The 288,358-nt window shown below is 46.6% G+C and overlaps 1 protein-coding gene and 2 long non-coding RNA genes across 8 annotated transcripts; 2 read left to right on the forward strand and 1 right to left on the reverse strand.

Moving 5' to 3' along the window:
• The first annotated feature begins 6,112 nt into the window (after nt 1–6,112).
• Nucleotides 6,113–14,308, forward strand: MYC (MYC proto-oncogene, bHLH transcription factor). 5 transcript variants are annotated; one of them, XM_053248529.1, is made up of 3 exons: nt 6,113–6,480; nt 10,094–10,859; nt 13,092–14,308. In XM_053248529.1, the coding sequence occupies exons 2-3, from the start codon at nt 10,115–10,117 to the stop codon at nt 13,661–13,663; spliced, it is 1,317 nt and encodes a 438-aa protein (XP_053104504.1). In that variant the 5' UTR covers nt 6,113–6,480; nt 10,094–10,114; the 3' UTR covers nt 13,664–14,308. The 5 variants fall into 5 exon arrangements, with proteins under 5 accessions (XP_053104504.1, XP_053104506.1, XP_053104503.1 ...); XM_053248531.1 differs by lacking the exon at nt 6,113–6,480 and adding an exon at nt 7,312–7,327; XM_053248528.1 differs by lacking the exon at nt 6,113–6,480 and adding an exon at nt 7,365–8,392.
• Nucleotides 14,309–45,935: 31,627 nt separating this feature from the next.
• On the forward strand, nt 45,936–226,435 carry LOC128324953 (uncharacterized). Of its 2 annotated transcripts, none has more exons than XR_008307179.1 (3): nt 45,936–46,065; nt 115,211–115,603; nt 226,347–226,435. It is a non-coding gene; the product is annotated as an uncharacterized LOC128324953 (long non-coding RNA). The 2 variants fall into 2 exon arrangements; XR_008307180.1 differs by lacking the exon at nt 226,347–226,435 and adding an exon at nt 147,094–147,278.
• LOC128324952 (uncharacterized) lies at nt 61,350–75,246 on the reverse strand. Its single transcript, XR_008307178.1, has 3 exons — nt 75,030–75,246; nt 71,326–71,499; nt 61,350–63,646 (listed from the first exon to the last, which is right to left on the reverse strand). It is a non-coding gene; the product is annotated as an uncharacterized LOC128324952 (long non-coding RNA).
• Nucleotides 226,436–288,358: the final 61,923 nt, after the last annotated feature.

A 288,358-nucleotide genomic window follows, 5' to 3' on the forward strand; every position in this document is an offset into this window, starting at 1 on the left:
TCTCCGATGTTGTTTAATATCTACATGAAACCGCCGGGAGAGATCATCAGGAGATTTGGTGGAGGGTGCTACCAGTATGCTGATGACACCCAAATCTATTTCTCCATGTCAGCATCATTGGGAGAAGGCATAACCTCTCTAAATGCCTGCCTGGAGTTGGTGATGAGGGATAACAGGGATAAAGGGATAACAGGGATAAACAGGATGAGGGATAAAAGGGATAAAGGCCAGAAGTGCCTTCTATCAGCTTCGGCTGATACGCCAGCTGCGTACGTTTCTTGAGGTGAATGACCTCAAAACAGTGGTACATCTGCTGGTAACCTCCAGACTGGATTACTGTAATGCGCTCTGTGTGGGGCTGCCCTTGTATGTAGTCTGGAAACTACAGCTGGTCCAGAATGTGGCAGTCAGGTTGGTCTCCAGGTCATCTCGGAGAGACCATATAACTCCTGTATTGAAGGAGCTACACTGGCTGCCGATATGTTTCCGGGCAAAATACAAGGTGCTGGTTATAACCTATAAAGCCCTAAACAGTTTGGGCCCTGGGTATTTAAGGGAACGCCTTCTTCTGCATGAACCCCACCGCCCACTGAGATCTGCTGGAGAGGTCCGTCTACAGCTGCCACCAGCTCGTCTGGTGGCCACTCAGGGACAGGCCTTCTCTGCTGCTGCCCTGAGGCTTTGGAATGCACTCCCTAGTGAAATAAGAGCCTCCCCATCTCTGACAGCTTTTAGAAAGTCTTTAAAAACACATTTCTTCACCCAGGCTTTTAATTAATGTGGTTTTAATGGTTTTAATGCTGTTTTAAAATATTATTTTAAAATTTTTAAATTGCTGTAATGTGTGTGTGTGTCCCCTCCCCATTTTTGTCTTAACGAATGTTTTACTTTGTTTTAATTTTGTTGTAAACCGCCCAGAGACGTAAGTTTTGGGCGGTATAAAAATGTTTTAATAAAATAAATAAATAAATAAATAAATAAATAAATAAATAAATAAATAAATATTACTAGTAAAGAGAAGTCCATTGATCTTCCCCTTCACAATGTGCTGTTTCAATCAGAGATTCCCAGCCTTGGGTCGCCAGATGTTGTCGGACTATAAATTCCCTGGCCCCATAGTGGCTAGGAATTATGGGAGTCATAGTCCAACAGCTTCTTGGGGCCCAGAGTCGAGAACCTCAGTGTAAAGGCATTCATGGGCCTCAAGACTTTTGTGGCGATCACTGTGAAAGACAAGCACAGCCATCCTCCTGGAAGCAGTCCGCCGGTCAAGGTCACAGGTTGGACTTAAGTACATCGCTATCACTCAGCCAATGGTTCCCAACCAGGGCTCCTCCAGATGTTGCTGAACGACTCCCAGCATCCCCAGCCACAACAAATTGTAACTGTGGATGATGGGAGTTGTAGTTCAGCAACATCTGGAGGAGCCCTGGTTGGGAACCGCTGGTCTAAACCTATCTATTGCATGCATTTTTTTGTAGTGATCATAGAGGAGAATAAATTATGTTACTATGTCCGACACATACTTCCAGTTGTATGTTTCCTTCTATCAAGATTCCTGAGACTTTAGCAGGGTTGTGGAGCAGGCAGCACTTCAACAGACACAGCTTTCAGCAGCATGGAAAACTAATGTGGGGTAGGGTGTATCATCTGTGGAATTTCTGCCTGTCTGGCAGCTATTAAAGGCTCAGGCACCCTGCAGGCCAAGACATGGGTGAGAAGGTGTAAGCTTTAAACTGCAATCTACTTTGAACCCTTGAGGAAAACTGCAAGGAAATGGAGGGAATCTGCATCATCAATTCCACAGGAGAAGAGTGATTTTGAAGTATCCTTGCCAGCTTCTTGGGATTTTTCCTTGTAGGGATTGTGTGCTTCTTGGCAGACGGAAATTGAGTAGATGAAGAGTTTTCTGGCATGAAGACAAAATGATGGAGAAGGTTTTACCTCTTCCATTTCTGCATATCAGCTAGGATCATAGGAAGCTGCCATAGACCGAGTCAGACCATTAGTCCATCTAGTTCAATATTAACTACACTGACTGGCAGCAGCTCTCCAAGGTTTCAGGCAGGAGTCTTTCCCGGGCACTCCTCTCTCAGTCTAACCTACTTCACAGGATTGTTGTGAGGAGAAACTTAAGTATGTAGTACACCGCTCTGGGCTCCTTGAAGGAAGAGTGGGATATAAAATGTAATAATAATAATAATAATAATAATAATAATAATAATAAGAAGAAGAAGAAGAAGAAGAAGAAGAAGAAGAAGAAGAAGAAGAAGAAGAAGAAGAGATGCCAGGGATTGAACCTGGGTCCTTCTGTGTGCAAAGCAGATGCTCTACCAGTTAGGCTATGGCACAGGAGCTCTGTTGGGGGGAGGGAGTTGGCAACACTGCTCTGTGGACTCAAACTGGCAATTGCAAAACAAAAAGGAAACAGGGATATGTGAGCAGGTTCGGAACTGAACCAGTTCTGTTCGAAGGCTCAGGGTCGAGCCGAACCACCTTTGGTTCAGCTTGACCCTGGACCCACCCACCCCCAGGTGGGGTTTTGGACCTTTTACCGGGAGGGGAATTTTATTTTATTTTATTTTTTTAAAACCTTAACCCCTCTGGGGGGCTTCTCTGAGACAGTGGGGGTCCTCAGAGATTCCCCCTCCCCCCACCAACCTTCCATCCTTCAAAAACAGCCACATTCATCTGGTTTCCCCCCCCCAATGGCCACAGCGGCCATTTTGGAGGCCGCCACACCTGCACCATGGGCCTCTGCGTGACCTGGGCATGACCACATATGGCCATTTTTTTTAAAAAAAAGTAAAAGGTCTGCGAACCCGACCGGACTGGTGGTGGTTCGAGGAGGTGCCGGACCGAACTGGCCCGGTCCAGTTCGGGTCTGGTTCAGCCTCAAACCAAACCAGACCAGCCGGTTCCATGCACACCCCTAAAAGAAAATGCAAGATATTTTTTAACCATTGTTGTGAAAGTTTTTTCTTTGTATTATTTATTTATTAATCAAATTGGTACACTACCCCAAACTTTTGTTCAATTTTAAAAACTTTCAAGACCTGCTCTGGGTGAACCTGCTCCTGTTTCTATCCAAGTTGTGATGCCTACATGTCAGTGTTATGAGATTATTTTAAAATTAATGCACCAAATCTGATGTTACTGTGCAAGCTGACCTGAAGGTCCCATCGGGACAGTAAGATGGGCTATAGTATGAATACAAATATGCAAAAATAATATGCAATACTATGTACACTTATTTGGGATCATTTGCCATTGAAATTGATGGAATGCCTTTTGGAATAAATATGCATAGGATTGCCAACTTCTTTTATTGGTTCTGCTGCTGTCTTTCAATGGAAACCTAGCACAAGGAGGGCCATGCTGATCAAGGATGGGGCAGTATCCCGCAACATTCCAACAGTGGCTATCTAGATGCTTCTGGAGAAACAGGGCATGGAGACATTATGTTTTCTGGTTATTGCCCAGCACGTTAGTATTCAGAAGTATACTGCCTCTGAACAGGAGTCTCCATTAAACCCGATAATCATCTGCAGATAGCTCTGTCCTTCATGAGTTTGTCAACCCCCACCTGACCCCTTTTTAAGCCATAGGAAACTGCCTTATATTGAGTCAAACCTCTCGTCCATCTAGCTCAGTATCCTCTACCACAGTGGCTCCCAAACTGGGTGCCTCCAGATGTTGTTGAATGACAACTTCCATCATCCTCAGCCATAATAAACTGTAGCTGGGGCTGATGGGAGTTGTAGTTCAGCAACATCTGGAGGCTCCCAGTTTGGGAAACACTGCTCTACACCAGTGTTTCTTAACCTTGGGCACCCAGATGTGTTGGACTACAACTCCCATCATCCTCAGCCACAAAGGCCATGTCTGGGGATGATGGGAGTTGTAGTCCAACACCATCTGGGGGCCCAAGATTAAGAAACCCTGCTCTACACCAAGGCTGCCCCATTTTGGGCCTCCAGCTGTTGTTGGACTACAACTCCCATCATCTCCAGCCATAGTGGCCAATAGGCAGGGATTATGGGAGCTGTGGTCTAACAAGAGCTGGAGGCCCAAAGTTGTGCAGCCCTGGACTACACTAATTGGAACATAGGAAGCTGCCATATACTGAGTCAGACCATTGGTCCATCTAGCTCAGTATTGTCTATCCAGACTGGCAGCAGCTTCTCCAAGGTTGCAGGCAGGAGTCTCTCTCAGCCCTGTCTTGGAGATGCTGCCAGGGAGGGAACTGGGAACCTAGATGCCCTTCCCAGAGCGGCTCCATCATCCCCTGAGGGGAATGTCTTACAGTGCTCACAGAAGCTTTCCCAAGTTTCAAGCAGTAGTCTTTCCTTGCCCTACCTGGAGATGCTGCCAGGGATTGAACTGGCGACCTTCTGCATGCAAAGCAGATACTCTCCCACTGAGCTACAGCACCATCCCATCAAATTAGATTGTAAATAAAGTTCCCTCTGGTTCATTTCTACATTTCAAGCTACCATTTGCAGCAGAACCACCAAAGAAAGAAAGAACCTACCTACGGGGCATGGTTGCCAACTTTCCCTTCCCTTCCCTGTTCCTGTGGTTTCAACAGAGTGAGTGGCTATGCTCTATGCTGTGAAATGTTTCACCTGCCGATTGCCAGATTAGACAAACTGAAAAACACAAAAGACAGAGTGCATTTTTTGTTTCAATTCGGTCAGTTGACAGAGGAGGGACAAATGGAGGCACCAGTTAAGAGAATGCAGGGAAAGAAAGCAGAGAGGAAACGGGTTGTTTAAACCACTCTGACTCAATAAAGCAACTTTCCTCTGCGGTTGGAAGGACTAAAAAGAGCGAGGTCGAGCAGTCATAAGGAGCCTGCCCTTCTTATCGGGAAATCTGGACAGATGGGGCGAGTCATCTACTTTCCCCTCGACTCCACCCCTTCTCTGCCGACTTGGCCACTAGAGGGCGCGATTACTTTACTTCTGAAAAGAAGTACTTTACCGCTGGAAAGAGCAGCGCAGCCGGGAACCGAGAGTTAGAATTTTTGTGTGTGCTCGGGCAACAAGTGTTTTGTCCTCTTTAGGATGTGCCCTTCGTCCAAACAAGCCGGCATCCTTCAGGTTGTGCGGCTCGCTTGCAACAGTACTGGTATAAAAAGAATTAGAACAGATTCCAATAGCAAAGTCTTGGAATCGCTGCTTTGAAACCAGGATTCTAGTCCCTATGTTTTCAGGAGAGAAATGGGGCTATGCTTGAGGGAAACGGGTTCTCTTCGAGAAGCGGGGGATATGTTTATTTTACGTATTGTTCCATCTCTATGCCGCTTTTCATCACCATAATCCCAAAGCGGTTTAAAGTATAGTTAAAACATTGCACAACTTAAATAGAACTCAAAAGGGCAAATATTAAATATTTTTAAAAAATTCCTATTTAAAAGTTTAAAAACCTATATAAAACAGTAACCTGTTTAGCCCAGCCTTATCCTATGCATTTTTCCTGGATAGAACACATGCTAATTTCAACAGGACTTACTCCTAGGGAAGCTCATTGAGGATTGCATCCGCAACCGCTCTGCTAATCATGATTGCATCTTGACACTCCGTCGCCGCCCCAAACCCCTGTGTAATGAATTTTCTCCTACTGAATGGGCTTGACCTGGTGTTGATGTAATCATAATTAGCATTTTAAAAGGACTGGCAGCTGATATACCTCTAACCAGCTGAAGGAGTTGGGGAGGGGGACATAACTGAATACCGGGCTGGTGTATTGCTGTCGTCGTCTTTCAACCGATTTACTGTAAACCGAATAGCCGCTTTGAGGCTCTGCGCCACGGTTGCCCAGTCTAACATGCTCGCTGACCTCACTTCGAAAGCATGATCCATCTACAGCACAGAGCGTTTGCATTTAAACAGACTACCGGCTCTGAACCGGTTTAATCAGGTCAATAAACCCACATCCTCGCTTGGCTTCGGATTAAGTCAGTCCGTGACCCAATTAAAGTGGAAATCCTTAGATGTAACCAATTTGTCACACACGCTCCTCCACCAAACTCAGTGGAGCTACCCTGAATCGATTTAAACGCAGCTCCCTCTATTTAAATAACAGGAATCAGCTACAGACCGGGCATCTCGGGAGAACTGAAAGCTCCGGTGTAAACAGTAATCCTCGGTTCTGGATTGTTGGGGGTCGTGTGCATACTCAGCCCGGGGTGTGATCGCAGCCTGCACCCCTCAAAAGCTGAATGGGCTGTCATTTTTTTTTTAACTAGGTGACACACTGAGCTGTCTCCACTTGAAGACGGGGCGGGGGTGGGGGCGAGACTTCCGGGACCCCCGACCCCCCCCCCCAATGAGGGACAGGAAGAAATTCCTCCTATCTTAAATAGTTGTGCTAGAAAGTCAGCCGCACTGGCTCCAGGGAAATTTCAGGACCGCAGGAGAGAAGAGACTCGATTACTCCTCCCGGGAAAGACTTTAGACATAGTTGCGTCTATAGGTAAGCTTTGAACCCAATAACCTCTCTTTTTTGGCAGTCCTAGGAAGTGCCCCAGGTGGCCTCCGGATGAAAGATTCCCCCGTTTAGAGACACTTTATTACCTCACCTGGCGAAACGCGCAGAGGACTGTGGATCGCTTAGCGCCCTGCGAGCTTTTTGCAGAGTGCAATCCACTGTCCGCTTAAGCAGGTGCCTACAGCTGCAATCTCCTGTTAAGACACTTCTAGTCCTTCTACCTAACCGGATTAAGGCTTCAATCCCGCGCACGCTGGTTTACTTGGGAGCCAGACCTGTTGAACTCGGTGGGGTTTACTTCCGAGTAAGGATACACGGGATCGGGGCCGCGCAGCCCAACTCCATTTAATCTTTATTCTTCGGGGAAATGTAGCAGCCGCTCTTCAGACAAAGCTCTGGGAGCGGTTTACAGAACACCCACCACCACCACCACCTCCGTTTCTGCCCGTGGTGTGGAACAAGAGTTTTATCCTAATCCCAGGCACCCCATTCCTTTGCCCGAAAAATACTTACTCGGGAGTAAGCCCCTTGGAACTCATGGAGACTTGCTCCCGAGAAGCTAAGCAGAGAGCTCGGGCGGCAAGGCTGCGATCCTCTCCGCGCGCTTACACGAGGGAGAGCAAGTCCCAGGCAGAGCAATAGGGCTTACTTCCGAGTTGTACCTATGCATAGGATAGGGCTGCAAGGAAAGCTACTTGCAGATTGGCCTGGGAGCAAACTACTCAGGGCGAGAGAGGGGCGGAGGCGTTCCCGCAGCCAGCCCGCTAACAGCGGTGCCACGCAGAGCGGCCAAGAAGGTTTACTCCCCCCAAGGAAGCAGGCAGGGGCGTGAGTGAGTAGCCGAGGCGTGCGTGAGTGGGAAAAGCGCGCGCTAGGCACGGCAGCGGCGGGCATAGGCGTTCCGCTCGTATTTTTCTTTACTATGTTTACTTCCGCCGGTACTCGATGGCGCGCTTGCGCTTCTGTGTAGTAAAAGGGCTGTCACGGGGAATTAAACCTTGCAGCTCCTCCAGCCGCTGCCGCTGCCGCCGCCGCCCCTCCTCATCCTAACGCACTGCTGCTGCTGCAGAGAGCCTCCCTGCTAGGGCGCGCCCTAAACCAGCCCCTGCTGCGGAGCCGCCCCTCGAAGGCTCCCCCACCCCACCCCGCTCTCTCTCTCTCTCTCCCCCTGCCTTGCAAGCGCCCTCTCTTCCAGCAGCCCCCATTTCAGCCTGCAAGAGCAGAGAGCCGCGCCCGCTGCTTCTTGCCGACTCCAGGGCGCGCGGTGTGTGTATGTGTGTGTCGGGAGGAGGGTGCCGTTTGTACGACCCCCTTCCTTGCTTTTGCTTTTCTGTCCTCTTTTTTTTCCCCTTTCCTTCCCTCCGACTATCACTCCAGAGACAGCCGTTGTGCAAAGAGGCTTGGCGTCTGTTGGCGGGAAAAGGAGGCGGGGAGGTGGAGTCAGTCTTACAGCAGTCTATAAAAGGAGCTAACGCGCCTAACTCATCACTAGACTTTGCTTCAGAGCCGACGCAAGGGGCGGGGGTCTGGCGCTTGGGTAGGTGCCACCTTCGCCGCCGCCGCCGCCGCCGCCACCACCGCCTTTGCAGGGAGGGGAGGAAAAAAAAAATACACACACACATATCCCCCGATCTTCCCTGCCCACCCGGCGCCCCTCAAAGGAGAGAAAAGAGCCTAGAAACCCCCCAGATCCGACTGCACCGGGACGCCAAAAACGGGGGACTTATAATATCGCCTTGCTTACAAGGACTTGCCAAGCCAAACACCCGCCAGGAGGGACCGCGCCGTTTTCCCTGGTGGCGATTTTTGGTGGGATTTTTCTGGCTCGCTCGCCTTTCTTGCACGCCTCTTGAGAACCGACACTCTGTATTTCGTAGCCGGGACCCGGGAGGAGCCGGTAAGTTCCTGCCTCTCTCTTTCTCCGAGGGGTTTTTCTGGTTGGACGGATTGCTTTGGAGACGCGGGACAGCTGAATGGGTCGCGCTTCCTCCTCGCGACCGAGGCTTTCTCCAGCGTGTCCTAGAAAGAGTAGCGCGACGGGAACGACGGCCGGCTCCGGAGCGAGCGCTGCCAGGGGGCTGAGAAGGGGTTAACTCTGCTTTCCTTTTTGTCTGGCCCCCTCCCCGCTTCGTAGAGCTCGGCTGTGCGCGGCGGCCACTTGGATGTAGTCTCCTGGTTGTCTGTGCCGGAGCTTTAAATTTCTCGCCTTGCGAACGGCAGCTGCGAGCTTGGTGTCGTCCTTGTGGCGCAAATATAGGGAAGTTGGGGGGCGTCGCGCTGCATTTCTCCCCCTCCCCGATGCAAGCTGCGGAGCGGGGCTTGGTTTATTCTGCGCGGTTCTTTCATAGCCGAGTGACTGATCCGAATCGGTTTCGCGCGGAGAGACGGGGGTTTTGGAGGGGAAGTCTTTGGAGCGCCGGCAAGACGGGGAATGGCTCGTTCAGGGTCGTAGACCCCTTGGCGGCAGGGCGCTGGGTGGGTGGTGCCCGTCCCCGGGTCCCAGAGTCCGGTTAGGGAGTGCAAGAGCAGAGCTATTACCTCGGTGCGGCTACGTACGATCCAGAGGGGTGGGGAGGCTGAGACCCGGAGGGCTGCGGGGGCGGCGGATGGGAGTGAATCCCGGGGAGCCTGCGGGGGGGAGGCGTAGCTGGAGCTTCACCCTCCATTTTTAAGGTGGTTCCCGGGGTATTGCTAGTTCAGATCCCGGTATCGATTTGAAAACATGAGCCGGGGCATGAAGCAGCCTCCGCTTTATCGCAGCGGGCCGAGTTTTTACAGCGGTTCCCACATATATATATATAAATAATATATATATTTGTGGTGGGGGAGCAGCGCTTGGTGTTTGTATCCACTTTGCGAAGTGCAGCTTAGAGCTGTGTCGTAATGGCTTACCTCGGATACTAATTGGGTTCAGGGCTGTCTGAGCTCCGCCGGTAAATGCTTGGGTGGGGGGACCGCGGGGCGCGCACACAGGCGGAGCTGGGTGGTCGCCTAATTCTGAAAGGCGGGCGGTGGATTTGGGTTGGGCTGTAAGTGCAGTAGGGGGAGGCAGCGGGGCAGGATCTCGCTGCACACTCTGGAAGCGGCTTAGTGACCTAGAGGGGGACTGAACTGCCCGATCCGGTGCGTGCTCACGGACCTACTCCGTAGTAAAAATGCTTCGGAGTTGCAGTGTGGGAAGGGGGCGTGTTGCACTTAATTGAGCACCTGGAGAAGTTTGTGCCGCCCAGTGTCTCTGAAGCCCGGTGGTGCGACCCCTTTTAGGTCTCTGGCTTGCTCTTCCGACTCGGCTCTTGCCAAGGGACGTGGTCCAACATGACTTAGTGCGGATTAGTTACTCTCCGCCTTCAGACTTCCCTCACGTCCTCAGTGCATGCCAGCTAGTAAGCCCTAGACTCTCCCCCGCCTTAGCGAGTCCGCCCACAGAACGGGAGTAGTTACTCCGGCTTCAGACTCGGATCCGCTCTGCAGCGTAGGCTTCGGGGGCGTCGCTCTGGCGGGAGGCTGAGACAGGCGCCCGCGGAGGTGAGGTGGGCTTGTGCAGAGCCGCTCTTCCACACATCTAACCAGGGTCTCTCCTCTTCCGTCGGCCCTTCAGGCACCCGCCGCCGCCGCCACGATGCCTCTGACGGTCCCGAGCTTCCACAGCCGGACTTACGACTACGACTACGACTCAGTCCAGCCCTATTTCTACTACGAGGACGAGGAGGAGAACTTCTACTTCACCGGGCAGCAGCGGGGCTGCGAGCTGCAGCCGCCCGCCCCGTCGGAGGACATCTGGAAGAAGTTCGAGCTGCTGCCCACGCCGCCCCTCTCGCCCAGCCGCCGCTCCAGCTGCTTCCCGTCGGGCGCCGACCAGCTGGAGATGGTGACCGAGCTGCTGGGCAGCGACGTGGTCAGCCAGAGCTTCATCTGCGACCCGGACGACGAGGCCTTCGTCAAGTCCATCATCATCCAGGACTGCATGTGGAGCGGGGGCTCGGCCGCCGCCAAGCTCCAGAAGGTGGTCTCCGAGAAGCTCGCCTCCTACCAGGCGGCCCGACGGGAGGGCGCTGGCGCGGCTGCCTCCGCCCGCAGCAGCAGCAGCAGCCTCCAGTCCTCGCCGCCGCAGACGCCCGCCTCAGCAGCTGCCGTGGCCGCTGGCGCCGCCGCCTCCTCCTCCTCCTCCTCCACCTCCTCGTCGCCCAGTAGCGCCTACTTGCAGGACCTGAGCGCCGCCGCGGCCGAGTGCATCGACCCGTCCGTCGTCTTCCCCTACCCGCTGAGCGAGAAGCCGCCGAAAGCCGCCGAGGTCGCCTCTCCGGAGGCCAGCCCCGCTTCCTTGCTCGGGGAGGACACACCGCCCACCACCAGCAGCGACTCGGGTGAGTAAGGGGCGGCTTCTCCTGGGCCTGCGTGGCCCCTTTCTACAGGCTCGCGGCGGTGGCGCTGCTGGCCCCCATGGAGGGGAGGAAGGCGTGGGGTTCCGGGCTGCCCAAGCCCCTCCCTGAGACATACTGCCAAGGAAAGGGTGCTGGGCAGGCCGGAGACCTGATTACAGCACAAGTGCAGTGGACAGAGCTGGGCGAGAAAGAACACTCTGTGCCGGGCCATGGTGCTTGGAAATGTGTGTGAAGCAGGTTAGGAAGCTGTCAAACCTGAAATGCTGGATGTTTGATCTTGATTGGTTTGAAGCATTCAAAGGGTTCTTTCCTTGCATGTAGGCTGAGTATGCGAGGAAAGATCTGGGGTGATAATGCCTTGTACTGGGGACCAAATATAACTCATGGTTGGATGCTTTCCCCCTGCCACAGCTGGAACAGTTGGGAAAGAGTTCTGAAGTTGCCAAGGAATTGTCTGCCCCAAAGAGAATGGCCCTTCTGCCTCAAATTCTGCTACCACCTGCCCAGTCTGGGGTGCATTTTTAAAAATTCCATTCACTGCCTCGGTCTTCCAAAGTCGGGGGGGGGAATATTGTTCCCATTCTACAGATAGGAACACCGAGGCTGAGTGTGACATTTTTCCAGAGGCATCCCAGTAAGTCTCGAGTGCCCTATACATTTTGAGGGGGAGGGGCAAACTGGGGTGTGGAACTCTAGTTTTCCTGTGGGCGCCGTGCCATTCCCTTTAAAAGGCAGTCTCTACTGAGTTTGATCCGAGAACTGATATTTAACCTCCCCCTGCCCTCTTCTGCAGATGTTTGGGTATCACTGAGGGCTCACTTATCAATGTGGTGCATCAGGACATTGACAGACCAGGGAAAGCAAAATGCAACCTAAAGGTGTCCCAAGTTTTGGCCACATTGAGTCCTGTGTCAATGTTTGTGCAACCCTTTGAAATAACTAACTAAATCCTAGTGGAATGTCTCATCTTTCATTACGCCACATGCTGGCTGGTTTGAACATCTAGGGACGTGTCTTCTCCCCACCATCACCACCACAGCCCCAAATATTTCAGTCCCTCAGCACCTCCCCCTTGTTAGGATGAGCTCTTCTATATATATATGTTTTTTCCTTTTAATGCCACGTTAGCGACACACATGGTCGGTCTTACCATGAATTACATTTCCTGGAAAAAGTAGCCTGGAAAAAGAGGGAGGAGGTGGTGGTGCTGCTTAAATTACATAACGGGTCACAGGAGGTCTCTGGAGGAGCGGGAAGTTTAAACCAGCTGACTGTCCTTTAATCAAGTCTGTCTTGGGAAAGCGGTAGTATAGCTTCAGGGGAAGGTGGATGAAAAGAGAGCTTAAGAGAAGGTCTATTTTTAAGACACTTTCTCTGGCTGCCTCGAGGGGAGAGTGTATGGCAGCTTCCCACAGGTCTGCATGACTATCTTTCAGAGCAATCAATCTGTGTGGTGAAAGAGCTGCTGGGAATTTTTAATAGGAGGTGAGTGACTCCTCTTCCATCTACTGATGGAGGAAAAACTTCTAAAGGTGTTCTTAAACTGGTGTGTGTTATGTAAGCTGCTGGGTGTGGCTCCTGCAATGCTAGCGCCTTGAGCTTTTGGGCTAATTCCCACAGTGCTCCCACACAAGCAGTCCTAAGGTTCTCATAGGTATGGAGTGTGTGAACGGAGCCATTCCAGGTTCAGCGAGCAGCAATTCGGATGGGCATTGACACTGGTAGGAATTGCTGCCAGCCGCACTGGTGATCATTCCGTTCACACATGGTAGTTACTGAGGCAAGAGCGGAGGGAGACAGGATCAGGGCTGTGGCTGTGAATCAGCCTATGGCTTTGCCTGCTATCTTTGGTAGGCTGCTGTTAACTGTTATGCAATCCTGCAATTTCGACATCTTAAGATTTGGAAGCCAGGATTCAGTTCAGTTAACAGCCCTTTGAGGAGTCATCCCCAGCAGAAATGTGCCGAGAGTATTCTTAACAGCCCTCCTGTTGCATAACAAGTTGTAGCCTCCCTTCTCCAGAAGTTCAGCTTTTTAGAAATTACACAATATTTTTCCATTTGGCTTAAGGGCAGCGCATGTCTCTCCGTATAACAGTAAATAACCGTCTGCTTGAAAACATACATTTATTTATTTATTTATTTATTTATGAAACTGTTGTTTGGGGGGTGGCCAGAGTACCCTTTCTAAACGTGTCTGTTTTATTTCTTGCAGAAGAGGAAGAGGAGCAGGAAGAAGAAGAGGAAGAAATCGATGTTGTCACTGTAGAAAAAAGGCACCCTGGAGTCAAGAAATCGGAGTCCGGCTCTCACTCGTCAGGGGGCCACGGTAGGCCCCCACACAGTCCGCTGGTTCTCAAGCGCTGCCACGTCCCGATCCACCAGCACAATTACGCTGCTCCTCCCTCAACCAGAGTTGAGCACTCCTCAGCTAAAAGGTTAAAGTTGGACAGTGCCAGAGTCCTCAAACAGATCAGTAACAACCGCAAATGTTCAAGCCCGCGCACGTCAGACTCCGAGGAGAATGACAAGCGGCGAACACACAACGTCCTGGAGCGCCAGAGGCGGAACGAGCTCAAGCTGAGCTTCTTTGCGCTGCGCGACCAGATCCCAGAAGTCGCCAACAACGAAAAAGCCCCCAAAGTCGTCATCCTCAAGAAGGCTACGGAATACGTCCTGTCGATCCAGTCGGATGAACACAGACTGATAGCGGAAAAGGAGCAGCTGAGGAGGAGGCGGGAACAGTTGAAAAGCAAACTTCAGCAGCTAAGGAACTCTTCTGTTTAAAAAGAGAGAGAGAGAGCGCGCACCCATGAACCATTGCGGGGGGCGGGCATAAAAAAAGACTGTGGGGCTACTGCCAGCTGGGTGCAAATTAGGACAAGTTCAGTGCTTCTAAAGTAAATGTACTGATGGACTCAACTAGTTTGTGAAACGGAACTTTTGCAATTGCATGCTAGACAACTACACAACCTTGGCTTGACCTTGGCATAAGCGCAAGACAGGCCAGAACCTCAAACCTGCAAAAAAAAAAAAAAAAAACTTTGGGCAGACATCTCTTCATGCTTGGGGATGAACTCTTCCCCACCCCCCTCCTAATTTTTTTTATTTTATTTTATTTAAAACATATTTTTTTTAAGGTGATCAGAAAAAAGTTGTCTTTGCATCTGCTGTAGCTATATTTACACATATCCCAATGACTTGTAAATATCTTTATTAAAATCTTTATAGAAAATTTAAAGAAAACTGCAACAAATAATGCGCATAGAGGTTGTGGCAACTGGATTTATAAATGTCTTGAACTTCGTGCCATAACATTTCACAAACGTCCGGTCGTTTTTTATTTAAATACTTTTTTTGGTCTTTTTTAAAATAAATTACTTTATTTTGTGTTTCTAGATAAATAAAATATTTCCCCTAAATTGTAATTAACTTAGCCTTGCATGTTGTTTGTTTTTTACATGTGTTTAAAGGTACTTGGTCTAAACTTCATGGTTCCTGAAGGCAACATCTTGGCTGTCTGTATTTGCAGCCAGATTTATTCGCATACATCCCTGGTGACCATAGCATGGGCTTCAGCATCTATTATAGAGATACTGCTCTATGCAAGTTAATAACAAGCTCCATCTGACTACCATCAGTTACCACTGTGTTGGAACTGTTCCTAAAAGAGTGCATGGCCAGTGCATTATTGAAGGGGCCATAAACTCAGTGGTAGGGTATGCACCATTTAGCTCTCTAGGCAGTGATGTAGCTGCAGATTCAGACGTGCAGAAGGCGCTCTCCATAATAGCCCCCGTGGCCATGCCCACCCCAGTAGACAGCGCACTGTCCCTGTGCGTCTATCCTCCACTACACCCCTGTCTATGGCAGGGATTCTCAGTGTTGGGTCCCCAGATGTTATTGGACTTCAACTCCCATAATCCCCAGTTGCAGTGACCTTTGGTTGGGGATTATGGGCGTTAAAGTCCAATTATATCTGGGGACCCAACGTTGAGAATCCCTGGTCTATGGGATTTGCTCCCTAGGAAGTGTGTTCGATTGCATCCTTGATTTAGTTTGTTGAACCTCCCTGAGGAGTGCAGCTAACTTACCTTTGAGAATATTTCTCTCATTTAATTAAACCCCCTCTGTGAGGTAGGCTACTGATCCTGATTTGAAACAAGGCCACACAGCATGTTTCAGGGTCGAGTGAGGTCCAAACACAGCTGTGGCTCTCCTAATAACTAGCTTAATTGCCCCTTAATACATAATTGCCCCTTGGCGAAAAACTTGTTCATTGGTCATCTCATACTTGTGAGTTGCATTCTGAAATGTGCAGTACAGCAATCTATCCAGTGATTGCTGGTCAATGACCGAAATAAAGAGATCTATCCAGTGATGTTTAACATGGGGTCTGACAGATGTTGCTGAACTGGCAGACTCCCAGCATCCCAATGAATTGTGTCTGGGGATGCTGGGAGTTGTAGTCATTGTTCACTCTAATGGATTCCCAGATGTTGACTACAACTCCCAGAATCCCCAGCTGTGTGGCCTTTGCTTGGGGATTGTGGGAGTTGTAGTCAACAACATCTGGGAATCCCTGTTAGCACGAACACTGGTTGTAGTTCAGCAACATCTGTGGATCCCACATTAAGAACCACTGCTCTTACCCCTAGTTGTCACAGATGTGTGGGCTATGAAAAAGAATAACATTCTTACAAATTAGAGTTGGGACCCCACCACTTTCTGCAGGTTGCTGCTCATGTGACTGAATGTCCCTCCATCCCAAAAGAAATTGAGCCTATCTGGCTGGGAGATCAGGTTCTAGAGAACTCCTCTCCCTTGGCATCTAGTTTTCTTTGTGGGGGGATTTTTGGTATGTAGGCTGCACTTGTAGTCTTAAGCAGTACAACAGACACCCAGCGGTAAGCATTGGTCTGTGGTGGATATTGCTGCTGGGGAAATGCAGCCACCCAAATATTGCACTGAGTGATTTCTGTTTTCATTTGCCTCCCTCTTGTCTTGGATATGACACATTAATTGACCTGCCTGCAGTATTTCAGGTAGGGATCAGTCAGTGCTTTCTGGGCTTTCCCTAAACTTCAGCATCCTTAATTTGGCTCAGTTTTCATAAGATGCATGCCTAGAGTAAATCAAAATTGGCTTAAATGCAACAGGACAGGCGGCTCTTAAACTGGCATAGACTTGTCCACGCAAACCTGTTCTGGCACCTGTGTCTGCAGGCTTAGACGGTAGCCCTATGCCTTCATTGTGCTGGCAGTCAGTGTTGACTCCCGGGTGTCCCAGGTAGGGCTGTGGAAAACCCTTGACCTTCAACTCTGAAGGACTGCTGCCTGTCTGAATAGACAATACGGAGCTTGGTGGACCAATGGAGAAGTCAGTAGCAAGTGGGTTTCTATGTATTAAAGAGTCCTTTCTTTGACTATAATTTCTGAATTTTCCCAGTGTATAAAACATGGTATGGTTTGTTTCTGACTGCTACAGAATCACATGCTTAAATATTTCTACCTCCCCACCCTCCATTAAACATCCCCGAGATCATCGGGGCATGCATGTGAAAACTTTCAGAGCTTTTTTCTTACATCATTCTTCAGATTTACTTCTGTGTGAACTCTCCACTTTTCTCATGGGGTTATTCCCAGGATGTATCCATTTTACAGAGGGGAATGACTGAGGTTGTGAGAAGGCACCTTTGCTGAGCCATGAGCCTACCTAGAAATTTCTAGTGCAGAGCTGACCTCTTTCTTCTAGGACTGGGGTTCCCAAGAGGGGGTACTAGTACCTGTAGGGGCACTTAAAGGGCTCCATGGGGTGGGGGTATTCAGAGCCCTCCTCTCTCCCCAAGCTGGAACTGTGCTTTTTGTTCCCCATTTGAGGATCATGGGATTACTTGTCCTATTAATTTCAATAGCAATACTTATGAGTAATTTAGTCTGGATTAGAGACAAGAAAGTGTGTGTGTGTGAGAGAGAGAGAGAGAGAGAGAGAGAGAAATAGTGTTTTTGTTTTTTTCTGGGGGCGGGGTGGGGGAAAGCTTGTAAGCTGGTGAATGGAGCAGCCTATCTCATAACTAAAATATTAAATGTGTGCACACATGCATACAATCTCTGTGGAGTAAGTGAGTTTAAGCTTTGTGACAGAAAGAGCACACTTGTTTTTTAAAAAGGTTGGGAACCCTGGTTCTAGGATACAGAACCACATCCTAGGCATGTTAACTAGGAAGAGCAGAGATGGTCTTGTGGTAGCAAGCATGACTTGTGCCCTTAGCTAAACAGAGTCCGCCCTGGTTGCATATGAATGGGAGATTAGAAGTGTGAGCACTGAAAGATATTCCCCTCAGGGGATGGAGCTGCTCTGGGAAGAGCAGAAGGTTCTAAGTTCCCTCCCTGGCAGCTGCAAGATAGGGCTAAGAGAGATTCCTGCCTGCAACCTTGGAGAAGCCACTGCCAGTCTGTGTAGACAATACTGAGCTAGATGGACCAATGGCCTGACTCAGTATATGGCAGCTTCCTATGTTCCTATGAAGTAAGTCCCACTTGGCCATTCTTACCACCATGGTAGAAAAGACATCCTTACAATTCTACCCTGTTTGTTCAAGATTAGGGTTGAGCTGTACAAGATAAAATGTAGAATACAGCAGAGGTTTACCAGTGCCTCCTCCCACACAGTATGAGATGATGCCTTTCAGCATCTTCCTATATTGCTGCTACCCAATATAGGTATTTCCCATAATCTGGGGAACATACCAGCAGGGATTCAAACTGGCAACTTCTGGCTTGCTAGTCAAGTCACTTTTCTTCCCGTCCTGATTCATCGATTGATTGATTAAGTGCTGTCAAGTCGGTGTCGACTCTTAGCGACCACATAGATAGATTCTCTCCAGGCTGATGTGACTTCAACTTGGCCTTTAAGGTCTCAGTGATGCATTCATTGCTGTCGTAATCAAGTCCAACCACCTGGCTGTTGATTGATTCCTATATTTATTTATTTGATTTGTATTTGATTTGTATTGTGATTATTTAAAATAGATCATTTTTCAATCCTGCAAAAATGTTCTTAAAATATTTTACATAGATTAAATTTACATGATAAATTTGTTCCTGTTCCACAGGGGCTTACAAATTGTTAAGCAGAGAGATGCTTAAGGGTTGTGCAGGGTTAGTCATAGTTTGCATTTGAATGGGGGGCTACATGTGAGCATTATCCACTGTAAGACCTTCCCCTGGTGTATGGGGCCATAGCGCATTGCTAGAGCATGCAGAAGGACCCAGGCTCAATCCCTGGTAGCATCTCCAGGTAAGGATGGGAAAGACTCCCCTCTGAAACTTTGGAGAGCCGCTGCCAGTCAGTGTAGACAATACTGAGCGCGATGGACCAGGCTGTGCTATTTGGTTAGAGTGCTGGACTAGGACTGGGGAGACCCGAGTTCAAATCCCCATTCAGCCATGAAACTAGCTGGGTGACTCTGGGCCAGTCACTTCTCTCTCAGTCTAACCTACTTCACAGGGTTGTTGTGAAAGAGAAACTCAAGTATGTAGTACACCGCTCTGGGCTCCTTGGAGGAAGAGCGGGATATAAATGTAATAATAATAATAATAATAATAATAATTATTATTATTATTATTAATAATAATAATAAATGAACTGTTTGGGAGCAGGAACCTGTTGAACTAGTTCAGGTAGCCCAGTTAATCAGCTTCATGTCAGCTCTAATGGAAGATTCACATTCTCCTGTATTTCAAATGGGAGTCTTCAGTTCTTGAGAACTGAGTTGCATTGTTCGTGCAGGCAGTCAGGTTCAGGTATACAGCGGGTTTGTTTTGTTTTGTTTTGTTTTGTTTTGTTCTTGGCAGCATCTTGATTAATTTTGCAACAGCTTTATTTATTTTCATAATATCTTCACAACAACCACCCTGGTAAAATAGGTCGCTCTGGTGCCCATTTTAAAGAGGGGAAGGAACCCTGGCTCTGAGGCAGTGACTGTCAAAGGCTGTGAGCCAATATGTCAGCCGGACCTGGTCAAGAGGCTCTTCTCTGCTTCTCATCTTTCATGGACAGCCTAGGTTTTCAGTCTGTGAAGGTGGAGTGGCTATAGAAAAGAGGGGGCAAAGGAGAGGGTTCACAGACACTGGGAGGTCCCCCTCCTATGTCACGCTGAGGCCCTAAGGAGTTATGCCAAGCTTAAAAGGCCCCAGAGCAGTGTGTGTAGATACACACAAAAACACACACCAAAAAGGACAATGAAAAGAGAAATAACAAAGCTTTATTTTTGCTTGGCAAAGAGGCAATGAAAAACGAATAATCTATGTTATCTTGCAAATTGTGATAAGCCTATCTGCACTAGAAATACCTTTGAATGCAAATACATTATGTAGAACTTGAAATCTAGGCAGGTTTTGTATTCAGAGGCCCCTCCTAATGTTAGGCCCCAGGCTGAAGCTGACTTAGCTTGTGCCTAAATCCAGCCCTGAGCCCCGCTCTGCCAGCACTAGTCAAGGAGTGTGGGGATTAACTTCCCTGGGAGAAGGATTCCGGGATGCACCTTGGCTTAATGGAGCCGCCTGCTGTCCTCAACTACCCACCATTCCAGTCTAATCGGAAAGGAAGGGTGATGAGGAAGGACTGCTGCTTCCCTCTAGTCGTGCACCGCCTTCCACAGCATCTCCGGCCTTGCTAACATGAGGACTGCTGCATTGGTCTTTCCTTCAGATGCTTCTTTTACAAGGGGCCAGTGAGTTAACTTCCACTCCGTGCCGGAGATGGATTCAGATGGTGTTTCTGTCTTCAGAGTTGCCATTATGTTCTTCTCCTGTGCCGTGGTGCAGCCCAAGCCCTTTCTGCACCAAGTGTACAACCTCACATCATTTCGACTGCACAATGCCTCTCTCCGCTCCATTTTAAGGCCATGCGAAACTGGGCTTGCTCATCTTGTCCTCAACATCCAGCCCCACCCCACCCCACACACACACACCTTTTGTTTCGATAGGACCCCTCCTATTCAGCTGGCACTTAACAGACTCTTGGGTTTTATAGTCCCAGGCAGGCAGCGTAGACAGGAGCCCCCCTCTTGAGCTGCCATTTCTGTTTGGTAGATTGCATTCAGTTTGGTGGCCCAAAAGTGGTATAGGCCTAGCCTCCATTCCCTCTTAGGAGTTCTGAACGAATGACAGACTGAAGAGAACTGGACTCCAAGCTGGCCGAAGCTAAACGAAACCCTGAAGATAACAAAATGCTGCCTTATACTGAGTCAGGCTATTGGTTCATCTTGACCAGTATTGCCTGCTCTGACTGGCAGCAGCTCACTGAGATATGAAAATAAAGGTCTTTCCCACCACTGGCTACCTGACCCTTTTTTTACTGACCGGGATTGAACCTAGGACCTTCCGCATTCAAAATCTAGGCTATACCACGAAGCTACGATTCCTCCCCCAATTGCCATTGGGTTGGGGAAATGTGAGTTATCAGATGTGTGTTTGTGTTCTCACACACACACAAATATGAACAGGAGGGCTTAAAGTCAGGGAGGGCCTGAGCATATCTGAGCAGAAGCAAGCCCCTCTGATGAGTTCAATGGGAGGGACTCAGTCCTTGGCAAGGGTGTTTAGGAACGTAGCCTCAATCTGGTATGCCATTGCCTTCATCTCCAGATGGGCACGTTGATGTCATTCAGCGGCAATGGGAGGAATTTCAGCTGCAGGCTAAACACTCCTCTGACCTTCTTTCTCTCTTAAAATGCAAACACAACTTCTATCCCTGATTTATTCAGTTCATGAGGCTTTTACCATCCAATGGAGGAGCCACTTCATTTGTGGAATTAGCTGCCTTGGGATGTGGTGATAGCTTTTGCCAGAGGACTAGACAAATTCATGGAAGAGAACTCTTTCATTGGCTATTAGTCATAATGGTCCTGCGGAGCCTCCACATTCAGGGGCAGTATTCCTTTGAATACTAGTTGTTGGGGGAGGAACAGCAGTGGCCTATGCCTTTGTGTGCCCTGCTTGTGGGCTTCCCAGAGGAATTGGGTTGTCCAGAAATGTTATTGGATGACAACTCCCAGCATCCTCAACCACAATGGCTAAAGATAGTGTAGTCCAGTAACATGGGGGACTCCTGTTTGGGAACCTCAGGCAGAGAGAGAGAGAGAGAGAGAGAGAGAGAGAGAACACACACCGTGATTCAGCAAAAGAAATCTGAGTCATCTTAAATGTATGAGCTTTAGGCAAGTTTTCAGTCCATTAAATCTGCCTATCTTTGCATGTGAGTAAAAATAACAGTTTTGAAGCAAGTCCATACTTTCTGTGCTTTTAAATGCTTATACACACACACACACACACACAGGGGCACGCTGCTCCCCCCAATACACGTACCTTTTGTGGGTGCACGCTGGCAAAGCTGCCACACAATTTATATTTACAGTATTTATACAGTACGTATTAGCTTCCTTCCTGTTCTTTTGATTCCTAGCCATCCCTCTCCTCCCTCCTGGAGCTGATTCACCTCAGAATGCTCCAGGAGGGACGTGTCACTTCTGGTGCATAGGGGAGCATGCTAGCTCCAAAAGTGGGGAGCTTAAACTCACTCCCGTATGCACTGGGAAGAATGTGTTTAAACTCCCCGTGTCCTTCCTGGCTGCATTATGGGGCATTATCATGGCACAAGTCAGCTTCAAAAGCAAGGAATTTAAACTCCCTGCTTTGGAAGCTGACTTAACAGAAAGCCAGCCAGGGCACACCAGCCACTGCCACCACCACACACTGGTTGGGAATCACTGGTTTAGATTGCCACACACAAGACCAGGAGAATTGCAGGCTCACACGGTCCCCTCCCTCCCCGTTTGTGTGCGACAAGAAGAGCTTGAGTCTGCACTCTGCAGCTTCTGTGTTCCATTTTAAATTAGCTCCAGCTCTGCATATTATCCGGTCTTGTGGGACTGCAGTTAGTTTTTGCTTTTAGTCCACAAACCAGGATCTGGAATGATTCGGATGATGCTCAGAATTGCAGTGTGTGTAAAACTGAAAGCAGAATCTTTTGATCTCCTTGGGCATATAGGATGGAGGAAGGGAGCATGCAAGCTGCCAGATGCCCGGGGCTTTTTCACAGAAGTGTTGCCACGCCCCCCCCCAAAATTCTGGGTTTCACCCAGATTTTAAGCATCTCACGCAGATTGCTTAGCCCACCCAGATTCAACCAAATTTCAGCTTTCATTTTTTTAAAAAATGAAAAGCCCTTGTAGAAGCAGAGTTATGGAGCAAAATGTGCAGTCACTATTCTGCTCAAAAAAAATTTTCAAGCCAATTTAAATAATATGCAAATTAGGCACCTGGATCTGGAAAGCCAGAATATGGCCACTCTATTTTACAGTAATCCAAACCAGGGGTTCTTAAACTTGGGTCCCCAGATGTTATTGGAGTACAATTCCCATCATCCCCAGCCATGATGGCCAAAGGTCCAACATCTGAGGACCCAAGTTTGAGAACCTGATTCCATGATGTAAATCAGAGGTCCCCAACCCTGATTTGGGACTCCAGGTGTTGTACTCCAGATGTTGCTGAACAACAACTCCTGTCATCCCCAGCTACCAGTGGCAGCCTCTGTCCAGCCGCCACTGGCCCCGAGTTCCAAGCCACTCCCCCTGCACGTCTGACGTCAGACAGCAGGAGGTGTGGTTGCATCTGCAAATGGGGCCCTCTGACCCCGTCTGCAGATGCGACCACGCCCCCAGCATGTCTGGCATCAGGTGCAGGGGTGTGGCTTGGGCACCAGGAGCGGCCCCTGAGCATGGCGGCCCAGGTTCTTTGAACCGCCCCACCCCCAGGCAGTGGTGGCTCCGCCCCGATAGTGACAATTTATTGTGGCTGGAGATGATGGGAGTTGTAGTTCAACAATATCTGGAGTGCCACAGGTTGGGAACCCCGGATGTAAATGATTAACTGAGCCCTCGCTCTATGAAGGAGAATGGGGAATGTTTCCTCCAAGGTTGTTCTTGCCATTTGCAGTTTTTACAGTATCTTTTAAGGCTTTAAAAAAAAAATCTGATTAATAGATTGAATATTGCAATTGATCAGGAGCTGTCCTTTCATGAGGCAAGGTGAGGCATGCGCCAGGGAGACCTGAGTTCTAATCTGCACTCAGCCATGAAACTCACTGGGTAACGGTGGGCCAGTCACTTATCGCCCGGAAAAATTTATGTAAAAATAAACATAGACGTGACAGAGGTTGGAACTCCATTACATCCTAATTCATGCAACTATGGTTTTGCGGCAAGAGAAACCTGCAGTTGGGCTCACCAAACTCCAATTCGAACCTTTGGTTTGCAGTAAGGTTCACTGCCGAGACCTGAGGTTTGGCCACCGAAACGTTGCGTCCAAACTCTGACAGCGCCATAAATGTGGTTCTGCAAGGTTTTTGAAACTGCAATCATAGAGGCAGCAGTGCAGACCCACCCAGGATCATACTGGCTCTATATCTGCCGCGATACGCACTGGATGCCTCTCCGAGCACCAGTTCCGCCCCTCCGATGCAGCAGTGCAGTTGCCTGGCAACAGGGTTCCACCACTTCCCAACCCAAGCTTGTCAGCCTGTCAAGTGGCAAAGTCACACAGGGGCCTTCTCTCTCCTCACTCTGTCCCTCGCCCTCCCCTCCCGGCAAGCAGGAAGGAAAGGGGACCAGATGACACATGGAGCTTCATAATCGCCTTTGGGTCTGGGCAAAGCTTCCCATGGGTGGAGGGGGTGGCCGTGCAAACGTTCTATCTTTAACCAGAGAGAGTGGGGGCCAGTGTTCCCTCTAACGGGGAATCCCAGATGTTGTTGACTACAGCTCCCATAATTCCCAGCCAAAGGCCATCACAGCTGGGGATGCTGGGAATTGCAGCCCACTACATCTGGAATTCCCTGTTAGAGGGAATGCTGGTGGGGGCCCAGGCAAGCAGGGGCCCCTTTGTGGGGTTAGCTCAACTTAGGAGTGTGCAGTCCAACGGAAGACCAAGGATGTTTAACCCAATGGTCCTCCCCAATAGACTGGGCCTTTCATGAGAGGACTAGCTCAGAGGCAGCAAACTGCCAGGGAAGCAGGAGCGCAGTTTGGTCTGCATGGCCTGCTTTGCCAGGGTGATCCCTTTTAAGAGCATCCTAGGGGTCATGGCAGGACAGACACACACACCCCGCCTGATCCTTTGCTCTCTCTCGTATACATATCCCCGCCCCCCAGCCAGGAAGTCATAATGTTCCCTTCCCTTTCCTGAGTTACAGGGAAATGTGCACCCCAATACTCCCCTACCCCAAACCCACCCCGAATAATGCTTGTGCAGGACAGTTTTGTTGCGGGATTCTTAGGAGGTGGGCGGTGCAATCACTGTCAGAAGAAGCACTGGCATGGCGTGGCCTTTAAAGGGATTTAAATGCTGAGAGACCCTCGGCAGAGCATTCCAAATAGGCATGATCACGCTCAGCACGCCCCCTTCGAGATCATGGCCCATCGCAGCCACGCTGGTGATGTGCCGACACTTTGCCTACAACAGTCTGGCTACAGAGCTTGCTGGGATATGGCCTCAGCAGCCAAGAGCAGGGACGGGCCGCGCTGCCCTGAAACCGGAGGCTGCCAGACCACAGTTGCACGGACATCTGTGATGCGATTCACAGTTTCAAATTGAAACTGCGGGTTTGTCAACTTGCGGTTTCACGAATGTGGCCATAGAGTTAAAGCAATGAAGCAATGATGAGGAAGAAAGGTAGCGCTGCAACATAGTGTGTGGTTGTGTGTGCTGTGATCAGCTGACTAACACAAGCCTGATTCAGAACAAGTTGATGCAGAAGTACTGAACACCCAGCAGAGGAGAGGGAGAAGTCTATCTGCTTCCCACCCAGTGCTTCCTGGAGTGAGAGACCAGGTGGGTGCTGGGGGCTCCTTCTGCTGTTTCCTGCCTGCCCCTGCTTCCCCTGTGGGGCTGCAGCCTCAAGGTAGCATCTGTGGGGAGTGTGTGGGGAGTGAGTGCAGGACTGGGACCATCCCCCCTGAGTGACTCAGCAGTTCCTTGGGTCACCTGCTCAACTTTAGGCTTTATAGGAAGGCTGCCTGCCACTGGTGGGGTTGTCACCGAAAGGACAACACCAAAGGGGGTTGCCCCTTCGGGGGAGCCCTTTCAGGGGAGAACAAGGGCAAGGGCTAAAGGGCTTCTGTTTAATCAGTTTTAAGCTGTTTTGGACTTGGATTGAAGCTGTTGTAATGTGTTTGGGTTCGTCTGGAGATGAAGGGACAGGGGGCACCTTCGTTGACTATGCAGCAGCTATCCCGGTGGTGGTGGGGAATAGAAGAAGTAACATTGGCAAGTCAGCAGGCCCTTCCAGGGGAATGGTAGTCAGAAACTTAATAGCTGTCTCCCCTTCTGGCTGTCCTGCCAGCTCTTTGACCTCGGGGAGCACTGCCAACAGCCCACATAGCCTTACCCTGCTCCTCTGTAATGCCAGGTCAGTCCAAAATAAACCTGGACTCATCCATGATTTGATCATGGATGAAGTGGCTGACCTGGTATGTATTATTGAGACTTGGCTGTGGGAGGCTAGTGGTCCAGTTTGGTCCCAGCTTCTCCCTCTAGGATATTCTGTAGCAGAGCAGGTGAGGGGACATGGGTGGGGAGGTGGAGTGGATGTGGTCTATAAGGATAACATCTCCCTTACCAGGGTCCCTGTTAGGGTATCAGACCATATTGAATGTGTATACCTATGTTTGGGGACCAAGGATAGACTGGGACTTCTGTTGGTGTATCGATTGCCCCGCTGCCCAACAGAGTCCCTTACTGAGCTGACGGACTTGGTCTCGGACTTGGCATTGGAGTCTCCCAAGCTTGTGGTGCTGGGGGACGTCAATGTTTACTTTGAGATCAGTTTGTCAGGGGCAATTCAGGAGTTCATAGCAGCCATGACAACTATGGGCCTATCCCAAGTGGTCTCAGGACTGACACATATTGCTGGTCACATGCTTGATCTGGTCTTTCACTCAGAACAGGGTGGTGTTCCATGCATGGGGACTCCTGTGATTTCCCCATTGTCATGGATGGACCACCATATGGTTAAGGTTGGACTCACAACCACGTCCCACCTCCGCAGGGGCGGGGGGGCCCATTAGGATGGTCCACCCAAGAAAGTTATTGGATTCAGTAGGATTCCAAGAAGTCTTGGAGGGATTTAGTGTTGGCTCTGCTGGTGACCCTGTCGACACTCTGGTGGAGAATTGGAATAATGAACTCACCAGGGCAGGGGACACAATCGCTCCTAAATGTCCTCTCAGACCTGCTTCGAAATCGGCCCCTTGGTATACGGAAGAACTACGGGGGCTGAAGCGGTGAGGTAGACAACTAGAACGCAAGTGGAGAAAGACTTGATTCAAATCTGATGGATTACTACATAGAGTGCATTTGAAGATCTATGCTCAGGCGATACGTGCAGCAAAGAAGCTATTCTTTTCCTCCTGTATCACATCTGCAAGTTCACGTCCAGCGGAGTTCAGAGTCGTGAAGGGACTAACGTGAGCCCCTTCCCCCTTGAATCAGTACTTGGAACCAACAATTACTCGCCACGACCTTTTTAATGAGTTTTTAATGGATAAAAGCTCTCGTATTTGTGCTAACTTAGAATCAAACTTCACAATTGTTAGAGAATCCGATGCAGAGGTGTCCAGCAGCTCTTCTTTTGTGACAACCCTAGATCAATTCCAGTTTGTGACTCCTGAGGTTGTGGACAAGTTGCTCGGAATGATGTGGCCTACCACCTGCCCTCTTCATCCTTGCCCGACATGGCTTATAATATCTGATGAGGAGGCTAGGATAGAGGGCCTGGTAGAGATTATAAATGCTTCTCTCAGGGAGGGCAGGATGCCTCCTTGTCTTAAGGAGGCAATTATTAGACCACTTCTGAAGAAGCCTGCCTTGGATCCCTCAGAGTTGAGCAACTACAAGCCTGTCTCCAACCTCCCATGGCTGGGCAAGGTAACTGAGAATGTGGTGGACTCCCAGGTCCAGGAGATCTTGGAAGAAACTAATTATCTAGACCCATTTCAAACTGGCTTTCGGGCAGGCTATGAGGAAGAGACTGCCTTGGCTGGCCTGATGGATGATCTCCAAATGGGAATTGACAGAGGGAGTGTGACTCTGCTGGTCCTTTTGGATCTCTCAGCGGCTTTTGATACTATTGACCATAATATCCTTCTGGAACGTCTGAGGGGATTGAGAATGGGAGGCATTGCTTTGCAGTGGTTCCACTCCTACCTCATGGGCAGATTTTTTAAGAACATAAGAACCAGATGGTGTCTCTTGGAGACTGTTCTTCAAAATCTGAACTTTTGTATTATGTCCCTCAGGGCTCCATATTGTCTCTGATGTTGTTTAACATCAACATGATACCACTGGGAGAGATCATCAGGAGATTGGGTACAGGGTGTTATCAGTATGCTGAGGACACCCAAATCTTTTTCTCCATGTCAACATCATCAGGAGAAGGCATAACCTCTCTAAATGCCTGCCTGGAGGCAGTAATGGGCTGGATGAAGGATAACAAACTGAGGCTGAATCCAGATAAAATGGAAGTACTTATTGTGTGGGGTCAGAACTCAGGAGACGATTTTGATCTGCTGGTTCTGGATGGGGTCACATTTCCCCAGAAGGAACAGGTTCGCAGTCTGGGGGTGCTTCTGAATTCGAACTTCTCCTTGGTGTCCCAGGTTGAAGCAGTGGCCAGAGGTGCTTTTTATCAGCTTCGACTGATACGTCAGCTGCATCCATTTCTTGAAATGAATGACTTCAAAACAGTGGTACATCTGCTGGTAACCTCCAGACTGGATTACTGCAATGCGCTCTGTGTGGGAATGCCTTTGTGCATAATCCGGAAACGTCAGTTGGTCCAGAATGCAGCAGCCAGGTTGGTCTTTGTGTCATGTAGGAGAAACCATATTACTCCTGTGTTGAAAGAACTACACCGGCTGCCGATATGTTTCCAGGCAAAATACAAGGTGCTGGTTATTACCTATAAAGGCCTAAACAGCTTAGGCCCTGGGTATTTAAGAAAAAGTCTTCTTCACCATGAGCCCCACCCCCCGCTGCCAGTTAAGATCATCTGGAGAGGTTCGTCTGTGGCGGCTACTCGGGATCAGGCCTTCTCCATTGCTGCCCCTGGACTTTGGAACGCGCTCCCTGTTGAAATAAGAGCCTCCCTATCTCTGGCAACTTTTAAAAAGGCACTGAAATCACACTTATTCACCCCGGTTTTTAATTAGATTTATTGTTTTAATTTTTAATGTTGGTTATGAATGATTATAATGTTTAAATGATTTTAATTGTAAACCGCCCAGAGATGCAAGTTTGGGGCAGTATAAAAATGTGTTAAATAAATACAATATTTTGGGTGAACAGAGAACAAATTTATTGCACAAGTAAAATTAAAAAAATGTACAGTGTCAGAGGATGTAATTTCTTGTTCTCCTGGAGAGGAACTGCCTGGAAAAGACTTGATCTTCTGTGCTTGCTGTCACTGTGGAAAAGGCCACCATATTTTGACAAGGGAAATTCTGAAACTGAGCTTGGCTCAGAGCAGACCCCATGCTGGGTCACAGCGGGGAGTCCAAAGCAATCTGGTGCCAGGTCCAAGGGGTGGAGACCAGTATTCTCCTCCTCCTCCTCCTCCTGATCTAAGGGTGAGCTGTAGAGGGTTATGTTGTTGCTTTTTCTCATTTAGGAATGGAACCCAGTGCAAAAGCAGTCTGTCACCTCACACAGGGAGGGAGAAAGCAAGCAAGCAAGCAAGCAAGCAAGTGAGCAAGCCAGGGTGGTCCAAAATGTGTTGCTGCCTGAGGTAAAGGAGAGTATGATTCCCCCAACCTCTCCCTGCCATAAATACAATATGTGCAAATGGCCAATTTATTGTAGCATGTGGACAGACTGTGCTACCAAGCCAGCCGTAGTGGCAGGGAAGTTCCTAGGCAAGAGGGGCAGAGGAGAGGCACCTCCCAGTGGGGCACAGAGGAGAAAATGAACCGCATGTCCCAGTGGGGTGAGGAAGGGTGGAACAGTGGGGAGCAGGGAGGCTGTGGGGTGGAGCTCATGGTGGCTGGGGTCCAGCACTTGCCTCCCCTGTGCCCTTCCTTGCACATGCACACACCTGCAGTGACTTCCCACACTCTGACTGGTGAAAGGGCCGCCCCGAGACTAAAGGGGGAAATTGACCACCTTGCCATTGTCTGGGGCTTCCAAGATTCCAGGACTAGCCTGGAGCCTCCAGAAATCTGCAGCAATCCCCAGGTGACTCTTGAAAGCAATCCTGAGGACTTGAATGCCCTGATGTTGTGAAAAAGAAAAAGGAAATCTCCAGGAACAGCTTCCGTCAGAGCTGGCAATCTCACCATTGGCAACAGAAGACAAAGTCAAGTATCAGTCAGGGGACCATAACATGGGGGGAAAGTGATTGCTTAAAGCACTTACTGGAAGAATACTTTGTTGAAATAAGAGTCCTTTCAAACGATATTTAATTCTGACCAGAAGGGAAATAATTTTCCTATGCAGCTTACATTTTGCCTTTGCTCATATAGCAGCTACGTATCCTGTGCTGTTAATATCCTTTTGCAGACCCCAGCTTTCATTCAGCTTTTTCTTTCAAGGCTCTAGCATGATTATTTCCTGAAATGTTGGCCTCAGAGGTGGGAGAGGGTTTTGTTTCGTTGGAAATTGAATTAAGGCCACCATCTTGAATCAGACTTTGTGGTCCATTGATGAGATTCTTATAAAACATGAATCAGAAAATAACAAATCTGTTTTGTTTTGTTTATGTGGCTTCTATACCAGCTCCCCGGACTACTTGTTTTTCTGGCAACTGGCCCACAAGCACATAAATCCAGCCAAAGTGTGGTTTCTTTTTTCTGACCACTTGGCAGCCCTGGAACAACATCATGTTTATTTGTGTCAGGTTGAGAGCTTTTCCCCTGGGGAACTTGTCCAATTTTCTTTACAAGCCCCTGTGCCACAGTGATGTGACATTTTGATTTCCCCATAGGATTTTTTTTTAAAAGGTTGTATAATTAGATGCTATGAATTAAGAGGTTTTCAAAACTAGGCTCTGGAAGAGAGAGAAATGAACTAGCTGTATTTGGATTTAAAAAAAAAAAGGAGCCAAGGGATGAAATTGAGCCTGCTCCCCTAATTAGCCTTATAAACTTCCTTTGTTTTAATAGGTACATGAGTACTAGAGGACAGGAAGAGCATAGGAAGAAGAAAAACTCATCGGAAATTGAGCTCTGCGCTTGGCAAGTCCTATGAACCTGAGTAGACAAAGTTGTATGATTATGTCAGACTCTTAATAAATCAGAAAAAAAATCACGCTGATTGGATCACACTTAGGTGACATTTCTGACACAGAAACGCAATATCTACAAAACAAACAAATAAGACATAACTTTTTGGATACAGAAACAACATATAAGCCAGGGGTTGTCAACCCTAAGTCCCCAGATGTTGTTGAACTACAACTCCCATCATCTTCCACTACGATGGCTGAAGGGAATGAGGGAGTTGTAGTCCAACCACATCTGGGGACCCAAATTTTAAAACCACTGACATAAGCCTTTTGTACTAGGAAAATGCATTCTTTTTTAAAAAAAAAGATCTACACTTTGATAATAATGCTATGCATTATGGAAAAGGAAGTATGGGTCTGTTATTTAAAGCATAAACAACTATGTCAGATGTTTTCATGGAATAGCTTTTCATGCCCTCTAAGGCTGAGTTCACTCAGATAGTTTCCTCTAAACAGGAGCAGATGAGGCCATTCCGGGACTATGCTGATGCTCACAATTCTGTAGGAAAATGTTGGTGTGAACCAGGTGCTACACGGATATAGACATCATGATTCCTGTGATGGCTAGGAAATATGTTTCAGTCATGGAAATCACTGTTGACTATATCAATGTAGTCTATTTTGCCTGCAGATTTCTTCACAATTGGCTTTCCACTCTTTCCCATTAAAAAGTGTCTTTGAAGTGGCATGAGTCGAAGGGTCTTCTCTCTGGTGCCCCCCAGGATGTACCCTGCCCTGGCAGATCCTAATCTGCTGGGCTGCAGCTGCAAAAGGCATAGTTGTTTCTCCAGGCTTTAACTTAGTTGAGTTGAGTTTTTGTCTTTTGTCAGCTATCATTTTTTTAAAAAAAGTTTTCTGCTGGATTTTATTTTATTGCAGTTGAGTTTGGGTTGCTATAAGCGTCCTTGAGCTGCCTCTGACTGGAAGAGTAAGATGTAAATTTTCTAAGATGAATTAAACAAACATTCTATCTGACATGTTGACTAAGAAAGCACTGATGCTTCATGAGATCCACTAGTGCTGCTGCCAGGTTTCTAACTAACACAGCACCAGTGCTCACAAGGAGTTGGATTTCAACAACCTCTCCTTCCCCTGGAAACCCTCTACAGCACCCTAAAATATGTCCCCGAGGGCCGTGCAACCCTCAGGGACATATTTTTGGGTGGCACAGACTTCTTCTGAGGGAAAGGGAGGTTGTCAAAATTCACTCCCATGTGAGTGTGCTGGTGCTGCACTGATTAGTTGAGTCCATCCGTAAGCACCAGTGCTTCATTAGTTAGGATGTCAGCCTCAGTTTGTAGCATTTGATTCTTCCCTCCTGCAAGCCTCTCTGATGCTGTAGCTATTGAGCAATGACCATGCATGGTGGGCTACCCCTCAGTAATAACAACAGTGTTCCAAATTAGGACATTATTCCAGCATTCTAGGTGGTTCCTGAACTCAGGAGACTTGCCAAGTTTGAGCTTGTACGTCTTTTATGGGAAGCAAGACACTGGAGAGGACACAAAGTGCTGCATGAATGCCACATATTATTGTGATATAGCCCCCATCTGCAATATGGGGATAATAATATTTTTCAGCCTTACAAAAGAGTTACAATGGCTGACATCCAGATCAACGCTGCAGTATTCCAGACATTTTGCATATGCCACCTAGCTCTGCTAAGCCAGGAGTCTGCGTCCCCGAGTAGTGTTGCAGCATTGGTGCATCGGGGTACACTATGGCATGCCTCCTGCTGTGAAACCTCTTCCTCAGCCCATATATGTTGCAGCGAATGATGCGAAGTTATCCGCGAGCTGTGCTTACACACGTGCAATGCTTGTGCAAGTGGACATAGAGCGCAAGGTACTGAGCAACTTTGAACATCTGCTTGGCCATGGAACCTTCTTGCATGGGGGCATCTGTGTTCCTTGCACTAGCGCAGCCACTGTTTACTGAGAAAATTCTGGGAAGAGCTTTGAAGACCCTATTCAAAAACCATGCTATATGAATGTACAGATGTCTGTACACCTGTACATGCTTTTGTATACATGATTGTATCACGGCAAGCTGCCCAGGTAACAATTTGGAACATAGGAGCATAGGAAGCTGCCATATACTGAGTCAGACTATAGGCCCATCTCACTCAGTTTTGTCTACACAGACTGGCAGCAGCTTCTTCAAGGTTGCAGGCAGGAATCTCTCTCAACCCTATCTTGGAGATGCCAGGGAAGGAACTTGGAATCTAGATGCTCCTCCCAGAGCGGCTCCATCCCCTGAGAGGGGAATATCTTACAGTGCTCACACTTCTAGTCTCCCTTTCATATGCAACCAGGGCAGACCCTGCTTAGCTATGGGGACAAGTCACGCTTGCTACCACAAGACCAGCTCTCCTCTCTCAGAAGCATACTGCTGTACCAGTGTTCAACATAACACATGAATGACTGTACCTGTTTACAGATCTGTACCTCTGTACACTCGTATGAGTTTTGAACGTAATAGGAACATAGGAAGCTGCCTTATATTAAGTCAGACCATTGGTTCATCTAGCTCAGTATTGTCCACTCTAACTGGCAGCAGCTCTCAAATGTTTCAGGCAGGAGTCTTTCCAAGACCAACCTGGAGATGCCAAGGAGTGAACCTGGGACCTTTTGCACAGGGCTGTCTTAGAGAGCCCTGGTGGGGTGCAGGGCCCAGGGAAAATCAGCCAGTGCGGGGCCCCCTTCCAATTAATTTCTAATGGGGTTTAAAAGAGCGGGGCCTGGGTTGGTGTCCCTGCTTGCCACGCCCTAAGGACAGCCCTGCTTCTGCATGCAAGCAGATGCTCTATTACTGAGCTATGGCACCACCCCCTTAGGGGGATATCCTACAGCAAACAGTGCTCATGTGTAGTAGGGGTGTGCACGGACTGTTTGGTGTGATTCGGTCTGAATTCAGATTGAATTTGGACTGAACCATGGGTATGCAAACCAGTTGGGTCGAAGTAATCGACTGCGCCAGTCGGTTTGATGAAACAGCTCGAACCGGTTTGAAGTGGTTCACAGCGGTCTGATTCATGACTGAATTCTGCACATCCCTCATGTGTAGTCACCCACCCAAAGGCAAACCAGGGCAGACCTTGAGCAGCAGAGGCGATACATGCAAGACCAGCACTCTGTCCCAAAGGAGGGAAATAGCAACTTAAGATTATATACAACAGGTGAGATCTAACACACATCACGCTCAAGTGGAAAGAACTTCTGCTTATGCAGAGAGTCAGAGATGATCTTTTCTTCTAGTGGTGGTGGTGCAGTGGTAAAAAAAACTGCCGCCCTGTAACCAGAAGGTTACAAGTTCGATCCTGACCAGGGGCTCAAGGTTGACTCAGCCTTCCATCCTTCCGAGGTCGGTAAAATGAGTACCCAGAATGTTGGGGGCAATATGCTAAATCATTGTAAACTGCTTAGAGAGCTCTGACTATAGAGCAGTATATAAATGTAAGTGCTATTGCTATTGCTATTGCTATAGTGGTGGCCTTTTGTTTCTAATGGGGTGATGTTCACTAGGTGGCTGGCCACTTGAACTCGGGGAGGATTTCAGGGGGCACGGGGACTGCCAATGGAAAGGTGGCTGATGATCTCCCTTGTATGAGTCAAAAAATATGCACGGCAGTTGAAATCCCAGCCTATATAAATGCTAAGCAGTTGTAGTAATATCACAAATTCTACAAAGCCCCCGGGATTGCTGCCTGGACCAAGAAGGCAAATTAATCAAAGGGGTGCTAAGTTCTATGATTTATTGGAGCACAGAATTTGAGAAGGGGGGGGGAATCAGAATGTGCATTTCATTTATTATTATTATTTTATATATTTATTTGCACAGAGTACGCTCAGCCTCACCCACCAGGAAAGAATCCATCCGTGCCTGGGAGGCACATGTCCTTTGATCATGTGAAATTAAATGGAGAGAAACCGCTGGGTCTTTGGCTTTCCTTTTAATTTCCTCCTCGAAGCCTCTTTCATTTGAGGCGAATTACACACGGAGCTAATGCATGCATGCATCTAATCACACAGCAGAATGCGGCATCCACAGCTTGTCATCAAGACCCAGTTGACACTTCCTTTAGCAAGTCTGTGGTGTGGCAGAAGGGGAGGCAAAAAAGCACACCCGTTTATTTTGGGCAAATGTTTGCTCAACACTGGTTTTTAATGTTTGTAGGAGACGTCGTCCCTTGTAAACCACAATTAAAGTGAATGAGTCAGAAGGGTTCATATAAGGAGACAAACCCCATCTTTATTGTTCCCAGTGGATTGTAGGGGGACTTAATTTCATCACCACAATGCAAAGGTTGTTATCTCAGTGTTCTGTCTTAGGGTCTTTCAGCTGTGCCTCCTCGTTAATCATTTTGGTTCATTCATAGGTCATACTCACAGGCTTTTACACAGTGCAGGATGCTGTCCATGGAAGAGGGACGCGCGCACACTGGCTCCTCCATGCTAGTTCCTATGACTCTGCTCCCACTAAGAATAATGAGAGTAGCATCACTACAGCGGTGACACAGTTCTTAGGAGCCATAGAGGCTCTGCAGACTCACTAGCAGCAAGGACACCATTTGGACTAGATCGAAGCAAGCTCGTATGCATCCCACTTCCATGGGTAGCACCCTGCACTGTATCTAAAACCACGGTGTGCTTCACTATTTGATGGTTTTCAAACATCTTACCCTTGAAAAATGTTTTAACATTGATTTGTCTGTGGAGGAGCTTGTGCATCAAGGGTGGCCTCTTCATGCCCCAGCTGGTAGATTTATTGGGGTGGGAAGTACAGAAGCACAAGACTGGATTCAAGCCAAGCAAGGTAAGTGTACAAACAGAATCCAATGAAAGATTAGATCCACTTACATACTAGCATAAATGTATTTATAACATACCACACATTTAGTACACATAAAACTCACTATTATACACACACACACACACACACACACACACACACACACACACACACACACACTCTCTCTCTCTCTCTCTCTCTCTACCCATATATAAATACATAAACCAAACTGTTCAAGTGTGGGCACATTCTCAATCCACATTCTAAGTCCACATAGTAGGCTTTATAACAGAGTCACATAAAGAAATCCCAAATACTAAGCATAGCCATTTCCAGGATAAATAAGGTGGCTATGCAGTGGGGAAATGACTTGACTAGCAAGCCAGAGGCTGACGAATCAAATCCCTACTGCTATGTTTCCCAGACTATGGGAAGCACCTATATTGGGCAGCAGTGATATAGGAAGGTGCTGAAAGGCATCATCTCACACTGCGTGGGAGATGGCAATGGGAAAGCCCTCCTGTATTCTACCAAAGACAACCACAGGGCTCTGTGGGCGCCAGTAGTTGACACCGACTCGACGGCACATTTTACTTTAGATGGAAGGACCTACAAGGGGACCTTGTATGAACAAATAATTTAGAATGGTGCCACTGAAGAAGACTCTACAGGGATTGAAACGCGTTTGGCAACCATTCCTCTCGTTATGAGCCCATTTAGCTACCCACCATTATTGGGGCACCAGCAGGGAGGCAAGATGCCCCTCCCACCACCAGAGCCTCTCTTCAAGGCCAACCAAGCATCTACAAGCTCTGCAAGGGATTCCTTTCCTTACGCTCCTTGCAAGACTTGCAATGAGCATGAGGAGAGAAGAGGAAGCCGCTGGCAACCTTCCCTCTGACCGCCCCGCTCCCCCCCCCCCCCGGTGCCATTTCCAAAGCTTGTAAGGTTTGGTTTTGAAAGGGGGCTGGCCTCCAACAGGGCCATGGGGCAAGGCAGCACACCTCAGGCCCCACGGTACTTAGGGCTTCCTCCTGCTCTGTCTGCCCCAGAGCATTCAGAAAAATGCACTTCTGCCATATGATCCCAGGACTGAACTACATCAGGGCTGCACAACTTTGGCCTTCCTACAGATGTCAGACTACAACTCCCAGAATCCCTGAATATTGGTCTGTGTGAGGGGATTATGGGAGTTGTAGTCCCCAAACAGCCAGAAGGCCATAATTGTGCACCCCTGTGTTACATGAACCCAGTCATCAACTATTAGGTTTTATTTACCCCCAAGAGAGCGCCTTGCCCCATATGTCCATACTTGGACCTTGGGAGTGCCTTGCCGCATATGTTGCTACCATGTTCCCTCTAACAGGGATTCCCAGATGATGTCGACTACAACTTCCAGAATCCCCAAGCAAAAGCCATGCAGCTGGGGATTCTGGGAGTTGTAGTCAATAACATCTGAGAATCCCTGTTAGAGGGAACAATGATCCCTAACCTGGACCTTGAGATCTTCTTCAGAGGCCCCTGCTCCAAGTGCCCCTGCCAAACGAGGCAAGGTGAGGGGTGGCTACTGGGGAGAGTGTCTTCTTTTCAGGAGCAGCACCCTGTTCGGAACAGCCTCCCCAGTGAGGCAATCCTGGTGTCATCACTTTGTTCTTTTAGACACCTGACGGAGACCTTTTTGTTTAAAGTTTTAAAAATGTTTTTTGTATTTTATTGTATTTTTTTGTTCTGTCATATGCCTTTTAATTGGGTGTTTTATTCTGTTGCTGGCTTATTGTGAGCCTCCTAGAGAACCAATTTGTTATAAAGGAGGCCAATGAATAAAGATAGTATTATTGTTGTTATTATTAACACAGGAAATGGATTGGTCCTTTTTAGTGAAGATAGATATAGCCCCAGGAAGGCCCAGTCCATCTCAATACTGCACCAAATGTGGTTAACACTTTCACCTTTTTCTGGTTCCCTCCCACAGATCACCCTCTAAAACAGCTGTTGCCCCCTGAATTTTCCTATTTTCCCATGCCACTTCTGGGCCTCACCGAATCTTAAAGCAGGCCTGCTTCCAGTGATCATAGGACTTGCGTAAGCCTGGTTCACACAGAAGTGACCATGCACGGATGGAAGCACATGCATACCATGGAGAACTGGTTTGCCTGTGTGAAATAGCCTTCAGCATAAGCCATAGAGAGAGAGCCCTTAAAACCCATCTCTCTGGCCTGGCCTTTCAGGGTTTTTAATTAGTTTTAATTGTTTTAATGTTAACCTGGTTTTCAGGGTTTAAATTGTTTTGATAGTTTAATTGTTTTTAAGATGTTTTTAAATTGGTGTTTATATTTGTATTTCTGTTTTAATTGTTTTTAATGATTTCCGTTTTTAATTGTAAACCGCCCTGCGCCAGCTTGGAAGGGTGGTATAAAAATCGAATGAATGAATGAATGAAGGAGTTCAGGGGCATTACAGACAGACAGCCTGAACCTATGTATGTTTACTCAGAAGTAGGTTCCCCAGGATTTCAACAGGGGGATTCACATCACATTGCCAGATGTGTGTATATCATTTTAGCTTCAAGGTGCATTTGTTAAACTACATGGACTGCTTGCCTGAACCAGGCTTGATTAATTCTTTCAACATGTCAGCCTGTAATTAGCGGATTAGGAGAGCTCAGAGAGGTGCTAAACTAGGATATAGGACATTACAAGCACAGTCCACACATCCTTTTTGTCCTTCCCTCGCTCAGACAGAAGGGTTGCCTGCCACTTTTTTCCTGGCAAGGTGCCTTTAATGGCTGTGTGCTAGGCAGAAATCGAACAGGTGAAGCTACTCACCTTAGAAATGGAGCAAGGTAGAATACTTGGCTAAATGGGCAGGGGGTGGGGGAGGGATTCTGGTTGTGCAAGATCTATGGCAGAACTGAAGATTGTCACTTTTCCTCCACTCCCACAGGGGTGGCCCAAGGAACTGCATTCTCTGAGGCAAGGTGCAAAAGGCTGCTTTGCCCCACCCCCCTGGTGGAGGCCACCTCCTTTGAAAACAACGGAGAAGACAGGAGGGATGGTTGCCAGCAGACTCCTCGTCTCTTTTGTCTCTTGCACGTGTTGTAAGGAGAGTCAGGAAAGGCACTCTTTGCAAAGTCTGCAAGGGTCAAATGAGTCTCAAAGAGCTGCACCAATAGCGGGGCACCTTGTCACCTTGCAGGTGCCCCAGTTATCTGCCACCAGAGGTGATCCTCTCACCTTGCCTCATGAAAGGGCTGCTTCTGCACTTCCCTATATGGAAGAGGCAATTTACTATTCAATATCTATCCTTTCACATGGACAACTAGCAGTCAGTGAGGGCTGTAGCCTTCTCCCCGAAATATTTATTTTCTATCTGCAGGGATTCATTTATTTTTGATATGGAGGAACATCCAGTCATGTGAACTCTCGCCAGCAACCTGAAATGGCACAGTCTCCAGCAGTGTTCTCTCTCATTTTTCTCATCCGTGTGCAGAATGAGTTTTGTTCTGGGTGGCAGGATCAAGACACTGTGTGTGCACATGTGCATTCAGAGTGGGGCCTTCCTGGTTCAACCTGAGCAGGATCTAAAATGGACTGAGCAGACATCAAAAAACATGTGAGCTGAGCACATGCACGCCTTAGAGGGAACACTGGTCTCCCAACACAAGTTTATTACCCCGGTGAAAACTACACTTAAAGGTGTTGCAGATTAGAGTTAAAGGTGGGTTCCAGGCCAAAAAAGACTGAAGACTATTCTGCAAAGGCAGGGATTCCCAACTTTGGGTCCCGAGGGATTGTTAGACTACAACATCCATCATCCCCTGCCATGATGGCCAAAGGCTATTGTGGATAGGGATGATTGGAGCTGTAATCCAACACCATCGAGAGAAGCCTGTTCTATGCTAACCAAAGCAACATAGTTGGCCGACCACTATTAATGTAGGAGACCAGAGTCTGCTATTCTTTTGCGTATCCTGCACCCCCCCCGACTTTGGGAAAGCCTCACTTAAAAGCCATGTAAAAACACATCTCTAACAAGTGCATTGCGTGTTCATGAAGCTAGAGAAAGCACAGATCACAGACCCTTTGGTCTCTCCAGATTATCATACCATTTCTGCTTTGCTGCAGAATCTGTTTCAGCAAACATACGGAAGGTTCCATTAGGAGATATTTCAGCTTATTATAACCTGGTGGCGGTTTTGTTTCTGGAAGGCCTGTGGACAGAACCAAATACTACTGGGTTGCCAGGGAACCAGGGGGGGAAAAATGCCCTAGCTCATCGTTCTGCCTTTAGCAGCATTTTGATGTCTGGAAATGCACTGGTGACACTTTTCACAGCATGAAGATAAACATTATGGTCTGCTAATGTCAAGCCACCGTTGCAGGGTGGAGTGAAAAAATGACTACACTTGGAAGGGAAAGAAAGTGACTTAGATAAGGAAGACGACCCAAACAAGTCAGGGGCTGTAGTTCTGTGGCAGAGCACATGCTTTGCACATAGAAGGTCCTATTTTCGATCCTGGGCATCTCCAGGTAGGGATGAAAAGAAACACCATCGGAAACCCTAGAGAGCTGCTGCCAGTCAGAGCATACAACACTCAGATAGGTGGGCCAAGGGCTGGACTCAGTAGAAGTCAGTGTCATACACTCATGACGACAAAGGGTGGCAACCTTTTGGTAAACACCAGCAATGCAGTCTCCACCATAACCGCCATTATATATACACAGAGTGGCATCAATGCACATGACACTTTACAGAGTTTCATAAGCAAAAGGTGGTCTCTGCCTCCGGCTGAACCTTTGTACAAATGCTGATAGTAGATAACAGGGGGATGGGAAGAAGCATGGTGTACTCTCATTTTAAATACATTTCCATATGTCTAGTTTGGCACTTAAGTGTAAAATAATTAATGCTAGAGCTGCCCTATGTGGGGGGAAAATACATGGTATTTCTGAGTCTGCTCTACTGGCCTCCCTGTTGGCCAATTTCCAGCCACTTTTCTCTTTCCCCAGGATCTGTAGGTTGATCCAGGGTTTGCCAGTCCTGGCTGGACTTTGAAAGTGATCACATCTGATTCAATAACATAGACAAATAGACACAAATTCACTTAACCAAAGATCCTATATCTCGTTAGAGTAATATCTTCTCTTTATAAGCTGATAACTATGGAATTTTTTTTTTAAAAACCACCCAATTGCAGTATTAAAACCTCCCTACATAGAAATATAACTAAATGTATCTCATGAACAAATATCTGTAAAATATTATGTTAAATATATCCTATAATAAAAAATAGCCAACCAATTAGAATGGACACATCTAACTATTAATTTCCATATTATGCTTATGCGCCAATATTCAATGAAAGGTTCATACTGCATATAGAATAATGCTCCTTTTTTGTCTCCCAATTTGACCAGTCTGGTTAGTTTCATCAACTATGCCACTTGTGCCTTAGTAAGCCATTTGCCACTTGTGAGGCATTTAGTGGACTTTTAATGTTTCCCAATTAATTGCTTAGCTTTTTTAATAGACTGGGGATCATAACTTTATTCTTATTTAGAATTATCAGTTTTGGAAATTGGGATCCTCACATACATCTCAAAAATATTAGGGTCTCTCAAACCAAGTCTAGACCACAATCCCCTTTATATCTTTTAGAATAGCTATCCAAAACTTCTTAACTTCAAGGCAAATCTCACACATATGCAGGATATCCGCATTTTTAGCCAAATTTCCAAAATTTACCTTCATTTGCAAGAAACATTTTAATCAGTCTCTTGGGTGTTCAGTACCATCAATACAACATTTTACAACAGTTTTCCTTTAAATGTATGAATAGCGCTTTAAACTTTATTTTAATGTGTTTAGCCTGCTCCCCGCTTGAGGGTGTGAGGTGGATTACCACATCCATCTCTGAAGCAACCTAGGCTCAAAGAAAGCTGTAAGGAGATCTTGTTAAGGTCTGAGCTCCCTTATGAAGTTGTTGGTCTTCTTAGGCATGTCACAATGACGTGCACTGACACATTTTCGAGTCAACAAACCACTTATTTTGAACTATGTACCACTTTTTGTATTGGTGGGGTGGGGTGGTGGTGGTTCTAGTTCAAGGCAAACAAGATATTTTAGGTTTGGGTTCAATTTCAGTGCGGTGAAGAAACACCTCTGAAGCAGATGAGTTCAGGTTCAGTTTAACCAACTGAACTGAAGAGCAATCCAAGAACACTGAAAGTGAGAGCGAGATACTCTTTCCCTTCCTGGGCCACGTCAAGGCCTCTGTGGACCTGATGCAAGACACCAAATGCCACCTCACTTACGTGCACCCTCCTCTTGTCAAACCCCTGCCCCATTAAAAAGCAGAAGGCAGTAGGGGTTGCTGATTCTTGGGCGGTGGGGGGGGGGCGGATGGAAGGGAGCCAGGGTTAGCCAGGGTTAACCAGAGGTGAGGCTAATAGGAGGCAGGTCTACCCCTAAATTAGAAAGAACCAGCCCATGGTTTTCTCCATTTGTAAAGTTTACTTGTCTCAACCAAAATCTCCATAATTTACACCAGCACTTAGCAGCTGGCTATTTAGTGCTGCTAAATTCACCCCTTGGTTGGCTGTGAATAAAGGAATCTTGTCCTTCGAGCGGTCCACGGTGGGTGCGGGTGCGAGTGTGGAAAGCAGCAATGCCTGCCCTCCCATCCCTACCCCCTGCCATGCCATGCCTCTTCTTCCCCTCCGTTCCCTTCTTCTATCAGTATTGCCTCCATTTCTCCCCCTCCTTGCAATCTCAGCCCTCTCTCACCCCATGCCGGACGAGGCTACGGAGACCAAAGTGGGCAGCAAGGGAGGTTTTGAATTGAGTACCTATTTGTAGGTAATACCTACGTGTCTTTCACTCCACTTGAAAACACCACCATGTATTTGACCACACACGGAGTCCACTTGTTTCCTTTCTTCTCACATACATGGCCATGAATACTTAAAAATGGGGGGGGGACCCCAAGCCTTATTTCTCCCTTTCTCACAATATAAGCATTTCTAGGATATGTCTTTGGGCAGCAATCCTATACATACAGCAGTTACTTGGGAGTAATGATTGCCAATGAGTTCATTAAGACTTTACTTGGAATAAACTGTATAGAATTGGCTGTAGTTCTATGCAACATTTACTTCAAAGTATCCTTTCTCAGATTTGAAAATTAAGCCATATCAATCACAAACCTGTCCAAAGAACTTACGCCGAACACTAACCTCTCCTTTCAATACTACTACCACTCACCAAAAAGGTAACACACAAAATAACCAACCAACAACAAACAAAAACTGGCATAAGGACTATAGAGTGGTGGAATTACTGGACTATTTTGGACTGGCCTGGTTTCCAAACTGTGCCTGTTTGGTTGCCCAAGAAAAGAAGACAATCTCAGAATCCTTAAAACCCCCCAACATATTTCTGCATTAAAGACACACACTTCAAACAGGATAAAGTTGTCCAGTTAGTAATCTCAGTTAAAATGCCTTGTTTTATTTTGAAGTGATAACCCGGCTTCCTCTCCTCCACCCTCAAGAGGTGAGAGAGTAAGAGAAAGAGAAAGGAGCTAGCATGAGGCTCTGCTTGAAGTCACGAACAGGGAAGGTGGGGCTACTTGCTTGTTTGAAAAATAACTTCCCAGAGGAGTGCCAGTCCACCATATTCCCCACTTCCCCCCTCATTCTCTAGATGTCTGAATTTTGCCAGGATTCCCTAGTGGCATTTTAAAAAGGAAAAGGAAAACAAAAGAGCTCCCAGCAAATTCTGGAGAAACCCAATGCCTCCCGAGGGCTTGCTCGGAGTGCTGAGTGAGGAGGAAAGGGCTTGTTTCCCTCTAGAGAAAGGTAGCCAGGGCTCCTACCTGTTCTGAACTGCATTTGCTTGCAGATGGAATACTCCAATTTTGCACACAAATCTCCAGGGAGTCTACTCAGACTGGGAAATCAAATGACTGGGCTGGCTTTGTTTGCTGGCTATTGGTCAGAATAGGTGCCTGTAAGCTATTCTGATTGGTTAGGAGCTGGGCTAGCCCCTGCCCACCCTTATGGGGGTGGGGAGAAAAGAAAGGCACATCCTGATTGGTGCTAAGGCACTAAATATGCAGTTTGGGTAGAGACTAAGTATGGTAATTACTTCATTAGGGGCTACAGATCCCATTGAACATCCTAAGAGGGAAGAAATGGCTTTACAGAGGAATGTAGAAAAAAGACCAAGAGCCAGTGCCATCTGCTGACAAGCAGTGAAATGGAAAAGCAACATTCAAGCAAGAAATTATTATTATTAATAATAATAATAATAATAATAATAATAATAATTAACAATAATAAACTTTATTTGTTAGCCATCTCATAACAAATTGTTAGAAAGACAGACATGCAGAGGGAGAGGCAAACACACAGAGGGGGAAACAAAGCAGAAGAGATGTTATGTTTGGTGAGAGAATCGGGGGTTGGCAAGAATTTGGGGCTGGCAAGGAGAGTGCCCCAAATGAAGAGCCTCCTCTAGCAGAAAGCCATCTTGTCACTTTACTGATGCCCCAATAATCCATTGCCTGAGGAGGCCATCTCACCTCATCTCTGCTTCCTTCTCAGTTTCTGCATGGGTTTTACTTAGGCTGACAGAAGGCCTAAAGTCAGTGTGTTCTGGTTTTATTTAGCATTCTTGATCTGGGATACATTGGGGGGGGGGGGGAGTGGGAGTTATGGGAACATTCTGAAGCAGTAAAAGGACAAGCAGCAGGCTCTGTGCCTTGATCAGATCACATTGTGTCAGCACACAGAAGCCAAAGCAGTCAGGATTCCAGCTCATAGTAGGCTTGCCTACTCTGACAAATTATAACTGGAGGATTTCCCCCCCAGTTTTTTCCCCAATGGCAAGCCATAAAGAGTTCCACAATGATTTTTAATAGCAACTTGGAGATTAAGGTCGATTCCTGGATTGATTGATTAAGTGCTGTCAAGTCTGTGTTGACTCTTAGCGACCATATAGATAGATCCTCTCCAGGATGATCTGTCTTCAGCTTGGCCTTTAAGGTCTCTCAGTGGTTCATTCATTGCTGTTGTAACGGAGTCCATCCACCTTGCTGCTGGTCATCCTCTTCTTCTCTTACCTTCAACTTTTCCCAGCAATATGGACTTCTCAAGAGAGCTGGGTCTTTGCATAATGTGTCCAAAGTATGATAGTTTGAGCCTGGTCATTTGTGCCTCGAGTGAAAATTCTGGATTTGTTCTATGATCCATTTGTTTGTTTTCCTGGCTGTCCATGGTATCCTCAAAAGTCTTCTCCAGCACCAAAGTTCAAAAGCGTCAATACTTTTTCTATCTTGCTTCTTCAAAGTCCAGCTTTTGCATCCATAGAGTGTCATGGGGAAAACCATTGTCCAAACAATTCTAATCTTGTAGGTTATGGCATCTAAATATCTTTTCCAAGAACTTCATTGCAACCCTACCAAGTGCTAGTTTGCAGTATATTTATTGACTGCTGGATCCTTTACTGTTGATGGTCGATCCTAAAAGAAGAAGCTATCCACCACTTCGATTCCTAGATACTCCAGGTTAATCCTAGTTGCCAGCTGGCCAAGCTCATAATAGGGTTGCCTACTCTAACTTTCCTAGAGTCTAACCACCCCAACTCAGTCTTATTTTCCAACATGTTCCCCACTATCAAATCATAAACATCTCCAAGGACGCTCTTAATATTCACCTGGTGATTGATGCCAATTCCTAGAGAGAATCCAGGTTCATCCTAGTCAGCAGCTAGGATTGCCAACCAGCCTCACTGGCAACTAGGGTTGCCCAACCTATTTTTTCTGATCATTTGGCAACTAGGGTCGCCATGTCAGCCGCTACGATTGCCAACTGACCCAGGTGGCAACTAGGGTTGTCAACCCTAGTTTTTCTGATCAGTTGGCAATGAGGGTCACCAAATGACCTGGGGAAACTGACCCCCCCCCGCTTTTTTTCTATGTTCCCAACAACAGCTTTATCAACAGTACAAAGCACATAAGAACAGCCCTGCTTATCTAGTCCAGCACCTGTTTCACACAGTGGCCCACCAGATGCCTCTGGGGAGCCCACGGACAAGAGATGAGGGGGGCATGCCCTCTCTCTTGCTCTTGCTTCCCTGCAACTGGTATTTAGAGGCATCTTTAGCGGCTGGAGGTGGTCTATAGCCACCAGACTAGTAGCCATTGATAGACTTGTCCTCGTGAATTTGTCTAAGCCCCATTTAAAGCCATCCAAGCTAGTGGCCATCACCACATCTCATGGCAGATAATTCCATAGATTAATTCTGTGCTGTGTGAAAAAGTACTTCCTCTTGTGGGCCCTAAATTTCGCGACCTTGAGTTGCAGGGGGTGACCCCTGGTTCTCGTGTTGTGAGAGAGGGAGAACCATGTCTCTCTGCCCACCCTCTCCACTCCATGCATAACTGTCTACACCTCGATCGTGTCTCCCCTTCACGGCCTCTCTTCCAAGGTAAAAAGAGCCCAGATGCAGTGGTCAGCAGGTAGACCGCAGCAGCCGGGAGATTAAGCATTCCCACCCTGGGGCAGAGAGAGCAAGCTGCACAGGAGCAGCCAGGGGCTGATACACATCGAGTCAAAGAGAGGACAGCCTGCTGGACTTCTTTCTCAGTCTCCTATTCCTCAGCCGGCTGCTGCAGCATGCAGGTCGGATGCGCTCCGCGGAGGGCATTCGGCGGCCTCCTTGCTTTCCTCCCAAACAGCCGCCGCCGCCGCCAACAGGGCAGGATCAGCTGCTGGGGGCCGTGACGTCACGCAGCCTCCAGCCAGCAGAGCGTTCCATTGAGGCGAGCGCGGAGCGCGTGCTCTTGCAAGCACATGTGCGGCGGCGGCGGCCAGGAGCTCGGTTGGCTGCTGCATAGCGGTGGCGGCCCTAGCGGCCCCCTTCCCCCGCCCCCAGCTCTTTTTTTGGCGTGATTTTTCTGGTTCGTTTCTACTGAAGCGGCGGTCGGACACTGCAGGGAACTTTGCAGTTGTTTGGAATTGTTGAAGGGATGTTGCGTGGCCGGGGAAAGATGCGTGGTAAGTAAGCAGGGCTCGGAATGGGAAAGGGGGTGAGGGGAGGAGAGGGAGGCTGCTGGAAATGCGTGTGGGGGAGGGGAGGGGAGAGAGAGGGAGCCCTTCCCCCCCCTTAAAACAGTTTTCAATCGATTTTCCTCGCTCGCCAGACACTCAAGTTGGGAGAAGTTTGCAGGTGGCCGTGTGAGGCACACGCATCGCGTGCTTTGTGCACGACGACGATGCCCTCTTCCTCCGCCCCACGCGCGCGCGCGCCCGCCCTCTTTTTATATTTCTATATGTGCACATCGATATATTTCTCTCTCTTCCAAAGCGCTTTGGATAAAGAAGGGCTAAAAATAGACAATTCCGAGCGGGGATCAGTGCACATCCGCAGCCGGGAGGGCTGGGAACGTGCAGATAATCGTGTTCGTGAAGACGACGACCGAAAAGGTCGGGGCTGGAGGGATGGCGAAATGGCACGTCTTGATGTGCCCATCCTCCCTTTCGGGCCTGCTCTTGTGCAGATTCTTTTCCCCATAGGCTAGAGGGCGAGCAAGCTGGCGGGGGGGGGGTCCTCCGAACTCGTGGAGTTTGGGGTCCGGGATCGTGCAACTTTCTGCACTTGGCCTTGCTATATCATTCCTCTCCCCCGCCGCCCACCTTCGGGGGCTGGGAAACTCCTCGAGGTTTGGGTCGTGTGGAGTCGATTTTGATCGCGTTCTTCTTCGACGTGTCTGTTTCACCTCGATGCACGCGCATTTCTGCTCTGGCCCCAAGTGCACGTTTGGATGAGGTGTGTTCCATCCTGGCGTGGTTTAGAATGTCTGCTTTGGCTCGGGAATTCACGTGTTTGCAGAGATCTTACTGCCTCCCCCTCCAAGTTTAGTTGAATAGAATATTTTCCTTCTCCCCTTAGAGGCCTAAGCAGTTTCCAGGATAGGAAAACATCCTTTGTTTCTCACCAGAGGACTTGTAGTAGGAGGCATGAGGATAGGCCTGAAGGTCATCCAGCCCGCCCCCTCTTCCAGTGAGGTCCATCTTATTGTAAGGATTTTTTTTTTTTTTTGCAATGCGATCCTCTCGTAAATAACAGCAGGAATATTATGCATCATAAAACCCTTCCTGATCTTTTTGCTTTTGCGTGCTCTAATTGTCGTCCATCCTTGAGAGTCTGAGGTTTTGCTCCTCAGTTGCATTTGCAGTGTGTAATCAACATCAAATGCACAACCTTTAGTCATGCAACTAAATGTTATCTTGAATAATGCTGGAAAGAAAGCTGTGAAAGTGGCTATGATGTTGTGTTCAATCACACTTCTAAAAAGCATACTGGAGTTTACAAGTTTGGACATGTTTATACAGGCCCATATTTATGGGCCGACATAATTAGTCATCTAATAACTCTTGCGGTGGAGAAGAGCCCACCATTTCCTTATTTTTGTAGCAGTCTTAAAATGCAGTTTCTTACATGAAATTTCAGAGCGACCTCTGTGTGCATGGATCTTTTTAATACGTACTACTAGCTTTAGTTGGTAAAATGCAATAATACGTTTACAATATTTTCATTGTAGAAATATTTTTTTATATATGCATAAAATACATAGAAGTGAATGGTTTTACAATTCTTGTGGGGTCTTGTCAGAGTGATTAAGAGAGGCAGTTTGTTGCATATTTTATTTTTCCCTATGTGGTTTTATAAAATAATGTTTTGCTGTAATGTTTTCTCTCTTTAAAAGGGCTTTAGAATATTTATAGAAATCATTATCTGCACAAACACTGGTTACATCCCTCAACCAGTTTACTCCTGTAGGATTTATATTGGGTATGATCTACTCTGTAGAATCCTGTAGAATCTACATTTTATATTTTATAGATGGGGCCAGCTCTTGTGAAGTTCAGAGTAGTTGTACGAGGGATGTGATGCTTGAAGAGGACAAGATTTTAAGATAAATGACATCTTGGATTTCCACATCTCACTGAAGCAAATTGTATAACTCCTGTCATATGTAAGTGGCTTGGTTGATTATCTCTGTTGGATGTCCCTACGGAAACTTCATCATCCATTTTGTATTGTGTTTTCTGACCAGAATGCCATAAATATGCTAGGTGTTTTCGTACAGTAGCACCTAAGCTTTATCTTCTAATCTCTTTTTTTTGGGCTTCATTGCCTGTTCACTTGTGTCGGGAAATTGATTTTACCTTTTCTTAATTATTATTATTTTGTAAATCCTACGTCTTTTCTAAGGTGCTCATGGTGGTATATTAGAGGTTATCCCATTGTACTCCTGCCAGTAAACTTATGAGCTAGGATAGTGTCTTACCTGAGGCCGCCCAATGAGGGGAAAAATTTGAACCTAGGTCTTACTGGGTGTTATGTGGATTTAAGCTCTGTTTCCATTAGTACCCTTGGGACAGGTGTGTGAACCTGTGCTCAGGATGTGGCACAGTTCTTCACTAGTTGTCCTCTATTCATCTTATGAAAGGTCATATACACAGTTTCGCTCCCAGTGACTGTTGCTTTCTTGTGTTCCTTTTTAGATTTTGAGCCCTTTTGGGACAGGAAACCATTTTTTTTGCCATATCTTTTGTTATGTAAACTGCTCTGGGAACTTCTTGCTGGATAGCAGTACATAAATATTTTGACAGCTATGCAAAAATCCCATCTTGCTTGTGTTCAAAACGTTCTGGCCTACAGTAACTTGAGTGTGCAAACGATGCTTGTTTAATCCAGCAAGAATAACAGTCTAGTGGCACTGTAAAGTTGAACATATTTATTGCAGCAAGCTTTAAGGTGGAACTAAGCCCGCTTAACATGATGACTACTCTGGCATTTAATCCAGTTTCCTCTTCCTTCCATTTCTCCCTGGGGTGCTGTGGTCCCCGTAATTTTTTTCATCTCCGTTTGGAATGAGTTTTGTTCTGGGCGGCTGTATCAAGGCAGTGTGTGTGCACCTGTGTTCAGAATGGGGCCTTCCTGATTTAATTGGAGCGGGAAAATTAACGGAGCGGACATAAAAAAATTGTGAGCGCATGCATGTGCACGCGTCTTGGAGGGAACAGTGCTGGGGTGTGTGATTTTTGTGTGTGTATTTTTCCTGGCCATGCAATACCTGTGATCTGACCTTTTCCTGAGGCACATGACTCCAGGTGGTGTGGCTCGACTTGACAAATCCCAGGCGCTAGGGAGCCGTGGCACCTAGAAGTTTAACCAAGCATATTGAGAACTAGAGTTATTTAATAAAATCTTCATTTGTCCCAGGCAACCCTGTGTCCTAAATATGTTACTTGTAAAGAGAGGCCCATTTATATATATATATATTTATTTAGATTTATGTGTTGCCCTACTCCCATAGGACTCAGGGCGGCTTATAAGCAATAACATATGAAGTAACACAGTTCTATAAAATACAACACACATAACATCATAACCACAACCCCATACAGTACTCATTACAAGACATAACTATGGATTACCGGATCATTCTACGACCAGCTATCTCAGCGACTGAAGTCAGGGTTTTTTTTGTGATCACCTGGATTTATAGTGTTGCATAACAGTCCTCCCTGTCCCTGGTGCCCTGTCTGCTATGCTCAGAGTTTACCCTAGACAGCTTTCATTTGGCAAACACGACAGCAGGGTTTTTTGTATTCAGAGTAGTAGCTTACTGGTTAATATTAAGGCAGTGTCTTGTTTCCTAGTTTATTTGCATGTTTAAATTTTGTGTGTGTGTGTATGTAATGTGGCCCTTTTATTTTTTTTACTGACCAGAGAGCCCAGAAACTTGTGATGTTCTTCCCATTTCTCCCAGTGATTTATGAAGCCATATGTGCATTACTCCACTTTCCCTCAGTCACTTTTTATTCAATTGTCTATTCAGTATTGTAATTTGTTTTAGGCAGTAGCAGTGTCATAATATTTGCACACAGAATTTATTCCTCACATTGAGGGGCCCTAATTTTAGCTGTTTCTGCTAGAAAATACTAAAATTCAAGTGTTAAGTTTCTAGAAGCAGGATGGATGGCCTGTTGCCATTGACAGAAGTATTAAACATTATATACGGGAGACTCTCATCATCCGTGGTTTTGTGGATTGCAGTTTCACAAATACCACCTCCTTCCACAGTGTCCAGTCACTATCACTAAGTCCAGTAATTTGGACACGTACATATTGTCTGGCTTCTAGATCTGAAGAAAATTTGCCAAGTCCTGTGGCATAGAAATGCAGCAAACCGCAAACGGTGCTGCGTTTTGCCCAGGCCCTAATGCCAGGGGGCTCCTTTAAGGGAAACCGATCCCTATTGAGACCCTACACCATCTTGGAAGGTGTGCACAGAATACTGGGAAGTGTAGCCCTTCCTAGTGTTTTCCTCCTAGAGCTCCATCTTTATTCAAGGGCCCTCCCAGCACTGAAAAAAGTGTAATACTGTGCAAAGGTCAGCATAGTGGCTGTCTTGCATTGAAACTTTTTTTTTTTTTTGCCAAAGTGGTTCCCGCTTGAAAAATAGTGGAGATCACAGCTATTTGGGTAGATCCATGCTATATGGGGATCTGTCATTTAGAAAACAGATGACCAAGTGTGAGGGATATTCTTGATGAAATGCTGCATGGTATGGATAAAGTAGGCTCTCTCATAATACTAGAATTCAGGGCCATCCACTGAAATGAATCGGCAGTAGATTCCGGATAGACAAGAGAACTTTGTTACAGATCACAATTAATCTGTGAAATGTATTCTTTCAACAGAAAAGGTTTATATAGCAGAGCAAAAGGAATGCGAAAAAGAATTGGAAACTTGTCCTCTATTCAGAGGGGTTCACAATTTACTATGGAGTCTCAGGAAGACTCAGTTTAATTATTTAAACCACAATTTAAATTGCTAGTAGGACATATTCTGTTTAATCATCATTTTCTACTACTACAACAAATATTTGTATACCGCTTTTCAACAAATGTTTCCAGAGTGGTTTACAAGGAGAAATAAATAAATAAATAAGATGGATCCCTGTCCCCAAAGGACTCACAATCTAAAAAGAAACATAAGATAGACACTAGCAACAGTCACTGGAGGGAGGGGTATTGTGCTGGGGGTGCATAGGGGCAGTTGCTCTCCCCCTGCTAAATAAAGATAATTACCCGTTCAAAAAGTTGTCTCTGCCCAATTAGCAGGGGCTTGCAGAAGGTTCCAAGTTCCATCCCTGGCAGCATCTCCAAGATAGGGCTGAGAGAGAAGCCACTGCCAGTCTGTGTAGAAAATGCTGAGCAAGATGGACCAATGGTCTGACTCAGTATATGGCAGCTTCCTATGTTCCTATAGATGTAGGTATCAGAGATACACAATATACATGATAAAGCAATTATTCTGATTTTTTTCAGATGAATTTTCGTTTTAAAAAAAGGTGATTTGATTAGTCTGTTTAATATCAAAGCACATATATATAGGTGAAGTCATGAAGAGGTGAACCACATCCCACTTCATTTTGACAAATCTATCCTCTGAACATCCATGAATAATTGAACTGAAACTGTTGTGGAGCACCACCACCAGCACCAAAACACCTTTTAAATTGTACTAATAAGCTTGTTGTTTGTGCTTAGTTTTCTTCAACAGACAATAATTAAAACAAAACAAAACAAGCACATGTATTTTTGAATTGTTAACTATATTAGTTATGAATATAAAGTTATTTAAAAAATTACAAATGAAATAGGCAATTTCAGCCAAGTCAACTTGAGAAACTTAAAATATTGGGTGGTATATAGCTAACAGTCATCTTCTTCACTTTTCTATTTCTGTTTGTTCATAGTCTGGAAAAGGAAGACAAGCTTTCCTGCTTTTTCAGTTCCTGAATTATTTCTTAGTTAGAATGAATTGGTCCAAATGAACTAAAAGGTCTCTCTACACCTTCAAATGAGGCTAGGTAAATTGTGCCTAGGAGTCAGTTTCAACTCCTGGCGCCCACAGAGCCCTGTGGTTTTCTTTGGTAGAATACAGGAGGGGTTTACTATTGTCTTCTCCAGTGCAGTATGAGATGATGCCTTTCAGCATCTTCCTATATCGCTGCTGCCCGATATAGTACCAGCAGGGATTCGAACCGGCAACCTTTTGCTTGTTAGTCAAACATTTCCTGGCTGCGTCACTTAAGGTGGACTCAGAAGAGGCTACTACTGTTAAAAAGCTGGGCCTCCAAATCCAGAGGTTTGGAGATGTCCTGGGCCTCCAAATTCAGATGTTTAGATTACTTCCACCAGTTCACTGGTGTGACTTTACTTACTTCCACCAGTTCACTGGTGTGACTTACTTTACTTTAAAATTTCACCAGTAAACATATATTTCTTGAACTGGAGAAGAGGAAACTTCTCAAAATTGAGGGGGCTGGTAAAAGGAAGCTGAAAAGGGAAGTCAGGAGGGTCAAATCACTCCAGAAAACATGGAGCTTATTCAAAACAACAATAATAGAAGCTTGGTTGGAATGAATACCAAGAAGGAGGAAAGGTACCACCAAGTTCAAGAAGATGTCATTGTGGCTAACAAGTAGGGTCAGGGAAGTTATAAAAGGGAAGAAGACTTCTTTCAGAAAACAGAAGTTCTGCCCAAATGAAGAGAACAGAAAGGAACATATACCCTGGCAAAAGAAATGTAAGGAGATGATTGATTGATTGCTTGATTAATTAAGTGCCGTCAAGTCGGTGTCAACTCTTAGCAACCACATAGATACAGGTGAAACTTGGAAAATTAGAATATTGTGCAAAAGTCCATTAATTTCAGTAATGCAAATTAAAAGGTGAAACGGATATATGAGACAGACGCATTACATGCAAAGCGAGATAAGTCAAGCCTTAATTTGTTATAATTGTGATGATCAGCTCATGAAAACCCCAAATCCACAATCCCAGAAAATTAGAACATTACATGGAACCAAGAAGACAAGGATTGAAGAATAGAACAATATCGGACCTCTGAAAAGTATAAGCATGCATATGTATTCAGTACTTGGTTTGGGCCCCTTTTGCAGCAATTACTGCCTCAATGTGGCGTGGCATGGATGCTATCAGCCTGTGGCACTGATGAGGTATTATGGAAGACCAGGATGCTTCATTAGCGGCCTTCAGCAATTCTGCATTGTTTGGTCTCATGTCTCTCATCCTTCTCTTGGCAATGCCCCATAGATTCTCTATGGGGTCAGGTCAGGCGAGTTTGCTGGCCAATCAAGCACAGTACACTGCATACTTTTCAGAGGAGCATATAGCTAGAAGAGTCAAAGGGGATAAATAAAATAGAAAACCTGCCAGGGAGGTGGTTGGCCCCTTAGATGATGAGAGTATGAAAGGGATTATTAAGGAGAATAAGGAGATTGCGAAGAAGCTGAATGAGTTCTTAGCATCTGTTTTCACGCCGGAGGACATTGACCATATTCCCTCTCAGGAACTGAGCTTCTCAGGCACAGGGTGGATTACAACAAATAAAAACAATTAAAATCAATTAACAGTTAAAATAAAAACTAAATCAATTCAACAATTAAAATAATTTAAACATTTATAACATTAACATTAAAGTCATTTAGAACCAGCATTAAAATTTAAACCATAAATCTAATTTATCTCTCAGCCTAACCTACTTCACAGGGTTGTTGTGAGGAGAAACTTAAATATGTAGTACACCACTCTGGGCTCCTTGGAGGAAGAGTGGGATATGAAATGTAAAAAAAAAGAAAAAGAAATTCTGCTGCTGCCCTTGCAGCTGGACAGCAGAGCAAGAAACACTTGCTTATTCTTTAGCTATCAGCATGATGTGCTTGTATACAGTAGGCTGCTGAAGGGTGGTGGTGGCTTCTTGGAATACTGTATTTGACGGCATTCAAGTGAATGTGTTGCAACAGTTTGCCAGTTGACTGACAGTAGCCCTCTTCAGACTTTAAGTTCAGATGTCTGCACACAAGTATATGCTTTTGTGTGAATGACTGTACCTGTGGAACGTGGGTACAGGCCCATTAATACATGGTACATATAGGAAGTGTATTGCTGTACCTGTGTTCAGTATAACATATAAGTGTGTACACTGAAGACAGATGCTGCAACTGTTGAATGTAACACATGAATAATGGTACAGTGGTCCCTCGACTTACGAAGTTAATCCGTTCCGAACGCACGTTCGTAGGTCGAAATTTTCGTAAGTCGAAAAGCGCACCCACGGAGGTCTGGAAACATTCGTAAGTCGAGGAAACCGCATCTAAAAATTCGTAAGTCGAGGAAGCTGCATCTAAACCGGCAACGACTTCTGGTCATTTTTGTCGTTCGTAAGTCGAAAACTTCGGATGTCGAGTAGTTCGTAAGTCGAGAGACCACTGTACCTGTCTACACTTGTTGTACGAGTGTTGAACATAATGTGTGAATAGGGCTATTGGGTTCAGATGCTTTCAGATGTCTGTGTTCAGGCATTTATGGTTTTGTGTGCATGACTGTACTTGCGTTCATTTTAAAAGCAGATCTCGGTACAGGCTGTCTGAAATGCAGGCTATAGATAGGAACTATTGCTGTACCTCTGTTCAGCATAGCATGCAAATAACTTGGTAGGCCACTGTGTGAAACAGGATGCTGGTCTAGATAGGCCTTGGGCCTGATCCAGCTGGGCTTTTCTTATGTCCTTAACATGCTAACTGAGCAAAGAGCTGTTTTTCAAGTGGTTATTCCTTTATAATTAGCAGTGGGGAGAGCAACTGGCCCTATACACGGATTGGGGCTGGGGTACCTGTGTGACTGCATTCACGCATATGAATCTGCTAGGGCCCTCCACTCATCTTCTCAGGCCCTGCTCATGACCCCACCACTAACAGAGATCCAGTTGGTGGGGACTAGAGACAGGGCCTTTTTGGTTGTGGCCCCTTGGCTTTGGAACTCCCTCCCTGAAGAGCTTCACCATGCTCCCTCAGTGTTTTTAAAAAACATCTTAAAATGCACCTTTTTAAGGAGGCTTTTCAATTCTCCATTATTATTATTTTGTTATATCTGGTAGGTTCTTTAGCTTTTTATAATTTTCAGTTTTAATTTGAACCTAATAATGTTTGTGGTTTTTAATCTGACAACTTTTTTTGTTTTTTATTGAGTTAATTTTATCACTTTTATTGTATCTTGTGCCTATCTTATTTTTGTGAGCCGGCCTGAGCAGTAGTGCGTTGGAGGGGTGGGGAATATGCATTTTAAATAAATAAATAACTATCCAGCCGCAGCACATCATTCCTCCAGTCATTGTCACTGATGTCTGCTTGTATTTCTTTTTAGATTGTGAGCCCTTTTGAGACAGGGAACCATCTTATCCCCCATGTAAACCATTTTGAGAACGGCTGAAAAATGATATATAGATATTTGTAGTCATAGTAGTAACTTGTTTAAGTGGTGAACACAATGCATGAAGAGGGCTAAAATCCAGTTGGATCAGAGAGTGAAGGGGTGCCTTTCTTGTACATAGGAGGGGGAGAATAACTATCCCTACTCAGCCCTACATAGCATCTCTCCAGAATACTATTTTTATTTTTATTTTTATTATTTTTTACATGTTATATCCTGCTGTTCCTCCAAGGAGCCCAGAGCGGTGTACTACATACTTAAGTTTCTCCTCGCAACAACCCTGTGCAGTAGGTTAGGCTGAGAGAGAAGTGACTGGCCCAGAGTCACCCAGCAAGCCTCATGGCTGAATGGGGATTTGAACTCGGGTCTTCCCGGTCCTAGTCCGGCACTCTAATCACTACACCATGCTGGCTCTCTATACTACTTATATATGGCTTTGCCACAGAAGTTTCCAGAGTGGTTTATATTGAAAAACAAATAATAACTACGCAAGATGGCTCCCTGCCCCCAAAGGGCTTACAATCTAAAAAGAAACATCAGATAGACACCAGCCACAGCCAATAGAGGGATGCTGTGCTGGGGCTGGATAGGGTTAGTTGCTGTTCTACTACTAAATATAAGAGAGTCACCACTTTGAAAGGTGACTCTTTGCTTTGTTAGCAGGGGGTCTATACTAGGGATGTGCACAAAGCCAGTTTGTCCGGTTTGAGTCCAAACCAGACTCAAACTGGACTGGGCATGTTCGGTTTTGGCATCCCCAAACTTGGGGCCCGGTCTGGTTTGAAATCGAACTCGTTCGGGCCTGGTTGGGGGGTACCCGCCATGTTAGAATTATTATTTTTATTTTAAAAGAAAAGTCGGACTAATCGCTGCCGCCGGGTTTGGCCATGGTTTGCTGACCTGCTGGCCCTCTCCGCAAACCCCCATGGTATCTTCCTCAGCAGCCGGACCTGCTATCTCAGGGTCTTGTGCTCCACCCTGACCCAGACTGGCTAGAACTCCATGCCTGTGATCTTAGAGTCCGAAGGGTATTCCAGAAATGGCACAAGTTACCATTTTGGCTTCCTGCCTCCTGGACACTTAATTGTATTTATCAGGCTATCTGGGCAGCCTTCCTTAGATGGTCAAGGAGAAAGCAGATAAATCCCCTCATAGCTTCTGTTCCACAGGTTCTGGCCTTTCTCCATGCCTGCCTGGATCAGGGCCTTTGGCCCAGCACCCTTAAATGTCAGGCATCGACACTGTCCTCGGTGCTTAAGCTCAAAGGGGCCAGTTGCTCCTCTGCATTCACACACATCCTGCATTTTGTGTGGGGCCATCAGTATTCCTCTAACTCCTGTCCACCAGTTTCTGTCCCGCAACCTTAACAAGTTCCTCCGCACACTAACCCCGTCTCCCTTTGAGCGGTTGACCTCACTGCCCCTTAAGTATATTTTCTGCATGGTCCTTTTTCTAGTTGCTATCATGTCTGCCTGCAGGGTTTTGGAACTGGGGTCATTTTGGGTCATTAAGGAGCTTTGTGAGTTCCAGCCAGAGGCGGTGGTTCTGAAGACCTGCCATACCTTCATTCTGAAGGTCCTCTGGTTTTCATTGTGCTCAGGAGATTGTTCTTCCTTCCTTTTACCCAATCTTGATGTGTGCTGGGTTCTGCACATATATGCTTGCAGAACTAAAGATGCCCTCTTCGTTTGCAGAACGAAGGTCAGATGCCCTCTTCGTTTCCGTTCGCTCTACATCCTTGGGGTCCAAGGTCACCAAGGCCACCCTTGCATGCTGGATTAGGGCATGCATTTCCACAGCATATCAGGCCTTATCCTATCCTGTCCCGCAAGGCATTACCGCACCCTTGACGCACAGTGCACACTACCACAGCAGCCTTCGCAGCACAAACTCTGCTGGATCTCACCTTCCATCAAGCATCACAGGATAAACTCCTTTGTCTGTGCAGGCTGCGTTTGGGCGGGCGGTGCTCCAGCAAGTGGCCAGTGCCTGAGCTGATCACACCCACCTTTGACTGTTCTGGTATGTCCCTTTGTAGATGATGACCTCCTACTCGAGGGAGAAAGAAACATTGGTCTAACGGTGAAAGTTTTTTTTCCTTGGAGTGCGGAGGTCATCCAATTCACTCGTAGATCAGTCAGATGGTTCTCCAGCAGGTCAAGTCTCCTTCGCCTGTCCTTTCGATCAGGTTAACTTGTCTGTTACTCTCCTGCATACTCACTTCACTTTTCTTACATACATTCTCTATTCTTTGTCCCTCTATGGAGTGTGACAGTTTTGGAACTGGGGGTCCAGTTCCAAGAGCTTGCTGGGAGGAGGGCTGGACTTTCTGTTACCTAAGAATCTACCTAAAACTATCCTGTCCGTGGGGAGTGAGTGGTGGAAGTTAACCCTTTGTGGACGATGACCTCTGTACTCTGAGGAGAAAGAACCCTCATGGTAAGAACCCAGTGTTTCTTTCTCTTTTGGCACTCTAGCCCGGTTGCCTTTTTCCGGACTCTTAGCGGGACCAAAATGCAGTTTCCGATCTATGGCAGCTGCATAGCAGAGCACAGAACTGACTTCCCAGCCCTACTAGGTCGGTGCGTTCCAGTTCTCCGGCCTGTCCCTCCCCTTGCCAAAGTAGGCAGTTCAAATAATAAAGTGCGTTGGCAAATGTTCCGTAGATGCGTAACTATTTGGTAGATCATAGCCTGAAGAGGTAGTTGATCAGATGTTAAAAGAGATGTCGGGTCTCAATAGTTTCCAGCACAGCATCTCCTCCTTCCAGTGAGTGCAATCTGCAGTTTGGAGAAGGGTGACTGAGGACAAGGAGGAGAGAAGCCAAGGCTGTTTGGCCTGCTCCCCTGATGGAAAGGAGCATGTGAAGCCTTTGCTTGTGTTGAAATCTGGCTTGGCAGTGAGCAGAGGTCCACAAATATCAGCTTGGCTTACTAGCCAAGTATTGATCTGCCCCCAAACACACACGCGCCGGCCACAACCACGCCGTCTGCTTCCCCAGCATGCCCCCAACCCACATGCCCGGGGCTCCCCAGCTGTGAAATCCAATCCCACCCTGATACTGCGGCAATATTATACACACTTTCAAGGAAGAAAGCAGTTTCATCACATTGAATAAAGTCAAGCTTTATCTAGGCTAATAAACATGTTCAGCTCCCACCCACCCCCCTCTGAACCACTGATTTCATGGTTTTCTGCTGCTTTTTCCTGTCTGATTTTAAGGACAATCTTTCCCCTTCTGCTAATAATATTTATAGAACCATATTGAAAGCTCAAATATTATGTAATATTTATTTGCTGCCCTGAGGGGTGGATGGGCCTGTGTTCCAGGGACACTCTGGAGCACTGGTAGCTCCACCATTGCCTGGGAGTAAACTCGATTGAAATCAGTGGAACTTACTTCCGAGTAACCATGCACACAGGCGCAGGCTGTAAATCAGATGGATTTGCTGAATAAAGCTCTTCTGTGCTTTATTAAGCAAATAGTGATTGACAGCCTGAGCCTGTGTGCAGGGTTACTCGGAAGTAGGTTCCACTGATTTCAGCTGCAATGCAACCTCTGTGTTTCTAGTCAGTAACACGATCTTGCAAAGAACTGGTGCCATTTCTAAATGCTTGCTCTGTTTATCTAATGGGGTGAAATATCCAGCCCAGCCCTGCCCTGCATATCTATCCTCCCTCCCTCTTCCTATTCTGTTTCCTATCCATCTCTGATCTCCACACTCCAATCACAGGGCATATACCTCCACCCCTGCTTTTGTTAGGAATCTGAGCCAGCTCCCATTAGCAGATATATGATCTCAGAGTGGGAAGGGACCTGGGAGGTCTTCTAGATCAGTGTTTCTCAACCACTGGTCCATGGACCGGTGCCTGTCTGTGAGCTGTTGGGTACCAGTCCCTCACACGTAGAGGGGCAGGCCCTGGGATCCATGGAGCCTGGGTGAGCTCGCCAGAGCCCATTTCTAGGGAGGTAGCCCTTGTTGCTGGATAACGTTAATTTAGCTTCCTCCAATGAACATTATCCAGCAACAAGGGCTGCCTGGAAATGAGTTCCAGAGAGCTCCCGGTGGTGGCCCCTACCGGCCCAAAATTGTTTTCGGGGGCCTGGGGTTGGGGGTGTGCGTGCAGGATTCTGCTCAGTGCAGGATTCTGTTTGTTTATTTTTACATTTATATTCCGGACTTCCTCCAAGGAGCCCAGAGTGGTGTACAATAGTTAAGTTTCTCCTTACAACAACCCTGTGAAGTAGGTTAGGCTGAGAGAGAAGTGACTGGCCCAGAGTCACCCAGCAAGTCTCATGGCTGAATGGGGATTTGAACCCGGGTCTCCCTGGTTCTTGTCCAGCACTCTAACCGCTGCACCACACTGGTGTAGTGTATGAATAGAATGTCAGAGAACGTCACAGTTGGAAGGGACCTTGGAGTCTGCTCCCACCCCAAAAGGTTATTTGGAATGACTTGGCCTATTTCCTGCATTTTACTGTTTTGCTTGGATCTTAATACAAACGCTGAACTTTAAAGCTGGGCAGGCTGCAGAGTGCTGGCCATCCAGCTGTTGTTGGACTACAGCTCTCATCATCCCCAGCCACATAGTCAGGAATGATGGGAGTTGTAGTCTGACAACAGCTGAAGGGCTGAAGTTGTGCAGCCCTTCTTTTGAGGTTGCCTGCTCAGCCTCATTGTGTTTGGCTTCTTAACTGTCCTGTTCTACTTGCCAGAGTTGGAGAACGGGATGAACAGTAGTCAGGGCTACCGTGGCAGGTGTCTTTGTGGCATCCTTTCAATGTGATGAAGGGTCACAAAATAGTCGGCCCTCAGAGTCACCTTCTCTCTTACTCAGAGCTGTGTCTCTGGATTTTTAAAATATTCTCTATGTAGTGAGACAAAACATCTGTCATAAGAAGAGCCCAGCTGGATCAGGCTCAAGGCCCATCTAGTCCAGCATCCTGTTTCACACAGTGGCCCACCAGATGCTGCTGGAAGCCTACAGGCAGGAGTTGAGGGCATGCCCTGTCTCTTGCTGTTACTCCCCTACAACTGGTATTGAGAGGCATTGTGCCTCTGAGGCTGGAGGTGGCCCACATCCACTGAGGCCAGTAGCCATTGATAGACCTCTTTATTTGTCTAAGCCGCTTAAAGCCATCCATGCTAGTGGCCATCACCACATCCTATGGCGAAGGATTCCATAGATTAATTCTGCGCTGTGTGAAAAAGTACATCCTCTTCTTGTCGGTTCTAAATTTCCTGACCTTCAGTTTCATGGGGTGACCCCTGGTTCTAGTGTGGTGAGAGAGGGAGAAAGATTTTTGTCCACCCTTTCCACTCCATGCATAATTTTATAGACCTTGATCATTTCTCCCCTTAGTCGCCTCTTTTCCAAGGTAAAGAGCCCCAGATGCTGTAGCCTAGCCTCATAAGGAAGGTGCCCCAGGCCCCTGATCATCTTGCTTGCCCTCTTCTGCACCTTTTCTAATGACTCCTAGCATGGAATTGGCCTTTTCCACAGCTGCCACACATTGAGTCGACACTTTCAATGAGTTGTCCCCCATGACCCCAAGATCTCACTCCTGGTCAGTCACTGACAGCTCAGATCCCATCAGCTTGACCTGCTACATTCTCCACAAAGCTGCTGCTCTTGTAGTCTACCCGTTTTTACATTTGGAAACTGAGGACTCACAAATAATAATTTTAAAAGGCTCCTTTGCCTATAGCCTCTCTCCACATTGCCTTTCTGTTTACAGTGCAACACGGGAGAGTGGTGCATGTTCTAAATTTTACTCTGAAGTCATATGGGAGCAGTGATGAGGTCTGGCCTGAGTCCTCCATGAACTGAATATGCTTCCAAGAATATGATGCAGAATCGTCCACAGCTCACAGGAGTTCTGTGGCCAACAGGTCCACGAAGTAAGGGTTTGCAGAAAGCAGGCAGTTTGAAAACTGCGGAACTAAGGACAGGACACTACAGCGTTGTTGCAAATACCTTGCTCACATTTATTTCTGTGTACTGAGTACCAGCAAAGACCTTTGGACATCATGCTGCTTTATGTCAGTCGCTGTGCACAGATGGGTAGAGGCAATATTTCTGATGTGCTCTTTCCTGGCAGGGACCAAATCCGAACTTGCTGTTGGTGTCGGTGGTCCCCAACCATGAGCATGCTTTTTGCATGCCAGCCTCCATTTTTTAAGGTTGTTTAAAACCCAGGGATTATTTAAGATGTTTATATTTCAGGTGGAAAAGAAATGAGTGCTTGGAAGTGTGAGAGAAGCCTGTCTAATTGGAGCCCCTTGAGTCACCAATATGTCCTGATGTAGAATGGGTGTCCATTATGTTCTGTGATAGGTGTGGACCTCTTGTTCTCGACTGAGAACGAGTGTTGGAAGGCCAGCCTGAGCCATGAGGGCTATAGGTAATTGGTGTGTTCTTACTTGTATATATAATTAAGATAATTGCATGCCATAACTTTCCCTGATCTCAGGGAACACAGTGCTTCAGGCCACGGTAGCTGGAGAGAACCGGGTAATTTATCTGTACTACAGTCCTGCCTTCTAAGCTGCTGCTCCGGGGTAGAGATGTTTCATCATGGCCTATCCTTGGGGTACAATACAAGGCATGAATTTGAAGCTCATTTTTTGATTTGGATTGAAGGATACACTAAAAAACTGCCCCTCACTTTTATTACTCCGGAAATGATGTGGCTCATTTGCTTAATATTTTGTGACTCTGAACTTGGTTGTTGGCAATAGTGTCCCATGAAAAGCTGCTGTTTTGCTTTTTAAAAGGTGAAATAAAGTTTGTCAGTAGAAAAAAGCGGTACCAATAGAAAGAAGTGGTTCAGATTTCTTAAGTATGATAAGCAACACACCTGGCATCTAGACTAGGATATTCAGAGGTAGAGTTATTTAATAAAGCTTTTGTTTTTCTGAGGCAGTCCTGTTTCTGTTCTAAGTATGTTACTTGTAAAGAGGATAAAGAGAAGCCAGTTTACCCCCGTCTTCCACAATGTCTGTCACTAAGTTCAATAATCTTGTCAAGTGTCCCCTTGTCTGGCTCTTAGATCCAAAGAAAACCTGTGTTAGTGTGTGTGGTTCCCTTGTAGTATGTACAACCAGCATTGTTCCCTCTAACAGGGATTCCCAGACATTGTGGACTACAATCCCCATAATCCCCAGCCAAAGGCCATTACATCTGGGGATGCTGGGAGTTGTAGTCAACAGCATCTGGGAATCCCTGCTAGAGTGAACACTGACACCCAGTGTTTTGAAAGGCTGATGCTATCTTGAGTCATCTTAGGTCAAATCTTTATATAGACCCAGCTGAGGTCCTGCTAACCTCTGCAAACCCGAATAGGATCTGCAGATGGCTGGGCTTGTTAGATTGCGAAACTTGGCTGCATTTGGTGCCTCGTAGAGTCAGAGGATCGCAGGATGCATTTAATGGTAGAAATCTGAAGATGGATTCTCCAGTGTTGTTATGTGGCAGGCATCCATTCCTGGCCTCTGCCTTGCAGGGTTGAGACAGAGAGAGCAATCTAAACTCTTGGCTCCTTTCAGCCAAGCAGCCTTCTTCCAAGAAACTCCGGTGCCCACTGAGGCCGCTTCCATGCCGGGAAATGGTGCTCGTTCCAAGCCCCTGTACTTGACGCTGGCAGATGCCTCCAGAAATGTTTGGCATGAAATGAGTCCCACCTCCTCCCTCAGACCATGAATCTCTGAGGTCATTTAAGTTGAACGCTGGATAAATTGCACAGCCCAGGCTTTTTGCTTTGGACAGTGAGCAACCTTTTGGAAAGCTTTGCTGCTTTACTGTTTAAAGGGATATCAGCACAAGAAAACTACTGTAATAATAATTTAAAAAAAACCTTAGCCCTCTCTTCTAAATAAGGAAACTGGGTGTGGTTATATTTATTATTTCCAGGGCTTTGTCTTTGCAGCTAAAAGTTTCTCATACTAACTCTGAAGCCTCTGTCCTTAAATGCTGGACTAGATGTATTTTTCCCACTCCTGTACGTGAACAGGCATTTAAGGTGCCAGGACTTTAATCTTCCTCTTAGTGTCATGTGGGTTTTCAAGCCCGAATTTGCAAAATAAGGTACATGCTGGAGTTACAGCATCTGCTCTCTTGATTGCTGTTGGATTGGGATGTTCTGAAAGGAAAGGTCTGTTCTCTTACGTGCAGCTGTCATCCTTATGAAGAATACGGGCCGTTCCCTTACAATCAGGGGTGTTCAGCATCCTTGCGTTGTTCTCCGTCCTTTTGCTGATTGCTGAAAATAATATTGAAAAATGCTTATCATTTCTAAGATTTCTATTTTGTGGTAGCAAGGTATGTTAGCCTGTATAAAGGCTGCATAGGAATCTACCTTATACTGAGTCAGACCATTAGTCCATCTAGCTCAGTATCGTCTGCATGGACTGCCAGCGGCTTCTACAAGGTTTCAGGCAGGAGTCTCTCTCCGTCGGTGTTCTTTCTAATTTTTTTCATTTGTGTGCGGAGTGAATTTTGTTCTGGGTGGCAGTATCAAGGCAGTGTGTGCACACGTGCATTCAGAATAGAGCCTTCCTGATTCGACCTGAGTGGGTTCTAAAATTAAGTGAGCGGACATCAAAAAACCTGAGAGTGCACACAGGTGCACACCCCTTAGAGGTAGTGATGTGCACAGACCGGTCCAGAGGTCATTCTACAGACCTCCGGACCGGTCCGGACATGGGCAGTTCGGAGTTTGGGCGGATTGGGGTGGGGGTTCCTTTAAGGGCTTATAACTATACTGCCTTGGGCCCCCCTCCGAGGCAAGTCACATGACTGATTCCCTCAGCCGTGCACCTGCCCGGTCTTCCTTCAGTTGTATTCATGTGAGTCTTAAGACCTGGAGCTACCAGAACAGCATGTCTTTCTCTAGTACCATTAAATGACTTGCATTGTCCACAATTTACAAAACCTTTAAAAAAATAATTTAGGATGATGTTCTTTTGTGGCATATGCTTTTTGTTACCACTGTTCAGCCTCATTTAAGATTTCTTTACTTCATGAGCTGAACTTCTGTGAGGGGGGGCCATTTTAAAATATTGTCTTTGGGCCCACTCCAACCTTGCTACGCCCCTGGGGTTTTGTGGGGCTTATTTCCAAATAAGCATGCATAGGATTGATGCCTTGATTAGATTAGGTTATACTGGGTGGAAAATGTATTTCTGGATGCACTAGGGTTGCTGGGTCAAAGAAATGATTGTTCCCCATGTTCTTGAAAACACAAAAGCTAAGCTTTCCCCAACTCCTCCTCCCGCATTAAGTGGGATTCCTGGTTCCTTGTCAGGTGGAGAGCAGTAGCAAAGGGAACCATGGTAGTCTTTGTATTCCAAAGCTGAAGGATAATTTTATTGGTGAAAAGCCAATAGAAGTCTGATTGGGTTGTGTTACCTAGTGGTTGGGGGGCATATTGGGAGAGACTGTGTTCGATTGGTTATGTGGGCTGCCAAAGTAAAATGCTGTTTTGAGGAAGTAGTGGTATATACTGCTGTTCCTGCCACATTTCGATAGAGGCACAATGAATTTGCTGTGTTTTCCATGTAAGCTTCACACCTGCTCATCCTGGCTTGGAGAAAGCTGGTGAAATTTTGATTTCAGGACCATTGGGAATAACAGATGTGATGGTCAGGGCCCTAAACCACCTTGAGATTGTTTTTAAAGAAAAGCGATATATAAATTCAAATATAAATAAATGAAATAAATAATAAGTCTCAAGCAGAATGAATGAGTTGGTTTCTGTTGCCTTTCTGGATCAACCTACAGGGAATTTTCTTTACAGCCCTCTTGTTCAGTTGCTGACTCCTGCCCTAAGCCTTGCTTTTGGGATCTCAAATCTAGTAGTTTTCTGCCTGCTTCTAACTCAGTTCATTCAAAAGCCGATACGTCAGCTGCGCCCATTTCTGGAGGAAAATATCCTTAAAACAGAGCCACCTCCAGGCTCGACTACTGTAATGCTCTCTACATGAGGCTGCCTTCGTATGTAGTCCAGAAACTACGGTTGGTGCAAAATGCCGCAGCCAGACTGGTCTTCAGGGTAACCCAAAGGGACCATATAACACCAGTCTTAAAAGAACTGCACTGGCTGTCAGTATGCTTCCGAGCAAAATACAAAGTTCTGGTTATTACTTATAAAGGCCTCAGTGGCTTGGTTCCAGGGTATTTAAGAAAGCATCTTTATCATGAACTCGCCCGCCTAGTAAGATCATCTGGGGAGGTCCAGTCATGGCTGCCGTTGGCTCTGTCTGGTGGCTATGTGGGACTGGGCCTTCTCTGTGGCTGCCCTGGGGCTCCGGAATGCACTCCCTGTTAAAATCAGAGTTTCTCCATCTCTGGCTGTTTAAAAACAAACAAACAAAAGCCCTTAAGATGCACCTGTTTTCTCAGGTTTTAATTAATTTGGATTGGTTTTATATCATAATTGTTGTAATCATTTTAAATTTGTATTATATGTCATCATATTATATTACAGATAATTATATTTGTTGTATTTTAACTTACGTACACTGCCTAAGGATGCACATGTCAGGTGGTATAAAAGTATGATCGATAGATACATAAATAAAGGTGGCCCTCATTATTTGTCGGGGTTCCGTTCTCGCCTATAGGCACAAATACAGAAACCATGAGTAACAAAAGCTTATCCTTAAGGGAATTTGTGGTTAGGTTCCTACACACACACAAAGGCTAAAAATGGAGTACGGAGTGGGGGGAAGCATAAATAAGAGAAATCTAAAGTACTCTACCTTGCTCTCCAGGTCTTCAGCAATGCCCCCCCCACCTTCCTCCAATTTTCAGAAAAAATTGCAGGAAATATTTTTAAAAGGGCCACAAAATGGCTTTGCACTGTAAAAGGGTGGCCAGAAATGACTTCAGAGAAGTCATTTCTGGCTACTCAAACCCACAAATAAGTGAATTTTTGCTTATAACTATACTGCGGATAAAGAAACGGGGTCTCGTAAGACCCTTTCATGGTTGTTGAAACTGTGGATAATGAGGGGCACCTGTAAAAGATTTTGGATACAGGTGATCTGTTGCCCAATTCAGACATTATGCTGCATAGATATTTGTACACTCATACATGTGTTTGTGTGAATGGCTGTACCTGTGTTCATTTTAAAAGTGAACCTGAATATAGGCCCTTTAAATGCATGGTACAGATAGGAAGTGTACCTTTGTATCTGTGTTCAGTATATGTGAATGACTATACCTGTGTACAGATCTGTACCTGTTCACACTGTACACGTGTATGGGTGTTGAACTTAATGTGTGAATGGGCCTTGATGTCGGAGCATTCTGCTGTGTAGAACACCATCATAGTGAATTGGAATCCCTGCTCCCAGTGGGGGCCATTCACACACCACATGGTATTCAACCCAGCTTTGTCATCACTGTATGATTGGCAGAGATCCCCTTCACACATTTTATTTTTCTCTTGACTTCTGCTCCCTTACAAGGAACCCATGTCTGTCCTGATTTCTTCTGCAGTCACAGCCAAATCACTGCTTGATTGTGTGATATATATGTATATATTTTTATGCAGGTAAGTGTACTTGATTAGCTATAGATCTGCGTTGAGTGTGTCCTCCCTCTGCATAATGTGTGAAATAGTCCAAGGAAGTGCAGCCAATCATGTCATCTCAACAGCTGCAGTTTCCTTTGGTGTAGCTGTCAGTATGGTATTAACAACAAAGTGGCACCTTAAAACCCAATTCACACATTATGTTGAATGTACACACAATCCGTGTACACTGTACAGTAAATACACATACAGATCTATATTCTCATGTTATGTCCAGTGCACTTAGAGCAGTACACTATCTGTACCCTGCATCTGAGGGGGCTAGTACCTAGCTTCATTTTAAAAGTTAACACATGTATAGTCATTCACACACAGACATTTACATGTGTATAGACATCTGTACTCATGTGCAGCCTAATATAATGTCTGCATAGGACTAAAGGCAAGCACTTTTATTGTAGCATAAGCTTTTGTGAGCTGCAGTCCACGAAAGCTTCTGTTAAAACAAATTTGTTAGCTTTCAAAGTATCACAGGACTCTTGGTTGTTTACGCTTAGGAATGGACCTTAGAGTCAGTCCTATGCCCTTCTACTCAGAAGGAAGTTCTTTGAGCATCCTCCTAGCAATGTGTATATAAGCTTGCATTAATGTACTGTACAATCTTACTCTTTTTACTGAGATGCAAATACTACTAGTTTCAATGAAACTTATCCCGGGCAGGTGTGTATATAGACCAGGCCTGCTTAACTTTGGCCCCCTAGCTGTTTTTGGACTACAACTCACATAATCCACAGCCATAGTGGCCAGTAATCGGGGATTATGGAAGTCGTAGGCAGTGCATCTGTGTGCGGAATGAGTTTTGTTCTGGGCGGCAATATCAAGGCACTGTGTGCGCATTTGCATTCAGAGTGGGGCCTTCCTGTTTCAACCTGAGTGGGATCTAAAATTAACTGAGTGGACATCAGAAAACTTGTGAGCGTGTGCATGCCATAGTGGGAACAGCGGTCATGGGCCAACATCTGCAGGAGGGCCGAAGTTGAGCATTCCTGGTATAGACTCAGAGAATCATAGAGGCCTTGGAGGCCTTCTAGTCCCACCCTTTGCTTAGCTCACATAAACAATGGTTTGCTGTCTAGTCTGCACTTTTCTGAGCATTGCTGTGCTGGGATCACAGTCGTTGCTTAATGGTACGAGTGGTGAAAGTGCGCAATTTCCTGCACATGTAATTTGAATTTAAAACTTACATTGTCTAAACCAGATTTCTTTTTCTTTTTCTTTTAAATATAGCTCCCTTCTTCTTCAAACCTAACTATAGCCTTGGGAAGTAAAAGGAGGACATGGTGCATTTTGTGGCCTCTTTTCCTCTTCTCTCCCCCCCACCCCACCTCCCGCTTTTGGCGGTGATTTTGTTCTATCTTAAAATGGAAAGTCTACTGAGAGGAGGTTATTTTTCCTGTTCAAAGTAATTACATGCTAGGCTGCCATTCACTGGCTTTTGCCACAAGCTCACTCCCTGCCTCCCCCCGCCCCCCCATATATCTTGCCTGGCATGCTGTGTCAAGGAGGACGAGGCAGCCAAATATAATAAGTCGTTAGGCTGAGAAGCACAGAGTGCCCTGTGATTAGCCCAATAATTATTGCACAGTGTGCAGATCCAGCTGTGGTTGGGTATTCTTGTTTCCCCCTTTTCAGCCTAGCAACATGAGAAGTATGCTGCAGTCTCCTTCTGAGGGCTTGCAGTTGGTTGATGTGGCTCCATTTTATCCCCCCCCCCGCCACCCCCGAAGCCTGGCTTTGGTTGTGAGAGCGTGTGTTGTGCCTCCAGGGATCTCTGCTGGGTTTTCCAGTAATCGTTGCTGACACATGAGCAGCCAGAAAGATGGCAAGAGATGGCTCAACACACATGGTTTCCCTGACCTGATATTTCTTTCTCTTCTTGAACGACTTTGGGGTGGACGTGTCAGGCTGGGCCAAGACCTTGGCATGCTGTAGCAGAACCCAGACACGGAGTCTGAGTTTTCCATCTCGGGGTCCCTGGAATGAAGCAGGCCGGAGGCTGGGCTCTCTTGACCAGTATTTATACCTGGTCCGGCTGATCCATTGCTCTCCTACTGCCTGTCAGTCACAGCTAAGAAAATAAGAACCACCTTGCTGGAGCAGGCCCAGGTCCTATCTAATCCAGCTTCTTCACCCACCAGAGGAAGCCCACAAGCAGGAGATGAAGATATGCCCCCTCTTCTGTTGCTGTTGCCCTGCAACTGGTGTTCAGAAGTATCCTGCCCCTGGACTGAGAGGTAGCCTATAGCCATCAAGACTAGTAGCCGCTGATCAGTTGCTATGTTCATCCTTGCCCACTGGACAGATTTTGATGCCTTTTGAAGGTCTAGAGCTGTGAGGCTGGTCTTGTGGTGGTAAGTTTGACTTGTCCCCTTAGCTAAGCAGGGTCCACCCTGGTTGCATTTGAATGGGAGACTAGAAGTGTGAGCACTGAAAGATATTCCCCTCAGGGGATAGAGTGACTCTGGGAAGAGCATCTAGGCTCCAAGTTCCCTCCCTGGCAGCATCTCTAAGATAGGGCTGAGAGAGATTCCTGCCTGCAACCTTGGAGAAGCCGCTTCCAGTCTGTGAAGACAATATTGAGCTACATAGACCACTGGTCTGACTCAGTATATGGCAGCTTCCTATGTTCCGGTTCCAGGCTGGGTAATATGCAAATGCCCCATGTGCATGCACGGAAGTCAAACAAATGACCTCCATGTATTTGCAAGATCCCGAGCTGGCCCTGGACACTCGGGGGTGGGGGGAGAGGCAGACAGGGATCATGGGGAGTTGTTCCCCCCCCTTCCCTGTGGTTCCCAGTGTGGCAACTGTTTTTAACCCTCCTTATGCGTGGTAGGGGCTTCGAACAAGGCCCGAGCTGGTTTGGCTGGTTCAGCCCAACCGGGAACCAAACCAGACTCGGTTCATTTCAAGGTCAAGCCTTCAAACCAGGTCGAGTGAGCCAGCTCAATTTCGAGCCAGCTTGCACACCCCCAAAGTTCAGTAAAGTTAGGGAAAGCTGCCTGAACTTCTCCTCTGCTTTGCTTCTCTGGTGTTACAGCATGGGGCAGTCTGGGAAGGCTTAGACTAGGTGTTCCTCTAGTAATGTTTATATTGATAAAGTTCAAGGATACACAGCGTGCCAAACAATGAGGGTTTTGCTGGGCATGCCAGGGTGTTGTCATCCTGGCCAGCTGCCAGAACAAGAGGATCCAAGATGGAAACAAAACCTGAGTTTTCTATGTCGTCATTGTGTTGCTGCTGTGCTAATTGGTGTGAGGGGGTGGAAAAGACACCGTGCACATCCTCGTGTAAAGGTGAAATGTGCTGTCAAGTCAATTTCAACTCCTGGCACCCACAGAGCCCTGTGTTTTTCTTTGGTAGAGTACAAGAGGGGTTTGCCATTGCCTCCTCCCGTGCAGTGTGAGATGATGCCTTTCAGCATCTTCCTGTATCGCTGCTGCCTGATATAGTACCAGTGGGGATTCGAACTGGCAACCTTCTGCTTCTTAGTCAAACATTTCCCTGCTGCGCCACTTAAGGTGACCTGCACATCTTCAGAGGGACTCTGAAACCTACTTCCTGTCAAAGGGGAAGGCAGCTATGGACATGGGCTTTGCGATTAGGCCCTTTACAAAAAGAAAGAGCTCGGATCAGCTTAGGGTTGGGGAAGAAGTGCTCTGTGTGGAGTGAAGTGGTCTGACTTCAGGAGAGCTGGTCTTGTGTTAGCAAGCATGACTTGTCCCCTTAGCTAAGCAGGGTCCGCCCTGGTTACATATGAAATTGAGACTAGAAGTGTGAGCACTGCAAGATATTCCCCTCAGGGGATGGAGCTGCTCTGGGAAGAGCATCTAGGTTCCAAGTTTCCTCTCTGGCAGCATCTCCAAGATAGGGCTGAGAAAGATTCCTTCCTGCAATCTTGGAGAAGCCGTTGCCAGTCTGTGAAGACAATACTGAGCTGGATAGACCAATGCTCTGACTTGGTATATGACAGCCTCCTATGTTCCTATAAGGGAAGACAAATGTCCTTGGGCCACTGTTGAAAGCACCCAGCCACCAAACAAAGCAGCACCTGGGAAGGAGTGCTGTAGGGTGCTGGCCACTCCCCTTGCATATGTGCATGCGTATGATGATGCAGGGGGCGTGGCTGGCATACCTGGGCCACAGTGGCGACCACGCCCCCTCATCAGTGGCATACACACACCTGAGGCAGATCAGCCGCATTTATTCATAGGGTTGTTGAGAAGATAGAAGGGAGAGCCGTGAGCTTCTTGGAGGGTGTGGGACACAAATGTTTTCAATCTTTTATGGAAAACTCCCTGATTGTCTGAGGGGAGGCAAATTAATGTGAAATCATACAATACCTTCCTGCAGAGCTGGAAAAACAAAGCAGGCCTATGTCCAGTGTCAGGATATTCTGGTCCCCTTGATAAATGATTTTATCAAGACCTCCCATTGTGAAGTTAGTTTTGTTTTTCAGTCTCCCGTTGCATGGGAAAGCCTTACAATGGGAATGCCGGTAAAGCACGACCTCTTGCCTGTAAAAAGAAGCACAGAGTGGCTTAAAATACTTTTCTGCTCTCAAAGAGAATTAGAAAATAACTTCCAAAGGAGAATGACAAATGCTAAAGCCCACAAACAATGATTCAGCGGCAAAGAACCCCTTTATTTTGGCATGCTTTGAGATAGATTCTAAAAATAGACCCCTGTAGTTCTTTCCTGGTTTCTGAAGGGGTAACAAATGGTAAAATTACAGGAGAACCTCGTTACTTGCGGGAGTTCCATTCCTCGTCTACTATTATCAGTAACTAGTAATTTTAAGCCCGTTAGATTAACGGGTGCTAGTAGACCGCCCCCGCCAGCGGGCCCAGTCCTTCCGCCACAGCCCCCGCCGCCAGCGGGCCCAGTCTCCCTGGCGTGGCGGCCGCCGCCCTCGGGCCCAGTCTCCTTGCCATGGCGGCTGCCGCCATTGGGGCCAGTCGCCCCGCCACGGCTGCCACCGCTTCGCCTGCATTCCTGCCGCCGCGGCGGCCGCCGCCATCAGGGCCAGTCGCCCCCCCCCCGCGGCCACAGCTGCCTCGCCCGCACTCTTCTCCCTGCCTTGGCGGCGGCCGCTTCTCCTCGGCCTGCTGCTTCTCCTCCTCCCGGCCCCAACATGGCTGCCATGTCTCTGCGGCTGTATCTTTCTCGGATGTTCTGGGCATGTGCTCTGCGCATGCCCAGAACGGCCGAGAAAGACACGGGCAGGAAGCCACGGGATTACACCATGGCTCTTTATTATAGAGGATGGAACTGTGAGTAATGAAGTATTAGGTCTATGGGGAAAGCGGGGTTAGGTTCCAGGGTGGAGCCCCCAAAGGATCAGAACTTAGAATATAAGAACAGCTCTGCTGGATCAGGCCCAAGGCCCCAGCAAGTCCAGCATCCTTTGTCACACAGTGGCCCACCAGATGCCACTGGAAGCCTACAGGCAGGAGTTGAGGGCATGCCCTCTCTCCTGCTGTTACTCCCCTGCAACTGGTACTCAGAGGCATCCTGCCTTTGAGGCTGGAGGTGGTCTATATCCCTCCGGCTAGTAGCCGTTGATAGACCGCTCCTCCATGAAGTTATCCAAACTCCTCTTAAAGCCATCCGGGTTGTTGGCTGTCACCACATCTTGTGGCAGAGAATTCCACAAGCCGATTATGCGTTGTGTGAAAAAGGACTTCAGTTTGTTGGTCCTAGATTTCCCGGCAATCAATTTCATGGGATGACCCCTGGTTCTAGTGTTATGGGAGAGGGAGAAAAATTTTTCTCTGTTCACTTTCTCCACTCCATGCATGATTTTATAGACCTCTATCATGTCTCCCCGTAGTCGTCTTTTTTCCAAACTAAATAGCCCCAGGTGTTGTAGCCTTGCCTCCTAAGGAAGGTGCTCCAGGCCCCTGATCATCTTGGTTGCCCTCTTCTGTACCTTTTCCAGTTCTACAATGTCCTTTTTTAGATGTGACCAGAATTGTACGCAGTGTTCCAGATGTAGCCTCACCATAGTTTTGTTTATGGGCATTATAATATTAGTATTTTTCTTTCCAGTCCCCTTCCTAATGATCCCTGGCATGGAATTGGCCTTTTTCACAGCTGCCGCACATTGAATCAACACTTTTGAAGAGCTGTCCACCACAGCCCCAAGATCCCTCTCCTGGTCAGTCACTGACAGCTCAGATTCCATCAGCATATACTTGAAGTCAGGGTTCTTTGTCCCCCAGTGTGCATCACTTTACACTTGCCAACATTGAACCTCATTTGCCATCCCGTCGCCCACTCCCCCAGTTTGGAGAGATGGTTTTGGAGCTCCTCACAATCCGTTTGGGATTTCACCACCCGAAAGAGTTTGGTATCATCTGCAAATTTGGCCACCTCACTGCTGACCCCAACTTCTAGATCATTTATGAATAAATTAAAAAGCACTGGTCCCAGTACAGATCCCTGGGGGACCCCAGTTCTTACATGCCTCCACTGTGAAAACTCTCCATTTATTCCTACCTTCTGTTTCCTGTCCTTCAACCAGTTAGCAATCCACACATATACTTGTCCTCTTATCCCAAATTACTGTTGCATGCTCCATGGGACCTCCATGTGCCCATGCCCCACAAATGATAGAATGCTCCCCCAAGCTGCGAAAACTCTCAGGGGAGAAAGCCCGTTTTCTTCCAGAAATGAACCACAAAATGGCTCTTCCTTTCTCTTCCTGGTTTCCTCAAGACAAAATGGCGGCCTAATAGTAATGTTTTTAACCCATTAGTATCCACAGATATTGGACATGTGTGTCAATAAGACATGTAGATATGTGGAACCTCAAATAGCGGTACCTTGAATAATGAGGTTCTCCTGTATTGGTCAATCATTCCAAATTATTATTTATTATCATGTAAAGTGCCCCCAGCCTCTAAGACTCAGGTCAGTCTCACTGGTTTGTTTGTTTGTTTGTTTTGAGGAGGCCATGTGCCTTTCTATTCAGGTTCTTGAAATGCTGTCCCACTCTAGAGTGTTCCATGATAGGAACACAGCAGATATATCTACTGGGTTGAAAAAAAAAATTGCAGAAAAAAATGCCTCAATAGTGATTTTAAAAGGTTAACTCTGCAGAGGTCCTGCCCTGCATCCCTCCACCTTCTAGAAGTCTGGTTGGCAGGGAGATCTGATAGGCCTTCTCAGTAGTGGCACCTAGACTTTGGAACTCCTTGCCTCATGAAACCCACTTGGCTTTTTCTGACGCCTGGTCAAAGCATTTTTGTTTTGTCAGGTGTTCGAACTGAGGTGATAGTTTGTTTTCCACCTCTCTGAATATACCACTGCTTAGTTTTAAGTCTTTTATGGGAAGGTAAAATAAAAATGTATATAATTATTTTCCGCAGACATGCTTGTTCTGGATGTGTGGGATGTGTCCCGGCAGAGGCGCTGGACTGGCTGGGCAGCAGTTGGCCGCTTGGAGAGGGAAACGGCAAAGCGGAGAGGAAAGTGGGCAAGCGGCAAGGAGTTTGATGGCAATAGGTGGCAAGCGGGGAGGAAAGTGGGCTCCCTGAGGAGGAGGAAGGGCAGAGCTGGCGGGGAGAGAGGAGACTAGGGCTGGGGGAGGAACCAAGGCCCGGCCGCGGCAGGGTGAGGAGGCAGCTGGGCCTCCAGGAAAAGGAGGCGGGGGGAGGGGAGTGGGGCAGAAAGCTTGCGGGGGAGGGAGTGGGGCAGAGTGGGGGGAATGTACTGCCGCACAGATGCTCTGGACTGGGGCAGAAGTCTGGGGGGGAGGGGATTGGGGCAGAAGGTTTTGGGGGGAGAGGAATGGGCTGAAGGTGGGGGGGGAGTGTACTACCGCACAGATGTTCTGTGTGGCATCAGTTAGTAATAATTAACTAGCTGACCCCACACAGAGCATCTGTGTCCTCTTTGGGGCCGTCGGTTACCTCTCGCCCACCTTATGCCCCAGTCTCTGCTTCCGGGCCCAGCCGCCTCTCCTCCCCACTGTCACTTCTGCCCCCCCACTTTCTCCCCCCCCTCCTGGGCCTTGCCTCTGTGGCCGGGCCAGGTCCGCTACCTCTGGTTTCCGTGGCCGGGCCCCGGCGGTGGTGGCAACCAATGCTCCTTGGTGCGCCTCAGCCAATCAGGAGCATCCGCCGCCCATCCAATCAGCTGGGCTCTGGGATGCACATTCCAAGGCACACCCGGGAGAATTAATATAATAGACTAGTATTTTTCAGCCCGTTAAATTAATGGGCGCTAGTCTCTGCCCTCAACCACCGCCTCCTCCTGCCCGGGCCCACCGCCTCCTCTGGCTGAGAGTGGGGATTCTTTTCTGAGAGCCCCTCCCCTCCCCGCGGCCGGTTCGGTTCCGCGGCCGCTGCCTCTGGCCTTACTGCGGCGGCCACCGCCGCCAGCGGGCCCATTCTCCCTGCCGCGGCTGCTCGACCGTGCTTTGTACTCTGGCCGAGGCTGGGGCTCCGCCGCCATCTCAGCCGGCTTCCACCGCTGTCTCCTCCCCCCCCCCCCCGGCTTCGGCGGCGGCCGGGCTGGTCCCGCCGCTGCCGCATCTACTCTTCCCGGTCCCTTCTTCTCCTGTTCCCGGACCGGACCCGCCGCCGTCGCCATTGCCTCCCTGCGGCTGGGCCAGGTGCGCTGTCGCCGCCTCTGGCCTCCTGGGCGGGTGGAGAGTGCCGCCCCTGCCGCCAAGAGTGCTGGCCGCCCCTGCCGTCTTTCCCTGCCCGGCGGCCTTTCTGCAGCCGGGCGAACAACCGGCCAACATGGCCGCCTGGTGCCAGCAGTCGTGTCTCCCTCGGCCTGTTCTGGGCATGTGCTTCGCGCATGCCCAGAACAGCCCAGGGAGACACGGACGCAGGCATCAGCCTTCTAAGACACGGACGCACACCGAGCGATCTTATTATAGAGGATACTAGCTGATCTGGATACTAGTCATTCACACCCAAGCCTGTGTCAGCATAATGTGGCTCTGTTCTTGAAATGCATGCTTGCTTCTCCCTCTCCTTGCAGTTGAAATCATTGAGACTGAAAAATGCTTATCCTTGGATAGATTGCTCTTGTTCTTTGCGGAAGTCTTCTGTGGGCGAGATTCCACACTTCAGTGTTATAAGTCTCCTTGAGCTTTGAAAGTTAGGCCTTTCCTCTGCCTAAGTGCTGCTTGGGCTTCATGTATGCTGAAGCCGTTTTGGCTGAGTGGTTCTAACATCAGCATGTAGCCCGACTTCCCTGAAGGGCTCAGCTTACGTGACGAAATTGTTTAGTGCAGGAGTGGGCAGAAGATAGATTGGTAACTATTGGTAGCTCGCTGAGCAATTTTTAGTAGATTAGCTAGTGTTTCTAGGCCCATTCACACGTTATGTTCAACACTTGTACAACAAGTGTACACAGGTAGAGTCACTCACATGTTAAGTTGAACTCGGCTACCGCAGTACACTTCCTACCTGTTCATTTGAAGGGCATGTATCCAGGTTCACTTTTAAAGTGAACACAGGTACAATCATTTTCACAATTTGCACAGCATAATGTTTGAATTGGGCTTCTGACTCACGTATATCCAAAGATCAACACCAAAAGGGGGGTTATTTCCTTTTTCTGAACTTGGCTCTTAGATTCCTGATCTGTAGTAACCCATAGGTTGATTTGAAGGCATACCCAGTGTGTGGTATACGGGGTGGGGTGGGGTAGGTTATTGGTTTTGCTGCTGCCACTCTCTAAGCTACCCTTTTGCCCCTGGCTTTGGAGGTTGGACTTTGGATTTCTAGTAAAAGAAATGCAAAACTAGAGACTAGAAGTGTGAGCACTAAGATATTCCCCTCAGGGGATGGAGCCACTCTGGGAAGAGCAGCAGGTTTCAAGTTCCCTCCCTGGCTTCTCCAAGATAGGACAAGACTTTTTTTAGGACAAGATCTTTTTTTTAATTGAACCAACAAACTACCAAAGCATACAGTACGTTTCCAAAGCACAATTATATACAAAGTGGTTGTTTGTATGTGATATATCTACAAAGATTTACACACAAGGATTTGGAAACCCACAAGGTTATGAGGTATATGCAGGTAGTACTGTAACTCGAGGGTGGGGGATTACAAGGCACATCAGGTAATCGGGTGTGTGTGTGTGTGTTTACGTCCAACGTCCATTTCCACAATTTGTCCCATTGCTGTTTAGAAGAGATACTCTTGTCTTTTTGCACATAACCATACAAACTTTTCCAGAAGAGATTTACTGTCTCATCTGCGTGAACCTCTTGGTCGCGTCTTCCCTCCCTATTCCTATGCAGGAGCATTGCATAAATGACATACAGGTTTACTAACCTGATTACGAGAAGGGGGACGTTCCAATTCCCTAGTATGAGGGCACCCGTTCCATCCCGTTTCCTTGAAGGTTTCTTCCCAAGTCTGTTTTTCCAAATCAGGCCACTCTAACAGCTTGCTTACTCCCTGCCACACTCTTTTGGCTACCACACACACTTTTAAGAAATGTGAGTGGGTTTCCCTGAATGTTTTACCTAGCTCACTGGCTTTCCGTTTGCAGGTGATTTTAGGACACTCTTGCTCGTCCTCTGGGAGCCATGGCTTAGCCGCATTAAGTGGCAGTACTTGATGGTATAAGCGCCACCTTGTTTCCCAGACATGGAAAGGGACTTTTTTCTCCTTAAAGAGAGCGATAGGGTGATCGGGTTGCAGAGACTCCTGCCTGCAAACTTGGAGAAGCCAGTCTGTGAAGACAATACTGAGCTAGATAGACCAATGGTCTGACTCAGTATATGGCAGTTTCCTATGTTCCTATGCACATGTCTTCCCATGCCTGTCTTGGAGAAGAGGATTGGCACCTGCGTAAAGAGATCCTGGGGTCCATGGTGGAAGTGTGGTCTATGACTCTTCAAGAGCAGCTAGCTTTATTTGCTTAAGCTCATGTCATTACAAAGAGGGGAATAAACAAAATATTATCAGTCCATCATCTGAAGTCCTCACGCAAGATAAGTGATCTCCAGCAAACAAGATGCAGTGCTTGACCACCCAAGATGAGATACACATGATTTTCTTCAGAGAAATCTTTGCAGATCTGTAAGAGAGGCTTGCTGCTGTCTTCTCTAGTGATTGTGTATAGGATGACAGGACAGCCAGGCAGTAGATCTGTATAGATTGGGAAGCATCCAGACTTTTGAGGCAGCATTGCACCCTTGGCCATTTTGCTCTTCCTGTGAGCAGGAGGAGAGTTGTACTTCTACATGTGCAGATGCAGTTCTTAGATGTGTGAAACTATCCTGTTCATGGAAACAAAGAGAGCTGGTCTTGTGGCAGCAAGCATGAACTGTCCCCTTTGATGAGCAGTACCCACCCTGGTTTGCATTTGAATGTGAGACCTATAAGATATTTCCCTTAGAGGATGGGGCTGCTCTGTGAAGAGGGTCTGCCTGCTTGTATGCAGAAGGTTCCAAGTTCCCTCCCTGGCATCTCCAGAGAGGAAGGAGAGAGACTCCTGTCTGTAACCTTGGGGGGAAGATGCTTCCAGTCTGCGTAGACAGTACAGAGCTAGATGAACCAATGATCGGACGCTGTATAAGGTAGCTTTCTATGTTCCTATGAGAGATGGGGCTTTTTTGAGGACACACTGCAGCTTTGAGTTCACTCTCTGGGGAAGTTTTCTAGACCCCCTGTGTTTAAAGAAGTTAAGATTTCATTATTCCCTAAGGCTTTTAGTTTGAACATTTTAATCTATGCTTTTAAAATTGTGATTATTTTTGTATTAGCTTTAGGTCCTCTCAGTGATTTTATTTTATTTTACTTCTGTTAGCTGCCAGCTGCCTTACAAGGGTTTTAACCTGAAAGACGGGGTGTACTCCTTTTAAATAAGCAATACAAATGGTTAAATAAATAAAAATAGACATTTACAAACACAAATGTATACAAAATAAAAAAAAGTTTAATAAAAATGGATAACAGGTTAAATGACCCCTTTCTCATTTTTGTCCTCGAAAGCCTATTTATGAGTATGAATTAAAGATTGCGCCAGACAAAACAACTTTCCCATTAATCATGAATATCATAATTCCACTAAATGATGCGCATACAAGCATCTGCAGCCGTGCTTAATAATTTAAACACAGCATTAATTATGTATATATCCCAGCCTAGACATGTAGAGTGCTGTTTCTTTCCCGTCTTGAGGGCTGTCTGCAAAAAAGAAATAAGTTTATCCATCACTTTAAAGTCGGGCTTGTTTGTTTATGTATATATTTATTCGTTTAAAATATTGCTATCCTGCTCCTCGAGCACACTGCTGTTTGGAGTGGCTTTCAATAAAACACAGTGAAACAATATAACTATAATTTAAAAAAAACACCAGTAAATAATAATAAAACAAACCTAAAAAATTAAATGCAAAGTAAAATAGTGGACAGGACTAAAAGTGAATTAAAGCCAGAAACCCAGTTAAAACCAGCTTTACAATGCTTCTTTAGAAAAGAAGGTTTCAGATTCGTTTGGAGGGAGGGAGACGACGCACCTGAAAGGGCGTACCAAAGATGGAGAGGACACATGTAGAGCCGATCTCTTGTGGCAAGGAAGCATCTCCTCTAGGTCAGTGTTGCTCAACATTTTTGGAGTCATGGACCAGGACAGTCTTTCAGCGCAGTTTCCTGGACCAGCAGTTCACCCCCGCTTTGCCCCCACCTCCAGGCACCCCCCGAAACAATTTCAAGCCAGAGGGGTACCGCTGCTGGGAGCTCTCCAGAGCTCATTGCTAGGCAGGCAGCCCTCGCTTCTGGGATAACACTCCTGTAGCTTCCTTGAAATGAACATTATCCCATCAGCGAGGGCTGCCTGCCTAGAAATGAGCTCTGGAGAGCTCCCAGCAGCGGTCAAGCCCCGACTGGCTTGAAATTGTTTTGTGGGGATTAATTCCTTATGGACCAGCATGGATTGGCACCAGTCCATGGACTGGTGGTTGAGAAATACTGCTCTAGGTGAAAAAGTTTTAGTAAATCATGATTGGGCTTTTGTGGTGGTAGGGGGAGGTTTATTGCTAAGCTGTCAAAGTGCGGCCTCTCTCGGAATACTCTATAGCATTCTGGTCACCACTAGGGATGTGCACGAACCTGTTTGGAGGCCCTTTTACAGGCCCCTGAACAGTTTCGAAAGACCCGTGGTTCAGCCGGTTTGAAGGTGGGCTTTAAGGATTGGGGAGGGTTCACTTCGCCCCCCCCTTCTGCATTTCCTCCACTGGCCTGGCAGGGGCGGCAACATACCTCCTTGTTGCCCGGTCTCCACCACGGACCGGAAGTGACTGGTAGTACCTGGCATGTGTGCGTACGTTGCGCGATGGGTACTTCCGGTCCAAGGAAATTATCCCTGCTTCAAACCGGCAAGTGCCGGTGCTGTTCACACCACTAGTCACCACCTCTCTGTAGAGCTGCAAAAGGTACAGAAAAATACTGGTCAGGGGACTAAAGCCATCACATGAGCTAAACCTCTAATGTGGTTGGAAAGCGAGCTATGGACAGCTCTCTGGTATTGATTTTCCCCACTTCTCTGTGGGATGGTTACATAGGAAGCTGTCGTAGACGAAGTCAGACCATTGGTCATGTAGGATTTTGAAGCCCCAGACTCCACCTGCTACACCAGGGTTTCCCAGCCTTGAGTCCTAAGATGTAATTGGACCACAACATCCTCAGACACAATAGCCTTTGGCTGTTGTGGCTGGGGATGATTGGAGTTGTAGTCCCACAGTATCTGGAAACCCAAGGTTGGGCCTTCATGAGCTACACCAGTGGTGTTCTGCCTTGCAAGGCAAGGGGGCCAGTGGTGGGGAAAGGGCAGCGAAGGATTCCACTTCCCTGTGCTCCGTGCACGCCTTCCAGGAAGGTGTTGGGACTTGAGGGCTCCGTTTCTCTTAAAGGGCCATGCCAGCTTTGCTGAAGTGGAGCAGTGTGCAAAGGTCTCTCACACTCGACCCATTCACACATTATGTTCAGTGCTTGTACAAAGAGTGTACAGTCTACACAGGTACAGATCTGCACACAGGTACAGTCATTCACCAGTGTTGTGTCTAACTTTTTTCATCTGTGTGTGGAATGAGTTTTTGTTAATGGCGGCATTATCAAGGCAGTGTGTGTGCCTGTGTGTGTGTGCATGTGCACACTTATATTACATAGGAACATAGGAAGCTGCCATATACTGAGTCAGACCATTGGTCTGTCTAGCTCAGCATTGTCTTCACAGACTGGCAGTGGCTTCTCCAAGGTTGCAGGCAGGAATATCTCTCAGCCCTATCTTGGAGAAACCTATCTTGGAGGGAACTTGAAAACTTCTGCTCTTCCCAGAGTGGCTCCTTCCCCTAAGGGGAATATCTGACAGTGCTCACACTTCTAGTCTCCCATTCATGTGCAACCAGAGCAGACCCTGCTTAGCTAAGAGGACAAGTCATGCTTGCTACCACAAGACCAGCTCTTCATATTCAGAGTGGGGCCTTCCTGATTCAATCTGAGCGGGATCTAAAATTAACTGAGCGGACATCAAAAAACGTGTATGCGTATGCACGTGTGCACGCCTTAGAGGGAACACTGTCATTCACATGTTATGCTGAATGCAGGTACTCTTCTTATCTACTGTGCATTTGAGGGGTCTGTATCCAGGTTCACTTTTGAAACAAACACTGTTACAGACATTCATACAAACATGTGTACAGACATCTGTACACCCATACAGCATAAGGTCTTCATCAGAGTACTATGGCTCTCGCATTGAAGGGTGTTTTTTTTTGCTGAAGTGGCCCCTGCTTGGAAAACAGTGAAGATCACTGCACTACACCATAGTGGCGTTTGGATTACTGTAATGCACTCTACCTAGGGTTGCCTTTGCAAATGATTCGGAAGCTTCAGCTAGTCCAGAGTGCAGCGGTCCACCTCCTCATGGGTGGCCGTAGATTTGATAGTGTTATGCCTCTTTTACGGTCATTGCACTGGTTGTCTGTTCGCTTCTGGGTCCAGTTCAAAGTGCTGATTCTCACCTACAAAACCCTTATGGGCTTAGCACCTGTGTATCTCCAGGTTGGCCTCTCTCTGCCGGTTGTGTCCCGTTCTGTGAGGTCTTCTCAGCTGGCCTTCCTTAGTGTCCCAGGCCCTGGTGTAGTGCGTGGTGCCTGGGCCCATAGGAGGGCCTTCTTGGTGGCTGCCCCTCTTCTTTGGAACACGCTCCCCCTCCCCCAATTCATTTAGCCCCCTCTTTGGTTGCCTTTAAGGCCCTCCTCAAGACCTACCTGTTTTGCCAAGCGTTTGCCCTTTTATTTTATTTAAATTGTTGTTGGTGTTGTTCACTGCTTAGCGTCTGTGGAGGAGGTGGTATATAAGAATTTTTTTAATAAATAAATAAAATAAATAGTGGCCTTCAGCATGATGAAAGGAAGGACTGTGCATATACTTAAAAATAAAATAAAATTGAGGGTCAATAAAATTGAGGAAATAAACAATAATACATTTTGATAGTATTGGGGGTCTGCATGGTTAAACTGGTTTCATTTGATTAGAAATTGATTAATTAATTAATTAATTAATTAATTTGTAGGTGCTGCGGTGATGGCTGGAGTTCAGTGCAGGCCGTTCTGCTGCTGAGGTCGTCCAAAGCAACAGCTGCCGTGTTGCAGAGTAGGGCTGTTGTGCTACTCCTTCAGATTGTGCAGTTGCATTTTGTGATGCTACGTCCATTGGAGAATTGATGTTGCGTTGTGCAGCTGTGATTGCACGGTTTGGTAGTGGAACAGCTCTGTTCTGGAACACTCCGGCCGCCGTTTTAGATGCCCACAGCAGTGCAGGTGGCTTGGAACTGCTTGCATGGCATGTCAGCCAATATTTTTTTGATGGGAGCTAGTTTTAATTGGTAGGACTGTTGAGTTAGGGGCATGCCTCTTTTGATTTTTGATACTGCTCAAGTAGAGTATTGATGTAATTGAGGATTAAAAAGAAGAAACTGGTCATGATGGCCTTTCCTTTGAACAGAGGATGGTTGCTTTTGTTAAATGGTAAGTTATCTCTCAGTTCTTTCAGCATCTCAAAAAGGCACTGTACTGAGATTAGGCTGATATGCAAATATATTTCTAATTAGGGCATGATTAATTTCCTGTGGTGCTGCAGATGCTGGACTACAGATCCCTGTGGGCTCTACGAAACACTCTGCTTGCATGCCAGTAGACAATCCGAGGGAAGAGAGGGTATTGGTGGCGACCATAAATAACAGCTGGCTAGTGAGCTAAACCTATTTTTGTGGACCCCTGTGTCTCCCTATACACCCATAAGGATCGCTTGGCACATCCTTAAGGCTGCATAAGGGTGCATCTCCCTTAAGGGTGACCCCCCCCGGGGGAGTCTTGAGATATGGGCAGTGGTCTTCATCCAGGGATGCGTTATGCTGATGCACTGCTTAAGCTCGGATGAGAGACACCTTCTGAGCCTTGTGTAAAGATAGGCAGCAGCCCCAGAGGAGTGGAGGGCCCTCTGTTGATATCCTGTGAGGATTTCCTCTTTCATGTGCAGTTATGTGGGCTGTGCATGTGGGAAAGGTTGGATTGTGCCCTAATTATTAATCTGCTTTTCAGCCAAATTAATCGGCTAAAGATTCTTTAATTGATTTTCTAAGGTTTCTCAGTTTGTCAATTGAAGTCTGCAGTGCATATTTGTGTTTTGATGGTGTCCTCCTAAAGGCCACATACCATTAGCAGCAAAGGAATCCCTTTGATGCTTTTTTCCTTCATTGGTCATCGGCATGTTTTTAGGGAAATAAACTGAGTGAATTTACAGTTATCAGGTGCCTAAATACATGTGAATGACCTAGTTTGGGTCTGTCTGATTTTGTGAATGGAAAGGCACCCCCCCCCCATCAGGTTGACTCTTGATGCTAGGAATGGATGTTCCTTTCCCCTGCAGCCTTGTGGCTTTATTCCTGTGCAAAAGGAAGCTGGAAGTGTTTGCTGAACAAGGAGACCATTTTCTGCTGTACCATCTGGTCTCTGCTTGTGACCTTGATGTGTCTGCATGGCATAGGACAGAGGTTTCCAACCACGGGTACTCCAGATATTGCTGAACTCCCTTCAACCCCGGCTACAATTTATTGTGTCAGGGGGTGATGGGAGTTGTAGTTTAGCAACATCTGGAGTACCAGAGTTTGGGAACCCCTGCCATAGGAGCAGTGTCTCTAATTTTTTTCATCTGTCTGTGGAATGAATTTTATTCTGGGTGGCAGTATCAAGGCAGTGTGCATGCACCTATATTCAGAGTGGCACCATCCTGATTCAGTCTGAGTGGGATCTAAAAGTAACTGAGTGGACATCAAAAAAATGTTTGTGCGCACACATGTGCACGCATGTGCGCACGCCTTAGAGGGAGCACTGCATAGGAGTTTGAATGTGAAAATCCTTGGTGTTCACTCCATGTACACACCTTGAGAATTCTCCAAGATAGGATGGTATTTTGGCCCTATTGGAATAATAGCTTGTTCACATAGTGCAGTCATGGCAGAGGAGAGATGAGATTTGAACCTAAGATTTCTTGGTTCATAACTCAAAATCTTAGCCTTTATCCTATACAAGCTGTTGATATACAGGTGAAACTCGGAAAATTAGAATATTGTGCAAAAGCCCATTAATTTCAGTAATGCAAATTAAAAGGTGAAACTGATATATGAGACAGACGCATTACATGCAAAGCGAGATAAGTCAAGCCTTAATTTGTTATAATTGTGATGATCATGGCGTACAGCTCATGAAAACCCCAAATCCACAATCCCAGAAAATTAGAATATTACATGGAACCAAGAAGACAAGGATTGTAGAATAGAACAATATCGGACCTCTGAAAAGTATACAGTGTACTGTGCTTGATTGGCCAGCAAACTCGCCTGACCTGACCCCATAGAGAATCTATGGGGCATTGCCAAGAGAAGGATGAGAGACATGAGACCAAACAATGCAGAAGAGCTGAAGGCCGCTAATGAAGCATCCTGGTCTTCCATAACACCTCATCAGTGCCACAGGCTGATAGCATCCATGCTACATCGCATTGAGGCAGTAATTGCTGCAAAAGGGGCCCAAACCAAGTACTGAATACATATGCATGCTTATACTTTTCAGAGGTCCGATATTGTTCTGTTCTTCAATCCTTGTCTTCTTGGTTCCATGTAATATTCTAATTTTCTGGGATTGTGGATTTGGGGTTTTCATGAGCTGTACGCCATGATCATCACAATTATAACAAATTAAGGCTTGACTTATCTCGCTTTGCATGTAATGCGTCTGTCTCATATATCAGTTTCACCTTTTAATTTGCATTACTGAAATTAATGGACTTTTGCACGATATTCTAATTTTCTGAGTTTCACCTGTATGGGTGGTCTTAGCTGATGCAGTGAGGTGGGGGAGATTTTATTTATTTATTCATTTGCATTTATATCCCAATCTTCTCCCACAGAGCCCAAAGTGGTGTGCATGTATATGTCTGTCTTCACAACAACTCTGAGGTAGGTTAGATATGTGACTGGCACAGAGCCACCCAGTGCATTTCATGGCTGAGTGGGGATTGGAACTCAGGTCTGCCTGATCCTTGTCCAGCACACCAGACATTACTGGGTCTCAACTCCGTGGGCTTTTTGGCCCCGTGCAACAATCAAGATTTTGATTACTACCAGCCATGGATGAAGGGATCATTAATTGAATTTCTGTTTCAGTAGTCAAATAATTAATTATAAAATGAATCTAAACAATATTAGAGCCGTCATAATGTAAATACAAAATATTTATGTGGCACTGATTTAACGTAATGAATTGTAACCGGATGGAGTTCTGCTGAGGTTCTGAGGTACTTTATTTCTGGTTCAATTATTGAGCTTAATTATGCCAAAACAAAACAATGAACAAATTAATCAGCATTTTAAGTGGCTGCTGCAGTTGTCACTGGTCCATGGTATTAGTGCAGTATTTTGACTCTCCAGAGTGCTTTTCAGGTCTTGCTCTTGCTCTGAACCAGGGCTGCACAATTTCGACCCTCAGGCTGTTTGTGGACTACAGCTCCCATCTTCCCCAGCCTTAGTGTCCAATAGGCAGGGATGATGAGAGCTGTAGTCCAGCATCTGCAGCAGGGCCAAAGATGTGTAGCTCTGCTCTAAATCACCACTCTCTTAAGTTAGCTAAACATTGCTACTCCCTTTTTACAAATTGAAGGAATAGCGGCTGAGAGATATGGGGTGGATTTGGGGCAAGATTGGTGGCTTATTTACCTCTTGCCTTGGCTACAAAGTAAACTTCCAATACAACTGTATCAAATAGAAGATTGAGTGTTATGAGCAGGGGAGGGGTGGGGAGAGGAGAGGGCAGTGAGAGTCAGTGATGGCAGCTCTTCTAATTTTCCCTCCCAGAGTTACAATATTGAGCCTTAAGCAGACGTTCATTTTGGATATTAAAACGTGCGGCGCATGAGAGACCAGGATTGTGCCTCATGGTCTCACCGGTGACCTCCTCCAACCAGTCAAGGTGTTGCCTGCACAGGAACCAATGCATGATCTGCAACCTCCATGTTTTTTCAGGGCACTGAATGATGCCTAGGGAGACACAAAGTTAGGCTTGGCTCTTTCCTCCCGATTCTCTTCTGGCTTGCAGGCTTTGGAGAGAAGTGGCTCTTCTGTCATTGGCCCTGGGATATGGAGATGGTAAGAAACACTGGGAGCCCTCTCCTGCTGCTCAGAAAGGATTCCTGTCTTGCGTTCTCAGAAATGGCAGTGGAGATGAGACCTCTGGGGGAGGAGAGCTGTGCGGTGCTGGGTGGCCTGCTCGCCAGAGGGCTGGGGGCACTCGGCACTGGCGAGTTGGCAAGTGGATTTGTAGATGCCTGGGTCCAAGCACATAAGTTTGTATGCAAATTTCCCTTTCCATACATATGCATGAGTGAGGCCGGGGCACAGTCCTCCCTGCCTTACTTAATGTTTAATAAAGTGTGTGTTGGGCTGAGGCAGCCCTGTTACATAGGGACATAGAAAGCTGCTTTCTGCCGGGTCAGACCATTTGCCCATCTAGCTCAGGATTGTCTACACAGACTGGCAGTGAGTGCAGTGTTGCAGGCAGGAGTCTCTCTCAGCCCTATCTGGAGGTGCCAAGGAGGGAACTTGGAACCTTCTGCATGCAAGCAGGCAGATACTCTTCCCAGAGCAGCCCCATCCTTTAAGGAAATATCTTACAGTGCTTACATGTAGTCTCCCATCCAAATGCAAACCAAGGTGGACACTGCTTAGCCAAGGGGATAGTTCATGCTTGCTGCCTAAATATGCTGCTTGTTAAAGGAGATAAAGGAAAGCCCATTCACCCCTTCCCTTCACAGTGCCCCTTACTAAGTCCGGTAATTTTGTCCAGAGTCTGTTGTCTGTCCTGGATTTTTGGGCTGGCTCCAGGCTTAACTATTGCAATGCACTCTACATGGGGCTGTATTTGTACGTAGTTCGGAAACTTTAGTTAGTTCAGAATGCAGCAGCCAGATTGGTCTCTGGGGTAACCCGGAGAGACCATATTATGCCTGTCTTAAAACAGCTGCACTGGCTGCTGATAAGTTTCCAGGCAAAATACAAAGTGCTGGTCATTATCTTTAAAGCCCTGAACGGCTTGGGTCCGGGCTAGCTTAGAGAGTGCCTTCTTCGGTATGATCCCTATCATTTGTTGAGGTCATCTGGAGAGGTCCGTCTCCAGTTACCACCAGTATGTCTGATGGTGACTCAGAACCGGGCCTTTTCTGTAGCTGCTCCTGGTCTATGGAATGCACTCCCAGCAGATATCTGCAGTTTAGGCTCACTGTTGGCCTTTAAGAGAGCCCTAAAAACTTAGTTGTTTGGCCTGGCCTTCCAAGGTTTGTAAAGTGTTGTTTTTAAAAAAATATTTTTTAAAAATTGTTTTTATATTGGTTTTAGCACTGTGTGTGTTTATGTCTTTTTAAAAGTTGTTGTACACCTCCCAGAGCCTCTGGAGGTGGCAGTTTATAAATGTGAATAAGAATAAGAATAATATAATATAATATAATTATAATAATAGATCCACAGAAAATTTGTCAAGGCTTCTGTATACAGAGTAGTTTTCTGCAAACAGAATACATATTTGGCAAACTGCTGAAGATGGCCAGCCTAGTTTTCATTTTCTTTTGGTTTGTTTTTAAACCTCCCCTGCTGAAAAAAAAATCCCATTCGGCCCAGCCAGGAAACATTCCTCACATTTCCTGTAAATTAGCATCCACGCCTGGCTGTCAGTCGCCTTCCATCAGCCCCTTATTTCCCACGCAAAGGATGGCAAGCCCTGCTTGTGCTATTAATAAACCGCCTATTCATATGACCATGATCTCACTTGCTGAAGAGGTTGGGGCCTTTGGGGAGAGGGGTGGGGTGAGGAGGAGAAGAAGGTGCATGTGTTTGTCTTTGCCTTTTATGCCAGAGCTGTGAAAGGTCAGTCACATGGATCCCACGGGTTTCCTCGCCTCTTGATGGGCCAGCGATGTGACTGACGGCCACATGACCGCTTCTTTGCGGATGGCTGACCAAGGCCCCGATTGGATGCGAGTGGCCGCAGAAGGGGAATGAAAGCTCTGTTTGTGTAAGTGAATTCCTGGCAGGGTTGCGTTGAGCTGGGTGGTGATGATTCTGTGGAACAGCAAAGCCCACGCTCCGCTTCTGGAGAAAGCTTGAAAAGATTAGAGCCTGCATCCTGCTGGATCATAGCAATGACTGTTGAGATTCCTAATCCAGTTGTTAAAAGTGAATCACGGGGAAAGAAAAGATAGGCACTGTGTGTGTGTTTGTGTGTGAGAGAGAGAGAGAGCAACCTCTGAGTCATCCTCAGGAATTGTAGTGGTTTGCTTGCTTTGTGTGCCCTGCTGAGTAATGCACGCTTGATTTCTGTCTCCCCTCCAGTGCAAAATGCATCTTTCCTGTTCAGGATACATCCTGTGCCACTGACCCTCATTCTCCCTTGTCCTTATTCTTCTTGATAAGTCTGGAAGAGTCTGGGAGAAGAAGGATTTATTTTGATACACAGTGCTTAGTGGCAATTGGAGAGTGAGGTTTACAAGTCTGCAGTGTGGCCGTCTTTGGAATACAGGGTTCTGGGCTTTCCCTGTTTGAAAAGGATATCCTACATCTTGTTGTTCTTATAAGAACTAATCTGCCTACTTTTCTTTCAGTAGTAACTTTCCTGAATACTTTCCAATCCCTACAACTGGACTAAATTTGGTCCAAATCAGTTTTGGCAGTCCACAAATTAGTCCGCTTGCACCTCAAAACATTCATGCACCCGCTATCTTGAATTAGGGTTGATTACTTCATTACAAACTATGCCTTTGTGGTGTCTCTATAAGGACATCCTACATCTTGGAAAATTTCAGAAGGGGGCAATCAAAACATCATGGAGTTGGATTGCCTTGCCTTACAAAAGCTAAAGGGGTGGGGACTTTGTAATTTAGACAAAGGGGGATAGGGTAAATGTTTAAGACAGGTCTTTACAGTTTTAATTAGGATCTAGGATCCAGCTTCAAAATTTAGGAACCAGACATGGACACTTGGCAAACTTATTAGACTTAATGACATTATGGAGGGGGGAGGTAAATAGGCTTATCTCTCCCCCCCCCCCGCTTTACAAGTAACATACTTGGAACAGAAATAGGGCTGCCTGGAACAAATACAGATTTTATGAAATAATGTTGCTTCTGAATTTCCTAGTCTAGGTGCACCACAATGAAATTTCTTGGCACCATGGCTCCCTGGCCCCTAGGATTTGTCAAGCCCTGGTTGAAAATCATGCATAGTAGGGAGAAGGTGGATAAAGAGAAGTTTTTCTCCTCCTCTTGTAACACTGGAGTCCAGGTTGTCATTTATTAATTTTTTTAAATTAAATTAAATTTTATTAAATTTTATTTTATTTTATTTTTACATTTATAACCATCTTTTCCTCCGAGGAGTTCAGAGCGGTGTACATGCTTATTTTTATCCTCACAACAACCCTGTGAGGTACGTTAGGCTGCGAGATACATGACTGGCCCAGAGCCGCCCAGTGAGTTTCATGGTTGAATGGGGATTTGAACTTGGGTCTTCCCGGTCCTAGTCCAACACTCTAACCACTACGCTATTCTGACTCTCCTGTCATCCAATTGAATGTCAGTAAATTTGGGACAGACAAAAGGTAATTCTGCATGCAGCATATAACTGTTTTGTGGAAGTTGCTGCCAGAAGATGTGATGGCCATGGGATTAGGTGGCTTTACAGGGGAATTGGACAAAGCCATGGAGTGGGAGAGAAGACAGCCGGGGAGGGAATTTGAAACCTTCTGCTCTTCCCAGAGTGGTGGCTCCATCCCCTGAGGGGAATATCTCACAGTGCTCACACATCAAGTCTCCCATTCATATGCAACCAGGGCAGACCCTGCTTAGCTAAGGGAACAAGCCATGCTTGCTACCACAAGACCTGCTCTCCTCCTCCTGCTTTGCATGCAGAATCCCTGGCTTTTCCAGGTAGGAAACTATTTACAAGTTATTGTAAGGCTCCAGGGAAAGACTCCTGCCTGAAATCTTGGGGAAGCTGCTGCCAGTCAGTGTAGACACTACTGAGCTAGATGGACCAATGGTCTGATCAGGCATAAGGCAGCTTCCTCGGTTTCTATGCCTTGGTAGAACCTCCATGTTTCAAGGCAGTATATCACTCTATATTAGATGCTGTGGGAGCAGTGATGTAGGAGTTCTCTTGCTTTCACGCCTTGCTGGGGAGCATCCTGGACACATCTGGATGTCCAGTTTGGGATACAAGGTGCTGGGTTAGGTAGACATCTGGTTTGATTCTGCGAGGCAGTTTGGTCTCAGACATTTGTTTGGGTGCTGCATCTCTCTTCCAAGTAGATAGCAGCAGTAGACAGGGTTTCTGCCTTGGGCAGGTGGAGGTGTGCCTTTCTCAGCAGCATGCCATTCAACAGGTGAAGCTATTTGTAACCGCATCTCTGTGCTGGGATAGCGGTGAAGCCTCACGCTGTGTTTGAAACAGTCTCCGGAAGCCGTTGCTCCCCAAAGGTATTGACCACCAGGGTATTCCAAACGCAGCAGCCTTGCAGATCCCATACAGGGGTGGATTTGTGCACCAGGCACATCCATATGAGACAAAAGGGAGCCTCTCTAGTGAGAGGAGAGGCTGAGTGCTACATGAGAGATTCCGCAACTAACGCAATTCGGAACAATGTGCCTCTTCTCTCTCTGTTTGCTGGTGGATCTAATCTTGTTAAACGGGGACTCTTCGGGGCAAGTTTGAGTTTCCTTGGCACAGCACAGGAATTGTTCTTGGCACAGAGCGTGGGCAGCATTGCTTGTGTCAACGGAGTTTTTATGGGTGACAAGGCTGCAGTTTTAAAGGCTGTGGATCTTTCTTTTAGAAAGGAGCAGAAAAAATGGGGTGGGGATTCTGGGGAAGGGGAATCGAAGGAGGAATGGTTATGTGGGTAAGGGTTGCTAACACCCATGTTGCATGTGCACACTGGGGTGTGTGGCTGTGGCTGTACATGTTTTTGTGTGGTTGGCTGTATGCACATTTATTTTGAAAGTCAACATAGAGACCGGTCTCCCTGAAACGTAGGTTACAGATGGCGTGTAGTGCCATACGCACAAGCCCTATTCAGACATTATGCTGTACGTGTGTTCAGGTGTCTGTACAGATAGTCTGCTGTACTTGTGTTAGGAACATAGGAAGCTGCTGTATACAGAGTCAGACCCAGTTTTCCCTCTAAGGCATGTGCGTCTGTGCACCCTCACACGGTTTTTGGTGTCCGCTCAGTTAATTTTAGAACCTGCTCAGGTTTAATCAGGGAGGTCCCATTCTGAATGCATGTGCACACACACTGCCTTGAAACCGCCTCTCAGAACAAAACTCATTCCACACACAGATTTAAAAAAAAATCAGAGAGAACACTGGTCAGACCTTTGGTCCATCTAGCTAAACCTGGCTAATGAAGCAAAGAGACACCTTTTTAAAATGGTTGTCCTCTTATATTTATCGGCGGGGGGGAGCAACTGGCCGTATCCATCCCCAGCACAGCATCTCTCCAGTGGCTGTTGCTGGTGTCTACCTTGTGTTTCCTTTTAGATGGTGAGCCATTTGGGGACAGAGAACCAGTGTTCCCTCTAAGAGGGATTCCCAGATGTTGTTGACTACAACTCCCAGCATCCCCAACTGCTATGGCCTTTGGCTGTGGATTCTGGGAGTTGTAGTCAACTGTAGTCTGGGAATCCCTTGTTAGAGGGAATACTGCAGGGGACCATCTTATTTCTTATTTATTTTTCTTTGTATGTAAACTGCTTTGAAAACTTTGGTTGAAGAGTGATATATAAGTAGTAGTTGCAGCAGCAGCTCAGTATTGTCTACTCTGACAGGCAGCATCTCTCCAAGGTTCCAGGCGGTCATCTTTCCCAGCCCTACCTGAAGATGCCAGGGGTTGAACTCGGGACCTTCTGCTTGCAGAGCAGACGCTGTGCCACTGAGTTATGCCTGCCCCCCTCCCGTAAGAATAACTGTACCTGTGTATAGAAGCCACCTAGTGGCACAGCGGGGAAATGACTTGATTATCAAGCCAGAGGTTGCTGGTTTGAATCCCTGCTGGTATGTTTCCCAGACTATGGGAAACACCTATAACGGGCAACAGTGATCTAGGAAGATGCTACAATGGTCAACCCTTCTTGTATTCTACCAAAGAAAACTACAGGGCTCTGTGGTCTCCAGGAGTCTACGCCAACTCGACACACAATTTTACCTTTACCTGTGTACAGATCTGCACCTGTGTACACTACTCAGATTGTATAATTGTTGAATATAACGTGTGGATAGGGCTCTGGGGTTGATTTTTGTGTTGATTTGGGGCATTGGTTATATACAATTCTGATATTGTCCCCTGCCCAATTGCGTTTTCAACCTCTTGTTTTAGAAGGGGAAGGGAAAAGACCGGCTGGGCTTATGAGTGTTGCTGTTCAGAGCTGTGAGAATAGCGGTCCAGCCTCTGAGCCGTAAAGCCACTTCTTGGAATTTCATCTCGGCGGTGACCTCATCTCCACCTAGCCATTATTGCTGAGCACTCTTCTCCACTTCTAAATGCACATCTTGGGTGACATCACCTGCCATCTGTCGTCTGTCTGATCCTTTAATCAGAGGTTGAGCATGTACTGGAAGGCACTCAACCTGGCCCTTCTAGTGCGGTCTCTATGGTCTAGGAGGACTGGAACAGGAAGACAGTATAGCTTCTTAATAGAGGGTATAAAATTCCAAGTCACCAATGACAATCAGGCAAATTGTGTTAGGGACAGAACTGTGTAAGCAGCATTAGAGTATTAAGGAGGCAAATATCCAGGGCTGGGAACAAGCCATGTAGGGGAGGAGAGCTGGTCTTGTGGTAGCAAGCCTGAATTGTCCTCTTTGCTAAGCAGGGTCTACTCTGGTTTGCATTTGAATGGGAGACTACATGTGTGGGTATTGTAAGATATCCCCCTTAGGGGATAGGGCTGCTCTGGGAAGAGCATCTGCATGCTTGCATACAGAAAGTTCCAAGTTCTCTCCCTGGCATCTCCAAGACAGGGCTGAGATGTGGCTGAGCCTTAGATGTGGCTGAGCCTTTTGCTTTGCTTACAAAAGGTCCCAGGTTCAATCCTTGACCCCTCCCAAAGAGACCTGCCTTCGAATCTTTCCCTTGTAGATGCTGCTGCTTTTCTGTTCCAAATCTGTCCATAGTTTGATAGTGCCAAAGGGTTAGGATACAGCTAAAAGATACTTGCAGGGACAGAAGGGGCAAACAGGTAGGCAGTAGTCTACCTGATGCCTCCAGTGAAAGGACCAGGACTGGGGACAACCTCCATCTGAGACCCTGGAGAGTCCTTGCCAGTCATGTTTGACCAGAGGTGGGCAAACTTGGGATGCTGGGAGTTGTAGTTCAACAACAGCTGGAGGGCCAAGTTTGCCCACCCCTCCACTAGACAGTACTGACCAGGGCTCAGGGAATCCACTAATCTACTAGTCTGTGTTGAATGGAAAATGATGCCTGACAAGTGAAAAAAAGTCCTGACAAGTCACGTACAAATATTGCCCGAAGAACAATATGATGAGTAAAATATTTTGTCGGGCTGGTAAACTGAGGCAGCATTTCTTGATCCCTGGTACTGACCCCTGAAACTAAACCTCTCCAGCTGTTTAGACAACAATTCTCATCATCTGTAGCCTCAGTGAGCAGTAGCCAAGGATGATGGGAGGTATAGTCTGACAGCTGAAGAAGTTGGTCATTCCTGAGCTGGGTGGACCAATGGTCTGGCTCTGTTTATAAGGCCATCCATCCCATATGTATAAACATAACTTTGGTTGGTTTATTCACCACCATGTTTTTATTTGTGGGACAAATATGATCTGTAAAGAGAATAATCAGTAATACCATTAGTATTGTGTATTGCTTTTCAGTCTCTCTATATTAATCCTCATGACATTCCTGGGTATTAGGTTATTTAATCTTTTTGCAGTTTGGAAGTTAAAATTGAACAATAATGATTTCTCTGCTGCCACCAGTGATGGTGGCAACATCATCATTATTTTCCCTTGAAAATGTTTTAATTCCAAAAGTTCTGGAAGTTTCTTCTTTTGCCCTAATTTGACTTGGAACTTGTTTAGCAAGTTTGACTTATATTTAATAACCCCCACCCCCCAAAAAAGTACTGGTGTTCTTTTTATTTGAAATGTTTTCCCAATATCCAAAAGCATTCGGATAGAAATATTTGATTAGGAAAGAAATTCAGTAAAGCATGCATGCTTCTAGGGGATAGTAAAGGTAAAGTGTGACTTCAAGTCGGTGTTGACTCCTGGTGCCCACAGAGCCCTGTGGTTGTCTTTGGTAGATACAGGAGGGGTTTACCATTGCCTCCTCCCGTGCAGTATGAGATGATCCCTTTCAGCATCTTGAATCTCTCTGGCTCTGTCCCCTGAGGGGAATATCTTCCAGTGCTCACACATCAAGTCTCCCATTCATATGCAACCAGGGTGGACCCTGCTTAGCTAAGGGACAAGTCCTGCTTGCTACCACAAGACCAGCTCTCCTCCTCAACAGCAGTCGCTGAATAGCATACCCTTCAAGTATTCATTAATGTATGTTCATGTATTAAGATAATCTCCATAAATTAAAATTTAAAGCTGATATCACTGAGTACCATGAGACTTCTGGTTCAGAGGAGATTTGTAGAGTGAGTGGGTAGGACCCATTCTGTATAGTTGCCCTTATTTATTGCAGGTATAGACTGGCTTTGTTTAAAGAACAAAAGAAGATGACAGAGGAAGATATTGGATTCTAACAGGGATGATAAATGGGCAAGAGATAACATGGAGGAATATTTATGCTACCGGGAGTGCCCAATCTCTAAGGAGGTGGTATTGGAGGAGGTATGGGAAGAACAAGGGGGGTGGCTGGAGGAGGAGAAAAGAAAATTGGGGTGGGGGCTGTTCCCCATGGCTCCCCACCATGGGTTTATGGCCCTGGTGATCTCCCCATAAACACTACGGCAGTGTGGGAAGCAGGCAAGGGACATGGCAACCAAGTTGCAGCTATTGACTTGACTCTGGCTTTTCCCAGGCAGCCAGAGAGAGATATTGAAGGCCTGGGGGAAACATTTTTTCCTTTCTTCTGCAAAACCACTTTTTCCCCCCAAGGAGAAAAGGGGGGGCATTTTCCCCTCCAGTTCCCCCCCCATACCTTCACATCTCTAGGCCAGCCATATCAGAGGGCTATAGTCCACCTCCAGCCTCAAAGGCAGGATGCCTCTGAGTACCGGTTGCAGGGGAGTAACAGCAGGAGAGAGGGCATGCCCTCAGTTCCTGCCTGTGGGCTTCCAGCGGCATCTGGTGGGCCACTGTGTGAAAGAGGATGCTGGACTTGCTGGGCCTTGGGCCTGATCCAGCAGGGCTGTTCTTATGTTCTTATCCATATGGTCTGATTGATTAAGTGCCGTCAAGTCGGTGTTGACTCTTAGCAACCACATAGATAGATTCTCTCCCGGATGATGTGTCTTCAACTTGGCCTTTAAGGTCTCTCAGTGATGCATTCATTGCTGTTGTAATCGAGTCCATCCACTTTGCTGCTGGTCATCCTCTTCCTGTCTTGCCTTCCTCTTTCCCCAGAATTATGGACTTCTCAAGGGAGCTGGATCTTTGCATAATGTGTCCAAAGTATGCTAGTTTGAGCCTGGTCATTTGTGCCTTGAGTGAAAATTCTGGATTGATTTGTTCTGTGATCCATTTGTTTGTTTTCCTGGCTGTCCCTGGTATCCTCAAAAGTCTTTTCCAGCACCAAAGTTCAAAAGCGTCAATATTTTTTCTATCTTGCTTCTTCAAAGTCCAGCTTTCACATCCATAGAGTGTCATGGGGAAAACCATTATCTGAATGATTCTATCATAGGGTCTATCCACTAATAATTAATAGCAGAGGTAGGGAAAAAGATGCATGGGAGCAAAGTGAGTCATGCTGCCCTTCTGAAGTATGCCCTCCTACAAGTCTGAATCAGCTGTTCTCTTGTGTTCTGACTCTTGGGTGGTGCCTGGAAGGCACTTTCTAATATGCAGAACAGTGCTTGCCACTGAACTAATCACTTTGCTATCTCCCGAAGGAGGAAGAGATAACCCTGGCATCCTCTTTTGATGCCTAGATGCAGAAATTAAGCTGATTAGGAGCACCTGTGGCTGATAACATGGAAGGAGGGGCAGCAGCAAATACACACTGCGTGAACCACACACATACCTTCCTTATCTTGTGCCTTGCTGAGTTTGAGCAATAGGCTGCAAGATCAGACCAGAGGTCCTTTTAGCCCAGGGTTTCTCAGGCCTGGGCCTCCAGCAACAACAACAACAAATATTTCTATACCGCTTTTCAACAAAAGGTTCCAAAGCGGTTTACATAGAGAAATAATAAAGATGGATCCCTGTCCCCGAAGGGCTCACAATCTAAAAAGAAACATAAGAGAGACACCAGCAAACAGTCACTGGAGGTACTGCACTGGGGGTGGAGAGGGCCAGTTACTCTCCCCCTGCTCAATAAAGAGAATCACCACGTTAAAAAGCTGCCTCTTTGTCCAGTTGGCAGGGGTCCAGTTGTTGTTGGACTACATTTCCTATCATCCTCAGCCACAGTGGCCAGAGGGTTGTGGGAATTTGTAGTCAGACAAAAGCTCAGGAGGCGAGGCACCCAAGTTTGAGAACCCCTGATCTAGTCCATAGCCAGCCAGACGTCTCCGGGGAGCTCACAAGCAGGTTATGAAGAAAAATAGCCCTCTCCACTGTTGCTCCCTAGCACCTGGTAACATAGGAAGCTGCCATATACTGAGTCAGACCATTGGTCTGTCAAGCTCAGTATTGTCTTCACAGAATGGCAGCAGCTTCCCCAAGATTGCAGGCCGGAGTCTCTCTCAGCCCTATCTTGGAGAAGCCAGAGAAGGAACTTGAAACCTTCTGCTCTTCCCAGAGCCCCAGAGGGGAATATCTCACAGTGCTCACATGTGGTCTCCCATTCACATGCAACCAGGGCAGACCCTGCTTAACTAAGGGGACAATTGATGCTTGCTACCACAAGACCAGCTCTCTTGTGGTAGCAAGTGGAGAGAGCTGGTCTTGTGGTAGCAAGCATCAATTGTCCCTTGGTTTGTATTTGAATGGGATACTACATGTGTGAGCAGTGTATGATATTCCCTTTCGGGGATGGGGCCACTCTGGGAAGAGCACCTGCATGCTCGCACGCAGAAGGTTCCATTTTTCCTCCCTGGCATCTCCAAGATAGGACTGAGAGAGATCCCTGCCTGCAACTTTGGAGAAGCCGCTGCCAGTCTGTGTGGACAATGCTGAGCTAGATAGACCAATGGTCTAACTCAGTATATAGCAGCTTCCTAAGTTCTACCTGGTATTCATAGGAACATAGGAAGCTGCCTTCTACCGAGTCAGATATTTGGTCCATTTAGTAGCTCAGTATTGTCTGCAGTGATTGGCAGCAGCTCTCCTGGGTTTCAGGCAGCAGTTTCTACCAGGCTTATCTGGAGATTCCACCAGGGATTAAACCTGGGAGATGTCCTTCCACTGAGCTCTGGCCCCATCCCCATTCAGTGGCCCCATCCCCATTGTGTGAAGACTGTATATGTGCAAATGAATCTGGTACACGAAGACACCGCACATGCAGGGTACAGATAGGGTGTGTAATGTAGGAGTCATTGTACATGCATTTGCCGTACACCAATTGTATGCACACTGCAAATGCAAAGAAAGAAAAGAAGCCACCTTAAGTGGCGCAGTGGGGAAACGCTTGACTAATAAGCATAAGGTTGCCTGTTTGAATCCCCACTGGTACTATATCGAGCAGTAGCGATATAGGGAGATACTGAAAGGCATCATCTCAGACTGCATGTGAGGCGGCAATGGTAAAATCCTACCAATCCCCCCCCCCAGTTTTCAGTGTGTATACAATCATAACCGTATTCATTTTATTTATTTATTTTTACATCTCTATCCCACTCTTCTTCCAAGGAGCCCAGAGTGCTGTACATGATTATGTTTATCCTCACAACAACCCTGTGAGGTAGGTTAGGCTGAGAGATGCATGGCTGTCCCAGAGCCACCCAGTGACTTTTATGGCTGAGTGGGGATTTGAACTCGGGTCTCCCCAGTCCACACTGTGCATGTGCGGCAACTCCTACATTGTGTACAACGCATGTAGAGCAGTATACATCCGATCTGTACCCTGCATTTGCAGGGTCCTGTACCAGATTCACTTTGCACATGCCCAGTCACTTGCACATGCACAGTCTTTTGTACAAAAACACGTACATGTATAAAGTACTGTCTGATTAGGGTTTTAATTGGCCTGGCCTTCCAGGGTTTTTAAGTGATTGAAAAACTGTTTTAAATTGTTTTAAATGGTTTCCCTGGTTTCCCAGGGTTGTTTTTTTTTAGCTGTTTGAATTGTTTAATTGGTTTTATTCTGTTTTTATAGTTTTTATTTTAACTGTTAACTTGTTTTAATTGTGTTTATCTTGTTGTAAAATCACCCTGAGCCATTTTGGAAGGGTGGTATACAAATCGAATTAAAAATTTAAAAAATTAAAGAAATACAGTAAGATGTGAGAGCCCGAGGAAGAGAGAGCCCTTTGTGCAGCATCCATAGTAGAGGCTTAGGGTCATTATAGTAGGGGCATTGTTATTATTGCTATTATTTATTTGATTTCCATACCGCCCTTCCAAAAATGGCTCAGGGCAGTTTACACAGAGAAATAAGAAATAAAGAAGACTGATCCCTGTCCCCAAAGGGCTCACATTCTAAAAAGAAACATCAGATACACACCAGCAGCAGTCACTGGAGGTCCTGTGCTGGGGGTGGATAGGGCCAGTTACTCTCCCCCTGCTAGATAAAGAGAATCGCCATGTTAAAAGGTGCCTCTTTGCCAAGTTAGCAGGGGTCGGTTATCCCTGCTGCCTTTCCTAGTCATCAACAGGCACCTGCAAATAGCCTTATGGTGGCAGAGGGAGAAATGGGAGAGTTTACCTAGGGGAATGGGGGGGGGGGCAGGAGGAGGGGGATGAGTCAGAGAGAGTGGGAGTGACCTTTCCCTGCCAAGCCATTTACAAGGCTGTGCTACATGCCATAAATTCATCCTCCTAAGAGTGCTGCTCTCGCAATGCTTTTATGATCTTCCCTCAGCCAAACCTTCTCTCCCAACTTAAAAGGAGGTCGTATCTGGGGAACGCGTCCTTTGAAGTACTATTTCATTATTCAGATGAGACCTGCAGCGCTTGGGGTGTGCCTTGACAAAGAGAAGGAGTTTGATTCATGCCTAGCAAGGGCAGTGTATTTCTTTTTTTTAAGGTGGGGTGGTTTGGGGTGAAGAGCTGGGGAAGAAGAGTCTTCTGTGACCCCAAACGAAAGTTGCAGGTTTTGATGGCTAGAAGTGACTGCATCCCTAGATATATATAAAAACACTACATAAAACACTTGGAGAGAGACCTCTTAAGTTCCTTCCATATAAGCAAGAGCACATAAAAGTTCCTGCATATATGAGAAGAATTAATCCTAACTGGTGCTGTCAGTATTTTTTAGGTTGGTTTACAGTGGCACGGTGGGGAAATGCTTAACAAGCAGAAGGTTGCCGGTTCAGATACCCACTGGTACTATATCAGGCAGCAGCAATATAGGAAGATGCTGAAAGGCATCATCTCACACTGCGCAGGAGGAGGCAATGGTAAAACCCTCCTGTATTCTACCAAAGACTACCACAGTGGGCACCAGGAGTCGAAATCGGCTTGATGGCACACTTTACTTTACACAATCAGTAATTGGGTAGGGCCAGCTTCCTACCCAAGTTAGGGAGCTGTGTGAGCTCCATTTTGTGATCATGTGCCCGGAAGAAGCAAGGTAGGAGGCTCAGGAAGTGATCCCCTGTGAGGAGGGCTCCGTCCTCCCTAGCAGCTGTACCAACTGTACAGTCAGGTTGGGTGGAAAGGTTCTCCTTCCCAGCAGCCACCTTGCCAGCTATCACTTCCTGCATCTCCTACTTGGTTTTGTCCTTGCACAGAATCACAAAATGGATGTGCGCTCAACTCCCGGACTTGGGTAGGACACTTGTCCTGCCCAATTTCTGATAATATGAACTAGCCTACTGTAGAAAACATTCTTGTGGAATAGAACCAACTTTTCCTTAGTTCATGAAAGTGGATAGCTTTTTTTATACCTCTTTTTTTTTTTTGCAAGGCTTAAAGCAAATGATCATAGAACAAATCAATCCAGAATTTTCACTCGAGGCACAAATGACCAGACTCATACTATCATATACATTATGTGAAGACCCAGCTCCCTTGAGAAGTCCATAATTCTGGGGAAAGTTGAAGGAAAGAGAAGAAGAGGACGACCAGCATCAAGGTGGATGGACTTGATTACGACAGCAATGAATGCACCACTGAGAGACCTTAAAGGCTGAACTGAAGACAGATCATCCTGGAGAGAATCTATCTATATGGTCACTAAGAGTCGACACCAACTTGAGGGCACTTAATCAAAGCAGTTTACATTACTGTTGCTGCTGTTTGTTCCTATTATATGCTGCTTCACCACAACAAGTACTCAAAGCAATTTACATAGAAAAATAATTATTGCAGAATAATCACAAGATGATTCCCTGACCCCAAAGGGCTCACAGTGGGGGAAAAGACACAAAGTCGACACCAGCAACAACCAGTGGAAGGACCCTGTGCCCAAGTGGGGATTTGAACCGGAGTCTTCATGCTATCAGGTCAACACTCTAACCCAGGTAGGCAACCTTTGGCACTCCAGCGGCTGCTGAAGATGATGGGGGTTGTAGTTCCACAGCTGAAGTGCTGAAGGTTGCCTGCCCCTCATCTAACCAGTCACCACACCTGCTCTTTAGATGGTTATTGTGAACAGTGGGTGGGATTGGCGGTAGGTAGCAATACTGAGGAGGAGAGATGGTGGCCACCCAGTAAGTCAACGGAAGAGGTGAGATTTGTGGTTCGCAGCTCAGCTAGGATGCTGTAATCACTCTCTCGCTGCTACTAGGATTAACTTTAATAGTTGCTGTAGCCCTGAAGCACAGCCATGCTGGGATATTTGGTTGAAGCTCCCTAGGGAGCCTGATGACACCTTAAAGGTGAATGAATTGATTGTGGCAGGAGCATTTGCAGAGGAGAGCCCAACTTCATCAGATGCATTCGCCTAGTTGAGGGATCATTTATTTAGAATATGTGGCGATAAAGAAGGAAAAGGAATTACAGCCCTGTGCAGTCTGCAGTATCTGATCTGCCTCAGTGGACCCCTGGAGCTCAAGGCCCTGATAGCACTTAATTTGCTATTAACAAGCCTTCATTTGCATTGCTTAAAGCCAGAGGAATGTTTATAAATAGTTTGCAAATTGGGGCCTGTTTGAGCTGAGAGCTGGGGCGGGATCAGAAGGGGTGGGGGGATTCGGGAAGCCATTTAACTGACTCTCTCCTGTAATTGTGTTAAAACCCTTTTGAAGTTCAGATTTAAACTTCTGTTTAGTAAATTAAGGTCATCGGGTGGGTGGGTGGCTGGCTGAGCGGGGCGAGATAGTGTTAACCTTGACTAGTCAGATTGCTTTTAAATTCAGCTGGCTGGGTCTGCATCAGGTTTGCAAATTGAGTTTGCTATCTCTCAATGGCTCCTTCCCCACCCCTGTAATGCAATTAAGCCCTTTAAGCAAGTCAGGAACTCTGTGGACCAGTAGAGACTTTCACCCTTGGGGAATGTTTATGTTGCTGGACACCGGAAAGAACAACTACAAGGGAGCCTGATGGATGCTGCTCTGGTGGGAGGCACGAGGGGGGGGCGAGCTTGTTTAGTAGAGGGGGATTACTTGGTCTCCAATCACTCTGAGATCAAGCAGCCCCCAAGGAGAAGTCTGTCGGGGCCATTAGTCCCCCCCCCCCCGCATGCCCCAAGCAAGACCCTGATGGGCAGCTTCAAGGAGAGCCCTTGAGTCATTGGACAATTAGCAGCCAATTTTGCTTTGTTTGTGAGATGTTATGTGAGAAATAGTTTGCATTACTCCCCTTGCCAGCCTCAAATGTGTTTAGCCTCAGATGTGGCCCATTTTCTGGCCACTGTTTTTGGTTAAAACTGTGGGTCCCTTGGGGTTGGGGGTGGGGTGTTCCCAGAAGTACTAATAATTGATCCACAAGTACTAATCGATAATACTCCTAATTTTAATATATAATTTTTGATGCGCTGGAAATGGATCTTGGTCCCTGTGCACAAAGCCATGGTTTCTTCTGGCCCACCAGGGCATTTGAGTTGTGCACCCTTTCATAGATGCTCAAAAATGGCTAATGTCTCTTGTAAGGCTGGCTACTCCAGGTTTGGGAGTTACTCCTCATCCATACCTTGTTTCCACTTCAAATGAAGTGCCAAAACTTTAAAAAATGTGGGGTTTTTGTGGCCCTTCAGTGACACTCTTCCTTCCCTCCCAACCACCCTTATATAAGGTCAAGGTAAAGTGTGCCGTCGAGTCGATTTCAACTCCTGGCGACCACAGAGCCCTGTGGTTTTCTTTGGTAGAATATAGGAGGGGTTTGCTATTGCCTCCTCCAGCGCAGTATAAGATGATGCCTTTCAGCACCTTCCTATATTGCTGCTGCTCGATATAGTACCAGTGGGGATTCGAACCGGTAACCTTCTGCTTGTTAGTCAAGCATTTCCCCGCTGTGCCACTTCAGGTGTAGCCTACCTGAATTAGGTCAAAGAAGAAGTTACAATTATCTTGTTGGAGATCAAAATCCATCTAATGCAGCATTCTTTCTCCAGCCTCATTCAGCTTAGATAACTCCAGGAAGTGCACAAACAAGGCAACAGGAATCCTGTTGTTTGTCCCTTTCATCTCTCTTTCAGCAGTATTCTCTGCCACGGGATGCTTGGATGGCTTTAAAAGGGGCTTAGACAAATTCACGGAGGACAAGGTCTATCAATGGCTACTAGTCTGGTGGCTATCGGCCTGCTCCAGCCTCCGACTAGGCAAGATGCCTCTGAATACCAGACGCCTATGGGCTTTGCAGAGGCACCTGGTGGGCCATGGTGTGAAACAGGATTCTGCAGCTGGACTAGATAGGCCTTGGTTCTGATCCAGCTGGGCTTCTCTCATGTGGTATACTAAGTGGGGAAGTTTCATCTGCTTGTCTGGGCTAACAGCCATTAATAGACATGTCCTCTAAGCCATCTAACCTATTTCTGCCTGTGTTTTGGCTGTGTTCTTGTTTTTTCCTGATTGGATTATTGTAATACCCTGTGAATTGGTTTCCTTGAGTTCTTCCTTTTTGTGTTGCATGTTGCTGCCTGTCTCCCTCTCCTGCACTCAAGAACTATCCTGTCTCTCTCCCTTTTGATGGCTCTTCACTGGTTACCTTTTCTTTTTTTTTACAGTTCAGGTCTATTCATTCTGATGCTCTTATTAATTTTTCATCTTGGGTTTCATTGTTCTTGTTTATTGTGGTATTTTCCTTTGTTGTTGTTGTTGTTGTTGTTATCTGCAAGCCTATTTCTTTATGGTGATTTTCTTATCCTTGTGGCTTATTTGTAAAATTTGTTACTAATGGTTGCTCAATTGATTCCCTTTCTTTTTCATAATCTAAAACATGGCATTAAGACCCCTGTGTTAGCCCATACTTAACTGTTTCACTTGAATGTTTGGTGTTTCGCCCACTGCTAGCTTTTGTTTTTTAACTGCTCCCTTTTGTTGCTACAACTAGTCTGCAATTTTTTGGGCAGGTCCCATCTTTTTATTGGGCACATAAATAGCAATCTCATTTGTTGCCTTATTTGTGTATTTATTTTAAAATATATAATCGTCTTTTCAGCCTAAAGTGGCCTCCGGAGTGGCTGATATCAGTTATATAAATGCACCATTTAAAGCACATGATTAAAATTACAAGAACAATGGACAGAATGAATGGTATACCATAACAAGTAGGCAGCACAAAAACCAACTGTCTCAATACATTATTTATTTTTTATAGCACAATTTGCATACTTGGCACTTATCTAATGATGAGAAGACAGGTCCCTGCCCCAAGGGACTTGCAATTTGAAATCACTATAAGAGAGAGCAGAGAGGAAAGTGAGGGAAATGGTAACAAGAAAATACTGGGTAGAAATATTATTATTATTTATTGAATTTATTTACCTGTATGCGCTGTGTTTCATGCTCACATACAATACTTACGCTTAGTTACAGTAATGCAGGGGTTCTCAAGCTTGGGTCCCCAGAAGTTGTCGACCTACAACAACTCCCATCAGCCCCCGTTGGCTGGGGATGATGGGAGTTGTAGGCTGACCCGAGCTTGAGAACCCCTGCACTACCGTGATAGCTGCTCCCACTGGGAGGGGGGATTAAAGTGATACCAAAGGTTTCTGCTTTTATGTGAATTGATATGGCATTGGACTTCACTGTTGGTTTGTTTTTGCATAAAATATCCCGCTCTTCCTCCAAGGAGCCCAGGGTGGTGTACATGTTTGTGTTTATCCTCAGAGCAACCCTGCGAGGTAGGTTAGGCTGACAGACAAGTGACTGCTGGCCCAGAATAGTTCCATGGCTGAATGGGGATTTGGACTCTGGTCTCCCTGGTCCTAGTCCACTCTAACCACCACTATACGGCGCTGTCTTCACTAGTGGTCGACCACTAATGGTTATCTCCCCCCCCCCGTCAAAATTGAGCATCCAGGTTCTCTTATTTGTGTGTGATGTTAGGGACCTCTCAGCTGGGACCCCAGAGAGTTCTTGAAGCCCACGACCAGCTGCTCCCTCCATCTAGAGAGCACTCCGTTGCTCAGCCCCACTTCTCATAGCCCCATGGAACACCTGGGTGAGGTTCCTACTCAAGAGGACCGTTTCATTGGGAACCATCAGTGTCACCCCCCCCCCCCCCGAGAGCTCCAGGGGTGCCATTGCTGTTGATCTGGGGCCCAGTTGCAGTAGCAGTGGCAGAGAGCTCAACAGGGGGCTCACTAGTGGATGCAGGAGGGGTCACCGGAGGAGGAGGAGGAGGAGACAGAGCCAAGTGCAACTGTGGGGCGGCGGGGGGCGGAGATAAGACCGAGTGATACGAGGAGGTGGGCGGAGGCTTCCCAGTTCTTAGCTAAGTGCCTCAGCCATCATTTGCTGGGCCAGCAATCCTGTGTAACTCTTCTCGCCCAACGTCCACCTTGCAGCCTTGCATGTAACCTGCTCCATACAGGTGGGGCTCACTCTGCGCATGTGTGCTCACGCTCACAAGTTTTCTGATGTTTGCTCAGAAAAATGTCGGCTCAGTTAATTTTAGATCCCGCTCAGGTTCAGTTAGGAAGGCCCCACTCTTGAGTGCATGTGTGCACGCAGTGCCTTGATATTGCTGCCCAGAACAAAACTCATTCTGCATAGAGATGAAAAAAAATTAGAGGGACCACTGGGGGCTCAGACACATGGCCTCTTCCACAGTAGAATTCTGGGACTGCATTATAGCAATAGCAATAGCACTTACATTTATATACCGCTCTATAGCTGGAAGCTCTCTAAGCGGTTTACAATGATTTAGCATATTGCCCCCAACATTCTGGGTACTCATTTTACCGACCTCGGAAGGATGGAAGGCTGAGTCAACCTTGAGCCCCTGGTCAGGATCGAACTTGTAACCTTCTGGTTACAGGGCAGCAGTTTTACCACTGCGCCACCAGGGGCTCCATGCTTTAAGAATGCAGAATTAGCAAGTCTGAATTGTTCCCTTTGCTAAGCAGTATCCAGCTTGGTTTGCATTTGCAGGGTAGGCTACATGTGAGCACTGCCTGCAATAAGATATTCCTCTTAAGATATTGGTTGGGGCCACAGCTGAGTGGAAGAGCATCTGCATGCTTGCATGCAGAAGGTCCCAGGTTCATCAGTGGGCATCTCCAGGTAGGGCTGGGAGAGACGTCTGCCTGTCACCCCGGAGAGCCACTGCCAGTCAGTGTAGACCAGGAGTAGGCAAACCTTGACAGTCCAGCTGCTGTTGAATTACAACTTGCACCATTCCCAACCAGAATGAATTGTGTCTGGGGGTGATGAGATTTGTAATTGAACAACAGCGGAAGTGTCACAGGTGGCTTACCTCTGGTGTAGACAACACTGAGCTAGATGGACCAGTGGTCTGGCTTGGTATAAGGAAGCTTCCTGTGTTTCATATCTTCTTTATGGGGGACGTGCAGTGGTAGAGCATCTTCATGCTTGCACATAGAAGGTCCCGGGTTCAATCCCTGGCATCTCCAGGTATGGTTGGGAAAGACTACCTGAAGCCTTGGAGAGCTGTTGCCAGTCAGTGTAGACCAGTGCACACCAAAGATGAGGCCTGCTCAACATTGCCCTCCCCCCCCCCCCCAGCTGCTTTTGGACCACAGCTCCCATAATCCCCAGCCACAGTGGCCAATAACCAGGGATTATGGGAGTTGTAGGCCAACATCTGCAGGAGGGCCAAAGTTGAGCAGCCTTGGTTTAGACAATACTGAGCTAGAAGAACCATTAGTCTGACAATACATACATACACAAACATAGGCAGCTTCCTCTGTTCTTATCTTATGTATAGTGTTTGTGATGTGCTGGTCACAGTGCAGGTGTTGAAAATGCAAAATACCAGTTAAGTGTCTCTTGCAAAAGAGTGAAAGCTTTCTCTCTCTTTTTCACAGGATGCTGGCACATTATGAGTAATTGCTTAGGATCAGATATATGCATTGAGTTACCAAAAAAAATTGCTTTTGTGAGTGATAACAGCGTTTGCGTACAGTAAAAATAAATCACTTTCCCTTCCCTCCCTTGCCTGCTTGTACAAACACGGCTGCCTTAACCACACTCCATGACTTGGACCACTTCCAAAGATAAACAGTATTTACTACGGAATGCTTTTCATTTGCCACATCCATCCTGCACTTCATCCCCTATTAGGAAATGACTTGTAAACTTGTTTCAACCAACACGGCTTTAACAGCTAGCACTGGTAGGGGTGTCTCTTTGCTCATATTCGAGGGATTAGCAAAAATAATCAACCTCACCTAAGAATATAACAAGTTGTTCTAGTAAGAACTAATTAGCCTACTTGCCTTTCTCTGTCTCTACATCTGGACTAAATCTGGTGCAAATCAAGGTCCACAAGTTAGATCTTTTGCGCTTCAAACGTTCATGTATCCAGCATCTTGTATTCGGGTGGACATCATCATTACAAACTGCACCATTGAAGTGTTGCTGTGTGTCACTCAGTACAGCTGTTACAAATTTGGTTCAAATCAATTAGACAGTCTTTAAGTTAGTGCACTTGTGCCTCAAAAGTTTATGCATCCACCATCTTGGATCAGGGAGGCTGACATCATCAAACTACATCATTGGGGCATCCCTATGTGTCCATTCAGCTGCAGCAAATTTGGTTCAAATTGGCTAAGCGGTCCACAAGTTAGCTCACTTGCGCCATCTTGGATCAGGTTGGTTCTGCCATCTTGAATCAGGATGGATGACATCATCACAAACTACACCACTCAGGTGTCCCTATGTGTCCCTACAGCTGCAGCAAATTTGGTTCAAATCAGTTTAGCGGTTCACAAGTTAGCCCACTTGAGCCTCAAAAGTTAACGTGTCTGCCATCTTGAATTGGGATGGATGACATCATCACAAACTGTGCCATTGAGGTGACCCTACAGCTGCAGCAAATTTGGTTCAAATTGGTTTAGCGGTTCACAAGTTGGCCCACTTGCTCCTCAGAAGTTTACGCGTCCACCATCTTGAATAGATGTAAATGGCATCACAAACTCTGTGTGTCACTCACTGCAGTTGTACACAGTTTGGTTCAAATGGGTTAGGCAGTCCACAAATTAATCTGCTTGCACCTCAGATGTTCACACATCTTGAATTGGAGTGGATGACATCATCACACACCACAACATTAGGTTATCCTTATGTGTCCTTACAGCTGTAGCAAATTTGGTTCAAATTAGTTAAGCGTTTCACAAGTTGGCCCACTTGCACCACAAAAGTTTATGCGTCTGCCATCTTGGATCGGAGTGGATGACATCATCACAAACTATGCCGTTGAGGTGTCCCTATGTGTCCCTACAACTGTACCCGATTTGGTTCATATTGGTCCAGGCATTGCAAAGTTGATATTGGGGGACACACAGATGGACACAAGGACGGACACACAGAATGCCAGATGATCTCATAAGCCTACTGGAAAGTAGGCTAAATATGGGTAGGATGATGACTACAAATGTTTATATACCATTTTCCAGCAAAAGTTCTCAAAGCGGTTTACATATAAATATAAATATAAATAAATATGTTAACTAAAAATAAAACAAATAAGATGGTTCCCACAATCTTAAATAAATAAATAAATAGAAGGTAGACCCCAGCAACAAGCACAGAAGGAATCCTGTGCTGGGGTTGAATAGGGCCAGTTGCTCTCCTCCTGCTAAATAAAGACAGTCACCTCTTTGAAAGATGCTCGAGTCAGGAAAAAGGTCTGTATCACTATTTTTCAAGTGGGGGCACTTTAACTCTATTAAGACATACTATATTTACCTGAATAGAAAGTGACTCTGAATTTAAGATGGCCGTCTTAAAAGGTTATACCTTTTATTACCTGAAAGGAAGAAGACGCTGAATTGAAGATGATCCCCTGACTTCTAACATCAAATATATTTAGGGGTGGCGGGGATCTAGTCTTGGATTCAGATAAATATGGCAGTACCCTTCAGTGTAAAGGCATTTCCCCACCTTCATCACCTATACACAGTGCTGCAGTATTTCGGCAAGGGATCCAATTAAGAGAACTCTTTTGAGCCCCAGCACCATCTTTGAAGATGTGCACGATGTGCCAGGAGGTGCAGTGCTTAAATAAATAAATACTATATATGGAGCAAATGACAGAAAAACAGAACCTCCATGTTCAGATGCAGTATACCTCTGAACATCAAATGCAGGAGAAAAACAAGGGGGGACCATTCACTCCTGGAAACAGAATGGTATAGAGCTCTGTGGAGAAAGCACTGGGAAGGACTACATTTCCCAGCGCGCCCTGCCTGCCTGCCAAGATGGCACTGTGCTTGAGAGGGTTCTGTTTCCCTTCAAAGAGACCTGCTGGCACTGAACGAAGTACAGCACTGCATGATGGGAACAGCTGCTTCTGCACAGAGCCAAACAAATTAAAATAGACATAAGAACTGTAAAATGGTGTAAAGCCACAAATCTAGTTAAAAAGCTTGGGTGAAAAAATGTGTCTTTAAAGACTTCTTAAAAGTTATCAGAGATGGGGAGGGTCTTATTTCAGCAGGGAGCACATTCCAGAGTCCCGGAGTGGCAACAGAGAAGGCCCATCCCTGTGTAGCCACCAGATGAGCTGGTGGTAACTGCAGCTGGACCTCTCCGAATGATCTCAATGGGTGATGGGGCTCATGGCGAATTTATCTTTAATAGCAATGTATAAGCACAAATTGCATGGATTTTTCTATCCATTCTTTGTAAACTTGGTCAGCGGCCATCCCCACAAGTGGTGGTGAGTTCTATGAGCCAATTATGTGTTGTTTGGGTAGGGGGAGCTTAAGAACATAAGAACAGCCCTGCTGGATCAGGCCCAAGGGCCATCTAGTCCAGCATCCTGTTTCACACAGTGGCCCACCAGATGCCACTGGAAGTCACAGGCAGGAGCTGAGGGCATGCCCTCTCTCCTGCTGTTGCTTCCCCGCAACTGGTACTCAGAGGCATCCTGCCTTTGAGGCTGGAGGTGGCCTGTAGCCCTCCGACTAGTAGCCATTGATAGACCTCTTCTCCATGAAGTTATCCAAACCCTTCTTAAAGCCATCCAGGTTGTTGGCTGTCACCACATCTTGTGGCAGAGAATTCCCACAGTTGATTATGCGTAGTGTGAAAAAATACTTCTGTTTGCTGATCCTAGATTTCCTGGCAATCAATTTCATGGGATGACCCCTGGTTCTAGTGTTAGTCTTCCTTTCTGCCTGTCTGAAAGAGAGCTTGACTAGGGCCACCTAGTGTGTGCCTGACAGAGGTGAGATTTGGCTTGAAGGGGTTTCCCGATGAACAGTTCAGCTTCTTCCAAATTCTATTACAGTTGTGAGAAACTTCTGCTGTTGCATATATCTTGGCTGTCTTGCTCAAGTCATTTACAGTGATTTATATTTTGCAAAGCATCTGCTCTCTGCTTGCAGAATGCCTTGGGACTGTCACCGGGTGGCCTTAAGGATTGCTATGATGATATTTCCCAACTCCTTGTCTACGTCTTGCACACTCACGGCCTGAATTGGGCCGTAGTTCAGTGATAGAACTCCTGCTTTGCATGCAAAAGGTCCCAGAGTCAATTTGTGGTGTCTCCAAGTAGGACTGAGAGATCCTTTCCTGGAATCTTGGAGAGCCGTTGCCAGTGCAGGCATAGGAAGATAGGAAGCTGCCTTATACTGAGCCAGACCATTGGTCTAGCTAGCTCAGTATTGTCTTCACAGACTGGCAGCAGATTCTGCTCTTCCCAGAGCTACGGCTCCATCCCCTGAGGGGAATATCTTACAGTGCTCACACTTCTAATCTCCCTTTCATATGCAACCAGGGTGGACCCTGCTTAGCTAAGGGGACCAGTCATACTTGCAATACTTAGCTAGATGGACCGAGGGTCTGATTCAGTATAAGGCAGCTTCCTATCTTCCTGTGTTGTGCATTTTTACTTGCAAGTAAAGTCCACTGAATTTAAGGCCAACTTGTTAATTTTGTCCAGACTGTAGTCATCATCATCATTTTTTTTTTAATTGCACTGTTCTAGGAATTGCTACCAGCCATCTTTTTCTGGTGACTATCACAGCCTAGGGTTTTAATGTTCCTTTGGCTTCAGCTGCCAAGCTAGTAATTATACTCCACAGACAGAAGAGGCAAGAGTCCATTCTTATTCAAACCATCACCTTTAAATGACTGGATAAAACACTTGAGTCATGAACAGGCATTTACTTATTAATCAGTATGCTGCATCATGTAGTAATAACAGCTCACCGTCAATTCCTAGACTATTAAAACAACCTAGCACTCTTGCACCTCAGTTTCTTGGTCAGCTGCTGGGTAAGGTTCATCCTCTTCCTTGGGCTCTTCCCAGGTCAATCTGTGGATGGGCTGGTCTCACGACTCCTCCCAGAGCCAGAGGAGGAGGGGGGAGTTCACTGGGGTTGAATCCTTGTCTGTAAGAGATTCACAGTAGGCTGCCACCATGCAGTTTGTTTGTTTTGGTGTAGGAAAACCCACTCTCCATATTAGGTTCCTAGGGGTGGGGGTGGGTCTCATACAAGTGGCAAGACCCTCCCAAAAAGGCCTGAGCAATCCTAGGCCTCCAAAGGCATGTGACCAACCCCTGCTAACTTGGCAAAGAGGCGCCTTTTAACGTGGTGATCCTCTTTATTGAGCAGGGGGAGAGCAACTGGTCCTCTCCACCCCCAGCACAGCATCCCTCCAGTGGCTGTTGATGGTGTCTGTCTTATGTTTCTTTTTAGACTGTGAGCCCTGTTGGGACAGGGATCCGTCTTATTTGTTTGTTGTTTCTCTGTGTAAACTGCCCTGAGCCATTTTTGGAAGGGCGGTCTTGAAATTGAATGAATGAATGAATGAATGAATGATGTGACTATGGCAGACCCCAAATGAAGAGTAGCACCCTTCAGCAACAAGGGTTTATTATCAGATTAAAAGAACAAGGTAGGCAATAAGAACAATTGTCTTTTCATTGAAACAGATTGCAAGGCAGAGCTTTCATTAACCTTGCAACGCAGATTCCAAGCAACCAGTAGAGCAAATGCATGTAACTGGACTGGTCCTAACCTGTTGCACACTGGCTGCAGCCTTCCCATCTCCCCAGCAGCTCTTAGCCTGGGTGCTTCCTCAGGGCCTTCCGGAGACAGGAAGAACTAAGAGGACAAAGCTTTCTCTTCTTCAGTAGGTGGCCCTGTGGGTAGTTCCCACCCAGTCCTCAGGATTGGTCCCTTCTGTTTTGAATTTCCGGGGGGGTTTCCCCCCCCTTATTCGGAAAGGCCTAGCCTGCCAGCAGTTGCTCTGAGCGAGGCTCAGTCCACTTCCCCCGAATCTCTCCTTCCATTTCTACAGCTGGTTTGGACAACAGACTCATGCATAGGGGGAGTGTGTTCTGCTGCCTCGGCCAGGTGTGCACTTGGTCTAATTGCAGGGTGGATTACTCGAATCGTCCCCTTTGTGTTGCACCGAGGTGTTGGTGTTCTGGGTGGTTGGGGGAGAGCTATGCAGTCATGTTTATTCCCCATAGGCTGGGTGGGCATATCGCCTGAATTAGCTTCAGGTCTTATTAGTCATGATCTAATGAGGATTAGGGGATGGAGCTGCTCTGGGAAGAGCATCTAGGTTCCAAGTTCCCTCCCTGGCAGCATCTCCAAGATAGGGCTGAGAGAGATTCCTGCCTGCAACCTTGGAGAAGCCGCTGCCAGTCTATGTAGAGACAATACTGAGCTAGATGGACCTATGGTCTGATTCCGTACATGGCAGCTTCCTACGTTCCTAATGCAGGAATGTGCAACCTTAGCTGCCTAGCTGTTGCTGAACTACAACTCCCATCTTACTGTGGCTGGGAATGATGGGAGTTGTAGTTTAGCAGCAGCTGGAGAGCTGAGGTTGCCTACCCTTGGTCTATTGTGTACCCTTGGCCTCTATGTTCAAAGGCAGTTTTGCTAAATATATGCACATAACTCCTGTGCAGCTAGATGTTTGTGTGACATGGCCCCTGTGTGTGCACTGGGCCATTTTAACCACACCAGGGAGAACAACTCTCTCGCTTTGAAGGTGATGGTGGAGCCCCTGTGGTAGTGGTTTCCAGACTATGATCTGGGTTTTCTCAAAAGCTTTTTGTGGCTGTTCAGCAGTGAGATCAGTAGTAGCAGCCTAGCTTGCCTGCTGCCTCCAATATTCTCCCTGTGAGGTACAGGGTGCTATCAGGTGAAGTTGCGATGAGGTCCAGCAAGTCGATGCAGCTGTTTGCATGAATTGAGAAGTTCCTTAGAATCCCCTGCAAAGTGTAGCCATTATCTGCCTGGCAAAAGTTTTATTCATATTCATGTAAACAGGCACAGTTATTCATACATTATGCTGAACACAGGTACAGCAGTCCATTTCCTATCTGTACGCGGCCTCTGTGGGGTCTGTATCCAGGTTCACTTTTTAAATGAATGCAGGTACTGTCATTCACACAAACATGCACAAACATCTGAATGCAGGCAAAGCATAGCCCTATTCAGACATTATGTTGTACCTGCATTCAAATGTCTGTACACAAGTACGTGTTTTTGAGTGAATGACTAAATCTGCCTTCATTTAAAAAGTTAACCTGGTACAGACCCCCTGAAATGCAGGTTTCAGATCGAAAGTACACTTCTGTATCTGTGTTCCCCATAACATATGAGTAACTGTACCTTGTATTGTGTACATTGTACACTCATTTGCAAGTGTTGAACAGAAATCCATCCAGATGTTCAATAAAAGATGCTGTGCTCACAGTGTCTAAGATGAGGCTAACTGAGCAAAGAGGCACCTTTTTAAAGTGGTGATTTTCTTTATTAGTGGGAGAGCAACTGGCCCTATCCACCCCCAGCACAGCATCTCTCCAGTGGCTGTTGCTCGTGTCTATTTTATGTTTCCTTTTTAGATTGTGAGCCTTCTGGGGACAGGGAGCCATTTCATTTATTTATTTATGTATTTATTATTTCTCTATGTAAACTGCTTTGGGAACTTTTGTTGAAAAGTGGTATATCAGTAGTAGTAATAGTAGTAGATAGCCACCTAATGGCACAGTGGGAAATGTCTATTACTAGCAAGCCAGAAGTTGCCAGTTCGAATCCCTGCTGGTATGTTTCCCAGACTGTGGGAGAGCCTATATTGGGCAGCAGCGATCTAGGAAGATGCTGAAAGGTGTCATCTCACATTGTGCGGGAGATGGCAATGGTCAACCCTTCCTGTATTCTACCAAAGACAACCACAGGGCTCTGTGGGCGCCAGGAGTCGACAGCGATTCGACAGCACAACCTTACCTTTACCTTGGCCACATTAGTGTGCCCGGCTCTACCCTCTCAGGAACGTTCAGGCTGTATATGGAGGCAAAGAGACCTGGTTTAAAGATGATGCTGGGTGCCTGGAATCCAGCACCACATCTTCTGTGCGAGCCTGACAGGTTTTCAAAATCTGGGCTCGGTTTATTTGGGTGTGGAGTACATTAGGACACTTGCTTTGGGAATGTTAAAGAAAGTATGCACTGTTAGGAAAATACCTTCTGAGCATTCGGTTCTTCCTTTTTTCTTTCTCCCTGCTTTGATGGTTGTCCCCGGGGCAGCCCAAGTAATTTTAAAAGGACCTGACAGACGGATGAGGAAGCCTGTTCAGCCTTTGTTCTTGAGTTAACCTTGCCGTCAACCTCTGAGGCATCTGGAGGTCACGGGCACTGCAAGTAATTGTCTGCTAGCTGCCTGCTGAGAGATCAAGCTCTCCTCCCCCTTCCATTCAGTTGCTAAAGGGAAAGTTAGTTTGGTCTTGCAAAGGAAACCATTTTCCAGCCGGATTGCTTTTCCTCCTCTTTCCCTTGAATGCCTGCACCATGTAAAGCTTGTCTCCTTGTTGTTTCTGTCTTCAAGGTCTCCGTCTTGATTTCTTGACCAATCCCGTGGATGGATTTCTCCGACACCTCGTTCCCCCCATTCAAGGATAGCCGAGGCCTGGCCTCAGGCCGGGCCGTGGGATTTACCAAACCACCCAAAGATTCCAGAGAATGTAGACAAAATGCCTTTGCGGGGAGGAAGCAGATTGTTGGCATTTCCTGCGCTCTCCCCCCCCCCCCCCCCCCGAATCATCCTGATGTGCATACGGAGATATTTTTGATGCTGAAGATGGATTATTCTCTCATCGCCACTGGAATAGGTGTCCTAGTGAAATTTCGCCATGGAAATAAAATGGCCATCAGTAATATGAAAACAAGACCATCCCCCTGCAAAAAATGCTTTCCCATGGAGTTCACATACATTGCACAGGTATGTATTCAGTTACTGAATGCACAAATCAGCTTAAAGTTTTGTGAAATTTACAGTAGACGGCGTCTCTTCCATAAAGCAAGTGTACCCTGGATTGGTGCATATGGGATGGTTCTGAACTTTTCGCCACGGTTAAGGGAGTGCAGCACACAGAAAATGTTTCCTCCCCTCTCCTGTGTACATTCCTTCTGCTAGAAAGCTCTCCCAAGGATGCTGCAGGGGAGGGGTAACCTGAGGCTCTCCAGCTGTTGTTTGGATTGCAACTTGCCTCATCCCCAGCTGCTAGGGACGAGGGGGACTGGGAGTTGCAGTCCAAACAGCTGGAGAGCCTCGGATTGGCCACCCTGGTGTAGAGGGACGAGTGGCCACAGAGCGAGGGTGCAGAGCAGTGTTCCCTGTCCCAGGGATTCCCAGGTGTTGACTGCAACTCCCATCTTCCCCAGCCAAAGGCCATCACAACCGGGGTTGATGGGAGTTGTAGTCAACAACATCTGGGGATTACTGTTAATCTCGGGTCCACGGCAGAGGGCAGCCTGTGGCCCCGGAAGCCCTGAAAAGTCAGAAGGTCATTATGTAGGCAGTTGTGCTGTTGGCAAGACCAGAAAATCATGTGATAGGCAGCAGTGTTGGGTGGGAGGCCTCCTGAAAGGTTTTGGTTGAACCCAGTAGGTTTGGTTTTTTAATACTGCACTCTTTGGGCAGTCACCCTTTCACATGATGTGGGGTCACTTCCTGGTGCATTCTGGAGGTCGGGGGAATGGAGTTGGCCACTGGTGACCATGCCCGTGCTTCAGTCACTGCTCGAACAGATGCTGCCTATAGTGGCATGGTGTAAAAGACAACTTTAAAGGGAATAAAGAAGCCTACCACTCACCTGGACATGACTCCTGGTCATCATTATTGGCTTAATACGCACTCTGGTGTAGGAACCCCTCCGCTTCATTAACCATTCTGGCCGACATGCTGCGCAGTTCTAAGATCTTCAGAAGAACTTGCCGCGCTGTTGCAGCAGTCCCAAAGATAGAGGTACCTCTGTAGAGACGGAGTAGTAGTGCTAGCAGCATTAGCGCACTTTCCCCATTTGCAACAGTGGAAAGAAATGGGGTAATACTCATCACACTACAGCCCATTCTCTACAGCCAGTTCTGTTGCAGCAGGGTTACAAGTTCCTCAGAAGATGTTAGAACTGCGTGTCATGTCGATGACTAATGTTGCATCCTGGCAGAAGATGCAGGCTGATGCCATTTTGAGAAAGGTGCGCTCTGTCTGTCTTGTTTCCAGTATCAAAAGAGGCTTATCAGTTCTTGCGGTAAGGTATACTCAGGTCTTTCTCTGCCAGAATTAAATGGTGGTGCAGGACATTCCTGTATATGCAGCCTATCCAAGTCACTCATCAGATATTACAAACTGTGTTGTTTGTAGGTTCTGGCTATCATATTTCCTGTGTGTGCGTGCACACATACACATGTTCAACAAGCATTTTCATTCTGGGTTTTTGTCTTGTTTGAAAGCATCTACAGACTCCTGTCCCTGACTGATAAGGTACTGGTGCTGTAGTAAAGTGCTGTATAACGTCTTTTACTCATGCTGTAGTACATAAGGTCTCCATATCCTGGTTTGTATCTATGTTGTTTGAATGAAGAAGAGGCCAAATCCCATTCTGAGCTCTCTTTAGCCCTGTTCTCACATTGTCTCTGGGGTGAGGAAATGCATGTACAAGGGTAGGGGTGCTGGGGTTGTGATGGTAGACCCTTTCTCCAGTTTGTGCATGTTCGGTTGGATGTTCACATATGTAGGGATGCTCTCACACCCCTTGCAGTCCTGGGAATGCAGGCTTCCCAGTCCACATGTTGCATCTGTACAGCAAGCATCCATTTAACTTGGATGATGCATGTCAGTGACCCCTCTACATGCATTAGCTCATCCTGGATACGGCATGGGAACAGGATTTTTGTGTCCGCATTTCAAAGATGCAGGGTTAATTTTAGGATTATGGCAATAGTAGAGGAGTCTGGGTGCATGCTAGGGTCAATAATTCATACCATTGCATGGATGGGTGAGGAGTGGGGAATGCTACGTAAGAACAGCCCTGCTGGATCAGTCCCAAGGCTTATCTAGTTGAGCATCCTCTTTCACACAGTGACCCACTATATGCCTCTGAGAAGCCCACAGGCAAGAGCTGAGGGCATGCCCTCCTGCTGTTGCTCCCCTGCAACTGGTATTGAGAGGCATCTTGCCTCTTAGGCTGGAGGTGACCTCTAGCCCTCAGACTAGTAGCCATTGATAGACTTGTCCTCTATGAATTTATTTAAGCCTTTCTTAAAGCCATCCAGGCTGGTGGTTGTCACCACGTTGTGTGGCAGATAATTCCATAGATCAATTATTCTTTGGGTGAAAAAGTACTTCCTTTTGTCAGTCCTAAACTTCTTGGCAATCAGTTTCATGGGATGATCTCTGATTCTAGTTTTATGCGAGAGGGATAAAAATTTCCATCTCTTCATTCTCTCCACACCATGCATGATTTTATAGACGTTTGTCATGTTGCCCCTCAGTCGTCTTTTTTTCTAAGCTAAAACTCCCCAAGTGTTGTAGCCTTGCCTTGTAAGGAAGGTGCTCTAGGCCCCTGATCGTCTTGGTTGCCCTCTTCTGCACTTTCTCCAGATCTATAATGTTCTTTTTGAGGTATGGTGACCAGAACTGTAAACAGTACTCCAAATGTGGCCACACTATAGATTTGTATAAGGGCATCATCATCATCATCATCATCATCATCATTATTAATTTTTTATATTTATATCCCGCTCTTCCTCCAAGGAGCCCAGAGCGGTGTACTACATACTTGAGTGACTGGCCCAGAGTCACCCAGCTAGTTTTATGGCTGAATGGGGATTTGAACTCAGGTCTCCCCGGTCCTGGTCCAGCACTCTAACCACTACATCATGCTGGCTCTCTTTGATATTAGCAGTTTTATTTTTGATCCCCTTCCTAATGATTCCAAGCATGGAATTTGGCCTTATCCACAGCTGAGTCAACATATTCGATGAGCTGTCCACCACGACCCCAAGATCTCTCTCCTGGTCAGTCACCAACAGCTCAGACCATCAGCAAATATGTGAAGTTGTGTGTGTGTGGGGTGTGTGTGTGTGTGTGTGTGTGTGTGTGTTCCTCAATATGCATCACTTAACACTTGCTAACATTGAACCACATCTGCCATTTAGTTGATCACTCCCCCAGTTTGGAGGATTCCTTTTGGAGCTCCTTGTGATATGTTTTGGATTCCACTACCCTAAATAGTTTGGTGTCACCAGCAAATTTGGCCACCTTACTGCTTACCCCAACTTCTTGTTCATTCAAGAATAAATTAAAAGCACTGGTCTCAGTATGGATCCCTGGGGGACTCCACTTCTTAAAGGTAAAGTGTGCTGTTGAGTTGGTTTTGACTCCTGGCGACCACAGAGCCATGTGGTTCTCTTTGGAGGAATACAGGAGGGGTTTTCCATTGCCTCCTCCCATGCAGTATGAGATGATGCCTTTCAGCATCTTCCTATATCACTGCTACCCAGTATAGTCCCTCCATTTATAAACTGTGCATTTATACCTACCCTCTGTTTCCTGTTCTTCAACTAGTTACCTGGGAATGTTGGCAGAGTGCAGAAATGTTCTTGTGATGAGTAACACCCATAACTTGCATAGAGTAAGGCTAATCCTGTTAACTCCCAGCACAGACAAACACGAACATTATATGTTTGTCAGAGCCCCCAAATACTACTTAGGTTGCAATCCTACGACTTCTTGCTAAGGAGAAAATCCCATTGAACTTGATGGGCTTTAGTTTAGAGTAAACAAGTTTCGGATTGTGCTGGTTAACCACAAACAAAGTGGTTAGCCACAAATGCCATTAATATATGCATTAATTTGTTGAAAGGCAAAATCAACAGCTATGTTGAGATAAAAAGGCGCCCCATCCCGCCTGCCCAAATCAAAGTTATCTTAATACTGTCTAGGCATTGTTTTTCCTTGGTTATCTGGAAATTGATCTAGAATGGAGGTTGTCACAGACTTTAATAGCTTTACATATTATCCAGCAATGCCAGTTATCCCTTGGCCAAGATCTTTCCATAATGTCTATTTGTTAAAAAGGTCATCTATCTATCTATCTGTGTCTGTCTATCTATCTATCTATCTATCTATCTATCTATCTATCTATCTATCTATCTATCATATTTTTATACCACCTGATATATATCTCTCTAGGCGGTGTACAAAATTTAAAATATTTAAAAGTCACAAATTAAAATACATGACAATAAGAACAATAGAATACAATAATTAAAACAGGTTTTTTAATTATTAAAACTATTAAAATTATTTATTTATTTGTCAGATTTGTACACCGCCCCAAACTTTCATCTCTGGATGGTTAACAACAATATAAAGCAAGTGAAAACATACACAAAAATCTTAAAAACAATTAAGACAATCTAAAAACAGGTTAAAAACTTAAACATCTAAAAAGCTAGAAAAGCTTGGCTGAAGAGGTGGGTAATAATTTTGAAGTAATAATTGAAAGTTTCCTTGTTTGCAGGCTTGGCTGGTTCTATTGCTTCCTTAATCAATTACAGCTGGGGGATATAGCCCCATAAGTCCTATTTTATCAATATCCCCACCCCAACCACATATCCATTATAGTGAAACTGTGTCATTTCACTGTACTTGAAAGGTGGGGGGGGGGAGGAAAGGAACAAGTTCATCCACTCCCTCCCTTTCCTCTGCTCATGAGGGCCCTTCAACCCTCTAGGATGTATTTTCAGGGGACTTAAGGCAGTAACTTGCCTAGGGAGCAAGAAGTTGCTGGTTCAAATCCCCACTGGTATATTATGGGAAACACCTATATCGGGCAGCAGCGGTATAGGGAGATGCTGAAAGGCATCATCTCACACTGCGTGGGAGGAGGCAATGGTAAACCCTTCCTTTATTCTATGAAAGACAACCACAGGGCTCTGTGGTTGCCAGGAGTTGACACCAATTCGACGGCACAACTTTACCTTCAAGGGCTGCAGAGGGTTGTGGGGGCAATAAGTGAAAATGGCTTCTCCCTCCCTTTGCTCAAGCAGAGTGTCTTCTGCTAATGGAATTACTGGGCAAGAATGCTACCTGTTTTGAAAATCCAGTTATCCAAACCTTTTGCGCGCTCACTTTCGCAGAACTGTTTTTATAATGCATAACAGACCAAGAAACCGATGAAACTCCACGTTTGTTGGTTGCAGCGAGAAGGTTCAGATTACATCTGCATCAATATTTATTTATTTATTTATTTATTTATTTATTTATTTGATTTATATACCGCCCTTCCGAAATGGCTCAGGGTGGTTTACAATTAAAACAGAAAACATTAAAAACAATTAAAACAGAGATACAAATATAAATACCAATTTAAAACAACTTAAAAAACAATTAAACTATCAAAACAATTAAAACCCTGAAAACCAGGTATTAAAACAATTAAAACTGATTAAAAACCCTTAAAGGCCAGGCCAAACAAATAGGTTTTAAGGGCTCTCTTGAAGGACAGCAAAGAATCAAGAGTGCATTCTACAGTCCAGGAGCAGCTACAGAGAAGGCCCGCCTCTGAGTCGTCGCCAAACGAACCAGTGACAACTGGAGATGGACCTCCCCAGATGACCTTAACGTGCGGTGGGGATCATGTAAAAGAAGGCGCTCTCTAAGATATCTTGGACCCAAGCCGTTAAGGGCTTTAAATAACCAGCACTTTGTATTTTGCCTGGAAACATATTGGCAGCCAGTGTAACTGTTTTAAAACAGGCATCATATGGTCTCTCCGGGTTGCCCCAGAGACCAATCTGGCTGCCGCATTCTGAACTAACTGAAGTTTCCGGACTACGTACAAAGGCAGCCCCACGTAGAGCGCATTGCAATAGTCAAAACCTCCTCACTCATCCTTGCCTCTTTTATCAGGCTTTGCTTTTTATAACTGTATCACATCCATTATTCTTTTCTATGATATATAGACACGTTCATTCATTCCCCTTGAGTACCTTTTTGTCATTCTGTGTTGTAGCAAGATGGGTTCCACATGTTCATAAGGAAGAAGCTCTCCCCCCACCCTGCAAACTATGAACAAATCTGGAAGATGTTGGATTCATGTTTATGCAGTTAAGAAAAGTGCATATTTTTCTCTGTTGCCTGCAGTAATCTGTGCTGTATGAGTAATGCTGGGAAATTCCATCTCAGTTAGGATGCTTCTGTACATTTGCTGGGATTTTTTTTTTTTTTAAATCATTGTAACTTTATCACTTCCTCTGTTTTGGAATTTCGGCTCTCATTGTTCAACCCAGGAGGACTGTAGCTCCTGGAATTTGCCCTCCTGGAATTTGCCCTCTGTCAGGAAGCTGTTGGATTTTTAACTGTTGAGGTAGCTCTGCCGACTCATTGTGAGCTGTCCATTTGGCTCTTCTGCGGGGTCATGCAGAGGGCTGCGATTATGGGAGGAGAGCTGGTCTTGTGGGAGCAAGCAGGAATTGTCCACTCTGCTCAGCAGGGTCCACCCTGGTTTGCATTTGAATGGGAGACTACATGTGTGAGCACTGCAAGATCTTCCCCTCAGGGGATGGGGCCACTCTGGGAAGAGCAGAAGGTTCCAAGTTCCCTCCCTGCCTTCTCCATGATAGGGCTGAGAGAGACTCCTGCCTGCAACCTTGGAGAAGCCGCTGCCAGTCAGTGCAGAGTAGACAATACTGAGCTAGATGGACCTATGGTCTGACTCTGTATAAGGTAGCTTCGTATGCTCATATGTCATACCTGCTTTGCTGCTGCTCCTCATTCATCAAGGGTCTGCAGATTTTTTAATAATAACAACAACAACAACAACAACAACAACAACAACATTTTCTATCTCGCTTTTTCTCCAAGGAGCCCAGAGTGGTGTACTACATACTTAGCTTTCTCCTCACAACAACCTTGTGAAGTAGGTTAGGCTGAGGGAGAAGTGATTTATCCACAGTCACCCAGCTAGTATCGTGGCTGAATGGGGATTAGAACTCGGGTCTCCCCGGTCCTATTCCAGAACTCTAACCACTACACCACGCTGGCTCCCCGCTGATTTAGTATGGCTGTGTTAGGGTTAGTGATCCTGTTAGGGGTTAGTGATCCTGTTAGTGATCCCGTTAGGGTTAGTGATCCTGTCGCGCCCCAAGTCCTGACCGTGGGGATGTCCTGGCCTTTGAGAAGCAGCAAGTGCTTTGGCTTGGGCCCTGGGTCCTTAAGAGAATGTCTTCTTCATCATGAATCCCACCGCCCATTGAGGTCATCAGGAGAAGTCCATCTGCAGTTGCCACCGGCTCGTCTTGTGGTACTCGGGCTGGGCCTTCTCCGCTGCCGCTCCAAAGCTTTGGAACATGCTCCCTGCTGAAATAAGAGCCTCCCCATCTCTGACAACTCAAAAAAAGTCTTCATGTCTGTTCACCCAGGCTTTTAACTAAATATTTATGTATTTGTTTATTTTATTTCATTTCTATACCGCCCTTCAAAAATGGTTTAGGGCAGTTTACACAGATAATAAATAAATAAGATGGATCCTTGTCCCCAAAGGGCTCACAGTCTAAAAAGAAACACAAGACAGACACCAGCAACAGTCACTGGAGGTCCTGTGCTGGGGGTGGATAGGGCCAGTTACTCTCCCCCTGCTAGATAGCCCGCTCTGGGCTCCTTAGAGGAAGAGCAGGATACAATTAAAAAAAAAAAAAAAAAAAAAGATAGAGTCTCAGCACGTTAAAAGATACCTCTCCAGCAGTTCTTGGACCACAGCTGCTATCATCCCCAATGTGGGTGGGAATGTTGGGAGTTGTAGTCCATCAGGAGGTCTGGGGTTGTGCAGCCCTGGTATAGGGGGAGCCAGGGGCGCATTCTTGGCCTGGGGTGGCTATTGCTCTTACAATAAAGTCCTAGTGGCAACCAGTTGTTCCCTGTAACAGGCATTCCCAGATGCTGTTGACTACAGCTCCCAGCACCCCCAGTTGCAGTGACCTTTGGCTGGGGATTATGGGAGTTGTAGTCAGCATCGTTTGGGAATGCCTGTTACAGGGAACGTTAGTGGCCGTCTGTCTCTTGGGGACTTTGGGATACAGAGAGGCAGGGAGGAGTGGTGACGTCCACCAACGCTGTGCCCCTCCAGTACATAAACTAAGCTCAGTGGTTTAGAGAAGGATCTGGGACAGGGTCCCAGTCTCAGAGAGAGCCCATTGCCTGGGTATAGACTCTGTGCGGCTCAGATAATAGAATTCTAGAGTAGGAAGGGGTCCTAGAGGTCTTCTATCCAGCCCCTGCTCAGTGCAGAAAAATGCTACAGCCTCCTTAACATATGGCCATCCAGCTTATGGTCTAAAAACGCACACCCCAGTGAAGGAGAGTCCACCACTTCCTAAGGCAGGCAGTTCCACTGTCGATCAGGCTCTTACGGTCAAAATATGAATAGAATCCTAGAATGCTCGAGTTGGAAGTCTTCTATTCCAACCCCTTTCTGGCTCAGGAAAGGACTACGGCACCCCTGACAGACAGGCTGTCCAGCCGGCTTTAAAAAACCCAGGCGAAGAAGAGTCCATCACCGCACGAGGCACTACCGGGACAGGCCTTTTCAGCCGGTGTGCTCACAGAACCGCAGAATGTGGGAGTCTGACTGAATGTGCATAGAGTGCGCCGCCCCCCGCCCCCCCCCCATTGGTGTGTGTTCGCTCACTTTGGCTCCGTCACGAGGACGGGGCTTGTGTGAACGTGGCCTTGATGTGTCAACAGGAATGCAGACTGCTGTGGCGTTAAAATGAATGGCCAACGTTGGAAGAGGTCAGTTGTGGCTTTTCCCGGTGTTCCGTTGGCCAGTGTGCTGTGGCTGTCTTCTGGCAACGCTCTCTTCCAGAAGTGTCTGGGCCGGCTTTGAAAGCAGTGGTCGGCGTTGGGGCTGGGGCCAGGACACTCTCCATCTCGTCAGATTCTATTACTCAGCAGTCTCTAGGCGGATGGTCATTGTGCTCAATTACACATTTGGGTTTGGGGTTTTTTTTAAAAAATGCGCAGGCCAAAGACGTGTTTCCAGAAAAGAGTTTTTTAAAGGGGAAAACACACACACACCCCATCTCTGGAGAGCCAAGGAAATAAAAGTATTTGAAAGGGTTGGCTTTTCCCGTTTCTGTGCAAGTCAGATTATGGTTTTTTTGTGGGTTTTTTTAGGCATCTGTAATAAGCGGCTTTTTCTGTACAGAAGATCAGAGGCTCTGTGTGTCATGGGCAATCTTGGTTTTGATGAAAGCGGCTGTCATTATTTCCAGCATCCGATGTGGTTTAGCATTCTCTTTAATCTCTTCCAGTGTTGTCATTTGACTTGGGTGCGTGTGTGTGTTTGTGTGAACTGTACATGCGCATGCACTTCTGCGCATACATGGGCACAAAATACCATATTTACCTGAATAGAAGACAACTGGATTTAACATGACGCCCACCTTAGGTGGCGCAGTGGGGAAATGCTTGACTAACAAGCAGAAGGTTGCCACCTTGAATCCCCACTGCTACTATATCGGGCAGCAGCAATATAGGAAGATGCTGAAAGGCATCATCTCATACTGTGTGGGAGAAGGCAATGGTAAACCCCTCCTGTATTTTACCAAAGAAAACCACAGGGCTCTGTGGGCGCCAGGAGTTGAAATTGACTTGATGGCACACTATACCTTTACAGGTTGTAACGGTATTTACCTGAAAGGAAGAAGACTGAATTAAAGAGTCCTCCCTGATTTCTAGCATCACAGAACTTGGAAAAAAACTAGTCTAGGATTCAGGTAAATATAATAGAAGGCTGGACAAAAAGAGGGGGAGAAACTCAAAATCTGCTGCTCAGCATCACCTTTTTATGGTCCCTCGCTGTGCACAGCTGAAAACCTATTCTCAAATTACAGGGACTGGTTTAGCAGAATCTCTACTGTGTATGCATTTCTGCCTTCCTCAGCCCATCCTTCAAACATTATATGCAAAGGAATAGCTGTGGTGGATAAATTGAGCCTCCACATTCATGAGTAGTCTACCTTTAGTACTAGATATGCCAGGCAGGTAATGTGGTGGCCATCATTGGTTTTATACCCTTTTGGTGAGATTGTAGAACTTTTGGCTATTTCTGTGTGGCTATGATCCACGCTTTGGGGAACATTACATGTTCTACAGACCTGTTAAACTCAAAACTTGCTGAGATTTGCTCTCCCCAGTTTCAGCCAAATCTCTCTCTCTCTATTTCTCCTGGGTGTGCCTTCGAATGTTTGCCCCGGCGCCCCAGCTGATTGGCTGGTTGCCGGGCGGCACACCCAGGAGACCAGAGGCGTGGGGGGGGGGCATGGCCGAGGAGGCCAGAGGAGGCAGGGGGCCCGGCTGCGGGGCAAGCGGCAGCGGTGGGCCCAGCGGCCGCGCAGGCAAGTGGTGGTGGGCCCAGCAGCCACGCAGGCAAGTGGCATTGGGCGGCCGCGTAGGCAAGTGTCGGCGTTGGCGGGCATGGCCGGGGAGGCCAGAGATGGCAGGGGGCCCGGCTGTGGGGGCAAGCGGCCCCAGCGGCCATGGAGGCAAGCAGCCACGCCGGGCGAAATGGCAGGCCGGGCCGCTGTGAGGCAGAGCACCGCTGGCTCGACTCGGCAGCGGCAAGGCCTGCTGCAGCAATAAGGTGGAGAGGCCGGGTCCCGCCTGCAGTAAGCCAGAGGACCCGGGCTGGGGCGAGAGAGAGCCTCAGGACCCGGCTGCAACGAGACGGCTGTGCCAGAAAAAGAATTTGAAAGGAAAGGCAGAGCACAGGGGTCAGGCCGCACCAGGGAACAAAACTCAAGGGCCTGGCACGGGAATGGGCGGGAGAGAGGGAGCCAGTAGGGAGACACGTGACAGAGGAGACGGTTGACAGGCGCGAGACTCAACATTGGTCACCCACTGTATCGGCTACAGATAGTAGAGATGGAGACCTAGGGACACTTGATGAAACTTGATGAAAATGTACAGATTGACAAAGAAAAAGGGACCATGGTATAGGAAATAAAATGAAAGGGGGCAGAATAAGTGGCGGGGGAGGAAACTGAAGGGCTGCGGGGGGGGGGGAAGCTACGGAAAGCCAAATTCCCCCCTTACCCCCCCCCCCAAGTACTGAGTGGAAAAACATAGGGCCAACAGTAGCCACACTCAACACTAAAAAAACACAACAAAACACCCGAGGGACTTCTAGGACCAACACTGGGGCAAGAGGTAGGGAGGGGGAAGATGTTCTGTGTGATTCCACAGCAGCTGACCAGCCTAACAAAAACATTAAAACAAACGAACAAAAAACTGGGGACTTTTAGAGACAACACTGGGGCAATAGGTGGGGGGGTGGAACCCACAAAACAGCAGGGACAAAAAAACTCCTGACCAAATACGTGAAACACCAACCCCCACACAAAAACATCCAAATACAAAGTGTACAAGTGCACAAAAAGAACTGCAAAAAGACAACAAAGCCACATGGAAAAATAAACAACTGAACAAATAGCCAAATTCTCACAAGAAAACTCCAAGAAGTAAGTAAACTACCACATAGAAGCTCTGTGCGGGTTCAGCTAGTGAGAAATAATGCTTGAAAGTGGATGCTTAAATGTCTGTAGTAGGAACGTAGGAAACTGCCTTACACCAAGTCAGACCATCTAGCTCACTATTGTCTGACTGGCAGCAGCTTCTCCAAGGTTGCAGGCAGGAATCTCTCTCAGCCCTATGTACAAACAACCACTTTGTATATAATTGTGCTTTGGCAACGTACTGTATGCTTTGATAGTTTGTTGGTTCAATAAAAAAATCTTGTCCTAATTTAAAAAAAAAAATCTTGTCCTATCTTGGAGATGCCAGGGAGGGAACTTGGAACCTTCTGCTCTTCCCAGAGTGGCCCCATCCCCTAAGGGGAATATCTTCCAGTGCTCACACATGTAATCTCCCATTCAAATCTAACCAGGGTGGACTCTGCTTAGCAAAGAGGACAAGTCATGCTTGCTACCACAAGACTAGCTCTCCTCCCCAGAGTTGAGCAGTAAAGAAGCAATAAAGGTCTAGATAAATCCTGGGCAAGTGTGAGCATTAAGACATGGGATACAGTGGCTGACATCCTGAACATTGAAGTACAGGTGTGAAGTTCAGCTAACTGAGCTGTACTGCTGGCTCTGGTGGCAATTTTTGACAAACCTCCCCCTATTCCCCAGGAAATTTTCTTTATCACCAAAAAAAACATGTCCCTATGGGTCATGCAGCCCTTAGGGACATATTTTTGGATGGCTTTTGTGGGATGGGGACATATATGCATATTGCAGAGTTTGAGGATGTCGGCATAGTTTAGCAGCAGAGTCTGCTTTGCATGCAGAAGGTCCCAGGTTCAGTCCCTGGGAGCATCTCCAGATAGGGCTGGGAAAGACTCCTCCCTGAAACCTTGGAGAGCTGCTGCTAGTCATTTTAGAGTACTGAACTAGATGAACCAATGGTCTGACTCTGCCTAAGGTAGCTTCATATGTCTCTGTTGTGTGTTGGGCTGTGGAATTTGGCACCGGTTTAAGCTGGGTACATGCAGCTCTGGAGAGTCAGGGATATCTGAGAAGTCAGGTGTGCTGATGTAGTTGGTTCTGGCTGAACTGTTTCTATTTGAGCCACTGCTTTAATCATCTCTGCCCTTGCCTTGGGTACCAGGAAGCTTAGTGACAACAGCCTGCAAAAACCGAGCTTGGTAGTTAAGAGTGAGAGTCTCTTTCTCGCCCTTCAGTGGGTCGTAGGACATAGGCAAAGCATTTTCCTTTCCTCTCCTCCAGTGTGCTGTCTCTGGAACGTTCCACCCTAAGCAAGATGGTCATGAAAAAAACATATTTATAAGGCTGCACAACTGCATTCTTTTTCCTCTGCAAATGTGGACTGTGATTGAGTACAGCCTATTCCTTTGTGGCTTGCTTGAAGAACACGGAAATGTGGCTTCTCATAGACCAAACGTGAAAACAGCCTCACAGCACCTTAAAGACTTCACAGATCCATTCCAGCATAAGGCAAGGCAGGGCAACCAGAAGTTCTCCAGCTGTCAGTGGACCAGCTCCCGTCACCGCTCGCTGCATTGGATCCCCATATGGGGATGATGGGAGTTGTAGTCCAGCAACAGATGGAGAGCTATTGCCCAGCCCCTGGCATAAGGTTCTGCAGACTAAAATCCAGTTAATCAGACTGGACAGTCTTCTTCAGGGGTGAAGCAAATTTAAGTATATTCCATCTATGGATTCCAAATTGTGACATCATTTTTATGGTTAAGCTTTTGGGGGGGGGGGTTATATATGGAGTTTTATCCCATATATAAAAATAAAAATATCTTGTCAAATAAATGGTTTCTATTTACTTACAGTGCTGCTGAAGGGTTTCTATTTACTTACAGTGCTGCTGAAGGCAGTGCTGCTGAAATAGAAACCATTTATTTGGAATCCACAATTTGGAATCCACTCAGAATGCTACATGATGTGACATTTCAGGATTTGTTGGGGTTGTGATTAGGGATGGAAGAATAGATTGCCCCCACCCTCACGACACACTGTTACCTGATCACATTAGGGGAGCTGTGTTGAGATGAATCTCTCCACACAAGTAAGTCATGGAGGAATGGGGGTGTGTGTGCTTACGGCATGCTCATGTCCCAAATTGCCTGGGGGAGGGCTGGTCATAGACAGGGCTGAATTGGCCCAGTGTGGCGGTTTCTGCTGTCCTGCATTGGTAGCGGTCTTTCTTTCCTCTGGAGCACTCAGATGTTGGGGAACCCCAAGTTTGTACGGTATGAGTGAAGAGTACAGTTTACAATGGGCTGGACTGACATATTACTGGACTTGAGGAGATTTGGAAGACCGAGGGTAGTCTTAGAGTGGAAATGTGCTTTCTGTATGCACACAATGTGATAAGTAAGACTGATTTCCTACTGGACTACGTATAGCACACACTTAAATAGAATATAAAATGTGTGGCAGTTCTAGGCAACACCAGTCCATCCTCATTCTGCAACTGGTGTATATTGCCTGCTTAGCATCAATCTGCAATTTTTTGCTGTTTTTCGTAATTGACTCTGAAGCTGCCAGGAGAAGGAGCATCAGAAGTTGCGTTATACTGAGACCATTGACCCATCTCACTCAGTATTCACTGCACTGACTGGTGGCGGCTCTCCATGGTTTCAGATGGGAGTCCTTCCCAGCCCAACCTGGATGTGCTAGGGAGTTAACCGGGAACCTTCTGCATGCAAGCATGTACGGTGCCTATAGAACATCTCCCCCCGCCCCATTTCACATTTTGTTGTATCAATGTGACAGATGCGGATCTATCTATCTATCTATCTATCTATCTATCTATCTATCTATCTATCTATCTATCTATCTAACATATTTTTGTACTGCCCAAAACTTCCGTCTCTGGGCAGTTTACAACAAGATAAAAACACAAAAACATTAGTTAAAAACAAAAATGAGAAATTTAAAACACAACAATTAAAATTTTTTTAAAACAACATTAAAAATAATCAAAACAGTATCTGTTAAAAACCTGGGTGAACAGATGCGTCTTTAAAGACCTTTTAAAACTTGTCAGAGATGGGGAGGCTTTTATTTCAGCAGGGAGCGCATTCCAAAGCCTCAGGGCCGCAACAGAGAAGGACAGTCCCTGAGCCGGTGGCAAATGCAGAATAGTAATAGCAATAGCAATAGCACTTACATTTATATACTGCTTTATAGCTGGAGCTCTCTAAGCGGTTTACAAAGATTTTAGCATATTGCCCCCAACATTCTGGGTACTCATTTTACCGACCTCGGAAGGATGGAAGGCTGAGTCAACCTTGAGCCCCTGGTCAGGATCGAACTTGTAACCTTCTGGTTACAGGGCGGCAGTTTTACCACTGCACCACCAGGGGCTCTTACTTAGAAGGACCTCTCCTGATGATCTCAATGGGCGGTGGGGTTCATAACGAATGCGGTGTTATTCTACTCATCAACATGCCACACTCCGCACCTTTCAGAGGAAACAAAAGGCGTTTATTGTGGGGGGTAAAAGCATAAATCCCAAATACAGAACTGAGATGTAACAATCAGATTGGTCTCCACCAGTGTTCTCTCTAGTTTTTTTCCATCTGTGTGCAGAATGAGTTTTCTTCTGGGTGGAGGTATCAAGGCAGTGTGTGCAGACATGTATTCAGAGTAGGACCTTCCAGATTCAGCCTGATTGGGATCTACAATTAACTGAGTGGATATAAAAAAACGTGAGCGTGCACACATACGCATGCCTTAGAGGGGTCTCCACGCCCCTGGGTCAGTACTCGGTGGAAGCACCTTTGGTAGCATTTGCAGCTGTCAGTCTTTTGGGGACTTGCTCACCACCAACTTTGCTTGCTCTCCACCAACTTTGCACACTTAGATTTGTCAATATTGGACCATTCTTCTTTGAAGAACTGCTTATGCTCTAGATCAGGGATTGTCAACGTTGGGTCCCCAGATGTTATTGGACTTCAACTCCCATAATCCCCAGGCCCAGTGGCCTTTGGCTGGGAATTATGGGAGTTGAAGTCCAATAACATCTGGGGACCCAACATTGAGAATCCCTGCTCTAGATGTCATCCACTCAGCTCCCCATCCCCTGAGGGGAATATCTTGTAGTGCTCATACTTCCAGTCTCCCATTCATATGCAACCAGGGCAGACCTTGCTTAGCAAAGGGGACAAGTCATGCTTGCTCCCACCTAATTGCTCAGCGGGGAAATGACTTGACTAGCAAGCCAGAAGTTGCCAGTTCGCATTCCTGCTGGTATGTTTCCCAGACTATGGGAGACACCTATATTGGGCAGCAGCAATCTAGGAAGATGCTGAAAGGCATCATCTCATACTGTGAAGGAGATGGCAATGGCAAACTCCTCCTGTGTTTTACCAAAGACAACCACAGGGCTCTGTGACACCGACTTGACAGCACACTTTACCTTACCACAAGGCCAGCTCTCTTCCCCAGTAACCTGGATGGAGAGGTTGAGCAAGGGTAGGAGGCAGCTCTCTCTTGTCTTCTGTCTTTGCCAGGCACGGCAGTCGCTCAGAACCTTGGGATTCTTCCATTCTGAGCCTCGCCAGCCAAGATACAGGACATTAAACAAGCAGCCAGCTCTGTATAAATATTTAGCTCCCACTGTTTTAAAAAGGGCACAGTGCAGCAGACAAAACACATGAATTGTCACCAGTGTTTGTGCAGGCTCTCTTCTGCTTCAGCAGTGAATTGCAGGATCACCCTGAGAGGTTGGGGCGTAGTTCTTGAACAGTAGTCTCCACGGTAAAGGAGATGTTCCCTGTTCCAAGTACCTGCCACTTCCTTGGGTATGGAGGAAGAAATTTAGGCTCCCCCCCCCCCAGCCTTGGGAGCGTTTTAAATTGTTATCTTGTTTTGGAAACATCTTTTGGATTTGAGCCTGATCTAATAAGGCAGCTGTGGCCAACCTGAAGCTCGCCAGCTGATGTTGGACTACAACTCCCATCATCCCCAGCCAGAGTTTCTTTGGATCTAGGCTCATCGTAAAAATTCAGGAGCCAGACAATGGACATTTGACAAAATTACTGGACTTAGCCATGCACATTCTGGAGGGGAAGGTGAATGGGCTTCAGTTTATCCCCTTTACAAATCAAATCATTAGAACGGAAGCAGGGCTGCCTGGGGTGAATAAAAATTTAAAGAACTCTACCTCTGCATTATCCTAGTTTAGGCACCATGGTTGAATTTCTAGGTGCCATGAGTCCCTGCTGCCTGGGATTTGTGAAGCCCTGTCTTAGCTAGAAGCCATTGTGAATGAATGAATGAATGAATGAATGAATGAATGATGTGGTGGTTGGATTTGGATGGAAGAGAAACCTCTGGTTTCAGATGCCTGCTTTCCTTGGGCTGCTACCTCTCACATACCTTCTAGAATCCTTGGGAGGGTATCGCACAGCAACCTGTGAGAGCCAATGTGCCATGTCTTCAGGGGTGGTTCAAAGAGGGGGGCCTCTCGAGGCAAAGTTGGCATATCCTCCTGGACTCAACACTGGAATTGGAAGCTCCTGCTGATTGCCACCTCTCCTCTTCCTGGCTGTGTCCAGCACTGTTCTCCAGCCAGCATTAAGCATCGCCATCCGCTTGGTCTGTCTTTCCGCAGATGTTTGTGCTTTGTCTTCTCCATTTCTGGAGCAGACCAAGCATAAAAGCTAGCTGCTGGAAGGTGGGGAGAGCTGTGTGTCAGGGCAAGGAAGACCGGTTGCTACGATGCCTGCGGCCTGCCTGCTGTAGCAGGCGGTGGACATCCAGGATCAGCGACAGTGGTCTCTCTGGTTGTGCCAGCTGGCTGGCTCTCGCTCGCACATGCGTGTTCACTTTTTCAGAGCACACACATTCACGAGAGAGAGCCAGCCAGCTGGCGCAGCCAGAGAGATTTCTGCCGCTGGACCTGGATGTCTGCTGCCTGCTGTAGGGAGCAGCAACACACCAGCCAGAGGCAGGCAGTGGGCACCATAGCGGCCAAGCTTCCTAGCCCTGTGAATGCCACATTTTGTGTCTTGCTTTCAGCACCTGTGCCAGAGGCCGCGGACTCTGAGCTCAATGAGAATTGGAACCGCTAATATCTTTTGCACATGATGTGGACATCTGCTTCATAGCATTTAGGAAAATCAACGTTTGTTTTGGGCATAATCCAGGGAGATGCTCTGCTACCCACTCATCATTGGAGTGAATGCAACTTGTGCAAAAGCACTGTGGTTGCTCATTCATTTCAGTGGAGTTTCTGCAGGAGGACTTCCCCTAGATTCTTCCTTAAGCTTTTTGGATTTCCCCCCACTCATCAGTAAGAGTTTTGATGAGAAAGTATTTTTTTCTCCTCTTGCGGGAAAAAAAGCAAAGCCTGCAACAAAACATGCATGCCTCTTTCCTTAGTATTTTGGAAGTTGGTCTGATTGCCTTGTGATACCAGGTATAAAGGGTTTTCCGCTTGAGAATGCTATTCTATGGAACTCTTTATCATTGTTCACTTTGATAATCAGGCCTTGCACAATATGTTAAATCAGGGTCTTCCTTGGCCCCTTGCAGCTTACTGCATTTCAGTTACCTTGAAGGTCACAACATCTTGGCAAACATTTTAGCTATGTGAGTTTTTTGTTTGTTTGTTGAAGATTTGCTGAGAGTTCAAAGGCCAAAGAGAGAACCATTGTGACCAGCTAACCTGGTCTTCTCACTGGTCTTTTCACAAACACTGAGAATCTGAGCCACATTTGCTTGCGTCAAAACTCTGGTATTAAAGACTGCAGGGGGAAAATGTAAATAGCTTAGAATATTTTGCATGCTTTCCTCTGCAAAGGACACTTCTGATGGGGAGATTTTTGTAGTTTGTCTCCTCCGTGTTGTCTAAAGCACCCAGAGAACTCGCATTTTGGGCGGTATAAAAATGTGATAGATAGATGGATAAAACTACTGTGGAGATCCAGTCTTGTAGTAGCAAGCATGAATTTGCTAAGCAGAGTTGGGCTTGGTTTACCTTTGAATGAGTGACCGCCTGTGAGAGCTGTAAGATATTTCCATTAGCTCAGTGGCTACTGAGGGGCTCGCCCCCCCTGTCCAGTTTGTCCCCCTATCTCCAATGGTGGCTGTGCCTCTGCTGCAGGGGAGAGGAGAGCTAGTCTTGTGGTAGCATGAATTGTCCCCTTTGCTAAGCAGGGTCTACCCTGGTTTGCATTGGAATGGGAGACTGCATGTGTGAGCACTGTAAGATATTACTCTTTGAGGATGGGGCCGCACTGGAAAGAGCATCTGCATGCTTGCATGCAGAAGGCTCCAAGTTCCTTCCCTGGCATCCGCAAGATGGTTTGAGAGTGACTCCTGTCTGTAACCTTGGATAAGTCACTGCCAGTCTGTGAAGATAAGACTGAGCTAGATTGACCAATGATCTGACTCAGTATAAGGCAGGTTCCTATGTTTCTATGAGGCTTTAACTCAGTGGTGAGGCACCTGCTTTGCCTACAGAAGGTCCCATCTTCTGGTAGGGCTGGGAAAGACCCCTGTCTGAAACCTTGGGGAGCTGGTGCCAGTCAGAGTAAATGGTATGGGCTATGGAGGCTGAGCTGGGGTTTGAACTCAGGTCTCCCAGGTTGAAGCCTAGGACACAACCCACCACATGGTATTGTCTCTCTAGTGGCTTTGCCTACTGCAAGGGTGGGCGCTGAGGTCAGAATTGCAGCATCAACATTTGTTTCCCCCCCTGCTAGAACTCTGAAGCCTGTCAGCTGGAAGCAAAACCAGACCCAAATAGTAGCTCTGGTGGTGGAGGAACCAGGTGCAAAATGGTGGGTTGGGGTGGAGCCCTTGAAAGATGCCCAGGGCACATTTAGAGAGGAGAACTGCTCTCAGAAGAGGGTGTCCAACCTCCAGGGGTTTCCAACGTTCAGTCTGCTGATGTTGTTGGACTACAACTCCCACCATCCCCAGCCACAGTGGCCAAAGAACCCCTGATCTGCACAAGTCTTGGAGGGGCGCAGAGGCCCAGAGCTGAAGGCCATTGGGCTGGAGTTGATGGGAGTTGTAGTCGAACAACCAGGTGTGTTAGGGGCCCCTGAATATATGAGACTTATTAGCATGTTCTTCACTGGATGGGAGAGGCCTGGAGGTCCTGACTCCCTTTTCCTGCTCTGGGGCCTGGGACGCTGCCGCTATTGCTCCAGGCTGGTTAGCAGCGACTCACCAGGGACTGGAAATGTCTCTTTCTGTAAACCAGGAGATAATGGGTTAACTGGACCCTGGGGCAGCGGGCACTTACATTGAAAAGTCCTGGAGCATGACTTGGTAAGCCCTTGCGAATTGCAAAGAGGACTGTCTCAGAAAGCCTTTATTCACATGCTGCTTTCTGACAGCTGAGGAATCTCAAGTATTTTTCACAATCCTTTTCTAGACAATGAGAGGCTTGCAGATTCTGGCTGTTAATGGGGTCTGGTGTGGGGAGGCTGCTTTGAAGAGCTATGGTGTGTCCTTTTGGAGCAGAAAGAGCTCTCTGACTTGCAAATAACTGAAAATGCCATTTAGAGCTGTGTGTGGTGGTTGGGAATGGAATTTGGCTGGGTCGCCCACAATTATGCATGTCTGTGTATGAGAGAGAACTTTGCAGCTGCCCGTCATTCAGTGGCATAGAACCACTGGCAACTGTATAAGCAATGCAGATCCCTTTCCCCAGCTGGTCAGCTGCTGCTGAACTGACTCAGAACATGCCATTGCCTGAGTCATTCATACCACTTCCTACACCAGCTAGAGAAAGGATGATGAAGAATGAAGTTTTAAAAACAATTTGTTCTGCATAGGAGTGACTTAGGGCTGGGATGCCCCCATTTGTCATGCTGATCCCGCCCCACCCCACCCCAAATCACAAAAGCAACTCTCTAAGCCGGGCCTCAGTGTCCCAGCATCAGCAACGGTGTGCTGCCAACTTTAAACTGGTTTTGCTTTTTGTAGATTCTGCTCACAGCACTGTGGCAGTTGTGATCTCTTCCATCACGGAACTATATGCAGAACATGCTGAGCTGCCTTATCAAGCCACAGTTCTAGGAGCTGCATCTGTGAGATGTGGCTGACCCCGTACATTGTACTCATCTTCACATTTGCCCCGCCTCCTTATGCAGGTGATTGACTTCCGTGAGCCAGTGTAGTGTAGTGGTTGGAGCAGGCCTTGACAATTTTTCTTTGGCCAGTTGAAAAGAATTAGGAGCCAGATACTGGATGCATGACAAAATTACTAGACTTTAGTGATGGACATTGTGAAGGGGGAGGATAACTGGGCATAACTGTTCAATGGGCAAAGATGCACCTTTTAAATGTGATGATTCTCTTTATTGAGTGGGGGGGGGACATAACTGGCCCTATGCACCCCCAGCACAGTACCTCCAGTGACTGTTGCTGGTGTCTATCTTACATTTCATTTAGATTGTGAGCCCTTTGGGGACAGGGAGCCATCTTATTTATTTATTATTTCTCTATGTAAACCACTTTGGAAACCTTTGTTGAAAAGTGGTATATAAATTGTTGTTGTTTTTGTTGTTGTCATTGTCGTCGGATAAATGGACTTTTCTTTATCCCCTGTACAAGTAACATACTTAGAACAGAAACAGGTTGCCTGGGACAAATAACCATTTTATTAAATAACTCTGCCTCTGCATATCCTTGTCGAGGCACCAGGGTTAAATTTCTAGGCACCATGGCTCCCTGGTGCCTGGGATTTGTCAAACCCTGTTGTTAGACTTGGGGGACTGCAGATCCCCAGGTTCAAATTCCCATTCAGACCATGAGGCTCACTGGATGCCCTGGGGCAGTCACACTCCTTCGACTACCTCACAGGGTTATGAGGATACAGGAGAGAGAATAGCCCGATTCAGATAATTATACAATCGCAGTGCTTTAGCCGTGTACAGCGGCGCGAAGGTGGAGGAAGTCCTGCCTCTTCTGTCAGCCTCGTGCCCCACTGCTCATGGTTACAGCGGGGCTTGTCTGAAGAGGGAAGAGCCTGAGTCGTGATCACAGGGTGCTCCCGTGATTGCTTGTCTGAAACAGGAAGAGCCCTAATTGTGAAGATGGGTGCTTCTGTGATTGCAAGGCTGGATCAACCCATCATGCTTAGGGATATCCCCGCTTCAGACAAACCCCCACTGTAAGTGTGACTGGTGGGGTGCACTGTTGGTTGACGTGTTGGGGCGGGACTTCCTCCCTGGTGGGGCGGGACTTCTTTTGCCCTGCTATACACAGCTACAGTGGGGGCAATTTTGTCTGAATGAGGCTCCTCTCATCCTTGTACACCACCCTCACCTTCTTGGAGAAGGTGTGAGATATGAATGCGAGGAATAAAACAAATCCTGTGACAGGAAGTGGGTGTTTCAGAGTATTTAGCATTTGCTGAAACCATGAAAAGACCCCAACCTGCTGCTGGCTTAATCCCAGCTTGTAGACTGATGGCCGTCTTGTGTCTCACAGAAGCCCCCCAACAAACCTTCATGACCCGTGTCTGAGGTGCAGAAAGCATCATGTGGTGAATTTTCCTCTCAGTGTTGGCTTGCATAGCCCTGTCAGAGACTGAACGTTGCATATGGCTATGTCTTTGTGGAGTGGGGGAGGGATTGCTTGTTTTCTTTCTGTCTGGTTTTGCTCCTTCCACATGGGAGCTGCAAGAAGGTCTCATCTAACAGATATTGTAATTTTTTAAAAAATAACTAACTGTATTATTTTTCTGCCTCAGAAACAGCCCTCTCAATCGGCTCTTGTAATAAGGTATGAGGACTGAGCTTGCTGCACTTACTCCAAAGGTTAATGGAGATAAATTTGACTTTCCAAAGGAGGGAATTTAATGTCTTCTGCTGATTTACCCTCTGGTTCCTGGAAATTTCCCTGCCCACTGGTTAAACTATGTATTTTTAAAGCAGAAGTGCCTCTGTCCTTAGACATGATTTATATGGTTTATATGCTTCATTGCATAATGCCACGCCATAAATTAAATGTATGTGGGACTTGTTACCTGGGGAGTAGAGCAAGATCCTCAGAACACTTTCACTTGTGAAAGGTAAAGAATCCTTGCATTTTTTGTGTTCGTGATATCAAATTACATACTGCGCATGCATAGATACCTATGTCCATGCTGTAAAAACACACCCGTCTCCGACTAGCCTTATAGAAAACCTTCCTTTTTGAATGGGGGAATGCTGCCAGACTGGGTTAAGCAACAGGATGACCACAGTCTCTCTTGACCTCAGTTCAGTGAAAGAGAAGCTGTGGTGCTGCATTGCAACATAAGTCACTTGAAAATGAGACGCAAGCCGTCGTCTGTGCCCTTGTTATCTTGCACTTCTCAAGCCAGAGGTCCTGCTGGGGTCAAACGTCTCCTCTCTTCCTTGTACTAAATAGCTATTGTTTTTTTATGACCATTATTAATCATTTATATTGCTTAAAAAAAAATACTCTCAATGCTGTGTAGGAAGAGGGCCTCTGGATCTCCCTTGGAGGCCTCAGACCTGATGGGTCAGTGGAGTTGGAGGAGGAGAAGGGCTGCTCAGATGCTTCCTCAGAGGTCTCACTTCCTGCCTCTGCTGGGCCCAAATAAGCCCCAGTTCCCTTATTTTCATTTTCATGGGAGACTTCCTTATGGCAACCTCTTGTTGCAGCCTTTGAACTCCACTCTACCAGTCCCATTCCCGTAGCCCGAGGCAGACATTATGCTATATGAATGTACAGATGTCTGTACACTCACACACGTTTGTGTGAATGACTGTAAGGCAAGGTAAAGCATGCCGTCAAGTCGATTTTGACTCCTGGCACCCACAGAGCCCTGTGGTTATCTTTGGTAGAATACAGGAGGGGTTTACCATTGTCTCCTCCTGTGGAGCATGATGATGATGACTATGGTGTTTCCCATAGTCTGGGAAATATACCAGCGGGGGATTCGAACTGGCCACCTCTTGCTTGCTAGGCAAGTTACTTCCCCTTTGCGCCATTAGGTGGCTCCATCTAATGATGTAGCTGCACAGAATTAAAACTGCCATACAGGAATCTGTGAGCTTCACACTTCGTTCCTTTTGATTCTTATCTTGTGTAGTGGATGGATTGTATTTATTAATTAAATACCATCTTTTCTTCAAAATAGCCTCAGGGCAGTTTACAACACATTAAAAGAAGCAAGCCAAGATAAAATTGATTTTGAATGCAAAAATGCAAGTAAAATATAGGCAAAAACCCCATGGAATGTCATAAAAATTCACAGAGAAGGAAATGCAGCAGGTTTTCCTATTCTCTCAGTTGTCTTGCACTTATAAACTGATACTTATGTAATAAAATAAATAAATAAATTCCATTTTTAACATTTATATCGTGCTCTTCCTCCAAGGACCCTATGTTTATCCTCACCACAACCCTGTGAGGTTGGTTAGGCTGATAGAGAAGTGACTGGCTAGAGTTGAGCAGTGAGTTTCATGACTGAATGGAGATTTGAACTCGGGTCTCCCCAGTCCCAGTCCAGCACTCTGACTACTACACTAACCTGGCTTTGCCATGCCTTGCCATGCCAAAGTGTTGTTTCCTTAGTCTGGACGGTCTGGATGGGCGCAATTTTTAAACCGGTTAGATGTTTAGCCATAGGATTGACAGAAATCACTTTTCCACCCCAAGGCTAAAGTCTTTGACATTGCACAAGTAATGTGAAGAAACTAGAACTTCAGATGCTCCACTTGAGTTTGAACTGGCCGTAACCTGACACAACACACTGCACCTCCCCCAGGGTGAAGATTTGGGCAATTTGTTTGCGTCACATCCCCAAATGCAGAGGCCGGGAGTCACGTGGAGATAATTTCCCAAATGCCTTCTTTCTACTCTTGTCTGTCCACTTCAGGAATGCTAGCCAAAGGTGACTCTTTCTAGTCTATCACCTCCCTTCTGAGAACCTCTAATCTAGATTTGTAGACTTGTTCCTGCCAGGGTACTGCCCAGTAGGATGTTTCCTGGCTGTGAACACCTTCAGGCTTGGTATGAGTTACGCAACAGACTTAAACTGGATTAGGTGGTCTTTTCCTCTTTTTTGGGAATTCTCTCTCTTTTCCCAAAAGAAGTGGTTGTATAAACAATACAAGAAAGGCAGTCAGCACATGGATGTGGCTAAAACATCCTGAAATGCTTTGTTCCAGGATGCAGGGTTGGTGTGTGTGTGTGTGTGTGTGTGTGTGTGTGTGTGTGGATAGCAGCCTTCCGAATCTCATTTGCGTATGCAACATTATGTAATTCACCTTGCATTTAGCCAGTCTATTGGGACAAGTAATAGTTTGGTCCATCCTTCTGTGCAAGTAACTTGCCAGATTCTACCATTCACTCTGCACTGTGATGTGTAGTTGCATGGTAACATGCATTGTAGAGCAATTACGTGTGTGTGTGTTTCTTTGCAGTGCTGCCTTAATTGCACCTTAGTCCTTTTCCTTTTCTAGCATCATCCGCACTGTGGTTTTCCCCACATTAATGCTATTAGTCCTTAATGCACATTAATGCCAAAGGTGATCTGAAGCTGAAATTGCATTCTGTTGCCCCAGAGGCTCCATGCCCTCAGTTAGGCTTATCGGCGTGCTTTTAGAAATCAGTGCCAGCTACATGAGTGTTTTGCGAATAAAAATAAATAGAAGACAATGGCACTTCCTGTCTGGTGTGATTTATCACTTAATAACAAGAGGGTTACTCATTTCCTCTGGAAAGTATCTCCAAAGGTTTTTGGGAAGAGTTGTTCCAGATTGGGCATTTTTCCTTCTTTTATTTTATTTATTTTTTAACTTTTCAATAACTCTTATTAGAAATTATGGTTTAGAACAAAGAATTGCATCTGAATTTTTTGTCCATCTGCTGAATTATAATACAGATGTCCACTTACTTTCATAAAAATAAATACATATATGACATTTCTTAAGGGAAAAAATTGATTTGAGTTTTTGCTTTTTTCATTCTAAGACATATAGTGTTTCTACATTATGGCTGCATTCCAGAGTCTTAATGTCCAGTCTTTCAGTTATAAATGGATCTTTCCATAAGCAGGCTACGTGTGCTCTTTCTGCATTCAGTACATTTTGCATTAGATTTTGATCTTTAGTTGTTGTTTGACTATTACCCATTAAAATTACTTTTAGGTTATCTGATAGATTGTATCTCATTATTGCAGGGTATTTAAGCCTTTTAAAAACAAGTGTACCTCTTCTGACTGAAACTTTCAGCTGACGTACCAGGCATATATATTTTTAGTTATATACAATACGCAAAATTTAAACATTATAGTTATAACACAGATTATTAGAGCAGCATCCAGACTATTACAGTCATTGGCTTACATCTAGACTAAGATACGCACAAGTACTCCCATGGCCTACATGATGCACAGCCCTCCATCACCATAAGGAGGACTGTGAATCCCAAGGAACCATTAGCGTAAGTAAAGTGTGCCGTCAAGTCAATTTCGACTCCTGGCGCCCACAGAGCCCTGTGGTTTCCTTTTGGTAGAATACAGGAGGCGTTTACCATTGCCATCTCCCGCGCAGTATGAGATGATGCCTTTCAGCATCTTCCTATATCGCTGCTGCCTGATATAGGTGTTTCCATTAGTCTGGGAAACATACCAGTGGGGATTCGAACCGGCACTTTTCTGCTTGTTAGTCAGGTATTTCCCCGTTGTGCCACTAAGGTGAACCACTTAAGGTACTGAAGGCTTATTTTGGCAGTGGACCAGGCATAGAGTGGGTGGGGGGAGTGATTTTCATGTCTCCTCTGTCTGAAAGCCCTTCCCAGCTGTATGAACTTATAAATTTATTTATTAATTTTAATTTAAATACCGCCCTATCTGTTCACAAGGGCTGTACCTGTAGTCCAACAACATCTAGGGATCCACGTTTGAGAACTGGAGGAGAGGAGAGGAAAGTTGGTCTTCTAAGAGCGAGCATGAATTGTCGCCTCTGCTAAGCAGGGTCTGCTTTAGTTTGCATTTGTAGGAGTGACAACGTGAGCACTGTAAGATATTCCCTGTATGGGATGTGGTCTTAGTTCAGTGGCAGAGCATCTGCTTTGCATGCAGAAGGTTCCAGGTTCAGTCCCTGGCAGCATCTCCTTGTGGGGTTGGGAAAGACTCGTGCCTGCAACCTTGGGGAGCTGCTACCGGTCAGTGGCCAGTTTTGAGCTAGATGGGTCAATGGCCTGACAGTATATGGCAGCTTCCTGTGTTCCTAACTTCTGGACTAAGGATTGCGATAATAAATACAGAATAAAACAGGAGGTTTCTAAGCTATAACCATTCTCCCTGAAATGCCGGTTTTTGATGGAGAGGGGATGTTTTTCTTTGGAGGAATACTGTATGAGTCTGGGGTACCCCCAGAACAGGTTTGCCATCACAGCTGCTGTTTTTGAGAAGCAGGACACTGTCAGACCAACTTCACAGGCTCAGTGTGGATTTAAAAATGAGACCAGAAAACATGGCTGTGCCACAATTTGCATGGAAGCTAGTTTCAAACTGGTCTAATCAGCATGGTCTCCCCCATAGAAGTCCCAGGTAGTTTGGTGATGGCCATGAGAATCTTGTGTGTCTTGAGGATCCAGTCCCATGAGAATTGGGGATCCCACCCCAGCACAGCATCCCTCCAGTGGTGGCTGCTTTCTGCTGCTTTTCAGAATATGAGCCCTTCTGGGAGGCATCTTGTTTGTTTTTTATGTTTGTTTAAACCTCTTGAGAACCTTGGTTGAAATGTGGCATATAAATATTTGTAGTAGTCGTGTGTTCACATCTGTACTGGGCAGTAGTTAACACCCGTGGGAACACCAGCAGTAAAGTTCTTTGCTCTTGTCTGCACTGCCAACTTGGTTTAGTGTTCACTGGGATGGCAGCATGGACAGCACAACAGTGAAGGTTGTTTACTGCTCTCTTAAATTGCTCTGGGTGGGCTGTAGCCAGAGACACCCCCTTTTTGTGGAAGACCCCCACTTCATTTGCAGAATGGCAGTTCCCAGGGTTCCTTACCTAGGAGCCATGCAGTTGAATGGTTTTAAACTTTGAATGCTTTATTACAGTCCATGACTGGGAAGGAAAACAACAAAACATGTGTAGTGTAAATGTGATACAATTTACCCTGTTTTTCAGCCCTTGAGAGCACTCCATGGGGAACTTTAAAGAAATAAATTCATTTTATGCATGCATTCATTCATTTGATTTCTATACCGCCCTTCCAAAAATTGCTCTGGGAGATGGGTTATTAATGGCACATTTTCGGGGGGGGGGGGGAAGGGTCCTGCAGTTCCATAGGGAAATTCGAGCTATTGATGCTAGAAGTACAGTAATATTGTTTCCGATCAGATCATTATCTGTAGTTGGTTCCAGAACACCATGGGATTAAATACTTTGTTCCTGAAACCTCAGACTCCTTTCTTTTCTTTTCTTTTCCATAAGAATCCTTCTGCTTTAAACATCAGGAGACAGGTTGATTATGTCATCCTGAAGCATTCCTGGCATTTTGATTGAGTCCCAGGTGTTCTCCATGTAAAAGTAGGATGACTCCTCATGGTGTAGTATTATCAGGTCTTCCTTTCTTATCAGACATTTAAAGGGATCCTGCCCCTCCCATCTTGTGTCCTCACTTATTCTGATCTGATTTTCTACACAAAGGTGAAATCTCCTCTCCTTAGGCCATTCAGGGAAGTAAGGCTTCCTTAATTGAAATCCCCCCCCCCTGCACTTTCACAATCTTTTCATTTCAAAAAAGAATGACCCTCATCATCCAAGTTAAAAAAAAGTTGCATGCAGACAGAAAGGCTTTGCAGATGCTACTGTCTTTTAGCAACTGGAGAATGGATTACTTTCCCAAGAAGATAGCAGGGTCTCCCAGCTGTTTTTAATCTTCCAAATAGGACCAGGGATGGATCATCTAAATCTCTTCCATCCTACTTTTCATGCAGGGTAGTCAGAGGTAGATCAGGATCTACTGGTAAATCTGGGTAATTTGAAATAGATTGACTTTTATTAGAGAATGTTTAAAGGGTTTCTGAATCCCATTTTAAAAAAACACTTAAAAGATTCTCCCTAATCCTCTGTAAATTAGGCTGCTGAAATGAAGAAAGCTTTGGGGGAAACCAGGCATGTATTTTTGTGAAAGGACTGGACACTCAGTTCCAGTACTAAAGGCAAACCCCTACGCTGAGCATATGCATATAATTCAAAATATATGTCTCTCCTCCCTAACCACCGTGTTTGACCTGGGTCAGATGGACCTTGGGGGTCTTGTAAAAAGCAAAGTAGATTCTGTAAGTCTCACATTAACCCTGATGTCTGCATACTTATATTGTAACCTATAGCTGTGTCTACCTTTATTTATATAAATCTACTTTGATCCCAGATCTTAAGCCAGTGACTGGGTGGATATATTATAATGCCTCAGGAGAGCAAGAGAGGATGTAGCCCCTGCACTGCTTTTTCCATTGGCACATTTGGCTACTCCTATATTCCACCTGTTCTGTGACAAGGTTAGAGTCCTGCTTGCTAAAGCGGGGTGGGGGGGATATCTCTAGGGGTTAGAGCAGGAGGCACAGTGATGGTAGTTTCCAAACACTGTTCCAGAAGAACTTTTAGGATTCCTCAGTCAGGGTAATGGTGGGCATGCTTACCTGATAGACTGCTGAAACTTTGGTCTCCAGATGTTGGACTACAGCTGCTAACATCTCCAGCCACAATTGGCCACTGTGGCAGGGGATGATGGGAGTTGTAGTCCATGGGGACCAAGTGTGAGAACCCCTGACCTAGAAGGCTCTCTCCCACGTACAAAATAAATGCACCTGGGATGTTGGCAATGTGAAGTGCAGACCCTCCCTGGCAGATTTTGGGGAAGGGACCGACTGCCCATGTGTGCCAGTTTGCACTTCAAAAGCTCATCCCATGCTCCTCTCCTTTCTCCCGAAATCTTCAAGGGGATATTCCTTTATTGTCTTCCATTATGGCAGAGGGGAAATCCCAAAAGTTTCTTGTGTTGAGTCTTTGGGGAGAGAAGCATTGTCTAGGTCAGTGGTCGTCACTGCTTTTCAAGGTTTTTTTGGGCAGAAAACCTTCAGTGTGAAGGAGAGGAGAGCTGGTCTTGTGGTAGCAAGCATGACTTGTCCCCTAGCTAAGCAGGGTCCACCCTGGTTGCACATGAATGGGAGACTAGAAGTGTGAGCACTGGAAGATATTCCCCTCAGGGGATGGAGCTGCCACTCTGGGAAGAGCATCAGAAGGTTCCAAGTTCCCTCCCTGGCTTCTCCAAGATAGGGCTGAGAGAGATTCCTGCCTGCAACCTTGGAGAAGCCGCTGCCAGTCTGTGAAGGCAATACTGAGCTAGATAGACAGACCAGTGGCCTGACTGAGTATATGGCAGCTTCCTCTGCTCCTAATGTGAGAGTCTTTTCTTATTAAGCTGACCCCTGGCCCCATACTGCACTTTCCTCAGTGCTGAGAGGGCCCTTTACGAGAGACAGAGCCCTCACTCAAGAGCTCCCGGAGGAAAGCACTGGGAAGGGCTGCACTCCCCAGTGTGCATGTTGTGCGTGCTTTCCAAATTATGCTAGGGTTCCAGAGGACTCTGTTCTCCTTAAAGGAGCCCCACCAGTGCTGGGCAAACTACAACACTGTGAGGATGTTCACCTCCACATGGTGCTGGGAGACGTGCAAAGTATTCAGCTTTGGAGAAGCTTCACACAGGCCCAATAAACAATTAGTCAGGAAGCCACACTTAAGGTTGCAGGGGCTGCCACTGATCCCCAGGCCTTGCAATGAAGAACGCCCGTCTAGATTTCCTGTGTACTCCATTTCTTAGATGGCCTTACGTTTTCCAAATGTTTACTTCAGTAGCTGCTATGTATTTGTGGGGATGCCGCTGTGCTGAGTTCAGCTTTGTTGTGGCGCGAGGAAATCCTCTCTCTTGCTGTGAAAAGCTGATGATTCAAGTTCTGTGTACCCTATTTTTTGCTTTTGATTTGTTTTTTTTTTTTTTTTTAAATTGCCTTGTTTATCTGGCTGTTTGGCAGGGACCAACAGGAAGCCTGAACACATTTGAAAGAACAGATGCTAAATCATGACTACCTTCTCTTACAATTATTGCAAGAGGCTTAAAATGCCAGTATTGCATAACATGAACTTTCTGTGGCTAGCTTCTCTTTCATGATGAGATGAACGAGCAGAAGCTAAACTACAGTCTGCCAGTGGGTTACTGGCCAATTTACAGGGGATTCATGTAGCATCTGCTTAGTACAGTATCCTAGTACGGTAGGATTCTTGCATAGAATGTTGGACCAGATGGACTTTGGTCTCTCCTAGCAAAACATTTTACTTTCTTAAGCAAGAATGCATACTTAGGAGGGTCACTTAACATAGACAAATGATTTCTTAACTATTGAGAAAACCAGAGAATGCACTCTTGTTTTATTAATTTAGGAACATAGGAAGCTGCAGGAGGAGTCTCTCTCGGCCCTATCTTGGAGAAGCCAGGGAGGGAACTTTTAACCTAGGTGCTCTTCCCAGAGCAGCTCCATCCCCTAAGAAGAATATCTTACAGTGCTCACACATCAAGTCTCCCTTTCATATGCAACCAGGTCAGACCCTACTTAGCTAAGGGTACAAGTCATGCTTACTGCCACAAGACCAGCTCTCCTCTCTCCAACACAGCAGTCCACCAGGATTTTAATGGGTGGGTTTCGACATCACACAGAACCATGGTTTGTTCCATCGAACTGTTAGATTAGGTTAGTGTGTCTCTCTGAACCCATTCCAGTCAATAAACTAGTTTATTTTGGGCAGTCAAACCACATTCTGAACCCAAGGTTTGAAGTTGGATTCATGTGATGTCTGCATCTGCAATCTCGGTTGAATCTTGATTTCTGCCTTTGCAGGGCTCTTGTATAGAAAGAAGGCAGCCATGATCATATGAGGTAAGAAGGGATGGGACCCAAACAAACCAAGAATGTTGAAGCTAAGATTTCATCACAATCTGCGGTGCCAATCTAGGTTTGTCAAAGAAACCTTAGTTAAAATAAACCATGGTTCCACATGATATCTGAACCCACCCAATAATATGTTTTATGGAATAACGGATTTTTAGAAATTGAAACTTTTCTACTGAATTTCTGGTACATTTTCAACCTCACATTTTCAACTAGATTCAGGTCCTTTGAAATGCAGACCCCTTCTCCCTCCCTCCCATACACACACACACACACACACACACACACACACACACACACACACACACAACCTATATAGAGTGTATATAGATTTATGATTTTACATTTTATATCCCCCTCTTCCTTCAAGGAGCCCAGAGCGGTGTACTATATACTTAGCTTTCTCCTCACAACAACCCTGTGAAGTAGGTTAGGCTGAGAGAGAAGTGACTGGCCCAGAGTCACCCAGCACGTCTCATGGCTGAATGGGGATTTGAACTCGGGTCTCCCCAGTGCTAGTCCGGCACTCTAGCCACTACACCACGCTGGCTCTGATTGAAAGTTAGGTATGAATAACTATGTGTTTGTAACTATACACAGATCCTACATGTGTTGACCATAACATGTGACTAAATCCCTGTTCATATGTTATGTTCAATGCATGTATAATCTGTGTACAAGGTAATGCGGGTGCTGTTCTGTATGCCCATACATTTATTCACATGCTTATGATGAACATGGGTCTACAGTCTGCATTTCTGTGGGCCTGCACCCAGGTTCACTTCTAAAATGAATGCATATACAGTCATTCACACAGAAATGCGTACGGACACCTGTATGCACATACAGTGTGATGTCTGAATAGCACTTGAGGCTTATAGCTTGCCTGTATGTTGAGAACCTAGCCACCTAATGATGCAGTGGGGAAATGACTTGACTAGCAAGCCAGAGGTTGCCGGTTTGAGGCCCTGCTGGTATGTTTCCCAGACTATGGGAAACACCTCTATCGGGCAGCAGTGATGTGTTATGGTAATGAAAGGCATCATCTCACACTGCGTGGGAGGAGGCAATGGTAAACCCCTCCTGTATTCTAACAAAGACAACCACAGGGCTCTGTGGGTGCCAGGAGTTGACACCGACTCGACAGCACAACCTCACCTTTATGTCTGGAACACAAATCATGGCTTGGAGTCTAACCTACAGTCAGGGCAAATTATGGCTTTGCATTATCTGAACTGACACTGAGCAGATCAAGGGGTGGCCCAGGTGCTCTAGGGAAATGTTAACTGGGCTGTATTGTAGTTATAAGGAGGATGTGTGCCCTGGGAACCTGATTGTGGAAATACATAAAACTGGTCCATACCATCTAAGTAGGGCAGGAGACTCATCCTACCCTATTTTGAGAGCTGTGCACAGTCCCGTTTTCTGCTTGTGAGTTCAGGGCGTGCTAAGTCCCAGCTCGGTCAGAGGGCTCCGTCCGACCCAGCGGCTGAATCCAGCTCTTTAGTGAGGTAGGACGAAAAGCCCTCCGATCCATCACTGCTGGCGCCTTGGGCCTGATCCAGCTGGGCTCTTCTTATGTTCTTATATAGTGTAATATGAGGTGTTTCCCCATATTAAAACCCAACAATGTGCTGTTCATAGGAACATCTGGAGCTGGCTTAGACTGAGCCAGACCACTGCATTGCCTACACTGACCCGCAGCAACTCTCCAAGGTTTCAGGCAGGAGTCTTTCCCAGCCCTACCTGGAGATGCCGCCAGGGATTGGACCTGGGACCTTCTGCCCCCGAGCTACGGCCCATCTGGGAACAAATCAGAATCTGACAATCAAAAGTTTGGGAGGCCTTGTTATAGGTCTTTACACAAATAGGTTCAACGGGTTGAAGCAGCTGCTGAGTATTCTTGCGGGAGGGAGGAAATTGCAGGCGTTTAAAGATGATTGAACTTGCTTGATGCAAATGTGACTGAGTAATAGGGTGTCATCTCCTCCCCAAATCAAGGAGCCCCGACAGATGGCTGTGCCAGAGGAGCTTAGCACCATGCCCCCGGCTATTTCTGTTTTCCACCTGCCTGCTTATCTGCACGGTGTGCGTACTGTGGGCTCTGTGTTGACTGGGAGGAGAAGGCAGCCACAGGGAAAGCACTGAAGCACCTTTGCCAGTAAACACTCCACAAGCCTGCGTCAGCTCTTGTACTCTCTGCCCCGGTTTCTCAATAACAAGCAACATGACCTAACGCTGTCAGTACTTGAGAATGAGGCGCTATCCACCCTCCATTCATTTGGCTCCTCTCAGCTGTGCCACACAAATTTAGCTGTGTATTTTTGGCTGCCAAAAGCATGTTCACCTCCTTAAAGCTGTGAATTGATGCTGTTCTTGCTTGCTTCCCCCTCTCCCTCTGTCCCTTCAAGTTGGCTTAATCGACTTTGGCTGACATCCTTAAATTGAACTATGAACACACACACACACAACACACACACGCCCTCTTGAAAATGGTACAACAGAGTTCTGTCTGTGTGTAAGAGGGTGGAGAAATCCAAATGAAATTCATTATCTTAGTGTGTTGGATGGTGTGTGTGTGTGTGAGAGAGAGAGAGAGGGGGAGAGTGTGTGTGTCTCACGTTCATGTGCAAGCCCTCTTCCCATGTTATGTTCAACACTCATACAAGAAATGTACAGCTACAGATCTGCACACAGGTAATACTTTATTTATTTATTTATTTATTCATTCATTCATTCATTCATTCATTCATTCATTCCTTTTATATCCCACTCTTTCTCCAAGGAGCCCAGAGCGGTGTACTACATACTTTGCTTTCTCCTCACAACAGGCTGAGAGAGAGGTGACTGGCCCAGAGTCACCCAGCTAGTCTCATGGCTGAATGGGGATTTGAACTCGGGTCTCCCCGGTCCTAGTCCAGCACTCTAGCCACTACACCACACTGGCTCCCTGTTGAACACAGGTACAGCCGTACCCTTCCTATATGTACCATCCATTTGAGGGGCCTGTATCTGTGTTCTCTTTTAAAATGAATGCAGGCTCAGTCATTTACATAAAATTTGTTTGATGTACAGACAGTCTGCACATCCCTACAACATAATGTCTGGATAGAGGTACAGTTCCACCTTGCTTACATGAAATCTGTTGGAAGAGCCTCTTCCCCATACTCAAGCCTAAGGAAGGATCAGATTTCCGCATCCCAGGCTTTTGTCTCATGTGCTTCTTGGTGTTGCTCTGACCTCTGTTCTGAGATAAACTTCATGCCCCCAAATGTTGGCTGTATGGTGCTAATTTTCCCCACGTTTAAGACTTTTTGGCTCTTCAGTGTGCTATATGGGTACCAATGTTCAGCTTTCTGTGTGACCTGGAAGAAAATGGGAACATAACGTTGTGGTAGAGCATGAGGCAGGAGGCCGAGGCCCCCAGTTCAATCCCTGGCAGCATCTCTAGGTAGGGCTGAAAACAATTCAAATGGAATCTTGGAGAGCTGTTGCCAGTCAGTGCACTGAGCTAGCTAGACCAATAGTTTGACTTGGCAAATTCCGAATTGAAGGGATGCGTGTGTTGCACATGGGAAGCTGCCATATACTGAGTCAGACCATTGGTCTATCTAGCTCAGTATTGTCTACACAGACTGGCAGCGGCTTCTCCAAGGTTGCAGGCAGGGATCTCTCTCAGCCCTATCTTGGAGATGCTGCCAGGGAGGGAACTTGGAACTTTCTGCATGCAAGCAAGCAGGTGCTCTTCCCAGAGCAACCCCATTCCCTAAAGGGAATATCTTACAGTGCTCACTTAGGTAGTCTCCTATTCACATGCAAACCAGGGCAGACTCTGCTTAGCCAAGGGGACAATTCCTGCTTGCTACCACAAGACCAGCTCTCTTCTTCTTCCTTGCCCGCCCCCCATCCTGCATTTGTAGGGAGAGACTTACAAATGTTGTCTTTTTGACTTTTCTCATAATCCGCATGTTTTGGACTACATACATTAGCATTTGGGGTGGCTTTGAAGTACTTAAACCATTTGGGAGTGGACTTGGCGTCTGCAGTTATGATGTCACACTGTTTGAGATCTGCACTGTAATTGGTTTGTTCAGTTAGGGGCTAAGCAAGGGCCAGATTTCCAGGGCTCTTGCTCTTTGGGAAACACCCAAATTATGCTGATAACCTGATGAGTGAGTCAGTGACCCACTCAGTCTCCAAGCGTCTTGCCATAGACACCTCCTCTGTATTTAAATAGGCAAAAGATAATAAGGCAAAAGCTGCCACAGAGCTTTTCTCATCCTCCATCTGCGTCATGCCCCAAGTGAGTGAGACAAAGAGGGCTGTGCAGCTTCTAGAGTTACTAAACACTTACTGTAAAAATCTCCTCCTCATGCTGAATCGCATCCAACATTGTACACTCTCTTTTCCCGCCAGGAATTGGCGGTAGCTGGTGTGTCCGTGGCATTTTCCTCTCTGGCGCGTTGTTTGAGGGAAATTCAGCCTCCCGAGGGCTTGGAATGTACTTTCTGTGCTGATAGCAAGACATGGCTCTCTTATGTAATACTGCTTGTTGTTCCCAGCCTGTTTTGCAAAGTGTGAAAGCCTTGCATTTATGATGCCGGCTCACCAGGTAATGAGCAACAAACATCATGGCCTTTGAACTGCCTGGGACTCGGTGGAACTGTGCAGTGTGACTTATGACATCGGAACATAGGAAGCTGCCATATACCGAGTCAGACTGCTGGTCCATCTAGCTCAGTATTGTCCTCACAGACTGGCAGCGGCTTCTCCAAGGTTGGGACTAGGCTGTCCCTGTCTGCATACCACCCCCTTGGGCTCTGTTTCTTGGTCACACTAAAGCAGGGTTAAGCAACCTTGGCTCTCCAGCCTTTGCTGAGCAACAAATACTGTGGTTGGGAATGATGGGAGTTGTAGTCCAACCATCACTAGAGAGCCAGGGTTGCCTACCCCTAACTTACAGTTTGTCCCCCCCCCCCACTGAAAGAAGAAACAAGTTGGATTATTATTTGTATTATTAAAAGGCTAATGGATTATTTACCTTTAACGTGTATCTGCGCAGATTACCTTGTTATCTGTGGTCCGAGCACCTGCAGTTTTGCTTTTCTACAGTTGGTTCATGGGGACCTAATTTCTTTATTTGTGTGGTGAAAATGGGGTTGTTTCTGCCTATCTGCGGTTCTTGAGTGGCCGGAAATAGGGTTGCCATAGTCTGGCTTTCAAAATCTGGGGGCCTGATTTGCATATTCTGTAAATTGGCTTGAAAATAATTTTTGAGCAGAATAGTGACTGCACAGTTTTGCTCCATAACGCTGCTTCTACAAGGGTTTGTGTGTGTGTGTTTTTAAATGAAAGCTGAAATCCAGGCCAGTCTGGGTGGGCTAAGCAATCTGGGTGAGATGCTTAAAATCCGGGTGAAACCCGGAATTTCAGGGGTCATGGCAACTCTACCGGAAATGACTTCTGCTGTCATTTCTTGCTGCCATTTTGTAGCAGTGAGCCATTCTGTGGCTCTTTTCTGCCCCCCACAACCCTAAAGAAAAGAACAAAAATCGGAGTATTTGGAAGTTGCGGTGGGGGGGCGGGGCGGCATTGCTGGAGAACCAAAAAGCTAGATAGCAAGGTGCTGTCCTTATTTCTGCTCCCCCCCTGCCAGAAATAGGTGGGAACAGAACCTCCGTGAATAAAGAGGGTCTCCTGTAAGTTTTTAAAAAAACCAAAACCCAACCTTTAGAAGCAGCAGCAGCAGCCTCTTGCCAGATCATTATGGCAAAGGTCCAGAAAGGATACGTTCCTCCCTGCTATGTTTCAGACTCCTGCCAGAAATAGACTGAGTGCTGCTGTTAATGGGGGTGGTGGTGGTGGTGGGGAGCAGAGATCCCAATAGCAAGCCTTTAAATAGACATTTACCAAAAAAAACCCTCCTGGAGAGGAAGCAAAAATATCTTGCATGCAAATGCTTTATTGACAATATGCAACAACTGATTTAGGTGCCCAGGCCTGCGTGTGTAAATGTTCCAGTTGTTGTCAATTTAAGTCACTACCTGGAAAAACTCCTCATAAGGAAGTAATCGTCTTTCCTTCCCTCGGCTGCACAACTCTGGCTGTAATAAGGTGCAGAATCATTGCTTGACTGAATTCCAGTTGTCCCTGTCAGTGGGGATGGAGGGGAGGGGGTATCTGGAGTTCAGACTCAGGTTTTGTGAACAGCACCCCTGTCCCAATTGGTCACTAGAGTTAATTATGCTGATGGCACAGCTAGGAACATTTGGACAACTCTGCTAGATTGGAATACGGTCCAGCCTCCTGTTTCCCCCAGTGCCCCACCATGGGTGGAGGGCTGGTCTTGCAGCAGTGAGTGTGAATTGTCCTGTTTGCTAAGCAAGGTTTGCCTTGGTTTGCATTTGAATGGGTGACTACATTTGGGCACTGTCTGCTGTGAAATATTCCCCTTTAGGAGATTGGGCCCGTAGCTCAGTGGTAGAGCATTTGCTTTATGTGCAGAAGGTCTCAGATTCAATCCCTGGCATCTCCACATAGGAGTGGGGAAAATTGTTTCCTGAAACCCTGGAGAGTCTCTGCCAATCATTATAGTCATGACTAAGCCAGATGAACTAAGCGTCTGACTCGGTATAAGGCAACTTCCTCTGTTCCAGGCCTCCTGCCTCTGAACTTGTAAGTAGCACATAGACTTCAAGATTGTTAATCATTGATGGACTTGTCCACCATGAGGTGTGTCTAATCCTCTTCTAAAGCCATCTAAGATATGCATAAATCAGTCTTACAGCGGAGTCCTCAAAAGTTACTGCCTTGTCTAATTATTAGTTGCAACCAGTGTTCCCTCTAAGGCATGTGCACATGCGAGCACTCACAGGTTTCTGGATGTCTGCTCAGTTAATTTTAGATCCCGCTCAGCTTGAATCAGGAAGGCCCCACTCTGAATGCACATGCGCATGCACTGCTTTGATACTGCTGCCCAGTACAAAATTCTTCCACATACATGAAAAAAATGAGAGAGAAGGCTGGTTCCAGCGGATATAATCTCCACGTTCAGAGGCAGGATGCATACCAGTTGCAGAAGGGCAACAACACACAGGAGTTTCCAACCTTCTGCTGTTTGACTACAACTCCCACCACTTCCCTACTGCAACTAATTGCAGCAGGGGATGATGGAAGCCGTAGTCCACGTGAGCAGGGGAGCCTAAGGTTGGCCACCCTCATTTTATGACTTGCTTGTGAACTTCCCAAAAGCATCTGGTCAGCCACTGTGTTATATGAGAGAGCCAGCGTGGTGTAGTGGCTAGAGTACTGAACTAGGACCAGGGAGACCCGGGTTCAAATCCCCATTCAGCCATGATACTAGCTGGGTGACTCTGGGCCAGTCACTTCTCTCTCAGCCTAACCTACTTCACAGCGTTGTTGTGAGAATAAACTGAAATATGAAGTACAATGCTCTGGGCTCCTTGGAGGAAGAGCGGGATATAAAATGTAGTAATAATAATAATAATAATGATGATGATGATGATGATTAATATGAAATGCTGTACTAGATTAACCTTTTGGTCTTATCCTGTAAGGTAAAGGAAAGTGTGCAGTCAAGTCGATTTCGACTCCTGGTGCCCACAGAGCCCTGTAGTTTTCTTTGGTAGAATACAGGAGGGGTTTACCATTGTCTCCTCCCACACAATATGATGCCTTTCAGCATCTTCCTATATTGCTGCTGCTCAATATAGTACCAGTAGGGATTCGAACTGGCAACCTTCTGCTTGTTACTCAAGCATTCCCCTATTGTGCCTTACAATATTACCACTCTAATCGTTTTGTGCTAAAATAAAGATTCCTTCTCTGCCACTGGTTCTCTCCCCACCCCACTTCCCCCAGAGGTAATTCTTACTTGCCAGCCACACGTTTTACGTTAACATGCTCTGATTCTCATTGGCTTCTTGTGCTTATGCATGAAAAGGCATATAGGTGAGGTTGTCTGTGTGAATGCATTCATGTGCCCCCTTCTGTACAAATCAGGGTTCAGAAAACAGCAGTGGAGACAAAGCACTGGACTAAAAGATGCATTGGTTAGGCAAGAGGTGTGATGGGCCAGTTCCTAGGGTACCACTAGGAAGGTGTGTTATGGAAGAGAGAGGTGTAGGGCCCCCAAATATGGTTCTGCATTCGACTCCTGTGCCCCTTTCACCCAGGGCCTCAAAAATCCCAGGTGTCATGGTGCCAAGGAACTTAACCATGGCTCGTAGTCTAGGTTATTTAGAGGTAGAGTAATTGAATGAAAATGGTTATCTGTCCCAGGCAATCCTGTTTCTGCTCTTAGCATGTTGCTTGTAAAGAAGAGAGATGCCCATTCACCTCTCCCTTACACATTGTCTGTCATCAGGTTCTGTAATTTTATCATGTCCACTGTCTGACTCCTAAATTTTTCAGCTGGCTCTTAGATTAAAACAAAACTTGTCAAGGCCTGCCTGAACCTACTGCTTTTTTGAAGTGGAATGACAGGGTAGCTTGGATCTCCCTCCTTGGAAGTCCCCAGTTTTCCGCAAAATTTGAACTACTTTGCGCTATCAGATGGTGGCAGTGAACTACACTTGAACCCTTCCTGGAATTGAGCATATCTTGATGTACAGGCACCCACTATGACTCCGTGCTGGGTTTAATTGTGTTTTGTTTTTGTAAATGATCATTAGCTCCTTTCCTCCATTCCTCAAGTCTGTCACGATCTATGCTGATAATATTGTCACGTTTATCCAAGCATATCGGCATTTCTGTTCATCCTCCATCAGAGACGTTACCAGCAGCCAAGCAGGCTTTTAATGCAAGTTCAAAGTGATGCTCTTCTCAGGACCAGTCCTATGCCTGGAAATACCCAAGAGTCTAGAACAGGGTTTCTTAACCTTGGGCCCCCAGGTGTTGTGGGACAACAACTCTCATCATCCCCAGATATGGCCCTTGTGGCTGAGGATGATGGGAGTTGTAGTCCAAAAACATCTGGGGGCCCAAGGTTAAGAAACCTGGTCTAAAAAGCTGCCTCTTGGCTGCCTTGCCCCTGATCAGTCCTTGGATAGCTTTGGGAGCTGTAGCAATCATGCAGAGGGATCATTAGGAAGGGGACTGCAAATAAAACGGCTTATATCATAATGCCCATATACAAAACTATGGTGCGGCCACACTTGGAGTACTGTGTACAATTCTGGACACCACATCTAAAAAAGGACACTGTAGAACTGGAAAAGGTGCAGAAGAGGGCAACCAAGATGATCAGGGGCCTAGAGCACCTTTCTTATGAGGCAAGGGTACCACACCTGGGGCTTTTTAGTTTAGAAAAAAGATGACTGCGGGGAGACATGATAGAGGTCTATAAAATCATGCATGGTGTGGGATAAGTGGATAGAGAGAAATTATTTTCCCTCTCCCATAACACTAGAACCAGGGGTCATCCCATGAAATTGATTGCCGGGAAATCTAGGACCAACAAACTGAAGCCCTTTTTCACACAAAGCATAATCGGCTTGTGGAATTCTCTGCCACAACTTGTGGTGACAGTCAACAACCTGGATGGCTTTAAGAGGGGTTTGGATAACTTCATGAAGGAGAGGTCTATCATTGGCTACTAGTTGGAGGGCTATAGGCCACCTCCAGCCTCAAAGGCAGGATGCCTCTTGAGTACCAGTTGCAGGGGAGTAACAGCAGGAGAGAGGGCATGCCCTCAACTACTGCCTGTAGGCTTCCAGCGGCATCTGGTGGGCCACTGTGTGAAACAAGATGCTGGACTAGCTGGGCCTTGGGCCTGATCCAGCAGGGCTCTTCCTTATGTTCTTAGAGTTAGCATGTTTGCTAGATATTTGTAATATTAAATAAAACAATAAATTTGATAATACATGGACAGGTCTGTCAATGACTACTAGTCTTTTTGGCTATAGACTACCTATAGGCAGGGACAGAGCACTTATAATTCTCGTGTTCTCTGGCTGCTGGAGTGGACATGGCAGGGGGTTGGTTGGGTATCATAGAGAGTGCCTGGATAAAGTTATGGCACGTATTAATAATACTGATTAGTGTTTGTCTCCTTGCCTTCTGTCTAAAATGTAGTACATTTTAAAAGTTGTACTCAAGTGGTATAGCCTCTGAACATAGATGGAGTAGATTTTTTCCCTTTAAGCCTCAGGCTTCCACTTAATGGTCAAGGATAATGGCTTACTCAAAGTAGCCTCATGGAAATCAAAAGGACATCAGGCCTTCCTTAACATGTTCTCTTAATTTCAGTAGGATAACTTTGAGTAATGTTCCTCATTATGTCAGTTGCTATGTCTTTCTTGCTGTATTCTCTGCAAAGTAGGAGAGGAGGGATTATTGGCATTTTTGTTCTAAATATTCTAACAGATCTTATGCCTTGTGGGATGCTTTGGGAACAATCTGTGTCCTGTGTGGGGTGGTGGTGGGTTTGCCACACAGGAGTTTTATGTTGTTTTCCACTTACATTTTTAAAAGGACCTTTCCATTATTCTCCTCTCCCCCAACACCGTTTTTCAGGGATTATTTTCCTAATTACGTGGAAGCTAGTCCCACTGACTTTAATGGAGTTTACTTCCTTCTGCACGTAGAATTTCAGGTCCCATTATCAAAATGCTGCTGGAAAAGGCATGAAACTCTTATATCAGTTAGCAGTGATATAGGAAGATGCTGAGAGGCATCATCTCAGACTGTGCGGGAGGGGGCAATGCTTCAACAACAACAACAACAAAAGCAAATATTTATATATCGCTTTTCAACCAAAGTTTCAAAGCGGTTTACATAGAGAAATAACAAATAAATAAGATGGATCCCTGTTGCTGAAGGGCTCACAGTCTAAAAAGAAACATAAGACAGACACCGGCAACAGTCACTGGAGGGTTGCTGTGCTGGGGGTGGATAGGGCCAGTTGCTCTCCTCCTGCTAAATAAAGAGAATCACCACATTAAAAACATGCCTCTTTGCCCAGTTAGGAGGGGTTATGGACCAGTGGGCTGCCTATGGTATAGGAACAGCGCATGCCAATCTGCCTGTGTTTGTATACTGTTTCCATGCTTTTTGGATGCGTGAATTAATTTGGTGCAGGAGCCCTCCCTATTCTCTTCAGCTGAAGGTTCTTTGATCCTAGAATATATAGAGATAAGGGTGCACCTGACAGATAGCAATGAGAACTGTGCAGGTGGCGCTGGAAACTCCTGGGGTTTATTGTGGTGATATCCCACGCACTTGTTTCTGGATTTGTAGCCGCTGGTCCTTTGTCACTGTGCTCAGCCTTTAAAGAGCCTGTTGGGTTCAGGAGCGGAGCAGGAAGTGGGCCAGCAGCTCTGGGCATCTTGTTAGCGGCTTGACTCAGTGGCAGTGTTTTGTTTCCTTCCTAGCTGGCTTATTAAATGTGTTTTCGACTGGGAAGGCCCTAGCAGCAAGGCACACACCGTGTAGGGCGGGGAAAACCCCTCGAGCTGTTCTGATTCTGTCTGCGTAGGCACTGCCAGTTGCCTGGCTATTCTCATATTAACAGGGGTGTTCCTTTTTCTCGTCCTCCCCCCCCCCAAAGTGGCCCATAATACCATCTGTGCAATTAAATTAATTGAGCAGGGGGATTTCCACCAGCAGCCTCTTTGGCTGCTTTGTACCGGCTAACGTTCTTGGAACAGCTCAGCCTCTGTGGGAGCGGGAGGAATCACTTTGTGTAATTAGCTTAGGTGGCCGCGTAATGCTGGGGAGACAGCAGGTAGGAGGGCTTGTTTTCCTGTTACGCTATCCATTCATATCAGGTCTTCCAGATACAAGGACTCTTGAATTGCCCTGTGGGGCCAGGCTGAAGGTCCGTTGAGCCTCTTTCTAACACTTTCTGCTGGGAAGTGGACAAGTAGGATATGAATGCAACAGCCTTTCCATGTTGTATGTCACTAGTCCTTGGTATTCACAGATACTAACAACCGCCATAGATTCTTTTAGACTGGGGTTTCTAAAACACAGATTCCCAGTTGGACTACATCTCCCATCACCCCCAGTGACTTTGTGGCAGGGGGATATGGGAGTTGTAGTCCAGCGACATCTAGGAACCCAGTTTGAGCACCCCTGGTTTAGACCTTGCCGGCGATATGTCTCCTGGGACCACCACGCCTGTGTCTGTGCAGCCAAAAATTCTATGCCTCCTCTCTCCGGCTTTGCATGCTTTCTGGAATCCCCTCAGCCCCCCAGTCTCGCCTGCTCTTGCGCTTCCCAGGCTAAGTCCAAGCCAACCTCCTTCTGTCAGCTGGATGGTGAGCCTGATTAGCCCCTTGAAAAGCCGCCTCTGCTTAAGCATCTTGGATCGACGACGGAGGCTGTGTGCATCCATACTGCCGCCTTTCCTCCAAGGGATTAACCCTGCTCCAGGAACCTGATTCCCCAAGGATATGTTGGCTTCACCCTGCTCTTATATTGTTATATCGGCACTGCCTCTTGATACGCATGTATGTTCTGCACAGCTTACGGAGATACTGTCTTCCGGAAGGGCTGTAGCTTCGTGCTGGGCATCTGCATAGCACACGGGAGATCTCTGGTTCAGTCCCCAGCATCTCAAGCCAGGACTGAGAAGGCTCCTCTGGCACAGCCATCTGTCACTGCTCCTGGATTAGGAGAGGAGACGACACCCGATGACTCAGCCACATTTTGCATCAAGCATGCTAGAGCCTTCGGAGTCCCTGTGGTACATCAATTAAATACGTGAAAAATAAACAATGTCTTTAAACTCCGTCGCATTTTCTCCTTCCCACAGAATATTCAGCAGCTCTTTCAACCCGTTGAACTGATTTGTAGGAAGACCTGTCACAGTGCCTCCCAAACTTCTGGTTGCTGGGAACTGATTTGTTCTCAGATGAGGCTCCAGCTCAGTGGTAGAGCGTGTGCTTTGTGTGTCCGAGGTCCCGGGTTCAATCCACGGCAGCATCTCCAGGTAGGGCTGAGAGAAATTCCTGCTTGCAGACCTGCAGGGCTGCTGCCAGTCAGAGTAGCCAAAACTGAGCTAGATCGACATAGGAACATAGGAAGCTGCCATATACTGAGACAGACCATTGGTCTGTCTAGCTCAGTATTGTCTTCACAGACAGGCAGCAGAATGGGAGAATGAGTCTCCCATTCAGATGCAACCAGGGTGGACCCTGCTTAGCTAAGGGGACAAGTGAGGCTTGCTACCACTAGACCAGCTCTCCAGAAGCCTTGCCCTCTGCCACAGAATTGCAGGTCTCATGAGTGGTATTCTGAAAACGTGGCTTTGGGCATCCAGAGCAGGATGGGCCTAGCTGGTTACTGTAGCAACCACGGAGATGCTACCCCCTCTGGACAGGCCTCAGCCCTTCCTTTGCTCCTGCTGCATCACACATGTCCGGCTGCAGGGTGTGCCTTAGCAATGGTCTGACTCAGTAGAAACTCGCTATGTTCTACCAGGGGGCACGGAGAAGTTTGAACCCTGCTGGATTAATATTGTGTGTATGTTTGTGCACCAGTGAGGGAGTGGGTGAAGAGCTGGGCTTGTGATAGCTAGCATGAATTGTCCCCTTTGCTAAGCAGGGTTCACCTTGGTTTGCATTTGGATGAGTGACTCCAGGTGAGCACTGGCTGCTACACATTATTCCCCTTCAGGGATGGGGCTGTTAGCTCAGTGAGAGAGCATCTGCTTGCATGCAGAAGGTCCCAGGTTCGATCCCTGGCATCTTCAGTTAGTGTAGACCAGGCCTGCTCAACTTAGGCTTGGTTCGAGTCGAGGCCAGTTCGGTTTTGCCCCCCATCGAAACCCCCTGGTTTGGTTCGGGGGGGGAGGCAGTGTTCACGAGCCATTTTGAGCTTTTAAAAATGGTACCCCCTCCCCCTGCCGGCCTCCCTTATGCCAAGAATCACCTGGTTCGGTCATTCTTCGGCCTGTTCTGGGCATTTCCCCCTTGCAATGGCTATTTTGGAGGCTGTCACACATGCCCAACGGGTCTCTGCGTGGCCTGGGTCATGACCAGGCATGTGTGGTGGTCTCTATAATGGCTGCCGTAACGGAGGGAAGGCCTGGAACAGGCTGAAGAATGCTCAAAGTTTTTGACATAAGGAAGGCTGGTGGGGTTGGGGTGAGGAGGGAACCTCTGCGGTCCCCCCAGCAGTCTCGGAGAAGCCGCCTGGAGGGGGTAAGTACTATTTTAAAACAAAAACAAAAAACACAACAACCCTCAAAATGGCTCACAACCCTCCCAGACAGCTAGCTGGGGGTGGGCAGTTTCGGTTCAGGGCTGAGCCAAACTGAGGATGTTTTGGCGCAACCCTGAACCTTCGAACTGAACCGGTTCAACATCGAAGCCGTTCAGTGTTGAACCGGTTTGCACATCTCTACTTCTCTCTACTTGCTTCAGGTACTTTCCAGGCCTTGGACCTGAGCCCTTGACGGAACAAGGTGGGTGATATGAGGAAAGGGTGCATATTGGGCTGTCCCTATGGCACTGGGAGTCTTACAGAAAACACAAGGGTGTGCATGGGTGAAACAGGACAGAAAAGAGTCAGAGCACCTGTCCCCTTTCTAGAAACTAGCCTAGTTCCCTTTGGGCAGCCTGCCAATGAGGACCCTGGATCTAAAGGATCGACTGGTGTCTGGAGTGCATTGAGTTACTAGGCAGGGGCTCTACATAACATTCCTTTTGCTATAATGACCGCAGAAGGCACCTGGGCAGGTTTTTGTGAACAGTTCTTGCTAAGCTTCTAAAGTCTGGATTGTATTTGATTTTACTTATTTGCACGGACAATTACAGAACTGGCCGCCTCGGTTTGGAATCAGATCTGACACGGTGAAATGAAAGGCCAGGAGCAGATGCATTGCTTAACGACAAAAGAGAGAGTAACATAACAGGAATTTCTCTTTTCTTCCAAGCGGGTTTTTCCTTTTGGCAGCAGCCTCTGAGCTATCAGGTGAATTGGAGTTCTTTTTTGTCTTTCTGTACTGGGCAGAGGAAAAAGAGACCTGTTTTTACCAGTCTGCCTTCCAGGATGGTGATTTCATGTTGTAGTGGTCCTTTATTTTAGGCCGTGAACATCCGTGTGCACACCAAGCTCCTGTACATTCTTGGCCAAAGTAATCCAAACTTGTTGTTAAGAAAAACTGTATACTCTGCTCCTTGTAATTTTAGCAAATTGACATCCTTTGCTTATATTTGCTTGCCTTTTATAAGGCCCATTCACATGTGATGTTCAACACTTGTACAATGAGTGTGCAGTGTACACAGGTACAAGCATTCACATATTGTGTTGAACACAGGTACCGAAGTGGACTTCCTATCTGTACCATGCATGTGAACGGGCCTGTATCCAGGTTCACTTTTAAAATGAACACAGGTATAGCCATTCACACAAGCACGTGTATGAATGTACAGACGTCTGAGCACAAGGAGTTGTGGAGTAGGCTTGGACTCTGTCCCCCTGAACACTAAATAGGTTACTCAGCCTGTCCTCTGACATTGCCAATGAATGTTGAAGCTTTGCATCGCAATCCTAAGTACTAGAACCTTGGATATTTTTGTTGTTGTTACAAAAGGCAGGATAGCGAGGGAGAAAGTAGACATTATGGAAAAAATCTGAAAGCGATACTACTGCTTCTGGTTCTCCCTCTGTCCCTTGTAATATCAATTGAAATTCATGTTGGGTCCAGTCAGTGATCCTTTGTCCAGCTCGCTATCCCATGTGACTAAAATGTGAACACAGAGATCTCAATCCCTTAGTGGATTGCTGTTAATTGGGTTGGGACACAGCACATTGAATGCCCTTCTGCAGGCATGGAGAATGGTGCTTTGGACTGCCCCATCATAAGGAATGGTTTGCAGGGTTTAGGGAAGACATCTTAACCACATAAGGTGGGCCAGGGGGCTGAACTTCAGCCTTTGCGAAGTTGTCGGTTTGTGAGTTTTGTCTGCTCCAGCCCTCACTGTGTTATTATTTGGCTTGTATTTGTTAACCCTCTTGCTGCCACTCTCTGCTATCTTATGCAGGGATTGCTGTATTGAAATCTAGTGTGTTTCTTGCTTTGATGCATGCACTACCCTGGAGTGCGGATACCTTTGGTGCATGCACTGCTGTGCTGGAAGGCAGCCTATAAGTTTTGAATGCAGTGAGAGAGTGAAAGTTGTGGGGTGAATGGGGCCAAGTTGAAAATGTTTGCCTGGCACTGGCTTGATGAGATTTTCCTAGAGAAATGTTCAGGACTGCAAGGAGATGCAATTTGAAAAGATGCCAGTGGTTTTGTGGGGCAGGAGAAGAAGCCTGCTCAAGGTAGACTAGAGAGCAACCCCTGGGCTTCCTTTGTGCCTAGCAAGTTCACTTACATCCTGCCCTCTCTGCCCTTCTGTTGCTTCTCCTTCCTAGAAGCTCTGAGGAAATGAAACAAAAGACCTTAGGATACCCCTTTGCAAAAGTCTCAGCTGCTGTTTGGTGTGGGGGAAGGGGACAGTTGTTGTTGTTTGTTTTTTAAAAGGAGGACGGAAATGTTGTCCTTGCATGATGGTTTGGAGGCAGGAGTTCAGTCACAACTTTTGGTTTCCCAGATTGGAGTTTATTTCTGGGCGGCTCCCCCACTTCAGGCATTCATCATATTTGTTGTGGCTATACCAGTGTGTGAAAGGTGGATTCACACCTGTAAACTCAGGGGCACGTGAGTTGTTCTGATTGGCTGCTGACACTGGCATATGTCTGCTCACCTTTAGAGGTGCAGGTATAGCATTTTGCTGTGCATTTTGCTTTCTCTCCTCAAAACTACAGCCATCCCTCACCAACTGCGAGGGTTCCTTTCCGGGAAAACCCTGCGATTGGCCAATTCACGGTTGGTGAGGCATTGGAGTCAATAGAAAACAGGGTTGGGGAACCATGGTCATGAAAAGAAAAAAATAAATAAAGAAAATTTTTTTTTTAAATAGCTAAAGATCACCTAGAATCACTTAAAATCACCAAGAGTCAGCAAGAGCAGATTGAACCTTTGGAAATTCTTTGAACCCCACCAGATCACTCAAAAGCGTGTTAAATCACAAGGAGTTGGCAAGGATCATCAAGAGGAATGAGCGGATTGAACCTCTGAATCCCCCCAAATTGTGGGACCCCCCCATCATTGAAAAAATCTTGCCAACCAGAATACTGGTTGGCAAGACTGGCCACAATTTACCAGTCACGGATATTCAAAACCAAATTTTGTAAATCTGCAGTTGCCGAGGGATGGCTGAAAATAATCCCAGTGGTCATTGGCGCCCTGGGTGCAGTTCCAAAAGACCTTGCAGAGCACCTCAACACCATAGGGGTCACAGAAATCACCATCAGCCAATTACAAAAAGCAGCTTTACTGGGAACAGCCTATATTCTGCAACGATATCTATAACAATTGACAATAAAATTCAGGTCCTTGGGAAGGACTCGATGTCTGGATAAAACAAACCAGTCAATGACACCTGTCTGACTCTGTAAAATAAAATAGTAATAATAATAATAATTAATAATAATTCGATTTCTATACCCCCCTTCCAAAAATGGCTCAGGGCGGTTTACACAGAGAAATAATAAATAAATATAATGGAGTATATGTGTACAATATCTATGCAGATGTCTATTTGTATACATGCTACTGGTCGCAGAGTTAAGTGTTTGTGATACAGAGCTTCTGGCATATCAGCACAGGATTTTTTAAAAAAAAATTAAAAAAAATGTGAAGTACCTCTCCTGTTCTTGGGGGTGCGTTGTTTGGTCCCCCCTCCTTCATATTTCTCCCAGCTGCTGGCCCAGAAAATCTCTGAAAGGGACCTTCTGCTAAGGCAACCGGTTCTTTGAACAATGTTTTGATTTCTGAGTTTGAAAACGGTCCAGAAACTTTTTTTAATTTTTTTTAAAATGAGGCTGAGTTTGGAGAAAGGATTTGCTTGTAAGGTTGTGTATTTTGCTTGATAATGGGAGCTAGCGGAGTGATAACCATAATAACCTTGCGTCATAATTGCCTGTTCTCTGGTAATCAGCGGTCGAGTCAGTGCCAGAGGAGGAAAGCGGCCAGGCCGGCTTGCTTGGAAGTGGCCGATGCAGGGATTCGTGCTCAAAAAGAGTAGCAAAGCAAGTGATCCGATATCAAAGGGGACGAGACACAATGCACCTCTACAGAAGGGGAGGGCTGGAAGGACACATGGACAGAGAGGAGAAATTGCCCTGACAAGGCGTCTTTCCGAGTTCCTGGTGTTTTCTTTTCCAATCCAGCGATATAATATGCACGAAGCACTGATTGGCCTCTTGCGTTTTCTCGGCTTTGCTCCCGAAGACCCACTGAGCACCCATCAGATTTTGTGCTCCGTAGAAAAGTGATAGGGAAAGTGCCTGGGGTGTGCGGTGGGCAATGCAACTATGTTTAATGTACACTTCCTCATTCAAGGCTTAGGCCTGGTCCATGCATACAGCCGAATGAGGTGAGCAGTCTTGAGGCAGCAGAGTGAATTGTGCACTGAAGATTGCCGTGGGAGATGCCACTCTTGAATGCCATGTGTAATTCAACGTGCTTGCCAGGTGGGGGGCGGGGGGGGGGAATCATCCCTGCCCTTAGAAAATAGCATATCAGGAAGCAGACTTGGCCAGATCTATACTTTCGGACATTAGATTTTTTTGGTTTTTGCATTCAGGAAGTCTGTTAGAGAGAGAGAGAGAGAGAGAGAGAGAGAGAGAGAGAGAGAGAGAGAGTATTAAAAACTGGGAGGCTCTACCACAGATTCTGCCGCATGCATAGACCAGAGTTTACAACGGACCTTGACAGATTTTTTGTTGCTCTAGGAGCCAGCAAAAAATATAGGAGCCAGACTGCCTTCTGCTCCATGGGAGTGGGGGTCAGACTCACCTCTCACCCCCAGCATTGCCCTCTGATCCACGAGGGGCTGGACCCCCTGCCTTGCTTGCTCGTTCCTTCCCCTAGTTGCCTCTGTTCTGAGTCAGGCAGGTGATGGATGGACGGACATGGCCAGGAGGAGGAGGGAGCTTGCTCTCTCCTCCTCCTGGTGGCCTTCCTCCCAGATACTGTTGAACCAACACCCTCCATCACCAGCCACAATAGTTGGAGCCTGGGAATTGTAGTCCAGCTGTATCTGGGGACACTCAAGGTTGGGAACGCCTGTCGTGGAAGTCGAGTTGCAGTCATGCCCAGATATCCAGCCCAGGTTCTGAGTATGCCACCCAGAGCCTGTTTAGTGCATTCGTTGGCCTGGATTTCTTGCTTTCCTTAAATGGTAGTGGTAGCACTAGTAGTAATATTAAAAAGGCCTTCTAGTGCAGCCTTTGTACAGCAGTATTCTGTATTTCAGCAAGAAAGCAGCCTACTCTCGCCTTCCAGCATCAGAGGGGAAGTCATTGTTCCCGCTGTTGTAAAAGGAAAAGATTGATATACCTTGTTAAGTATTGCTCTCCATTGTGTTAGATGACTAGTTATAAGAGGTGGAGGCCCAGTTTTCCGGTAGCAAGCATAAATCCTTTGCTAAGCAGGGTCCGCTCTGGTTTGCATTTGGCTGGATGACTACGTGTGAGCACTGTCTGCTGTAAGATTCTCTCCCCCCACCCCCCGAGGGGATGGTGCTGTAGCTCAGTGGAAGAGCATCTACTTGCATGCAGGAAGGTCCCAGGTTCAATCCTTGGCAGCAGCTCCTGCTGGGAAAACAGGGCTGGGAAAGACTCCTGCCCACAACCTTGGGGAGAGGCTGCCAGTCAGTGTAGGCAGGACTGAGCTAGATGGACCAGCAGACTGACTCTCTGTTAGTGATGTGCAAACAGATTCGAACAGGTTCGGTTTGACCGTTTGGGGTTGAACCAAACCACCCGCACCATTCGAACCGAACCACCCTGACTGGGGTCAACCTGAACCACCACCAATGAGCTCACCGTTCATGGTTGAACCGAACCACCCCGTTTGGTCCGACCCTGGACCGAATCCCCCCAGGGGTTTGCGAGTTTGTTTGTTTGTTTATTATTCACTTGTCTCCTCCAGGGGAGTTGTTTGAGGCGGCATTGTGCAGGTATGGCAGCCTCCAAAATGGTCACTAGGCCAAGGGGAGAAGGCTGATGAACGGCCGACTTATGGCTTAAGGGAGGCTGGCAGAGGGAGGAGGAACCTCCGTGGATACCCCTCCCCCACCGCCTCGAACAATTCCCCTGGAGGGGGTAAGTGAAAAAAACCCCAACAACTCATGAACTCCTTCCTCCCCTGGGCCGGACTAAATCGGGAGGGGGGGGGAGGTTCGAGGAGGTGCTGGACTGAACTGGCCCGGTGCAGTTTGGGTCTAGTTCAGACTTGATCCAAACCGGATCAGCCAGTTCCATGCACACCCCTATTCTCTATAAGGCAGTTTTCTATGTTCCAGTGGAGAAGACAAAAGCAGATTCTATGTGCATTTAGTTCTTACAAGTAAAAAGCCATTGCCATATCTAATTAGCCAGAACTTAGATGGAGGGAAGATTCAGTATGAGATTAGATTATCGTTTTTAAAAGTACATCCTCAGCAGTATAACTATCTTAGTGGTGATGAAAATGCACTCTGCGAAAATGCCCTTCTCTTCTATTCAGAGAACCCATTTCCTTTGTTATGTTGTATATTCCAAGTCTCTGACTGGGTTATGGAAGCATTAGGTCATTAGGAAGGGGGTACCTGACTCATTCTACAACACCCCCCCCCCACAAAGTAAAGTGTTGGTTTGTAATTTTTGATAATGTGTTTCCTTCTATAACATGCTTGAGGCATGGAAATCCAGGGGAAATCCCCATCACATCAGCTTTCAGTGACTTCCATTTACATATTAAATCCTGTAATGAGAGAATTGGGGCCATAACTAGAGTAAGGTATGAAGTGCGGCTGTTTAGACATCGCTTACAGGCGAAACAGAGGGCTGTCTATGGGCCACTCGCTACCCAGACTGGTCAGCAACTGGGTGGGTGCAGGGTAGGGAGCACCACCCAGCACTCTTTGATCCTCCTTACTCCTGAGCCCAATTCAGATGTTATACTGTACGAGTGTACAGATGTCTGTACACCCGTATATCTGTTTGTGTGAATGACTCTGTGTTTATTTCAAAAGTGAACCTGAATACAGGCCCTTCAAATGCATGATAGAGATAGGAAGTGTACTTCTCTATCTGCGTCCAATATATGTGGATGACTGCACCGAGGTACAGAGCTATACCTTTATACACTCGTAAGGGGGTTGAACATAATGTGTGAATGGGCCTCTGAGCTCAAGGCTTCAGAGGGTGGGTGGGAGCTAGAAAAGAACCACCCATTCCCAGGATCTGCCCCTTTCGCCTTACCCAGCTAATGTCTCCCTCCTTCAGGATATGCCTTGCCTTGACTTCTGTCACCCCCCTTCTCCCCCTCCTATATTTTTGCTCTCTTTCCTTTCCCAGACCCACCAAAAGTCTGTGCGAACATGTCTGAAAGCTAAGCAGGGAAGGTGCTAGGCAGATCTCCTGTGGGGTTTCCTTCATGGGGGCCCAGCCAGACCAAGAGCCTGCTCTTACCTGAGAGTAAATCTCATTGGAAGCAATGGTGACACTCCTTTGAAATCAGTGGGACTCAGCTTCCCAGAAATTTGGGCTGGTGTTACTGCATTCAGTAGTTGACACAGGGCATGATGGCAAAGGCAGAATTGCTGGAGCGGTGCCTGCATGCTTACAGACACATGTGCATGTGCATCTGCACACTGCAAATGTGCCAATGAGCTTAGGCATGGCAGGCAGGTGAGCCTGCTGACCCCTCCACTCCATACCTGCTTTGATAAAATCCAGGCCTTCATGACTCACCAGCCCACAAACTGAGGAGCTGGGCTCCATCATTGGAGGAATGGGGGAGGGCACTCACCACTCATTGCTGCTCATCCCCAGCAGTGTCCTCCCCTCTGAGGGGGAGGACTCTCTGCCTTGACTGCTGACTCCTCCTCCTCCTCCTCCTGCTTGTGTCTGTCCAGTGTTTAATGTCCAGGTGCCAGGGTGAGCTAGCCCCTTGGAATGGTTGAGCCCTGACCTCATATCCACAGAGGACTTCTTAGATCATAGGAACATAGGAAGCTGCCAAATACTGAGTCAGACCATTGGTCTATCTAGCTCAGTATTGTCTTCACAGACTGGCAGCGGCTTCTCCAAGGTTGCAGGCAAGACTCTCTCTCAGCCGTATCTTAGAGAAGCCAGGGAGGGAACTTGGAACCTTCTGCTCTTCCCAGAGCAGCTCCATCCCCTGAGGGGAATATCTTCCAGTGCTCACACTTCTAGTCTCCCATTCATATGCAACCAGGGCAGAGTCTGCTTAGCTAAGGAGACAAGTCATGCTTTTGCTACCACAAGATCAGCTCTCCTCAGCATAGTAGTATGCCTCAATCATTCTTCTGGTGACTTTGACTCCATGGCATTTGCCAGCGATACGGGATTTTGAATCGGAAAAATGTTCCGATGCCCTCAATTGGCTGTAATCTGATTTAGCATGGTTGTTAGACTTTTCTATTTAGGTTAGCAAAGCGAATTGTTTGAAAACTCCCATTGATTGTCTTTTCGGAATGTAATGAACAAGACGGAATCAGCCACTCAAGAACAAGCTGGTGGTTTTGGCCTTTCGGACTACAGTTAAGGTTGGGCTTTTTAGAAACCGAAGCTCCGGCACCGGCAAAATTCCAGGCAGCCAGTTGGACTGGAATCGAAATCTCTTGGAGAGATTAGTTTGCTTTTCCTTGAGATCTTTGTGCATGAAGAAAAGAGGATAAAATAACCAAGGCTAATACCGCATTTGAAGCTGCCGCTAAGACCCTTGTGTGGGGTGGGGAGTTCCATTGTGTTTGGTGTGTAACTAAATCACTCCTTGTGCTGACTGCCAAACAACTCTGTAACATGAAAAAGGTACGGGAGAGCTCCCAAAACGTTTTGCTTGAACCCGAGTTGGAAAGGTTAAACCTGCCTCTTGACTGACTGAGGCGTTCTGGTCTCCAAACAAAGTGGAAGCCGTTCACTTGGAGCTGGAGATCAAAGTTATGCTCTCTGCTCCCAGCGCTGGGGAGGGCCGCGTTGACTGCTTTCTCAGCTCTTACAAGGATACAAAAAGAGCGAGCGAGCGGGGAGGAGAGTCTTCCAGTAGTGAGCATGAATTGTCCCCTTTATTAAGCAGGGTTCAACTTGGTTTGCATTTGGATGGGTGACCTCATGTGAGCACTGTAAGATCTTCCCCTCAGGGGATGGAGCCATTCTGGGAAGAGCATCTAGGTTCCCAAGTTCCCTCCCCAGCTTCTCCAAGATAGGACAAGACTTTTTAATTGAACTACTCAATTACTACTGAAGCATACAGTACGTTGCCTCCCTGACATCTCCAAGATAGGAGATTCCTGAGAGAGATTCCTGCCTGCAACCTTGGAGAAGCCGCTGCCAGCCTGTGAAGACAATACTGAGCTAGATAGAGCAATGGTCTGACTCAGTATATGGCAGCTTTCTATGTTCCTATGACTATATGTGAGCGCTGTAAGATGTTCCCCTTTGATGATGTGGTCATTGCTTAGTAGAAGAGCTACATCTGCTTGCATGCAGAAGGTCCCAGGTTCAATCTCTGGCAGCATCTCCAGGTAGGGCTGGGAGAAACTCCTGCCTGAAACCTTTGGAGAGCCACTGCTAGACAGTGTTAACAATACTGCAACTCCTGCTTCTTCTGCCCCAGCCTTGCCTTGTTGCCAGAATTTGCCCTCGCTGCATCTTTCAGGGACTGGGAAATTCCCTGGGAAATTGGGATGCAAGTGATGAAGCAAGCTGTGTGCCTCTGGCTGGTGCATGTTTTACAGGGCGTTCCTCCCGCAGGTGGGAGTTTTTATTGTGGCTGTGCTCTAAAAGGCCTACTCCCCTGGGAGGACGGGTAGGGAGCAGACTTCCTAGTCCCATGTTTCACTCTCCCCATATTAATGTGTGGCTGCTTCTGTTCCATTGTAGAGGTGGCAATCGGGTTGCCAGCGGAGATCAGAAATAAGGAGGTGTTTTTGTTCTTCAAGCCAAAGTTCACCAGGGGGTCTCTTGGCTGGTTGTGCTGCCTCGGGCTGAGGAGCCTCTTCTCCTTTGTGTCCAGAATATGGGGAACATGGTTTGGTTTCATTGTATTCAGTTCTCTGTGAGCAATGAGATGGCGGTATAGTTATCCCCTGCCAGAGCACACATTCATTCAAATAGCACACCATTCAGAATGGTGTGTTTTTCGGGATTCGGCTGATGTCTGGAAAAGCTGCAAGGGTATCAGAGTTGGGTGCAGAGTTCAATTTCCTGAGAATATGAGCGTCCATTTAAAACAGCGAGTTGCTAGCCTTTAGGCTTAGAAGTGTATGGGCAATACCTACTGAACTCCCCGAAGCTGGAGGAGTTCCGGAATCAGAGATGCGGTGGTCAGAGGATGGGGCTGCATGAATCCCCTCAGAAGCGCCTTACCTCTCCCAATGAATTAACAGTAATGGTAGCACTGGTCTTGTAGTAAAGGTTAAGTGTGTCGTTGAGTCGGTGTCGACTCCTGGTGCCCACAGAGCCCTGTGGTTGTCTTTGGTAGGATACAGGAGGGGTTGACCATTGCCTCTTCCCGTGCAGTACGAGATAATGATGCCTTTCGGCAGCTTCCTATATCGCTGCTGCCCGATAGAGGTGTTTCCCATAGTCTGGGAAACATACCTGCGGGGCTTCGCACCGGCAACTTCTGGCTTGCTAGTCAAGTAGTTTCCCTGCCGTTCCATTAGGTGGCTGGTCTTGTAGTAGTGAGCATGAATTGTCTTGTGTGTGCACGCACATGCGCAGACCTTAGAGGGAATAATGCTTAGGGGAGGGGGCCATCGCTCATTGGAAGAGCATCTGCTTGCGTGCAGAAAGTCCCAGATTCACTCGCTGGCATTTCCACGTAGGGCTGGGACAGACGCCTGCCTGAAACCTTGGAGAACCATTTGGCAGTCAATGCAGCTTCTTAAACCCCTATGTTTTTAATCAATTAGGCAGAATAGTACAAAAATGCTTGGGGGTCATGCATGTGAGTGGATGCGTCGATTCTTGTTTTATGTATATCTGAATAGACAGATCTACCTTCTACAGGTATACCCCATGATCTGTGGGGGTTCCATTCCCGCTGATTTTCACAAGTAACAAAACCATGGATAATGGGGCATCAGGGCAAGAGGAATGGGTGGGGGGTGGGGGGCTAGGTTCCTAGGGTGGTGAAAAATTGGTCAAAAGGGGCTTAAAATGATGCAGATCAGGGTGGGGGGAGAGCCCTACCGTGCTCTTTGGGTCCCCAGCTGTCCACTGGGGTTGGACAGCTCCGGTTCAAAATGCCAACTTGAGCACATTTTGTCAGTGGAACAGATACGTGTAAATTAACCCTTTCCCTGCTACCCCCATCCCGGTATACTGAGGTTGGGTGTCTATTGCCCGACAGCGGATATGCGAAAACGCAATTGATTGCTGGGACCGCATGTGCCGAGGTCCACCTGTCTTGCCACTGACCATTGGTCCATGTAGACCAGGACTGTCTGCATTGACTGGCCATAGCTCCCTAGGATTTCAGGCAGGGAGGGGCTTTCCCCAGCCCTACCTGGAGCTGCCAGGAAATGAAGCTTGGGCCTTCTGCCTGCCCAGCAGTCAGTCCCCTTCCCTACCTCTGTCACCACAGAGGCTGTTGCCGAGTGGCTTAGATGAGCAAATGTCTAAGGAAAATATTGGTTGATCAAGGGATTCGCCTACAGCAAGAGTAGAGATAACAAACCAATGGGAAAAGACAGAAGGCCCCCATGTAGAGGACTGGTTGGAGATGGCTTGGGATACAGTTGTTGTTGTTGTTGTTGTTGTTGTTGTTGTCATCCTCTTAGATTCTCCTCCTGTAGCCATTTCACATGTTCTGCAACTGGTGACATCTACCCAGGTACCAGGGGAACAGGAAGAGCACCAGCTAGACATGGCCCCTTTCAGCTTTTGTTGGTAGCGTCCTGTGCAGAGAAGTGCTGTGAACATCAGGAGAGTGTGGCCGTGCACGGGAGGGTGTGCATGGCTAACCAGCATTCTCTTCATGCTGGTTCACACGTGCATGCTCACCTTTTGATGGCTGCAGGTGCATGCGTGAGCCAAATGGCATAGGCCACTGTTGTCCATCGTAAGACCCAGGGGCCAGTGGCAGCCTCCATCAGCCCTAAGCGTGGACCCCTGGCTAGTAGTTTGGGCCTGTGCGAAGCTTCGGCAAAAGCTGAATACTCTGTGCTCTCCCCCTGGCATCATGTGGAGGTGACCGTTCTCACTGTGCAGTACTGTGCTTTGCCCATCGCTGGGGGTGGGGTGGGAGGGATGCTTCTTTAAGGAGAACGGAGCCCTCTTGAGCCTCGGCAGACATCTTGGAAGGTGTGTACAGAGTGATTAGAACTGTAGCCCTTCCCAGGGCTTTCCTCCTTGAGCTCTTAAGAGAGGGCTCCGTCTTTCTTAAAGGGCCCTCCTTGCACGGAGAAAAGAACAGTACTCTACAGAGGTCAGCACTCTGGGAAATGGCCCACTGACCCCTTCGTGAAAAATAGTGAAGATCACTGGCCTAGACAGAACTCTCCAGAATGCCCCCCCCCCGCCTTTAAGGTGCAGTTGGTCTACACATGGGCACACAGGAAGCTGCCTTATACCGTACTTTATTGATTAAGTGCCATCAAGTCGGTGTCGACTCATAACAACCACATAGATAGATTCTCTCCAGGATGATCTGTCTTCAACTTGGCCTTTAAGTGGTGCATTCATTGCTGTTGTAACCGAGTCCATCCACTTTGCTGCTGGACATCCTCCTCTTCTCTTTCTTTCAACTTTCCCCAGCATTATGGACTTCTCAAGGGAGCGGGGTTTTTGCATAATGTACCATACTTACCCAAATAGAAAATGACTCTGCATTTAAGATGACACCCCCCCCCCATACAGAGGTTAAATACAGCTTATACCTGTACTGAGCCTAATAAAACAGGACTCTGAATTTAAGGTGACCACCCCCAATTTCTAACATCAAATAATTGTGGTTTTTTGTGGCGGCGGGGGGGGGGCGGACTATTCTTGGATTCAGGTAAATAGTACCAAGTCAGACCATTGGTCCATCTAGCTTTGTATTGTCTGCACTGACAGGCAGCAGCTCTTGGTTAGTTCTTTGCCTTTGGTCAGCTGTTCATGCACAGTCTCTCTGCCACATGCACAAATGTGCCTTTTGCATGCTATAGCAGACCTGTGTTTTCATGTATGTGTGGTGAATGCACAACCCTGTTTAGGGCTGCAGCTGTGCATGGTTGACTGGCAGATGGGAAGTTTAACTGCTCTGCATTTTCAGGTGCCTTTGTGTCCTGTCCCCCACTTGTAATTAGTCCTGCAACCTTTTATTGATTGATCAGTTAGATTAATTGATTAAATCACTTCTGCTGAAAAGCATCCCTGATTAGACAACGCTCTTAATAGCAACAGCACACTAAGCCTGGCAGGCACCATTTCAAGATACCTCGTCCCTTCCGTCTTGCCTAGGATGACTTTTTGAAGATGCCTCCTCCTACGGCACACCTGTGCATGGCAGTGTTCCCTCTGAACAAGGATTCCCAGATGTTGTTGACTACAGCTCCCATAATCCCCAAGCAAAAGCCATTGCAGCTGGGGGTTCTGGGAGTTGTAGTCAACAACATCTGGTAATCTCTATTAGAGGGGACACTGGTGCCCACACAAGTCAGAGGAACCTAGGAAGCTGCCTTATACCGTGTCAGACCATCATCGGTCCATCTAGCTCAGTTCTGCTCAACTTTGGCCCTCTTGCAGCTTGTTGGCCTACAATTCCCATAATCCCTGGCTCTAGATCACTGTGGCTGGGGATTATGGGATTAGAGCAGGAGAGAGGGCACGCCCTCAGTTCTTGCCTGTGGGCTTTCCAGAGGTATCTGGTGGGCCACTGTGTGAGACAGGATGCTGGACTAGATGGGCCTGATTTTGTCTATACTGACTGGCAGCAGTTCTTCAGTTAGGGATTTTTCTCAGCCCTACCTGGAGATGCTGCCAGGGATTGAACCTGGAACCTTTTGCATGTAGAGCAGATGCTCTGTCACTGAGCTACAGCCTCATAAAAGCACAGAGTATGCCGTTTCTTCTGTACTACTGTATTGGTTTGCATGCAGATGGATGCAAAATCAATTAGTTTAGAGTTTAGGATGAAACATGAGCAGATGTTACAAATACCATTATGTAACATCCTATACCATTATTTATATGTAAGAGCAGGTCTTGCATATACCATTGTGGAAGCAACCAAAGAGAGTAGCACCCACCTGGATGAAGGTGCATGTTAAGGAACGGAGGCTATGTCAAGGGACAATCTAGTGGCTTTCACCTGTTCTTAAAAATAGCGTTTGGTGAATAGATGCAGTGCAGTGTGAGGAGTCTCTTTCCCTTGCAGGAAGGAAGCCTTGCGTACAGCAGAAAGGACCCCCTGGTGTTCTTAACACTGGGGATTTCTATTTTTAAAAAACCCGGGAACACTGCAGAGGAGAAATCGCAGTCCAGACAGGAAGTGATTAAGACATGAATAAAGATTTCGAATAGACTCAAGGTCAAGGCAAGGATGGAGGCTGGCTGGTCGCCTGAGAAGCTGTGCTGCAGAAGAGAAGTGGGCGGAATAATGAATTCAGAGTTCGGGATGGAGCCGTGGGAAAAAAAAAGGAGGCTTCCCTTTGGTTGAGGACTCCAGCCTTAGAAGAGCTCCAGCAGGAAATTGCTAATTTGTTACCCATTGTCTGCCTCCTGGTTTTGATGGTTCTCTCCTCATTTCATAGAGACAAATAACAGACCATCCAGGTTTCCCTTTAAGATCGAGATGCAAGTAAAGAACCGGACGGCTTGTTACAAGGATGGGATGCATACATTCTCTCATCATATTAGGCTATGTGCACTCTCCACTCCCATCCCTGATCAAGCATCTACTTTCGGTCTAAGTTAATATAAGCCGATATTGATGGGTACAGACAACACAGGCTCGGACAACACAACCAGTCTCTGCTTATTCTAACCTACTTGCTTCAAATAACTCCATTTCTGTTACACGTTCCGACTCTTGGGTATAGATCTCGGCTTATTTTAAGCAAGTAGGTTAGAATAAACCTAGATTGGCCATGTCATTCGAACCCACCAATGATGCTCGTCCAGCGATGAGAGGTGGGACCTTGCTTTAACTTAGATATAAAGTAGACTCTCGTGCGAAAATCAGTGGGGTGGGAGGGGTGCTGCCCGTTCCCATGTGAGATCCCCCTGTACTCTCCCTTAAGTTCTGATGAAAAAAGGCAGGATATATTGATAAAAGGTGGTTTGCAGGTCTGTCTGCAGGTACAATTTAAAGTGCTGGTCATGACCTCTTAAAGCAGGGGTAGGCAGCCTTGACTCACCACCTATTGTTAAACTACAACTCCCATCACCCCCAGCCACAGTATATTGTGGCTGGGGATGATGGGAATTGTAGTTCTGCAACAGCTGGAGAGTCAGGGTTGCTTACCCCTATTTTAAAGCCCAAGCAGCTTAGGAGCAGGCTATCTAAAGATCTGTTTCCTCCCAATCACATCCCTGTCTGGTTACTGAGATCAGTTGGGGAACCCCTCAGAGAGGAATGACTCACCCAGAGTCACCCAGTGAGTTTAAAGGCCAATTTGAAGACAGATCATTCTGGAGAGAATCTATCTATGTGGTTGCTAAGAGTCGACATCGACTTGACGGCACTTAACCAATGGTGATTTGAACTCAGGTCTCCCAGTCCTGGTCCAATGCTCTAATCACTACCCCACTCTGGCTCTTGTGAACCACCTTGAGAGTTTCTGTCAGCATAGGCAGGACACAAATCTGCAAAATAAATGAATTATAAGCCAGGTTTTTCCCCCCTGTGTGGGCCTTATCTAAGGCCTCAAAATAGATCACTAACATGCCCACCCCATCAGAATACAGGCAGCTGAAAAACTGCGGCAATTCAGACATAAGGATTTGGAGTTAACGGAGGGAAAGCAGCCAGAGACAGCCGCATTTCTTCTCCTCCTCTGCAGAGGGTGGCCCATCCCACTTTGTCTTTCCAGCAGAAAGACAAATTAATAATGCAGTGCACACCCTGCAATCACTCTGTTGAAATAAGCTAAAATCTTCTGTAATGCAGGAAATTGCACAAAATGTTTCAGCAAATGGAGGTGGGGGGGAATCCCCTCCAGCTACTATTTTTGATTGTTTTTGCAAACATCTTGGCCTCAGTTGGGTCAAAATGGGGTCAGATATTTCGTACAGTGGAACTAGAAGTGTCAGCTATCCCTCCCAGTTTTGTGTCATCTGCAAATTTACTGAGGGTTCCCTCCATCCCTTTGTCTACAGCCCGATTCAGACATTATGCTGCATGAGTGTACAGTTGCCTGTACACTCATACGTGTGTGTGAATGACTGTACCTGTATTCTTTTTAGAAGTGAACCTGCGTGCAGGCCCTTCAAATGCAGGGTATAGGTAGGAAGTGTACTTCTGTGCCAGCGTTCAACATAACTTGTACCTGTGTACAGATCTGTACCTGTGTACACTCGTTGTTCGAGTGTTGAACATAACCTGTAACTGGGCCTTAAGTCAATGATTAAAATGTTGAAGAGTAGCAAACTTGAGACGAAGCCTTGGGGCATGTCACTCAAAACCTCCCTCCAGTTTGAGGAGGAGCCATTCAGTACTTTTTGATCATGGTTTTCAAAACTAGTAGTGACTCTCCCTGACAGTATGGAGCAGGAAATAGGGAAGATTGAGGACTCTGGGGATTCACTGGAAGTCTCCGTAGATAGGCCAATGGCTGATTCAGTGTACAGCAACGTCATACTTGCATACTGGTCAAAGTCAAGGATTCTGAGCTCATCTTTCAGTCAGGAGACTGTCTTGACACCAATCTCACTCATGGAGTTCTGAGCAAAGAGTTCGGGTCAAAGAGTAGCACTTCATGGGGTGAGAAAACAAAATAAGAGAATCAAGTACAGAAAGGAGAAAGGCACAGCAGAAAGCCATACAGTGGACATTGGACACCCAGGGTACCATACGAACAGTGACTGTGTCAACCAAAGAATATCTTCTGAATAAATAAAATGCTGGCTGGCTCACCAGACACGTAGCGATCTATGAATGTCCAGCATGACCCATCTCAAAAGCTTTGGATACAGAGCAATTCCTAAAATAGCTTTGCAAGTAAGCTTGGTTTGTACATCAACAGCCTGAAAGTGGGAAAAACACAGCCAAAGAAAGCCCCAATGCTATTTTGAAAAGCTTCCTGGTTACGATTGCCTAGAGGCAATTCCAACTCACCATGGGTAAGCAAGCGTCTGATGGCAAGCCTAATATGAGAGCCAAGACACGCGAAGCAACGCACTGGAGTGTCTAAAATGCTATCTTGCACAACGTGGTGCCTGTAAAGGAAGGCTTCTAAGCCAGAGTAATTGTTTCAGCCTTTTCAGTTTTAGTACTGGACAATTCAAAGCCCATTCTAGAGCAGGAGTGTCAGCCTGCAGCCCTCCTGCAGATGTTGGCCTACAATTCCCATCATTCCCAGTCACAGTAGCGAGAGATGATGGGAGTTGTAGGCCAGCATCTGCAGGAGGGCTGCAGGTTGACCCTCCTGCTCTAGAAGAATCAGTGGGACTGAGACCTAGTTGGCCATTAGCTTGGATCGCTTTAAAAGGAGCTTAGACAAATTCATGGAGGACAGGTCTATCAATGGCTACTAGTCTGGTGGCTGTAGGCCTCCTCTAGCCTCAGAGGTAATATGCCTCTAGATACCAGTTGCAGGGGACAACAACAAGAGAGGGGGCATGCCCTCACCTCTTGCCTGTGAGCTTCTCAGAGGCATCTGGTGGGCCACTGTGTGAAACAGGATGCTGGACTGGATAGGCTTGGGCCTGATCCAGCAGAGCTGTTCTTATGTTCTTACTTGATACATGTGTGTACTTTGCTTGATTCTCCCCTCACCCCACATCATCCTATTTATTTAGTAATTCTTGATTGATTGTGCTGTGTTTAAAGTGACATGAAAGTTCTGTCCGTGGCACAGTTGATCTGTGGTAGTGCATTCATACCCACAGAGGTTGAAGATGCTGTCCTTCAGTGATGATTGCCTTCAGTTGCACGTAATTTCCCTGCATATCGCCTACTAGCTTATTGTATTTATTGTTAGCCTTATATGCCACCTTTCATAAAAGTATCTGGAGGCAGTTAGCACTATTCTGACAAGAGACTGCCTGGATGCTTAAGTAACATCTGCATTTAAGAACAGGACTGTGTGTCCCTCCATTTAAAAACAACAACAACCTGAACATAACCAACTCTCCTCCATCCATAAAAAGAAAACTAACAAATTCAGAAAGAAGGTTAAGCTAGAATCCTTTTAGGAACATAGGAAGCTGCCATATACTGAGTAAGTCAATTGGTCTATCTAGCTCAGTATTGTTTTCACAGACTGGCAGCAGCTTCTCCAAAGTTGCAGGCAGGAATCTCCCTCAGCCCTATCTTGGAGAAGCCAGAGAGGGAACTTGAAATCTTCTGCTCTTCCCAGAGCAGTTCCATCCCCTGAGGGGAATAGCTGACAGTGTTCACACTTCTAGTCTCCCATTCATGTGCAACCAGGGTAGACCCTGCTTAGCTTAAGGGGACAAGTCATGCTTGCTACCACAAGACCAGCTCTCCTCTGGCTCTCCTCTCCTCTCCTCTCCTTTTCTCTGACATCTCAATTGTGCATCCTATTTCCAATAGTAGCCAACTAGTGGCCTCGAAGAAGCTCAGAAGCAGAAACCTGTACTGGTCAAGGACTATAATAAAGCATCCCTTCATTCATAAGCAGAAGCTGTTGTCCTGCAGCAACTAGGCTTCAGAGGTATACTGCCTCTGACCATGGAGGCTTAATGTGGTCAGCATGATGATCGTAGGTCTTGACAAATTTTCTTGGATCTAGGAGCTAGCCCAAAAATCTAGGACCCAGAGAATGGATGCTTGGCAAAATTACTGGATGTAGTGACGTGGAGTGGGAGGGTAAATGGAGTTCCCTTTGCAGGTTACCCCTGCTAACTTGGCAAAGAGGCACCTTTTAACGTGGTGATGCTCTTTATTTAGCAGGTGGAGAGCAATTGGACCTATCCACCCCCAGCACAGTCCCTCCAGTGACTGTTGCTGGTGTCTGTCTTATGCTTCTTTTTAGACTGGGAGCCCTTTGGGGACAGGGAGCCATCTTATTTATTTGTTATTTTTCTGTGTAAACTGCCCTGAGCCATTTTTGGGAGGGCGGTATAGCAATCAATCAATCAAATAAACAAACAAACAAATAAATAACATACTTAGATCAGAAACGGGGCTGCCTGGGAGAAATAAATATTTAATTAAATAACTCTGCCTTTGAATATCCTAGTCCAGGTGATACAGTTAATTTTTTAGGCATGATAGTTCCTGGCACCTGGGATTTGTCAAGCTCTGATCTATGTAACGTGAATTTTATCAATGGAAAAACATTGTCAATTGAATTTTATCAGTGGAGATACATTTCGTGTCATGAACCTGAAGTGTCATGAACCTGAAGTACCATGCCCCAGATATAGGCTAGTCTGGAATGTGGGGAGAAGCTCACACCTCTCTTCACTTCTTTCCTCCGGGAGATCTTGCTTCACACTCTGAGAACTGTGAGTGGATTTGTGCTGCTCTGAATACAATGTGATTCTCTCATCCTGCAGTTGTATCTGCTTCAGCAGCCAATTCTCTGGGGTTTCTTCGCAAACCCGGGGCTTAATTTATCTGAATTCAGATAGGGAGAAACACATTGCATCACAGCTTGGGTTCGGGAGTTCAAAAATTCTTGTCCGTTTGCTCTGTGGAGTTAGTAAGCTGACCTTTTGAAGCAAGCTGTTGACTCGGGGATTCAACTCCTCCTGACTGCAGAGCGGGGCATATTACTGAGGTGATGGCACACTTTCCATGATATCTTTTGATGCAGGTTCCATGCAGAAGATTCCGGGCAAGAAAGAATGGCAGTGGGGTAGTATTGTGGTTTTTAAAAAAGAAAATAAAGCAACAGATCTCACATCACATTGCATAATGCAGTCTAGTTTTACCTGTCCATTTCTGCTAAACACCTCTCTTTTCCTTCGTCTTTCCCACATGTGGCTTCTAAAACGTTCCCACTTCTGTCATTTGCAGTCCCAGCCAGTCTGCCTTGGCGGTGATGCACTCACACCTCTCATTGTCAGGCCCATGTGGCACAGCATTCCAGGAGAGTCTGGGAAAAGGCCATCACTCAGTGATAAAGGGTGTTGTGTATACGGTTCAGGCACTGATCTCTCCAAATAAGGGACTTTTGGTAATTGGCGGAAGACCTTTCTGAGCTAGTGCTAATCAGCATCAGAAGCACTCTTACCTCTGGACTTTGGGGCCGAAGTCCAGGGCCTCCACACCCCCTGGGGGGGGGCAAATCCTCTTTAGTCTGTCCTGGATGGTGTGGCTTGTGCCCTCAAGAACCTATGCATCTGATGCTTAACCTGCAGTGGCCGGGGGTGGGGCGGGTTCCAAAGGCTTTTAAGTCCAGGCTCCAAAATTACCTAGGTGCACCTCTGATCAGCATAGATAGCACCTCTGATCAATTTGGTTAAGGTGTTTACTTGCAGTGATGTGCGACCCAATTTTTTCTGCTGTTATATTTTTCTGCAAAGAACTTTTTTTTAAAAAGTGCTTTATTTCATAAAATTAGCATCCTGGTTAATGGATACAATACTAGTCAAATTGGGCAGCTTCAAAGTTAAAATTAACTTTTTTTCAACTGGTGATCCCTAGCATGCATGCATGCATGCATGCATATAGTATAAATATAAATACTTCTAGTTAGGAAGCTGCTTTATACCGAGTCAGACCATTGGTCCATCTCACTCACTGTTGTCTACACTGGCTGGCCGCGGCTTCTCCAAGATTTCAGACAGGAGTCTTTCCTAGCCCTACCTGGAGTGGAGATGCTGCCAGGGATTGAAGCTGGGACCTTCTGCATGCAAAGCAGATGCTCTACCACTAAGCTATGGCTCCACCCTGCTTTGTCCAACTTCTTTCCTTGCAGTTCTGTCAACTGGCCAGAGCTGGGTGGTTGTGCATAGGCTGAAACCCTGCCTAAGGTCCTCAATTCCACCTCAGCAGTTCTTTCCTGCTCCTGATGCTGTTTCTGCCATCAAACGGCCTGACTGCAGCGAGGTGTGATGAAAAGCCATTCATGTGTGGGGCCAATTGAAGAAAGACTGGGCAGGGGTGGAGGGCCGTTGTCCCGCATGCAGGGCCCTAAGAGAGCCTGAAGAGAGGCGGAGAAAGAGGAAGGGGCGTCTCAGCAGCAGAGTGATGATCCCGCCAAGGGCACCAGGAAGGCAGGGCTCAGCCTGAACCTCATGCTCCCAAGGGAGTCTAGGCAGGTGGTAAGGAGAGAGAGTCTGTGAAACAGCAGGCCCCCTTCCTCTTTGGAGAGCAGGATGAGCCCAGGGTTATTCGTGGCTGTCGGGGTCCACAAATCTCCAAAGGGGTGTTTGGGAGCAAGGCCTGCCTTTTCGCTTTAGTTTGGGCAGTGGGGGTGATGGCATAATGTGTAAATGGTGGAAAGTCCTCGAACTCTATCCAGCACTTTTATTCATAAGCATTCGCTGAATGTTGCTTTGTGCGCCATCATCTGTAGTGGAATTCCCTGGCCCCGGGATAGGGGCTTCCAGTCTTAGGTCCCCAAATGTTGCTGGATTGGTCTCAGTGGACAATGGGGATGATGAGAATTGTAGTCCAACAGCCTGTGGAGATTCAAGGTTGGGAGCCCCACGCCTGGAATGTGAAGATGCCCCTTTGGGGCAAGTAGCTTGACCATATTGGAAAATGCAAGTGTGTGTGTGTGTGTGTGTGTGTGTGTGTGTGTGTGTGTGTGTGTTTATTTACATCCCGCTCTTCCCCCAAGGAGCCCAGAGCGGTGTACATCATTATGTATAAGGTTATGACTGGCCCAGAGACACCCAGTGTGATACATGGCTGACTGGGGAGTTGAACTCAGGTCTTCCCGGTCCTAGTCCAACACTCTCACCCCTACGCCATGTTGGCTTGCACTGTCTCTGTCTTCAATTTTGTGTGTGAAATATTTTAGGCTTGTCTTCCCAGTCTCTGTGATTCTGCATACTTGCTGGTAAAGGATCTGCTTTCGTCAGTCCGCCATCTTCTCTGTTTGCCTTCCGGCACGTCTGCTTGCTTCCTGCCTTCATCCTCATTCTAGTTCCAGCCTTCAGATGGACTCTGGCATGGCCCAGCTCCTAGCTTGCTTGCTGAGTTCATTAGAGAAGAACACAAAAACATCTGTCATCTCCTGTGGTCTGAGTGCATGACATTGTAGAATTGGAAAAGGGCAGAAGAAGACAACTTAGATGACCAGGGGCCTGGAGCACCTTCCTTACAAGGTAAGGCTATAACACCTGGGACTTTGTACCTTAGAAAAAAGATGCCTAAAGGGAGACATGATAGAGGTCTATAACATTATGCAGGGTGTGGAGAGATTAGATAGAGAGGAAATTTTCTCCCTCTATCACAACACTAGAACCATTGGCCAATCTGACTGCAGGGAACTTTCCTTCCACCCCTTTCAGAATGTGGCCGGGCTTGCTCGCTGCGTCCAGTCATGTGAGTCTGCTTGTCCAACCGCATTTCTGGGATGGTGAACTTGGCTCACTCCTTGTTTTTGCCGCTCAGGCTCTCCAGCCAGAGCCCCATGGGCTAATTGGTCAGGAATATTTGGGGACTGACAGCTGGAACTGCACAGCCCTCAGGCCTTTCCCCTTACAGATGCGCCTGTCCTGTGACACAAGATATTCTGCTGAAATGAAAAAAAGACCTCTGTCTAGGTTCACTCACCATCCAAAGAGAACCGAAAAGAACCCAGATTGAGATAATTACAAATTTGTGTTGTTAATAACAATTATTATTAACCTAACCATGAAGCAGACAAAAATTCATTTAAATGCAATAATAAAATTAAAAATTAATACTAATATGGCCAAAAGGGCTACAACAGACTCTTCACAAAAATGGATAAATATCTCAGAAATGTTATAATACAAAACCTTAATATAAAGCACACAGTTGTTATTATTCAAACATAACCTTCTGATACATTCTACAGGGGCTAGCACTAATAAATAAATAGAACTCCAAGTAAAAGTTGTGTTGGTTTCCATGGGACTTGATCCTGTGGTTTCTGCATCTTCATGGTATTTGATGGATTGCCAGCAGTACTAGATCGCAAACGCCTTTCGGCCTGTTCAGGCCTTCTTCAGTGGCATCAGTCCAATTAGTCACAATATCCCAGTGGAAGAAACACCCATCAACGGGGACTCTCTGTTTGCGAGATTCTTTAAGGAGTAGGTCTCTCAACTAGTTGATCTACTACTTCTGGCAATCAAGTACCGTTGATTGCCAGCATCAACGGTGCTTGATTGTACCTATCCACTTTTGTGAATAGAGTTTGTTGTAGCTTTTTTGGCCATATTAGTATTAATTTTTAATTTTATTATTGTATTTGCATGAGTTATTGTCTGCTTCTATGTTTTTTTTAATAATTGTTATTAATAATACAGATTGTAATTATATCAATCTGCATTCTTTTGGATTCTCTTTTGACAAGATACACTGGTGTCATTCTGGCCAGCCTTCCTCCTTCCCTTTCCTGCTACCACAGAGGCGAAACAAACTCAAAAGTTGTTGTGTTTGTTTTTTTAAGCCAGATGCTATGCAGAGAGAAACATTGCTTTGTGAATGGAAGAAAAGGAGTATTCCTGAAATATCAGAAGCCAAGCTAAAATCCCCAAATCTTATAACACTTTCCCCATCCCCAAACGTTTCTGCTGAAATATTTTTCTAGGGTATGGTTGCATTCTTAACTGATTTGAATCCTGTATCTGATTTATGGGATTTTCAGTGAGGGGGGAAATAGAATGGTGCAGTTATGAATGCCGCATGCTTTGTGTTAAATGCAGGACTCCTGATCTCAAAATGGCAGCCGGAAATGATATCCGAGATAATTTCCAACCCCCCTCGAACCATGGATATGTGAGGTTAACCCTTTCCCCCACCCCAATATACCGAGATCAGGTGTCATCCCGCATTTACCCAACCATGGATACGCACAACTGCATCCACAGTTAACTGAGGTTATCCTGTAACTTTGTCTAGTCTCCACTGTCTTGACTTCTATGTTTTTGGACTGGCTCTTAGTTCCAAAGAAAATTTGTCAAAGCCTGTATATGGGCACAGGAAGACGCTAGTCCATCAACATTTCCACTCTCTTCTTTGCCCATACAACCCTTTCTTAATTGCTTGTTGTGTGATTAAGGGGAAGGAGCTGTGGCTCAGTGGTAGAGCATCTGCTTTGCATGCAGAAGGTTTGCTCCCTGGCATCTCCAGGTAGGGCTGGGAAAGACTCCTGCCTGCAACTCTGGAGAGTTGCTGCCAGTCAGTGTCGACAATACTGAACTAGATGGGCCAGTGGTCTGACTCAGTATAAGGCAGGTTGGAATGTCGAATGCACATTGGTGACCTAAAACAAAGGTTGAACCAACTCTTATTTCCATCTACAGATATATCTTTGTGTGGTCAGACGTAGATTATTTTTATTCTTCCCCCCTCTTTTTTGATAGGCAAGGAGTATGGGGGAAAGGCCTGGGTAATGATTACACATAACTGGTTACAGGAGAAGAAAACGGTTTTCAAGATTCTGCACACAGTGCAGGAAAGACCTGGATTTATGCTGTACAGCCTTATCACAACCATGCGTAGTGCTAGACCCACAGGCTGTGTTCCAGAGATCTGTCTGATTGACATAATTGTTCCCACTAGCTAATGGCCTCTGGCCCCCTCCCTCATCTGTGGCCTCTCTCTGTTCACATGTAGTTTATTCAACGGTGCCTTAATGCTTTTCCCTGATGCTTTCTACTCCAGAAGTCGAGTTAAGAGTGAGGAGTGAGCTAGATGAAAATATGGCCATCTTCCACTGCATCATAACTCAGGCCCCATCAGTGTATAAGGCAGTTTGCAAGTTAATCAGTAGAGGAGGAGAAGTGTCCCGCTCAGATTTGGGAGCTGTCTGTGGTCTCGCTTTTAGATTACCTGTGAGGGATAAGCAAGGTACTATATTTACCTGGATCCATTTTCCTAGTTTTTTGATATTAGAAATTGGCTGGTTGTCTTAAATTCAGAGTCCTGTTCCTTTTGAATAAATGCAGGTTTAACCTCTACTTTTTAAGGGGGTCGTCTGGAATTCCAAGTAGTCTTCAATTCAGGTCAGTATGGTAGGAGGGTGGAAAAGTGATCACATGTGAGGCTCCCACTGGGTACCAGTTGTTCTCGCTAAGCTTTTTCATCTGTGTGCGGAACTAGATTTGTTCTGGGTGGCAGTATCAAGGCAGTGTGTGTGCTCATGCATTCAGAGTGGGGCCTTCCTGATTCAACCTGAGCGGGATCTAAAATTAACTGTGTGGACATCAAAAAATGTATGAGCACACACATGCGCACGCCTTAGAGAGAACACTGCTGGGAACTGCTAACTGGGCAAAAAGGCACCGTTTACCGTGGTGATTCTCTTTATTTAGCAGGGGGAGAGTAACTGGCCCTATCCACACACACACACACCAGCACAGTACCTCCAGTGACTGTTGCTGGTGTGTGTCTTATGTTTCTTTTTAGAATGTGAGCCCTTTGGGGACAGGGAGCCATCTTATTTGTTATTTCTCTTTGTAAACCGCCCTGAGCCATTTTTGGAAGGGCGGTATAGAAATCGAATTATTATTATTATTATTATTATTATTATTATTATTATTATTGACTAGGGCTCCATTCTTCCCAGCAACTATACCAAGCTGTTGAATTATCTAGGAGGAAAACCCCTTATACCCAGTGCAAGCCTCACACATATCTTGTCCCCTTTGCTAAGTAGGGTCCAACCTGGTTTGCATTTGAATGGGAGACTACACCTGTGAGCACTGTAAGATATTCCCCTTAGGGGATGGGACTGCTCTGGGAAGATATCACCTGTAGAAGGTTTCAAGTTCCCTCCCTGGCATCTCCAAGATAGGGCTGAGAGAAACACCTGCCTGCAGGCTTGGAGAAGCCGCTGTTAGTCTGTGTAGAGTCATAGTACTGAGCTAGATGGACCAATGGTCTGACTTGGTATATGGCAGCTTCCTATCTTCCTACGTTCACTTCCTTCCTCTCCTACCAAGATTTTCAATTACAGGTACAACGCTAGTTAGTGATAGACCGGCCAGACACATTTCAACCTTGCTGGTCTTCATCAATGGCCCATTCAGTGAATTAATCGGAGTTGATAGACCAGTGCACACCTTCTCTAATAATTGTTTGCATCGATTGCCACTCCTTACTCTAAGCAATTATTTTCACTGCAACAACTGATCTTGTTTCACTGTCGCTTCTTGTAATTAATTCCACATTAAAATCTCAACAGGTTCTCTCAGCTCTATTGGCTACTTTCCTTTAAGTCTCTAAAGATCTACACTGTTTGCCAATAAGTTTCTGGGCAAAATACAAGGTTTTGGTTATAACCTATAAAGCCCTAAACAGCTTGGACCCTGGGTATTTAAGAGAATTCCTTCTGTGTGAACCACACCACCCATTGAGAGCATCTGGAGAGGTTCCTCTGTAGTTGCCATGGGCTCGTCTGGTGGCTACTGAGGGGCAGGCCTTCTCTGTTGCTTGCCCGTGGCTCTGGAATATGCTCCCTGCCAAAATAAGAGCCTCCCTATCTCTTACAAACTTTTAAAAGGCAGTCAAGAAGCATTTGTTCACCCAGCCTTTTTATTAGATATTGTTTTAATTGTGTTTTTAAATAGTTCTAATGTTTTAAATTTCAAATCGTTGTCATGTTTTAATCTTTTTATCTGTTGTTTTTACTGGTTTGTTGTAAACCACCCAGAGACTTGCATTGTGGGCGGTATACAAATGTGTTAAATAAATAAATAATAAAAATAAATACACTCAAGAGTGAGTTGCCTTATGTTCCCTGAGCCGTGGAACCAGTACAGCTATTAATAATGGCTCATCACTTCACACTTACTGACACTGAGCCACGTTTGCCATTTTGAGGCCACTCCTCCAGTTTGGAGAGCCTTTTGGAGCGCTGTTGAGTGCCCGTGTCCCCCTCCTCCCCTTGCTGGATCAGGCCCAAGGAAGCCCTTCTAGTCCAGCATCCTGTTTCACACAGTGGCCCACCTGATGCCTCTGGGGAGCCCACAGGCAAGAGGTGTGTGCATGCCCTCTCTCCTGCTGTTGCTCCCTTGCAACTGGTATTTAAAGGCAACTTGCCTCGGAGGCTGGAGGTGGCCTATAGCCACCAGAGTAGTAGCCGTTGATAGACCTGACCTCCCTGTATTTGTCTAAGCCCCTGTTAAAGCTACTGTTCTGAATAACACAAATCAGCAAGGAATTTTGTCAATAAGTTTATAACATGCCTAGAAGTGCATTTCCAGCATTTTGAGACACAACTGCCCATTAATAAATAACCTGTCACTTGCACTGTATTTCTCACCTGATGAATGAAACGCAGGAGACAGGATATTAATTAGTGTGCTGGTATTTAGGTGGAAGGACTAGCTTATTAGTGGGACTAGGTCACAGAGGTTGGAGTCTGGTTTTCAGGGAGGAGAACTGCTCTTGTGGTTCATCACACCCATTTTGAAAGAGCTGCACTGGCTACCAGTTTGTTTCCGGGTCCAATTCAAGGTGCCATTTTTGACCTTTAAAGCCCTTAATGGTTTGGGCCCTGGATACCCAAGGGACCACCTGCTCCCAAGGGTTGCTGCCCACTTGATGAGGTCATCTGAGGGGGCTTTGCTCTGAGTGCCAACAATGAGGGAGGCTCGGTTGCCGTGTACCTGGGACAGGGCCTTCTCTGTTGCTGCCCCCAGACTCTGGAATGCTCTCCCGGTGGCTCTTCGCTCCTTCGTCTCCTTCACAGATTTTAGAAAGCGTGTTAAAGCTTGGCTATTTATTCAGGTTTTTATATGATTGTCTCTACTGCTGCTTCTCGTATTTTGTATGGTTATTTTATCCTTGTATTTTAGATTCTTTTAGATTCATGTTTTTATATTTTAACTTAATATTTTAATTGTGTATTTTTATAGTCTAGTTTTGATTTTTCTGTGCGAACCACCTTGGGATAGTTTTAATGAAAGATGGTATTTAAATTTAACAAATAATAAATAACTAGATGAACCGGGCACAGAGCATCTGCGCCTCTAGTTCGCTGCCGCCCCCCCCCCGCCATTGTCACCGTCGTCTTCCATCTCCGCTTCCTCCAGCCAGCCTCCGCCGCCGTCTCTCCCCCAGTGCTTCGCCCGCCCGCCTGCCAGCTGGCCACTACTTCACCTGCCTGCCCACTGCCACCCGCCATTTTCTTGGCCGCCCTCTTCCCCCCACCTGCCCGCTGCCATTTTGTTTCCCCACTGGTCAGCTGGCTGCTGCCACCATTTTCTTCCCTCCTGCCCATCCCCGTCACTATCCAGCAGCTGCTCGAACTCTTGCGAGAGCTGTCGTGCGTGGGATTAGCAATGGGTATGCCTAAGAGAAAAATATATAAAGACGGGCTGGCTGCAGGACATCTGCGCCTCCACCGGCCCGCTTCTCTCGCGTCCCCGCCTGCTTCGCCTACCCACGGTTTCTTGCTGGCCCACCACCGCCTGCTGCTCCTGGTGTCTGGGCCGGCCGCTGCTGCCTGCTTACGCTGGCCGGCCACCCGCTGCTGGGAGCAGCCCGCTTCTTCCTCCCCACCCGCCTGCAGTTTCTGGCTGGCAGGCCAGCTGCAAAACTGGCCCGCCACCTCCTCCCGCCCCCCTGCCAATTCCTAGCAGCCGGCCCGGCCCACCGCCGCCTGCTGCTCCCTTTGGCTGGCTGCCCACTGGGGCCTTTTCTCCTGGCCCTGTCGCTAATGAGCAGCTGCTTGCGAGAGCTGCCATGCATGGGATTTGTGACGGGTACGCCTAGGAGAAATAAATATATCGACAATGCATGTATGAGCCCCATGAGATATTCCCCTTAGGGGATGGGGCTCTATTGAGAAGGACAGAAGGTTCCAGGCAAGTTCTCTCCCCGGCAGCATCTCCAAGATAGGGGTGGGAGAGACTCCTCTCTGTAATATTGGTGAAGCTGCTGCCAGTCAGTGTAGACAGTATTGAGCTAGGTGGACCAATGGTCTGACTGATTTGGTCATGGCTTACGTTGTTTATGGATTAGGGCTCCATCTTCCAGCCCATGCTGAAGCTTCACCACCATTGGCCAATGCTGGAATATAATGTAATAAATAAATAATGTGTACACCATGGGCAGCTGTTGCCTCCTACCAAGTCAGGCCATTGATCCGCCGAGCTCATAAGGCAGCTTCCCATGTTCAAAGGGCTTGCCGCGAATCTTGTGCAATTTCTCTATCTCCATACCGCTGCTCAAAGGTGTCATCCTGCTGTTGGCTTTGTCGGCGGAGATTGTTCTGTTCCCAGCGCCTGTGAATCAGTGTGGCATGTATAGATATGTTTTAAGAAGGTGATATAGTCATTTCGTAAAAAGCAAAGGTTTGTATTTATTAAATGAAGTGGAGCCTCTCTTATCACGCTGATAGGCATGGCGCCTTCCTTTCGCCCTTCAGAAAACCCTTGATCAAAGATGCCGGCGGAAGGTTACCGGAGGTTAGCATGACTCAGCTCTGATAAACTGGCTATTGCCCGGGAGGATACATATTGGATGTATGGGTGTGTATGTGTATGCATGTGCACACAACAGGAAAAGGTGAATGCCCAAGACTGTTCTTGTGCTGCCTCTACCGCTGATGTTGATATCTGCTTGTGGCGATCTAGATGAGGAGAGCTGGTCTTGCAGTAACAAGCACGAATTGTCCCCTTTTCTAATCAGGGTCTGTCCTGGTTTGCATTTGGATTGGTGCTTAGGAACATGCCTTATATTGAGTTAGACCATTGGTCCATCTATCTCAGTATTGTCTACACAAACTGGCAGCGGCTTCTCCAAGGTTGCAGGCAGGAGTCTGTCTCAGCCCTATCTTGGAGATGCTGCCAGGGAGGGAACTTGGGACCTTCTGCATGCAAGCATGCAGATGCTCTTTCCAGAGCGGCCCCATTTGCTAAGGGGAATATCTTACAGTGCTCACACCTGTAGTCTCCCATTCAAATGCATGGGAGCTCAGTAAGATATTCCCCTTAGGTGATGGGGCCATAGCTCAGTGGAAGAGTATCAGAAGGTCCCAAGTTCAGTCCCTGGTGGCATCTCCAGATAGGGCTGAGAAAGACTCCTGCCTGAAACCTTGGAAAGCTGCTACTAGTCAGTGTAGACAATAAGGATGTGCCCAAAACGTTTCAGGGGCCATTATAGAAGCCTCCAAAACGTTTCGGCCACCAGGACCGTTTTGGATTTCAAAGGTGGCAGGGGTGCTCCCTTAAGAGCGGAGGAGGGTGCACTTACCCCTCCTGCCTCATTTCCTCCGCTTGTGCTCTGTTGTATCAAAGCCCCTTAGGGCAGCAGCATACCTCCCTGCTGCCCCGTTGCCATCCTCAGCCGGAAGTAGAGGAGTGGTTCCGGGCACATCTCTAGTAGACAATCTTGAACTGGATGGATCAATGGTCTGACTTGGTATAAAGCAGCTTCCTATGTTGCTAGATTATGTTCCAGAGTTGACCAGTGGTGGTGAAGCTTCAGCATAGGCCTGGAAGATGGATCCCTAATCCACAAATAACGCAAGCCATGACCAAAACAGACTCTGAACTGAACTCGATTTGTAGCCTTTTCCAAGGGTGTACAGTAGTAATTTCTAGATGGTGCTTCATAAGCCAATTGCTTGTGTGCCATGGAGAATTGGATTAATTTCAGCAGTAAGACAGACTTCTTGGAATTCCCTTCCAGCTGAGGTCAGACACGCTTCTGCATTGCATGCCTTTAGGTGTCGGATGAAATCGTGACTTTCTTGGAAGGTATTCCATGTTGTATCAAGTTGATGCTCCCAAAAGACATATTTTTGTGCTTCTGCTTTTCCTTTTCCAATAGATTGTTTTGTTGTTATCTACTTCTGATCTTCTTGAGGAAAGAGGAGATGTCATTTAAAATAAATACAATAAAACGATCCAGCAAATGCAAAGTATGTACCCTTCAAGGAAGTGGCCCTCTGGAGCTCTGCATGGTTGGTTGATTCATGGCTCTGGCCTTAGAACCATGGAATGTTAGCATAGGAAGGGAGCTTGCAAGTCTTCTAGTTCCCCCTTCTGCTGCTGCATCCCTCCAGGGGCTGTTGCTGGGGTCTGTCATGTTTCTTTTTTAGATTGTGAGCCGTTAAAAATAAATAAGTAAGTAAGAAGCTGCCATATACTGAGTCAGACCATAGGTCCATCTTGCTCAGTATTGTCTTCACAGACTGGCAGAGGCTTCTCCAAGGTTGCAGGCAGGAGTCTCTCTCAGCCCTATCTTGGAGAGGCCAGGGAGGGAACTTGGAACCTTCGGCTCTTCCCAGAGCGGCTCCATCCCCTGAGGGGAATATCTTGCAGTGCTCACACTTCTAGTCTCCCATTCATATGCAACCAGGGCAGAGCCTGCTTAGCTAAGGGAACAAGTCATGCTTGCTACCACAAGATCAGCGCTCCTCCACGTGGCTCTGTGGTCGCCAGGAGTTGACACCGACTCGACGGCACAACTTTAAACCACTTTGGGAACTTTGGTTGAAAAGCGGTATATAAATATTTGTTGTATTTGTATACCTGCCCAGACTCTATAAATATGGTAACGGATTGTGAGGAGCTCCAAAAGGATCTCTCCAAACAGGATGAGTGGGCGACAAAATGGCAAATGCAGTTCAGTGTTGGCAAGTGTAAAGTGATGCACATTGGGACGAAAAACTTCAAGTGTACGCTGATGGGATCTGAGCTGTCGGTGACTGACCAGGAGAGGGATCTTGGGGTCGTGGTGGACAGCTCCTTGAGAGTGTCGACTCAATGTGCGCCAGCTGTGAAAAAGGCCAATTCCATGGTAGGGATCATTAGGAAGGGGATTGAAAATAAAACAGCTAATATTATAATGCCCTTATAAAAATGATGGTGCGGCCACATACTGTGTACAGTTCTGGTCACCACATCTAAAAAAGGACATTGTAGAACTGGGAAAGGTGCAGAAGAGGGCAACCAAGGACCTAGAGCACCTTTCTTATGAGGCAAGGCTACAACACCTGGGGCTATTTAGTTTAGAAAGATGACTGTGAGGAAACATGATAGAGGTCTATAGAAACATGCATGGTGTGGAGAAAGTGGATAGAGAGAAATTCTTCTCCCTCTCACACAACACTAGAACCAGGGGTCATCCCATGAAATTGACTGCCAGGAAACTGAAGACTAACAAACCGAAGTACTTTTTCACACAACACATAATACACTTGTGGAATTCTCTGCCACAAGATGTGGTGACAGCCAACACCCTGGATGGCTTTAAAAGAGTCTTGGATAACTTCATGGAGGAGAGATCTATCAACGGCTACTGGTCAGAGGGCTATAGGCTACCTCCAGCCTCAAAGGCAGGATGCCTCTGAGTATCAGTTGCAGGGGAGTAATGGCAGGAGAGAGGGCATGCCCCTTTCAACTCCTGCCTGTGGGCTTCCAGCGGCATCTGGTGGGCCACTGTGTGAAACAGGATGCTGGACTAGATGGGCCTTGGGCCTGATCCAGCAGGGCTGTTCTTATGTTCTTATTTTGTACATTTACCAGTCTATAGGTGGGGAGATTTCTACCTTAAGGGAGATTGTGCCTGTTGCATACAAATGTGTGCTAACATGAATTGGGCAAGATGGTGGTCATTAATACTGAGAAAACAATAACAGCCACCTGTAAATATATCCAAGAATAACGGAGAAGATAACTGTGTAAGGGGCGGGGGGAAATACAATGTCCTCTATTGCCTGTGCCTTTTGAAGTTAACTATTGCAAGGGATGCAAACATTACCAAGGCAGTTGGACTTTCCTCACCTCTAATGCCTGCCCAATTGTGACATAATTATTATTATTTTAACCATGAATCAGCTGATGATCTTTGCATTCTAAATCTACTAGTGACTAGTTGTCACCAACTGTAAATTTCATTTCTGGCTTTTATTTTTATTTTATTTTAGCATTGCCTTTATATCCCACCTTTTTTCCATCCAGGAATTCAAAGACAGTTTACATAGGATTCCTAGGTGATATAGCCTTTCCCAGCACTAACCAGAACCACACCTACTTCATTTTAGCTTTATCATGTGCCTTGAGACCCTCTCCTGGGCCCTTTGCCCAACCTTGCGTCCTATGCCTGGCTTTCACCTGCCCAATGTTTCCAGCCATACTCCCCCCTGCCCCCCCGCCCCATTGATCTTTTAATCACCTAGCTTGGATACCTGACACTATGCTATCTCAGGTTGCCTTGCACTATCCTTTGACTGAAGAACCTTACATAGGAACATGGGAAACTGCCATATACTGAGTCAGACCATTAGTCTATCTCGCTCAGTATTATCTTCACAGATGGGCAGCGGCAATTGGGAACAGGCAAGGGAGAAGCAAGGAGCAGAGCCCCAGGAACCTAGAAAGTGGCTTTATACTGAGTCAGACCAGCTCAGCATTGCCTATACTGACTGGCGGCAGCTCTCCAGGGTTTCAGATAAGTCTTTCCCGGGCTTAACTGGAAATGCCAGGATTGGAACCTGGGACCTTCTGCGTGCACAGCAGATGCTCAGAGATGGCCCCATCCCCATCTCTGAGCTGCACGCACTTGGTGCCTTGATGCACATCCTGGGTGAAGCACATAAGGCTGCTTACCGCAAAGGGCGTGTGACCCTTTGGTAAGCTGGTAGTCTGCATGGTCCTGCCAAGTGATGCTCTTACCACTCCCCTGCTCGCCTAGATTTCTGACCCACTGCAGAATTGCGATAAGATTTTCCACTCGGCAGGACAATACTCAAGACTTAACTTACCAAAGAGTTCTATCTGCAGCTTGAGTCTGGGAGCTTTACACAGGAACATAGGAAGCTGCCATATACTGAGTCAGGCCATTGTTCTATCTAGCTCAGTATTGTCTACACAGACTGGCAGCGGCTTCTCCAAGGTTGCAGGCTGGAGTCTCTCTCAGCCCTAAGCCAGAGAGGGAACTTGGAACTGACTCGATGCAGGTGCTCTTTCCAGAGCGGCCTCATCCCCTATGGAGAATATCTTACAGTGCTCACGCACATAGTCTCCCATTCAAATGCAAACCAGGTTGGACCCTGCTTAGCAAAGGCGAGAATTCATGCTTGCTACCACAGTGCAGGCGTGCACTCATGGAATCTGTGCTCGCAGAGCAGCATCTTGAAAACTTCTGGAAGTTAAATGGGAGGAGATCTGGTCTTGTGGTAGCAAGCATGCATTGCTAAGACCCTTTGCTAAGCAGGGTTTTCCCTGATTTGCATTTGAATGGGAGACTATATGTGTGAGCACTGTATTTGCTGTAGCGGATGGGGTTCCAAGTTCCCCTCCCTGGCATCTCCAGATCGGGGTGAGAGAGACTCTTGCCTGTCACCTTGGAGGAGCTGCTGCCAGTTTGTGATGACAATACTGAGCTAGATGGACCAATAGTCTGACTCAGTCGAAGGCAGCTTCCTATGTTTCTATTTCCTAAAGAGTGGACACTTGCTTCCTTTGAAAGGGAAAGCCCTTGTGTGGTATGTGTGAGAGGAAGGGTTGCTCTTCTCTGTGCAGTTCTCTTTCGAAGTCACCTTTGCAGCATTGCAGAGAACCTTCTCTCATGGGATATTTAGTGAGTTTTCCCCTCAGTCTCTTCATTTTGCACTTAATCACCCATTCTTCTTCTGCTCGTCCTTCAAGGGCTTCCTTGAGCTTCACTTCTTGGCCTGTCCTGTTGAACCTTGTATGACTCCTCTTTAAAAAGTGCCCCGGTGGTGGAGAGAAGGTTCCCAACTCAAGATGGGCACAGTTGCTGCCTTTTTCTGTCTGGGGGAGAAGCCCAAGTTGAACTTCTTTACTTTCTGCCTCAGGTGCAGCGAGGAGGCTTGGAGCACCTGCACCTGAAAGTCTCACCTCGGGAAGGTGTTAGGTCCTTTTAGAGGCTGCTACCTCGAACTCTTCCCCAGCTGCTCCCCATCCTTCTATCCAAGGTGGAGCTTTTCCTGCTTCCTTGGATTCAGCAGTAGCATTGGTTCCTGTGGCTTCAAGGAGTCAATGTTGATAGCAGACCTTTAGGTTGTAAATCCTGTTCCTGTTTTGATGTCATCTTCAGCTCAGAAGTTCTCACTTTCCAAGAGCAAGGAGTCAACATTTGTTGATTCTAATTATTTACTTGCATTTATATCTCACGCTTCCTCGAAGGGACCCAAGGAGCCCAGAGCGCAGTGTACATGGTTATCTTTATCCCAGCAACAACCCTGTGAAGTAGGTTGTCTGAGAGATAAGTCCCTGGCCCAGAGTCACCCAATGAGTTTCATGACTGAACAGGGATTTGAATTTGGGTCTCCCTTGTCCTAGTCTAAGCCACCTAATGGAGCAGCGGGGGAAATGGCTTGACTACTAAGCCAGAGGTTGCCGGTTTGAATCCCCACTGAAACACCTATATCGAGCAGCAGTGATATAGGAAGATGCTAAAAGGTATCATCTCATACTGCGCAGAAGGTGGCAGTGGTAAACCCCTCCTGTATTCTACCAAGAAAACCAAAGTGCTCTGTGGCTACCAGGAATCGACACACTTTACTGTCCTAGCCCAACACTCTAACCCAGTGGTTTCCAACCAGGGTTCCTCCAGACGTTGATCAACTACAACTCCCAGCATCCCCAGCCACAATAAATTTGTAGCTAGGGATTCCTGGGAGTTGTAGTCCAGCAATGTCTGGAGGAACCCTGGTTGGGTACCCCTGCTTAACCACTACACCATGCGGGTGGAGTCTTCCTTGAAACAGAAGACGGCGATCTAGAGCAGCCCCATCTTCCTCTGCTCTGCCATGCTTCTCCTCTGCTTCCAGTCGCAACTTCTTCTGCAGTCAACTCTGGTCCCTACTTTGACTCCAGCCTTGGCCCCAGCCTCTGCTCCGGCAGCCCTTCCAGTTCCTCTCCAATCCTGGCTCTCCAATCAGTTCCCAACTTTGTTCCTGGCTTTGGTCTGAATTCATTGGTGCCGTTTGTTCCGGACTCCTGTGTTGAGCATGCGCCTGACTGAATGGGGATCCTGGCGCTGCAGTTAATGTTGGAAATTTGGCCTGGAGGTCAAACAGGATTAGCTTGCCTTAAGCCGGGACTATTTTACTTTGAAGAAGCAATAGTGTGTACGTGACCAGTTCTAGCTGCAAACAAGCCACTATCTTTCCCAAAGATTCAGCAATGCCCATATCTTTTCCTATGTGAGGGCTTCTTGCATGGACAGCCCTCATCTGGAGAGAGAGAGAGAGAGAGTTTTGCTTTTCTTACTGTTTTCCTCACCAAACCACCCTGTAAGTAGCTTAAAGCTGAGAGAGCACACACACCCCTCCCTTGTTGAGTAAGGACTTGAACCTGGGCTTCAAAGGGATGGGGCCGTGCTCAGTGGCCGAACATCTGTTTTGCCTGCAGAAGGTCCCAGGTTTGATCCCTGGTAGTCCATCCACACCTGGAAGGCTGAAGTGGTTAGGACCAGGGAGACCTGAGCTCACATTTCCATTCAGCCATGAAACTCACTGGGTCAGCCGCTTTTCTCTCAGCCTAACCTACCCCACAGGGTTGTTGTGAGGATAAACATAACTCTGTACATCACTCTGGGCTGCTTGGAGCAAGAGCGGGATATAAATGTAGTTAACTACTTTAAGCAAACGTGCAGGCCCTGGTATAGAAAATACTGAACTAGAGGGACCAACGGTCTAACTCGGTAGAAGTTAGCTTCCTGCGTTTGCCCGCGTTCCTGTGACTGGCCAAGAAAAAGTGCACCCACCTGACCAGACGGGGCACGTGTGTGAATTATGCCTCTGGAGGGAGGGAAAGTGCTCTTCCCACGCTCTCAGTCTTGTAGACACAGCCTAAAGAAAGTGGTGATTTACAGCACAAGATCAAGATGCATCAAGCCCGACCCAGAAACCTGTCTCTGCCACGCAGGTGGGAAAGCCCCCTAGCAACAATGTCACGCAGGTGAGGCATCTGTGGCCAAATCACGCCCAGGAGAGGGGAAAAGGGATTGCTCTCGACTCCTCCTCTTTTCCCTGGAAGAATGCATCTGTGGGGGAAAGAGCACCGATCTGCTGCTTTGGATCTACCCATCCTCTCTCCCAAAGGCAGAAAAAGCCTGGGAACGTGGGTGTGCCCCCTGGGTGGGGATGCCCCGGTTGCTTTCCAAGGAAGAGGGGAGAGCAGTTGCACCCCCCAGCCCCCATTGCCACACTCGTCCTTTCAGTGCCCCAAAGGCTCCAGCTTTCGTTCCCCGCATTCTTCCACCCCCCAGGGCAAGGGCATCCGTGGCAGGCATCCAAGGCCAGGCGGACATGCCTTGATGTGCCATTATCACGAAAGCATAGTGCCCGAGCCGTACAGGAGATGCCTTGAGAGGAGATGGAGATGCAGACAAGAGGTGATCACCCTCCTCTGCAGCGCCAGCATGCAAACCTTGAGGTTTTGTTTTGTTTTGTTTTGTTTTCAGGGTGGAGGTGGAGCAGCTTTGGTTGCACAGAATAGATCTCCCAGCTCTGGTGAATGGTATGAAGGCTACCTAGAAATGCAGCTGGGACTACTGCTGTGCCTGGGGTATGTGCAGCAAGACAGGAATAAAGGAAGCTGCTGTGTGCTGAGTCAGACCCTTGGGGTGACTAGTTCAGCGTGTTCTGCACGGACTGGCAGCAGCTCCAGTGTTCAACTCCCAGAATCCCAGTCTTCAGTTCCCAGAATCCCCAGCTGCACTGGCTTTTGCTTGGGGGTTATGGCAGTTGTAGTCCACAACAACTGGGAATCTCTCCTCCAAGGAACACTGAGCAACTCTCCAGAGTTTCAGGCAGGGACTTTCCCGGCCCTACCTGGAGATGCCAGGAATTGAACCTGGGACCTTCTGCACACAAAGCACATGCTCTGCCGCTGAACGATGGCCCCAGTCCTGTGAAGTCATTTAAGTGGAGAGGAGTGATGTCCTGAAAGCCAACCAGAACGTTGCTAAATCCCTGGAAAAGATAGTGTTTTGTTTGCAGCAAGAACTGGCCATGTCCACACTACTTCTTCTTCAAAGCCTTATGCGTCCTGGCCTTATACTAAACTTGGGGATCACCCAATAACTTTGATTGGCAATAGATTGGAGGGGAGAGCAGTAGTGAGCATGAATTTGACCCCTTTGTTAAGCAGGATCCTCCTTGGTTTGCATTTGAATGGGTGATTACATGTGAGCACTGCCTGCTGTAAGATATTCCCCCTCAGGGATGGGGCAGTAAGCTGAATGGTAGATCATTTGCTTACATCCAGAAGCGCTACCTAAAATTTGGTGAGCTGCTGCCAGTCAGTGCAGACAACACTAGATAACCAATGGTCTGACTCAGTCAAAGGCAGCTTCCTACTTTCCTAGATTCAGGACAGACAAGAAGAGTATTTCTCCCCAGAATGCATAATTGGTTAAGACTAACGTCTGAGATGCTCTCCTCGCCATCATTTCAGCAAAAGACTGTGCCAGATTCTCCGTGTTCCACCAAGCCCTAAGAAATGCCGCCATATTTGATGAAGCTTCTTTCGTTGTGTAGAAATAACAGGGCTGTGCATCTCTTAGCAGTTGTCAGAATATTGATTGTGGCTTCTTTTGAAGAGTCAAGAACTGGCTTTTGTTAAAAATGGGATAAACTAGCCAATCAGGCTACGTACGGCAAGGATACTCAAAGCACATGAAAGGAAGAGTAGATTTGAGACATCACACAGAACCACAGGTTTTTTAAAACTAAGGTTTATTTAACACACTTGGATTGGTGCCACCAAATCTTGGGGTTTTTTTTGCCATAATTGTGGTTTGTTTGGAGCCCTGCCCTTCCTCCTCACCTCCTATGACCTAGGCTTGCTTCTCTATATGTGGGAACCCTGTGAGGGCAGGGCTGCAGAAGCAAATGAAGATTAAACTGTGATTGCAGGTTCATGAGACCATGATTAGAACAAGCAAACCAGCTTCAAAGCTAGGGTTCAGACTGTGGCTTGGCTGCCCCAAATAAAGCACAGTTGGTTGCATTGTTCCCTCTTACAGGGATTCCCAGATGTTATTGACTACAACTCCCAGAATCCCCAGTTGAAATGGCTTTTGCTTGGGGATTCTGGGAGTTGTAGTCAACAACATCTGGGAATCCCTGTTAGAAGGAACACTGGTTGGTTGTTTGGTGCAGGTTCAGACATACAAGCCAACAGCACTTAAGGTGGAATAAACCATGGCTTCCTGTGATGCTTGAACCCACCTAAGGACGTAAAGTTGGACAGTTACTTCTCACACTGTGTGGGAGAAGGCAATGGTAAACCCCTCCAGTATTCTACCAAAGACAACCACAGGGCTCTGAGGTCGCCAGCAGTCGACACCGACTCGACGACTTACTTTACCTTTAACCTACCTTACAAGGTTGTTGTTATATGAGGATAGACATATGGTTATGTTTATCCTCACCATATACGCCACCCTTTCTCTTCTTGGAGGAAGAATGGGATATCAGTGTAAACAAATACAAATAAAAACTAGTGCTGCTCCCAGAGGGAAGAAGGTATGAGGGAAGAACACCAATTTCAGTCTTTGGTGTTGAAGAAGTTGGGGTGTGCAATTCAATTTGACCTTGAATCAATTCGGGTCAAATCAGTGGTAATTCTCAGATTTGACTTCAAATCGAATCACCCTCAAAATAGAGGGGTTGATTTGGGGTTGAAGAGAATCACTCTCAATTCATACATAATTGATTCAGTGATTCAAGCACCATTTTGAGGCATGTTTTGCTGGAAAAATTGGCCTCAAAATGGCACTTCCCCCCAGGGGGAGCTGATCTACCAATTGGGTAAACCAGCCCAGACTTGGCTTGTCTGCCTGCCTTGGAGGACTGATCTACCCAGATAGTCTAGGCCTCCAAGGTGAGCAGACACTCAAAGGTCCAGAGCAGAGGGCTGGTCTACCCGCCAACCCCAATTGGTAGACCAGCTCTCCCCGGCAAAAAGGTGCCATTTTGAGGCCCATTTCCCTAGCAAAATGGGCCTCAAATTGGTACTTGAATAACCTGAATTGGTTAGGGTGATTTTGGGGTGATTCGTCGAGACAGCCGACCAAGGCCTCGGTTTTCAACGAACAGTTCGAGGGCTCCGCGATTCGATTTGACCTCAAATCAAATCACAAAATTTGATACATGCTCAATTTGATACGTGCACACCCATAAGAAGTAGTACTGTACCTATTACTGAGTACGCTTGGAGACTGTGCAGTCTCTTGCAAGTTAAATGCTTCATGTTATATCATAAGTGGTGCACTGGAGGAGTGCATACCATGCGTGAGCGCCATCCATACCTACAGGCACAATCACTTTAGTTAAATATGTTGCTCCAGATGGCTTCAGCTTATAAAGTAGCTCTCCTGAAATGCATTTTTATCAGGAAATCATAGATAAGGCATTAAGTACGTCTACAGGGGTTGTTAGGAGCATCAGTTGCATTGTCTGTCAGGTCTGCACAACTTTGGCCGTCCAGCTGATTTTGGGCTACAGCAGGGGAAAACAACAAGGAAGAGAGCAGGTTGTGACAGCAAGCGTGAACTTTCCTTTGCTAAACAGGGTCCACCCTGGTTTGAATTTGAATGGGAGACTACATGCACTGTAAGATATTTTATTTTATTTTATTCATTTTTTTACATTTTATATCCCGCTCTTCCTCCAAGGAGCCCAGAGTGGTGTGCTACATACTTAAGTTTCTCCTCACAACTACCCTGCGAAGTAGGTTAGGCTGAGAGAGAAGTGACTGTCCCAGAGTCATCCAGCAAGTATCAAGACTGAATGGGGATTTGAACTCGGGTCTCCCCAGTCCTAGTCCAGCACTCTAACCACTACAGCACGCTGGCTCTCATATTCCCCTCAGGGGATGAGGTGGCTTTGGGAAGAGCACCTGCATGCTTGCATGCAGAATGCTCCAAGTTCCCTCTCTGGCCTCTCCAAGATAGGGCTGAGAGAGACTCCTGCCTGCAGTCCTGGAGAAGCCACTGCCAGGCTGTGTAGACAGTACTGAACTAGATGGACCAATGATCTGACTCAGTATACGGCAGCTTCTTGTGTTGCCATCCTCCCAGGCACGCTGACAAATAGGGAGTTTTAATCCAGCAACTGTAGGAAGCTGAAAGTAATACTCTCCATTAGAAGTTGCTCTGGTGAGCGGCAATGTGGGAAGAGGTGTTGAGGGTCCTATTTTCTTAAATTTCTTAAATTTCTTGCGAACAGTTTAAGAACAGGGGTATGAACTCCTCTCTAAATCTTTCATTTTCATCTCCTCCAAGAAGTTAAACAGTGTTAAAGGTTTATGAAACTGAGGCAAGTGTGCGTGAGAACAAGGCCCTTGGGTATATTTTGGAAGTTTGGTGAGGTGTTCCTTCCTAATATCTGTAAAAGTGTTATGTGGTCAAAGAGTCATAGTCGAAAAAAATATTTGGGAAAGATACCATCAGAATGTGATGAAAACGGAGGATTGTTTGGGGGATACTAATTGTTTCCAGTTCCCCGACTCCTTGACAGCCTTTTAAAATGCCTCTTCATCTTATATCACTTCAGATGAAAGGATTAACTACAGAGCAGAGCTGACAATTACACCTAATTATGTGTACAGCAATAATGCCTTTGCCTTCACTGGTACTCATTTGCAAGGCAAAGCTGAGGTAAGGATTTTTCCTCCATACCAGGATAACTGAGTCTGGACGGGAGCAAAATTACAGGGTAAGGATCAGGGTTGGGAAGGTTACTGGAAGGCAGCAGAAAGGCCTGGCCAACTTCCGACGGTGCTTGCCAGTCGCCAGGTCCCTGAGTCCATGGACTGAGCTTCAGGAGGGCAGAAATTGTGTGGGTGGAATCACTGGCAACATGCAAACTTTCCCATTTGCATTGTGTGGGCTGATATGCTGCTGTTGTGGGGATGCAGGGAATACAAACAGCAATGTAAGCTGTTTTCCCACACCCCAACAGTGTGGGAAGACGTCATCCTTTTAAAAAATTTCTTAGATATCTATGCCACCCATCATAAATTTCGTGGTGGCTTACAACAAAATCTATTTTAAAAACACAATCTCTAAAATCATAGGAATGCAGAACAAGGTAATCATTAAAGCAGGGCAGGCACAAAGAAACTCATCGAGTTAGGGAAAGGCCTGTTGGAATAAAAGTCTTCCGTTAAAATTAAACAGAGAGGGGACAAGCCTCAGATCAAGGGGCAGGGAGTTCCAGAGAGCTGAGGCCACCACTAAGAAGGATTGCCCATGCATTGCTGACAGCCGTGCTTCAGAAAGTGGAGGGATGCACAGGATCTCTTGGGCTGAGCAGAACCATATGGTCCTTTCTTTTAGGGTACCTTTCATGGTGTCTCTTGTAGCCCCTGTCCTCTTCTTCCGCTCTGTTCTTTTGTTACCCTTACTTCATCCTACATCCCTCTGATGTTTGCATGTGGGCCAGTTCAGATCGGATCTTCTCTATCCATATCATGGGGAAGAGGGCCCACTGAGAGCATGCCCATAGGGACGTCCACAGAGGATGTACCTCCTGGCATGTCCCTTTATCATGTAGGGCAGGGCTGTTGATCTGAATGCCCCCTCAGATATAGAGGGACCATTCAGATGAACAGCTCCCCATACAATTAGCCTGCCAGGAAAGGCATTGGAATATCCTCCATGGACATTCTGAGGGGTGTGCTCTTGGCACGACCTCTTCCTCATCACATGGATGGGGGCACTATCATCTGAACCAGCCTTTGTAAAATACCCAGTAGACTGATGAAGCAATAAGAAACAAGGCAGTGGTTGAATCAGTGCTTTGTGTGTATAAGGTCCCAGGTTCAAAGTGTGGCATTTTCATGTCCCCAAGGTCCCAGCAGGCATGAGACTAGTGTTAAGCGGTGTATCCCATTGGTCCAGTGCATGTGATTAAAATAATTCTGAGGTTTGCAAGCTGAGTCACTCTCCCTCCCCTGCCTTCTAGCGTGGGCATTCAGGGCAAAAGTGAAATAAAGCAAGGAGGAATACGTCTTTACATGTCCAAGTTAGGCAGTTCTGAGAACATGGGTTGGGCTGTTGGTTTAATTAAAAGTTAATTTGGTCTAGCACAAGGGAAATGGTTAGTTCTCAGCTAAAGTGGCTTTCAGAAGGAAATTCGGAGAGGGGAGGAAAAGCTACATTTCAAGCTGGATGTGTCCCCATTGCTGCCCCATGGCACCCTCGGAATGCAAAAAGACAGAAAAGGAAACACTGTGAATATTGTGCTGTTGGTTTAAGCTGCAGAATAATCTGTGGAACACAGTTCGGGTAATTCCACACATTACAAACCCGGAGCAGTTTTCTACCTACTGAATTGTCTCATGGCTGCTTCCCAAGAACCCTGGGACTGGTCATTTGGTGAGGATGCTGAGAATTATGTCATCAGACTTCCCTAGCCCCTTCAGAGCTCAGAAGCCCTTAAGGAGAGAGAGAGAGCTGGTCTTGTGGTAGCAAGCATGTCCCCTTAGCTAAGCAGGATCTGCCCTGGCTGCATATGAAAGGGAGACTTGATGTGTGAGCACTGTAAGGAGCCGCTCTGAAGCCACCCTGTGATCTGACTCAGTATATGGCAGCTCCCTATGTTCCTAATTCCTGTTAAACCAGTATAGGTCTGTAGTATAGACACACACTAGGTGTCGTTAGTTCCGTTTTTCTTGGGCCGTATTGCTCCTCATGTAGGAAGCTGCCTGATACCAAGTCAGACCGTTGGTGCATCTAGCACAGTATTGTCTACTCTGACTGGTAGTGGCTTTCCAAAGTTTCAGGCAGGAGTAGAGATGTGCGGGCCTGGGGGAAAAACAAGAAAAAAAACAATCTCCCCACCCCCACCACTCCCAGGAAAAAATTATTTCCCCTGACCCCCAGATGTTTTCCAGGCCATCACCTCTCTTAGCGGGAGTCTTTCCCAGCCTCACCTGGAGATACTGGGCACTGAACCGATGCTCTGCCACTGAGCTACGGGCCTTCCTAGCTGTGTCTGATGGTTTACGTGCAGAAGGCTTGAAAGAGCACCGTAGGGTCAGGGAAGTTTGCAAAGAGGGTGGTTCGCACAGAGTGTTTGCCACTTCTGCAGGAACAGCCTAAGCAGTTATCAGGGATGCATTTCTGTATAGATCAGATGGTACATGGGCTTCTTCCTACAGTATGTGGTGGCTGCATAAGATTGCTGCCACAATGGTGGAAATGGCCCCAGTGGTGTAAATTTCTCATCTCATACTGCGTGGGAGGAGGCAATGGCAAACCCCTCCTGTATTCTACCAAAGAAAACCACAGGGCTCTGTGGGCGCCAGGAGTTGACACCGACTTGACAGCACAACTTTACTTACTTACTACAAGCAATGGCTCCTGGCCAGACTTTGCCATGAACCATTGGGTTCACACTGATGTTGCTGTGCAGGGCAAGGAACGGGGACTTGATCTGGTTCTGCCTGCTTCCCAGTGACAACTGGTTAACAAGTGCTGGAGACAGAGTGCTACACTAGGCAGGTAGACCCTTGGTGTGATCTGACTCTTCTCTTGCTTGTGTGCTCCTAACAGCGATGGGAATGCACATAGCCAAGGATGACCCCTTTGTCTTTCTTATCTGATCTTATTTCTTTGGGCATTTGTAGGCTGTGTTCTCAGCTGTCAAACTGTGCCCGCAGCAGCCTGTTGCTCCTTAAACCTCTAAAATGAGCCACAGTCTGGAAAACATCAATAGAATCTCAACAAAAATAGCCAGCCTACTACAAGCAATAGAGTCACCTGAAGTGGCGCAGCGGGCAAATGCTTGACTAACAAGCAGAAGGTTGCCGGTTCGAGTCCCCGCTGGTAACTGTATCAGGCAGCAGTGATATAGGAAGATGCTGAAAGGCATCATCTCATATTGCGCGGGAGGAGGCAATGGTAAACCCCTCCTGTATTCTACCAAATAAAACCACAGGGCTCTGTGGGCGCCAGGAGTTGACAGCAACTTGACAGCACGCTTTACTTACTTACTACAAGCAATGCAGCCACGCTTGCATGTGGGAATAAAAATTAACATCAACCACCCTGGTGGCTAGTTTACATAGAGAAATGCTTCAAGCTTCACTGAAATTGTTCGGAAGCCAGTGGTTTCCAACTTTTAGGCATTTAAAGCAAGCAGGGATAACAGGAATTGTGTAGAGCAGGAGTTCTCAAATTTGGGCTCCCAAATTATGTTGGACTACCCCCAGTGTATGTTCATCTGATGTCCAATTTATACATTTATATGCTGTTCTTCTTCCTCTAAGGAGCCCAGAGTGGTATAAATGGTTATGTTTATCATCACAACAACCCTGTGAGGTAGGTTAGGCTGAGAGATAAGTGACTGGCCCAGAGTTACCCAGTGAGTTTCATGGTTGAATGGGGATTTGAACTCGAGTCTCCGTGCTCATAGTCTGATACTCTAACCACTACACCACACTGGCTCTCACACAGGTTGTGTGTTAGCTGTGCGATTCTTGACATTTAGGAAAGCTCTCTTTTGCTTCCCAGGAAGGTTAGGGCTCATCTTAAAAAACAAAACAAAAACGGGGGGAGAATACCTATCCCGCTCTTTATTGTGGCTTAAATGAATCATAACCATTTATTTATTTATTTTATTAAATGTATACCCCGCCCAAACTTACGTCTCTGGGTGGCTAACAACAATTAAAATACACATAAAAGTTAAAACAGTTCAACATATAACAACACATATAAAAGTTAAAACGATACCATAATTAAAAAAACATAAAATTAAACAAACAGTATTTTTTAATTAAAAACCTGAGAACGCTTGGGTAAAAAAAAGGGGGGGGGGTTTTCAAATGTTTTTTTAAAAATAGCCAGAGATGGGGAGGATCGAGGATTTGTTCCTGGCACTCTAAACTCTGCAAATAAATGAGAAGATGCAAGCAGTTTGTATAAGTTTCCCTAATAGCATTTGGGACTGTTTTAAAGTACAGGATTCCAGATCCCTGTGGATGATGCTTGCTTCTCACTCTCGATGGTGGGGAGTGGTGCTACAAACGTGGAGCTATTCAGCAAGAAGAGAAACAAACGAAATCCAAGTTAACACCGGGTCAAATGAAAGGAATGCCGTTCCTTAGCATGCGATAAGGAAAAGTACAAAGCAGTTAGAGGCTGGAATGTTATCAAGTGCAGCAGGCCAAAATCGAAGGACACCGTGGGTGTAGAGACCGTGCCAGCCAATAGCCGGACAGCTCGGGGGGTGAATAAATAAATAGCAGGATATACAGCCCTGAGACCCCACACAGCCGTATCCATCGGCTAGGGCATGTACGTGCAGCGTTTGGCTGGCCCAATCTACGCTGCGTCCTTAGAAATAATAACATAAGAACAGCCCTGCTGGATCAGGCCCAAGGCCCATCTAGTCCAGCATCCTGTTTCGCACAGTGGCCCACCAGATGCCGCTGGAAGCCTCAGACAGGAGTTGAGGGCGTGCCTTCTCTCCTGCTGTTACTCCCTTGCAACTGGTACTCAGAGGCACCCTGCCCTTGAGGCTGGAGGTGGTCTATAGCCCTCCGACCAGTAGTCATTGATAGATCTCTCCTCCATGAAGTCATCCAAACCCCTCTTAAAGCCATCCAGGTTGTCGGCTGTCACCACATCCTGTGGCAGAGAGTTCCACAAGTGAAATGAAATGCTTCAGTACTTCTGAGCGGCACATCCCCACGTAGTCGAACCACGCCTGGAGACCACAGGTTGGCCACCACTTTCCCGATGGTACTAGAATAGGCACAGAGCCTTGAGAGGAGCGGGTGGGGCAGCGACCTTCACTCTTTTTCAAGCCGGGGGCCACTTTGACAACAAGCCTTCAAGACTGGAACCATTTCCCACTGTGCTGACTCCATACCTCTGTTGCCAGATTTGGCTTTTTAAAAGCCAAATTTTGGGTTATGGCCCATTTGACTCACGAGTATACCCCTTAGGTTCTGGCCACCCTGCTCCATACCTTACTGCTCTTTTTTCAGTGCCGGGAGGGACCTTCAAGGGAAGACGGAGTCCTCTCTTAAGAACCCTAGGAGGAAGACACTGGGGATGCTACATTTCCCAGCACTCTGTGCATGCCTCTCAAGATGGTGCAGGGGCTTAATAGGGCTCTGTTGCCCTTAAAGGAGCCTTTCCTCGCCCTGCAATCTTCTGGAGCTGAGCAAAGTGTAGCACTGCAGGGTGAGAATAGTCATCTCCACATGGTGGCCTGGGGAGGGGGGGATTGTATTCAGCTCTGGCTGAAATGTCACACTGCCCCAATAAACCATTTGTCAGGGAGCCACACTTAGGGTTGATCTCCCCCCCCCCCACTTTGCAACGTAGGGCATCCTGATCATGAAACAAGGGGTGTGGTGTACCGTATTTACCCAAATATAAGACGACTCTGAATTTAAGACAAACCCCTTATAAAGTAATGGTTAAATACAGATTATATCCTTATTTACCCAGAAGGAAGGGGACTCTGAATTTAAGATGACCCCTTGAGTTCTAACATGGAAGAACTTGGGGAAAACCTAGTATTGGATTCAGGTACATATAGTTCATTGTGGATGAATTTGCCAGTTGGACTTAGACTGGGGACACCCTCACTCTGCCCTCAAGCGTGGTCAGTTTTTATGGGCCTGATATCTGTCCCTTTTTAATTGCCTGATTTGCTGTCTTTATCTGCAGGGCTTTGTTTCCGCTGCTAGCTCATTGTCGTTTATCTCTTACTTCTCTTACATTTTATTGTTTACTACATTGGCTGCTGCAGCACAGTGTTGTATTATTTCATTTCATTTCATTTCATTTCATTCATTCCATTTCTATACCGCCCTTCCAAAAATTGCTCAGGGTGGTTTACATAGAGAAATAGCAAATAAATAAGATGGCTCCCTGTCCCCAAACGGCTCACATTCTAAAAAGAAACACAAGACAGATACCAGCAACAGTCACTGGAGGTACTATGCTGGGGGTGGAGAGGGCCAGTGACTCTCCCCCTGCTAAATAAAGAGAATCACCACGTCAAAAGGTACCTCTTTGCCCAATTTTAACATCTTATTCTACGCTAAGTCTTTTTGCAACAGGCAGGCTAGAAATACCCTGCATAAATGAGATCACAGCAAGGGGGAGATGTTGAAGGTATCATGGATCAGGTGGTGTGGCCTAGATTCCTCTGACCCTTCTCCCTGAGGGTGTGTGTATGATTAGCTGAGTGTAATTCTCCATAATCCGTGTGTCCACTTTCTTATAAACCCAGAGCTGCTGTCCTTGAGTGACCGGCGTCTCTTGAGACAAGTAGTGCCAAAGGCGTGGGGCATGAACATTGTGTGTGCTGACTGTACTCTCCAGATGGGATTGCCCTTGTGCAGTGCAAGCTTTGATCCAGTTGCACCAGCAGTGAATTTATTCACAGCCTCCTAGATCAGCCTGCTGGGGAAGCACTTTTTGGGGGGGCAGGGAGGGAGAATTGGGAGTGGATTTTGGCTCGAAAAGTAAAGTCTGGAAGTGATTGAGGTACTGTATACCCCCTGTTCTCCCCTCGGGCTAAGTAGGGCGTGAAGACCCAGACTTGTTTCTCTTCTTTTATCCTGCATAGCAGAGGGCTGCATCGGGTTCCCCCGCCAGATCCCTTTTGATCGTGGCTTGTAATGTGGCTGGATGTGCAGGGATTCACAGGCGTTTTGTAAGCACCGTCATCCTCGGCTCGGGTTTTCCCGTAGGCCGATGCCTTGCAGATTCAGCACACTAATTAAACAGGTTGCTATAACCTTTTGTTGTCTGCCAGAAATGCCCTGTTGTACGCCCCAGACTCCCAAGCCTCACTGCCAGGAGTAACAGGTGTGCATGTATTTTGTGTTGGTTGCTGTTTCGCTTTGGCAGAAATGTGGGATGGAAAATTTTCTACATACAATTTCGCAGAATGGAACATTTTCCACAAATTTCCCCCATGCTTTGTTTTTCCTGTGTCTGGTGTACCCCCAGGAGTACACATACCACACACTGAGAAGCTAGTATAGGCCAGAGGTGGCACTCCAGATGTTGCTGAATTACCTCCCATCACCCCCGGGAATTGTAGTTCATCAACATCTGGAGTACCACTGATTGGGAACTCCCAAGTATAGACAATAAATATTGAGCCAGATAGACAAAGGGCCTGATTCACCATAAGGCAGCTTCATATGTGTTTAAAGGACACCAAGATGTATTGACCTCTCTTGTTCAAAATACAGGACTCTAAACTTGTTTTATAATAGCATGGAGCAAGCCAAGGCAGATAGACTAGGAAGTTTGGGAGAGAAGGATTTTCAGTGGCAGACACTCAGGAATGTTATGCCTGGAAATTAAGCAAGTTGTCTATGGATGGGAGTTCTCCCTTGCCAGACTTTAACAATCCTTGGATTGGGGAGAGGCCATTTGAAGTAGTAGCCAGGAACGTATCTCTGCATGCTGGGATATAATGTTTGAATAATACATATTCATCCAGAATTAACTCAGAGACTCTCTTGGAGATTGGAGTCCACGTCAGAGTATCTTTCAGAAGCACTATCACTCCTTTATACTTTGGGGCTAACATTGAGTAGTACAATTTAAGATAGTTGAGACAGAAAGTATTTTTAAAATTAATAGTGGGTTTGAGGTTTCCCTGTTACTCCTGCACATTAATCACTCTTGTTTTGAGAACTAAAGTTGTGCAGCCCCAATTTGGTAATAGGACCATGGTATAGAAGAGAGCTGGTCTTGTGGAGAAGAGAGCCGGTCTTGTAGTAGCAAGCATGACTTGTCCCCCTAGCTAAGCAGGGTCCACCCTGGTTGCATATGAATGGGAGACTAGGAGTGTGAGCACTGTAAGATATTCCCCTCGGGATGAAGCCGCTCTGGGAAGAGCAGAAGGTTCCAAGTTCCCTCCCTGGCTTCTCCAAGACAGGGCTGAGAGAAACTCCAGCCTACAACCTTGGAGAAGCCGCTGCCAGTCTGTGTAGACAATACTGAGCTAGATAGAACAATGGCCTGACTCAGTATATGGCAGCTTCCTATGTTCCTGTGTAAAGCTCCCAGACTCAAGCTGCAGATAGAACTCTTTGGTAAGTTAAGTCTTGAGTATTGTCCTGCCGAGTGGAAAATCTTATCGCAGTTCTGCAGTGGGTCAGAAATCTAGGCAAGCAGGGGAGTGGTAAGAGCATCACTTGGCAGGACCATGCAGACTACCAGCTTACCAAAGGGTCACATGCCCTTTGCGGTAAGCAGCCTTATGTGCTTCACCCAGGATGTGCATCAAGGCACCAAGTGCGTGCAGCTCAGAGATGGGGATGGGGCCATCTCTGAGCATCTGCTGTGCACGCAGAAGGTCCCAGGTTCCAATCCTGGCATTTCCAGTTAAGCCCGGGAAAGACTTATCTGATTGTTGTTGTTTATTTACGATCTTAGATCAAACATAAAGACTTATCTGAAACCCTGGAGAGCTGCCGCCAGTCAGTATAGGCAATGCTGAGCTGGTCTGACTCAGTATAAAGCAGCTTTCTATGTTCCTGGGGCTCTGCTCCTTGCATCTCCCTTGCCTGTTCCCAATTGCTTCCTGGCTCTGCAAAATCTTCCTGGTCCCTCGTTCACACATGTTTGGTGCTAAGCTTCTCCCCCTGCATTTGATAGTGTGCCCAAAGTGCCCTTCTGGAATTGATCTGGGATTGCCTCTTCCACCTCTGAATTCACCTCTTGGTCAGATGCTGGTCATACTGCTCTCCCGTGGAGAGCCTCTGACCCCAAGGGGCAGCACAGGACCCTTCCCTACGAGACAGCAACGCATGGAGCATGGAGTGTGTTTGTAGATGTGCTGTAAGGCTATATTGGTCGTGGGCATGGAAGATAGGCCAGTGTGTCCCGCCATTGACTTGACTGGCTGCACAACTCTTGCCTTCCAGTTCTCAGAAAAGGAGCACCAGCGTAACTGGAGTGTTCATGGACTTATTTGCATAGCGATAGCTGCGAGGAAAGTACTGAAGCAGGAAAGACAAATACATTATTCATCTGAACCTTCGATCCAAAGTCATTACCTTGATATTTTCCTATTTATACCTCTCCGCAGTTAGGTGTGCGAGTCTATTTTCGGCATGCCGGCTACCCAAGCTTTTAATCTTGACGTCGCAATGCCCAAAAACAGAAGCTTCTGACCTAAGCAGGTTTACGTCCGTCCTGTGATTCAGAGGGAAGGAAACAACCTGATCACTGCTTCATGGCATGTACCTGTAAAGCAGAAAGAGTGGGAGCTTTGAAAGAGTAGCCTGCCTTTCTATTTCATAACAAAATGTTCAGGGCAGCCAACAGGAAAAGACAGGAAACGAATGTGAGCAGCAGTGCTGCAGATCAAAAACACAGGATAGCAACCAAAATGACATAATTCAAAGCAGAACTGGTGAGAGTAAAATAACACACAAGGCGCAGGGCAAAGCCTGGATGAAACATAGCCAAAGGGAGTCTGCAGAAGGGGGTGGAAAAAGGTAAAGAAGGTGAGATGGATTTTTTAGAGCAGGGAGTACGAAGTCCTGGTTTCCAGACAGGGATCCACGCATTTCGCCAAGCATTATTTGTGGTCACCCCCTCTTCACTTAGATTCTTTCCTGGCGCGCAGGCAGAGGAAAGAAGCAGGTCTTCTCTCATTTGTACTAGGATACGGAGAGGGTAAGAAGCAGTGGGAGCCCTCTCCGAGACTGCTCAAGGAGGATCCCTGCTCTTTATTACCTTCTCGGAAATGAGACTGCTGGGGGGAGGAGGGCTGTGTGGCGGTGCTGGATGGCCTGCTCACAAGAGGGCTGGGGGCATTCGCCACAGGCCAGTAGAGGAGTGGATCTCTAGATGCCTAGACTCCAGGAGAGCAAAGGCTCTTCCTCTCTTGTTCTCACCAAGCCTACTTCTGATTGCATTTGAAGATGAAGAAGGGTGTCTTCTGCTGAATGTAGTAGACAGCCAGTTACTTGGGGAGGAGATGCTGCTTTGGCTATCTGGGTCTGGAACCGTTTTGGTCCATAACATTAAAAGGGATGACTGGAGGTGTGTGGAAGGATGCCCTCCTGCTCTAAGCACCCTGGTGAAGGGTCCGGCTGTTGTTGTTGTTGTTAAAAAATAATAAATATAATAAAGTTTATTAATTATTTATTTCTTGTTTACACAGTCAGACAGGTGTTATTGACCGGCTTGTTTTATCCAGACATCGAGTCCTTCCCAAGGACCTGTGATGGCTGAATTTTATCATCAATATTGCTGTTATTATTGTAGATATTGTCGCAGAATATAGGCTGTTCCCAGCAAAGTTGCTTTTTGTAATTGTCTGATGGTGATTTCTGTGGCCCCTATGGTGTTGAGGTGCTCTTCAAGGTCTTTTGGAATTGCACCTAAGGTGCCAATTACTACTGGGATTATTTTAGTCTTCTGCCACAGCTTTTCAATTTTAATTTATAGAGCTTTTTATTTTGTTATTTTTTTCTAGTTCTTTTTCTTCTATTCTGCTAGCCCCTGGTATTGCTATGTCGATTATTTTGACTTGTTTCTCTTTCTTCTTAACTACAGTTATGTCTGGTGTATTGTGTGGCAAATGTTTGTCTGTTTGTAGTCGGAAGTCCCATAATATTTTTGCATCTTCATTTTCTACCACTTTTTCAATGTTATGGTCCCACCAATGTTTGGCTACAGGTAGCTTGTATTTTTTGCAGATGTCCCAGTGTATCATCCCTGCTACTTTGTCATGCCTTTGTTTGTAGTCAGCCTGTGCGATCTTTTGACAACAGCTGATTAGGTGGTCCACGGTTTCATCTGCTTCTTTACAAAGGCAGCACTTGCTGCTGCTGTTGTTATTACGCTATTTACACACAGTCTACCATATGTTATTGACTGGATTTGTTACTTTAATTTTTGGGCCCTTTCCAAGGGTCTAGGATAACTTAAGCAAAATTAAAGATAACTTCATAGTATTCGTGCTGTCCCGAGTAGTGTGGCCTTCTGTAGTTGATGTAGGTAATAATATTCTGTAGTTAATATTGTTGTTGTTGTTGTTGTTAGCCACCCCATAACAAATTGTTCTCTGGGCGGTTAACATAGTTAAAGGAGACCAGGAGATCTTCGAGACCACCCTTCCCGCTCTTCTACTGCTACAAGACAGAACAACCCCTGCTCACCAGACTCCTCCCCTAGGAAAGGCAGAAAAACCCCAGGGTCTACTACATAGTGGACCGGGTCTCACGATCAGTGAGACCCGGATTGTGGCGGTGAGTGGGAAGAGAGCCCTGGGTGGCCGGATCGGGCATGCTGGCGAGACCCCCGGTGCTGGGAGGCTGCTTTTTGCCTCCCCTCCGGGAGTCTCCTCGTGAGTAGCTGCGCTGCGGAGCCACGCCACGGCTACTCACAATCCAATAGCCCGGGTTTGCGAAGTGGCTAAGGAGGTTATTGGGCTAAGGGTTATTGGGCTACTTGAGCTGGTTAGCCGCTCAAGAACCGCCGGGCCCGCAGCTGAGCCCAGTGGTTCTTACAATTAGGAAAAATCAGGCTAGGCTCTCCTAGCCCAATTTTTGCTAATCGTGAGAATAGCCCCAGTGTCTCTTGAGGGTTACACACACACACACACACACACACACACGCACGGATATATAGTAGAAAGCATATGGTTCTTTGCCCTTTCTTTTATGGTGCTCCCTCTCTAGCCCTATCCGGACATTATGTTGTATGAGTGTAGAGACATCTGTGCACTCTTACATGTGTTTGTGTGAATGACTGTACCTGCGTTCATTTTCAAAGTAAACCTGGGTACAGAACCCTCAAATGCATGATAGAGTTAGGAAGTGTACTTCTGTAAAGGAAAAGTGTGCCATCAAGTCGGTGTGGACTCCTGGCGACCACAGAGCCCTGTGGTTGACTTTGGTAGAATACAGGAGGGGTTTATCATTGCCATCTCCCACGCAGTATGAGATGATGCCTTTCAGCATCTTCCTAGATCGCTGCTGCCCAACATAGGTGTTTCCCATAGTCTGGGAAACATACCAGCGGGAATTCAAACTGGCAAGCTCTGGCTTGCTAGTCAAGTCATTTCCACTTTGTGCTATTCAAATAATGTGTGAATAAATGTACCACCTGTGTAAACTGTACACTCATCGTATGAGGGTTGCACATAGTGTGTGAACAGAACAGGCATTCTGGCATCTTAAACTGAGTGCCTCCGAGTGTGTGCAATGGATTGTTCTCTGGGGCACGGAGTTTTTTTAGAAAGGGACTTAAGGCAAAGTGCACTAAACATGTGCAGAGTGTCTTCCCCTCCAAAAGGCACGCTTCTGTGGCTAGCCAGCAACCAATCTTACTCAGTACAGACAGAATAGAGAGCAAAAATGAAAATGTATCCTGTCTGTATGTATGTACTCTTAGTTCATATGGAGGATACTCAGCAAAGGACTAGCTTCAATTAGAGCCATGTATTTTATTCTTGCTCTTCTTTATTAAGGTTTAGAACCATAGCAATGGTTAGAACTGTAGCATTTTTTTTTTAACTCATGTCACAATTACACAACGAAAGCAAAGCCTTGCAGTTCGATCTGGAGTACATACTGTTGTGTCTTTTCTAGATAATGGTTCTTTTTAATGGTGCTGGTGTATTGCGTTCTTTGTCTCCAAAGCAGAAATGACTAACCTTTCATCTGTTGTAGGTCTTTGGGGAAGATTATAAAAGAAAATAAAAGGCAAGGCAAGGCAGGTAGAATCTGTATTTTCTGCCAGGATTTTTACCTAGGGAAGTAAGAGTGCTTAATGTTTAGCCCTGTTCACTCATTATGTCCAACACACATACATCCAACACACATCTGCATATTATTCACATGTTATGCTGAACACATTTTCAGCATTACACTTCCTATCTGACTCCTATATTTCAGGGAGACTTTACCCATTTCATTTTTATGATAAACAAATTTGCAATGGTACACTTCCTTTCTGTACTTTGCATTTGAGGAGCCTGTACCCAGGTTTGCTTTTAAAATGAACCCATGTATTCACACAAAGACATGTACGTGCATACAGACAACTGAATGCACTTGCAACATAATGTCTGAACAAGACTTCTAAAGGGCTGCTCCATGACCTGGCACAGTTGAAAGTGCACTTTGGAGGGGCTCACATAGCAGGATCTTTCCGGTGGTGGCACCCAAGCCTTGGAACTCTCCTGGGAGGCTAGCTTGGCCCGTATTTTAAAGCATCCCAGCATTTGAACTCTTTTGTTTCATTGAGCCAGGTGTATGACCAGCATTGAGCAGGGGAGGACAAGGATCCCCCGGCTGCTGCGGTCCCAAGCATTTACGGGGACTGGCTTCCCCCCACACCTTCAAGGGTTGCCAGCACTCATCCCTCCTTGCTCTGGGAACACTGCACTTGGTGCCTCTGTGCACCATTGGACTTGGACACACATGAGATGCCAAGTAGATGGGCATCTCACCTGTCTTGCTGCTGGTGGCCATGCCCCTTGTGTTTGATGTCATGCACAGGAAGTGTGGCCAGCACACACATTAACAGAAGGGCAGGGGTTCTACTGGTCAAGCTCACCCCACAGCCAATGGCAAGCTCGCTATGCCCCTGCATTGGGCCTTTGGGTTGGAATAGTTTTTTCCCTTTGGTTGCTGTTCCGATATTTTTATTGATGTTTTGTTGTTTGCCATTTTGGAGGCTGTTGGGTGGGAGAACAGTCTAAAATATACTTAAATATATAATGATAAAGAATCAAGTACTCCCAAACTCCTTCAGAAGCTTGCCTTTCCTTTTAAGAAATTTGGGAGTCACTGCCCTGCTGTGAGTAAGAACAGGCTAGGGTCACACACAGCCTGAACTCATGCTCTTGAATCTAAAGCCTGTGAATGTGAGCATCTCTCTATCCCACATTTATATGGTGGAAGGCCCTATAGATCGGGGCTTGACAAATCTCGGGCACCAGGGAACAGTGTTCCCTTTAACAGCGATTCCCAGAAGTTGTTGACTCCAACTCCTAGAATCCTCAGCTGCAGTGGCCTTTGATGAGGATTCTGGGAGTTGTCGTCAACAACATCTGGGAATCCCTGTTAGAGGGGAAACTGCCAGGGAACCATAGCACTTAGACTAGGATATGCAGAGACAGGGTTATTATTTGATAAAAACTTGGTCCCAAGCAGTCCTGTTACCGTTCTGTGTCACTTGTAATGGGGATAAAGAGAAGCCCGTTTACCCTCACCCCATAATATCTGTCAGAAAGTCTAGTAATTTTGTCAAGTGTCCATGGTCTGGCTTCTGAATTTGTGGCTGGCTCCTAGATCCAAAGAACCTTTGTCTAGACCTGCAGTAGATAATGCTGATGCTGTCCATATGGCGTCTCCGTGTTCAGAAGCATTATCATAATATAATAATATAATTTTATATCCCGCTCTTCCTCCAAGGAGCCCAGAGTGGTGTACTACATACTTAAGTTTTTCCTCACAACAACCCTGTGAAGTAGGTTAGGCTGAGAGAGAAGTGACTGGCCCAGGGTCACCCAGCAAGTATCATGGCTGAAAGGGGATTTGAACTCGGGTCTTCCCGGTCCTAGTCCAGCACTCTAACCACGACACCACGCTGGCTCTCTGCCCTTGGAGGGCAACAGCTGAAACTTGTGGGCTTCTTGGAGGCAATTGCTTGGTTACTGTGGGAACAGGATGCTGTCGGAACATAGACAGCTGCCTTGTACGAGTCTGATCCTTGGTCAATCTGGCTCAGTATTGTCTACACTGACTGGCAGCAACTCTCCAAGGTTTCAGACAGGCATCTTTCTCAGCCTTACCTGGAGATGCTTCCAGCAACTGAACCTGGGACCTTAGGAACATAGGCACATAGGAAGTGCCATATACTGAGTCAGACCATTGGTCTATCTAGCTCAGTATTGTCTTCACAGAAAGGCAGCAGCTTCTCCAAGGTTGCAGGCAGGAATCTCTCTCAGCCCTATCTTGGAGATGCTGCCAGGGAGGGAACTTGGAACCTTCTGCTCTTCCCAGAGCGGCTCCACGCCCTAAGGGGAATATCTTCCAGTGCTCACACTTCTAGTCTCCCATTCATATGCAACCAGGGCAGACCCTGCTTAGCTAAGGGGACAAGTCATGCTTGCTGCCACAAGACCAGCTCTCCTCTCCGTACATGCAAGGCAGATGCTCTTAGCATTGAGTTACATCTCCATCCCTTAAGGGGACTATCTTACAGAGCTCACACGTCCGTCCGTTACCTATCCAAATGCAAACCAAGGCAAACTCTTGTTTAGCAAAGCCGCACTTGCAACTGGGGATGCTGGGAGTTGTAGTCCAATGGCTGCTGAAGAGCCTGGACTTTGCCACCCCCTGCTCTAAATGGTGCTTTGCTGCCTGACTCAGCAGGGCTGCCCTTGTGCTGCCCAGATGCCTTCAGTTAAAGTTCATGTTGTTATTTTTCCCTTCTCCTGCACCCAGTTATATATATTTTTTAATCTCAGGTGTAGAGATACTGAATAAGCTATTCATGGCCAGGGAAACTGGTTTGGATTTGAGGCCTTTACTAAGACTACGTGGTCCCCAGGTCCTGCGGGCATGTTTTTTTCAGTCTAAACGCAAGGCAGAGGGAGCCGATGCAGCTTGCCAAGGGCACGTTTTCGTACCCCCCCCACCATGTAACGTGACAGGCAAGCGTTCTTGCTCCCCCCCTCCTCTCCCCCCCCCATGCCTGACACTGCTGTCTCCATTCCAAGAAGTGCTACGTGAGGGTCAAGGCTCTTAAATTTGATCCAGGTGATAAGATTTCCCATCCCTAACGAAAGGCTCGAGGTGGGCTGTGGAGGGGGGATTTCCTTACATGAGAAGAAGGAGAGAAAGGAAACCCGCGAGCGGCTTTGCACTCCTGCTTTGCCACCAGAAAGCACCGATGGAGGGTAACCTGAAACGCACGCCTGCGAGCTACAGGGTGAGCACGTTCCACTCTGACTCAGGAGCTCGGGAGGAGCTTCGCCTGACTAGCTTGTAAAGGGTCTTCCTTAGTGGTAACTGCAAGAGGTGGTCCCTGAAATCGTGGGGCATTCCCTGTGCTTTTGTATGCCTCTCCCCTCTGTCCCCGCTTTCCTAGAAAGCTGTATTCAAAGTGTCTAAGAGCCTATTTAGAAGATAGCGAGCCCTTCCTCATGATTGGTGAGGAGGGGCTTGAGGGCAAGCAGGGAGGAAGGAAGGCTGCTAGCGCTGACCTCCCCGCAGACGATCCCGCTTTTCTTTCTGGGCGGGCAGATGTTGCCGGCAGCGTGGAGGGTCAGGGGATAGGGAGTGGCGCCCCAACCCCCTGCTAATGCTGGCTGGGGACCCCAGAATCTCCCAGCGCAGACGACCAAGAAAATGAGGTTAAGAGCACACTTGCTCTTTTACCTCATTTTGCAGGAGGGCTCTGGAAGCAGACTTGCCGCGGTGGCTACCACTTGCTGCTTGGCTTGGCTGCTTCCGCCTGCTCTTGGCTGCTCGTGAGAACAGCCTCAATATGTGAAAGTCAACATAAGAAGAGCCCTGCTGGATCAGGCCCAAGGAAGCCCACCTAGGCCAGCATCCTGTCTCACACAGTGGCCCACCAGATGCCTCTGGGGAGCCCACAGGCAAAAGACGAAGGCCTGCCCCCTCTCCTGTTGTTGCTCCCCTGCAACTGGTATTTGGAGGCATCTTGCCTTTGAGGCTGGAGGTGGCCTCTAGCCCTCCGACTAGTAGCCGTTCCATGGAGTTATCCAAACTCCTCTGTCTGTCACCACATCTTGTGGCAGAGAATTCCACAAGTTGATTATGAAAAGTACTTCCGTTTGCTGGTCCTAAATTTTCCGGCAATCAATCATCATAGTTTATTGAGGGCAAGAGTTCTGTTCAGCTATAACACCGTATAGTCTGCACAGCTGTATGTGTAGACATGTATATGTATATGTATGTGTATATGTATGTGAATGGCTGTGCATGCCTCCTTTGTAAGAGTCAACTTGGGTACATACCCTCTCACATGCAGGGTACCGCTAGGAAGTGTGCAGCTGTACTCTTGTTGATAATGATCACTGAATAACTGCCTATGCATTCAAAATGGTGTGTGCATACACTGCACGCAAGCCCTATTTGCATGTTGTGCTCAGCACATGCACAGTCTGTACACACATTCAGTTCTGTACTCCTGTATTGTTCACATATGTTCAGCGTATGTGCAATAGTACCTTTCTGACCTGTATTGTGCATTTGAGGCCTGCAGTAAGCTTCACTTTACTGTAGGGCACAGATAGCAAGTGTACAGCTGAACATGATGTCTGAATTTCTGTGTGTACATTTGTATATGTGTATGTACGTATACTCTACACAGGCCTTACTTGCGTGTTATCTCCACTGTGTGTACAGGGCACCCCTACAGATCTGTAGGTGTGTATTGTTTGACTCACATAACACATATTCAGTGCATGTTCTGTACAGTTGTTCCTTGCCAACTGCAAGGGTTCCGTTCCTGGAAAACCTCACGGTTGGCGAATTCGCAGTAGATGCGCCATTGAACCCAATGGCAAACGGGGTTAGGGGAATCGCGATCGCAGAAGGACCAAAAATGCAGTAATAAATAGATAGACTCACCTCCCGAGACCCCGTAAATGACCCCTGACCCCCAGAAATGATCCCGAGCCTCTGAAAATCACCCCCCCCCAAACTGCCATTAAAACAAACAAACAAACCTATCTGAACCTCAGATACTCGGGTTGCAGTGGGTGAGGACGGTCACAATTTCCCAGTTGCGGATACTCAGATCCACGATTGGGGAAACTGTGATTGGCGAGGGACAACGGCAGTACACTTCCTGTCTGTAGCCTGCATTTGAGGCCTGTACTAGCATTTACTTTAAAATGCATGCATTTACTGTCATTCAAACAAAAATATACACACATGTACAGACACCAAACAGCCTAATGTTCAAATAGGGCTAGATCATTTATTCCTTCATTCCTTCATTCATTCATCAAAGCTATATACTGCCCAAACATTCGTTTCTGGGCGGTTAACATAAAACAATTAAAACACATATAAACGTTAAAACAAATCAACAGTTTAAAATCAACCATAAAATTACATGCATTGAGTACAACGTGTGAATAAGGCTACTAATATAATAATATCTGGACTTGTAACAGTCAAATTAAACCAGTTAACTGATTCAAATGCAGCAGTAATCAAAAGCCTGCTGAAATGAGTGCATCTTAATTGTTTGCCCAGATATGGGGAAAGAAGTTGCCTGGCAGATTTCTTCAAGGAGGATGCTCCAACCTTCTGATGCCTCTGTGGGGAAGGAAAACCTTGTGCCCCACACCCTTTAACAGCCTACATTTGCTCTCTTAAGGGCTGGAAGGTTGCTCTTTTGTGAAAATGAAAGTTGCTGTGAATGAAAGTCGCTAGTTGAACTTGTGTAACTGATTGCAGCTGGGCACGGCACCCAAGTGAAGTTCCTTGTTTTTCAAAACAGATGAACCAGCAGGGGGTGGGGGTGGGGATTTAAAAGGTCAAGTGCAACTTGGCATTAACACCAGCTGAACTGGAGTCACGTGGATGACCTCACTGAGTTTGAGTTTCAAACTCAGCAGCAGCAGGAGGGGCCACCTTGGTCTCTCCTTTGGCCACGGGACAAGATAAATTATAAGTGGTGGGCATCTGTGTACATGCAAGGGAGACACTGAGAGAAGGATTGAGGTTGTGTGCTTTTATACCTTGGCAAGTAATAGGTTTAGATGAAACTCTCAGAAGTGCCTAGCTTTGGTTTTTAGCCACTAACCAAAGTTAATATTTTTAAAAATGTATATACCGCCTTTTTGGTCGTCTATTCTAGGTGACCAATAGCTGCAAAAGCATATGGAACTGTACAATCCCATGAAAACCACAGAGCATCTAACCTGAATAATAAAACTGATAGGCTTGCATCTCTGTTCATTCGTGAGCTGAGTGTTTCCCAAACTCCTGATAGTTGGCACACTTTAGCCTGTTTCAGACATTATGCTGTAGAAGCCAACAGATGTTTGTGCGCTCATACACGTGTTTGTGTGAATGACTGTACCTGTGTTCATTTTAAAAGTGAATCTGGATAAAGACCCTTCAAATGCATCGTGCAGACAGGAAGTGCAATTCTGTCCCTGACTGAGTTCAACATGACTTGTGAATGACTGTACCTGTGTACAGATCTGTACACTGTTCTTCAATACCAGACCACTCCGAGAGCGGGTTGGTTTATCCTCAGAATTCATTTGTGTCAAGACAAAGGTCAAGTAGTTATGGAGATCAGGGAACTGGTGGAGTTGTTTCAATTTATCTTGCACCATACGTGGGATTGCATTGTTCAGAGACTGGGAGTCCTTGAGTAATTGAAGTACTTGCTGGAGGCCCTCTTCAGCTGGCTGCCGATCCATGATGGGAAGCTACTGGTCTGCCCTGCTCCCGCGTGCCCAGGTTCAGGCCGTGGCGTCCGCTCAGAGAGAAAGAGTAGGGAGGGGAGCGGCAGCTGCAACAAGAAGCAAATGGCTGCCGTCTCTGCTAGGGGTGTGCACGGAACCGCCATACTGCGGTCCAGCACGGGGTTGGGGGTAACTTTAAGAGCGGTGGGAGAGTTTACTTACCCCTCCCGCCGCTTTCCCACTCTGGCGCCCATAATTTTCAGAGTAATTGGGGCGGCAGGATACCTCCCTGCCGCCCTGTCCCCGCTGCTGGTCTGCAAAAACTCCCAGTAATCCTTTGTGCACACGCACATCGTGCACGCTTCATGTCACACGCACATCGTGCACGCTTCATGTCACTGACGTGCGCGCGCGCAAAGGATTACTGGGAGTTTTTGCAGACCAGCAGCAGGGAAGGGGCGGCAGGGAGGTATCCTGTCGCCCCAATTACTTTGAAGATTACTGCGCCACAGCGGGAAAGCGGCAGGAGGGGTAAGTAAACCCTCCCGCCGCTCTGAAAGCTACCCCCACCCCCGATCCGAACCACCCAGGTCCGGACTGGTCCGGGCCCATCCCTAGTCTCTGCCATTCACTGAAGGGAAAGGAAAGAATTGTGCATGCAGATGATACACTTGTGCACATGTTGAACATAAACATAATGAATGAACTGTCCTTTTGTGTGAGTTAAAACTGGAGGCACTCTGATTTGTGCATGACACTATTTTATCCTTCTATCGTGAGAGACTATTGGACTGGATGGACTCCGAAACATTCTAGCTGAGCAGCAAACTGGTTTCCATGAAGGTTGTGATGGACTCAGCCTTAAGTTTACAACATTTGGTGGAGAAATATACAGTACTGCCAAATCCAGTTTGTCAATTTCAGATCTGCATTTGACCTGATTTATAGAGTGGAACTTTTGTGCAAGCTATTGGGGTCCACTGTTGATCACGGTTTACTGCTCTTGATGATCAGACTTCATGAAAGCCATCGTTTAAGTGTACATTTTAGTGCACAGAGACACCTCACTAAGGAAATCTTAACGTTTAGGGGTTAGGCAGGGCTGCATTTTGGCCCCTTTGTTTAATTTTTACGTCAGACTCAGCTCTCTTGTTTTGTATCTAGATAATCCAGATCACCATCCGCCAAAATTGGCAGATAAGCATCTTGGCATACCCCTTTATGCAGATGCTGCTGCCATGCTTTCCCAAACTCCAATAGGCCTAAGAAGAGCCCTGCACTCGCTTGCTATTTATCGTGAGGAACAATCCTTAGAAATAAACTACTCCAAAACAAAGACAATGGTGTTTGCAACGATACTGAAGGTTCAGAATTGGTCAATAAACGGGCACAGTTTAGAACAAGTTAAACACTTTAAATATCCTGCTCCCTGCTAATCCCCTGCTAACTTCTCTTGTATTTAGCAGGAGGAGAGCAATTGGCCCTATCCAGCCCCAGCACAACATCCCTCAAGTGACTGTTGCTGGTGTCTACCTTATGTTTCTTTTTAGATTGTGAGCCCTTTGGGGACAGGGAGCCATCTTATTTATTTATATAAAATAAATTTTAAAAATTATATAAGAAGTATATAAAAATTTGTTGTTGTTGATATCTTGGTGTAATTTTAAAAGCCCCAGGCATTGAGGTTTTCCCCATGTTTCGCAGAACGCACACCAGATTGCATTAGCAATACAATCTTTTCATTGTTTTAGCGGTGCTCAGTTTGTTCCCACTGCAACCAATCTTTTTTTTCAGCTAGGGCCCAAGCTCAGCTGTACGGAGCTCAACTTGGTATGTACCCAGATTCTTCCAAGGTAGAATCTGTGCAGCCCAAGTCTTTGAGAAGCATTTTTCAAGTACCCCAGTGTGTGCTTATTGCCGTTCTTTGTTTGGAAGCAGGATTACTTAAAGTGGAGGCCAGAGCATGGGTCAGTGTTTTTGAATTCTGTGTTAATTGACACCTGTTCCTCAAGATGGAAAAGAGAGCTGGAAGTGAAGCTGCACCACGATGGCTTTTCTCCTTCCCCACTGATATCTCTGGGGCATGAAAGGAGCTAGGTTAACACAGACAACAAATTAATGATAGAGAGAGAGAAGGGAATCATTTCTGCCGGTGTTTTGGGGGCAATCAGGCTCTAAGCTTTAACCTTGCCAGATATTTGAATATGAGCAAGCCAGAGGTTGCTGATCTGAATCCCTGCTGGTGTGTTTCCCACACTATGGGGAACACCTTTATCAGGCAGCGGCGATATAGGAAGATGCTGAAAGGCATCCTCTCAGACTGCGCGGGAGATGGCAATGGTATACCCCTCTCTCAAAGACCAACTACAGGGCTCTGAGGTCGCCAGGAGTCGACACCGACTCAACGGCACACTTTGCCTTTACAGTATCAAAATATTGTAGAGTTATTTCGTTAGCTCACTGTAATGCCTTACAAACAGCAATTTTGGAAGGGAGGAACAAAACAAAACAAAACACCTCCTTATATAGAATGTCTTTGTTATTGTAAGTCGGGAGCTATGGCTCATGTGCTCCTCTACAGGCAATTCTGTCAAGATCTTACTTATTTATATAAGCAACACCTTTTATAAGTTGCCATCCAGGGAGTACCAGTTCTTTCTAAATTACCTTCTAGCTGATCAGAATGATATAGTCGTCTATAAAGTGGCTGTGTTTTGTCTGATAGCCAGTAAAGTTCGCCAGGAGCTTATGAATGGTTTAGTTTGATTTAAATCATTTCTTGTTATGGTTTCTATATACCTTAATTTTGATTTATTTTGCCGGGCTTCTGTATGTATTACTTTCCATGTACTGGTCTGTAACTGTAACAAAGATATTGAATTGAATCCTTTTATCTTCATTACAGCCCTTCATGACGTCTAGCAAGTGGTTTAGGCTGAAAGGTGGTGGGTCCTCTGTTGATCATCTGTTGGGCTTTGTGGCTGGATTTGGACCTAGATCTTCTCAGCCTAAGCCCACTATGCTGACTTGATAAATCTCAGGTGCCAGGTAGCCATGGCACCTAGAAATTTAACTGTGGAGCCTAGACTAGGATATTCAGAGGCAGAGTCATTTAATAAAAACATTATTTGTCCCAGGCAAACCTGTTTTTATTCTAAGAATGTCACTTGTAAAAGAGAATAGATAGAGAAGTCCATTTACCCTCCCCTTTCTATCATGTCCGTCACTAAATCCAGTAATTTTGCTAAGTGTCCATTGTCTGGTTTCTACGTTTTGGGGCTGACTCCTAGAAAATTCCCCTCATCCCCTTGTTCAGACAACGAACAGGGAACAGTGGATGGAACCTACTTCTCTTGATTTTTTCAAGGTGTGGGTTTGGAAAGAAAAGGGACTCCAGTCGTCAGAACTTGCAGTAGTTATTTGGAGTTAACTGATCCTGTACTGAAGAACATGATATTGGGCACGTGGCAGTAATCTTGTTTCTTTTTTACACAGGTGCCCCCATGGTCGTGAAGGCAAAGCTTTTCCAGGGACTACAGCAAAGTGCATTTGGATATCGCCAGTTATAAGAATCTGAAGTGTGTCTTTTGAATTGTGTTTGGATTCATTTTAACAAGAAGATCATGCATGGTGGAGTTGGCCCGGAAGGCATTGCTGGTCAATGACTTGCTGCTTAGGGTCATGAAGAACAGGAGGGAAGTATAAGAAACCATAAGGAGACGGTGGACAACTCTCAAGAGCAGAGGAAGGAAACAAGACTGAATGGAACGGAAATGATTTGGGAAGTGCTTGCAAGATGTGCCATGAAGCATTTGGAGGCAACTTGAGAACCAAGGTTGGTCCTGCAGGTAGCCCATCAGAACGCCACCTTATTTGTCCCCAATATTTATCATTTGTATTTTTATACTGCTCTTCGTCCTAAGATCCCAGGGTGGTTAATAACAGGGCAAAAACAAACACAGCTACATCCTAAAAAGAGAGCCAGGGACTACGTGTTGGCCAGGAGCCTGGATAAAAAGGGCAGTCTTCTATTTCCTCTAAAATTCTGGGAGAGAGGGAACCATGCAGATCTCATCTGCAAGCAAGTTCCACAGCCTGGGGGCAATCACCAAGAAGGCCCTGTCCTGCATGCTTAACAAACGAGACACCTGCACGCGGAGCAGAGCCCTCCCAGCCGACCTAGTCAGGTGGTAGATTCAGCTGGGAGCACACGGTCCCTAAGATTCCCAGGGCCCAAGCCGTTTAGATGCATGAATTTTGTAGGATTGGGAGAGGAAATCCTCCACTCGACATCCAAAGTGGCCCAGTCTAGCAACAGATGCATTACTTAGGGGTTTTGATAGTGTCTAGCTAGCAACCTTAAGGGTCATTGAAGTGGTTTTGCCACAGAACTCTGGCAAATGGTGCATTGGCAGTACAGACTCTAAAGCAGGCCTTGACAGATTTTATTTGGATCTACAAGCCAGCCCCGCAAATAGGAGCCAGACAGTGGACACTTGACTTGGTGACTGTGTGTGTGTGTGTGTGTGTGTGTGTGTGTGTGTGTGTGAGAGAGAGAGAGAGAGAGAGAGAGCGAGAGCGAGAGAGAGAGAGCAAGCATGAAGGGGTGATAAATGGGCTTCTCTTTATCCCCTTTACTAGTAGCATACTTAAACCAGAAAGAACATCTTTATTTGCCTGGGACAAATGAATATGTTATTAAATAGCTCTACCTTTGAATATCCTAGCCTAGACACCCCGGTTAAATTTCTAGGCACCATGGCTCTCTTGTCACCTGGGATTTGTCAAACCCTGGTCCAAAGGGGCTTTGGGCGTTTTTTAAAGTCCAGCGTGACAGATATGCATGGTCTATCCCCATTTGTCTGGCACAGGATGCTGCTATAGCTGCAGTTTTACAGAGCTGCTGTTGGCAGTCTTAAGATCAGCCACCCGATCATCCAAGATCATTTTGTAATGAAAAGAAATGGTGTGATATTGTAGATATATTTGTATGGCTCAAAGGTTAATAGGTTCATGTGTTGTCCAACAAATGAACGGTTGTAGCTGATCATAGCAAATGGTCCTGGGGTGAAGCCATTGAGCAGTTAATAGCTTGCAGTGAAGGTATGAAGCATATGCTTAAGACATAAGCAAGGCAGCTGGGCAAAATTGCCTTCGAATTTGACTGGTTTGATATGGAAGAGGGAAAATACTCTGCACCAAATCTGCCTGTTAATTAGGTCAGGAGTTCTCAAACTTGGGTCCCCAGGTATTGCTGGATTTCAGCTCCCATAATCCCCACAATGGTTGAGGATTATGGGAGTTGAAGTCCAACAGCATTTGGGGAACCATGTTTGAGGACCCTTGAATTAGGCTGTCTCCACTGCTTCTCCCCCCCCCCCCCCCCGCAAGTCAGCTGCAGAAAGGTGGAGGATGATGCAGAAACGTGGGGTAGAAATGTTGCTGTATAACCAACCATGTTTGTATGGCAGTTCCTTACAGTGTCTGTGTCTGTGTGGCATGTGTGCACACTTGCGTGTTTGCTTTATGCTAAAATCCTTGATATGATACTTGAGGCTAAATTGCTTTGCATTTTGTATCCTAGTCGTGTATGAGTTTTGACCATTCATCCGTTTCTGATGGGTAGCTCATCATCGTGGATTATAATTTATGTATCTTAGATCCTCAGGGTGCTCTTGGGGTTTCCAGAACTTCATGGGAGTGCCATTCGTGTACCAGCATAGACCTTGCTTTGCGGTGTAGCTGCTAAGAGATTCTATATAGGGTGCTCTATCAATATGACAAATAAATAAATAAAATTAGAGGGTGGGCGAGGGTAGGTTCTGCAGCCAAAACCTTTCCAGCCCAGTAAATGCCTTTACTTGGCATTTGTAGATAGGAAATTGTCAAAGACTTCATCCGTGATAGGCTGTGTTATTCACTATATGGAAACTCCAGAAAAGGGGTATTGTAGATTTGTATAAAGAGGATATGCCGGTCCGATAATGACAAGATTTGCTACCTTCTTTCCAATCAGGATCAGCTCATAACTTGGTGAACTGCAGTTTTTGCATTTATTGACCTGGAAGATTTGGGGATGGGGATGGAGAGAAGTCCAGGTCATTTTGGTTCCTAATAGGGATAATTCATTGTAGAGATGACTTAGAGAGTAGCTTTGTATGTGGAATTATGCTTGCTCTGTGCTGATTTTCTGTCTTGAAATTAAAGGTGTGCACAAAACCACCTGGCCTGATTTGGTTCGAGTTCGAACTGGACCCGAACTGCACTGGGCGAGTTTGGTTTTGGCGCCCTTTGAACACCCCCCCCCCTTTCGGTTGGGGGAGTTTCATCAAACATTTTGGTAATTATTTTTTTTCCTTTTTACCTTATCCCCTCCGGGGGCTTCTCCATGGCGGTGGGGGCGTCTGTGGAGGTTCCCCCTCTCCCCATGGCCTTTCTTTTTGTAAAAATCGCCTGGTTTGGGCATCGTTGGCCCTTTCCAGCCTATTTCCCAGCGTGGTGGCCATTTTGGAGGCTGCTGCACCTGCGTGGCCTCCACGGACCTCCCACCCACTACCTTGGAGAAGCCCACCAGAGGTGGTAAGTAAAAGAAAAAAGAAAAAGCCCCCCCCCCAAGACACACACACACACACGTTTCTAGCCCTCAGCCTTCACTGCATCCTGTGGTGCAACTCATTCAAACTGAGAAAAGAGGCACCTTTTAAATGTGGTGATTCTCTTTATTGAGCAGGGGGGGGGGTAACTGGCCCTATCCAACCCCAGCACGGCATCTCTCCAGTGGCTGTTGCTGCTATCTTTCCTATGTTGCTTTTTTAGACTGTGAGCCCTTTGGGACAGACAGCCATTTGGTTGGTTGGTTGGTTGGTGGATTGATTGATTTCTGTATGTAAACTGCCTTGGGAACTTTGTTCGAACAGTTGTCTCTAAATATTTGTATTCATATCCTCTTAACCCCGCAGGTCCATTCTGTGAAACCTGTTTCTTATCCTTTAAAGGTAGCCTCAGAACCTACAGATCTGGCCACGTACACCTGTCTTGTGCATCTGGCTTTTGTGCACCTGTCTCCCTCCTGGTCCCTATGTATTATACTATAATGGGAGGGATGGTCGGGACTAATCTATTTGCAGGGCTGCGTGTCTGCCACAATTACACAGGAGTGCAGGAAAAAGTGCTGAATGACGTATTGGGAACTGAATTCAGTGTCCTGAAAAATCTCAGCCTTTATTTATTATTTTATTTATTTAACATATTTTTATACCGCCCAAAACTTGTGTCTCTGGGCTTTAAACAACAACAACAACAAAATGTTCTTAGCCCCGGTGATGAGTGAAGATGTTCCCACTGACAAAGTGGGCCTAGACTATATAAACCCTTAAAGGTCATATCCAGAGCATTGTGTATTCCACAATTTTGCCAGTGCTCAGAAAGTAGCAGTGGCTGCAGAATTCAGTTTGCTGCGAATCGTAGCTGTTCATTGCTGATGTTTTTATTATAAAAAGAGCAGGCTTCTAGCCTTGGTTCAGACTCTTAACCGAACCGGGCATACCAGTTTTGTGCACATCCCAAATATAATTATAAGTGTGTGCGTGCATGCCGGTTTGTCTGAATGGCCTTTGAACCCCCTTTCCATTTTTGTTGTGCTCTTTCAGCATTGCCAGTTGTGTCCAAGACTGGAGCGTCATTTGGCTCTCGCTGTTACGTCAAGTCAGTCTCCCCTTTCCCCCGCCCTGCCCGTTCCTCTGCCTTGGCCCTCAGTCACTCTTGGTGCAGGCACATAAATCGCCTTGCTTGCGTGCTGCGTGCTGTGCTGCAGTTTGCCATATGTTTAAGCCTGATAGAGATCTTTATCTGCTGGGTCTAAAATTACCCAGTGAAGGATGACATTTCTTATCAAGGGCTCTGCTGAATCAGAAAGGGGAGGGGAGGAGGACCCCGACTGTCTCCAGGGAGTTGTGCGTACGTAGGGTGGTGGAACCTTCCAAGGTCTTGGCGGAAATCCTCGCTCAGTAGGACAGCACAGGGACAGAGTCGGGACGACAAGGGAGGACAGGAATGGCAGGGTTGGGATTAAAGCAGGAGTTTGCAAATACTTGCATATTCTTCCCCTGTTTATCCCATCTCAGTTTCCCTCTCCTTCCTGTGTTGTCTCAAATGTGTCATAGATTGTAAGCTCCTTGGGGCAAGGACCTGTCCTTTCACTCTCTGTAAAACACCATGCTCTGTAAAAATAGGTGGTGGTGGTGGTTGAATTAGAAGGCACCCAGCCGCCTTAGCTTTTTGTATGACCTCCTTAGCTACTGTTTCAGAAGGTTACAGGGAACCATAATTTGGCTAACCTGGGGAGGGGGAAATTATGGGGTATGGCTTGGGGATTTCATTAAAAGTTCCCCTATCTCTTTCCTTTTAAGTCAAGCACTTCTTGTGGTCCAGCTTACTCTACAAGCAGAGCTAAAAATGCACCCGATGAATGATACTGGGTGCAGCATTCAGCTTCTGGTAATCTCTTCCAAGAAGAATAAGATTCTAGTCCTTATGGTGGTTTCAGAGATATGGGTGCAAAGATATGCTTGTAGTACATGCTGAAACCTCAGATGCCAGAGGGACTTGATTGGTAAGATGTCCAGTGTCCCCCCGTCCCCGTCCCCCGCTTAAATCTTTGCTCCTCCCTGGGACTAGAAAGCCATAGTAAACAATGCAGAAGAGATTACATCTTCTAAGGGAGTTGCACAGACTTGCCCAATTTGCATAATATATACAGCTTACAGAATTTACATTTTCTTGGGGCAGAATTTGAATTCCTTGCATGCAGATTTTTTTATTTTTTATTTTAAATGGTAAGCAATATATACATGGCCCTGAAGCATTTCTTCACAGATTTCAGGTTGTCATTTCCTGTAAGCTACATCCTTTTAAATTATACCTTTTTCACCCTTGGATCCAGTGGGTTGTATCCAAAGAAAGTTAGTCATTACGAAGTCCCACTGAAATTAATGGAAATTAAGTTAGTTGCAACTCATGTGCTTCATTGATTTCCAAGGTACTTAATCATTGTAAACCGCTTAGAGAGCTCCGGCTATAGAGCGGTATATAAATGTAAGTGCTATTGCTATTGCTATTGCTATCTTTCCATGGTACTTAATCATGACGAACACAGAACTGGGTAAATCTGCTGAAGAAGCAATCTAATACTCGTGTTCCACGAAGGTGTGGGAATGGGATGCCTTGCCTTTTCTATTGTGCTGTCCAGTGTCTCCAGTATTATTAAAATAATTCATCGTAGCTCAGATGTGATCTTGAATTGTGTGTGCTTTGTGATGTGGCAGAAAATATGCCATTGTGTGGTGTTGTGATGCCTTGTGGAATAGAGAAATAGGTAGATGGGCAGCTCAGAGCTAATCAGGCTCTGCAGATCAGCCTAGCAGAAATGGTGTTGAATCCATGGGATTGGGTTACTAGTCCTCATGAAGAATTGATCTAATTCTAATGAAGTCTGATCTAATCCAACCCAACAGAAAAATTGCTAGGTGGGCCAATATGACCCCCTCTCCTCTGGAGAGATTTGTCTGCAGTTGCCACCGGCTCATCTGGTGGGACCCGTCTGGTGGCCACGCAAGGATGGGCCTTCTCTGTTGCTGTCCCAAGACTCTGGAATGCACTCCCTGTGCTGAGATAAGACCTCCCCTGGAATTTTGAAAAAGTCTCTAAAGACTCCCCCCCCAGGCTTTTAAACTGGACTGTGGTTTAAGGTTTTTAATTTTTCACAGTCCGAGGAGGTCATCCTCCAATAGTATGGGGATTGTGGACCAAGCATGCTCTGAAGACAGGACCAATCTCAAAACTGAAGGCATGGTTAGTTTCCTGCCTGGTAGGCGGCAAAATCCCAGTTTCAATCCTGTCTTGCTCTGGTAAACAGGTCTACAAAGTAGCTCTCATTTTTTCCTCTCTAAATATCTGTTTGTTGTGGCTAGCTCTTTACTATTTTCTCCTTCTCCCTATCTCTATCTTGGCATCTTCCTTCGCTGTACAGTTCTCTAGCTCCCCAGACCCCGTGTCACCACTACTTTTTCTACCACAGTGCACCTACTTTTCCAGTTTTCTTGGCTAATGCTCCTCTAGGGGTGATCTGATCGGCCGCTTAGAATTCTCTCACTTCCTGCTTTAGGCATTATAGATCTCTTCTCTCCATGCGGTTCAAGCTGTCCTTGGGCATGCTGTCCTCCATCTAGTAGACTAATTCACACACCCCACCGCCCCACGCTTTTCTTGTTGGCTTGGGTATGTCCAATACTGTTGGAGGATGACCTCCTCAGGCTTTGGAAAAAGAAACATTGGTCTTACCTTGAAAAGTTTTTCCCCACAACCCACCCACCCAGAGATGTTCGTTTTGCTTCTCAAATAGGAGAACTGTATACCTTTGGGGCGCACGTGACTTCCAGGGCATTAGCCTTGCAAGTGATCCATGCCTAACTTGTCGGTGTTCATACCTGTCCTTTGGGGGCATGGTTGCGTGTGTGTTTCCTTTTCCTTGTCAGTGTCTTTCTTTTCTGCTTTCTTGAGCTTCCCAGTCCCAGAACTGGGGTTTTGCCACCTAGCAGGCAGGAAGTTAGCCACGCCTTCAGTTCTGAAATTGGTCCTTCTTCAGAGCATGCTGAGTCCACAACCCCCATACTATTGGAGGATGACCTCCTCAGCTGTGAAAAAGAACCTTTCATGGTAAGACCAACATTTCTTTTTATGTTGTTATTAACTGCCCAAAGACTGAAGTTTGGGCCGGTGTCAGATCAGAAACCCGTTTCTCGACTTTCCTGTTGGACCGAGTTAAATGGTTCTCAAACTGCCTCACAGCTGAGAGGTGGCCCGCTGTCATTTAACTTCTGAATGGCCCATGCAGCTCCTTACAGTTGAGAGGCCACTTGCTGGCCACTTAATTTTTCATGGTCCAAATGGTGCCTGTCAGCTGGGAGGCTGCTCCTTGGCCGTTTAATGTGGTCTGACAGGAATGGTGGAACTCGGATGTCCTTCCGTCATGAGAAGAGGGCTCTCAGTTTGAGTGCTGTTGGAGGTCCCTCCTGTTGGGATGGTGCTCCCTCTGAATGCCCGACAAAGAGCATCTCCGGTTCAACATACCTGTCGGTCAGACCGACATGACTGCACAGCCCCACTAATTAAATTCCTTTCCTTTTGCTTTCATACTTCATCCCCGCCCCCACCCTCAGCACCCCTCATTATCAAGGCCCTGCAAGAGTCCATTTGTGCCGGACACCTCTTGCTTTCCTGGTCGATACTGCAGCATTTAATAATCCCCCCCCCCCCGTATTGTGTGTTGTTCTTAATTGCTTACGATTGTCCCTGAGCTCATGGGAAATCCAACCTTGGAAGATCCAGAGCGCTGCAGATCTCCAGGGAGACAGATACGCCTGACAGATGAGAACTAGAGTGAAGAGCAATTACGTACATAGCAAAGTGGCTTATCTCCCCTTGTGTTTCTCCTTGGCGCTCAGCACGCTCTTTGTTTAGAGCTCATTTAAATCGACAATTAGATTTGCATACGTGGCATGAGGCCCCAGAGCTGCTCTTGATTCTTTCAGTGAAGTAAAGCGGGGGGGGGGGGGGGGGAAGCATGGGTGTAATTAGAAACTGGCTGGAGGGAGGAATTCACCTCATAAAAGTTTACATTGTGGATTATACCTGTATTAACTCGTTGGCATGGGGTGCCTGTATGTTTCCATTCGAAGCTGTGGAGGCTGACTGTTTTTTGTACTAAAAAAAAAAAATTAAATTAGAATTCCACCCGAAAGACATCTAAATTTTGATCAAGAGATGCAAATGTGCATGGTTTCTCTTACTTTGCAAAATTTATTCTGCAGTTTTTGCTATTTTGCAAAATTCATTTTAGTGTGCTACTCATGGGTGGAGCAAGGAGTGAAGCCCCCCCCCCACCTAAAACCACTGAAAATCATATTTGACTTACCTTTTTGGCTTCTGAAAGTTCTGCAGGCATTGCTGTCATGCTTGCAGTCATAGGAGCTAGGAACTTGCTTTAAAAAAAAAAAAAAGAATCGATGAATGAAAGCTGAGGTTTGCAGCAAGCTGAATTCTTCAGCCACTGCCACATCCTGAGCGCCTGCAGAATCACAGTACATACCCACAGCCCTTTAAAACAGTCAGGGCTCATCTTGTGTGTGGGAACATTTCCACCCATATTAGCCTCTTCATTCATTGAGATCTGTTGCAGAAACTCTGCTCCAGGCTGCTTCATCACCTGCTGCAAATTCCTGTGGGCCTCATAGCGAAGCCTTTTCGGTGGTGGCACTTGTCAGCTGTCCAATGCGGCCCTCTCTGTTAGAACTGAGGCACATGAACTGAAACTACCTATTCACCTTATTTATGTTGTTCTTATTGCTGTGTTGCCTTTTCTGCCCTGCTGTGCTTTTACTTGGGTGGGTTTTAAGACAGAGAGATATAGATATCTATGTTGCCTTGGGCACCTTTTGGATGGAAAGTTCAAGGATGAAATTTAGCAATAGTGCATCAATTATTATTTAACTTTTTCTCTCTTACCTTGTTGCTCATCTTCAAGGTGACTTACAAAGAGTGGGGCAGGCTTCTACATGTAGATCTCCTCCCTGCCCTGAGTAAACAAAAGATGCCCTCACCTTCCATCTGATGTCTACTGCAGAGGACCAATAAGACCCTTTACCATTGTTCCTCAGCAATGCCACAGTGGTGGTGGCGGCAGGGCCAAGAACATAGGAAGCTGCTGTCTGTTGAGTCAGAACATTGGTCCATCTAGCTCAGTACTGTCTACTCTGTATGGCAGCGTCTCTCCAGGGCTTCAAATAGGACATTTTCTCAGCTTTACTTGGAGATGGCGACCTGGGACCTTCTGCATGCTAAGCAGATGCTCTAACACAGGGTTATGACCCCATCCCTAATAATGAGTATTGCAGCAGTTCTCCAAGATGAAGAAGAGTTCTCTTCCCCTCGCCTCCCAGTCCTGCTACCTGAAATCCCTTTTTACTAGAGAAGTGGGGGTTGATCCAAAGTATTGGTTGTAACCACTGTGCGGTTGCCTGCATCTGAAGCACCCTGCCCCCCAGATGAAATCTGTGCAGAGGATGATAATATTTGGGTTGGACTATCAGGGCTGCTCCTGCCACACAGTTGTTCCCACAGGCATCTGGCTTGGTGGCACTGAGAAATCTTCACATAATCAGAGAAGACGGCTAATGAGATTCAAGAATGTGTAGGGGCCCATTTAGCACAATCTCTTCCCTTTCCCTTATTTTGTCCAAAGCCTTCCCAGACTCTGTTGCAGAGAAGTTTGTGTGGCAGAGTTGGGATGGGGTGAGTGGCAGATTGCCAGCCATTTCTCTGCTTATAAACATCTCTGCTGGTTGTGTTGAAAGGGTGTAGTGATAGTGACCACATCCCATGTCTGGCTCCATTGATTGAAATAACAACCTATCTTCCTTTTGCAGGCCTGTCATTCAAGTAACCAGCGCTGATTGTGGCATCTTCCTCTGGGCAGAGCATTTGTCCAAGGGGGTGGGTCTTCCTTCTGGAGGGCAGGATTTCCATGGCCAGAGGCTGGAGCTGTGTCCCCCTTCCTCAACATGTCGCTCCTACTTCAGTGGAGATGTTGGGTGGGACATTTTTCCAAAGCAGAAAATACTTCTAGAAAAAAAGCTCCCATACTTCCATTTTTCCAGCGGAAAATTTCCCGTTGTTAACATTTGATTGTCTGACATCCAAACTAGGCTTGTGCATGTACAGCAGAGACCCTCGGGGGCAATATTTTGGTGATGCACCGTGGGCTCCCGAGAGAAGGGGAGATAGACAATAATGGCCTCTTCCCCCGCTCAAGCGGCAGTGAAGCGGCGATCTGGAGCTCACACCACTGCGCGTGTGTAGTGCTTGTCTTCATGTCCAGCATGGTTGCACAAAAGTGCTTAGTAGCAGTGAATCAGATGCTCATGAGATCCTGAGCCCTTTCTCATGATCTGTGAGAAGGGCTGGGCGGGTGGGCAGGGAGGAAGGTTCCGTCACCTTCCCTTCCCTTCCCTGCAGACGATCCATGGAGGATCGTGCTGGGTGCATGGACCGCGCACTCAGATAATCCTCCACTCCCTCTGGCAGCGCAGAGGGTTGGGGGCTGGAATGTCCTGCCTCCCCCGCCTGGAACTCCCAAAATGCATCCCCTGGTGCTGGCCAGGAGCCCTACAGTCTGGCCACAGGAGCGCTGCATTGTGGGTACCCCCCAGAGCCAGCCAGGAGCCCCGTAAGCTCCTGTAAGCAGCTGGGGCTGGCAAATGCTCGAAAAAATGGGGCTTGTGCCGGCAGCCGCTTGCCTCCCACTACTACTCCAAGAGCAGGCTTGGCTGCCTTAACCCGCTCGTGGCTGATCGTGAGAACAGCCTCACCCTGGGGCTGTTCCATCTGGAACTGATGGATGATTTACCTCTGGAGTATCACTAGTATGTGGACATTTCTGGACTGTTCTGTGGATGCCAATCTTCTTCTTCAAATGGATGAATGATCTCTTCCTGGGATCACATCATGATTTTAGACCCAAGTTTGGGGTGGGATATAACAAGCTAGCGTTTGTACGACATAGGGATTTTTTGGGATTTTATTCATTCCAGTTTTCTCAGATTTTTAGTTAGTAACATTGGACTTCAGCCCCCATAAACCCCAGCCACAATTTTTAGGTATTTATTTATTTATTTGATTTATATACTGCCCTTCCATGGGGGTCGAAGTCCAACAACATCTGGGGACCCAAGTTTGAGAACCCCTGCATTAACATTTTTCAGGTGGTTATACCTAGGAAGGGTGTGAGAAGGAACATCTGTTTTACTGATTTATGTATTGATTTATTTACATTTCTAGCCCGCCCTATATCCAAAGGTTCGGTTACAATAGCGGGTTACAATAAAACCAATATAAAACATAATTAAAATTCATAAAATCAAAAATATACAATAAAATAATAAAAATAATAAATAATAAAAATAAAGTCATAAAATCAAAAATACAGAGGAAAAAATACAGTGCCTGAGAGGCACTGAGTATTCCAATAGAAAAACTTTTTTCCATGTAAAAACTTTATTTCAGCATAACAATTAAAGCACATGAAGTGTCTTTATTGATCCTCCCCTTCCTCCTCCCCCCACCCCATCAAATTTTTCCGTTTAACTATCTATTCAGTTTAACTTTTTGAGACAGTGCGGTAAATTAATACAGTGGAGGTGTTTTTTTTTACTATAGAAATATGTCAGATAACATGCCAAATCAGATCATAATCTATGTAGAGTATCAGGGAAATTTATAGAGGTTTTTAAAAAGAAAAAGAAAAAATCTACAATGTTTCTGCAGATGAGGGGGAAGTTTGCACAGGAAATGTCCAAGTTCAAAATTTTCTCAAAAACCCAGGTCTCTGTGCTTCAGCAGGCAAGTGTGAAATTGGATTATTGCTTCCACTCTGATATTTGCAATCCCAGGGGGTTCTAATGGAGTGGTGAAACACTAATGGGCATGATAGCAGCTTTCACCCACATACCCCTGCTGTGTGACCCCCAACAAGGGAATTCCCCACAGCAGGGATTCACAACCTTCGGTCCCCAGGTGTTGGGCTTTGGCCATTGGCCGTTATGGCTGGGGCTGATGGGAGTCGTAGTCCAACAACATCTGGGGACCCAACCTTAGGGGATTCCTGCCCCACAATGCTACAGGTGTGTCACAAGGTAGTGTTCAAGACTTCCTATGCAGGGTGGTGGTAATGCACAGGGGCACACTGCAGAAAGCCCTATTGTGATATTACCGTATTTACCTGGATCTGAGACTATAGGGTTTTTTCCAGATTCTTTGTCTTTAATAATTGGGGGATCATCTTAAATTCAGAGTCCACTTCCTTTGGGGTAAATACAGGTATAACTTATTTTTAATCAGTATTTTTTTAGGGGATCATCTTAAATTCAGAGTCGTCTTCTATTCAGGTGAATATGGAATGTTGTACGAGCCTACAGATATCTGTACTCTCATACATGCTTTTTGTACAGTACCTGTGTTCAGCATAATGTGTGAATAACTGTACCTGTGTAAACTTTTACAAGTGTTGAACATAACATGAATAGGGCCTTTGTCAGTACAATATGCCAGCCCTCTTTTCTGGTGAGATGTAGTTAAAAATGCAGAAATTTTTATTTTCCAGTAAAAATAGAAAAAAACAAAAGAAGAGGAGGGACCTGTTTGGTAATGTAATGTTATGTTTATGCAAATGGTCTCCAACTCTCCATTACTGAAGTCTGACTAAGACACAGGGAGATTCTTGTGACATGGTTCTGAATAAATGGTGCATCTTTCTGGTTGTGAAGGAGATTCAAATCTCGAGATTTCTGTGTTTTAATAGAAGTGAAAAAGTGGTGGAGGAGTGAATGAGTCAGACTTCTTTTTCCCGAGCATGTTTATCTTTCCCCTTGTGCTATTTCGGATAATGGGTAATAAGCAACATAGGTGCTTTGCCCCGGGTTGAGGGTTTCCCAGAGCAGTGGGGATCAGACCTGGTTCCTGGTGAAGGGGCATGGACAATCCAGGCAAAGAGTGAAGAGAGGTTGGCGGAAACTGTAGAGTCTGACTTGTGTTCTGCAGAGCCACAGACCCAGCGGAAAGATGAGATAAGACCAGTAAGCTACAGAGATGAGAACTGAAGACCAACGTAGATAGATCCCGCCAGGGAGATTTATGCTAGGCTGCAGCTGTATCCCTGAAGGCATTTGCCACTGAGTTCAGCATCCTGCGGACTCCGTGAACTCAGCATCCTGTGAAATGTAGCTTGCTACGTTTTCAAGGAGACTTCCAGCTCCATACTTCCCATAACCTCTAGCTGAGAGAGACTTTTTATCTGAATTAAAACTGGAGGTACACTTTGCTCTTAACACCCCCAAATGTTAGCTTTTTATGGTATGAAGGAAGCATCAGCTGCTCCCGGAGGAGCCCTAGGGATGTGTTTCTGTCTGAATCCTTGTTCTAGAAATGTTTCCTGATCTGGAAAGATGTAGGTGGTGACTCATTACATAGGATGGTGACAGTTAGCATTTGTATAGTGCTTCCAGGCATTGACAGCTGTTCATATATATATATATATATATATATATATATATATATATATATATATATATATATATATATCAGGGCTCAGCAATTCCCAGGTGCCAGCTTGCCATGGCTCCTGGAAATTTAGGTGTGGTGCCTGAGCCAGTTGATGGGCCAACGGGATCAGGAGGAGTGAGCAAGCAAAGCAGGGATTCCACTCCTTCCCCATAGAGCTGAGGACGTTGCTGGGGTACGCCCCCCCCCCCGTGGAGCAGAGGACATTGCTGGCAGCAATGTCCACCCTCGCCCCCACAGAACAGAGGGCCATCTGGCTGCTAACTTTGGGGCTGGTCCTGCAGCCAAAGAAAAAATGTTGGGGCTTCTATTATCTTGTTATAAAACATACAACAACACTATAAGGTAGGTCAATAAGTTATCCCCATGTTTATTTTATTTCTTTATTACATTTCTAACTCGCCCTTCCCCCAAGGAGCCCAGGGTGGTGTACATGGTTATGTTTCTCTTCGCAGCAACCCTGTGAGGTAGGCTAGGCTGAAAGATAAGTGACTGGCCCAGAGTCACCCAATGAGTTGCGTGGCCGAGCGGGGATTCGAACTCGGGTTTTCCCGGCAGCTTCCTTAAGGTCATCTAGTGAGTTCATGGCAGAAGTTAGATTTGAACTGCAGTTTTTGTGCCTTGTAGTACAGTCTCTTAGCCTCAATGCTGCACTAGCTTTATACAGACACACCCAAAGGGTAGCTTCTTTTGAGGAGGAAGTAATCCTGCATCTCTGCCTCAGGATTATTGAATGAGCCAATCTAAGGCTCTTATTTCATCAGGGAGTGCATTCCAGAGTCCCGGGGCGGCAAGAGAGAAGGCCTGGCCCTGTGTAGCCACCAGATGAGCTGATGGCAGAATGATCCTCTGCCACTGAGGATGGGGAGGAGGTGTGGCCAGAGACGCTGAATCATGCAGAGATGCAGCAAACCACCCCCACCACGGATAGATGCTTTCGGTTGATGGGAGCCTTTAATCAAATGGTGCTCGTTTGGTGACTGATCTTGGCCTTAGGTGTCCCCCCCCCCCCGTACGCCCTGTGAAAATGTCCACACATTCATTTAAATTCCCCTCACTTACCCCAGTCATGTCGTCATCTGCAGTTAGTATTCCCATAGTGCAGAGGAGGGATAGATTAGCTTAATGAGATTCTGGCTGAGCCCAGATTTGAATCGGGGCCTCCAGGGTTCACAGCTCAGCCTCTGCTGCTAGACTACACTTGCCCTTGATGTTTTTATCAAAATTAAATGGCATGCATTCCAGGAGTTGTGACAATTATACCATGTACATCAGCCTATAAACCATGACTCAGCCTTGTATTTAAGCCTAGTCTTACATCAGCATATGGGAAAGTTCTACATTTCTCCACCCATCCTTACAGTACCTCGCCCAAGCAAACAAGTATGGTTGTGCCTATATTGACAGTCCCATTAATAGCTTTATAGCTGCCGCAACAAATAAGCAGCATAAGCCCTCTGCAATTCTCATTTTACCGGGTAAGGGAAACGCTGTGAAGTTTTGCAGGTTTGCATTTGTTAACTGTTTATGTGAGAGTTGTTCATATATTGGAGGGAAGCTCAACATAGATTCAGCAAGCTTAAAATGTTCCACCAGCCACATCAAGTTGTCTTACTTAGGCTGCATTCAGACATTGCACGAAACGGGAGTTACAGGTTACCGTCAAACCTGTAACTCCCGTTTCGTGCGATGTCTGAATGCATGCAACCACGACCTCGCAACCAATCCACAGTGAGAGGCCTGCTTGGAGCAACACCAACAGCAGTTACACTCTAGGGCAGGGGTCCCCAAACTGCGGCCCTCCAGATGTTGCTGAAATGCAATTCCCATCATCCCAGCCACAATAAGTTGTAGTTGGGGGTGATGGGAATTGTAGTTCATCAACATCTGGAGGGCCACAGTTTGGGGACCCCTGCTCTAGGGCTTACCCAGCACTCCATGATTCCCCCCCTCCGTCACCGAATGCCCTGCCCCTCCCTGCACACTTCCTACTTCCTCTGCCTGCCAAGAGGCATGCCAGGCCCTGCTGCTCTTATAATTAAAGGGCCAGCAGCACTACCAGGGGAGCACTGCTTGAAGTCTGCAATCACAGCCAGTAATCACACCCCCTCCGAGCTCCTGGCCAGTTGTGGGCGATTTCCTGGAGCTGTGAAGCCATGCCCACAGCCTGGCGACAGCATGGCTATACCAACCAGTGTGAGGAGCCAAGCTCAGAAGACCAGAAGAGAGGGAGGGGAAACTCCAGACTGCCTTTAGAGTTTCCCAAACTGGATAGGGAGGGTTGTCTGCAGTGCGTCCGCCAGTTTAGAATTTTAACTGCAAACTACAGTTCTACGCCAGTTCCTGCTATGCCTGAATGTGGCCTTAGTGTCAGACCATTGGTCCATCGATTGGTTTCCAACAGAGGGTACTCGTATCCCAGGGAAATTTGAAGGGCTCCCAGGGCCCTCCTAATTCCCCATGCTGCAGCCACACTATTTGTTCCCATCTGAGGATCACCAGCTTGAAGCTGAAGCTTGCTCAGCACTGTGACCGCTGCAGAAAGGGCGGGGGTATAGCGATGTGCACGGACCGGTTTGCAGCCCACTCTAAAGGCCTGTGAACCAGTTTGCTTGCGGGGGGGTGGCATTTGGGGCAGCAGTGTACCTTCCCCCGTTCCTCAGCAAAAGGCTTCAGAATGTGCAGCTGTACGTGTGCATGGCGTGTGCTGCGTGTGTGCATCACGTGTGTGTGCGTCAGACATGCGCGCAACGTACACATGTGCAATCGCACATTCTGAAGCCTTTTGCCAAGGAACGGGCGAAGGGGTGGCAGGGAGGTCCATTGTCACCCCAAATGCTTTTCAGAAAAGGAGTGCTGGCAGTGGGAGGGGTAAGTGCACCCTCCCCCGCCCTTAAAGAGCCACCCCTGCCTAGCTGTGAACCGGAACGCCGCGGTTCCGTGCACACCACTGGGCGGTGACTCTCCTCCTCTGCTCCTGATTGGTTGACTAGATGCTGAAGGTCAGTATGCCCCTCCCCTCAGCCTGACTGACAGACTTTAGAAAATTAGCACTGAGTATTCCCATTGAGAGCCACCTAATGGCCCAGTGGGGAAATGACTTGATTATCAAGCCAGAGGTTGCCAGTTCAAATCCATGCTGATATGTTTCCCAGACTATGGGAAACACCTATATTGGGCAGCAGTGACATAGTAAGATGCTGAAAGGCATCATCTCATACTGTGTGGGAGGAGGTAATGGTAAACCCCTCCTGTATTCTACCAAAGACAGCCACAAGGCTCTGTGGTCATAAGAAGCCGAAACCGACTTAACGGCACACTTACTCCTACTGAAACTTGTCCAGTCAATTTCAATAAGACTGCTTATGAGTAATTTAGTGTGGATATGAGCCAGTGACTGGAATAGCCTGTCTCATAACTGTAACATTTAAATGTGTGTGCATATGTGTGTCTGTACACATACACATGTGCATGCACACACAATATCTCTGGGATACCTGAGCTGAAGGTTTGCAACAGAAGTGGTATGCTTGTTTTTAAAAGGTTGAGAACCTCTGATCTTGCCCAGTAATGAGATTTGTAACAGCTCTCAAGTTCAAGAGGGAATCCTGCCCGCAACCGCTTCAAAGCGCTCTTCACTGAAGAAGTGAGAGATTGAACCCGGGTCCTTTTGTGGAGGTCCCGTGCAAAGCATTTATTTATTTTATTTATTTGTGTTTATTAGATTTTTATACCACTTCACCCAGATGGTTCTAGGCAGTTTATTCTGACCACTGAGCTTCAGCCTGTGTCTTTACCTTTGTGATCTAGCAAAGGATATGTGTCCTCCATACTTGTGAAGAAGTGGCAGAGTTCTCTTGTACCTCGGTTACCAAAACTTAGCGCTAGAAGGTTTCCGGGACACTCCCTTGCTGACCTTCGAAGAAACCTGATTGCGAGAACTCCATGTCACTCACTGTATCTGTGCTGAATCAAGACTGCTGCCTGCAAGATAGCATCTCTCATTAACCAAAGGCGGAAATTAATAAATGGCTGCAAACATTCTGGGTGAGAGCTATTTTTACACTCTCACATGTACACGTACCAAGATTAAAAGCTCCCTCGTTACTCCTGGTGGGGGAGGTCTTTTGGAGGTCTCTTGTCTGAGGTTAAGTAACCAGACACCAAAAGAGGGTGGCCTGCAAGCAGGGATCCTGGTAGAGCTTGAGATATTTCTGGTGATACTGACACCTACATTCTGAGGTTGGAATTTCAGAATCGTTATGTCACGCTATGCAAGTGCACACCTTAAGTGGCGCAGTGGGAAAATGCTTGACTAACAAGCAGAAGGTTGCCAGTTCGAATCTCCACTGCTTTTATATCAGGCAGCAGCAATATAGGAAGGTGCTGAAAGGCATCATCTCATACTGTGTGGGAGATGGCAATGGTAAACCCCTCCTGTATTCTGCCAAAGAAAACCACAGGGCTCTGTGGGCGCCAGGAGTCGAAATTGACTTGATGACACACTTTTTTAACGCACATGCACACAAAGCGTTCTTGGTTTGTATAATTCTGGGTAGAATTATGAGAGTTCTGCAGAATTTGACGTGTTGAAGCAATGGCCTCGGTATAATTTATCTGTGTATGTGTTTGTTCATTTGTTAGTTTACCACAGTTGTGTCCATCTGTGAATGTTCCCAAGGTGCTTTACATACAACAAAAAAATTAAAATATACACAAAATCATAGACGAAAAACTAGAAAGCACACTTTCTAGTTAATTCCAAATGCTTGCTGGAATAAAAATGTTTGGTGTGTGTTGTTTTTTAATTAAAAGAGGGGTATAAATAAAGTTGTTCAATTTTCCTGAGAACCATTCAAAGTACTATAACAGTACTATAAAATCAGAAACAAATTAAACATGAAAATACAATTAAAATATTACACAACACAGAAATGGCAGCACTAAAACCCAAACAAATTTAAAGCGCAGACCATAAAAATACTTAAAGGCACCAGATTATCTGAATATTTAAAGTCTGCTGAAATTAAAAGATCTTCAAATGGCATCTAAAAATCCAGACTAACCTTCCACTCATGCAAAAGGGAAGGAATGATTTTCACTGCTCTTCCCTCTCTACTACTTCCAGTGCCTGCCCCCAAGTGTCCCTGAGGGCCCCCAACCCTCAGAGACATATGTTCAGGGGGCACTGAGGGCAGCTGTGGGAGGGAACGCCAGGCAAAAGTTGCCCCCCCCCATCATTTAGGTGAGCAGAATGTATTTCTACGAGTAGAAAATAGATTAATCTAGATCAGGAGTAGGCATCCTTTGGCACGCCAGCTGTTACTGAATTACAACTCCCATCATCCCCAGCTACAATTCATTCAGTTCTCCAGTGTGCGGAATGAGTTTTGTTCTGGGCGCAAGTCTCACAGCAGTGTGTGCGCACATGCATCCCGAGTGGGGCCTTCCTGGTTCAACCTGAGTGGGATCTAAAATTAACTGAGTGGACATCCAAAAATGTGTGAGTGCACACACATGTGCACGCCTTAGAGTGAACACTGACTGAAGTGATGGAAACTATAGGTCGACAATAGCTGGAGTGCCAAAGGTGGCCTGCCCCTGATCTAGATGCTGCCCAGCAAGAGGGAGCCCAGTAGGTCTCCCCAGGGAAGCCATCCCACAATTCCGTGGCCACCACCAAAAAGGCTATGCTCCTAGTAGAAACTAATCTCAGCAGCTAGGAAGGTGAGACTTGCTTTATTGACAGATCTTATAACTTGGGAGGCTTAGGAGGTGTTTCTTGGGATAGTCAGTGGCCAAGCCATGTAGGGCTTTAAAGGTCAAAAATACCCCCTTTAACTCAGGCTTGTGTGGTGGTGGGGAGCTTGTAACCAAGGCATGTGTTTCAGAACTGGTGTGAGAAGAGTCTCACCTGCTCATAAGTGTTAACTGGTGGGTGGTGTCAGTTGAAGTTTCTGACTTTTTTCTGATGAAGCCCCTTTAGTGTTACAGCATGTTGCCAGAGCAGTGTGACTTTCCTGCTTAAAAACAAATTCTGCACCCAGGCTCTTTGCAAAGAAAAGCTGAATTCTGCAACTTGTAGAAAAGATTTGCATTGAGTACAATGTGCATGGTTTCTCTTTGAAATATGACGTATTTGTATGCTGATTATGGTTTTTCGTAATATGCAGTATTCTGGCTTTTTCCTAGTCATAGAGAAGGACCGGTCACTATGCAGAGACCTGAAGGCCAGCCCTCAACCACCAACCTTCTTGCCTGGCCACTGTTTTGCTATCTTTTTATTGCAACTAGTATTGCCCACATGCTTTCAAGCACCTCCCAAACGTTTTCTAACTGGGCAAACAAAAACAGAGGAAAGGGGAAATGAGAATGAGTAGAGAACTTAAGAGAAAGAGACAGAGAGAGAAGAGGGGAAGAAAGAGAGGAAAATTAGAGAAGGAAGGACAAAGAAGGGGCCTTGCCAAAAAAAGAAAAAAGAAAAGAAAAAATGGATGAGATTATCTTTATTCTCAAACTATACCTGAGGACAGACATTTTCTCTCCCATCTATTCCTACCATCCTTATTAGATTCCCTCCCAAATGTACTGCAGCCTAGTTGCTACTGCACAATTCTTACTGCAGCCAGTGTCTGTCCAGCCTGCACGTTGGAATAAACCCTGTTGGGGGTGAAGGGGGGCTAAATGGTAGGTGTGGTGCTTTTCTCAGTGGCCCTCCTTTTTCCTTCCCTCGAGCCCCCGACTGATGTCAAGCCCCCGTCTTGACATAGCATTGTCATGGACCATTTGGAAGGAGATGGCGGCAGCTTCTTCAAAACAGGCCATAAGGGAAAACAAGCAGTTCTAAGACCGAATTGAGCCTAATTTCTGTTTCTTTTAACACGGTGGCCCTTTACCTAGGACCCCTTCCATGTGCTGTGAATTTGGTTGGTACCTGACTGTCAGCATATGATTTACAAAGGGGTGTCATCTATAATTTGAGTGACTGCCAAGATGGCGGATTGGCCTCTGTCAGGCAGTGTTCCCTGTAACAGGGACTCCCAGATGTTGTTGACTACAACTCTCAGCGTCCCTAGCTAAAGGCTACTGCAGCTAGGGTTGTGGGGAGTTTGTAGCAAGCACCATCTGAGAATCACATTTTTAGAGGACACAGCTGTCTGGATGCCTTATGACCCCTCCCATGGGCTGTGGATTTGGCTTGTCTTGTAGCACGCATGAATTTTCCCCTTTGCTAAGCAGGGTCTGCCCTGGTTGCATTTGAATGCGAGACTGCATGTGTGAACACTGAAAGATATTCCCCTTAGCGGTAGGGATGTGCATGGACCGGTCCGGAGCCCATTCTAAGGGCCTCCGGACCTGGGGCCAGTTTGGCGGTTCAACGCCGAGGGGGTGTAGATCTTTAAGGGTGGGTGAGGGTGTGCTTATCCCTCCCGCCACTTTTCTCCCTCCAGTGCTCTCCTCTTGGTAAGCGTTTGGGGTGGCAGGGTACCTTCCTGCCGCCCCTACCCCTGTTCCTCGTCCAAAGGCTTCAAAAGCCTCACTGTGCGCACACACGCGTCACGTCATCTGTCGCGTGTGTGCACACGGACAACATGCACGTGTGACATGCGCGCACACAGTGATGCTTTTGAAATTTTTGGACGAGGAACAAGTAGGGGCGGCAGGAAGGTATTCTGCTGCCACAAATGTTTACCAAACAGAGAGCACTGGAGGGGGGAAAGAGGCAGGAGGGGTAAGCGCACCCTCCCCCGCACTTAAAGAGCCCCCCTCCCCAGTGCCGGACTGGTTCCGTGCACACCACTACTTAGGGGATGGAGGTGCTCTGGGAAGAGCAGAAAGTCCCAAGTTCCCTCCCTGGCAGCATCTCCAAGACAGGGCTGAGAGAGATTCCTGCCTGCAACCTTGGAGAAGCTGCTGCCAGTCTGTGTAGACAATACTGAGCTAGATGTACCTATGGTCTGACCCAGTATATGGCAGTTTCCTATGTTCCTACAGAATTTTAGAGGAAGTTGCCATTTACTGAGTCAGATCATTGATCTCTCTAGTTTAGTATTGTCTTCACAGAGTGGCAGCGGCTCCTCCAAAGTTGCAGGCAGGAATCTCTCTCAGCCCTATCTTGGAGATGCTGCCAGGGAGGGAACTTGAAATCTTCAGCAGGAGGCTTATTCCAAAGTGCTCACACTTCTAGTTTCCCTTTCATATGCAACCAGGGTGGACCCTGCTTAGCTAAGGGGAGAAGTCATGCTTACTACCACAAGACCGGCTCTCCTTTCCACTGGAGGCAGTGGCTTCTCCAGGGTTGCAGGTAGCAATCTCTTTCAGCCCCATCTTGGAGATGCCAGGGAGGAAATTTGGAACTTTCTGCTCTTCCCAGAGCAGCTCCATCCCCTGAGGGGAATATCTTACAGTGCTCACACTTCTAGTCTCCCATTCATATCCAACCAGGGCAGACTCTGCTTAGCTAAGGAGACAAGTCATGCTTGCTGCCACAAGACCAGCTCTCCTCTGATTGATTGCATTGAACAGCTGCTTGATTGATTCTAAATTTTTAGTGTTTCCTTGTGTTGGTTTAGATTGTGCTGCTTTTCTATATATGCTGTAATCCACTTACTAAATTTTATTTTGAAAAGCAGTATGTAAATACTGTAAAATAAAATGGATGAGGACAGCAAAAGACAGGCAAGCATGGGCTTGAAGGTGATGGAGTTGGCCCGAGAGCTGAGAACCAGCTAGGAATTAGGGGTAAGGTACGCATCTATGAGAATGCAGAAACCCTGTTTCTGTTAACACAAAACTATTTTTGCAATGCATCACTTTGTTTCAGAACCCCTTGGGCCTGCTGCCTGACTGCAAGCTTACCTCACTATCTGCGGACTCACCACCCACAGTTTCATGTATCCCTGGTCGGGTAATGGACACCCAACCTCTGCATATGTGGAGAAAAACTGCCCCAAAGGGGGTTAATTCCACATATTCGCGGGTTCGGGGTGGCCACTGGCCAAAAATGACCTCAGAGGTCATCTCTTTCTACCAGAGACTTTAGTTTTGGGCAGTATAGAAGTTTGTTAAATGAATAAAAATAAATGTTGTGGAGTAGAGCCATTTGTAAAACAAACAAAACACAATTTTTCTGCCAAATTTCAGGGACTTTTGGACTTGGGGGTGGGAACCTTGGACTCCTGAAGGCCCGTGGAGCACATTGTAGGGCACTTTATTTGGCCCATTTGGGGGTGTTTTTTTGTTTTTTGTTTTTAAAAAGTCTGGGAACCTAATCCCCGTGATCCCATAGACTCAATGCCTCATTATCCGCAATTTCCTTATAGGCGATAATCTGCAGGAAAGAAACCCCCGCAGATAATGAGGTTCTCCTGTACAGTACTTAAAACTTTCCTTTGCAACATTGAGAGTTGTGTGTTTTTTTAAGGAAAATTGTGCTTCTCAGTTAGGAGTCATTATTTAAAGTCTCAATGTGAAAAATCGCCTAGAACTTTTGGACTTGGTTCTTTAGAACCAGGGTTCATCTTAGAACCCTGGTTCTAAAGATGAATGGAGGAATATGCTGTGATTGCATATTCCTTTTTCTATTCATGTGAATGTATGGAGCTGCCTTGAACTGAATCAGACTAGTGGCACATCCAGCCTGCTGCTGTTTTCTCTGACTGGCAGCCACTCTCCCCCCCCCACCCCACCCCACACAAACACATTTCCCCCCCTTTTAGCTGGAGCTGCTGGGGATTGTGTCTGAATCTTCCTTGTGCTTTGCCACTGAACTGCGGCCTCATCTTTTCTCTGTCTGCTGTCCATTTTGCAGTCCGACTTCTCCCTCTGTTGCACCATGCATGCTCCGTTCATTCACTGGAATTGCATCCATCGAGCTCTTGAGCCCTATTCAGACATTATGTTGTACCTGCTGCATTCAGATATGTGTACACTTGTACATGTTTTTGTGTGAATTTTAAGAGTGAACCTATGTACAGGCTCCTTCATATACAGGATGAAGATAGGAAGTGTACTTCTGGACCTGTGTTCAACCTAACAGGCGGATGACTGTACCTGTGTACAGATCCTGTGTACACTCTACTCAGGTTGTATGATTGTTGAACATAACTTGCAAAGAGGGCTTTTGAGAGTTGGTTGGTTTGTATTACTGCTTAGTAAGATGGTTAAGTTCAGGCACTCTTTCTCATTCATTCAGCATTTATATTTCCCTCTTCCTCCAAGGAGCCCAGAGTGATGCATATGGCTATGTTTATCTTCACATCAACCCTGTGAGGTAGGGTAGGCTGACCCAGAGTCACCCAGTGAGTTTCATGACTGAATGAGGATTTGAACCCAGTCTCCTAGTCCAGCAATCTAATTGCTACACCATGCTGACTCTCACTTGTGCTGTGCTTGTTCATTTGCATTTGATCTGTAGAGCACCTAGCACAACATTAGAAATTTAAATTCTTGCTGCTGTAATCCCCCTTGAGGGTAGTTCCTCCGAAAAGTGGGGCATATACAGGTATACCTCATTACTCTCAAGCGTTCTCTTCCTTGCCTGCTACCACGAGTAATGAAACCGCAAGTAACGAGGCATTGTGCCTATGGCGAAAGGGGGGTAGGTTCCAGAATGGGGCGAAAATAACAGAAAGTGTGCTCTGCGGGGTCTCCATGTGTCGAGGAATGCCCTCGAATATCATGGGGGGGAGGGACTTTTTTTTAAAGGAGAAGAGCCACAAAATGTTTCTTAAAATGGCAGCCGTTTCGGTCCTAGGAACTGCAGATACATGGGTTTTAACCTTTTCTTATCCACGGATAGAGAGGTAGGGTGTCGTTTTATCCCTCTCGGATACGCGAAACCACAAGTAGCAGTTCCGTGTATAACAAGGTTTGCCTGTATAAAATTCTGTCATTCACTTTTTAAAATATCGTTAGAATTTTCCTAATGCTTTGCCTATAACTGATAATACCTTGCATACATTATCTCAGGATCAGTATATGATCCTGTAAGGTAGGCTTTACCACTGTGTTAACAGATGGGAAACCGAGGCTGTGGAAATGGTTGTTTGTCTAGGGGCCAACTCAAGGAATTAATGGCTGATATGAAATGTGAACCAGGGACCTCACAACTTGCAGCTCATTCTCTTTACCATCAGACTATCCCTCCTTCTAAATCTTTTGGGGAAATAGTCATACAATTCTTAGGTTCTGTGTAGAACATATCAGACTAAGGCTGATGTATATGTTGCATTGCTAGCTGAGTTGTCAGCTAATCTCATCAGGGAAGCTTCCATCCACATCCCGAACAGGCATTTAATTGCATCCTGTGCATAAAAGCAAAATACTTGGTTTTCCAGGTGAGCTACGGAGTTATGGCCTTTTTAGCCTACTTTCCTTAAGGAAAGTAAACTTATGAGGTCACCCGGCATATTTTGTGTGTGTGTGTGTGTGTGTGTGTGTCCGTCCGTCCCTATCAGCTTCACAATGCTTGGACCAATATGAACCAAATTGGGTACAGTTGTAGGGTCACATAGGGACATCTCGACAGCGTAGTTTGTGATGATGTCACCCATCCTGATTCAAGATGGCAGACGCGTGGACATTTGAAGTGCAAGTGGGAATCAATTTGGAGTTGCAGGGATGCATAGGGACACCTCAAAGGCATAGTTTGTGATGATGTCATCCACCCCAATTCAAAATGGCAGACGCATGAACGTTTGAGGTGCAAGTGGCCTAACCTGTGAACTGCATAACCTATTTGGCTCAATTTTAGTCTACTTGTAGGGATAGTAGAAAGAAAGTAGGCAGGTTAGTTCTTACCAGAACTACTTGTTTTCTTTGGGGAAAGCACAGAAAATGGCTTTTCTGCCTTCATACCTATATCTTGGCACTTCTGAAATCCAACCCCGCCCCCCAGTTTCTGGTATCAATTTACAGAGCAGGCTGTTTCTGAAGGTGATGGCGTGGAGGTGGGGAAAAGCTCCACAACTGCCCAACGCAAGTTAGACACTTCAAGGGGAAATTGTCCCAATCCCCCTGCTGCACAAGTCTCATTTCCTTTTCTTGTTGCGAGGTTTGCATAGATGCTTACTCTTGATAGACTACAGTTGTAGGTTTCTCTTTTTCCTTTGCAGAAACTGATATTAATATCTCTTTGTTCAATCATAGCGTCAGCTGGTCTGGTTTCCTAAGCACTTATTTCTGAGATGTTCTATTTTCAGTTAGAAGCCAAACGGACTCATTGACGGCTTCATCTTGCAGGGATTTTTCCCCCCCCAATCTCTTTGGCCACACAGGAAAAGTAAGTTATCAGTGTTTTTAGTAAGCAGATGTAATTGCCTAACTAGAGGGCATTTGCAGCCAAAGAGATACAACTCCCAGGGCCTGGTCTGAAAGCCCGTGATGTGGCAAAGTTGCTGAAGGAAAGCACGTCCTAGACTGGTCAGTGCTTGGATGGGGGACTACCTGGAAACCCTAAGTACTGTCTGTTCCTTGCATTCCAGAGAGTGCCAGCATGGTCCAGTGGTTAGAACAGGAGTAGGCAAGCATGACTCTCTAGCTGTTGTTGAACTGATGATGAAATTGTGGCTGGGGATGATGGGAGTTGTAGTTCAGCAAAAGCTGGAGAGCCAAGGTTGCCTTTCTGTGGGTTTGCAGGGCTGCTCAACTTCGGCCGTCCCACTGTTTTTGGCCTACAGCTCCCATAATCCCCAACCATAGTTACCAATAGTCAGGGATTATGGGAGTTGTAAGACAACATCTGCAGGAGGGCTGATCCCAAGAGCAGGCTCGGGTTAGAGTGTCAGACTAGGACGAGGGAAACCAGGGTTCAAATCCTTACTCAGCCGTGATGAACGCATTAGGCCTAACCTATCTTGCAGGGCTGGGGACATGCATGTTGTCTTGAATTGAAGTAGAACAGCATTAAAATAAAATAAAATAAAATACATACATACATATAAAAGGCTGGCCCTTTGGGCTTGGGTGAACTGCAGTCTACAACAGTATTCCTCAACCATTTAAGCAGCAAGTAGCTCCTACCTTCTGAAAAATTTAAGTAACACCTCACTTTTCCAGTGGATTTTAGATTTGCAATCCTATGTGCCATGTGTTGGAAGAAAGGCTGACATCTGGTATCTGGCATCCCATTCAGGCATCCTTCCGCTTCCTTCCTCCAGTTTCCCCCCAGGCATTTCCCATACAGTATTAAACTTATCTTCATTCTTGTGAGGACTAGGAACTTGCTTTTTTTTTAAAAAAAAGTTGATGTCCTCTGGATGCTGGGTTGTGAACCCAATGCAAATATTCTGTGATTGTGGACTCCAGATAAGCCTTGTGCATTATGAACAGTGAAACGGTAAATCTAGCTGGGCTTTCCTGTTTTGTTTTGGTTTGGCGGGGGGGGAGGTTTTCAGCACAACTTAAACCCTCTTTGGTTGTTTTGTAACCACGAGAGTCTCAGATGTTGGTGACTACAACTCACACACTCGCTAACCAAAGGCCATTGCAACCGGGAATTATGGTAGTCGAGAACATCCGGGAATACCTGTGGCAGGGAACATTGCCCATGATTGGTCTGCAGAGACAAATGCTGTGCCCAGGAGGAGATCCTCCTCATGATCAGAACCAGTGTTCCCTCCCACAGGGATTCCCAGATGTTGACTACAACTCCCAGAATCCCCAGCTGCAATATGGGAGTTGCAATCAATATCTGGGAATTTCTGTTAGAGGGATCAGAACTGGAGGCTGGAAGTGGCTAAAGGCCACTCAAAGGCAGGATGCCTCTTGAGTACCAGTTGCAGGGGAGTAACAGCAGGAGGGAGGGCATGCCCACAACTCCTGCCTGTGGCTTCCAGCGGCATCTGATGGGCCACTATGCGAAACAGGATGCTGGGCTAGATGGGCATCCTTGGGCCTGATCCAGCAGGGCTGTTCTTAGGTAGGTTCTTAGGTTTTTAACTGCTGTACTTGAGATCAACAGCCACAGAGCATTGTTCCCTCTAACAGGGATTCCCAGATGTTGTTGACTCCAACTCCCAGAATCCCCAAGCAACAGCCATTATAGCTGGGGATTCTGGGAGTTGTAGTCAAGAACATCTGGGAATCCCTGTTAGAGGGGATGTTGATGCAGAGCTACATAGCACGGCACACAGTACAGCACCAGTGTTCCCTCAACCAGGGATTCACAGATGTTGTTGCCTACAACTCACATAATCCGAAACAAAAGCCATTGCTGATGGGGATTCTGGGAGTTGTAGCCAACCATACCTGGGAATCCCTGTTAGTGGGAAAACTGGGTCACAGGACTTATCGGCACACTCCAGGCGACACTGTTACAGTGGTTACAGAATGACTGGATAGGGCTTTGTTCTGAAATACGATTGACTAACAGGTGAGTCATTTTGCATAGATTACACTTATAGGAGGAGTTAGGAACAAATAGGAACTCTTGAAAAGGTAACTCGTAGCAAGCAGAGCTTCCATTACTCTCTCAGTAACTAATTTGAATGATTTTGTGATTTGTGACAGTAAAAAATTTTGCTTGCACTAAAATGGCAGTTGAATAAGTGACTCGATTTTAATTTTGTTAGCATTTTTTTTTTAATGAGCTCTAATCATAACAGTCACGACTGTTTTCCAATTAAGAGTACCAGGAAGAGGCAGCTGGCTTGGGTGGTCAATAGCTTCTTAGAACTCCTTGGCTCTGCTTTAATTAAAAATAATTTAATTCAACGAAAAATGATTATTTAAACCTTCTACCCAAGATATTCCAATGTAAAAAGTAGTGCATTTGGCTAATTTACATGGGAGGATTGTTTCTGTAAAATTTGGTGTCTGTTGGTAATCGGGGAAATATGACTTTATTTTGTAAACACAAAAACAGAAACAAGCACACACTCTTCAAAATGTACAAGATATAGCAGCCATGTGGGGAGAAAATACAGACACCTACACAGAAACCAACCTGGTATTATTTCATTCACACAGTAGATTGGGTAAGGGGTTGTATGTGTTACATTAGTTTTCCACAAACACTTCAAACTGTCAGTGAATGCTTTTAGAAGATAAGGTGAGCAGTGTAGGAAAATCCAGCCCATCTGATTCACAACCAGTGTGTTCCCCTGCCCCCTTCCTCCTTGATTCAGAAGTGTTGTGGGTTTTTTGAAAGGGGTGTGGGGAAAGCTGTTCTCTTGTGAGAACTCTGAGGGAGGCCTGTAGGGTGTTCACTCCTTCCTCAGGGGAACTCCTTGGGGTTGACATCTTCTGTGGTAGCAAGCACAGTTTTTACATTTGTCATAAAAATGCAAGCCACTTTTGGCCCATTAGTCATCTGATTTTATTTTATTTTTATCCTTTTGAATACATTTGCAAGTTCACACCTCGATTAAGACAGGACCTTTCCATTAACTGCTTTTTGGCAACTTCTGCTAAACTGTGCGTGGGCGTGTTTTGAGCATGACCTTCCCAAAGTGTGACTTCTCCCAGGTGTTGTGTTAATTAATTAATTAATTAATTAATTGAGTGGTGTAATTAATTAATTAATTAATTAAGTCAATTCCTGTAAACCCCCCCCCCCAACTCACATCTCCGGGCAGTTTATAATAAAAAATACAATCAAAACAAAATTAAAATATTAAAGCATTTCAAAATTTAAGACATGTTAGAAGTGTTAAAAACTATTAAAACTGTAAATCTAATTAGAAGCCTGGGTGAACAGATGCGTTTTGACGGATCTTTTAAATGTTGTTAGAGATGGGGAGGCTCTTATTTCAAGAGGGAGCACATTCCAAAGCCTCGGGGCAGCAATGGAGAAGACCCATCCCTGAGTAGCCACCAGACGGGCTGGTGGCAACTGTAGATGAACCTCTCTGGATGTTCTTAATGAACGGTGGGGATCATGGCAAAGAAGACTTAAATTTGCAAGGCCTAAGCTATTTAGGGCTTTATAGTATAAGCCTTCTTTCAAAAATAGAATAACTATCTATGGTCTTCTGTCTATTTTGAATATTTTGGTGTTCCTTCAATTGAATGCTTGGGTGCTGTTTGGTCCGTTGTCCAAGCATTTTTTTAAAGGGTCAGATGCCAACACTTGCCAGGCATCCACGGAAGACTTGGTGTATATGGAGCAGACACATCTTTGGAGGCCTGTCGCAGCCTGCGCTCCACCACATGAGGACATCATCTGCCTGCAGAGGCTGCCGCGGGGGCAGCAGGGCAGCATCTTGACTGCATAAGAAGGTCCTCTGCTGAGTCTCCTCTGTTAGTGGGGGTAGCGTCTGTCCCACCTCCCTGGGCTCTTCTTCCTCGCATGCAGTGCAGTGAGGGATCCTGCTGCCAAGGAGCATGACTAAATCCATGCATCCCAGCCCTTTGTTCCTGGCTGATGCATGGTCCTGGGCTCCAAAAGGTTTGCCTCTGCAGGGTAGGGATGGAAGCTTAATATCTGGCACCTCTCTCTGTAGAAACTGGGCACTGCCTCCCCTCCAACATGGCAGGGCCTTTGCAGCTTCCTCACATGTGTAAACGTGACCCTTTCAGGCTCCTGGCTCGAGTTTCCTTGGCTTGCCGACTGCTACCTGGATAGCAGTCATGCCAGGCTTTCCGAAGAACAATGGCTGGTTATGGAGAAACTGGACCAAGCGCTTTTTGTGCCAAGAAGGAGAGAGGAAAGCGGTTCTTTTGTTACAGGTGCCGCTTCAGTCAGCTCAGTAACGAGCACTTGGCAATCCAGACAATGCTGTGTTTGTGGGCAACATGTGTTTGCTAGCAGAGGCCTGCCGCCAAGGAGCTGAATCAAAGTGGGTGAGACTCAGTCCCCTTCCCACCAACAGCACACGGCCACGGGGCCACGCCTTCACAGCATCAACCGCCCAGCAGGCCAGATAGAGGGCCTTGGGGGACCTCCTGTTCCTGCTGCCTGCCCAGGACAGCAAAAGTGTGTGTGTGTGTGTGTGTGTGTGTGTGTGTGTGTGTGTGTGTGTGTCCCCGTCCTGGCAGGCCATAATAAGTGACTAATGAGCTGCGTTTGTCTTGTTGAGCACAAGTTGTGTGACTCCTGGTCTTAAGGCATTTGTGAGATTTTCACCCTAATTGCCTTCCTGCCTCCTTGCTCCTACCTCCGTGCCCGTGGGCACAAGGGACATGTTTCCCTTGAAGAAAGAATGGGGGGAAACCACACACAAGCAGCCACCAGGTTTCCCTGTAACAGGGATTCCCAGATGTTGATGGCTACAACTCCCATAATCCCCAGCTGCAATGGGCTTTGGCTGGGGATTGTGGGAGTTGTCGTTACCAACATCTGGGACGTTGTGTTACAGGGAACCCTGGTAGCCACCTGGGCTGTTAAGGTTAAAAAATTCACACAGGGCTAGTGAACCCATACAAACAGCTGTTTACAAATCTGCACATATACTGCTGCTTCACACAGGACTGTTTATATGTGGTTGCTCAGTGAAGAAATGCTTCTACCTACCTGGAGCCTTTGGAAGAAGGTGGACTAAAGGCCAAGACCATAAAAAGCTGCTTAAGCCGAGTCAGACTTTTGGTCATCTAGTCCAGTATTGTCAGCTCTGACTAGCAGCAGTTCTCCAGGGTTTCAGGTAAGGGTCTTTCCTAGCTCTGGCTTGCAAACTGAGCATTTTGCTGCCCGCCCAAGAGGGATGTGTGTTCGCTGCTTCCGAGCCAGCAAAGACCCAATAACACACTAGAACCAGGGGTCCTGCCATGAAATGGATTGCCGGGAAATTTAGGACCAGCAAACAGAGGTACCTTTTCACACAACGCATAATCAACTTGTGGATTTCTCTGCCACGAGATGTGGTGACAGCCAACAACCTGGATGGCTTTAAGAGGGGTTTGGATAACTTCATGGAGGAGAGGTCTATCATCGGCTTCTAGTCAAAGGACTACAGGCCACCTCCAGCCTCAAAGGCAGGATGCCTCTGAGTACCAGTTGCAGGGGAGTAAGAGCAGGAGAGACGACATGCCCTCAACTCCTGCCTGTGGCTTCCAGCGGCATCTGGTGGGCCACTGTGTGAAACAGGATGCTGGACTAGATGGGCCTTGGGCCCGATCCAGCAGGGCTGTCCTTATGTGCCTCTGAAGCTGTGTGTCATCGCTGCGCACCCCCACTGGGAATGAAGGAAGGAGGGTGCAGCTACCCAGACGCATAGCTTTGGAGCCATGGCGCAGTCTCCGCTTTCATCAGTTGCGTCAACAGACTGTTGGCTGGCTCAAAAGTAGCGAGCACGGATCCCTCTCGGAGGGGCGGCTCGCTAGGCCGTAGGTCAGCCCCTGCTTTCCAGGGACTGAACCTGGGACCTTCTGCGTGCAATGCGGGTGTTTTACCATGGGACTCTGGTCCTTCCCCTAGCAGTTTCGTGCAGGAAATGGGAGTTTTCATTCTAAAAGAAAGCAAAATCCTCCCAACATGTTTTTCTAAACCATTTCCTTAACTTAATTTGCCTGCTGATGCTTCTCTCTTTGTTGCTGCTTTCACAGGTCTCCAAATAAAGCGAATGACAAGATCAGCCCTATCAGATAAGTATTAGGAGCCACTCTGATTGCGCTGTTATTTAACATTTGCAGAGCACCATAAAAGGGCTTGTTTGTTTCGTGCTTCCTTTAGAAAGCTCTCACTGCTGTCCTGGGGCCTCCCGATGCTCCCTCCACCCAGGCACTGATCATGTGCACACCTGCTTAACACACCCCAGGTTCAGTCCCTGGCAGCATCTCCAGGTAGGGCTGGGAGAGGCTGCTGCCTGAATCTTTGGAGAGCCGCTGCCAGTCAGTGTGGACAATACTGAGCTAGATGGACCTTTGGTCTGACTCCGTAGAAGGCAGCTTCTTTGTTGTGGTCTCTGTCGATCACAGCGATGTGTGTGAAAGCTTGTTTAGGAGCCATCCAGAGCTCTCTTAATCTTTGTGGCAGGAGCCCCACCCTCTTCATGGCATAACACCTGCCTTCCCTCAGTTCTTTGCTGTCTGCTGCCGAATCAACAGCTCTATCAGTGAGGTGCCTTTCTTTGCTCTCTTAAAAAAGAAAAGCCCTGCTAACTTGGCAAAGAGGCACCTTTTAACGTGGGGATGCTCTTTATATAGCAGGGGGAGAGTAACTGGTCCTGTCCACCCCCAGCACAGGACCTCCAGTGATTGTTGCTGGTATCCATCTGATGTTTCTTTTTAGTTTGTGAGCCGTTTGGGGACAGGGATCCATCTTACTTATTTGCTATTTCTCTGTGTAAACCGCCCTGAGCCATTTTTGGATGGGCGGTATAGAAATTGAATAAATAAATAAATAAAGTAATATAAGAGCCAGCAACCCTGCTGCTTAATATTATTTTTATCCTTCTGTTTGTCCCCCCCCCCTCTATTTTTTCTAGAGTATTTTCTTCTCTCTGTCAGTTCTCTGTTTCCATATGGATTGTGACCTTTTAAACTGGCACATGTCACTCACATGTGTGTGCATGTATATTTTGAACATAGGGAGCTGCCTTATACCGAGTCAGACCCTTGGTCCATCTCGCCCAGTATTGTCTACACTGACTGGCAGCAGTTCTTCAGGTAGGGATTTTTCTCAGCCCTACCTGGAGATGCTGCCAGGGATTGAACCTGGGACCTTCTGCAGGCAAAGCGGAAGCCCTACCTCTATGCTACGCCGCTATCCCCATTGTTCGTGCCAGAGCACAAAAAGTAAAATGTGAATTGTGAATCGGCCTCCAGCGAAAACTCTTCCAAGTCAGCTTGCTTCCAGATGGAGGTCCAGCAGATTTGAGACCAGGACTGTGCCAGTTACTGTGCTGTGCCAATTGCTATGCTCATTCTAGTTCAGTAGGAAGCTTGGAAGAGATTAGACTCAAACCTTTCTTGACATGGCCTCTTTTCACAGGGAGGGTTTGATCTGGGAATCACTTGATCACACGTGATCCCCCTCCCCCCCGCCGCCCATCACCTGCATGGCCATATAACATTTGCTTATTCTGAACATGTAGATCAGCCCTAAACTTTGAAATGCTTTAGCTATTTGACCATTCACTGTTGGGAATAGAAAACAGAGTAGATTGACTTTAGTTGAACACAGTGGGGATTTTGTTTTTTTTTTAATGTTCTTATCAAAGCTGTGAAGACAAATGATTTTGCTGCCTCTTCTCTATGCAGTTAGTGGCTTTCCTCTCTCCTTTTTTCTTTTCTTTTCCAGTGCCTGGATCCCATCTCCTTACTGACCTTAAACTCTGGGAATCCCCAGGTAAGGAAACTGGAGAAGTCAAAGGTGAAGAAGCAGTCAGTGATCCCTAGGACTGCAGTCTTAAATCCAATGGCTTGGATAGACCAGGGGTTCTCCAACGTGAGTCCCCAAATGTCCCCTACAACTTCCATCATTTCCAACCACAATGGCCAAGGGGATGATGGGTGTTGTAGTCAAACAACTTCTGGGGACCAGTGTTCCCTGTAAAAGGTAATCCCAGATTATATTGACTACAACTCTCAGCATCTCCAAGCAAAGGCCGTTGCAGCTGGGGATGATGGGAGTTGTAGTCAACTACATCTGGGAATCCTTGTTGCAAGGACCACTGCTAGGGATCTAAGGCTGGGAACCCCTAGGCTAGATCAGTTGATTAAAAATGTTTTATCAGCTAAAACTATGCCCTGCGTAATCCAGCATCGTATTTTTAACAAAATATATGATTTTGAATGTGAATTCTTATTAAAAACGGCAGGTGGCCAAGTGCCATCTTTAAAGAGGCATTTCCCCTGCCCGCTTCATGCAGGAAGGGGTGCCTCTTTCATGGCAGTGCCTGTTACAATCTACCAAGGTATCCGGAATTGAGTGACAGCCCTGTTTGGCAGCAGTCTCCAAGCAACATGCAGAGTGCATGTGGACTCCCTTCCCGTCCCCGCGCAGGGCTCTCATCTTCCTCACAGTCAGACAGCATCTCCCTCCCTTCTCTGACACCTCTCTTAATGCTACTCTGAGATCAAAGACCTGCTGCTGGTAAAAATGGAGATTGCCGCCTTGAAGGCTTCCTGGGTTCTGTCATCATAACCAGCAGATTCACAGCTGAGGTGTTGTTCCTGCCGCAAAAAAGCTTCAAGTGATGTGTTTGCACTCTATGCGTCTCAGGTGCTCTGAGCTGCCCCATAGAATCCTGATCTGTCTTCTTCAAGCAGTGAATGCCACAAGGAGATGGGCTTAGCAAAATGAACACGGTCATTAGCCCGATTCAGACATTATGTTGTATGAGTGTACAGATGTCTGTACACTCATATATGTGTTTGTGTGAATTGCTGTACCCGTGTTCATTTTAAAAGTGAACCTGGATACAGGCCCTTCAAATGCATGATATAGATAGGAAGTGCACTTCTGTACCTGCGTTCCACATAACATGTGAACGACTGTACCTGTGTACAGATCTGTATCGGTGTACACTAAACGCTCGTTGTACAAGTGTTGAATATAACATGTAAATGGGCCTATTCTCTTAACAGTGAGGTTTTCAGTGTCTTCTGGGGAATCCCCCGAGTTCCTCAGTGCCTTATCAGGGGTTCCAGTGACTCTGGACCAGTCACTTCTCTCTCAACCTAACCTACCTCACAGGGTTGTTGTGAGGATAAACATAAGCATGTACATTGCTCTGGGCTTCTTGGAGGAAGGATATAGAATTAAGTAAATTTAAGGGAAAACAATCCTCGGAGGGCAGGATCAGATAATATGTCTCCACAATTTGGCTAATATAGATGGGTGCGCTGGCACACCTGTCCTCTCTCTGACATCCGGAGACATCCACAGGGAGCCATAATAATTAGGGATGTGCACCGAATTGCTTTTATGCACATCCAAGGGTGGTGCAGGGTTCCCTTAAGAGGAGACGGGCAGGTCCTACCTGCCCATTCTCCCAAGTGCCTGTTAGGGAAAGACTTCCGGGCAAGCGGCAGCTTGTGCTGTTGGCTTCTCTAAAATGCTGCACTGCGGCGATGGGTTGCGTCCCCGGTATCCCTCGTGTGGCATCGGCGCATACATCGGCGCCATTTGCACGGCCAGCATGTTGCCAGCATGTCCCTAGCCTTTCCGTAACAATAGTGCCCTGGCGGGCCAGCAGGGGCTTGGAGGGTCCCCTCCAGAGAACCCCGTGCCGAAACATTTCGGCACCAGGGAGCCAGAAGTGTTTTGGCGCCTCTCCAAAGAGGCACTGGAACACTTCAGGCTCATCCCTAATAATAATTAACAATATGGCCAAGACAGTGGTAGGAACCAAGGAAGATGCTGGGCCATTGGACCAGCATCTAGCTCAGTGTTGTCTGTACTTGACTCATGATGGCTCAGCAAGTGATAGGGCACTGGACATAGGAAACTGCCCTAGACATTTGCCATAAGTCAGGCCCTTAGCCCATCTTGCTCAGGATTGTCTGCACTGACTGGCAGTGGCATCTCCAAGGTTTCAGGCAGGAGTCTCTTCCAGCCCTAACTTGGAGATGCTGGCAGGGCTTGAACCTGGGACCCTCTGCATGCCAAGCAGATGCTCTGCCATGGAGCGACGGACAAGTCACTTTGACAAGTAGAGCTCCTGGGAGAACGTAAGCGATGTCTTCCCCCTGAAATTTGTGGGGTGCGCTTCTGCAAAACGATGACGAGACACCCTCCCAAGCAGAATGGAAGAGCAGCCCTCTGCCTCTTCCTCCCATGTTCTCAGCTGCCCAATAGATCTTAGGAGAGCTGCCTCTTGGAGCCGCGTCCTGTTGGCCGTTGAAGCAGGAATGTAGCCAAGCACATGCTGCTGGCCCCTTCTTTGCTGCAGTGACAGTGGTGGGTCTCCATGCCGGGTTGGAGCATGGAACAGCGCTACCTGGTAGGAGATCGCGCCTCTCAATCAGTCAGCATTTCTGAGTTTGGGGTGCCCCAGTTCCCCATGGCCTCTTCTTTCTCCTGCCACTGAACTTGATGAAATAGCTTTTAAAAAGCCAAATTCTGGCTTATGGCCCATTTGACTCACGAGTATACCCCTTAGGTTCTGGCAACCCTGGCTCAGATACACTGACTCAGCAAAAGGAGAGGGAAACCAGGCAGGAAGTGTGAGCAAGACGAGGCTTCCTCTGGAAGAAGGATAATTCTTGCTTCCCTGCATGGCAAAGCGCAGTTTGCCTCCCACCCAGCATGCCTGATTATATTTATCTCTTGTTGGTCTCCAGGATCTGAGGGGTGAACAGTCTCTGAAAATTTGGGGTGTATGTGCTTTTGCTTCCAGCTTCTGACAGAGCCATCTTCTGTCATGTGGCAATGAACACTGGCTTTTTCAGCAAACAAAATCCAAGTTCTGCAACCTTAAAAAGCTGAATGTTCACTATGATGAAAAGCTCGAAAAGCTCTACAAGCTCTACTCACACCTTATGTCTAACACTCATACAGCCCCTCTTCAGACATTCTATTGTACCTGCATTCAGATGTATGTACACTCATCCATGTTTTTGTGTGAATGACTATACTTGGGTACAGGCCCTCCCGAAATGCAGGATACAGATAGGAAGCGTACTGCTGGACCTGCGTTCAACATAACTTGTGAATAACTGTACCTGCTTACAGACGTGTACACTGTATGTAGTGTTGAACATAATATGTGAATAGGGCTTGAGTGGAGGGTTTTCCAGATGTTGTTGACCGTCTGCTTTTCAGCAGACGGTTCCAGAGTGGTTTTACATAGAAAAATAAAAGAAGAAATAAGATGGTTCTCTGTTCCCAAAGGGCTTGCAGTTTTCAAAAAGAAAGGCCGATGCTAGCTACAGCCACTGGAGGGATGCTGTTCTGAGGTTGAATGGGGCCAGTTGCTCACCCCCTGTTTTAATATAAGAGAATCACCACTTTAAAAGTGTCTCTGTGCTCAATTAGCAGGGGTATTTGCAATGGCCTTTGGCAGGGGATTTTGGGAGTTGTAGTCTGGGAATCCCTGTCAGAGGGAACACTCCTTCTAACTCCAAATTAACTATGATTCCCAGCATTCTTCCCCAAATGTCTGCACTTTGCCTGCCACCCAGTTCTTTTTCTGATTAGGGGAGCCTAGAGAGAAGAAGCAATACAGAGGCTTGTCGTACTGCCTGCTCAGCCCCCTTCTAGCTTTTGCGGTTTGATTGTTGTCTGCATGTTTTCAACTTTCCCTCTTCAACCATGAGGGCTAGAGCCTTGTTGCTCTTAAAATCACAGCACAGCATTTGGCAGTGATGAGTTCTTTGCTGGGCACCAGGATCCTTGCTTACAGGGGGCGTCACTCTTAATTGGGCAGGCGTGTTCCAAGAACACTAGCCGCCCCAGGTCTGGGGGTTGCCGAGGGCCCCTCAGTTGTGGCTCGCTGCTCATCCCCTGCCCCTCCTCCTGTTTGCCGCTGAACTGGCCACTTGCTACCGCTCAGGGGCGTAGCAAGGTCGTATTGGGCCCAGAGACAAGATTTTAAAATGGGACCCCCCTCACTGAAGCTCATGAAGTAAAGAAATCTTAAATGAGGCTGAATAGTGGAGCATCATCCTAAATTATTTTTTTAAAGGTTTTGTAAATTGTGGACGATGCAAGTCATTTAATGGTATTAGAGAAAGACTGTTCTGGTAGCTCCAGGTCTTAAGACTCACAACAATTTCGGAGGATGAATACAACTAAAGGAAGGCCGGGCGGGTGCACGGCTGGGGGAGTCAGTCATGTGACTTTCCTCGGGGGGGGGGCAAGGCAGTGGGACCCCAGTCAATTGTCTCCCCTTGCCCTATTATTGTTACGCCCCCTGCCACCGCTTGTTAGCCAGCTCACGTAGCGGCAACTGGCCAAATCGCCCCATTCTGCTGCATCAGACAAGACAGAGTGGGACCTTCCAGCTTCTTAGTGGCAGACGAGTCGACCGGGAAATTTCCCTCCATGTATTCATAGTTGTGATGTAGACACAATGTGTAAAAAAATGTTTTAGTCATTGCTAAGTAGAAATGGGCTGTGATATGAGTTGTGGAAAGCCCAGCTGCCCTTTCTTACCTTCCAACGTGTGTGTGTGTGCTTGCTTGCTTGCTTGCTTGCTTGCTTGCTTGCTAGAACTGGACGGTGTGAACCAGAGGAAGTCTCTCCCCACATCCACCCCTGGTGTTTCCCCTCGACACCCTCAGCAGGTCTAGATATTCAAATCTGCCACGCAGCCTTGCCTATTTCGGCTCCTTAAAGGGGCTTTCCAATCAAAGGGTCTGTTCTTAGTAAGCTAGCATTTAAATATATACTTGTGGGTTATAACTGTGAACTGCAAGTAGCCGTTTGCAGCGAAAGAGAGAGAAAGGTGAGAGAAAGGTGACTATCGCCAGGTTGATTTACGAGAAAGACAGGAAACTCCACCTTGTGTGAGAGGTTTAATCAGCCCAGGTGACCAGACCTTATTTGGCTTAGAGGTTTTCGAGAGCAACAATGAGCTCCCGCCCCCCCCATCTTTTATAGAGAGACGCATTGCTGCCCAATCTCTCTGCCTTCAAAGGGCTTTGTGGTCTGCGGTTGCACCGGTTTGATGGAGTTGTAGAAATCTCAGGTAGAGGGCGCATTGCGTATGCTAACAGTTGTAAATTCTGCATGCAGAAAGTTCTGCAACCTACATAAATTATGCAGTTGGAAGAAATTTGCACATGCATGCCTATTTTGCATATTTCTACATCTACCAAAAGGTTTGCAGGCCACTGGTGCCCTACCCCGGGACTGCTGGAAATCTTGGCCACACCCCCTCGGGCTTCTGAGGTTTCACTACGGATTGCTTACATATTTTGAATGTTTGTAGCTTCTTCTTTTTTGCTTTTTTATCAGGGCGGGGGAGCAATGAAACTGATAGTCTCTGGATTTCTAAATTCTACACGGAGTCTTGGTTTCTACACGCATGCAAATACAATTATCTGGAAAAAAGTAGCTGGAAATATTTGCTGCTACCTTGTTCATTATGCAGAGGACCTCCTGTGCCTTTGACATCACTAGACAAGGGAGAATTCTGGCAAGTGCCGCTTTTCCACTATTACATTAGTGTGAAGGGAAACGTTGCACCTGCAAAATGTTCTTGTAATTTTGTTTTACACTATATGATGGCCATAGCAACTCAGCAACTTATTAGTCTGTTTTGGCTGCCCTCTTCTGCACCATTTCCAGTTCTGTAATATCCTCTGAGATGCAGTGACCAGAACTGTATGCAGTATTCCAAATATACAACCATAGGGTTGTATAAAGCCATTATAAAATGAGCAGCTTTATTTTCAGTCCCCTTCCCAGTAATCCTCAGAATAGTTTTTGCCTTTTTCACAACTTCTGCATACTAAGTCAGCATTTTTCACTGAGCTGTCCACTACAACCCCAAGATCCCTTTTCTGCTTAGCAGAGGTGCTCCTCGGTAATTTTGGAGGCTGGACCTAAAGACCTTTGGAGGGCTACCTCCCCTTCTGCAAGTTAAGCACCATCCCCCTACAAACACACACACACCATGACACATGCAGTATTTTTAACATGTGGGTTCTTGAGGGCACAAACAGCAACTGAACTCATAAGAATGTAAGAGTATAAAACAGATATATGTATGCATATGTATGTATGCATTAGCAGAAACATTTCAACACACAACATATTCCCATCCCACATATTTTTTTCCCCACCCACCCCACACCTCATCTCTAAAGCAGAGGTCACATTCGGTGCCCAGGGCAGGTCACGGTCAAGCTCAGCTGCCTGGCACAGCGTGGGCCGGCAGCATGGTGACCACACTATCTGGGACAGCCAGAAGAAGATTTGGGGGCCCCCAGGGGGTATGGAGGCCCTGGACTTGGGCCCGGAAGTCTAGAGCTAAGAGCGCCTCTGCTGCTTAGTCAACCAACAACTCAGATCCCATCACTGTATTTGTGAAGTTGGAATTTTGTTGCCTCAATGTGCATCACTTTTTACACTGAAACTTCATTTGCCTTTTTTGTTGCCCACTCATCCATTTTGGAGTGATCATTTTGGAACGCCTCACAATCCATTTTGGATTTTACCATCATGAATACTTTGGTGCCACCCTCAAATATGACCATATTGTTTCTAACCCCAAATTTTCAGTAATTTATGAACGAATTAAAAAGCGCAGATCCCCAGGAGATCCCACTTCTTTTTCTCTCTCCGCTGAGGAAATTGTCAATTTGTAACTACCCTCTGTTTCCTTTCTTTTAACCAGATACCAGTTGATAAATGAACCTGCCCCCTTATCCCACGACTAAGTTTACTCAAGAGCCTTTGATGAGGGACTGATGTCATAAGGTTTTTGGAATTCCAAGTATACAATGTCAGATTATCCAAGTATACAATGTCAAGCTTTAGAATGCTCTCCCTGCTGAAATAAGAGCCTCCTCATCTCTGAAAACTTTTTAAAAGTCCTTAAAGATGCATCTGTTCTCCCAAGCTTTTAATTAAAAACTGTTTTAATAGTTTTAATATATTTTTTAAAATTTTTTAAAAATTGTTGTAATGTTTTAACTTTTTCTCTTATCTGTAGTGTTTTATTGTAAGCTGCCCAGAGACGCAGGTTTTGGGCGATATAAACATGCGTTATATAAAGAAATGTGTTACTTCTATCCACTTGCCTGCTAATTCTCTTTCAGCAAGACTTGTTCTTTTATAATTTAATAATACTGTCTTTAATTATGCTTTCCATCAGTTTACCTGGAACAGACATTAAACTAACCAGCCTGTAATTTCCTGTATCCTCCTGGATCACTTTTTTAAAATTGGTGTTCTGTTAATTATTTTCCATGGAGATTTAGGGACAAGTTACATATTTTTGCTAGAAGAACAGCAAGTACTGTTATTGTGGCTGGGGATTATGGGAATTGTAGTTCATCAACATCTGGAGTACCAAAGGTTGGGAACCCCTGTCTTAGACCATCATCTCTTGTCGTTTGCATTTGACTCTGTTATTTAGACTCCATCTCTGAGAAGCTCAGTTCAGACATAGGTATCTGCTCTGTATCCTTTGTAGTGAAGACAGATACAAAGATTTCATTTAGCTGCTCTACAATATCCATATCCTCCTTAAGCATCCCTTTCACTCCCTTGTTATCTAATATCAAACAAGTTTCCTGCTTCTGATATATTTAACTGAATGTTTGTTATTCCCTTTGATGTTTATAGCCATATGTTCCGCAAACTTTTGTGTGTGTATCATTTTATTGTCTCCTTTCATTTCCTTTGCCAGAGTTTGCGTTTCTTTTGGTTCTCCTCATTTGGGCAGGACTTCCATTTTCGGAAGGAAGTCTTTTTGCCTTTTATAGCTCCCTTGACTTTACTCAGTGAAGATATATTAGGATGATAATAAATACTTACCACACTTACTTAGTTGTAAAGAATCATGAGCTAATGTAAGTGAAGTGTTTTGAGCATAACTGTATATAAAAAGAAATATTATTCCTGGCTAACCAATTCATTGTTAGACAGACTGTTGAGTCTAGGATAGTTGGTTGATGATTGACCAATGGGAGTTAATAGGTAAGAAATGGCTTTCTGAGCGCTGGGGAATCTCTCTGTGTTTTTTAATGAGATACCCATCAGAGCTTGGAGAAGGCGACACTCCTGCAGGGGTGCATATATATGTGTGAGAAAGCATGAGTGCAATTGACAGTTTTGGGAAGATAGTGACAGAGACGAAATATGGTGTAGATACCTTTTCTCCTGTGCACTCTCATCCAGATGGAGCTAAAGTTGGTAGCACTGCTCCTGTACGCTTGATCTTAGCCAAAGACAGAGATGTGATGTTCATATGCTTTGGGGGATATTCCTAGTGTATGGGAACTACCCTACCACAAAAAATGATTGACTCTTTGAGCACAGGGAGCTGCTACAAGGATTATTATACAACACTGGAAGGACAGATCTACTCCTGACCTCCAACTTTGGATAACAGATATATACATAAGAATAAAAAGAGCCTTGCTGGATCAGACCCAAGTCCTGTCTAGTCCAGCACTCTATTTCCCAGAGTATCTCTTGGGAAGACATATAACCAGGAGATGAAGACATACCCTTTCTCATACCTTTGCTCCCCTGCAACTGGTATCCAAAGGAGAGGAGAGCTGGTCTTGTGGTAGCAAGTATGACTTGTCCCCTTAGCTAAGCAGGGTCCACCCTGGTTGCATATGACTACATGTGAGCACTGTAAGATCTTCCCCTTAGGGGATGGAGCCACTCTGGGAAGAGCATCTAGGTTCCAAGTTCCCTCCCTAGCATCTCCAAGACAGGGCTGCCTGCAAGCTTGGAGAAGCCACTGCAAGTCTGTGTAAGACAATACTGAGCTAGATGGACCTATAGTCTGACTCCGTATATGGCAGCTTCCTATGTTCATCCTGCCTCTGTCTCTGGAGATAATCTATAATAATCAAGGCTAATAGCCATTTATAGATCTGTCCTCCATGAATTTGTGAACCCCCCTTTTAAAGCCATCCAAGCTGGTGGCCGTCACCACACCCCATGGGAGAGAATTCCATAGATTAAATATGTATTGTGTGAAAAAGTACTTCCTGTTGGTCCTAAATTTCCTGGCAATCAGTTTCATGGGATGACCCCTGGTTCTAGTGTTCTGAGAGAGGTAGAAGAACAGTGTTCTATGTTGGCCTTCACTGGTTCTCTTTCAACGGAATGGTGGCGTTTTCAGTAATCTGGTCTAATTTTAACAAACTGTGAACAAGATAATATCCTTGGAAAATTTTTATTATTAAAATTGACTTTCTTTATATATTACGTAAATGATTAAGGCACTCTTCTTTTTTCTTTTTTATATTTTTTCTCCTTTTCATTTTTGATAACTATTCATATAGTTATAACTTTTTTGTTTGTTTTGTTTTAGTTGAAATAGTCAGAAGGTTGGGTGAGGGGAAAGCACTGCTCCTGTGACGTCTTGTTGATCAGCAAAATGGGGAGATTGTAGTAACACTATTATATTGGCCACCCACTTTCTTAGCAAATGTGTAGGGATGTGCAAAATGTTTTGATGTCAAAATATTTTGACTCAAAATGAGCTGTTTCCAAACAAAACACCCTTTAAATATAGGGCTTGTTTCAAGCTCGGAACAAAATAACCTTGTTTCTATTCGGAACGTTTTGACATTTCAAGTGTCAATTTGGAGGCCTGTTTTTCCCCTTGCTGATTGGTTTTGTGGCACTGGCTTCCAGTTGGCTTGCGATCGCCTTGCTTCTTGGTTGGCTTGTTATCATACAAATCAAGTGTTGTCATGGGCAACTGTGCCCCCATTGGCTGGGCAGAGGGAGGGGGAGAACAAAAGGAGGGAGTTTCAAATGTCTTTAAGGGCCTGGGAAGCAGAGAGAGCCCTTATAGAGGATGCATCAGGAGGACAGGAGGAAGGAATTGTTTGATTTTGTGGTTTTCTCAGCACTTGAGTATAAAATGCTGTGTTATTGCTATTATAACTATCTGGTTTTGCTGGATTTCAGATTGACAAAAAGAGAACTTGAGTGCCTGCCTTCCTCGAGTTGTGGTTTGTTTTGTTTGTGAGATAGTGTTGTGGCGAGAAATGGACTGTAGCAGCGCTCTCTCGCTCTCTCTCTCTCTCTCTCTGAGAGAGAGAGAAAGAGAAAGAGAGATATTGGTGATTGCTGTGATGAGCTCCATGTCGTGACCTAAGACTAACTTGTGTTGCCCTCACAGTTCTGATTTGCTCTGCATTCTGTATTGCAAGGTGCACTTAGTCAAAATATGGCTGAAGTTGCTCAAGATGAGCTTACAGCTAGGCTTGCTGCTAAGGGTGCTGCTCTGGCAGCTGAGAGAGCAACTTGTGTCAATGATGTTACTGTAGCTCAGGCACTGTGGCTGGCAGTGGATTATGGGTGAGTGATTCTTTTTTATGAGCATTTTTGGGCTATGTTTGAAATGTGTGTTGTGTTGGAAGGGCCAGATTCCCTTTTACTGTGTGCTTCTGCAGTGTTTTTCAAAGGAGGGTTGCAAAATGCATTGCAAATTGCAGTGCAAACTTGGGTATGCATTCTGTGAGAGCAGCTTGTTCCAGCCATAGGATCCTATGCGGGTTTGGGGGAAAGGTTAAAAAAAATTAAATCTCCTGCTTGCCCATTTTTTTGTGGGTCGGGTGGTAGGTAGCACCCATCATGCCTTACCATCGACCCACTTGGGTGTTCCCATGGAGCTACAATGAGGTATTTCAAGTTTCCCCATTGTTCCCTATGGCCAAAACACTTGAAACATTTCGAGTTTCCTCCCCAACAAAATAGCCAGCTCAACCGCTGTTTTGATGAAAGGTTCCGGCCATTTTGCATTTCATTTCACACTCAAAACGAAACGCAAAATCCATTTTGTGCACACCCCTATAAATATGTCTCAAATCAGTTCCCAACTTGGAGGCAGGTCTGTTCCTGTTCACATTACAGCACATATGCACCTCCCATCCTGCCCCTTGGCTTGGCTTTGTCTCCCTTCATTTAAAAAAGAAAAAGGTCATTATTTCCTTTTGATCCCATATGTCCTGGCAATATAAAAGGTTCTTTCCCACCTCCTATTTTGTTCTCATAACAACCCTGTAGAGTAGGTTAGACAGAGAAAGAAGCCTGGCCCAAGGTTCAGGGGCTTCATAGCTGAGAGGAGTTTTGAACCCAGTTCTAATTCTCTTAGTCTGACACTCTAACCACTACACCACACTAGCTTTGAGCCCCCACACTGAGCCAGAGTGCAAAGAAGCACAGTGTTGGAGGTAGAGAGGAGCCTGCACCTGGATCTTTGACAGAGTGGCCAACCTGAGGCTGCCCATTTGTTGTTGGACTACAACTCTCATCATCCCCAGCCACACTGGGAATGCAGTGGTGAGCATGAATTGTCCCTTTTGCTCAGCAGGGTCCACCCTGATTTGCATTTGGATGGGAATCTGACACATGAGCGCTGTCTTTTGGGAATAGAGCTGGTCTTGTAGCAAGCATGACTTGTCCCCTTAAGCTAAGCAGGATCTGCCCTGGTTGCATACGAAAGGGAGACTAGAAGAGTGAGCGCTGTAAGATATTCCCCTTAGGGCATGGAGCCGCTCTGGGAAGAGCATCTAGGCTCCAAGTTCCTTCCCTGGCATCTCCAAGATAGGGCTGAGAGAGATTCCTTCCTGCAACCTTGGAGAAGCCGCTGCCAGTCTGTGTAGACAATACTGAGCGAGATGGACCTATGGTCTGACTCAATATATGGCAGCTTCCTATGTTCCTGTGTTTTTTTGTAAAACATTCCCCTTTGGGGATGAGGCTGTTGCTTAGTTGTAGAGCATCTGCTTTGCACACAGAAGGTCCCAGGTTCGATCCCTGGAAACTCCAGGTGGGGCTGGGAATGAACCTGAAACATGGAAAGTTGTTGTCAATCAATGTAGACCAGGACTGCTCAACTTAGGCCCCCTAGCTGCTTTTGGACTACAACTCCCATAATCCTCAGCCACAGCAGCCAATAGGGATTATGGGAGCTGTAGGCCAACATCTGCAGGAGGGCCAAAGCTGAGCAGCTCTGGTGTAGACAGTACTAGGTAGATCGACGAAAGGTCTGACTCAGTATAAGGCAGCTTCCTATATTCCTAGGTTGGCCACTATGGCCTCAGCAGGGCAGCAGGGTTGCTCTCCAGGTGTTTCACCAGCTCCCTCTCCCTGTACCACAGCGGATGCCTCTGCTGCAGACTGGCCACCCCATAATACCACATGCACAGTCGCGCACGCCAGCATAAGTTGTGGGAGTGTGCCCTACAAAGGGGGGAAAGGGAGCTGTTAGTCTAGGGAAGGGCCTGTGCATAGAGTCTCCCTGCTATCCCACTCTTCATATGACAAGCATCAACACAGAATTCAAAGGCACATTGACTGGCGTTTAACTCTGTTTACCAAGCCCTTGGAGGGCACAAAGGGTCGTTTTTCTGAAGGCGATGCGGGAGCAGAGGGCAGGCGCACAAGCACCGAGGCCGCACGGGCCTGTCACATTCCTTTATGAAAGAGGAGAGTGTCTGCTGTGATGGTTTGACAGAGGAAGGGAAGATGAAAGAGAGCAGCCCGTGTGGGGTGTTTCTGTCCGGCAGCCTCCTCCCAGTTCTCGCTCATGTAACAGAGACAAGACTTGTAGAGGGAAAGGAGGGAGGGAGGGAAAGAGAGAGAGAGAGGCAAGCCATCTTTTGAATGGGCGCCAAGGCTGATTTAATTAGCTGCATTGAATTCATTAACTCCCCCGCCACCCCGCAATGACGTATCGGCCGCGAAGCGCAAATTAGGACTTGTGAGCATCGGCGAAGCCCGGCACTGACCTGCCAAAAGACCCGGCAAAGCAGAAAGATTGACCTACTTTGATCAAATCTGAACGGATCGCCTTTTAAAGCTCTCCTTGGATAAACGCTAAGCTGCGCTTCTCCCTCCTCTCTCTCTCTCTCTCTCTCTCTCTCTCTCTCTCTCTCTCTCTCTCTCTCGTACACACAAGGCTTTCTCTGCTTTTAATCTCCTCTACTGCCTGAGGCGAAACTAGAAAATCCCCACCTCTGATCATCAAATGCAGCGCGCGTCCCCCATGTGGCGCTTGCCGCATGCGCCGGTGCTGAGAGAGCGCTTCTGCGAGTCAGCAGGTTATGCTGGGAGTTCAAGCTCTCTCTGCTGACAAAACAGTGGCGCTCCGACTGAGCGAAAGGTTTTTGATCTCGGCGCGCCATAAAACTGGATGGTTGTAAATGTCAAACTGAACCTGTCCAGAGTCTTTTTAGCACCCGGACAAAACAGTAACCCTAAGAACATAAAGAGGAGTCTGTTGGGGCAGGCTGAAGGCCTATCATGTGCAATCCAATGGATCTGGGACTGAAATTGCCTTGGTTGCCCTGGTGGATGACCTATGCCGGGAACTAGACAGGGGGAGTGCGTCCCTGTTGGTTCTGCTGGACCTCTCAGTATCATCTTAGTTCAGTATCATCGATCATGGTATCCTTCTGGACCACCGCTTAGGTATAGGTGTCGGGGTGGTGCGTTCGCAGTAGCCCTGTGTGGTAGGCTGAGTAATAAGTGGCTAGCTCAGAGTCACACCCAGTGAGTTTCATGGCTGAGAAGTGATTTAAACTCCAATTTCCCCAGTCCTAGTCCCACACTCTAACCACTATGCCACGCTGGCTCTGTATCTGCAATATGGGGTAGGGCAGTTGTAAAGATTGTCATACAATAATATGTATGATGAAAGCTTTTGAGCACTCGAAAGCACAATACAAATGCAAAAGAATTATTCTTAATTATACAGTGAGTGGTTCATATTGCTTTTCTGCTGATCACTGAAGAAACAGACGACAACAACAACAACAACTACTACTACTACTACGAATATTTATATACCACTTTTCAACAAAAGTTCCCAAAGCAGTTTATGTAGAGATATAAATAAATGAAATGAAAAACAAGAGATTCCTTGTCCCCAAAGGGCTCACAATCTAAAAAGAAATGAAAGATAGGCAACAGCCACTGGAGAGATGCTGTGCTGGGGTTGGATAGGGCCAGTTGCTCTCCCCCTGCTAAATAAAGAGAGTCCACCCTTTTAAAATGTGCCTGCTCAATCAGGAGAGGGAAGCAATAGAGCTCTGTGGCTACATCAGGGGCTCTCAAACTGGGGGAGCCAGGTTGTTAGACGACAACTCTTGGGGGGCCAGATTTGAGAACCCCAGACCAGTAATGGCAACACATTCCCAGTTCAGGTTTAACACACACCTAAGAGCTGTTCCTCGGGGGCCATTCTGGTTTCCTTTTTGCTAAAGCAGGTAGCAGAGACGCTGGAGTCTTTCTCTGGGATGCTTCGAGGTTTTGTGGCTTCGTGTGCAAGCTGCTAATGGAAAGTGAGGGGTGTTTCATTTTGACATCAGCTGTTGTCTGCCTTGCTCAAGCGGCTCTGTTGCCAAAGGAGCCTGTATCTCCGTCTTTATCGCAGATGACTAATTATATTGGGCCGGTGGCGGTTCAGAGCGATAGCTCCGTGTGTGCCTCTCGGTTTCGTTGCAACTGCCTGATAGGGGTCCTGTTTTTAATATGTTCTTGCCAAGGGTTTGCTGATGGCGCCAGCCAGAGAACCCTTGAAATGTGGGCAGACGTTGGGAAGCCATGGCATGTCCATGGAGAGGAAAACACGGGCCAGACATGGATGTGTGGTGTTCTGGCAGTGCTGATTGTACTGGACAGTTCTTAGGTACCCATTGAGGGATGGGCCTGTAGCTCAGTGGCAGAGCACATGCTTTGCATGCAGAAGGTCCTGGGTTCAATTCCTGGCCTCTCCCTCAGGTGGGAAACACCCTTGCCTGAAGCGCTGGAGAGCCGTTGCTGATCAGAGTATACAATACTGTAATAAGAGTCTGACTTGGTATCAGGCAGAGGTGGGCAGTATCTAAAATACCAAGTATTTAATCTACGTCGTTTCGATACTTTTGTATTTTGTATCTAAAACATATTTGTGCGGGCATTTTGTTTTCTTAAAATACATTGCTGAAACCAAAATACATCTTGGCCCATCACTGCTTTGCTTTCTTGCTTCAGGAGCTGCCTTTTTATTGCAAGGAGGCAGCCCATTGGCTTCCAAGCATCCTCCTGAGTGTGCCTCTCTCTCCTCTCTCTCTCTCTCTGCCCCCTGAAGTCTGAATACTTTCACTCTGCTGCTGACTGGGCAGTCAGCCAAGTTTGAAAATCAAAGGGGAAAAAGAGGGAGAGTAAAATGGGAAATTTATTTATTTATTTATTTATTTATTAGATTTCTATATCGCCCTTCCAAAAATGGCTCAGGGCGGTTTACACAGAGAAATAGCAAACAAATAAGATGGAACCCTGTCCCCGAAGGGCTCACAATCTAAAAATAAACATAAGATAGACACCAGTAACAGTCACTGGAAGTACTGTGCTGGGTTTGGATAGGGCCAGTTACTCTCCCCCTGCTAAATAAAGAGAATCACCACATTAAAAGGTGCCTCTTTGCCAAGTTAGCAGGGGTGGGTGAGGGTGGGGTGAGGGTGGCATTTTGGGATGCAAGAGAACTCCCTCCCTCTCAGCTTGCTTGCTTTCAAGTTTCTCTGTCCCTCAAGCTACAGCACTGCATCTAGAAACCTGACCTGACCTGAAGAGTCTGAAATCCTTCTGGTCCAGTCCCTGTGTAATTTTGCAGCTTGCCTAAGGCTTAGGCAGGATGTTTTGCAGAGTAATTTACAAATAGCTCCCTGTCCGTGTCCCCTATTGTTTACTGTGGCTGACTAATGGTAGCAAATGTTCATTTCTTTCCTCTCTGTGAAACAAAGCATCAGCATACCCTCTGTCTGAAGTTTACCTTTAGAGAGCTTTGTGTTCAGATTGCTGGAGGGCATGCCGAGTGCTTAGTTGGCTTTCCAGGTTACCGGGCTGTGGTGGGAGTGGGACACATTGAGGCGATTCTCACGATCGCCGAAAGTGGGCAGGGAGGATGCGAGGGCGAGGCTGCTTTTAACTCACCTTCCCCCCACCCCCGATGACCAAGCCCCGATGACCAAGCACACCTCCCATATGCCCAGACTAGCAGCACTCCACGGGAGAGCACAGAGTGATATGCAGCCAGAACTCATCATTATGGCCGCCAAATATCCCATAATGCACCAAGTGTGGTGCATTGGGGGATTCCTCCATCTCTGTGTCTCCTGTGCTTGCACTCTTAACCTTGACTAAAAGCCAGAATTATTAAGGGGGTTGGGCTGCACGGCAGCTCCAGGATCCTCAAAGAACCCGACACTTAACACGACCAACCTAGGCTGGGCTGCCCTTGCTTGGGTTAGGCTGGTTGTAAGAACAGCCTCAGTATCACTGTGGGGCACACAGAACAATACAGGAAACCAAAGTGCCATGCTTGCTTAGACTGGATTAAGAGCTTCTAAAGTTTTAAAAGCCATCTTTTCCCTCACAACAGCCTGTAAAGTTGGTCAGAGAGAGAGAGACAGAGAGACTGCCTCTCATAAGCAGATGACTCCATGTACAGTATCCCAAGTTTGTTTCTCTCCATTGTATCCTCACAACTATCCTTTGAGGTAGGCTAGGCTGAGAAATAGTGAGTGGCCGAGATCACCCAGTGATCTGACTGAGTGAGGGCTTCATGACTGAGTGGGGGCTTCAACCTGGGTCTCCCAGTCCTCATCCCAGCAACCTAATCACTACACTACATTGGCTTATGGGGCAGTTAGAATCTTCTTTATTTCTGATTTGTAGGAGGATATACAAATAAATCCTTTCCATTTGTATATAAACTAGAAGCTTTCTTTAGCTTTCTTACTTTGTAACAGCTTGGGTTTAAGGGAATCCTTCTGAGTCACTCCTGTAAAACAAAATGTTGTTTTGGAATTATTGATCTGGCTGAGTGTTTGAAAGCTAGAAATACTCCAATTTTTGCAGGACAAATCCATGTACATTAGTATGTTGAATGGGTATCCCATTGTCCAGTGGCCATTTTAAAATATATATTCCTGCCTGAAACCTTGGAGAGCTGCTCCCAGTCAGTGTAGACAGTGCTGAGCTTGGTGGACCAGTGGCCTGACTCAGTATAAGGCCACTTCCTACGTTCCTGTGAAATGTAATTTATGGAGTTAGAGGCAGGAGCACCATTTCTGGTTTTGGTATGGTGGGGAGGGGGAGGTTTTATTGAGGGTCAACATTCACAGCAGGGTTCAGAGGCCTACTTTTGGATATACTCAAGATTAAATAGTCAACACACACACCAGTATATTTTAATAACCTTGATGGATATTTTGTTATGGGTGCTGACCACTCCTTCCTCACTAAATAGCATACCTGCTTACAGGCTTACTAAAGCGAGAATATTAGCTCATTGGCTTGAATATTAGTTCAGGCCAATTTGTGTGCTTTTCCCAAAGAACGTGCAGTACAAAATTAAAGAAATATAACAGCTGGCATAACCATTTAAGCCACCACAGGGTAGCAATTGTCCTCGACTCAGTTTCTATCATTCTTAAATGCTGAAGAGCATCCTAAAAAATCCACAAGGAGCTTCATTCATTCATTCATTCATTGTCTGTGGCCGAGCAGGGCACTTGCTCTGCATTCTGAAGGCTCCAGTTCAATCCCTGACATCTCCGGGTCGGGCTGGGGGAAAGGCTCCTCTTGAAACCCTGAAGAGCTGTGGCCAATCAGTGTAGACTAGGGGGTCTCATATGTGGGTCCCCAGATGGTGTGGGACCGCAGCTCCCATAATCCTCAGCCACAACGGTCTTTGATCCATCTGGCAACCCAAGTTTGAGAATCCTTGGATGGGATGATGGAATAGTCGAACTCTTCGTTCAGTTGGCACTTTGCAGGGAAAGAGAACCTTTTTGCTATGCCTCTGTTGGAAGGTAGAAACAGTTGTTAGTGCGATACTTTTACATACAGTTATACCTCATTACTCGCAGGGGTTCGATTCTTTGCCTTCTACCATGAGTAACGAGGCATTGTGCCGATGTAAAATGGGATTAGGTTCCTGAATTTTTAAAAAAAATGTAAAGAGGAACAAAAAGGCGAAAAAACCTGAAAGTAATTACTGTACCGTGCTCCACAGGTTCTCCTTGTGTCCAGCAATGCCCTCCAAAACTGCAAAATACCCACCCAAAAGCAAAAAACCACGGGGAGGGGCCATTTTTCTTTGCAGAACAGCCACAAAATAGCTCCTTAAGATGGCGAGGTCATTTCCTCCGAGGTCATTTCTGGCCACCCCTCAGATCCACAGATACACAAGTCTTAACCCTTGTTTGCCGTTTCCCCCTGCGAATGCCAAGGTCGGGTGTCATTCACCCAGCTGCAGGTATGTGAAACCGCGGATGATGGATCTGCGGATAACAAGGTTTGCCTGTATAAAGTTTAGAACAGTGATCTTCAGTATATTTCAAGCAGGGGCCACTTGGGCAAAAAACCTTCAGTGTGAGAGCCCTTTCCCACCATACTGATCTCCACACAGTACTGCACTTTTCTCGGTGCTGGGAGGGCCCTTTAGGAGAGAAGGAGACCTCTCTTTAGAGCTCTAGGAGGAAACATTAGGAAGAGCTTCACTTCCCAGTACTCTGTGTACACTTTCCAAGATGAGTGGGCTCCGTTTCCCTTAAGGGAGTCCCATGGGTGCTGGGCAAAGTTCATCACTGCACGGTGAGAACGGTCATCTCCGCATGATGCCGGGGGACTGTGCAGAGTATCCAACTTTGGCCAAAGCTTCACACTGGCCCAATAAACAATTAGTCAAGGAGCCACACTTAGGGTCGATGGGGGCCACCATTAGCCCCCAGGCCTTACAATGAAGAACACTGGACTACAGGAAGGTGAGTTAACTTGACCTGCTTCAGCTTGCCCTTGTGCATTGTTGGGATTTCAACGTGCATTGCCAATAACGGAGTGTGTGCGCTGCCATAACCGAGTCCTGTCTCCTCCTGCAGAAGCCCTGTCTTGCGCCTGATGCTCGTGTTCCCCCATAGACCGAAGGGAGGGCATTGGGTGCTAATTATGTTCTAAAACTGATGATGGCTTAGCTTAGCCTGTCCTTATTTTGGCTGCAAGGAGTTGCCTCGCATAAGACCATCACAGATTCCCCTTGACACAGTCGTCTTTTCACTTTTTAGGGTTTTTTGAGCGAGGCCTGCGTAGCACTTCGTTTCAGATGGACCCGGTGAATTAACATAGTGTAGCTTGTTGCCGCTCGGGTAATTACATACTCAGGTTGACGGCTACCCAGACACAAAACATCCTTCACCCTCTCTCAGACCACGCTATAAATTATCACCCAATGCCTTCATTTCAGGGGGAAAGGGTAGGGAAAAGAACTGTCATTCACAAACGCAGGACTGTCTGTGACTTGGGTAGAAAACCCGGCCGTCCTTGGGAAAATCAGATTAACCCTGGAGCCTTCTCCATAAAGGAATGGAAGAAAATCAGATTAACCCTGGAATGGAAAATCCAGATGGAAAAATCAGACCAGGGGTGGGAAATCAGATGGAAAATCAAATTAATCCTGGAGCCTTCTCCATAAAGCAATGAAAGAAAATCCAATCAACCCTGGAATGGAAAATCAGATGGAAAAATCAGATTAACCCTGGAGACTTCTCCATCAAGGAATAGAAGAACGTCAAAGTTGGAGGGGTTGGACCAGCAAGATAATGTTCATTATGGTTGAGGGCTTTTTTTTTTATGCTCTCCTGCCCAAGGTGTGTCTGTCCAGCCCAGAAAGGAAGGCTAGTTCCTCTCTTGAAAACAGAATATAGGAAGATGCCTCTAACCAAGTCAGACCATTGGTCAATCTAGATCAGTATTGTCTGCACTGACTGGCAACGACTCTCCAAGGTTTCAGGCAGGAGTCCCTCCCAGCCCTACCGGGAGATGCTGCCAGGGAGTGAATCTGGGACCTCTACCACTGAGCTGCAGCCCCATCTCCCAAGGAAAATATCTTAAAGCAGACAGCGCTAACATGTAGTCACCCATTCAAAGGCAAACCAGGGCAGAACCTGCTTAGCAAAGAGGGCCATTCAGGCTTGCTACCTCAAGACTGGCTCTCCACCCCAAATGGATCAGAGAAAATCCCTGGAACTGTGGCACACGATGGTGGTGATGATTGTTCGAGCTGTCACTCACTTCAAGAAAACTCAGCTGATTAATCAATTTTGTTTTAGTTGATTAACTCTAATAGAATGAAGGCAATAATTTTGGAGGAAAACGCATACTTTGTTTTTTCACCGGTGCACTGTGGATGTCCCAGCAAGTGTCACCTTGAGCATTCTGTGTGAAAGTGAAGGGCTAATGCCTTTTCTAATATCGTGTCTTCAATTTAAAAAGAAATACTGAAAAATAATGTGCAGGATCCAGACAAAGTCCCATTGAAATTAATTGGACTTTACGTTAGTCATGACAAATGGTCTCATTTATTTCTGTGATGCTTAGGGATGACTAATGTCATCTGGATCTTGCCCAATTTTATTTTATTTTAATGTTGCCCCATCAGTCAGGGATTTCTGCTTAGCTGACTGACTGATTGATTGATTTGGGATTATTTTTAATCCAGCCCATTCATCAGTGGTAGGGGTGGGCCATGCACAGCAATTACAGGAAAATCTACAGTCCAAACTGGGAGGCCATCCAGAACCAAGAAGCAAGTGGGGCACCCGGAGATCAGAACCAAGGAATCAGGTTAGAAATCACAGGCATGGACCCGCCGAAGCCCAGGAGACCTTGCTTCTCAAGCCAGGGTTTGCCAAACTTAGATCTCCAAAGGCCATTGTGAATGGAGATGATGGGAGTTATAGTCCACCAACATCTGAAGACCCAGGTTTGGGAACTCCTGGCTCGGGCAAAGCTTTAGGCCAAACAGGAAGTTCTTCATAGTCCTTCCTGTTCAGAGAGTTCCAATGGCCAACCTGGGCGAGTCCAAAGCATGGGAGCTTTTACTCTTGTGATAGTCCCAGGCTGAGGTTCTGGCAGCTGGCACAGAACCTAATGCTCTCTGCTCCAGCCTGGGTGTTTTTGAAAATCAGTTTATTTAAAGGTGTCTTTTTTAACATTTATATCCTGCTCTTTCTCCAAAGAGCCCAGAGTCACCCAGTGAATTTTATGGCTGAGTGGGGATTTGAACACTGGTCTTCCTGACTAGTCCAACACTCTTAACCACTACACCATGCTGGCTCTGTGTGTTACAGGTCAGTCTAGACAAAAGATCTGCTTAATGCAGTAGTCCTAACTATGGGGTATTTTGAGAGTCCATGAGAAATTGCCCATCGACTTTCAAGGTTCTTTTTGGAACCCCCAAAGCTAAAAAGATGCTTGAAAGATACTAGAAAGCAACTAAAGTTCTTCACTGAATTCTGACCCTGTGCAGAACTGGAGAATGTACATGGGGGCCCCATGGATGATCCATTTGGCCTAATGATGCCAACCTTTGCTAGTGGTATATATATGGGCTTCCCAGATGGTCTCCATTCATGGAGGGACCAGTGGCAGATTAGTTTCAGTAAGATCTCCTTAAGGCAGGGTTCTCAAACATCTCCCCAGATGTTGCTGGGCTGCAACTGCCACCATCCCCAACCACAGTGGCCTTCAGGATGATGAAAATTGTAGTCCAACAATTTCTGGGGTCTCAGGGTTGCGAACCCCTGCCTTAAGATATGACTAAAGACTGCCATGCACTTGGGTTATACTGAGCTCTGCTCCTGAGCTACAGTTCTTCTCCTTTGCCTGTTTACTTCTGCCTTCTTCCCCTCATATGATGCTGCTTTTACACATTATTTTTAAGCCACAAGAATGTACAGTGATTTTTAAAAAAAATGTCTTTCCTATTTCCATTCTCTTAGCTGGCCATTGGTCATTTCCTGACTTTCTTTGGGCTGGCTAATCATGTTATTTTGAGTAGAGCAAAAACCCTGGGCAAACATCCTTTTTTGTAGAAGGAATAAGGTTCGGTGCAAAAGCCTATATCCAAGCAAGCCTAGTTTGCATGACCTTCCCCTCCCTTTATGGAAAAAGGAAGAAATGGCACAAATCAGGCCTTTGCATTCACTATGGAGCATCTCACATGCTTTCGCCGCGCAAAGAGGATCCTGAGTCCAGTAAGTGTCTGAACCTGGCCATCGTGTGGGGACTTGCCCAGTTGCCATCGCACCCAGCTGGAGTTCTCTGCCTCCTTCCTACAGTCTCTCTCTTGACCCAACACCCACCTCTGCCATTCATTGATGCTCAACAACATCTCTTTCTCGAAAGGCCTTATTTTGAGTCTGAGCACAGAGCATCCAAAATGCTAATTTTAAAAGGGTACTTTTGACTCCGTGCAGAGTTCATTACTCCTGCTAACTGGGCAAAGAGGCACCTTTTAAACGTGGTGATTCTCTCTTATTTAGCCGGGGGAGAGTAACTGGCCCCAGCACAGTACCTCCAGTGACTGTTGCTGGTATCTTTTTAATGCTTTTTTTAAGATAGTGAGCCCTTTGGGGACAAGGATCCATCTTATTTATGTATTATTTGTCTATGTAAACCACTTTGGAAACTTTTGTTGAAAAATGGTATATAAATATTTATTGTCGTTGTTGTCATTGCTGCATTACAGTCCTGTCTGAACCTGCTGTGGGTCCGAGTGGGAAAATCACAGTTGGATTTCCTGCTCCCATCTTAGGTGCAGTATCATTGAGTTCAAATCTGGATGCTTGATTGCCACATCAGATGCTGAAATTCTGCACAGGTCCACTCAACCCTTGTTGGGTGGTTCTGCACAGAGTTCGTTACTCCAGTTTGGTTGTGTGGATGGGCCATGGTATTGACAAGCCCTACAGTCACGGCTTAAAAGTAAGTCATCTTTTTTTGGGAGGGGGCACTCTAAAAAAAGAATGAGGTTAGGCGACAAGAAAACTCAAATTGTACACCAAGAAAAGTTGGCTGCTATGGCTTTTATGCATAATTCACATTGAGAATATTTGCATGGCACTTAACGTAGTCCTCATAATGTAGTCAGCCCAACAAAGTTGTCAGAGGGGCCTTTGCTCCATGGGCTGATATTGAGAGAGGCTAAATTGTTGTGCAGGTGGGGCAGGGCCTTCTCTGTTGTTGCCCCCAGACTCTGGAATGCTCTCCCAGTGAATGTTCGCTCTTTAACATCTGTGGCTGCTTTTAAAGGACAACTAAAGATCTTTCTGTTTGTTCAGGCTTTTACCCCTTAGGGGCTGCCAGGGTCTCTCAGCTTTCCTGCTTCTATTTGCCTTTTTAATGGTGGTTCTTTGGTGTTTTGTGGTTTTTGCCTGTTTAACTGATTTTAAGATCTTCTTTAAGGTTTAAAATGTGGTTTTTATGGAGTTTTATTGTATTTTAACTTTAAAATAGAAATTTTTAAAAGGTATAAAATGTGGTTTATATGGAGTTTTATTGTATTTTAACTTTAGCAAACTACCTTGGGATGTTTTATGAAGGGCGGTTTAAAAATTGAACAATAAGTAAATAAAATGGGGAGGTGTCAAAGGTAGGCCCTTGAAGGCCAACTCTTCACACTGGGAAGTTCAACAAATTCTCTGTCTTCTGAGATTTGGGCGGTGGGGATAGCTCACTGTACAAGCATTGGCTTTTGCATTCAGAAGGTCCCAGGCTCTCTTCCTGGCAGCATCTCCAGTTAGGGCTGGGAAAGGCCCCTGTCTGAAATCCTGAAGAGCCAGTGCTGGTCAGTCTGCTAGTGCTAAGCTAGATGTCCTGATAGTTTGGCTCTGTATAAGGCAGGTTTATATACAGAAGAAGCAGAGGACTGAAGACGCAGCACTGAAGCCCAGGGTTTGCTCACTGGGTCTATGTATTGGAACATAGTATTGTCTATGTATTGGGTCTATTGTCTATGTATTGGGTCTATGTATTGGACCAGATGGAACAGCGGTGCTGAACTCTGGTTGCTGTAGGAGTTTGGGAGGAAGGCTAGGGGATGGGGCTGTAGCTCTGGTGGAGCATCTGAAGGTCCCCGGTTCAGTCCCTGGCAGCATCTCCAGGTAGGGCTAGGAAACGCCCCTGTCGGAAACCCCAGAAAGTTGCTGGCCTAGATGGAACAGCACTCTCTGAATCAGTATAAGGCTATTCCATTTGCTCAGCTTTTTCAAGGCATAGCTCCAATACTCCTCTAAGAGCTAGAAACATGCTTTGGTGAAAACAGAGATTCCTACGGCATGGAATACCGGACCAAAAATACTATGGCCTGCAGTATTTTGCTCGTGCAGAATCACAACTTGCAGCCCAGCCATTGGGAGAGCAAGAGGAAGGAATAAACCAGGATCCAGGAGCAATGGAAGCCATTCTAGGTCATGTCCAGAGATGCAGCAGAACTGGAGGGTGCTTCCTCTGGCAACACTGGATCACTCAGGTTTGGGGAGGAGGCTCCAAGGCCAGATGGTGAACGGAAGTGACTAGGGGGTGCAGAGGGAGCCCCGCTGCGCCCTCTCTTTCCTCGGAACCTGGTCTTGAGGCCCTCCGAGAGGAAAGCTCTTTGGCCAGACAAGGGCAGCCGGCAAAGCTTCAGCCTGGGAGTTCAAAGAGGAAGGATGTGAGGACTGCAGACACAAACACGTCTGAGGCTCCGCTGATAAGATGCATTTCAAAGTCAAAAGAAGGTTTGCAAAGGGAACACGGTGGACTAAAAGCATTAATTTACTTTAAGGGAAAGGTTTACTCCATCCATCCATCCCCCCCCCCCACCTCGTGGCTTCCAGTAAAGGTTTGGTGGTGATCAACAGCCCAGGCCTGCCCAGACTCTTTGTGTCAAGGTTGAGCTCTCTATTTATAGCCCTGGATCTGCCATTTCCCACTTTCTCCCTCTGAGCTGTTTCCGGTCTCCAAAAACTTCCTGAGCACTTCAGGAACTGTTTTGGTGGAAGGGACCACAGCTCAGGGGTGGAACATCTGCTTTGCATGCCGGAAGTCCCAGGTTCCATTTCCCTGGCTGCAGGGGGAGGAGAGGAACAGTCCAAAATCCTGGAGAGATGCTGTCCGTACGTGCAGTTTACTGACCTGGATGGACCAGACTCAGGCATGGGGTACAGTGGTAGAGCATCGGCTTTGCATGCAGAAGGTCCCAGCTTCAATCCCTGGCAGCATCTCCAGATACAGCTGGGAAAGACTCCTGCCTGAAACCCTGGAGAGCCACTGCCAGTCCCTGCAGGCCAGGGATTCTCAATGTTGGGTCCCCAGATGTTATTGCACTTCAACTCCCATAATCCCCAATCAAAAGCCATTGGGGCTGAGGAATATGGGAGTTGAAGTCCAGTAATATCTGGGGACCCAGCATTGAGAATCCCTGCTGTAGACAACACTGAGCTAGATGGATCAATGGCTTGACTTGGTCTAAGGCAGCTTCCTATGTTCCTATGACTAAGTGGAAGGTAGCTTCCTATGCTTTCCCCTCTGGTGTTTATGGCCAAACTATACATTATGGCAAGCACTTTAGTGGCCTTGGTGTGCTTGTATTTTCCCTTCCTAAACAGCAGCTACGAAGGAGAATATGATCCTGATAGGTGGGGCCAAATGATAGGTATGCATAATATGTTTGATATAACATATCATTTGATCCTTGGGTCCACACACCATAGTTGTATGGGGCGCCCTGTGGTCTCCCATCTAGGATTCTAACCAAGTCCACACCTGCTTAGCTGCAGCAGTGTTGCAAGCATCAGGTGCTTCTTGACCATCTTGTAGCTGGGCCTCCCCCAGTTTTTCTTCAGTAACAATTCTGCTGCTGTCAGATATCACAGTACCATTTGGCCTTCTTTGTACAGGAAAACAAGAAACTCACCCGAGGGACTAGCCTGCTCTGGGCAGATGCACATACCAAAAGCTAAAATCAGAACGATTTGAATTATTATTTTATTTCTTAAGATAATAGTTCTGCACCAGTGTAACCCAAACTTTTCATCAAGGACAATGAAATTATGCATGTGCTCATTTTGCAAAATCCTTGTTTGTTTATCCTTCAAAGAAGCAGGAATCTTGTTTAGTCACTGTCTCCGGTACACGCATCTCAAGTGTATTATAACCCAGCAATTCTCTTTTGTGTATAATGCTCTCAGGGGAGAAGAAACTGATAGGTGCAGCAGGATTGCACCAGCTAACTGTGCCCCACACCAATGCTATGCCAGCTAGCCATGCTCCTGGGCTGTAGTAATCGCATGTCCACAAGTCTTACACAAAATATGTGTGTAACTCCTGGAAACGCCGGACAACCTGGCATCCAGCATTTTCCTGCAGAGGCAATTGCTGAACACGGGGATGGTTTCTTTTCAGGATTCTCTTCTCCATGGCTCTCAATCATGGGGAGGAACCTTCCTCATCTCTAGCACTTGCCTCTGCAGAAAAATGCTAAATAGCATAGCCCCAATAAAAACCTGATTCAGAATGAGAGATAATCCACAGATTCTATGACACTTGCTTGAATGCTCTGAACTTTGCAAGGTTTTTATTGGGATTTAATGAGATTTATGAAGGAAACAATAATCTTGAAATAATGCCACTGAAGCAGACCCACTGGAGTCAAAAGGTGTTTGGTAGTTTGATACTAACATCTGGGATTTGCTCTTCTGAATGCCACTTCTGAATGCCACTCAAAGTACTCTTAAGGAAGGATCCTTCAGCCTAACCTTCTGTTCAGACAATAGACTACAGCAGACTTCAGGATTTCATTCTGCAACTCTCTGAAGCTATTCTCACGATCTCTGGAAAGCGGGCTAAGGGAGCTTAGCAACCTTAGCTTAGCATCCTTTCCAGTGGTCATGGGAACCACCGGGCTCGCAGCTCCCAAGATGGCTAGTCTGCCTAAACCGCCCTCCCCTTAAATGAGGTTAACGGAGCAGGCACTCTGTTAACCTCATTTCATTGCTCATGTGTCGCCACGGTGTGTGGTGAGATACAAGTAGAGCCCCGGCCGGGAGGCTGCAAGCAGCCTCCTGGGCTCGGGGTCTTCCCAGGATGCCCCACACACTTGCTCGGGGCATTCTGGAACTTCTGGGGGCCGCGCAGCCCCCAATCCCCACAGCCCCTGCCAGCTCCACCCATCTATGAGCAGCTGCTCATCTGCAGGGAGAGTAGGCTAAGCCCTCTCTCCCTGCAGAGCCAGAAGAAGCTCTTCTCACCAATCGTGAGAAGAGCGCTCTCTCTCTCTCTCTCTCTCTCTCTCTCTCTCTCTCTCTCTCTCTCTCTCTCTCTCTCTCTCTCTCTGTGGCAATTTGGAAATTACCTTTTAAAGAAGGAGCTTATGACTTTTAAATAGTTTCAGGATTAATGGGGCTAATTTTGACTTGTAAATAGTACCTTCTGAAAGACAGTGTTTTATGAAGCTGTGGGATTATATCTCTCCCCCCCATTTTTATAATAATATTGGATTAAATATTGGCTTAAATTAACAAGATGTGTTTTAAGGTTTTATGCTGATTCTAAATAATTTATTAATATCTTTGTAAAACTGTATATGGAGGTGTAATTTTCGTTTAGACTATATTGGGAATTGCAGTTTTGAGGTGTGAATCCATATGTTTGGTGCTGTGTGACTCTCCTGAAATCTTGGGAGAGCCACTGGCCAGTCTTTGTAGACCAGGGCTGCTCAACTCTGGCCCTCCTGCAGATGTTGGCCTACAACTGCCACATTCCCTGGCTATTGGCCACTGTGGCTGGGGAGTCGGAAGAATCCAAAAACAGATGGAAGACCAAAGTTGTCTAGCCCTGGTATAAATAATTCTGAGCTAGGTGGACCCATGGTCTGAGTCGCTATAAGGCAGCTTCCTATGTTTCTACCTGCGTCCAGATCTGTACTGTGTACCCTGTGCACAGATTGTACGAGTGCTGAACATGACGTGTAAAGAGGGCTGTTGCTGGAGCCCCTATTTAAATT

This window comes from Hemicordylus capensis, chromosome 4, assembly GCF_027244095.1.
Source record: "Hemicordylus capensis ecotype Gifberg chromosome 4, rHemCap1.1.pri, whole genome shotgun sequence".
Taxonomy (NCBI): Eukaryota; Metazoa; Chordata; class Lepidosauria; order Squamata; family Cordylidae; genus Hemicordylus; species Hemicordylus capensis.

What these genes read in the sequence shown, in the direction of transcription:
- MYC (XM_053248527.1), top strand. Translation starts at nt 8,794, where the DNA reads ATGCAAGCTGCGGAGCGGGGCTTGGTTTATTCTGCGCGGTTCTTTCAT. An exon ending in CCTTGGCGGCAGGGCGCTGG is followed by an intron (nt 8,971 to 10,093) that starts GTGGGTGGTGCC and finishes TCGGCCCTTCAG; the next exon opens with GCACCCGCCGCCGCCGCCAC. An exon ending in CACCACCAGCAGCGACTCGG is followed by an intron (nt 10,860 to 13,091) that starts GTGAGTAAGGGG and finishes TATTTCTTGCAG; the next exon opens with AAGAGGAAGAGGAGCAGGAA.